The 252,488-nt window shown below is 37.1% G+C and overlaps 8 protein-coding genes across 19 annotated transcripts; 2 read left to right on the forward strand and 6 right to left on the reverse strand.

The window, feature by feature from the left end:
• Positions 1 to 2,309: 2,309 nt before the first annotated feature.
• On the reverse strand, positions 2,310 to 9,571 carry LOC114137413 (rho GTPase-activating protein 19-like). 2 transcript variants are annotated; one of them, XM_028005971.1, is made up of 11 exons: positions 9,479 to 9,571; positions 8,941 to 9,194; positions 8,509 to 8,589; positions 7,259 to 7,468; positions 6,954 to 7,180; positions 6,782 to 6,868; positions 5,447 to 5,512; positions 4,734 to 4,955; positions 4,526 to 4,621; positions 4,298 to 4,413; positions 2,310 to 3,792 (listed from the first exon to the last, which is right to left on the reverse strand). In XM_028005971.1, exons 1-10 carry the CDS (start codon positions 9,523 to 9,525, stop codon positions 4,336 to 4,338), a joined length of 1,368 nt encoding a protein of 455 aa, XP_027861772.1. In that variant the 5' UTR covers positions 9,526 to 9,571; the 3' UTR covers positions 2,310 to 3,792; positions 4,298 to 4,335. The 2 variants fall into 2 exon arrangements, with proteins under 2 accessions (XP_027861772.1, XP_027861771.1); XM_028005970.1 differs by having other exon boundaries at positions 2,310 to 3,903.
• Positions 9,572 to 13,442: 3,871 nt separating this feature from the next.
• LOC114137525 (pyrokinin-1 receptor-like) lies at positions 13,443 to 17,595 on the reverse strand. 2 transcript variants are annotated; one of them, XM_028006157.1, is made up of 7 exons: positions 17,404 to 17,595; positions 16,379 to 16,549; positions 16,193 to 16,289; positions 15,659 to 15,864; positions 14,619 to 14,840; positions 14,371 to 14,548; positions 13,443 to 14,200 (listed from the first exon to the last, which is right to left on the reverse strand). In XM_028006157.1, the coding sequence occupies exons 1-7, from the start codon at positions 17,593 to 17,595 to the stop codon at positions 13,833 to 13,835; spliced, it is 1,434 nt and encodes a 477-aa protein (XP_027861958.1). In that variant the 3' UTR covers positions 13,443 to 13,832. The 2 variants fall into 2 exon arrangements, with proteins under 2 accessions (XP_027861958.1, XP_027861959.1); XM_028006158.1 differs by having other exon boundaries at positions 16,379 to 17,595.
• A 2,447-nt stretch (positions 17,596 to 20,042) lies between these two features.
• On the reverse strand, positions 20,043 to 43,328 carry LOC114137621 (canalicular multispecific organic anion transporter 1-like). 2 transcript variants are annotated; one of them, XM_028006344.1, is made up of 32 exons: positions 42,590 to 43,328; positions 41,229 to 41,405; positions 40,996 to 41,133; positions 40,757 to 40,897; positions 40,547 to 40,663; positions 39,428 to 39,483; positions 39,003 to 39,249; positions 38,674 to 38,855; positions 38,060 to 38,237; positions 36,522 to 36,776; positions 35,530 to 35,595; positions 35,255 to 35,392; positions 35,020 to 35,166; positions 34,852 to 34,936; positions 34,686 to 34,752; positions 33,325 to 33,451; positions 31,983 to 32,159; positions 31,660 to 31,827; positions 31,052 to 31,235; positions 30,764 to 30,905; positions 30,323 to 30,425; positions 30,005 to 30,224; positions 28,334 to 28,488; positions 28,016 to 28,171; positions 25,939 to 26,138; positions 25,684 to 25,810; positions 25,455 to 25,556; positions 24,340 to 24,483; positions 21,995 to 22,153; positions 21,744 to 21,910; positions 21,243 to 21,437; positions 20,043 to 20,366 (listed from the first exon to the last, which is right to left on the reverse strand). In XM_028006344.1, exons 1-32 carry the CDS (start codon positions 42,632 to 42,634, stop codon positions 20,237 to 20,239), a joined length of 4,695 nt encoding a protein of 1,564 aa, XP_027862145.1. In that variant the 5' UTR covers positions 42,635 to 43,328; the 3' UTR covers positions 20,043 to 20,236. The 2 variants fall into 2 exon arrangements, with proteins under 2 accessions (XP_027862145.1, XP_027862144.1); XM_028006343.1 differs by having other exon boundaries at positions 40,547 to 40,669; positions 42,590 to 43,327.
• A 2,884-nt stretch (positions 43,329 to 46,212) lies between these two features.
• cutc (cutC copper transporter homolog (E. coli)) lies at positions 46,213 to 55,420 on the reverse strand. Of its 5 annotated transcripts, none has more exons than XM_028006348.1 (13): positions 55,331 to 55,420; positions 54,394 to 54,504; positions 53,925 to 54,044; positions 53,665 to 53,840; positions 53,519 to 53,590; positions 51,783 to 51,876; positions 51,475 to 51,534; positions 51,144 to 51,353; positions 48,959 to 48,994; positions 48,670 to 48,803; positions 47,550 to 47,577; positions 47,357 to 47,462; positions 46,213 to 47,229 (listed from the first exon to the last, which is right to left on the reverse strand). In XM_028006348.1, the coding sequence occupies exons 3-13, from the start codon at positions 54,040 to 54,042 to the stop codon at positions 47,118 to 47,120; spliced, it is 1,146 nt and encodes a 381-aa protein (XP_027862149.1). In that variant the 5' UTR covers positions 54,043 to 54,044; positions 54,394 to 54,504; positions 55,331 to 55,420; the 3' UTR covers positions 46,213 to 47,117. The 5 variants fall into 5 exon arrangements, with proteins under 5 accessions (XP_027862149.1, XP_027862148.1, XP_027862147.1 ...); XM_028006347.1 differs by having other exon boundaries at positions 54,902 to 55,393; XM_028006346.1 differs by lacking the exon at positions 54,394 to 54,504 and having other exon boundaries at positions 55,331 to 55,408.
• Positions 55,421 to 56,419: 999 nt separating this feature from the next.
• cox15 (cytochrome c oxidase assembly factor COX15) lies at positions 56,420 to 60,003 on the forward strand. The gene is made up of 9 exons (XM_028006345.1): positions 56,420 to 56,619; positions 57,231 to 57,421; positions 57,516 to 57,638; positions 57,818 to 58,004; positions 58,125 to 58,292; positions 58,390 to 58,471; positions 58,894 to 59,048; positions 59,153 to 59,266; positions 59,351 to 60,003. Exons 1-9 carry the CDS (start codon positions 56,545 to 56,547, stop codon positions 59,480 to 59,482), a joined length of 1,227 nt encoding a protein of 408 aa, XP_027862146.1. The 5' UTR covers positions 56,420 to 56,544; the 3' UTR covers positions 59,483 to 60,003.
• An 860-nt stretch (positions 60,004 to 60,863) lies between these two features.
• LOC114137624 (Kv channel-interacting protein 2) lies at positions 60,864 to 157,053 on the reverse strand. 5 transcript variants are annotated; one of them, XM_028006352.1, is made up of 10 exons: positions 156,925 to 157,053; positions 156,723 to 156,822; positions 69,128 to 69,226; positions 66,434 to 66,558; positions 66,284 to 66,353; positions 64,671 to 64,741; positions 64,372 to 64,479; positions 63,309 to 63,413; positions 63,155 to 63,217; positions 60,864 to 63,073 (listed from the first exon to the last, which is right to left on the reverse strand). In XM_028006352.1, the coding sequence occupies exons 2-10, from the start codon at positions 156,793 to 156,795 to the stop codon at positions 63,026 to 63,028; spliced, it is 762 nt and encodes a 253-aa protein (XP_027862153.1). In that variant the 5' UTR covers positions 156,796 to 156,822; positions 156,925 to 157,053; the 3' UTR covers positions 60,864 to 63,025. The 5 variants fall into 5 exon arrangements, with proteins under 5 accessions (XP_027862153.1, XP_027862157.1, XP_027862156.1 ...); XM_028006356.1 differs by lacking the exon at positions 69,128 to 69,226; XM_028006355.1 differs by lacking the exons at positions 69,128 to 69,226; positions 156,723 to 156,822; positions 156,925 to 157,053 and adding an exon at positions 111,059 to 111,358.
• A 71,265-nt stretch (positions 157,054 to 228,318) lies between these two features.
• hps6 (HPS6 biogenesis of lysosomal organelles complex 2 subunit 3) lies at positions 228,319 to 233,696 on the forward strand. Its single transcript, XM_028006743.1, has one exon. It carries the CDS (start codon positions 228,699 to 228,701, stop codon positions 231,378 to 231,380), a length of 2,682 nt encoding a protein of 893 aa, XP_027862544.1. The 5' UTR covers positions 228,319 to 228,698; the 3' UTR covers positions 231,381 to 233,696.
• Positions 233,697 to 236,281: 2,585 nt separating this feature from the next.
• prom2 (prominin 2) lies at positions 236,282 to 250,845 on the reverse strand. Its single transcript, XM_028006744.1, has 25 exons — positions 250,696 to 250,845; positions 250,552 to 250,586; positions 249,438 to 249,785; positions 248,296 to 248,360; positions 246,568 to 246,773; positions 246,286 to 246,406; positions 245,710 to 245,773; positions 245,537 to 245,626; positions 242,807 to 243,003; positions 242,080 to 242,154; positions 241,742 to 241,805; positions 241,504 to 241,660; positions 241,260 to 241,412; positions 241,047 to 241,170; positions 240,217 to 240,305; positions 239,682 to 239,766; positions 239,445 to 239,585; positions 239,297 to 239,365; positions 239,113 to 239,202; positions 238,954 to 239,007; positions 238,767 to 238,847; positions 237,590 to 237,658; positions 237,405 to 237,494; positions 237,206 to 237,318; positions 236,282 to 237,129 (listed from the first exon to the last, which is right to left on the reverse strand). Exons 3-25 carry the CDS (start codon positions 249,688 to 249,690, stop codon positions 237,078 to 237,080), a joined length of 2,502 nt encoding a protein of 833 aa, XP_027862545.1. The 5' UTR covers positions 249,691 to 249,785; positions 250,552 to 250,586; positions 250,696 to 250,845; the 3' UTR covers positions 236,282 to 237,077.
• Between the last annotated feature and the right edge of the window lie 1,643 nt (positions 250,846 to 252,488).

The following is a 252,488-nucleotide window of genomic DNA, read 5'->3' on the forward strand; positions in this document are numbered from 1 at the left end:
TTACATTAGTATCCTTCACTGGGATTTTCAGGTGGAGGCAAAATCATGTGTTTTTTTTATTATCTCTCCCTCTAAAAAGTCCTCTCTGCATTTACTCTTAGTTAAAATCTAGCACAAAGAACCATTTTTATGCTTGAGACATAAAGACGTTATACGGAGGACAGCTAGTTAGTTAATGAAATACCGTTCATTTAATAAGTAAATCCGACCTCAGAGGTTTGTTATAGAACATCAGTAAACAAAAAGCATCGTCTAGACCAAGAAACATAGCAGGACAAAGATAAAGATCCAGAGAAATTGAAAGCAGGTTATGTGGTAAAACAAGGCTGTGGCAGAATCATGCTGTGGGAATTATTTTCATCAGCAGGGACAGGGAAGCTAGCCAGAGAAGATGGATGGAGCAAAATCCAGATTTGAGGATTGTAATTTGCCTTACAGTGTTAGGCAAATTTATAAATGTATTTGTTCAGACCTCCAACTCCAGTCCTGAAGAGTTACTCTGCTGCAACTCTTAAAGGTATCCCTCCTCCAACACAACTAAAAAATGCCTTTGTGGAAGTTGATGACATGTTGAGAATGTAGTTCAGCTATTTCTTGGTTTGTTGGAGCAAGGAGGAGCAAGTTGTAGGATGTAGACTGGAGTCGGAGATCCAAAACCATATTTAAGTGATATTATTGTTATACCAATGTCCAGAACCAAATACAATTGAGAATTGTGGCAAAACTTATCAACTGATGTTCAGAAGTGCTCTTCATCTAACCTGACTGAGCTTAAACTATTTAAAATGGGTGTGAATACTTTTTCGTGTCTTTACTTGTGGATCAGGGGAAGCAGCAACACACACTACAAAGTGTTAGAAGGAAAAAAATAATAAAAAGTCAATGTTCAATTTAAAGCACTCCGTAATCAGACAGAATAGTTAAACCATTCAAATAAAAAAGCTCCAGTATACTCATACCTGCTATTTTAATTTATTAATGCAACTGGAACACAATCCCAGTCTCAGCGCCAGAACCAAGCATTTTTGAGTCCAAAAGGGGACTTAAAAACCAAGAGCTGGATAGAGCGAGCTCTGCTGAGATGGAAAACAGTGAACAATGAACAGCATTTGCAGGATTTTATTCCCCTAAAAGGACGTCTTCATATCATCACAGAGTGACATTTAGTGAAGGAAGCATATATATTAGAGCCTGTCTGCTGTTGAGAGTGTAACTATAGCTTCCAGAGAAACTGTTTACAAGGTCAAATTTGCACTTTGTGAAAGTGCAAATCTATACTTTTGGATGTGGGTTCAAAACAGGATCTCAATGACTCAGGGTATTTTGGTCATGGTTATCCACAGTGTGAAATAAATGGTAACATAAAAAACAGGGAACATATTGTGAGAAATTTGAGGGAAAAAAAACTCTAAACTGGGTTTGAAAAGCAGTTTGCATGCAAAGCTTCACCCCACAATGGAATGACAACCATGAGAACAATGAACGCTGTTTTGAATCATAAAGCATGAATTTTAGCTGAAATCAAAAATGACTGTTTATGAAGAACATCTTATGTGATGAAAACAAATGCATAAAGTGCAGAGTCCCCAAGACTCTCCAGCCATCTTCATTAAGGTCAAGCAGGAGGTCTAAATATGCTCTGTGGATGATCCTTACAAGTGGTACAAAAGTAATGTAGATGGAAAAAATTGGAATGCAATGCTATGTGACCAACGATATTCATATTATAAAACATACACATGCACAGGGGGAAAAAAAGCTCCATTTGTCCTTGTAAAAATGTCACTTCAGTGTAGATCTTCCCATTATGAATTGCTAATTAAAGAGGAGACAGTGGTATTTAGCGGTAATGGGGGGTAGAAACATCCCTCCGCTCTCACAGAGTTGATAGGAATGCACACAAGTACAGAAGAATGACTTCTCGGCTCTTAAAGCAAAGCAATGAGACAACATGGCAGCAATTACAACTGTCTGGCAGAGGAGATGTTTGCAAAACACAAGACCTCAAACAAAGGGGACGAGTTACAACTGATTTTTGTTCTGCCGATTCAAAATTTTATACAAGCAAGCCACTTTCTAACAAGTCATATTTACAAAATGAGAAACGTTGCTCAGGACAAAGAAAGATGCTTCTCCCCTGTGCTCAACTGTGACATGTGATAAACAGAAGGCATAGCTTATGTCTGCAAACCATGGATCAGATATATAACAGAGTGGCTTCCTGTCAACGTCCATTATGATATATTTGATCATTTTGACAGACTTAGCACATTTAGACAAAACAATAAATACACAGCAAAAATCAAGAACGCATTTTAAGTGGAGTTTATTAGAGCATGGAGAACTCAGGTCACAGACATCAATCTGTTTTCGATTTGACAAAAGAAATATGACGCTCCAGCTGTAAAAGCTTGCTTTGCTTTACTGAAGCTGGCTGCCGCTTATGTGAAGAACTTGAGAAAAGGACAAACTTTAACATTTGGTGAAAGTTGGTCTCACTGCCCACAAAATCTATTAATGCTTTCAATAAGGAATAAGTCAGTTTTTTTTGTGTTTTGTTATCCTTGGTAATTTTGCCACAATAGACATCAAATTAATAATTCATTTGTAAACAGTTAACATTAACAAACATCTTACTGCTTGCAACAACATACCGAGTCATGCATGGATAACAATAAGCAGGAAGGCTGAGCGATCATCTCCAAAAGCAACATATTGTGTAGAAAGGTTCCTACCTCATAACCATTTGTAACTAAACAGCACCCCCTTGTGGTTGCAAGAAAAAGTGCAGGACTTGACTTCACACAGCACACTCAAAAACATGTAAAAGTAAAAAACAAAATGCTTACAAAATGTATTTAAATAAAAAGGAGATTCAGAAAAACATCTGTATTACAGTAAGTTGCGTAGCTCTACAGAAGCACCGTGTGGCCAAGCAGCAGTAATCGCATTATAATTAAAGGGTAACAGCTTACTATAGCGAGTATTACTCAGTTCAAAAGTGATAACAGCTCAAACTCTTTCAGTAAACACCTGAATTTACAAAAGTATGACAGTGTTCAGAAGAAAAGAAAACAATTGATTTTGCTTCAAGTCCATTAAATTAATAAAGATAAAAGCATACATAAAAACCTCTTGCCAAAACAGTAAATACACCGCTTTAAGATCCCAAACTGTAGTTAATGCATAGAGATACAAAATAGCCTCAGGAAATTCTTAAAAGTAGGAACTAAAAAGAAATGCCAGTTTAAAATATCAGTAGCATCACAAAAACAAAAAAAGTGTTCACACGACTTTGTTAAAGGAATAAAAAATATTCTGTCACCTTTCCTTTAATCTTCCCTTCACAAGTATTCACTTTCTAAATATGGAAGTCTTTATCTTAAACAAATGTAAATCAATCCTCCTAAAATTTTTACATATTTACTGTAAAAAGAAACCCTGTTGCATAGGAGCTCATCTTTACAATAACTTAAGACAGACAGTTTAAGGCACATCTTTGAATTGGGAACTTTGGTCCAACAACATCTACATTACAAACAGAAAATCAGCACATCACAGTTTCTTAAGACATTTGAGGAAGAACAGTGAAGGTTTTGCCATGTAAACAACAGCAAAATATGATAATCTATGAACTGAAATTCAATAAAATATCACAAAATTCTTGGCAGCTTAAAAACACACAACATCAGCATCCTCACTGTTTTGTAACTGTTGTGTTAAATTAGCAAGCTGCAAAGATATTCTTTGGGGTTTTATAAAACCTCAAAGAGTGGGGGGGGGGTATCCACACTAAAGGAAAAAAACAAAAAACAAAAAGAGAGGATAGTAACTATAACAGCACATAAAACGTCTAACGTACCCAAGGTCTTGGGGAGCACAATCCTTTAATAGCAATTCTTCCTGGCAGAGAGGATGAAAAGGGGTTGATTAGTTGTCAAATCTTCAGCTGAAAGCAACTATAATTTACAGTTGTCAGCTACAGATGGATGAATACAGAATGACAAGTTGCTGATGAGCATTTAAAACAGGACAAATGCATTAATATAATGTCAGTAATTATGGAAAATTTCAGCCTAACTGAAAAAGAAATATTACTGAAGTATTTCACCACACGTCTCCATCTACGTGGGATTTTATCCACAATCTCCCTCTGAGTAACAGACTCATCAATGTGGTAAATGATTTTAAAGATTTTCTACAAAGAGTACCACTGTAATATTCAGCCTCTTCAACCTGATGCCTGTAAATTTCAATAGAAGACATTCACTTTGAGATTGAATGTTGCTATACTCACTTTCTCCCTGTGGGTGTTTTGTCATAATCTACCCATCATCAGGATCTGGGAGGAATGCTCTGCAGTGTGCCGTTTTCTCTCTCTGTAGAAGCCTGGCCTCCCAGTGCCTTCCTCTGTTACACAAGTGGAAAACGCAAATCATGTCTTTCACATAATAATGAGTTATTTATGAAAATATTGATTAAAGCATCAAAGAGAATGCAATATAATAAAAGCTCGTCCGCCAACCTTGATAATTCCACCTACAGAACGAGAACGCCAGTGTCTCCTGATGAACGGAGTTCGTGTCTCTGCAGAGGAATTCGAGTCAGGCTGCTTTTCAAACTACGAAGAAGATGGCACCACGTTAATGTATCAATTTAAAGAGGTTCAATGCATAGTTTTTTGGGGTTTTTTCTTAGTTTAATTTGTCCTCTGAAAAGTCCCATTAAGTTACCCGTCTGATGAGTTTTTTCTTCTTGGCAGACTCTGGCATGCTGTTGACTTGCTTGTAGAGTTCTCTGAGACATGACTCAGTATAGCTCTGATTCTCAGAAGGCTTGATGTTGCTGGTGCTGCTGGTCTCACCTGCGATTGACCTCATAGAGGGAGAAGGTGATGGAGCTGCAATCGCAGCAATAGAGCCAGTTTTGTTTCCTGAAGAAAGATTCAGGTCATCCTAGAAAAGTCAAGAGATGTCCTATAACATGCTGCGCACACAACTGACATTCAACTGGTCAACATCTTAAATCAATCAAGCAGTATTGCAAACATCTAAAAAAATATAATTATACTTTATTTCCCCACAATGGGGAAATTCCTGTGCAACAGCAGTAAAGTGAAAAGCAATATACACTAGTATATTTACATCAAGATGGGAATAAATCACATGTGAAAACAGAATAAAGAAAAAAAAAACACATTGTACAGTAAGACCAAAAATTCAACATAAATAGAACATTATGAATATTTCCCTGAATAATTCATAAACATACTTGTACAGCATTAGCCATTGTTTTAGCAATAGGACATGGATAAGGAGCAGTTTGTTTATGACTGTGAAATGGAGTAAGTCAAGATAAAATGACAATGAATGGGGAACTGAGTTCACAAACAGATCCAGAACAGAAACTTCTCTATTAAGACGAAAAAAAAAAAAAACATACTTACATTTGACTGAAGCGTTTTGGATCCAGTGTAGAATAATCGAGCATATTCTTTGATATAGACAGGTGCCTTAAACGACATAAAATATCTGCAATAAAGTCTGAGTCTGACGAATCTCATTTATTACGCACTGCGTTGTCACTATCAGCGAAAACATAAAAGGCACCAAAAGCAGTCAACAGAATACATTTGACATTTCAAAGCATGCACGCATATTGAATCATTCAGGTTATGACACAGAATTTAGAAACATATCAAGACTTCACTATTTGATTTGTAGAGGTATTTTAAAATGGAAAGAAAGCTAAAGCTTCCTGAGTCTCTGTTTGACAAAATAAAGTCAACTCAATGGATAGAAAAATAGAAAGGTTTTAGGTGATCAGAACACAGGTCAGCCATGACATCAGTAAGGTAAGGCTGCTCATTTTATTATAAAGCAATATTCAGCTAAGAATATCTGCATCTTGGCATTTACTTAAATGCTAGTCTTTCAATCGTTTCATTCTCAAATACTTGAAGAACAAACAAACCTCTGCATGGAGATGGCTCTGAAATAATGTAGCTGCCGCTGGGAATTTTAATGACTTCACGACTGACTTAATGTCAGCGCACATCCGTCACGTCCGGATGTTTCAGAATGTGCATTAAACAAATTGGTGGGAATGTTTCATTACACAGCAGGATGATAGGACATGATGGTTTCGAATGGATGACTAAAGAGCTTATCAAGGAGAGTAAATAATCTGACTTCAGTGCGTTTGTGTGTCTGCATGCAGGACACCTGGCCGAAGGCACAGAAGTTTCACAAACAAACAAGCTGAAAATGGCCACAGTAAAGGATTAGGATGCCAAATATACAGCAGTTTGAACAAAAGCTCTTACTCAAAAACATTTGAGACAATCATGACCTCTCAACGTCTGAAAATGAATCTTAGTGAGTCTAAACATAACTTACAAAACACTGTTGTCTGACTCATGAAGAGCATTCTCTGATTTCTCTATGTGCCAATTCTCAGTTCATATTCTTTAAGGTCTGTATTTCTTGTAACCCTGGCAACATCCCAACTTGATAACTAAAACAGTTGCTAATGAAAAAAGACAAAAGCTTTAAAAAGACATTTTGTGAACAAAGGCTATTTCACAAGGCCACCTTCCTTGTGTTTAAAACAAAGACACTGCTTTTGATCGGCAGTTAAACACAATCTGCACATTTTACTAAACATGCATTAGTTTATGGATGACTTTCGATTCTCACGTTGGGCAAAATTGGCCTAAATAAAAGACACATTTATAATGTACATAACTCTATTCAATTAAGCAGCAAACTAAGTGGATTACCTTGAACATTTTTTGTGAGTGTCGAATGAGAAACGCCACCCCATTATTCAGTTTCTCTATGTTTCCCTGGAGATCACTAGCTGTCACCTGCATCAGAATATATTAAAAAAATATAATAAGAAATTTCTAGAAAACTTTCTGAAATACTTTCAATATTTGAGAAGATCCTCACATTTTTGGGCCAGATGATATGTGGAGCAAACATTGTCGCTAAATTAATAGCAGACATCTTGTTCATGTTCTGGCTGCGGGCCGTGTGGTACAATAAGTCCAGCAGCAGCTTCAACAAGCTCCGGTTGGTCGGTGGGAGCAACATAAAAAGCAGCTGAAACGCCTCAATCTGGCGGGCCTTATCGGGGACATTAGTCTTATTTCCCTTTTCATCAAAGCAAGTCAACTCTGGACAAAGCAAAGGAAAAAGATGATTTAAAAAAAAATACCAAAACGGGCCAAAATTCTGTGTGATTCAACAAATACCTCCAATCTTCAGGTGAGCATGGTAATGTCTATGCATTAGCAGAGGCTCTGGCAGCTCTCCCAGGAACACCTTGAGCAAAGTGGCGGCATCATTGGGATGGAAGTCACCTGTCTCCAGATCTATCTCAGTGCCGTTGTTCAGCATTTCCCTTAGGGCCGCCTGCCTCAGGCTGTGGCCTGGCACCCGAAACAAACCCTCCACATGAAGGTCTGGGGAGCAGTGAAAGAGAGAGATAAGCAAAGGGGAGGAAGGAGTAAGGAGGGAGTGTGTGGGCGTTTTGGACACAGAGTGATGAAGACAAACACACAGGGGCAGAGAAAGAGGCAGACGAGATGTGGTGAATGAAGCTGAGGGAGAGAGTCAGCAAGAGCAAAGTGCTTTCAGATAAATTATTTACTCATGCATTTGCTTCTAGTGTCCGCTTTCAGCAAGTGACATCATTCTTTTCTAGAAATAAACCATGACCTCATGGTAACTTATTGTTCATAAAGAAAGTTATGGTGTCTTAATTTTTGATTAACGTAACTCTAATAGTCAAAGAACAAACAAATTAAACTCTGCCCACACATCAAGTCAAAGATTTAATCTTGAGTTTTAAAACAAAAAGTAATGATATATGGTATTTTTTTATGTTGGGAAGCATATGCATAGTGCTTTGAAAAAATATTCATACCTCCTTCTATTCCTTCACAATTGTTGCTTTGCACTATTTTTAATTCAATTCAATTTAGTTAATTTATAAAGCACCAACTCATAACAAATGTCATCTGAAGGGAAAAAAAATTAATAATAATCATTTCAATTCCAACTGGTCCTAGTTATTAAACGATAGCGTATTCTCAATTAATTATTCAAAGTAGTTTTTAAAAAATTATATCTAAGGAAACCCAGCAGATTGCATCTAGCCATTACAAACTTCTATGTATTTTTTAGGATTTTATGTCACAAGCAGTGTATACAATTGTAAAGCACAGGGCAGATGATAAATGGTCTTTGAAATTAAATTGAGAAATTGGTCCAACAAAGTTTAGATTTTTCCTGTTTAATTTATTTCACAAACATTATTAAATATTATTTGTTAAATATGTAATTTTTGAGAAAGGTTTAATACTTTTACAAGGCTGTACATATACAGTCTCATCACATCAAGGTGTTAATAAAAAGTTACTAAAACACAATCATGACTGCATAATATTTGTATGTAATTATGATGCAATAACCCTCCCTTCAGGACAGCATTTAAACTTACTTTTACTCAGGTATTCAATGAGCTGACAGATCTGAGCTATTCCTTCTTCAGTTAAGGGTGCTCCAAATATCACTCCTTTTTCTGTCAAGCAACACAGTAAAGAACATTATAACGTGTATGACAAATAAATCATCTTTTCATATGTTGAATTTGTGTGCGTAAGAGTGTGCAAAAAAGCCATCCAGAAGGCCATGCATAAAGAAAGAACCAAAGAACGAGCTTAATCATTATGAAGTTGAATTTGCAGTCGTGTAATAATGAACTAAATATCTTATGGTAGTTTAGGTACCACAATAGTTTAGGCAGCAGTAAGATGCAGCCAAAATGTAAACAAGTTGGAGTATGTTTACCTGTGTGTATTATTATAGAAAAACACAACTCATCTGTATGAAGTAGCTGATCCCAAAACCTGTGCACATTAACACCTCTAACCTTTCCGTTTGCGAAAGTTGAAGGAGCGCAGAAACCCGGTGGACGTCGGCACCTTCGGCACCAACTCTCCAGTCAGCTGGGCGAACTCGTCCCCTGGCAGATCTATGAGCCGAGTAATATTACTAAGCACCAAATCCGCGAAAATCTGCGGATGCTCATGCCTGAACCTCTCCACAAAGAAGTCCGGGTTAAAGATCACAGGCTGGTTCGCGTCTGGTTTTTCGTGACAGAGGAACACGCTGCAATTTGTCTCCCTGTAAAGAAACAGACATTAACACCATCAGCTTGTTATGATATTTAACAGAAAGCTTCCAAAAATGAACGGCTGCAGTAGGTACTGAGCATACCTACCAGTCTGCCAGCTGTTGCTAGGTTATTTGGTTAAGCTAGATAGGGCTAACATGCATTTTTTTATGTAACGATTTTAATAGTACAAGATAATACTATATACTTTCAATACCATTTAAGGAAGCATACTGTTTTCATATTACTACTGTAGTCTGTTAATTCACTTATATAATGACTGAAAATGTGTTACCTTCTATCAAGCTTCACAGTGTTTTGAGAATTATTTTTAGTCGCCATCTTCGTTTTGAATCTTCCGCGGCTTCATGATGGTCACGCCCACGACGTAACGTACGTAACGACCGTTAAGGCACTAGTGTTGGGAATTTCGGTTCTTTCCAGAGAGCCGGTTCTTGTAGCCCGGCTCTCAAAGAAGACGGTCATAAACGGCTCTTAGTTTATGACCATCTGCAGCTTCATACATTAATGTAACTTAATTGGCAAATAAGAATGTTTTATATGATATATACTTTTGCGTGTGAGTGCGAAGGGGGGAATTACTAGCATAAATCTACATCTCTGCGCTGGTGTTTTTGCAGCCCAGCTCTTTTTTAATGAAGAACGGCTCTCATTGAAGAGCACGCCCCCGTCGTTCACTTCAAAGAGCCGGCTCTAAGAGCCGAAACGTTCGACCCCGATCCATCTATAAGGCATACGAGCCAAATAAAAAGTTCGTTTCAGAGCTCGTTTACGTTTTTAGTTTGTACAATGCTTGTTAGGTTTTATTTGGCATTTTACAAGCTACAAATCCCACGATTTTGAATGTATGTATGTTTATAAAAATTGCAAAAGATTGATTTGCCAAGTTATTTCATCATCAAAGACCATGGCCGGTTTGAAATTCTGTGGCAATTCATCTTCCTCAATTTACACTAATAACAAAATGTGAGAAGCCAAAATCATACAGCTTAGTTTAATTTTATTTAGATATTTCCAAGTGTAATAACAAAGGATTCTTTAACTATCCCGTCTTTTCAGATATTAAAATAAATTGCCATTATTTGGCTTCTATTAAATCTTTAAATTCAATTCTAAAATGATTGTCATTCTCTGAGGTGCTAATCTACACCATCTGCTGTTTGTGTAAGCCTTGTTGGCTTAGACAAATATCATTTATAATGAGTTGCATAAATTGCTTATTTTACATATCTTTTTTTCACTTGTTAATGTACAATGCAATTGAACTACCTTCACTGCATAAACTGTATGAAATATGTTTAAACTGCATTACTTAAGTAACGTGGTTAAATGCACAAACTTTGTCAAAATAATATATTCACAATGCAATTCATAGATCAGTGTTGGATTACATTCAAATAAAATTTTCTAATTATGTGTTACATAAAATGTATACTCTGGAGTTTTGGCTGAGTTTAAAATTACACTAATGATTAGTGTTCAGTCTGAACTGTTGCAGCCAAAGTAATAAACCTGGTGCGAAAATGAATATGAATGAAGAGATTCATATACGTCATATTTTTCTCTACCACATTTTTCCACTGAAGGTATTTTTTGTGTTGTGTTTTTCTATAAATTTGAGCCAATTAAACACTGATTTCAAATACATTCAGCAGCCAATATTTACCTGCATTGGGTTTTTGTGATAAAAAACAAAAACAAAAAAACTTTGTAGTATTTAAAAAGCATCAGAAGCAACCTTTGACTCTGCTAGAAAATGATTAATTTCTGACTTTGAATAGAAAATATTTCCAATAAAAATATAATTTTTTACTGAGAAATGAGTTTTGATAGAAGGAGTCCTCAAGCATCACTGTCCACGTACCTGTGTCTTTTGATGTTTCATTTTCTCAGAAAATGGATTGGTCATGAGCTTGTGCTTCAACACGTGCAGGCCCCTCTATGAAAGTTGCCATGGTGACTTTCATAGTCACTAAGTAAGAAGTGAGCCAGTCGAAGGCAGTAAACCTGCCAAGTTACAACCTGAGCTTCAAAACAAAAAAATAATTTAACTTGTAACATATCTGTCTTAAATTAGTTACACAGAGATGATACCCATCAGTAAGAAAAGTTTAGTTTCTGATTAAATTGCATTAATCAATTACTTATTTCATGCGAAAAAGGCAAATTATTAAGAAAAAAAATATCAGTGTGATTTTTCTTCTATTCTGTCTCACAATTGATGATGAAAATTACAGACCCCTCCATTATTTGTAACGAGAAAAATCTAAAAAAAAAATGAGTGTATCGAATAATTATTTCCACCACTGTTTGCATTGTTATCAACCAAAGAAAATGATTCAGTCTTCTGACATTAAACAAATTGTAACTTGACAGAATACTGTTAAATCTTTTGCAGAGTGAAGATAAAACGCTATGTGAGCCTAATGTAATTTAATTTCCTTTTATAATAGAGCTGCCGAGAAGGGGAAAAATATTCCAATCTAAAATGGGAAAATGTAACCTGATGAATATCCATGCTGAAGTCTGTGATTACTTATCATTTATATATCTGACTAAATTAAAGAGCTATGGATTTATTTATTCAAGACACATGATAGAATTTCAAATTAACTCTGTCAAACCAAAAACATTTTTTTAAATACTCATTGCATTAAACGGCTATTTCAAATTGTCTTCAGAATTTCTTCTGTCAACCCAACTTACTCTTTAACATGTTTTACATGCAGTAAGATGTCATTATGTTCTATCAACATAATGAAAATGTTGATAGAACATTTTCATTATAGCAAATTTTGGAAAGAATTTGCAAACATCTGTTGTCTACAGTTAGGCACACAATAACCCGTGTAACCTAACACGATTAAATCTTTTTCATTTTATCCAGAAAATGAAAAAGATTTCTCTTTTTTCTCCCATAGCTTCAAATCTGGTTAATATAAATAAAAAATGTTCTACTCAATCTTTGTTGAGGTTACGTGAAGATTTATTTCCGCTGTATTTCTCTCAAGTGGATGGTTCCTCTTTTTATATATTAATATTGCTCTATTTAAACACTAGCATAAATGCATTAAATCTATATCTGTATGAACTTCCATACAAAGCTTGTATGTGATGCTTTGACCTCAATCTAAACTTCTGAACGAGAGTCAGTGAGAGGACAACAATGATTCATGAAAACCCTCGGCATCCTCTGCACACTAAGTTCTGGCTGACCTTCAATAAAGAGGTTTACTTACAGTATGCCAAAAGGGTAAAATCAAACCAGCACAGGATGTCTTTTATTTGCGCTAGCTGGGTTTTTAAATTATTCTAGATGAACTGTGCTGTCTGCAATCCGGGTATAACTTTGTAAATGTTTTTTTTTCTTCTTTTTTAAATTCTTGTGGGTGTTTTCTGATGTCTGTAGATTTCCTTAACTGCTGCAAATCGATTGGCCTTTAGGAACAATGAAGTATTTAAACTCAACTCAGTTCAGCCTGAACAACAAGAATAAATGAATTCCTGTATTTCTATAATTTCATTTTTTTTTATTAATATAAAAGGATGAAAGAGTGCTCAATGATGGAAGGACAAAATGAAAAGACGAAAGAGTGAAAAATGTATAAATTATGAATTGACAAGTAAGCTTTCTCTCTTATAAAATGTTCCCTCCGTTGCTCCTAGGTGGCAGCAAATTAGAGACATGGTTCATTATCACACAATGGTAGCAATCTAAAACAAAATCAAGCTGTTCAGGTGAACTTTGCCCCTAAAAGTACTTTACTGAAAGCCGTAGGGAATAAAGAGCTTGATATTTTATATTTCTTGCTGGGTTTTTTTCTGTTGCTATTTTGGCTTTTTATATACTACATGTGTTTTTACTGGCAAAAAAATCAGCATTATTGTCAAACGCAAACACAAAAAGGACATGAACAAAAATATTTTTAACTATTAGGTTTCAAGCTTGATTACTTGATTGATCATTCTGATGAATAGATATGCTCAAACTGCCAGGATGATAATTATTTCAGTTAAAGGGTAATTCAGGAAAAGAAAATCAACAAACATTCATTTTCAAAGAAACATTTCTTGCTTGTTTATCACTCAAATATTTTTATATCAGAAATATACTCTATTATTAATCCATAACAACATTTATATAATTATATAATTGTAAAATTATAATTATATAATTATTTATATAATAATATACAACATTTATATAACGACATCCATAACAACATGTACACATGAAATAGGTTAAGAAAAAAATATTGTTTTTAATGGTACATAACATTAAAAGTAGGATGGAGTTTTTCTCCATTGGCATGCAATATTACTAAACAGTGTAACCAACTATTAACGAAATAACTTTACAAAGTAGGATCTTACAATTACATAGTTGTAACCATTGAAAGCATTTTTTACAGCGTTTTCAAGTAACAACTGTGATCAGCTTTTTTTTTTTTACATTAGTGACACTCCGACATTATATTACATGAACAAAAGGAAGTGAGAGAAAGCAGAAAATTATACGTTTTGTCTCTAAGAGCATGGCAGAAAGCATTTTGTTCAGTGCTTTTTGTTGCAGCTAACATTGAAAAGAACTTTCCCAGCTCTTCACATCTGCCTGATCCGTTCTCTTTTCAGAGTTTTTCTTTTTTGTCGCTTTTTGCTTTGCAAAATTTTCTGTCAATCTTCTCCTTGGCCATTGTGCTTGCATCCTCACTAGAACTTTGTGTCCTCAACCAAGACAGACCCCGGTACCTCAAGAAGCAGCGTGGTCTGAGCCTTCTCAATGTTCTCCAGCACGCCCTGCGAAACGTGTGGGAGGAAATACAGAACAGAAGCGGGTCCAGAGCACCATTGATGTACCATAGCGGCAGGGACAAATATGATTTCAGGACAGTATAGATGGAAAGAACTCTGTCAGACCAAACAACCACATACACCTGCATGAGTGACGATGCAATATCTGGAAAGTTGAAGAGAAAAAAAGACACCACAACTGCACCTAAGAAGAGAAAAACATTAAGAAGCTTAAAAGTACTGATTGCAAACATATACATTTACTGTTATAGTTCATGTTGAAGCACCCTTGCTGTTTAAGCTTTACCACACTTTACTGCATCTGCAGTCCCACAACCAACATGCAATAAAACATATGTTTTTTTTTTTGCTCACCCATTAGTTTTAAAGCCCTCTTTTCATTTAAAAGTAGCTTTCCATTCCGATGGCACTGAATGTCTCGCCTTCCCTCTAAATCTGGCCTCATAAGACCCATGTTTCTCCTTTGACGACCATTCTTCCGTAGGTGGAGTAGTATGAACATGTAAAGTGTAAAGATGGAGACCAGGGGAACCTGTAGTCAGACAAGAATATTTAGTGCTCATGTCTGATGCTGAAGCAGAGACCCGAAAAACTGATCTTACCAGGAAGAAGAGTCCTGCTCTCAGGAGTAAGGCTCCTTTGTAGATATGAGCAGGATCAGGCTCTGTCATTTCACACATGGTGGAGACTTTAAAAGCATCTTCTTGTGTGGTTGCTGTGTAGTCGAGGATGCAGGCTCTGGCCTGGTCGTAAACCAGTGCAAATGGCACAGCGGACACCAGGGAAACGATCCACACAGTGACAAGACATGGCAGTCGAGACTTCTTTAGGACAGAGAAGAGAAAAGGTGGGGAAACACTGTTATTACTGCATCTTTAATTCATCAACCTTTTTTTCCGATTGCTAATTGCTAAGTGGGACGCAAGGTGGTAATCATGATCAGTCAAGACATGGAAAACAATTATTCACTGATGCACACAGAGGAATATACTGAGCGGATGAAAAGTCAATGAGCCCAGAAATGTGATAATTAAGGGTGAATCAAACTGTGGGTATTGAGGGTGGTGAATACCGCAAAAGGGACTGGCGCTTCAATTAAAAATCCGTCATTTAAACATATTTTTAAAATTGGATTAGACGGGGGTGGGTTCCCCATATTGTGCAAAGGTTTTTAAGACGCTATGGATTAATGTCCTTTGAATGAGAAGTAACACAGTACATACTGTTTTGTCACATTGATCTACAAAATTGCCACTTCACTCAAATGATAGAAAAAAGGCAACTAGTCTCTCTGGCTGACAGAAATATGGATTTGTCTGTAAATGTTTCTGATCATACTGTTAAAACTAAAGGAGCACAACCATTTACTCTTATTATAGTAAGGCTGGTTTAAAACTGTACTTGCATGTTAACCCCTTATTTTTAAAATGTCTTTCTTTAAAAATGTGTTATTTAATTTTTACAATCCAACTCATTAGAGAATTAGAGATCCAATCAGAGATCTCAGCTCGGGCAGAAGGACTGCGCATGCATAGATCTGACTGCTCTTTGTGCAAGAACTCCAAATTTCAAATCAAAAATGGCAACACAAAAGACAAATTGCAAGAACAAATGGTGCAACTTTGCTGTATCAGCTTCATACCTTCAGACTGGAGACGGACCACATGGTGTGGCATATTGCTGCGTAACGCTCTGTGGTGAAGGTCACGATAACCCAGCTTGTGGTGGCGCAGTATATCTGACGGACCATGAAGTACACTTTACACACTGCTTGGCCAAGGCGCCATGGATAGCTCTCCCAGTAATACCAATACAAAGTGACTGGGATGGTCAACAGCTGCAAAATGTCTGTAACAATAAGAATTGATAAAAAGTTTTTGATCAGCTTTGCATTACCATTGCCATCTAAGGAGCATTAACTTTAACATAAAGCAGCAAAATACCAGAAAAATATTAGAATAGGAATATTAGAGTAGAAATAGCCTTTATTAGAGGGGACATTCAGGTGCAACAGCAACATCACATATTCAGTCCAATTATAAGCATGAGCAGTTGAGATTTGGCAATAGTGATGAATTTGATTCTGTTTGGGGCCATCGACATGTCGTATGTCACTTTCACCGTGAAAGGTGTGAGTGATTGAACTTCACAGGAGGTAATAAATCATAGCAGGTACCTGAAATAACAAGGCTCAGAAGGTAGACACGAATGGCGCTGACTCTCATATGAGCATCCATGAGGAGGGTCAGTATGCTCACACTATTGAACGCGACCTGTGACACATTCAAAGGGGAGCACGTTGATACATTTTCAATTGACGGGTTGCAAAGTCACAATTTTGAGTCTAGAAAAGCGCACATACGCCAAGCAAGAAGATGAGGCTGTAAAACATCGTCATGGGGACAGCAACTGACAGCGGTTCACTTTTGGTGACGCTGATGTCGAGCTTTGGTGTTTCACTGGGGCTGGCGTTGCAGCTGAAGAGGAATGAAATCTGCTCTGTGAAGTTCATGTTGAGGCAGGCAGGTGATAGCTACAGGAAGATTTTATTAGGAAAAATTGTGTTCGATTATTTGCAATAAAAATACAGTTGTGATGTCACCAAATAATCATCAAATCAAATTGAATTTATTCAGATTAATATGTAGGTTCTTTTGATTTATTGTACAAAATCTATTGCTTTATTGGTTTTGTATAAATTAATTACAAAATCCAGTGTTCTAGACGTTGTGAAAGCAAAAAGAAGAGGGAGCACAAATGCCTCATATTTGTTCAGGCAAGCAATTGACAGGTTGCAACATACAAGGTAATAGGTTTGATGAAAATACAGAACTCTAACTATGTTCTTATGTGGAATTTGGAATCATTTGCATTTTTTACCTTTTTATAGCAGTTCATGCATTAATGACAAATATTATATACAAATATTGAGACCTACCTTTGACAAAAGAATAACATATGAGACAAACCTTACATTTTCAATAGAATACATACCCATATAAGAAGAACAAGAAAATCTGGGGAGGTTTTGGAAGAATTACTGATTAATCTTTTTTTAACCAACACATACAGATTATTCAAAAAACTTTGTTGAGAATTCAGACTGGTGTATCATAACCATCAAAATAACATACATTTAATTGAAATTAACGTAAAAATAATATAAGCAAAGTCCTGCTAAAAGTGGTTGAATCAGATAAATCTGTAAATAATTTAATCTCTAAATTGATTTCTTTTTTTTCAATGAACATAAAATGATTTTTTTAAAGATTCATTTAACTGGTGTAACCTGTTGAGTCAGATACACAGCAGGAACAGAGAATCAGTATCATAGAGAAACAGAAAAAAGCCTCTGGCCATGTTTTAGACTTGTAAAATTAGACTCACCTTTCTCAAAAGGGAAAACAGAGAAAATACCAGCAGCTCTCCTCTGTGGCAAAACGCAAAAAAGAAACAAAACAAAAAATCTCCTGCTTTGAATGCCTCCCTCAGTACCTCGGTGGCTCTGCTACTCCCTCTCTGATTCCAACCCTCTTTCTCTTGCTTTCTTTTTCTCTCTCTCTTTTTCTCTCTCATCATTCACAAAGACACTCTTAGTCATAGCTGGTAAAATCTTGAATACCAGGTTAATACCTGCAAGGCAGAACATCTTGTTCAAGTGAAATAGTATTTGCAACAATTTTGCCCAAGTTACAGAATTTTGGATTCCATGAATTACAGGTTATGATTTTTCTGGCATCATTCCTTAAAACAGAAAAATTATAATTCATTTTAGCTGAACACAATACTCACAAGTTAAATTATTTGTTTGGACTATTGCCATTTTGTATAATTAACATTTATAAGAGCAGACTGTCAGCTAACAGTAAAATATAGAAATGACCTGTGCCTGAGTAACGTCCTGTTCATTACTAGTCAGTAGAAACATTACAGTTGCAAAGGCTACAAAATTTTGACTACAAAATGGTCAAATTGGATTTTGGAGATGATATTAAACTCATCAGGAAGAATAGGGGAAAACATGTTGTTTTCCTTAAATTCATAAACTTTGGTATGATTAGGTTTTCATTTAATATGATTTCTAAAGAAAAATCTGATCATTATCTGATAATTTTAGAGAACTTTACATTAGAAGTTTGCCAGCACAAATGAGATTGCTTTCTTGATACATGATTAATTAATTGACTTATTTTGAATATTGGTGACAGATATGTGACTGAATAAATAATAATAAAAAAAAACATTTTTAACCAAAGTCAAGCCTTTGATTGAGCATAATCATGATAGTATAAAAAATAATTGTATATTGATGGAACATCTTGCCCTGCGACAGACTGGCGACCTGTCCAGGGTGTACCCCGCCTCTCGCCTGGAACGTAGCTGGAGATGGGCACCAGCAACCCTCCCGACCCCATTAGGGACAAGGGTGAACAGAAAATGGATGGATGGATGGATGGATGATGGAACATCTTGTCAACTTGTAAAATACATTTCTAAAACAAATACCTCCAAGTCTAGGGGGAAATTAGTATGTGGTCCAAAGCTTGCAGACAATAAGAAGCTGTCGCATCTGGCTTGTTGGCAGAAATGATGGAACTGTTAGCAGAAGTAATCAAATCACTTATAAAACATGAGCATGAAGTGTAGCAAAAGATGTTGCTCTTCTCCTTCTGTTGTGTCAAGAATGTGGAGCAAATGTAATTTATTTGGGAAGGTTCTAAAAGGGAAACATTAACCTAAAGACCATTTGCAGTAACAGTGGTGACTTCAAATATTGTTCAGAACAGCAGTTATGAAAAATATGAAGAGGGGGAATGATAGGCTCCTCAGCCAAAGACAATCTTAAATGCATTAAAATGGAAATTAAAATCAACAAGATGTGGAATAAAAATATGATTTGTATGAATCAAAACACGGCCGAAATAGCAAAGTCTCAGTCAATGTTCAGCTCTGAGGTGATTAAAAAAGGTCTTTGCCTGTTACAGTCTTTCACTGTTGTCACAGTCTGCTTCAAGATTTTACTTTTCAGTCAGAGATGCTATTCCACAAATAATGATCTCAAACTGGTCTGCTCAATCTGCTCTGACAACAACAAGAACAAAGCCTTTTGCCCAGACAAATGTTGCTCGCTTGATGCTCTCTCCTTGTCTGTAAACCTGAAAGATGCTGTATATGAAAATTTGGACCTGTACCAAACAACCATGCCATGTTCAAAGACTGAACACCCTTTGTTTCAGATTTTGATGTTTGGTTTTAACTCCAGCAAATGATCTTCGCCGTGGTGTGATGCCTAAAAGGATTGTAAAATTAAGAATAAAGGAGAAACGTATCTGTCCCACGTGGTTTCAAACAACTTGCAGAATGTTTCTCTTTTGGAAGTTTTTTAAACCTCGAAAATCCGTTTCATCTTCACTATCAATGGGGAGACGATAGTATTTTATGAGTAGCATAACAGGACGCAGATGGAGTAGTCAGGGACAATTTATGTTTATCTATTGGTGGAAGCAATCAGGAGAAATGATGGTCAAAAAATCCAGAATTTGTGTTTTGCACTGATCAGTCTGAACTGATTACACTGAGGCTCTGAAGCCTGAAGCTGTCTTTTTTAAGCTGCTACTTTTTTCTGTTATTTAATCCCATCATCTTGTTTGCCTTTTGTTTTAAATTTCTTTTATCTGAAAATGCATTTAACAAATTACTTAGTGGATGTAGCACTTGTTGCCTTCATAGCAGACAAGTTAAGGGTCTGTGTGAGTCTGCAGCACTGGTAAATAACGATATGTGATAACTTAGCCTAAAAAATGGCTTAGTTTGTATCAATTTTAAGACAAAAAGTATATTTTAAGAGTATTTTTGCTCCACTGATTGTATTTAAATATTGATTTTGACAACCCTACTCAAATTAATTACATTGTATTGTGACAAAAAAACAGTGACAAAAGAGCTTATATTCAAAAGGACATAACAATTCAGTTCCTTTAAAGATCTAATTTGGTCATAAAAAATAAAATAGTAAATAAATGAAGCATTTGTTCAGAAAGAATGTTTATTGTTCCCATATAAAAATTATATACATGTGCAATATAATTTCTTCATATTGTCTCCTATAAATACAACACAGCTTCCGATGTTTCTTAATGGTTTTTGGACAAAACCAGAAAAAAAAAAATTCTGAAAATTAAGTCATCTTAAAAAAACAACAACAATAAGGCACTTCTCATTAGAGAGCTGTTAGGCTTTCTGCTGTTATTCCAGCATCTTTTGCCATGGAGTAAAAATGGCCTCTCTTTTGCATCAGATTGATTGGAGAATCAAATTCTACAATTTGACCAGCATCAAGGACCATCACCCTGTGGAGCAGGAACATGTGTTAACGTCATAACATACTGAGCAGTGTTTATTCTGACAGTGATAAAAGAAAACATAGCAAAATGAAAGAGACATGCACTGGTTGTGTTTTATGCAGAACAATAAAGTCAGTGAAGAAACAAATATGAATAGTAGGCAATACTAGGATAACTGACTTTTTAAAAATATATTCTCAAGGCCATTCTCCGCTTTAAGTCTGTTTCAAGGTTTCATGTTTATTTTCACTGACATTACTTCACATTCAAGCTTTAAAAGTATTTTAGAAAAAACAATAGCAGTTCTGTAAAAATGTAATGCGTTTTGTCTTGAGGTGGTGTAGGTCACAACAGAAATAATTATTTTATTTCAACATATTCTGTATGACAATATGTCTCAAGGCATCACTTGTCAATATTAACTGTAAAAATGTGAGTTATGGGCTAGGAACTGGTCATGTATATGGTGCTGCTTTAACATGCTTTAAAAGTAAAGAGTTTTAAATCTGTCACTCGTTTCATATTTGAGTCATTCTTCTCTGACTAGAAAAAAACAAAGATGTTTCACAGCATACCAAGTGAGAAAGAATTGCACCATTTATGTGCGAAAAGCTGCACACTTAAAGCACTTTTAAGTAATGTTCAGTTTCAGTGAATGATTAGATAGTGCTGCAAACGGTATAATTAAGCAGTTATAAACCCTACTCTCTGTTACTCATCCAGTCTGAAGAGGAACTACCGGTAGTTAAATAATTTGCGTGTAAATTATTACATATTAATATAGTTTTTTTATTCTTATTCATGTTAGTTTGTACACAAACAAGCATTTAAAGTAGAATGAAGTGAGGATATTTCAGACTCTCGTGCTGAACTCGGACTCACCTGGAGCTGTCCATGATGCTGTGCAGACGGTGGGCGATGGTGAGCACCGTGCAGTGGGAGAACTCTTTGCGGATTGTATTCTGAATCAAGTCGTCTGTCTCCAGGTCAACGGCTGCAGTGGCCTCATCCAGGATCAGGATTCGAGACTTTCTCAGCAGAGCCCGAGCCAGGCACAGCAGCTGCCTCTGACCAACACTGGAAGAGAGAAGCAGATGTTCAGATCTTATCTGGAGCTCTCAGAAATTAAAATAAAATCCCATGTGGAAACTCACTGGGATTGAGATAGGGTTAGACTGAAGTGTTGTGTACATATGGCACAAACATTGTAGGAAAGAATTGTGTTGGGAACTATATTGTTTTTGAATAATCAATTGTTAATTATTTGCAGTTTACTGAAAACTCAAGTATTCCATCAGTTTACAAACAACTGTATGTTTTCACATTCTGCATTTATTTACTGTGATTTGAATTGTAATCACTGTTTAAGTTTATGCTGCCAACCTGAGGTTTTCTCCTCCCTCTGCAACCTCATGCTTTAATCCTTCCTTCAGCCCAGCTACATAATCCTTCAGATGAGACAGCTCAAGCACTCTCCAGAGCTCCTCATTGCTGAATTTGTCAAATGGATCCAAGTTCATCCTCAGTGTCCCAGAGAACAAGACTGGATCCTGCACTCCAGAAGCATATAGTTTACTGTACTTAGCAGAAAAGATTACCTTGCTTTTGCATTTGTTTTAGTTTTTGATGTTTACCTGTGGGATGATTGTGAGTCTGTTTCTTAGATCGTGAAGTCCAATTTTAGAGATATCTACATCATCAATGAGGATATGTCCATCAGCTGCTTCAATTATGCGAAACAGGCAGTTTGTCAGGCTTGATTTTCCAGCTCCAGTGCGGCCCACTATACCAATCTGAAGGTAATGAAGAAAACATAAATTTAGAATAAAATTGAGATCCTAAATATTATAATTGATTTTTTTGCATAACCCATCTTTCAGAAGACACAAACAGTTGGAATAGCATGAATGAATACAATTATTTGACATTTTTACTCTGACTGCAGCCAATAACTGCATTAATGCTACGTTTACTGTGTTATTTAAAGCCAAGGAATGTCTCAATCTAAAGTTGTGGGTCTCCTGGAGAGCTTTCTCAAACTCCAGATCTGAAGGGACAAACAATCCTGACACAATCGGGTGTGTTAATAAAGTGACGCCATCATGCAATTGGACATACAAGGGTGGAAAATTGTACAGTTTGTTCATTTGTGCATTTAATATGACAAATGTAGGATAAAAAAAAATGTCAGCGTCATTTGGAGCATCCCTATGTTTTTTGTAGAGCAGCAACATTAGTCATTAATAACTGCAATGTGCAAAGCAAAGAACCTAATTTAAGAAGTCTAAAACTAAATCTACTGGTAAATTCTGTTTACACACAAACTGTTTCAAAGACAATGTTTTGTAAAGCAAATTATCATCCAAAGATTGACATCAGAGAGGTAATAGAGTCTATTCCTTGTATGCCCTTAACTACAATGTTCAAGGTGTGAGGCAAATGCTGTATGTGATCTGTTTTGTCACCTCCAGCAACATGTGCACAGAAAACTCTCTGCATTGCAGAGAGAGCTTATGTACACCTTACACAAATCAAATACTTTTTACAATTTCATGTATTTTTAGACATTTCTAATATGTATACTAGAAATGAACATTGTGAGACATTGTGAGACAACAAAGGATATTTCTATGTTCAATATAATATAAGTTTGTTAAAGCTGAGAACACAAAAAACCCTTCTTCATTATGTTTCCTCTTTGTACAATAAACTCAAACCAGCCAAACCAATATTGACACTATTTATAAGTAAGGTTTAATACTGAAGAAATGCGAATTATTACCATCTACAGCTATCAGGTCTCTAAGCAATACACATTGGTTTTATTTTTGTTAATTTAGTGCATATCAAACAAATGACTTGGACTGGTATGAAGCACAAAAATCCCAAATGGAGCATCTCACAAGGGTGATTTATTGCATTAAAAAAGTAAACTTATGTTTCTGACATTTGCTATTTGCTCCTTTCTTTCTAGATGTGGTTTGTTCAGATGTAATGCCAATATAGCAGAATAATAATACCAGAATAATAAAAAATGTCAAGTCTCATCAACAAAATAATCCAGGAAACATAGGTGGCCTAAATTAAGACACAAACAAAATTAGCTAAAAGCAACAGAGTCAACAAGCGATGAGCACTGTTTTCTAAGGATGAAAGGCTAAAATAAAGAGAGAAGAATGTGGTTGATTTATGTCATAGCTCACAACAGACCTATCCTATCAGTGCTGTTAGCTCAAAGTGTTATTATTATGGTCTAGTTTAAGGTTTTTATATAATTATCCAGAATTATTTCACAATTTATTCAATATTCTAATTTACTGCAGATTGAGTTCCTTCAAGTTTGGCTGTTTTTATTGATTCGGAAGAAATGGGAACAATATTTGCCCATAAATATGATCCATTAAAGTACCTTCACCTTTTAGCTATTGCTGTTTCTCTGATATTTTCTCCACAATGATATGAAGTTCAATGCTTGACATTTAGGTTTAGGGTAAATCTACTGAGCTTTATTCCCTTATAGTTTTAAAATATGTTGCTTAAGTTAGTATCTGTATGCAGAATTTGTGACAGTCACTGAGCTTAGAAAATCTAAATAAAAAGGTGTGGAACTAAAAACCTGGCGGCTGTTTGCATTTCTTCAAAGAACGATTATGCTCAGTTAAAATTAAGTTAAACTACATAAAAACTATAGTTTGTATGATTTTACATTTTGATTTAGTTCAATTTGCATGTTTTTTCCTTTTAATAATAACCAGTTGTCCTTCTGGTGATCAAATTCAGATTGTTTGCCAATAAATGAGATGCAATGAGTCGACCTTAATATAACCCTGCTGGTACAAAATGAACACATGCACACATTTATTAATTCAAAACCCCTTTTTTTGTTTTGAATGATAGAAGGTTGTTTTATATGGTGTATAAACAGTGACACACACACACACACACACCTACATTAAAAGAAAATCTCCCACACACAAACCTTCTCACTGCTGCCAATATCACAGGAAATCCCTTTCAGGACCAGGTCCAGTTCAGGTCTGTATCGGACCTTGTAGTCTACGAACTGAAGCCTTCCTGCTTCAGGCCACTTCTCTGAAGGCCGAAGCTCAGTCACCCAGGGAGCCTGAAGAAGAACAAGCTCATCAGTGACGTTATTAAGTTAGGCTGATAATGTTCAGAATGTATCCATGAGGTATATCTGGTAGAACTATCCAAATGTATAATACACAGGTCTATGTGCCGTCATTGTAATATGGACATAACAGTATTGCATATCAGTGTATAATCCTAATGGCAGTGGAGGCCATGATGCTGTGAGAATATTGTAATTTCCAATTTGCCTTATTACGCAGATCAACCAGTTATATACACAATTTGATAACCACACAATATAGGTGAACACATATAGGTTTTACTCGTCAATAAACACTGCTAGTGCTGAGGGTTAAAGATCCAACACATGCTGACCACTCTAAAATGTCGACTCAGCTGTTACATCAAACAGCCTGGATGCTTTCAAGTGAAAGTGAAAGGCATTCCTTACAGTCTTGTTAAATTGGCTAGTATATATTTGAGCACTTGGAGGTGACCTGATGGTTTAAAAGGACAAAAAACTAAACTGAATAATTCAACACAGGTTCTTGTTTGATTATTGCATCTAGTGTGCCAGATGCAAATCTGAGTTAATAAAGTCAGTTGAGCAATTAGCATACAATCCTATATAATCCTTTTTGCAACACACTGGTTTCTCCAAATGTTATGCCAAAAATCCTGACAGGATATATGAAAGAAAAGAAAAGCTGATGTCATGGAAATTTATATATATATTCTACTCTAAAATCACTGTATATAGTATATACAGTGATTTTAGAGTATATAGTATATACAGTGATTTTAGAGTAGAATACTGTGAATGTGAAAACAGCTCACATACTTTAAAAAAGCACCACAGCGATTGATGCTTAAAGAATTTCTCTATTTCCTCACACTGATCCAAGTAACATACTGTATGTCTTCTATATGCCATACGAATGTCAACAAAGAAAACAGTGAGACAGCAGATTTGTAGTGGAGAAATAATGAAAATCAACATACCTCATTCTCAAGCAAAGAGTATTCACTGACTCTCTCCACAGCTACAATATTAGTCTCCAGCTCTGAGGTCATCCTTACCAGCCAGTTGAGAGTTTGAGTTACCTGGAAACCCAAACAAGATATAGAAATTAAAGTGTTTTTGCTGGTTTTGTTAATAACTCCACTCATTACTACTGTTATTTCTGTGCTATTTGTCCTAAAATACAGTGAAGGAGATTCAGTGACTCACATTAAGGGCGTATGATATGGACAGACCAACCAGGCCACTATCAAGGGAGTTCCTGGATATTACAGCAAAAAGAGCAGCAAAAAACACCACAAGGTTTCCCAGAAACTCCAGGCGGATGGCCAGCCATCTGTTGAGTAAACAAACATCATATACTGAAGCCGACAAATATATATTTTGAAAAGAGGCTCCATCAAAATCTGCCATCACTTAGTACTTTGAAAAATATTATTTTGAAGGTCTCCTTCCATTACTGACCTGTTTGACACGATCCACGGATAGACACTTTTCAGGTTTTCATCAATAGTTACTTCATTGTGTTTCAGGAAGCGCTCCTGATGTTTGTAAGCTCTTATTACAGACAGACCTGACACAGTCTCACCAAAGTGAGAGTATATAGGCGAGCGAGACACTGAGTCCAGGCGGCGCAGCTGTCGTGAAGTTGCTACGTAGAATCGCTGGTAGTGAAGAAAAAACAAAAAATTGATAACAGTTGGTTTTGGATTGATAATTATAGAAAAAGCTTTATAAAACCAAAACACTTTTCATCACACCTCTCCCAGGAGAGATTGTTTCTTTCACAAGATACACTTTTGCAATAAATATTATCTATGTAGTGTGGAAGGGGGGGGGAACTTTATTGCATATCTGTGGGTAATATGTATATATTTTCTGGCTACCAGTTTCCAGTAGCCCCTGCAGGTCTGTCTATATTTCCCTGGCTAAATGGGCCAAAATGGTGGCCCATTTTGGAGAGGTACGAAGGAAACCTAGAAAGCACTTTAGGGGGATAGTGGTGAGGATCAGCCACTATCCTCAGATGGAAAGTGGCTGAGGATGGAAATGTAATGGTGTCCACTTGAAATGGTGTACTCTGTTGAACTGAGCTCCAGAAAATAACCTGCTCCAGACCTTGCTCTGAAATGTTGGGCTTTTTACTGACGGCCATTTGCCTTTCTTTTTTTTTTACTGGACAGTTTTTAGGACAATATATTGGCATGTTTTATATCATTATTTTTAAAATGCTAATGTACCCAAATGTAGTAGCAGTGCACCTTACTAAAAAGTAGTTGTAGTTTGTCTGGAGACATTTTATAGAATAGCTTAATTGTTAATGAGCTTCCACAAGTTGATTTTCTTCAAATGTTTGACACAGCAAATATATTGGTGTGATTACAGCAATGCTAATCATACCAATCACAATCATCTCCAGCTGGTTTGGTCCAAGACTTGATCTCATCTTCCTCAGAGTTTGACGCCAGTTACATGCTTCAAAACAGTTGGCACCAGAGTCAGAACTCTTCATTAATTTGCTAAACTAAATTCATCGTGTACAGGCAAAGAGGTAATTGTTTTCATAATTTCAGAGCAGAATATTTTCACCAACCATTTTACGGTTTATAACACAACAGAACCCTGTGAAATACTGAGTGCTATTCCTAAATCTTTACTAACTTTAAACTTTTGGGGAGCCCTGGAGTTATGAATTGGCTGAAAACCTGGCATCAGTTTAGTTACTGTACACAACACTGTTAACTATTCAGTTTAAAAATTTAAATATATTAAATAATGCAGGAGAACGGTATTTACTTTTTGACAGAAGTGTTAAGGCTTAAATCACCAATTTAATGTTTTTAATCTATTTTAGAAAAGATGCTTGTAAAAAGATATTTTATACAAAAGCATAAAAGACTGTGGAGGTTTTCTGATAATTCTGTTTTTTATAATTTAGTTGATTTAAAAGCAAGGTAGAAGCACTTTAACATCTGTGCCTCAGCTTTGAATGTTCCATGACAAGCTGAATTAAAGTGGAAATCTGTCCTTGTAATCTGACAATTTAAACGTTTTAGAAGTGAAGAGACAAATTTCTCCCAGCTAAAGAGCGGAGAACCCATCTGCCTTATACAGATGAGAATAATGGAAGCACGTACAGGTGCTGAAGTCGAGAGCTTGACTGAGAAGTCAGCTCAGGCTGCATGCTGTTTCCCCATGCAGCTTTCTTTCTATAAATCTAACTACAGACAAATAGAGTGAATAGGGATGTGAGTCGGTAACAGCAAAGATAAGATGACCTCTTTTCACATCAAGGGGGCTTATTGTAAGCCATGCTTGATCCTGAACTCTGCTTTGTGCTCACAAAGGAAGTTAGATGAGGTAAGTAAAAGTGCTATTTAGCATTTTTTGTGTATTAGTACTAACAAAGGGTGAAACTAAGACAGGAGAGTCACTTAGTGTACCAGATTTTAAAAATTATTAGAATTTTATTGTTTTGTGGCACTCTATCATTTATTCTTTTCCATATTGTTTCACTCTGCCTGTGTTTGGGTTCACTCACCTGCACAAAAAAGTAAATCACAGCCAGAGGAATGATAATGATGGTGAAGAACGGAGTCGCCAGACAGATGACAAACAGTGTCCCCAGTACGCCTAGTAAACACAAGATCCAAGAGCGGAACGATTGAGGGATGGCTTCATCTACTGTGAATATGTCCTACAGGAACACAGGAAGAATGTAAGAAAACTTAGTATCTTTAATCTTTAATTAGTTACTTATAATGACTGAGTGCAGACTAAAACAGTAAAATTTCAAAGGAGATTTGCAAGGGTGAATAAATTCAGCAATGATAAAAAAAATACATAAATAGAGCCCCACCTTGGCAAATCGGTTGACGACTCTTCCAATTGGTGTTGTGTCAAAGAAAAGCATAGGGACTCTGAGAATGTTGTTTAGCAGTCTTGAATGCAGAATCCGAGAAGCGTTAACTGAGGCATTGGCTAGGAGAAGTGTGCCAATGAACACTAAAATACCTGTAACATAAGCAGTTATATATGGTGAATGTCCCATGTGAATGTGAATGGCTATCTCCAGCAGTCATGTGAGATGTGGGGTTACACCAAGGGCAAGTAGCCAGACTTTAACAGGACAACACACACAAACAGAACAAACAGCCATTCTGCCCAAAATCATACCTAAAATAAACTCAGACTGACCTATTAATCTAATATTTGTGTTTTTGGACTGTTAGGAATAGCTGCAGTAAGAGATGAAAAAACCATAATGAATGAAAAAGCAGTAAAGTTCTAAAATAAATCTATAAGCACACAATCCCATATCTATGTTGTTTATGTCACTTCATGCTTATTTACAAGATAATTCAACTTCTGATTCTTTAGCAAGAACTTCCCATTGGTCTATAGAACCTCAGAACATGGCCGCAACTTTAATGTTGGATGTTATTTACCACCTCTGCGTAGCTACGTTTTCAACCACAATACCAGTGCAGTGTTCTCCTCTGTCTTTTCCAACAGTTTGAAGATCAACAATGTTCCCATTAAAGAGAAGCTGTAAAGGTTTAAAATTGCATAGCAATTTTTTCCACTGCTTGAAACAACTTGGCGGTTGAACACATTTCAGACACTGCTGTTTCAGCAAAGAAAATTAAACAATAAGACACACAATATAACAATAAAAGGGAAAACCATTAACTCAAGGCACTTTAAGCAGAAAAGTGTTATTTATGTGCAAACTGCTGCACAGAATTAAGAAAAAATGTATTTCCCTTTTCAGATCCTGTCACTCTTGGACAGAAAATGTATACTCTTGAATGTACACCTCACAAAAGAATGTTGAGTCACTTTCAGTGCTAATCAAGTCATTAGAGATTAAACACTTGCAACACTTCAGAAAACCATGAATATTACATGATTTCTACAACCCCCACAAAATCTGAAATATTCAACTTAACTGCTATCTCAGAACCATAGCCCAAGTTACAACTTGTCAGCCCAGGTGACAAGGGGGAGCACAGTTGCACTTAATAATGACTCATAATCATTTTGTTGAAAAACATTTATATAAATGCAATAGGGATGATATAACAAGCTTTCTTGAATCAATAAAAACATTGTGACGGAGTTGAAGAAAAGACAAAGATTCACATTGATTCATAATATCCATTGTCAAGTTTACTCTTAAAAATTTCTAGTAGCTGTTCTATTGTTCTAAAAATCATATCATTGTGTTTGAGGACAAAGTTCTGTAATATACTAAAAAAGTCATATATCAGATTTAAAAAAGTACTCTACAAGTACTGTAATCTAAAATATATAATATTCTGCTAAGTGGCAACATTACAAAAAGTGAGAAGAGTTTATACTTTTCTCAGATTAGATTAGATTAGTCCAGATCAGAACAATACTTTGGTTGTGTTATTGTGACCCTGAACAAATTTCTTCAGTGTCCCAACTCTGAAAACTGAGATATTGTAGTGTAAGCAAACCAAATGACTTAAATCTGAAAATTATAAAATAAAAGGGCAGTTACCTTGAGCCAGTCCAAGAGCACCAAACACTCCTACTCTGGTGTCCCTCTTATGGGAAGGGTATGTGATATTATAGTAATCTGCTGCATCATTTGTCCAGTCACTCAGCCACAAGTTTTGACCAATGAATGCAACATTCTGGATGAAGTAAATGAAGAAGATCCAAAAAGTATATCCCCATCCCATGGCTCTCAGGTACTGGAGATACACTGAGAATTTTACCTGGGTATTAATGAGAAAGCACACTAAGAAGACAGGCTCTACAGTTTCATCTATTAGTTTACTTCAGTTGCTATATGAGGTAGACCCAAAATGTATACCTGCCCCGTTTCCATAGTCTCCTTCTCTATTAGCCTTTGACCTTTCTTTGTCTCACCAACATCTTCAGTTGGTTTTAAAGTGCTGTCTTTCCTTAATCTGAAACTGAATAAAAGTAAAAAAAAAAAAACAACAACATAAGTCTGCGACAGACTGGCGACCTGTCCAGGGTGTACCCCGCCTCTCGCCCGGAACGTAGCTGGAGATGGGCACCAGCAACCCTCCCGACCCCATTAGGGACAAGGGTGAACGGAAAATGGATGGATGGATGGATGGATGGATGGAACAACATAAGTACAAGAATAAATCTTGAATGAAAAGTACAGTATCAAGAAAAACAATGTAGATGTGCGACAGTAGTTGAAATATTGTGGCACACCCTAACTATGTTTTGTTTTGTTTTTTTGCGTCATTTGTTACATAAGACAACAATGTGATCAAACCTGGAGCCAGTTCCTCTTTGGCTGCGACGGATGCTGTTTTCTCTTTTCAGTGTGATAGAAACAGCGTCCTCTGGAGGAGAGTCTGCCTGAGTGTCGTCTCTCTCAGCGATGATTTCTAAGTCTGTTATAGTTTGGTAATTGTCTGCAAAGGCATTGATCAAAAACCATCCACATGATTACACAGTATGGGATGCTCAATGCAGCATCATTTTCTGTAATGATCCAATACACACATGCTGTAATAATGCAGCCTTTTATAGCCATGATGATTGTAAGGGAATGAATTACCTTCTTTTGAATGTGACTGATTACTTTGCTCTTTGGCATATGTGTCCAAAAACTCTGAAAAAGCCCCTTTACTAGCACGAAGGCTCTGGTAGGAACCAACCTCGGAAACCTGTCCATTTACTAAAACTACTACCTCATCTACGTAAGGCAGGAAGCTAATTCCGTGAGTCACCAGGACACGAGTCTGCAGAGAAAAGAGCACATTCAATAATAAATGCATATTTTCTATTTTAGTTTTTTTCCTTTATTGATACAAAAATTATGGTAAACATTAGGGATAATAGTATTACATTAAGCCTAATTCAAATCAATTTTTATCTAATGGGATTATTTAAATATAGTTCAGCTACTAAGAAACAGTGAATTACCTATGGTTCCTGTCATTATTTTCGGAAATTCTCATAATTGCAGCAAGCATAAGTTCAAATCAAATAAATTTGATTTTTATTTAACATGAAAAGGGAATGTCAACAATAGAGTCTGTATAAGATGTGATGATGCACCCATCATGTTTATTATCTGAACAAGTCTTTGGGTGTTTGTGTAGACTGGGTTTGTTTCACTTTCAGTTTTAGTGTTGTAGACACTAGAGCAGGACAAGTACAAACCTTGTTTTGTAGAAGTCCTTTGGGTCCAATAACTTTATCAAATAGATGCTTTCCAACATGTGAGTCCACAGCAGACAGGGGGTCATCTAGTAGAAAAATATCAGCCTGACTGTAAGCTGCTCTGGCCAAGCTGACACGCTGTTTCTGACCTCCTGAGAGATTGATACCCTAAGAACAAAAATGAGACCACACACAATAATAATATGAGGTCTCATAACCCCACAAGGTTTTTATTTTACCTCAGAGCCATATAACATTCGGTCAAATCTCACATTGTGAGCAAATCTACATGTTTGAACCAAAATCTAAATACATGAACCAACCTTTTCTCCAATCTCAGTGAGGTCTCCTGCAGACAGCAGCTTGAGGTCGGGGCCCAGAGCACATGCCTCCAGTACGTCTTCGAACCTTTGCTCTTCATAAGGAGAGCCGAACAAGATGTTATCCCGCAGAGTGGCATTTTGGATCCAAGCTTGCTGTGGTACAAATGCAAGAGAGCCCTGGGTGGAAATAGAAAAAGCACATAAGATGCAAGTTTCATGTAGCCACACTCTTACTTTCAGATTGAATGCCACTTATTTTGCATTAAGGTTGTATTGTTTCCAGTAATAAGCAACTCCGATGATTAAATGGGAGCGTTCATGCTTCCTTTAACAAGCATGTTTGATCTATGGCTCCATAGATGTATGGGCTATGCAATACATGTTCAATAAATGTTTTGCAAAACAAAAACCATTCCCAGATTATGAGATGAATGGTACATCAACAACAAAACACAGTAGCCATACAACAGCACAGACAGCTATAAATTCAGCTGACCTCAAGCTGGAAGTAATAGAGACGCAAATGGAAGTAGAAATATGTGCAAAAATTGAATCAGAGAAGCTTAAATAAAATATTAAAACACACATTCCAATTTTCTGAAAACGTTACAATGTCAATGATAGATGTTTCTAAGAAAATGAAATGGTTAAGGTGTTGTATTCATACACCGGTTATATGAAGATGCCTTTTAATGGCTGTTTTGTACGTCTTTCAAGGATGTTTTTTGTGATGTTGCCACTTAGCAGAATATTATATATTTTAGATTACAGTATTGTAGAGTACTTTTTTTAATCTGATATATGACTTTTTTATTATATTACAGAACTTTGTCCTCAAACACAATGATATGATTTTTAGAACAATAGAACAGCTACTAGAAATTTTTAAGAGTAAACTTGACAATGGATATTATGAATCAATGTGAATCTTTGTCTTTTCTTCAACTCCGTCACAATGTTTTTATTGATTCAAGAAAGATTGTTATATCATCCCTATTGCATTTATATAAATGTTTTTCAACAAAATGATTATGAGTCATTATTAAGTGCAACTGTGCTCCCCCTATGCAAATCCTTTGAATAAATATAAAATAGATAAAAGAAAAAAGGTAAAAACAAGATATCATTAATTACTAAAATCTTTAGAATTGCCTCTACAGGTTTCTCGAAAACAGTTTTTCTGAGCAGAAAAATAACAACCAATACTTCATTGGTCCACCCAATGATTCAAACTTGAATCTTTTCATAAGGGATTAAAAATACGCTTAAGAAAAAAGAAGATATCATTAAGCATACTAATGCAATTCAATAAACATTAATCAAGCCTTTAATCAAGCAGTACCCGAATGTTGATGAAGCCTTTGGTGCTGTGCATCTCCCCTAGGAGGGCTGACATGAGTGATGATTTCCCTGAGCCCACAGCTCCCACTACGGCTACCAGCCGACCAGGTTTGATATCCAGCGACACACTGGGAAACAGACAGAAATCATATTGTATATCCTCCTAATTATATAAAGATTAAAAGGGAATTTTGTGGTCATATATGCGATGCATATATGGATAAATCCAGATATGGACTGTACATAAATTTTGTAAAAAGATCACAACCCTTTTCTTGAAAAAATATTACAAGTCTGTCATGGTTTTGTCAGCTTCTGATATTTTAATTCACATTTGAGTAACATGAAGGTCTAATTCTGGATGTACCTAAGACATCCAGAAAAAACCTGTGCCATCATGGAAAAATCAAAGAGAATTGTAGAGCTCCACAGGTCTGGAAACTGTACTGTTTGGTACAGTTTCCAGATTGCATATTCAGCATAAATTGTATGAGAATTTCAAGCCAGCTGTCAGAAAACTGGTTCTATCAATACATCTTGTGAAGATTGACAGTGAACTAAGTCCAGCAATGAACTGAGTTGAAAAGACACTCAACAAGGAAGATGTCATTACTCTATCAGCAACATAAAAAAACTAATTGCTTTGTGATGACTTTAAGGGACAATCACCTTACTTTGGAGTTTTTGATCCTTGTAAGAATTTGACCATAATGAATATAGTTACATTTTGAGAAAAAATGCAGACCTTTGCAAGCCTGAGAACAGCATCCCAACTGTGAAGTTTATGAATACGATTCATACTGTCTCATGTTTATTTTGTTTGTTTTTATTCTGCAGTAGCAACTGGTGACTTTACAAAATAGATCAAATTATGAAGAAATAACTCAAGACAACGACTAGAAAGTTTAAAGCTTGGAGCAAATGGGTACAATGATTCTAAACATATAGAAAAATTATTAAGGAAAAAAAAACAATAATGTTTTGAAGTGGCCATCACAAAGATATGATCTCGATCCCACACACAGATAGTGGAATTAGCTTAAAGTGTCTGTGAGCAAGATGGCCCACAAAGGAATAAACTGCATTTGTATTTTCAGGAGAAATGGGCATAATAAACTATTTTGAGAAGGTTGAACCAAGTCCTACAGTTTAAAAAACAATCCTACTAAATTCTAAGGAGACATGTAAACTTTGGGTTTCAAGAAAGTAAAAGAAATAAAAAACTTCTTCAATGTTCTGTTGTTATTCTGGCATATAGTAAATAGGGAAACAACAGCAATCCTAACTTTAAGAAAACAGCAAAAGTTTAGTATGATTTAACTGTGCCCAGGAATTCTTGTATAATAAACAAAACAAACATACTTTTTCAGTAGAGGCTCAGAGTCTTTTTCCCATGCAAAGGACCCATCGGATATGTTGATAGCAGAATCTAAAAGAAAAACGATTAATGCAGATTTAAAAAAAACAGTAAATCTGACAAATTTGATCAACATGTCACTTCTCAGGATAGAAAAAAAGACAGACTTACTAAAACTAGGGTCATGACGCACGATGTCACTGTCAAGATCATCTCCTCCGAGAAACTTCTCCAGCCTCTTTTTAGACACCGCTGTCTGACGTGTGAAATCAACAGATAGTTAGAGTTTTATTACAGCTCTGACTTGTGTCCAAGTAGCAATTACAGCAGTCTATCTACCTGTACAATGGAAGCAATAAGCATCGGAAGCATGGCCAGCGGAAATCGTAGAATGTTGAACAGAGAGATTGAAGTGAAGGCTTTCTCAGCAGTTAATATGTTGTTTGAGCTCACGCCAACAAACACAGCAAATGTGGCCAGAGAAACCTGTCCATAAACAAAGCACAGGCTGGGTTAGCATCAAGGACCCTTGCAGGTTTTTAGTTTCATTTTGAAAACATCTAACATGACTCACCAAAGCAGGGGCACAGGTGAAGATGAAAGTGGAGACGGATGTGAGATAGGCAAACTTCTTCATCACCTTCAGTTCATCTCCTCTGATATCTTCAACTTGACTCTGGAAGGACGGCTCCCACGCAAACAGCTTCAGAATCTGGTGAGAGATGGTGGACGAGGACAAGGTGAAAAGTGTTGCAGGGAACTTGAGACATGAACAAAGTATGCCACAGGATATAAATATGAGAAAGAGAGTTCAACTGTCTCCAAACAGTAACAGACAAAATAAATTACCTTGATTCCATTGAGCATTTCGTTCATTATCTTCATTCTCTTGTCTTTGAACTTCATGTTTTCTATCTGTAAAGCAGATGTAAGATACTTCATTATTTATCCTTGTGTTAAACATAAAATAACAAAATAGATATTTAAATTAATAAGCAATCCAAAAGGGTTGGTAAACATTTATACTGCATTTATAAATGCAGAAGCATTTATAAGATGAATGCAAGGGTTGATGACCTGAGACTAAAGATCATGACTAATATAAGAAACCTTTAGCCTTTTGTCAAGACTAAGTCACAAAGTAGTATAAAAAGATAAGGTTTTATGATGCTATACTGATGTTGATAATCACAGAATGTCAACAACAAGCCACAAAAGGCAATGTTTACCCTGGAGCATGATGCTAAAAAATTTGTTCAAACACGTGACTTTATAGGTCCACACACAAGAAAGTGTATTGAAGAAAGCTAGTTGTAGGAAAAACTGCTCTTTTTTTTTTGCTTCATGACTGGCTTAACAATAAGAACATGAGTACATATATGGAGGGTCTTAAAGAAATGATTGACTAGGACTTGGAAATCTAACAAACACTCAACAATCCTTGGACTTTGCCTCACTCTTTACTCAAGGCTCCAATTATCTCTGTTGTTAGCTCATCTTTTCCCAACACACTTCCTCTCAGCTTTCCATCAACATGCGTGAGCACTGCATTCTGAACAGAGTGCTCTGCTATGTCGTGTGTAAATAAGTAGTATAAATATACATACAATGAAGCTACAAAACTAATTTTCTTTTACCAATTACCTTTTTGTAGCTTACTGGAAGACATAATAATCAAAAATATCTAAAGGCTTGAAAATTTTCACACTCTCAGTACTACGTCTTAAAACAAATTACATAAATAAATCTACATCTTAAAAATATTCTAATTTGAGATTAACTTCCTGTATGTTGAGTATGGTTGAGTGTAGAAACATTCTCTTTTTGTCCCATTTGCTCACCTGGAAATTTCTGGCTTTGGTTGCTAAAAATCCATTAATTGGCACCATTAGCACCATTACTAGCAGCCCAGCTAGTGTTGAAGGTCCCAACTCCAACCACAAGAAAACGATGGACACAATGATCTGCAGAGGGCAGGACCACAGCAGGTGGATGAAGTTGGTCACGTCGTTGAAGCGCTGGGCGTCTGCTGACATGAGATTCACAGTTTCTCCAACTGTTGACTCTTTGCGGTTGTCATTAGACATCACCAACGCCTTTGAAAGAAGAGAGCGAAAGGAAAGATGGAGAAAAAAACATAATGTTTCACTTCATGAGCACAAAAATTGAAGTATAGCATACGGAATATTTATTTGCGCAAAAAGAAAAGTAACTGCTTAAATAGTTGCTTTTCTTTTTGTAACACTTGATTGCTACAGTTTTGATAACTATATATGCCATATATTTACTGTTTATTATACACAGACTTCAACAAATTTTCAGAATTAAGACCTGCTGGGTAAGTAGCAATAGTTTTTAAAGGTACAATATTATGTTTTTTTACAGTCACATAGTGTCATTTTATAGCACAATCAAGTAACTATGTTACCTTCAGTTGTTATAAAAAATACTGTATATACCAAATATGAATTAAAAGAAATTTGACTTTGTAATTTAACACCTTGAAATTGAGTGTCTGTCTCTTTAAGAAACTCTTGTTCTTTCTGGTACTCCGCCTTCAGGCAGTCATCACAACTATTAACCCTTTCACAACATTTTTACAAGCATTGCACTGTGGTGTAGCGTGTATAATGAACTCAGCAGGTGTTCAGCTCCACCAGCTGTTTTTGCTCCGCCAGCTGCTGGCTAGTCTGAAGAAGCTGAGTGGGGGACAGATGTTCTGTGAGGCGGAAGCTCCCAAGATTCGAAACTGCAGCTCTGAGAAGGAGCTTCGTTCTCAAAGGCGATGCCAGGTCCACCCAAGCGTTTTGCACAGCCAAATGGTTGCCATGGGAAATTAAAGGATTTCTCAAACAGAAATGAAGCAACAATCCAAGTATGTTTTTGATGAGGCAATAAATTTTAAAAATAAATAAATAAATAATAAGTATATAATACTGTCCCTTTAAGTAAATGTTCTGCTGAAAATGATATCCTTTGCCCTTTCGGCTCTCTGTATCGTAGCTAAACATTTAACAAACTGACAGCCGGTCAATTAGTTGTGCTATCTGCTCTGGTGGCCACCCTGCAGTCAGCTGTTAAACAGACACACAGTCATATATTACAGTCAGCTATTCTTTAAAAACCAATAAATTTGTCTCTACCGGGAATAAGGCAAAATTAGTATTTCTTTGGCCAGCTGACTGACAGAGAACAGGATCATGGGAGAGGTGGGTTGGAGTATTACTCTATGGTCCCTCTACCTGGAAAAAACTCAGATCCTTCTGTATCTTTTTTGCAATCTTGTCAATAGAACTATAAACTTCATAATCGATTTTCTTTTTTTTTTTTTTGAACTTCTGCTATCTAGCCCCTATCAAGCTATCATTTTGACTGTTACCTTCTTGTACACGGCAGCCATGAGGGCAGTTCGAACCTTCATCCCCAGAACAAAGCATCGCTGGAAATACTGCTGCAAGAACAATGATTGTAGAAGAGCCACCACCAGCAGCAGCACAGCATACAAATACCCTTCCCAGGCATAGCTGTTTTTGTCTTGAGTGAAGGAGATCATCAACCTGAGTAAGAGAATAAAACATTAACCATCATATATGACGATCGTGTGACACTCATAATCTTCTTCCAGGTACTCCTATGCCTGGCAGGTATAGGAGTACCTATGCCTAGGAGTGTTTTCCTCGCTTACAAATTAGTTTCTGTTTACTTTCTTCTCAAGCTGTCCTGGTGTTATCAGTGGATGTCTCAACTAATCAATGAATAGTAAACAGTTAACTATGCAGGTTTAGACATTCACCAGGTCAGACTGGAGCACTAGAACAACTTCGAAGTCATTTTTTTCTGATTCAAAAAATTTTAAACCCGTTTGTATGAGACTTTTGATAGATTTAGTCTAAAGTAAAATAAAAAATCTGGTAAAGTCAAACTAGTGTTAATTGTGTTAGGACCTACATAGAAACCTGCATAGCAATCAACCTGTTGATTATTTCTACTTACTTCAGGAGTTGAGGACTGGCAAAAGCCAGAAGATCCTGCAGAAGTTTGAAGAAGGCAGATTCAATCAGCAGCCCTTTAAATGTCTTGTAGATGGTGGTAACCAGCCATGAATTTGGATAATTTATGTCCTCCTTCTTTTTCTTCTTCTTCTTATTTTCATCATCTTTCTTTCCTTTTTCCTCCTGATGTAAAATATGTAAGCACATTCTTTAGAAACACAACAGTATATGGGGACCACCTGGAACAGAATCGGTGTTGTCGTCAAAAATACAATTATTATTGAGGATTAAAAACCTGGACGGTTGTTTGGTGTATTTAAAGGTTCTCACCATCATCATTACATCCTGATTCACACCTTTCCCCAGACCGTTGCTTTGAGAAGGTCCTTCCATAGATTTGCCTCGATTTTTGAGCAGTTTATCCTTCAGCTCTTTTTGAAATCGGATCCGAGCTTTACCCAACTCAAACTGCATGTGATGATTGAAACGCTGACTGATGTAGGAGGTGCTGTCCGCCTCATTCAGCTCCCACATGTCCTCCTGAACCAGAGGCTTTTTGTAGCCTTTCACCACCATGCTGGAAAAGAAATAAGAAACCTTAGATTGCAGCACAAGAAGTAGCATTATTTAATTTTCCCTTTAAGGGGGATTAAATAATGCCCCTAAAAGGGATATTGTTTAATTTACGATTTGAATCATTCATTCGGCCATTCAAGCTCTTGTTCAAATTCTTTCTACAATGGGGTTGAATTCACCTGTTGATCCAGTTAAAAGTGATTCTGCTCAAAAATGCTGCACCAGCCTCTGGATTCTACAATACAAAGAACAGAAAACAAAGACATGGAGGTATGTTAAGGTTGTTAGGGGGAAACAAACAAACAAGTAAAAGAATAAGGATGGAGTTATTTAATATAGGAGTTATTTAATATACAGTACTACAGATATACATATAAAGAAGCTGTTAACATAAAATTTTCACCAAATATAAAAATAGGTTTATAGGTTATGTGTAATCCTGTGTATTCAAACTGGTTGAATATATTTCTTAAGTGGGATTTACACTTAAGAAATATATAAATATAATATAAAGAAATATTCTTCTACACAAATTGTCTTCTGAAGGTTCTTGGGGTATTGTCTATACAATCTGAACTTGCTCTTTTTCCTTTGATTTCAATTGCATTCATGTCAGGTGGTCAACTGGGTTGCTAAAAACCTTACATTTTTTCTATGAAACCAAAAGAGAGTTGTCTGCACTGTTTGGAATCACTTTCTTGCTTAAAAATCTAACCTTGTTTCATATTCGGATTCCAATTAAACATCACTCATTAAATTTCTTCATCTTTCCTGAAATTAAATCTGCAAATGCATATTTCAAAAGATGGTGCCACACTACGATAAGCAATAATATGTTAAGCAACAGTCTCCCAGTATTTCACTGGTTTGTCAAATGTTGTGCCGCAAACTTTAAATGAGCTTCAGCGTGCTTTTTCTTCAGCAGTGAAGTCTTATGTAGTTTTCACTGATAAGAGAATGATGTTTCTTTGTGTTAGATTTCTGGAATTTGTTGCATCTTCCTTGTTGATGTGATCAGAACTTATTCCTGGTTTCGTTGCATTTCAATCAATCAATCAATCAAATTTTATTTGTATAGCACATTTCAGCAGCAAGGCATTTCTCACACATAAGTCAGCCATTTGCTTTGTTTTAACTTCTTTATGTATAGAATATGACTGTAATTGCTGGTAACTGGTGTGAATTTCATGGCACTAGCTTCATTAGGTAGATGTTTACTAATAAACATCTTCGTAACATCTTACCCAATGTGCTGTAGTGTTTCCATTTCTAAGCAAAAAAAGAAAAACAAAATTCACCTTTTTCACAAGCTCCTTTGTCTCTGGAGACATATCAGCCAAAGCGGAGAGAATGAGTGCTATCACCTCCAGACCAAAGGAAATGTAGAAAAAAGAGAAACGAGGAACATCTCTGACCTGTTCCTGGGTGTAAAGATGTTAAAGGGTAAGACAGATGTATTTAATATTTAATTTAAATATAAACCAATAGCTGCGTGTGGTTGCTCATACCAGCCTAAGAGCTTCCCGTATTAGGGTCTGGAAAGGGAAAATGTCACAGAGGACGAGGAGAAGCCAGAAAAGAAAAAGAGAAGAAGAGTCTACTGCTTTTTCTTTTCGTCTCACTCCTTCTTGACACAACAGCAGGAGAATCTGAAAAACAAAATATATCAAATCACAAAGTAGACTGTAAAGATTGCTTCGATCTTAAATATTGGAGCAAATATCTGAACCTAAAACCTAAACTTTACCCATGTGACAGCGAAAAGGACTGGGTTTGTGTAGTATACAGCAGAATGTTTCTCTGCTGAGCTGTTTGGACCAAAATCTTCTACTAATGTGACAATCAGGCCTCCAATGGCCGTCAGAAACAACAGAAACACAACAAGCTGAGGAGGGAAGAGAAAGATCAGACTGATTATTAAAATGCTTCCATCTCAGCATCACATATTGAAAGAATGAGAGTGTTTTAATTGTACAATACCTGTTTGCAGAGGTAGAGCTTAGTCCGATGTTTTGTATTTATTTGTGATCTTTTACATAAAGACATGAGGTTCCATGGAGCGCTTAGCCAGAGGAAGCCCAGAGGGATCCAGACCAGAACTGTCTGTTCCAGACATACTGGGAGGTCAGGGTCCTCTCTCTCCAAATAGGACTCATTCTGATGTACAAACACAAATATGTACACACATGCATCATAACCATGTATCAGAATCATTTTAATAATCAGACAGCTTTATTGGCCAAGCATGTGCACACAAACAAAATTAGACTTTGGTCACTTGTTCTCAGTGTCAGATATTTTAAAATAGAAATATATATAATAGGTGGGTGGTGTAATTTCAAAATTAATTACATTTTGTTTGTTTATAGAGCACCAACACACAACAAATGTCACCTTGAAACACTTTACAAGCAAGTCATTTCAATGTAATCACAAATTAATTTTAATTGATAAGTTCAGCACATTTAAAAGAAAAATTGAAAAGTTAAAAAAAGATTCTCAGTTTCAGGATAATATATGCTAGAATGCTTTGTTTAAACACATTCTTTAAATTGTCACTTTCACTGTAATTTCTAAGGAGAATTTATGTTAAAGTGTGAAGACTGGCATAAACAACTTTAATTACAAATTAAATAACATTTTTGAGGTGAGGCGTCTTGGTAATGTGTTCAAAACTGCGTATCTTGAAGCTTTTCAAAAAAATTAAACAGTTGCAAAGCATTTTAATAATTTGAAAAGAACATGATTCATACACTTGAAAATACATTCATACATTCTGTCATGTGAACAGATCCGTAATAAGGACAAGCCTAATGAGAGGTCGGTGAGTTTATGAGTTTGTTCTGTGAACTGCAGCTTAAGGTAGTTTATCAGGTACATAATGTATGTTTGGAAGTTGATTGCTGCTGTAGTATTGGCGCTCTACTTTTCAGAAAAAGGAGCTGCAGTATTACCTCTCAGAAATACTTGTTACGGTTCTGGACTTGTTGAATCATGCCCAGGAAGATCCTCATTACAGTCACATGATATGTTCACAAAGGCAAAACACTTATTTTGGTTTCCATTTACAATTTGAAAGAAATGACACAAAAAGTTCAACTGAAAGATAGAATAAATTTAAACTTTACTGTGCCTGAACTGTTTTAAATGCTGTAATAAAACCAGAACTTTTTTTAAGACAAAACTGAAAACAATACAAAGAAATATAACAAGTTTTATAACAAACATTTTATTCAATAAAGGTTAGAGACCAGATGTCTGTACAAGAAGCAATGCTTGTATTCATCCTGAGATAAAAAACATGACTTCACTTTTGAACATCTGTAGTCTGTTAAACTCACCCAAAAGTCTGACCCGCAGTACTCCTTCAGAGACGCAGCACACATGATCCGTTGTGTTAGCTTCACTCGCCCGGCGATGATTTGACGACCAGACTCCTTGTGCCCTCTGCTCCACTGCAGCTGAGCTCCACTCAAACGCTGCTGCTCTCTCCTCTGTCCACCCACAGAGCAGAGACAATTTCAGGATGTAGCTACGAAGGACTTTGATCCAGGAACCTTTGAAGCAAAACCAACCCCCCTCCAAAAAAAAGAAAAAGACTGCAATCAATCTAAACCAACTCCCTGTGTGAAGATACTTGACAGCAACAACAAAAGTGTTGAGATGCTGCTGCAAAATTATAAAATAAATAAAAAATCTGGAGGTTTAATCTTCTAGTGACTTGTGTTGTCCTCAGAGTACTATAATCCAATCCTTTTTGAGATGGAAAACCATACAGACGACCAAGCCTAATTTTTCTCCAACCCACGTAAACTCTACACTCATTTTTGTCTGAAGTTTAACTTTACAAGCAGAGAACGGTCCATAAGTAATAAAAAGGAGGGAGAAAGTCAGAGCGAGAGAAAAACCTTGCGTAAGTCTGACAGTGCAGTTTTCCATGTGTTGGGAGAACCGTTCTCTAAAAAAGGAAGTGTGTTTAGGAAAAGGAGGGAGGGGATCATTATGTTCTCTTTCCTGTTATGTTTCCACTTCTCTGCATGAGAAAGAGTCTGGAATGAGACCAATTATTTTCAGCACTCACATCAAATTGAATTAAATTCTCAACTAACATGAGTTGAATGGTAATGAGCCTGATGAGAAACCTCTGTGTTTTAGTCAGACACTGATTAGTCACAGATTTGGGGGTGTGGTCATTACAGAACCCTTTTGCCTCATTTTGTTTTTGTCGAACAGGGAGAGGAGCGGACTTCAGACCCAGAAGGCATACTGAACATTCACGCTGTACTTAAACTGAGATATGTGAGATTAAGAATAGATTAGCATCCCTCCATTGTGTTTACAATATAGAGAAAAGGTAACTGAAGGGCCATCAAGGTTCTTCCACACTGTACATGAGGGAAATTAAAAGCTGCTCTGATTTATTAATAGACTATTATTATTTTGCCAAAATATTGGTTGTCTGTCTTCACTCACACATATAAGCTTAAGTAACATCCCAGAGCTCAGGTTTGATATAATGTCGGTTCACCCTTTGCGGCTAACAGAAAAGGGTTTCCACAAGGCTTAGGAGACCATTGAGAATTTTTCACCATTTTTTTAGAAGTGCGTTTGTAAAGTCAGACCCTAAAGATGGATGAGAAGGCCTGGCTCAAAGTTTCTAATTTGTCCCAAAGATGTTCTGTCAGGCTGCTGTCAGGACTCTGAACAGACCGGTGACTTTCTGCATGCCAAAAATCACTTATTGGTTTGAAAATCATGTTGATAGAGTAAAGAGGGCATCTCAACTGAAAGAAAAAACTTTTTAAAAAAGTTAATTTGTTACATGTAATCAAATTACATTTGTCAAACTTTATTTATTTATGTTTGTACTACAAGAAAACGTAGTGAACTTAATATTTTTACTTTTTTTAAATTAATTTGATTACTTGTAACAAATTAAAACATTTTCAAGTTGGATCACCTGTTGTCTTTTTTCCATGTCTAAACTGAAGGAAAAAGTCTTGGTATGCTAGAGCACTAAAACATTTCACTGAAACTAATGAGCCCAACTCTTGTATGAAGGCTCCCCACCATAATTATCTCTGCACTGAACTTTACATTTGACACAGTGGAATCAGGGAAGTACTGTTCCTCTGGAAAACACCAAAGTTTATTCCCTGGAATGCCAGAGAAATTATTTGTCTCCCCAGAAAACACATTTCCACTGCTCTAATGTGGAAACAGCATCCTTAACCTTGGCTGTTGTTTCCAAGGTAAAGGAAACACCATCCTTTACCTTGGACTTGGTGATTGCAAAATTTCAGCCATGAAGCCCATTTCATGAAGCTCTCTGAGATAAACTCAATGCTTCATAAAGCTGGAAGTTCTGTAAAAAGCTGTGACCTTTGCACACCATGTGTCTCGGCATTCGCTGACTCCGTTGTGACTTAATGTGGCCTTCCACTTTGTGGCTAAACTGCTCTCATTCCAATTCACTTCCACCTTGTAATACTACCTTCTAGGAATCACTGTAAAATACCACCAACATCTGTCTGTAGAAGCAGCCTAAATGACTAGGGGATAGATTTTATGATGAAAATCTACATAAGTTCAACCCAAGAGAAATGACACAGATGTGCAAATAAGAGTTTGTCTGCATATGTAAAGATAGGAAAATAATTCAAAAAAAGGTTTTCCTAAATTTAACTTTGATATGATTGGAATCAACTCATGTTTCTATTAGATTGCTTTAAAGCTTCATCAAATGTTTAAAAGTGGACAAATTAGTTGCACTTGATTCATTTTAAAACTAAGAAGATCCAGCTAGAGATTAAATCACAGCCTCATAATAATCAAGTGTAACTGAAAGATAAATGAAACTGTAAAATGGCCATTAGATTGAATAGCTCTTTCCTAAGTCATATTGACTACTTAAAGCACTTTACACTAGGGCTGCATTTACTCAGTCGCACTGACAACTGTGCATACAAAGTTTCTTAAAAAAAACATTATCCTACTTAAGAAAAACGTTTTTTAGAAATTTGCTAGATTTCAACTCTTTTTTGTTGTTGTTGTTTTTTGTACTGCAAAAGTTCACGAAGACAAGTACTCAAGATTTAGGTGATTTTTCTTTCCGGAAATATGGGCAATTAAAAAGTTCACAATCATGCAGGCTGCTACCATTAGCTTCTTATGTGTCTGACTGGCACTGGTGTTATCAGAGCTGATAAACAACTCTAAAACACTAAAACAACCCCAACAGATCTTATTCAAAATAGATTAATTATTTTTATTACCAATGAGCTATATCTGTGTGATTGAAAAGTTTTTAAAGTCCATCTCTATAAATATAGTCTCCAATGACTTTAGATCATGTGTGTGTATGTGTGTGTGTGTGGGTTCTGACTATCTTCAATGGCCATGAAAGAGATTTCTCCTACTGTGTTGTAGGCAATCATTAAACGTTTACTAATTTCACAAGCACATAGTCATGCTGACTCAATATTCTTGCAGCTCCCAGGACAGCAACGTGACGCCAATATGTACATGATAAAAAATACTATATTCACTGTTCAAAATACAACTACGCTGCTGCTGATAGGAATGTGTCTAGAGGTCATTTTAGTGTAATGTGTGTTGTTTTAATCAATCATGAAAAAGAAACTTAACTTAGAAACTGGACAGTAACTAAATGCCACACTTCAATATTAGCCTGCATAACCAACCAAAAGAGGCACATTATCATTAACAAGTTAAAGTATAGTTTTGTTTTGGGGTATTTTAGGTCACAAATGACTAATAGTTTTGCTAAACATGAGAGGGTTTTGTTTCCCCAAGAAAAAAAAAAATCTGAGTCTAACGTTTTAGTCAACTTTTCGCTACATATAGGTACTTTAAACTTTGTAATAACATGGGAATAAAGTATATTTTCTTATATTTAACAACAGCATCACTATCTTGACCTCTTTGTGTATCCCTAAAGTCACACAGTATAAACTGTTTATTGAATGTATGCAAAGGTGTGTAAATGTAAGTTGCAACTTTGTGAAAGTCAGTGCACACTTGAAACAAAAAAAGCAAACAATTTTCTTTTTACAAATCAGCATCTTAGTTCCAATAACATAAAGGCTTCATCTTCTCCCTCCACTTGTGAACAAAACCAAAAGCTTGATTGGTTTTTTTGAGAACTGCGATCAACTTGAATGTATGTACTTGACTTTAAATATGTCTGACAGGACTGAATTTGCTTATTTTGTAAAGTGCCTTAAATTGGCATGTTGTTAATTGTCGCTATATAAATAAACCAGATTAAAAGAATAACTTTTTTTTCTCAGATCCAGAGATCTAATCATATTTATTACTTTACAAATCAAACCCAAAATTTTAAAACTCTCCACACATCTTAGCTCAAAAATGGCTCAATTAAAATATGCAAAACACAATGGTAGCAGAAGAAAACAGCTAAATGAAAAATCCAAAACAGAAAAGAACACAGCTAAGGAAACAAAACAATTATAACATTGCACTGAATGTACTTTCATTGTGAATTTGTTTCTTTGTTTTATTCTTTGAATTGTTCAACTGTTTTATATCCTTTTGTAGTTTTATGACTCTGTTTTTTAAATGTTTTTTCAAGTTTTCCCACAATGTTGTGTGAAATGCTGTTCCTTTTGTGTTCTGCACCTCAGAAGTACACGGACAAACACACCTGTGAATGATCCACAGCTTTTTGTTCAGTAATAAACCTTCATTAACAGCATGTAAGACAGTAGTGTTCTCCCTGAGCTGCAAAAATAAACAGACTGTTTAAACGTTAATGCTCTGATTAAAGAAAACGAACACTGAGGCCTTTTGAAAATGAATGTATGAAAAAAACATCTTTTTGAGGTATCACAAGGTATTTTTGGCGATTGCGTTCAGACTCCGGACTTTGCTGGCATCTGCCACCTTCAGGCCGTACTCAGGCGCTGACATCGTAGCTCCCATTGTTACACAGGTGTTCCTGCACGTAAAAAGTTTAAAAGAATTTAACTAAGTGTTTGCGTTTTGAGGTTTTTAGCAATTATTTTGTTAAGTGTAGTAGAAACATGCCCAGGTAAGCATTATTTAGGGCTGGCTTTAAAACAGACCTGAATTTCATTGCCGAGTCTCTGCTGGAGCGAGCCGAGCAGTGAAACTCCTCAGCTCCAGAACCCTCCAGTATTCTCTGCAGGTTCCTCTCTGTAATACCACCACCTGTCATTTGAATACATAAAAAACGAAAATGATAAATTAATAAATGAAATAGGCAGAAAGCAAAGCGAGAAAAATGGGGGTACTAACCTGGCATTACAATTATCCTCCCTTTGGCCTGTTAAGAGCAGATAGCAAAGTCAGAATGACTCTAACAACACAGCCATTGTTGAACATTGACTAAAAAAAAAAAAAAAAAAGAAAAGTGTTCACATACAGTTAAGCCCAAAATGATTCATACCACAGGCAATTTTTAATCACAAAATATTTTTGTTCAACCAATGGGTTTAGGAATTTAGGATAGGAAATGTGGCAGATTTCTATAAAAGTATGGTTTAAAGACGTATCAGATTTCACTTGTTTATATTTTATTCAAACAAGACACAACAAGATCAAAAAATATTTATAGTCTTTTCCATAGCCAATGGAAACAGCTTTACTGTCATTACAGCAATCTCACCCATTGTATCATTGCTGTTCAGCTTTTTGCACGTTTCTTTGGCCTTTTATCTTTGGTGATAAGCTCCAAAACTTTGAGGTTGAAAGGCCTCCTATCCATCATCACCATAATATTTAACTATCAGATTCAAGGTGGGGTTATGGCTGGGTAACTCCAAGCCTACTAGGAGGCAGAAGAAACATGTTGGTAAAATCTAAATCTGACAATGTATGAATAATTATGGACTCAAGTGTATAAGGAAATAAAAAAAGTCCAATAATTACACACAGATGAAAGTTTTAAAGCCTTTATTTGTATAGATTATGATGCCCATTTCATTACCTTATAATTATTATAAAGGTATTGTAGTAATCAGGTTCTGTTGATCAGCATTGATTAACTGATCATCAGAAGTTGAAAGACTTCTAATAAAGCAGAACTGCCTGTGGATATTAAGGGAATATCAAGGAGGAAAGACACTTGCACTGATCTAAGGAACGCAATTCTTGTTGGGGAGAAATTTTAGGTCATTTTAAAACTATTTGAAGCCCATCATTCTGCAGTGGGCTCTTTTCACCTGAAATTAAATCAACAAAAGAAGTTACTAATCTGTATATGAATGCCAATTCTAACTATTTAACCGGGGCTCCACAGCTCTTACTCAAAAATAATAAAAAACTTTTCAAGTGAATATTAAGAAAAAATTTTTGAAGTACTGATCAACATCTGATCAACTGCCACCAAGGTTTCTAGAGCTTCTGTCACACATACTTGATCAATGAGCCGTTTAATAACGGGCAGCCCCTCCAAAGCCGAGCTGTCGCAGCCACTCGTCAGCACCCTCTCGAATCCTAACGATATCAGAGTCTCCAGAGCAACTGCTGGGTCATAGGCCATGTCAAAAGCTTCAGGAAGATCAACACAACATCCATGCGGAGAAGTCAGACTCACTCTGAAATCTGTATTCTTAAAGATTCTAATAAAGAGTTCTCTATTCTGCTGAGGATCTGTGATATTTCTTTAGGTGTGAATGCTGGGAGTAGTTTAGCAGTACGGTTACCTCGATGGAAGGTCACAGGCAGAGGACGAGCAGCAGCTGGGGAGCAGGAAGGCACAGAACATCTTATTAGCAGCAGGAAAATTGGCAAGTTTCCAAATTTAAAAGTCAAAAAGTTGTTGACTTTTTCATTTTAATAACCTGCATGCTGAGAAAATTGGTTTATCACATAGCTTGCAGATTAAAAACTGATGCACAAACAGCACAAAGCTGCAGAACGGACTAAGCCTGTAAAGCATCAACTCTGTGATAGAGAAAATGTCATCCCGAATTCTCACTGATAAAATTCAACATATGATTATCCATCCTAGAGTCATGTTGAAACATCAAATATAAAACATGCAGTAGAGCAGAGTAATCCTTTTTCTCCATAGTGATGGCCTAAAATAAACTAGAATCACGTCTCTCAGTTGGATCAAGAGCAGGTTATTGATCTGCTCCCTTCCTACTTTTATCATAGTGAGTCTTTGAGAGCTGGTCTCATCAATAATTGGCATTTTAATGGAAGTTCCAACACGGAAGTGAGAAAAGTACACCATTTGGACATATGATGTTAAAAATGAAAATAAAAAAAGCTATGTCTGATTTTGTTTTCATTATTTATCCTACAGCAAGCCTGTCTGTAAAGATTTATGAGGACATTTTATACCGCAATAAAGCAATTCAGACAAATATAAAGTCCTTCCTTGATTGTTGACAAAGTGAAAAGCACTTTCACCTACATCCTAAAAAAACTGCTGACTCGTCATTTAAGATAATGAAAATGGCCATTTCTGATGATTTCAACAAAGTTACAACCTTTAACATTTTGCCTTATAATTCTTATAGTTAAGAATTATATTTCTTAATTTCTACAATATTACTTGTGTTACATTAGCCATAGCTTCCACAAACAGACAACACCCTTTAGATCTAGAATAAAACTCTCAATCAGCTGACAGCAGGCTCTATGCTGTCCATGAATTGATGATGAAAAACCTAAAAGCTGCCCAAGAGGAACATCATGGTCCAAATCTATTTATATCAGTGAGAATGCAATTCTGACACCAGCTATGGACTGTTTGTGCTTATATTTTGTCTCCCCCTTCTGGCAGTCAGTTTTAACACACATTGTAAATGCCTGTTGCAAACATACACACTGTAAAATTTCAAAAAGTTTCTACATACTTCAATCTCCTTTGCTGAGAAAACTGAACCATATACAATATGTATGCCTTATACAATACTCCTATAGGACAATTAAATGGTTATATTCAAACTGTTAAAACATTTTTTCCTTACTTAGAATACATCCTGTAGTTGGGAGAAATTATAGCATTTGTTAAAAACTCTGGCAAAATCCAGGCCCTTAATGAAGGTCTGGTTCAAAAACATTTCACAATAAGTGCATAATTTTCACTGCATGATGCAAACTTAGGCATATGTTTTGTGCTAAATCATATGAGAGCAGTTTTACCTGCATAAACCGATGTATTCTCTGATCTAAACGCATAATGTTAAGGTTTAAAGGTCTAAAATGTCAGTCTTTTATGATGTAAAAGAAATGTCAATTCAGGTTTGGTTGGGTTACCTCAAAATGTAAGCTTGTTATAGTGAGACTATTTTTGTTGATTAGTTGTGTGCTATTTGTTGCTGTTGTGCTGAAAGACGCTTTCTAGCAGAAGCCAGAAGATTTTATGCCAACGCTCACCAGTATTTAGATACTCAATTTCAACTTCAATGAGGGCTCTGTTTCAGCTAAAAATAATTGGAACTTATTGGAAAATTCTCTAATAAGTTCCACCATGGTTCCAGCAGACCATAGCACATTTTGCCACATGTATTTGAGAGATTTAGCCAAGCATGGGCAAACTTCTTAGTAAAAACAGACATACGCCAGACATAAGACGAAGATGGATGATTATTCTCACATCTTCTACAAAGCCAAATAAAATTGCCAGAAATTTAAATCTTGCACTACTTTTTTGACCCACTTGATGCTGACTATATTCAATGTGTCCTATGGTAATTATGATTTCCTATTTATAGGCGGTGTGCACCAAAAAAGATTTTAGTTTCATACTGTTTTATTGTAGGTCACATTAAAGGTGGAAAAAGTTCTGAAATTATTTATCTTGGTCTTATTTTTCTACAGTCCACCAACTAGTTATTTTAGCTGCGGTGTGTAAACTATTTACATCAACTGTACCTATCAGCTCCATGCAGAGACCTGCATCCACCCCTCCAGTCTCTGTCAAGGCGCCTACCACAACGCCATCTGCTCCCTGCGTCTTCATCAGCTCGATGTCCTTCTTCATCACCTCCACTTCTTGGTCAGAATAAAGGAAGTCCCCACCTCGAGGCCGTATCATTACGTAGATCGGAATTTTGATATACTGCTTTACCACCTGTAGAAGACCTGCAGCAAAACAAATAAGAAGCAAATTAATTGTGATTATGCGGCTATGTACTCATGCACTCAGATAAAGCATAATGTAGGCTACAGAGTTTCTAGGACAAATCTACAATGTGCAGCTCACCGAGACTGGGAGTGAGACCTCCCTCTATAAGACTTGAACACAACTCCAGTCGACCAGCACCTAAAAGGACAAAAAAAAAAAAAAAGAAAAAACTGTCAGAGAAACTTCAAAACTTAACAATGACTTCTGACATGACTAAAGCACAATACCTGCCAGAAATAATGTAGATATGTTTGAAACAAAACTAAAATGCAGTCAGCCATTTGCAACCTTTGACCTTGCTTTTAAGGAGAGCTAGATTTTAAGACAGGAAGATAATATGGGTTTAAAAATATAAAGCAGAGCAGATTGAACTACTCTTCACTGACCTCCTCGCTCAGCATTGACAGCAGACTCCACGGAATCCACGCACACCTCCAATAAAATGCTCTGTGCCATTATGAATTTCAGGACAAGGGAACGCTGAAAAGGGATATAGACATATGCATTCTAATTTTTTATTTTAGTAAACAAGTTTAAAAGTATGTAAACTTTTACCACCACATGTACCTTTCCCTTTTCCTATGAACAGAAGGAACCCGTATGAATGTTTTGAGTGCGATTCAGAGTCAGGACATGTTTTTGTGGGAGCCAGGCACTGCAATGGATGACCAGTTTCCGGTTTGTTGAATTTAGCACTCGCTCTATTTGTGCGGGCGGGCCTATGTTAACAGTGTGCTACCAACATCGCTAGTCGGAGTGAGACCGCCCATGCGAGATACGCTTATACAATAACACTTACAACACTCGGAATCGCCATTACGGTTTTTTAAAATAATAGATAAAACGTGTTTATTAACTAGTTATAATTTCGGATGAGCGTAATAGTTTGGTCAGACATTAATTACATTTAGCCATGGACGTTAGCTTGATACAACTCTACAAATAAAGAGTGAAAACAACATCGCTTTTGTTGCCCTGTAGAAACACGTAAGCGCTTCCGCCATATTGGTAAAGGCAGGTTTGCCTGGAGCAAAATACTAACGAGTATGTTTATCTTAAACAATAACACACATACATTTTAGCACCAATTACTTCAATCACTTATATAAAATTAACAAATCTGCCAATCAAAGTAGGTCATACCAATGAATACAAAGGTAAATGTTTTTGAAATTTACCCAAAATTGCATACATTTTTTTTACTGAAAGGAAAAAGACAAATATAACATTGATTTAGTTCTTCAAACTAGAAAAATATTTAGTTTAACTATTTTGTGTGCCTAAGCCATTATTTGGAGGTAGATGTGGAACATGTTGAACTTATTGTCCAGGTGTAAGTTAACAAAAAAAGAAAATAGCAAAAAGAAAAACAGATTTATTATATGTTATAGCAAAATTGGAAATTTATGTTTTCATTTTTTTCTTAAATCAACCCTGTTTATTAAGAATAAGGAATTACCATGTTTTTTGTGGGGCTGTACAATTTCAGAAACATGTTTTATTACTATTAATGAAAATTGCAATGATGATATCAACAATAATCCTAATTTTCTATTTTTTTTTCTTTCCCAAAACACTATGTCCTCACTCTTCTTCATAATCTTTGTCAAATTTTCTGGTTCCATACATTAAGGAAAATAAAAGCTCATTCAATTGGCTAAATAGATTCTATGTATGAAGAGCATGAATGCCCACGACTTGCAGTGTTATGTCCTTCCACAGATTGCATTCTAGCAGTCTGTGGTGATTAAAACATTACACCTAAATATAATACAATTACAGCTGAGTTTCAATATTGTGCAACTGCATTTGTTCAAATTATTTATCAGGACATTGTAAACAGCTTAGTCTCTCTGTACCTTTCCATATGGCATTGTTTAAGTGAAGTGTTTTCTTGCTAAAGACAAATGCATTTGTCTTTTAAAGTGATTATTAATAGCTTCTTTCCTGAAAATTAAACAGGGAAAAAAGATACCTAGTTTATATTACACAATCTCCATTGTCAAATAATTGGCATACCTGTTGTCTGTCAGATATATTAGCAGAAGCCAAATAAAAAAAAGAAAAAGCATTTCCTTCAACTTTATCTTCGACATTAGCTTTTCTGGACGAGCACATTTACCTTAACATATTTGCGTTTCCGACCATAAGCCAAAGGTCTGCCAACCCTTTGGCAGTTATCACACTCTGCAACCTTTTGGATAAAGAAAGAATAGGTATAATAAAATGAACAAACAATAATTTATGTTGCTATAATAAAACGCATACCCATTTGTCCACATCCACAGACATGCCATGCCAGTAAAACTTGGTGCACATAGCCGACCTTGTTTTCACAATTCCCATGTGAGAACCAGTTGGAGAAATGTGAAACTCTTTAAAAAGTTCCTTTGCCTCCTCCTTGGTCTTAACAACCTTTCTGTTTCCAAAGTAAAGTTCTCCTTCTAAACAAAATAACAATGGCTTTACTGAAAGAAGAACATTAATAAGACATTAGATATATGCACACTAGTGTTTTAGATACTAACCCTTCAATGTGAATTTGGCGGCATATCTCCTGAGGTTTTGCTTCTGAGCTTTCCGAAACTCCTCTGGGAAGGATCGTTGGGAAAGATAGAAGAAAATGTCTTCCCACTTTCTTTCCATCTCTTGAAGAAATGAAACAATAATTAGTTATTTTCAATAGTCCCAGTAAAAAAGCAATAGGTGAAAAATGTTGATTCACTCAGCTACTCTACATAAACGGCACATTTCTGTTTTATACATGGGTGGGTTCAACTGTGAATGCAGACTGTGTTTTGTAATAAAATGCACTCAGATAAAGAATAATGGCATCATCAGTTAGATACGTAGAAATATAAAATCTGTTTGAGTGCATCTGCATATTTTACAGGTGTGAGTTGAGTTCAACCCGACTCACACCTGTAGTTCCCAGGTAGTTAAATCACTGCCCTAATACACAGGATTTTTTGGTGACCTCATGGGGCTCAAACTTACTTGTTCCAGCTGAATAGACAAAAACACCCAAGAGGTCAGGATCCCAGTGGATTGGAAAGACACTCCTGTGCTTGGATGATATGTTTGCTAAAGTTTACTTCACTGTACTCCCTATTTCAACAGATAAGAAAAAACATATTTACTAAAGACACTATGTTCACAATATAAGAATAAATCAGCCAATCACTTTACAGATTCTGTCTTATTTAGTTAGTAACAGAAAAAAATCTAGTGACAGAAAATACAACAGTAACCGTTTAAATATAAAATCTCTGATTTCTATGTTTGGCTTGAAGGAGGGGTGGATTAATACCAACTTGAAACAACAGGGGTGAAAATTAAACGAATACTGTACATACATAAATTCACACATTAAGTTATCTTAATGGTAAATCTGACGTCACTTATACTAGTTAGAATTATTTTTGAATGGGTATTTTTGTCTAGTGAATATACAATTAGATATCTTATTAACTGATACGACTAGTCATGAACCAATTTCACATACCTGCAACGTAGATCTGTGAAGTCAATATTATGTTAAAACAGCTTGCCATACACCAGGGTCCAGTTCACCTCATATTGACCGCAAGCTGCCGTTTGAATACCACTCGCACAAACAGATATTTGTGCCAATTCACTAATCAGCTAACTGTAGATATCTAGCGATGACTAATAAAGACTTTCACTGAATGGAAACTGTAGCTAAAAACGGCCAAAGAAGGGTTTCGAGTGATTCGCCAGCTTTAAAAAACACGGCGAAACCTATCTCGACGGGAGAACTCAGCTCGACATATCAGTTAAAATCATCACATTATACACTTTCAGGGACAAAAATTAAAACAATTCATCTTGATAAATGACAAACAGACATTTATAGGAATACGTTAGGTAAAGACATAAATATGAGATAAGTTGAGCAATAAATACTTTATACCTCTGGGCAGTAAGGACAGTTCGATAAATAGTCGTCGAGGTAGGATGTACTGTAATCTTGTTCTGCGCATGCTCAGGAAGTAACGTCCAGACAACATTTTTTTAAAGAAACTTTATTATACAAATGACAAGTACAACTAGAAAGTGTGTTTTTCCTGTGAAAATGCAAGTGTGAATGCTGAATGCTTTTGGTGAAAATGGCAAAAGTGTTTGAAGCCGAGATGCTAAAATACTAATGATAGCATCTCGGCTACCACTAGCATGTTGAATCACAGTTTCATACTCCAGGCAATGTGAAAAAAGCCATGTAAAAGCTCAAATTAAATTAAAAGCTAGCTAAAAGATTTATGCTAGCAGCATCTAGGCTACCTAGCATGTTGACCCACAGTGACTTATACCATGCTGAGTCAAAAAACCCATGTAAAAGCTAAAACTACCTGTAAAACCTAAATAACAGTTTATATTGTCATTCTCAACTCTGCCACAGGAGGGAGCTGGTCCTGTTGTGCTGGTATTGAAACAGCAGGAGAAGTAGCATAGGTAGATTAACTGGGTAAATTAAAGGGTAGATTAATTTGTGTGGCAAGATGAAGTTGTTTTTATACGACGGTCCACGTTAACATGAGCTGCTTAAGGAAGAATGACAGTTTTACAGAGAGTTTCTAAACTTTGTAATTACAATTTAAAAAGTGCATCCACAAAGCTTCATCACAACAATTCAAAAAGGTTTTTCCATATACAATTAAGAAACATACGGCCAATATATTTGTTAATTTTATTAACCAGACATAAAGCGAGAGAGAGCAATTTGTTAATCGGATATCACTGGGATCTGGTTGCAAACATAAATTGGAACAGCTGATCACTCACAGCTTAGTGTGACTAGTGTGACACCGCCCATGACAGATACGCCAGTATGAAACTAAACACTACTTAGTTTGGATCCGCCATCAGAATTTCTGAATATATATATTTTACTCAAGAAGTTGTTTTTTTGGGTTTTTTTTGCTTTGTTTTTTTTATTGTTGTTTTTTTTAAATAACCTGACTTCCTGATTACTTCAACGTGACGTGTGTCGACGTCAGTGGGTTAAAGTTGAGCCGGTATGCGCACCACCAGCATTACCAAACCAGTCCTTGTTGCAGCAACAGTTCGTCTTTAGGACAGCGCTGTAGTACCATAGGAGCTCAGGGGAACACAAAAAAAACCCCTAAAATGCTACTCTCAAAGTTACGGACTACGATATTTTGTGGTTGCAGATATGCTGGGAAGGGTTTTCAACAGAACAGCGTAAGTTGATCTACGTTCAGTTGCTATTTGTAGCTAACCTAACTAGTTAAAGGAAAAGGTCGCAATAACAACAGATCCGCGACAAGCATCTATGAAGTCGGGCTGTTTTTACTAAAATGCACACTTTACATTAACTTAATATTGACCAGTCACGCTGTGGAATCACGCATCATTATGATGTTGCATCACTGACCTTCAGCCACATTGTTGTTACTGTTAAGGTGGAAAGGAAGCATCATATACTGTATATCATTGGCGACGTTACACCTGCTTGGATGTATTTTCTGAATAACCCTGGGTATTCTGAAAGGAAGACATTTGAAAATGCATGTCAATATGAAACCTGCAATAAGCAACAAAAAAAAAGACAACAGATTTTTTTTTTTTTTTTACCAGTCCTTCCATGAAACCACTGTGAGCTTCATAGAACCTGGTAGTAAGACTAAAGGGTCTTTTTATATGAGGGAAATAAAGATTTCATTCATGAAATATTCTTTGAAACTAGTCTACTTTGTGTTGTAGCTTCTTTACAACTTGAACGACACCTCAAATTAAATTAAATCGTAATATAAGTGCCATGCCTATATTTGCTTTCTTTCCTTTATTTCCAGCATCAGCGTCCACAGCTGCGACAATGGCTTGTGAGGAGAAACCGGAGCTCCATCACTGTAGAAGCAGGGCCGCCCTCCACCCCAGTAGCAGTATCTGTACCCAACGCAGCAACAAACCGCATAGTGGGTCGCTGGTTGCTCGGCTGCAGTGGGCTCGTGGTTGGGGCGGTGGTCTTGGGTGGTGTCACAAGGTAAAAGTAACTTAACTATCGTCACTGGTTTTGTAATTCGTTGAAATGCAGTAAGTGCTGATGTGTGTCTGTGTTTTTTTTTTTTTTTGTTCAGGCTAACAGAGTCTGGACTCTCAATGGTTGACTGGCATCTGGTGAGAGAGATGAAACCACCTCAGTCTGAGGCCGAGTGGGAGGCTGAGTTTTCCAAGTACAAACAGTTTCCAGAGTTCAAAATGTACGGCTTATTTCTTTTTCTTGTTTTAACATTATAAGAACAGTTTAAAGACGCACTGAAATCTTTTTTTTTTTTAAAACAAAGCAGAAATGTATTTTGTTTTTTTTCCTCTTATGCTTGATTTAATATATAATCTTACTTTTTTATAACTATAACTAAATGAAGGTTTTATTTTTCAGTCTTAACCATGAGATGAATCTGCCCGAATTCAAGTTCATCTTCTACATGGAGTGGGGTCATCGCATGTGGGGCAGGCTTGTTGGACTAGCATACATCCTGCCTGCCGTGTACTTCTGGAAAAAAGGATACTTCACACGTTCCATGAAGGGAAAAGTGCTGGGGCTGTGTGGATTTGTGTTCTTTCAGGTCAGACATCACTTATTTATTTTAACATCAAGATAAAGATTGTCTTTTTTATTCAGTTAGTAAAGTTTTCCACAGAGGTTTGCAAATCGTCTCATAATTGAAGTGTGTTAATCTCGTCAGGGCCTTCTGGGCTGGTACATGGTAAAAAGTGGGCTGGAGGAAAAGCCTGAATCTCACGATGTCCCGCGGGTCAGCCAGTACCGTCTGTGTGCTCATCTGGGTTCTGCCCTGGTGCTCTACTGTGCTAGTCTCTGGACCGGGTTTACTCTGATGCTGCCTGCAAATAAGGTTGAGTTTTGATCTTAACTTTGTCTTGATCTATATACTGTAAATAATTTCAAGTTGGATAATATTTTTTTTTCCTCTTATTTCATCTACTTCCTAGATGGCAGACTCTAAACGTCTCATGCAGCTCAGAAGGTTTGCAAAGGGAACGGGTGGACTGGTCTTCCTAACTGCTCTCTCAGGTGATGCATTAAATAAAAATGTCAATTGAGGAAAACAAAGTACTTTCAAGCGATTGTGTTACTTAAAAACAGTGCTAAGGTTAAAAAAACAGAACCTGTTCAGTGAATACATTTTAAGAAGGTGTATTAAATACTCTTATGAAGGAGATAACTGTGGCAAGGAAAGTTTACTTTATTTGTTGTTGTTTTTTTCCCTTAATGCCAGACGCAGAATAAATCTGCTTCAAAACGTTATTGACTATTCACTAGGTTGCTTTATTCTGTGTACTGCTTGGTGTTTGGCAAAAGAGATTCCAGTAAATGCAATTTGAATATAAGCAAATTGGGAGCTAAATGTGTTTTTGTTGTAACTCTAGTTTGATTGAACATCAAACATGTCAGATACAGTATGTAATAGTTTTGCTGATATTTTTGTTTTGAAGGTGCCTTTGTTGCTGGTTTGGATGCTGGCCTGGTGTATAACTCATTCCCTAAGATGGCAGATAAATGGATTCCTGATGACATATTGACCTTCTCTCCAGCACTTAAGAACATTTTTGAAAATCCCACCACAGTGCAGTTTGACCACAGAATTTTGGTATGTTGTCTTTAGTGTATTTCACATTCAGTTCAAACTGAATGCCAGTGAATTAATGCAGTAATATGCTAATCTTCCTTTCATTCTTTTTCTTCATATTTTAGGGGATTGGCTCTCTGACAGCAATCACCGGCCTTTATCTGTTCTCTAGGAGGATGATGCTACCCAGAAGGGCTAAGATCGCTATCGGTCTGCTTGCAGCAATGGCTTATACACAGGTATGCTTTCAGGCAGAAATGTCTACAACACAATGGTGCAATAAATGTCACTATAACTAAGCATTTTATTTTTCTGCTCCTTAGGTAGCACTCGGTATCAGCACACTTCTACTTTATGTTCCTACTCCATTGGCAGCAACTCACCAGTCTGGATCCGTTGCTCTTCTGACTTTTGCCATTTGGGTTCTGGCTGAACTTCGTAAAATGCCAAAGTAAATCCTTCTCCTTTGTGGACAAGCCTGTTTAATCACATGACAAGTCTTAACTGGCAATAAAAGGAAGCAAAAGTGAAAAAGAAGAGATGGACCTCATTTGACAATGTTATTTATAGACTTTTCGAGGCTCTTGGTCATGAGCAGACTAAAACTAAATGGGGCCCACAGAGTTGGGGCCTCATACAGAGACCTCGACTCCTCCTCGGCCCATTTCCTGTCTAATCATACCCAGTAGCAAATTGAAACACAAAAAACTAATTCTTGAACTTTTTATTTATTTTATTTTTTACCATGTAAATACTCACTATTGTATGCAGCCTGATTTTCTTATCACCTTTACACTGGTTGCTAATTGAAATGTTATTACTTGAGATAACGTAATTAGATATAAAAAAAGTTATGTCCATATTTTGCTGAAAATGTAATTGAGTAAAATGTAATCATTGCTTGTAAAGAAGGCTTGTTGAATTTGTATAAAAGAGAAAAGGGAAAAAAAAAAACAAGGATCCTCTTGTTCTGTTATGTGTTTGTTTGTCCAACTTACCTCTGAAATGCTTGGCAAGGTTCTGCAACTTGATCAAATTCCTACTGTAACTAATTGGAAGATATGTAATTATGAAATCCATTTTCTTGACACTAAATTTCTCTCCAGTCATTTTTCCCTGAATACCATAATATAGAATTTCACCACATTTGATTTAAAAAAAAAAATCAGTACTAACTATAATTTACAGGTCTCCAAACTTTTAGACCCATAGCATTCTAATTCAGTGGATATATACAATAAAATGATTGCTATTTTTATGTGTTTTTTTCTGTAAGAATGTAATGCAATTTTATAAGATGGGACACATGACTGTGCTAATATACATTTATAATGAGAAAAAAAGTGACTTAAAATTCTATGCAAGTCTATAAAAGAAAGCTCTTTAGAACAACCACCAGATTTTTATCAATGGGTTAATATTCCCTGGTGGAAAAGACTGACGGGTCTATATGGGTACGTGAACTGAAAAAAAGACATTAACCACCAAAATAAGCTTTTGCTCTGAATTTCTTACAAATACAATGAAATTGCTGTTTTCATAAGTGGTTAAATCTCTAAAAAACCTCAAATAGCTGGGAAAACAATACATAGATTGATTCTCTAGGTAGTTACAGTGTTGGCAGCATTGTGTGGATAGCCTGATTCATTTCCTGTTGATTTTGTACAGAAAAAGAATTAGCCTAAGAACGATTTTCTAAAGTAATAAAATCTGTTATCGCTGAAAATGGGGCATTTTGAACATTTTAGTTTCCTTTATTTACTATATAGTTTAATGAATATAGGAATGAATCACATAATGAAATTCTAAAGAGACAAGAATGTGGAGTCTTTGAAATTCAAATTTCATCCCATGTTGCATAGTAACTGATTTTTATTATCTCTGTACAAAATATACACATTTTGAATATGTAATGCAACCAGCAGCTAGCTAACCAGACAGTCATTACGACATGTAACTTTTCATTGTTCTAGACACAGTACATGCGGGTATAGACAGGTTTTACTGTAGTCAGGAACTTAAGAACTGAGCTGAAACACTTTTCTAGTAAAATAAAAAATACTGCATGTGTAAACTATACCACAGACTTAGGAATGTTTGAAAGAAAATCATAAAAAAATGCAGTTGCTTTGAAAGAAGTGAGAGATTGGGTGGAAATGGAAACATTATTGCTATTCCATGTTAGGCTCTCTGAATTAATGTTTCAGTGCCTCTGGTAACAAGGTCTTAGAGCTCAGTGATGTTCTGGTATAAAAAGAGGCAAATTATATGGTAGCTGTAAACATTTTTAAAGAAATATTCATAACAGCTTATCGTGCAGGTTCACAACCTTGAATGACATTGACAGTGAGCAGGCAAACTGCATACCTTTATCTCCAAGTGCTTTTTGCCTCACCGATTACAGTGTCTCATATCCATTAGACTCAACATATGTCTAATATTTTCTCTTTGGTGGCAGAAATATGGATAATAAGAAAAGGGAAATGTGGCGGACATGGGGGGAAAAAAAACATCCATATTCATCATATTGTAACTCTGCAAAAGCTAAATAGCCTTATATTCAAAATAAACATGATTTTGAAGTGGTAGAACCTGCTACAACCACATGACATTTCAGGTAATAAGAATTTCACACATACTGTCTTGGATACACTGATTTTCCCTTTAATGAAATTTGAAAGCCCAGTATGACTGTGGTTTGCAGTCCTATACTGACATGGTTTGACTGGTCAAAAGCTGATCAACTATAGTGCTATTCCAACATTGCACTGGCTAATTGTCATTCCACTGGGAATGCTAAAAACATTACAACAGTCATCAGACAACTACTGCTAGGACTGGATAGTTTGGAAGGCCAGAAATTAGTCTAACCCAGGGGTAGGCAACTCCAGGCCTCGAGGGCCGGTCTCCTGCAACTTTTAGATGTATCTCTACTTCAACACACCTGAGTCAAATAATGAGGTCATGAGCAGGACTCTGGACAACGTGACTGCACTTAGGAGGTGATTCAGCTATTGGATTCAAGTGTGTTGGACCAGGAGATATCTAAGAGTTGCAGGACACCAGCCCAGGAGGACCAGGATTGCCCACCCCTGGTCTAACCCATGAATAAACATGGGTGCCGACCCACTGCGGGGACTCATCTGTAAGACATACAGCATGTCTTCCTGATACACATGCACACACACGCACACACACACAGAGGGTGAGGCACCTGTGAATGACTAGGAACAGCAGACAGACGAGCAGACTTTGGAGTATCTCTTTAAATATGCAATTAGATATTAGTGACATCATCATGCGATACTGAAGTCAGTTTCTCTTGGAAAACAACACTTTTGTTTAGCTTTCATCTCGGCTCTCTGGGATCTTCAATTTGTTGGTCGCTCCATTAGGAAGTGTCTTTCTCTGTCATGTCCACCAGGTGGCCACAGACTCATATCTATGTTTCCTCTCGGCTCCTGGGACGTGTTCCCGCACGGCGCGCAACAGAGGCAAGATCAGAATCACCAATCCAAATATCGAGCATATTAGGGCAAAGGGAGAAAGTTATTTCAGATCAAGGTTTTAAAGGAAACTTGATCCAGCTGAGTCCAGCCTTTGCAGGCTGTGATAACTGACCCGCTAGACAGTAATAAATAAAAGTTCAAATAAAACAGCTGGGGTTGTGCTAGTTGCTGTAAGCCCACTGCAAGCATTCTTTGTCTGTGCTCAAGGATAAAACTAATTAAGGTTCTTTATGATTAGCCTGGGAGTCATGGAAACTCCATCATTGCTGGAAGAAATGCCACTAGAAGTCCAGGAGGAGGGTGATGGTCTCTCTGCGCCCAAAGGATTCACAGTTCTCAGTGACGACACAAGCTCAGGCCTGTATCCCACTCAGCCACACACACAGACACACAAACATTCACAAACTCGTTCTATCTCTTCAGTCCTGATGCCTTTTCCGCCAACACCACTCCCCTCCCTGGTGCCAGTATCCTCACTGGTCCAGATCCTTAAATGACATTGTCAAACAGCTCCATGGACTGCATGATGTTCTCATCCTGAACACAGAGAGAGAAACACCACTTTATGCTCATGTGGTTAAAACTGAAGGCAACTAAAGACAAAGGTTTTGTCTGTACCTTTTTACATGAATCAATAAATTCATCTATGGTGACCACCCCATCTCTATTCTGGTCCATTTTCTGAAAGAAAACATATTAACTTTCAAACGAATGTCTATATGGAGTATGCAGTCTGGGAGATAGCAGCAAAGCAAACACTGATAAATTAAACCTGAAAGAAGCTCTCCACGTGTTCTCTTGGAGCATCGTCCATCATAGTGGGGTACGTGTATTTTCCCATCATGTCATAGATAGACTTCATGATGTCCAGCATTTCCTGCAAATGTCAAAAAACACATAGGTATTAGAGATGTAGGAGAAAACAATATTCTTTTATGACAGTTGTCTTCAATGCTGCTTGAAGGGCCAGAACAAAATCTACAACATTGAAGAGGTAAAATCAAGGTGTGTGTTCTGATTTTTAGACAAGAGGACCAAAGGGAATGTTCCAGCTACTGAGGGATTACACTTCTTAGCCTTCCAGGGAAAGTTCATTCTGGGGGAGGGCAGTTCACCTCAAAGTGATAGCTTTCAAACAGGAAAAGGTGGACTACTCCCTCCTGGTCAGCCTCAAGAAGAGAAGTTTGAGAGTCTTGTTCATGAGAGATGCTAGGATGAAGAGGGAAATCAATAGACAGACTGAGGCCTTGTCTGCAGTAACACAGATGCTGCTGCCCTGTGTCATGCTGCAGAACAGCAGAACCAAAAGCTCTCGATTTAACTCTCTTTACTCTGACCATCTATAAGTGATGAGATCTGGATTATGACTGAAACAACAAAATCTAAATTCAAATGGCTGAATTATCTTCATCTATAGAGTGGTTGCACTCACTAAGGGAAGCTCAAAGTAGATTCACTTCTCCTCCACACCAAGATGAGTCAGCTAAGGCAGTACAGACACCTGACACCCACTAAAGGGGAGATCCAAGGGAAACCCCAAATCACTGGATTCAACATTCATTGCTTCTGGCCTGGAAATAAATGCACTGAGATCCCCCAGGATATGCTGGAGATTCCCAGTTGGGTGAGAAATTCCTAGGTTTCTTTTTTTTTTTTTTTTTACCTGTTACCTCTGTGAACCGATTTTGGATAAGTGAAAGACGAAAGAAATCTCTAACGCTGGAAGGCAATAAATGCTTAACACAAGGGATAAGTTCAAAATTCTGAAAATATATTGAAATTCAAATCTATTAACATAAAACTTGTCAGTTTGCAAATTAATGTGAATGTGTTACCTCTTTGGTAATGCAGCCATCTTTGTTCAGGTCATATAGGTTAAAAGCCCAGTTTAGCCGGTCATTAATCGTCCCTCTCAAGATGATGGACAGACCAAAAACAAAGTCCTGATAAAGAAAATTAATCAATTAGGAACTGCTTAAGGTCTGACATATTGATGAGGTAAACTGTTTATGACTTTCTCTGCCCTGTGGGCTGGTGTTGAGGTGGATAATACATCTTTGTTTCACTGTCACTGCTGTGTCAAACTTCAGATGAGCCCACATTTGCTTTGATCCATTCAAAGAACAGAGCTCACCTCAAAACTAACGGAGCCATTCTTGTTGGTGTCGAAGGCTTCAAACAGGAAATGTGCATACATACTCGAATCTGCAAAGGGAGAGACTAAGAGTAACCCGAGAGCAGCGGAAACGTGAAGTCTTTGAACGGCTCTGATTAGCAGTGAGCCAAATATAGACTAGATATAAAAATAATTTCAGATACAACTGGAGGCAAGTGGTTAACATTTCATAAAACTAAATATCATGAAATGATAAATCACTTTGCTTCTCTGCAGAACATCTACTACGGTTAGGAAGAACTGATTATTATGAGTTAAATATAGAGTAGTTATTTTATTGTGATAAAAAGAAGTCGAAGTTCCCATTCAGTGCTTCTCTTACAGTTTTCTGTTTTTATTTTTAAAGCCTGAATATTAAGGACCACAAAATAAATGTCATTATGTACAAAGATGAGCTGAGTAAAAACATAATACAGTTTCCAGATAATAATTTCATTTTTTCAAGGAAAAACAGCAACACAAACCAATTTTGCCTATAAAATGATCTGCATTGAAAATCTTAGGAAGGCACACATCACTAATACATCTAGTATAAAACCAAGACAGCATTCCAGAAAAAGAAAATCAGTCAAACATAGTAGTGATAATGTGATATTCTGGGACTGATTTGCTGATGGAACCCTTTATTTAACTTTTAACCAAAACATCTAGAATCAGCATATTGGGCCATCAGTTCATGGGACAGAACCAAGATCAGAAGCACACCAGCAAGTCCATGTCTAACAAGTTCCAAATAAATTTTAAAAATGAAGATGTCGGAGTGTAATAATCTAAGATTGATAAACTGTGACATGACTTTAAATAGCCTGTTCAAGCTCAAAAAGCCATCCAGTGTTACAAATTTAAAAACATTTTGTAAAGAAAAATAGGCCAAAATTTCGATACAGAAAGTGATTATTGTTTTTCTCAAATTTATGATGACAGAAGTTGCCAATACTGGTGGCACAACAAATTCTAAAATTTAGGGGCCAGGTTGGTTTGGCTAGCTTTTCCCACTAATAAATTTTTTTAATGTTGTTGCAACTTTTGCAGGTATTGTTTTCTTTAGTTTGGGCTATTTACCTTTTGTCTCTAACATTGCAAATGTATTTGGAACATCTAGTGACCTAAAGAGTCTCAGTTATTTAAACCCTGATTACAAACTAACTTCTCAACATGGTACACTGCGACCTTTTGGTTCTTAGTTCAGTTTGCTTGCACAACACAACTTTTACAGACATGGTTTACAGTCATTAATGTCACACAACATATTTCACTGACTTTCATATGTTATATAAGAAACTTCTATTTTAACTACATTTGATTTAAATAAATTACTTAGAACCTTTAGTTTATACTGTACATTTGTACTTGTGCCCTGTGAGTTGAGCCATAACAGTATTTACTCAGGTTATCTTTGTCGGATCTTAATATTACTTTTGATCCCCTGAAACATTTAGGCATGACACAAAAAGCAAAAACAGAAAAATATAAATGTCAGATTATTTTGCAGCAGTGTACATTTATTTGTTGAACGTTTATTTTAGTAGAAATATAAAAATTTAAATTGCACTGTCAAAAATGGAACTCACCTCCCTGAGGAAAGAACTGGGAGTAAATGTTTTTAAAGTTCTCCTCATTCACCACTCCACTCGGACACTCCTAGAGGAAAACAAAAGGAAAATGAAAATACTAACATATTTAAATGTAGCTGAGAATATAAGTGAACAATGGAAACCTACATTTTTGAAGCCCCTGTAGAGGACCTGCAACTCCTTCTTGGTGAACTTTGTCTGCTCTTCCAGCTTGTCCATGCTCTCAGGGCGATGGCACACAGTAGACAACTCAAAGTCATCTTCAATACTGTCTGTAAGAGACATAAAAGGGTTAGTCACTGCAAAAATTGCCATCAGGCAACATCCAAACCTCAAGAAGTGAAAGTCATCTTACTAGTAATATCAAAGTCATGTAAATATATTCACATCCAGCTACACTTTTCGTTCTACGTAAATTAAACGTTAAACAAAACCAAAAAAATATATATTTTCACAACTAAAAAAGGAGAGAAAACTCAATGAAACAAAGAAAATTTGCAATATAAATTCATGTACTGGGAAAATAATCACATTCTGAGTTCAGATGAGCAACTTAATTGGGATTAGGTTCGCTTACACACCTTGTTGCATTTAAAACAGGAATCACAAAACATTTCTAAAATGTATTCTAAAGATGTCATAGTTACTCAGATTCACTGGGCAGAAGTAAATTTAAGTAAAGTACATTTTTCAATAATTTATATATAGAGATTGTTATAAAAGGGAAACCATACTTTTTAGTTACCATCCCGAACATTGCTAATACATATCCCATCCACAAGCACACCCCAACCACTTTTCAAGAAGTACACTAATGTTAATCTGTACATCCTGTGGACAATCTAGAAGACTAATACAAAAAGTTTTATTAATGAATGAGAATAAAACAGAAAGTTCAGTAAAACATACTGCTCCCAGGAACAACTGTTGTTCTCACTTGCCTGAAGGACACTGGAAGACTATTTCATGTGATTGAACCTACAGAACTGTGATAAACGCGCTTGTGAAGTAAAGGAGATGGATCATTAATATGGATAAAACAAACTTAATGATTATTTTACCTTCTTTTTAGCTTTTCAGCCTATAAAAGCCCAAATGTTTACAGTATGAATGTAGATAGGTTAAGAATAAAAACCACATATTTTGGTAAGACCACTCATAGCTGATACACTCGAGCAGTACTCTGTCTTGTGCTCTTGAACCTTCTCTGCTTGCAGCTTGTCTATTCATTCTCACTTCCTCTCTACTTGTCTTCTCTCCCCACCCATCATCCTGAAACTTTTTACAACTCAATTTTATTTCACTCATCCTCCTCATTCCTCCTTTATGATCCTCAATCCATTTTCTCCTAGTCTCTCTTTAAGACACCTTTTCATCCCCTTTTTTCTCCTCAACTCTCCTAAGATCCCTTTTCATTCTACTTTATCTTCTCATCTAGCTTAACAACCCCTTTTTATCCCATTTTCTTCTTCATCACTCTTTATGACCCCAGACACCGAGACTGACCACCATATGGAGGAGGCTAATGTTTAGCTGTGATCTCCTGCTTTTGGTCATCATCAATATCTCGTGACTATATGTAAGAGTTAGCACATAGACAGGCCTGTATTACAAAAGATGAGATCCAGATCCGTCTATTCATTTACCACTTCATCGTACCATCACTTCTGAAAAAGACATCAAGGTACCCCTTCAGACAGAAACTGAATTCCAGGTGTAATCTACTTTTTTACAGTCTAGAATGATGGCCCCAGATTTAGAAGAGCAGACTTTCATCCCAGCTGCATCAGTCTGAGCAGCAAACTGCTCCAGGACATGGTAAAAATCCTGGTTTGAAGATGCATAAGGGACCATATCAGCTGCAGAGATCCCATAAATAAATGACACAAACAGAAGGGAGAGTAAGAGAAGCACTGGTGGAGACCAATCCACACTGGGAAAAAATATGATTTGGAGAAAAACGTGAGGACACACCACTTACCTTAGTTATAAATACACTGCAAGACTCTCTGTGATCTTATAGTACCAACTCCCACAAAACACACATGAACTGACCAACCAAAATGTCCTAAGACCCCCATAGCATTTGTTCAACAGCCAGGACAAAACCACTCTTCTTTTGGAGTCCAAGACTCGAGAATCATTTACTGCCTTCTTTCAAACTCTGCACACTAAGCTTACTTAAGAGAGTTAAGTATTGTGATACAATTGCTGGAACATGCTCTCCAGCACAATTGTAAAAACCACCCTGGTCAATCACTCTGTCAGTGTTGTCCCACCCTCCACTGCAACACCAAAAATGCTTGTAAATCACAACATTTTTACAATGTCCAGAGCTTTCAGGGTACAGGGGCACTGGAGAGCTTTTTTAATCAGTGACCTCTGTCATATTACCTTACCTTCCCAGGTCTTATTTTCTGCCTCCTCTGTGGAGGACCAGGTGACTGGGTTAAGAAGGTCATCAAAGCATTCTTTCCAATACCTGGCAATGTCAACAGTCCTGGTTTTCATGAAGCGTCTTTCACACAAATTTGCTTAGAAAGCGCAAGAACTCAGGCTTAAGTGAAAGACTTAGAGGCAAAACAAATAAACATACTTTATATTAACTATGTTTATTAAGTACAAACACACATCTTCTACTTTTAGATGTCACACTGCACAAATTGTAACACCAAACCTGTTGGGTTTATGCTTAATTCAAACTGTGAGGTTCTCCATTTCTTTGTGTTACGTTAACTGAATGTGATAATGACAGCATCCACACAAATGTTAACGTGAACTTTCTAGAGAGGCTATTGGAAGAAAAGCAAAGAGATGTATGGAGAGTGAAGGAGCACTTGCTTTCACTGATTGAGGGAGTGGTCGAGGGCGTACAGCACGTCAGCAGCTTGAGGAATCGCTGCTTTATGGTTTTTTTGCTTTGACTGGTGGAGGGGTTACCTGCAATCACCAACCATAGCACAGAGGTTAGATACGTACACTGACATAAGTCTATTTACTTCTCTAGCAACATGCCTGTAGAACCAAAACACACACAACATATAACAAAAAAAATGCAACAAATTAGTTCATGCTGTTCAGGCAGGTAATTGCCTTCTGGGTTGGCTCAACAAAGGGAGACCATTTTCTATTTGCATCCCAATATTTACGGCTGTCAAAAAGTATCACCACCTGGATTTAACAAAGTCAATAGGTAAGGGGCTCCCATTGAGTAATTATGGATGATTATGTTTCAGCTAGCATTATTTAAACCCTAGTCGATGCAGGAGGTGGCTTCTCATTTCTTAAAAACCTTCTTCAAAGGCACATTCTATGGTTGGGGGAAATATATGAATCTCTTCTATTAAAATTGTGTGGAGAACTGTCCAACACTTTATTAAAAACTAGAAAGACGCTGGGGAACCATCATGTTTGTGGAAGAAATGTGGTTAAACCAAAACCTCAAATGACTGTGATAGGTGATCACATACATGTTTGGTAAAATTAAAAACACCAGCAGAAATCCCAGGTATGTTCACTATTGAACATAAGAGCATTAACACATCCTTATTGCAAACAAGCTCAAGAGATTGGGACAAAAAAATTAAGTAGCCTGAATAAAATCATTGATCAGTGAGACTAAATGAAAAAAGCTTCAAGTTTATCAAGGAGAATAAAGATTGCACTCAGGAGCAGCTGAAGATCATCATGTGGTCTGATGAGTCCAGAACTTCCCCTGATCCAGAGTGTAAGAAGAGAGGCGCAAGGAGGCATGCACCCATCATGCATAGTGCGAGACAATAATGTTTACAAATGGATTGGCCAACAGAGTCCAGACTTTAACCCTATCTACAATCTTTGACACATGTTGGAGAAAAACAGTTTGACTCTTCCATCATCTCTATAAGATCTTGGTGAAAAATTAAGGCAGTTCTGAGAAAACTATAAATATGAGAAACTTATTATAATAAAAATAGCGAAGGCATTCCGTAAACAGAGCTATAGGCAGACCAATGACATGTTGGAGTGTGAGAGCTTTGTTGGATGGCAAAACTCTTCCAAAAACACATCATTTCAGTTGCATTGAAATAACCATGGGTAGTATCATTGCAAATCTAGAAAAAAAATATTTCAAACTCCCTAACAATAATCTCAAACAAACGTCACAAAGTTAGCTGGAAAAAGCGGCAAAACATGGACTTAATTTTACACACAAAGCCCAGCTACTGACTACTGCATCTTAGTTTCCATACGCACAATGACTTTGGTGTTTTTCCAAGACTAGCCAATGGTTTGAACAGTACAGGACATCTGGTGTGAAAATAAACCAAACCACGGCCTCTATGATGTGTCATCCTATTGTCTTCCTGTCGCATGCAGCCCCAGGGACTGTCACTTTCTTCGCCTGTGGTTGTGGCATTATTTGCAAACAAAGTAGGCAGAACACATTGTCCAATGTCTGGCAGACTCATCTATCCAACTACCTAAACACAGGACCTACCCTGGTGCTTTAAGCTATTTATACAGGTAAGTAATTTATCTTTCTCTACATGGACCCAAAAACAGACCATGTCATAGAAATCAATAGCAGAGACTTTAAAAATTAATCAGCGTTCCTCAGAGGTAAGTTGAAGGAGTTTATGCATGCAAATGATTATAAATATAGAAAACTAATAACCTTATAATCAGCAGGCTGGAACAAGGAAAAGATGAAAGAATATCACAATGAAGATTTTTATGCATCGGTTAATGCAACAGTGATCGTTCTGAAGCTTTGAAATAGTCTAATAACAAAAAACACTTTTGTTTCATGGGTTTTGTGCCTCTGCTGACTCTGCATGGTGCATTGAGCCTAAAATACTTGCAAGAATCATCAAAGCTTCTGTCAGCGCATCATAGCTTACTCTCCACCTTCTCTGTCTGTCTTTCTTTCTGTCTGTCTGTCAGTCTGTTCTGTCTGATTTCTTTTGCTGCCAAAGTACCATGATGAATTTGTGCTGAGTTACCTTTGATGTCATTTTATTTTTTGACAATGACACCTGAAATAATTTTATTCTGCTCCAAGTCAAAGTAAAATGAAAGAAGTTTTCCTTCTTATGCTTTTTGGTTGTAGTGCTACTGGGTTCAATAGTGCGGGTAATCTTGACAGCTTTCATTCTTGGGGGGTGGCAATACTATATTTTATACAAATATTGTGTTTCTAGACCCATGATGTATCAGGATAATTAAACCAAACCACAAAAGATTCAAGTGTGAAGTCTATGAAGACTACTTATTTATGTTTTTAACTCAACAAAATTAGAAGAAAACCAGACAGAAAACAGAAAACAACACAGACAACCAGGAAAGCAAAGCAATTTTGAGTTGTAGATTTTTTTTTAAAGATATTTTTGGATAAATGCTCAAGTCTTCCAACCAGAAAGCCTTTAGTCTGCCATGCAAGCTGTGTCTTGTGTCCTGGTGGCACTCTGGCTAAGAGACATTGTCTGAATTCACGTTATCAGTTAAGCATGATCTTCCCAAATATTTATAACGTAGGGACTACTAATCAAGACCTCTTTGCATCTCTGTTATTTATTTATAGATAAATAAATATGTTAAATATTTATTTATTTTCTCCAAATATCATTATTATTACTAGATCCTATAAAAACCCCCATTGTAAACTAATTTGGCTACTGGAATTGTCTTTTACTTTATTAAAATATAGTAGTAATAATACCTGCAACCCTGGTAGGATAAGTATATTTAGATAATGAATAGATGTCATAATAATAAATAAATAAATAATGGGGTAAAGAAATTAGCCCTAGAACTCAAACAAAATTGAAATAACTAAAATAATTTGAAAATAATTTTTACTAATAACCTTTAATTATGAATAAAAGGTTATACTAAAATTCTTCTACTGCTGCTATGACTGCTACCACTACTAATAATAATAATAACTGCTATATTATTATAACTTTATAAATAAAAACACTCAGCCTTTCTTAATACTTTGATAAAAGTTCATTCAGAAATCCAGAGTAAATTGTAGTTTTCTATTGTGTAAACTTCAAATCTGAGATTTCTGAATGAATCTGAGAACTTCAAATGTACAATTTTATCATAGTGAACTAGAAAATAACTCCCTCATAGGTATAAATTCAGTTATATTAACGGTACAAAGTAAAGCCCAGATTTAGTTGTTTTCTAGAAAAATTATTCTTGTAGAAGATGCTCCAATACCATCCAGCCACACATTATCAGCACAGAATGAGTGTGGGAAATTGGTCTGACAAGACGTCATGTTTAACTCTAAAGAAATAGACACACACACAGCATTCTTGCCTCCTGCCAGCTGAGAGTGTTTCCCCACTGTCCCATCACCTCATTAAATATTTTGACTAACTCGAGGCTTTCTGCTCCTTCCTAAACACTTCCCTTACCTGCCACAGAGATGTCGATAAGCCCCAGAAAGTGCATCAGTTTGAGGGAGCTGCAGACCACCAGGAGGATGCCCACAGTCTGCAGCCCCTCCACCTCCCACTTGTCTCGGAAGAACAGATGCATCCTTTCCTCCTTTCCTGTTCACACAAATCTTACTCTTGCCTTGCGGGGGGTGAAGACCACCTTCGGACACCCCCCGCCCCACAAATAGGTTCCAAAAAGGAATGTGCTGTCCTTGTTTCTCAGTCCTCCTCTACGTGCCGTGTCCAGCCATCCTAACTCCGCACGGATCCCCACCCTCTTTATTTTTCACTGAAAATAGATTATTATTCTCCTCGTTTCTTCTTTTCCAGAGCAGGAAGAAAAAGCCAGTGGGGATGTGGACTCCCTCCTCCGCCTCCAGCAGCCTGTCAGAGGTTGTTTAGCTTCCAGGTGAAGTTTGGACCGTTCACTGTGTGGGTCCTGACAGGTTGGTGGCAATTGTTTTCAGACTCTCTGATTTTCCAGATTCTGACTCTGAAACTCTCTCTACTCCGTGCCTCGGCTCAGTCACTCCGCTACTCTCTGTGTCCCTCTCGAGCTTAATTGGGTCAGTGATGGGGATGAGTGAAAGAGGAAGGAGGAAAAGGATGATAAATTTAAGAAGAGAAAACAGGGGATGAGTACTACTTGCAGTTGAAGAGGTGAAACAAGGTAGTGTGAGGCTGGAAACATGGGAGAAAACAAAAGAATAACGAGGCAGCGAATTAAGGAAAGAGACAAGAAGAAACATTTGGACAGGAGAGACAAGATGCAACAGTCAGAGCTGAACATAACAGCAGTGATGAGAAAAGCAGAAAGAAAAAAACTATAATGGAGGTTTTTGAACAAGAAAAAGACAAAGATTAGGAAAAGGACGAGAGTAAAACAGTGACGACAGAAATCCAAGGCATCTGACGCAGTAGCTACTGTGGGCAAACTCGCAGATGTGACAATATCCCCTGAGTGTAAAATCGACACATGTGCACACGCAGACGCACAGCCTGGAGGTGAAAGCTGGGCAACATGTAGTGCATACGCAATACTGCACAGAGCTGAACCTTTCAGATGGGAAAGAAGATGCTGCTTTCACATCTGGGTCGTTGACATTATTAGTCTTAAAAAATTCAAAAGAAAAACTAAAAACTGGTTTTAAACAAGTAAAACTATAATGATATGTTTGATTTGTATAGAGAAACAATGCCCTGGATTTTATTTACTATAAAAGAAAAATTATGCAGTCGTGTGGGCGAAAATGCTTTGCTGATGTCAAACAAGAATGAGCTGGTTGGTTAGAGATGACAGATAGGTGATTGAGTGGTTCAAATTACCTCTAATTACAAGCAGGTTGTGTAGAATACAATCTCTGGCTACAGCAGATTGTAGCCAGAGATTACAATCTCTGAGTAGCTCCTGTCCTTAGTTGACGGGAGCTACTCTTGTCAACTAATCACAGAAAACTGAGTCACACAGATTCAACAAATTTGAACAATAACAGTTTGAAAGCAGTAAACTTTCCATTCACTACTAAATATTTGCTCAGACTTTATGGTACCAGGAATGCTGTAAGGTACTAACTAACCATTAAACTTCAACTAGCAAACCTTTGTTACAAAAAAATCTAAGAGAAGCTATACAAACAAATGTTTTCTTCAATTGAGATCCTTTGCTTTGTGACGGCCACAACAAAACACTGAGTTTGTCTTCTTTAAGATTCTTTGGAGGTAATTTAATACTATGTTTAAAATCATCCTCCATTTCAAAGATCAACTTGTGCCTGAGCTTTAACGTCCTGGCTGATGTCTTGAGATGTTTGTTCAATATTTCCACATGATGTTCTTTCATGATACCATCTATTTTGTGAAATACATGAACATGTTTGTGTCCAATTAACTCAAATGTTTGAGTTAAACAGAGGTTATGTGTAAATACTTTATTTCAACTGAATTTAAAACCAACCTCATTAGTTTGCTTTAAATAAAATGGAGACACACAGAACTAACAACATATCTGTGATTTGAAATACAGATGGTTGTGAAAGTTGGGTAAATAAGCAAATCTCCATCCAGCTCCCCATATGACAGCTGTCACTTTCACTGCTAATCCAGCATGAAGTCTGTGCAGTCTGTTGCCAGTTGACTGAAAGCACTGCTCCAATTTACTTGGAAACTCAGAGACTGTGTGTTATAATTAGCAGGCCAGCGGTGAGCTTACCAGAAAACCTTCTCAGATGTCCATTCTCACCAACCCCGACTCACCCATGACGCTCTCACCACCTCCAACGGGTCTGTTAGGGCAGCTCGATTCCAAATGCAAAAGTCACTGAGCTTATTTTAGCCCAAACTGTTTACGGCTCATCTGCTTGAGAAAATGATGGCTTAAAGAATCCCCAAGAGAAGCTCTGTACCAAAAATAATGTTGGACATTCACTTGCCTGAATTTTAATCGACAGTAGATGTTGACACATGAACACATACACACACACAAGCGCTCTCTGAGGCGGTAATAAAATGTTAGGTTAATCAGTCTTAGTTGATTAGTCTCCGCGAGGACTAGTTTGCCCGAAGCCAGACACATATCCTAATTGAAATGCCTCCATATTTAGTCGTCTACCTGGGCAATTATTTCTCTCAAAACTGATTAAAACGTCTAAGAGACGGGGGGAAAAAACGTACGTGTGGGAAAGCATCAAGCAAATGAGACACAGGAGGTCATTGACAAATGGTGCTCAAAATTGGCTAGTGTGTTTTCAATTAGACAAATGAAATAAGGGATCCATTTGCATGGACCATTAGCATTTGAAGATATTTTTAATATGGTGATGTGAGACAGAAAAAACAGACAGATCGTAACAAGGCCGAGTCTTTGCGGCATGAATTAGAAATGAATGCAAATGAATAGAGGGTAAAATAAAAAAAAAGTTTTCTCTTTGGAGGAATTCAGATTTATAAATGTCATTCTGCATGCACGAACATAATCTAAAGTGAAAATTATATTAACATTCTTTTTTGTGGGGCAACATCTTAAATTAGCTATGTTGTGACCTGATAAAAATCTGACTGTTGATAATAAATCAGAAATAATTGCCAGAGACTTAAAATTTTAAAAATGGTAAACCTTTCTCTTTTTTTGTATTAAAATGTTTAAATGCCCTTTGTTTATCTTAAACATCTCGTAGTTTTGGATTAACAATGCAAGTATTTGCTTTCTGACAGATTTCTTCTGTTTTTGCTTTTTTTGGTCACACTTAAATACTTCAGGTCATCAAACTAACCTTAGTATCTGACAAAGATAACCAGAGGAAATACTAAATGAATTTGTAAACTATGGTATTGTTCAATAAGGTGAGGGTGTCAAACTCCTTTTAATTTGGAGTCACATCAAGATCATGAATGTCCTCAAAGGTCCTGCTGTTGCAGAACGTATTGATAAATCTACCCATTGACAAACTGTTAAAATATGAATTATTAGAAGATGAGGAGTTAGTAAATATTAAACAACTTTTCATTTTGATCTAATATGGCAGTATACAGATAAAAACTGCTTCCATTTGATTTATAAAAGAATATTTAAGCACACAACTGTTATCTTGAAGGTCCCATTTATGTGTCCCACTGAAGTCTATGTCCATATAAAGAGTTATAGCAGTCCAGACTTGAGTTTGACAAGTGTTTTAAGGGAAACAAGCAACTGCAACCCATGTTGCAGTTTCAGAGTGTCCCTTTAAGCACAAGCTCATTAACCTAATTAATTAATTACCGTAATTCAGGTGTTCTAAACGATACTAAAGCTAAGTGGAAGCATGCAGATACAAACCAAGGTAAAACATTTCAAATAAAAAAAATATAGGAATAGGAGAATGTATATTCCTATATACATTCTATATACATTTGGTTTTCTTAATTTACAACATAAGAAAACCAAAACTGTATAGTTATACAAAATAGTATACTCAAATAAAAAGAAATGTAATTTAAATCCAACTTAAAGAAAGAAAAATAAACAAAATGCATTATTACTTAAGAATAAATACAACAGCCAACCTGAACTTAATCTGTAATAGACTTGTTGGCACACTGATAATCTGACGTTTCCTCAATTTATTCTTGGTAATTACCCTTTTGTACCTGTAGAGGTCAGTGTTAAGCCAACTATTTAATTTGCAGTTCTGTGTTCAAGAGGACTTTTGGCTCCACCCCACAACCTCTCCTCTTTGTCCTCTTAAGTTTCATTTAAATTCAGCACCAGTCAGAACCAGACTAGCCGTGCGATGACAATAAAAGAACCTGAGCCATTAACAATTTTCAACACCTTTGCACACACAGAGCTCTTCAGAAGGAATAGATACATGCTTACTTCTGTGTTGTATTTCTACAGCATGTGATGAAAAATAACAAATAAATCAGGCCAAATAATAAAAGTTGTGCATTTAGTCACTTTCGTACTTGATTTAACTGTTCCTGTCCTTTTACCATTTCGTCATGTGTTTCTGAGCAGTGTAAAGTACTCAGTCTAAATTGCATTTGCATTGCTCACAACAAGCCTCTAAGCCTATTTCCATCAAAGCATAAACATGACTCTCTCTGCTGTTTGCTGCCAGAAGCCAAATCAAGAAAACATCCTGAATGGATCGATACCACAAAAAGGGAAAAATAAAAACAAATATTTCTTGCAGCTAACAGCGAGGCTCAGCCCTCTTAAGGGATTTCTGCATCTGTTCAGAGATATTATTCCACTAGAGATCTGCATGTGAGGTTACTGCCACAGCAGCTAATTTACAGAGGAAATCAACAACATTTCTAGCCAAACAACAGTTTACTTTGTTGGAGAAACAGACGAGCCAATGAGAAAGTTATCCCAAATGTTGCTGTGATGCAGCCATGAACGAGGATCAAATTGGCAGCAGAATGGCAACAACTTGTAGCTTTTCCTTGGAAATGTAAAACAGGATAAATCCATCCCCTTGCTGTTTGACGTAAATGATTAATTTTGGTAAATCCTGCTCCTAGGCTTCTGTAACCTTGTCAATACTTTATGTAGGTGCAAGACTCGAGTCAAGAGCCAGATGAAAAAAGTCAATAAGAGACAGAGAGAAAAAAAGTGTATGAGCAGGAGGTTCAGAGTGAGAGCCAAATAAATTTCACTTTCATTCAGTGTCTTAAAAAGCAGCTGTTGTTGCAACACCACTACATCAGCGAAACAAGTTTTAGAAAGCGTATTTTAATTTGTCAAACACATTTTAAAATTTAGATTAGTAGGAATAAAACCTCCCATCACACATGCAAAACAGATGCCACATTAGTTCCACTTTGTAACACAGACTGATTTCTGCAGACACATTTCCTTGGGTTAAGACAATCATACAAACAAAATGACATGTTGTCCATTTTTCTTGCTTCTAATACATCAACTATGAAACAAAATGTTCACTCAGTGTATAACATGTCCCACCCATCACCAAACTCCATGATGAAGAGATAATCAACGTTCTTCACTGGTGGCTGTTGCTCAGCTGTAAGATAATTTACAATCAGAATCTACAATCACATGTTGATGGGCAGGGCACTAAGCTGTGTGAGTTTGGCAAAAAAGCAATATTGCTCAGGAAGCATAATGTGGGTGAAAAGGGTGCCAGAAAGGGCCAAAAAGATTAATCAACATTATAATTTTGGAGTAATGATTGGCAAGAATAAGAAAGTAATGCATATTTAGCTGTAGTGTTTCACCTAATAAAGGCAGTTTTCTTCCTATGTAGATTTAAAACAAAGTTTTACAATATTCTCTTTCACCTTTTATTGGGAATTAAACATTTTCTTAAAGCTCTGTTGGTGTGAATGGCAGCAAGAGAAAGACGGAGCGAATTACTTCATTCACAGTGTTATCTTTTCACTCACATGATCTGAACCACCAACTTTAGGTCTTTCTCTCTTTCATCCACATAGTAGCTGACATACAAACTATCTTCTTAACTTGAAGACATGCATACAGCTACTATCAAATTCAACAGTGCAGTGCCAGCTGGAACAAAAAAGAGGAACGCAAACGAAGGAGAGAATAAGGTAGAGAGGGGTGAGTTGGGTATTAGATATCCCCTGTGTGATCCTCCTTGTGTCCCAGGCTCTCATCTATAGCTGGCTAACCAACAGCGGTGCACGGATGGAAAGAGACCCAGACAAGGACAACAAGGACAGACTCCTTCACATTCGCTGCTGATTTAATAAAGTTTACTAAATTACTGATATACTTCAGCTCCAAACCACTAAAAGAGGGATAATACTGTTCACCCTTGTTTTAGCAACACAACAGAAATAAGACTTATTAAACAATTCATTACCGTGAAATAATAGCCTGTCTCTGACATTTCTTTTCCTGTTGAGACTCTAAAGTGAAGGCTATATGATTCTGAGTACCCATAGAGTGTGTGCAGCACCACAGCTCCATCTCAATTTACTGCGAGCACAAACACACTCCATTCTCCATTAGCTCCCCTATCAACTGAAGGGCAATTACAGAGAGGGCAGATGGACATAAAGGTGTGTGCATGAAATCAGACATAAATGGGTCCTCTGGTGACCAGCAAAACATTTTAACAGCACTTATTCTTCTGCATTATACCAATACCACTCTATCATTGCCTAACATCTTCAATAGCTGCTTTCACATTTGGACATAAACCATGAAGCTTCTGCACTTAACGATACCTACATCTTTCTATCCCTAACATTAAGCTTTGTCTTTGTCTTCCAGACATTGAGTAAAGATCCTTTCAGCCTGCTCCATTTTGTCATCTAATTTGTTGAGGCATTGCGCTGCAGCGCCTTGACTATATATTCCCATCCCTTTTAACTTATTCAAATTATTTACATTATAAAGTACTGTAATTCCTATGTATGTTATTGGAATTTATTGTAATCAACCCAACTGTAGTTTGGCATGTCAAAACTATTTAGGACCAACTTTTGCTGCAGTTGTGTGGAAAAAAGAAATAGCTGAGCAAAAAGTGAAGCTCTCAATTTGTTAGTCTGTTTAGATTCCAACCCCTATCTATGGTTATGAGATATGAATCATAACCAGGGTCAAATCTTTTCTCCATAGGGTGACTGAGCTTTACTTTAGATCACCCTGACATGCTCAGTCACCTGGTGGGAGCTGCTGCTGCTTTGCATCTAAACAAGGCAGTTAAGGCAGTATTTGATCAATATGTCTTCTTCTGAAAGTTTTTCTGGTCTTTTCCACTGGGAGGAGACCTAGGAAAAGACAGAACGATTTTGGAGAGGCTAAATATTCCTTTTAGCTTAGAAATGCATTGGAATCAAGAGCAGCAGCTGGTGGAGAAGAATGTGTGCGTTTCTAACCTAGGCCTCTTACCTCGACAACCTGTTTTCAAATAAGAAAAGACAATGGACCGATGACTGTTATTGTAGCTGTGGCTCTTGTCCAGCTGCTAAGTCATTAAAACGGATATGACACATCAGAGTATCAAAAGTGATGAAGGAGCCCTCATGCCTCAGTCTTGTCACAGGCATTAACTGCTTCACAAAGCCCATTGCCAAGTTTGTTTCCTTCAAGATGAAAGACAAGAAAAAATGCTGTGGTGGATATGGAAACATGGCAAATTCACACAAGATTTAACATGGAACGACTAAAAAAAATAATACACAAACAGTTGATTTCGGGTGCTTTGTGCTTAGTAACCACTGGGAGATAGATAAAGGTATCTCTACCTATCAGACGCAGAAAGAGCAGGATAACAGAGTTATACATAATCACAGTTTTTGTATTGTAAGGTACATTAAAGTTCTATAAAGTTATGGAAAAAGAAGAGAGGGAAAGAAGTAGTTTCAACAGACATGCTGCCACTCAGTACTGCACAGAACAACCCATTCAATATCCACCTCATAACCTAAACAGCACATCCCTGTCAATACCCATTACTCTAAAATCTGTCAGTAACTCATAAAACTTTGAAACTAAAGTGAATCATAAACACTCAAAGGAAATGTTCACTTCGCTTTCTTTTTTTCTGCAAAATTAGATGCTGTTTATTTATTGCAGGGTCAGCAACACAGTTCATTAAATTAATGAGCATGAAATGTATTTTTTTCCCCTCACTTTCCTTGCTCTGACTCACCAGAAAATGGCACAAAATGGGTCTTAAAAAAGAAAGAAATATGGCAAAAACATATCTTTTGTTTTGCTTCTTTCAACTTTTCATTTAGTTCACAAAAAAATTACATAAACATATTAAAACCAACATGCATTAAAAAACAAAGGAATATAAGAGGATTAGTAGTCTAAATAAAGAAGCAGCCACTATATAGACTAATGTAAACATGTGGAAGTAACAGATTGATTTACTAGTCAATAAATAAAAACATTACAGCAAAAACTCAACATAATAAGTTGCTTTCAATCTGAACAAACAATTGATTATGGGGCCATGCTTACAAGCGTCTCTGTAAGCATGGTTGTCTCTGAAAGGTTGTCTCCAAATCCTTTAGTGATTCTGAGGAGTCTGAATGCTACAGTCAGGATCTTTCCATTTTTTTAATGGAAAGATCCTCCATTAAAAAATGTCATTAGCCTAAGTACTCACTGAGGAGTTGGCACACGCAGATATACTCTCATTAAGGCAGCAATTTTCATAAAATATGATCAAAATATGTTAAACACTGAAATGCTCTCAAGAATTGAAGTATAATGTAAATTGAGCTCCATGTGTTTGTGTATATCTGTGTTTGATTGCCTCTGCATACAAGTACTTGTTGAGTGCAGAAGCATGGATATTAGGTTTCCAAGTTTTTTGGGGGGGCTTTTAGATGACAGAGCTGCTGGCACACCTTGACTGCTGGAGTCAGTCCAAAGGGTGAATCAGGGATGAAAAGTGGCTTCAGGAAGAGCTGCTAAAAAAACATCACAGTCTTTGCTCTTTTCATCTCAGTATAAGGCAAGCCTGTCTCTAGAATTATTATCTATAGTTGGAGTACAGCGCATTAGTGCTAATGGTCATTAAAAGAGGAATCTTAGGATCCGGACAGCATATTGCAGACAGGGTAGGAGAACAGATGATAGGATCAAGATTGTTACAGTGAAGACAGTGATAAGAAGATGTGAACAATGTTGAGCAGATTGAAGGCAAAGAGGGCAAAACTTAGGTCATTTTTGAGAATACAGGCGTAGCAGAGCCTGGTGATAACTCCTGAGGTAAAGAAAGGAAATGTCCTGTCAACTCTAACGTAACTACAATTTTAGCTGACATAAAATACTTTTTTTCAAGTGTGAATGCAATGTTTAATGCAATTAAACATTATATGGTTAAGTTCAGTGTTTTAAGCTAAAAAAAATAAAGTGCTGGTCCTCCACTTAATGTTATACAAATATTGGGCAGAAAAATGAGTGATATTTTCATGCAGAAAATCATGGATGTGTATATCAATCTTCAGCTGATTAGTTTTATTGTACAGAAATTACAACGAGCAAAAAAACTAAACCAGATTTAAATCAAATCCACATGAGCCAAATTAAAAGTTTTATGGAACAACTTTAATCAACCTGCCGTTAATGTGGACATGAAAAATAACACAGAAAAAAGAAATGAAGATATAAAAATCCCTCAACAGCATAAAGAAGTGACAAGTTCCTTCTAGACTCAAAATTTCAGTAAACTTGTTACTGTTACCGTAAAACATGCCAATTTATGATACCAAGAAAGTTTTTTATAGAAAAACCTAATGAATGAAATTAGGTCGCATAATATGCATTATGTCAACGTAGACCACAAAACATGTTGAGCTATAATCTGCAGCAGAGCCGTATTTCCTTTCTTTCTGCCCCATATAAACCTTGTGAGCTAATGTGAGCTCTAAAAGTAACGCTGGCACTCCCTCAGTGAAACTAGTGTGTCTTCAGAGCACTCAGACCCACTCCTTCCATTGTGTTATCGATTGAAAGGTAAAAGCACACACCCAAGGGGCAGAGAAAGTCCACACACACAGCTAAAGTTACACGGTTGTGTGTGTGTGTTTGGGAAGGAGAGGGAGGGATAGAGTGTTGCACGGCCCACCGGTAACAGGAACCCTTAGGCAGCACTGCTGCCAACTGAGGACCGGGGGAAGAGGGTAGCACACAAAAAAGTAATCTTTCATGCATTCAGTTGTGAGTTGATGTAACTTTAATAATATTTGACATAATTATGAAAAAATAAGATTTTTACCTTCCCCACCAACAGGCTCGAACATCCCAAATTGTTCCAGGACTTTGATGAAGAGCCCCATGACCACCAGCACAGCGATCATCTCCAAGCCATCCAAGCTCAACATCCTGGGGGACCGCCGTATGTCATCGCCCAGAACCGTACCACCAAGCCAAGTCAGGCTGCCCTGATCCTTGCCAGCAACGCAGCCACGCCCAATCTGAACACTTTGTCCAAGTTTAGGAAAGTTGTCCTCGACTCTCCTCCGTAGCTTTTCATCAACTTCAATCCAGTTGCAAGTTTTCAGAGGTAAAATGGGTGAATAAGTTGTGAAAACTTCAAATTAATACTGCAGACGGCTTGGCTTGAACCGGTTGATATTCCTCTGCTATCTCACAAAATCTGTCCTCAGTCAACCTCCTTTATTCGCCATTGGCTGCCATTAATGCTGAAGCTACAAGCAAGCGACACAGACATCCAAAGTGTCAAAACACCTGGGCTCCAGTTTTAACTTTTTTTCTCTTCTGCCTTGTCTGTGTTTTTTATTTTCTTCTAGGCCCTCCTCGAGGGATGGCATCTGGGGCTACGCTGCGCCTGTTAGTCCTTTTGGCAGTGGTTGTCAGGAAGTGAATGTTGTGAGGGGGAAAAGAGAGTGAGTGAGAGAGAGCCAGCAGATAAAAAGAAGGGAGAGAGGATGAGTTGGAGATGGCATAGAAAATGAGAGGGAGGGAGGAAAAACTATCTGCAGCAGAGAGTGGGCAAGAAGCATGCACACGCACAAACAGTGACACAGAGATTGTTGGTGGGGGGGATGCTAAGAAATGTCTTCTCTTTCCAGTAACATTTGATTGATTTGCACAGTGGGGTTACCTTGGAAACGGAAAGTGAGTGTGGAATATATTGGCAAGACAATATGCAATAATGTTCATCCAAATTCAAATATCACCTAGCAAGCATCTTTTGACTGAGTCGCGACTGTGGCATCCGTTCTGCAGCACGTAAATGCCTACAGGTTGATATCATGTTCCATTAACTTTTAAACATCTCTCTGTGAAAGTTTTGTATGCAACAATTTTTTTTACAGGCAATGTTCAATTTGAGAAACCAACACCAAAGATTAAAGCAAACAGAGCATAAACCTTTATGCGTCACTCCCAGACTGTGAAATCTGTTTGTAAATGTGTAATTAACTTACTTTGACCTAACATTGTGAAGACGCATTCAGCTGGTGGTGCTCAAGAGAACATTTAATGCAAAATGAGGAAGAAACACTAGAAAGAAACTTAATGTGCAACTAACTCCCATGTGAAAGCATAGCCCTTACACATTTTGAGAAATCCCAGCAAGGTGGGTGGAGCCTCGAGACACGGAGGGGTGGGGCCAAGTGTGGACTGGAGGGGAAAAGTGGGGTTGTGGTCAGGAGGAGGGAAGCACTGTTAAATACTTATAAACTATTTTGCTATATTAAGTAACATTCCAGACACAAAACAATTCCACAGAAACATAAAAAATAAAACCCAAAATAACCTATTTAGACAGTTTATTGACAAAAAATATATAATTTAGGGGTTCTATTTAAACTTTAGAGAGCTTTGGTTGATCCTACAGAAATCTAAGCTGCTTCAACTTATACTAACGTACTAAAAATGTAAGAGTTTATTAGCTTATATAGTAAATTATCTGTTCAAAGCAGCATGTTTACAAGTTTAGTGAACTCTGCTTGACAACTCTAAATGTAATGAAACTGTTTCTTTAACCAAGGGACTTAAAGTGAGCACTGCTCATTCTAAAGAGAAAAAGTCTTGTTTTTCCTTTGTAGAGAACAGCTGCTGCAAACAGTCTTTAGGAAAACTTTGACTCGTTTATGGGAGAAAGAATCCATTATTTCCACATGATGTTCTCTGTTACGATGCAATTTTCTCTGTGAATGTGAATACTGATCAATTACAGGCTCCTCTACACAAACTAAAGACTCATTCGTTGATCTGATACCAGAAAACCTATGTAGAATTAAGCCCAACTCCAGCTGGAATGCACCCCAGTGGGGATCATACTCCAGTTTCTTCAACATCTGTCTAAGATAATGTGAAACATGCAGAGAGCAGCAATGGGTTAAAGCAGCACTATAAGATGAAACTTTAAGACACTAAGCAGCAAGTTGTAATTTTGTTCTAATCATTACTGAAATGACAGCATAAGTGCATCTGAAAAGGCAAATTTTAGAGATAGACAACCTGAAAAAAAGCCTGAAACAAACTGTTTCTTGTTTCCATATTTTAAAATGTATATGGACAAATAGAGCCATTAAACCTTTCTCACTATAACAGAATTATCATTTGCATATATGGATGATGAAGTAGCGTACACAACTGTTCTAATAAAAAGAAATTAGTGTTTCCTTCACACTCTATAGGTTATGTATCAAATGGATGTGTACTTGCTCATTGGCCACACTAAAAGGTTTAGCGGAAAACACTCTTCTTTCCAGAGTGACTAGTAGATCCTGCCATGCAGAAAGGGTAGGTGAGATTTGTGAAAAAAATAAAACGAGCAGATTTCTTACTTGTTTTTCAAACAACAAATCCATTTGTTGCACTTTTTGCCAAAGATTATGATACACTTATTTCTGCAAAAAACCTTAGTCTTAATCAAAATCTTGTTTTCCAGGTTATAAACAACCCAGGTCAAAGGGACCAGACACAACACAGTTCATGCTAAGGTGAAGACAATTCCTGCTGGTGGCGACGGCAGTCAGACCGTTTAGGGGACAGTGTGGTTGAAGGGAAGCATACGTTTTCGAAAGGAAATTTGCGTTTTGTAATAGCTGTCACCTGTTAACTAAGGAATACCAACTTTAAATTAATATCATATTAATAAAAGAAACAAATATAAACTACTCGCTGCTGGAAGCTTGACTTTAGAATTTTTAATAGATCACCTTTTAGAGATCATTTGTATGATTTCTATGATTCTGCAGCTCCTCCGGAGTTAAACGAAAGTTAAATGTGTTTCTAGGTGAAACCATGATAACACAGCACATCTTCAGAACTGGTAGACTTCCAGGATTTTGTAAAACCTGACTCCATTAAGACCAGTGGTCCACTTTTATAATTAATGTGCACATGTCGGGCCGTTTTACCATACTTGTTCTCTTTTTCAATGATGGATTCACTGATCTTCATGAAGCTGTTTGTTCTTAATATTTCTGAAGCATTTACAAAACTTGTTCAGTTTTGAGATAAAATCACATACTGATGGACTATTTGCAATTAGGTAACTGCTGCATGGACGGAATTTTGTTTTAGGGGTATCAGATTAGTAGGAAGGGGGTGGAATGCAAATGTGAGACACAAAGGCATGCACACTCATTCCAGTTTAGAGAAACCGTAGAATAATAAGTTATGTGATTATTTTTTCCATAAAGCACCGTACCACTGTCAGTCAGTCAGCTTGTAATGTTGCATGGACAAATAAATATCAATAGGAATCCATGCAGGCTGTAGCCATCAACCACCATCTGATGTTTTCTGCTAGCATGGCTTCAAGTGAGGGTATCTTCTTGTGCAGCACAAATAACAGTATGAGACAAATATGTGTTCCCTCTGAGTCCCACTGTCTCAATGTGTTTCGCTTTCAATGTTTTATGAGAGAGGAATTGTGGTAGTAAGTAGTAACTTCGCTAACAGGCTGAGTATCAATTCAGATCCCTTGAGGATTTTCTTTCTTGACATTCCTATCGCTGATTTAAGATATGGTGATTCAAGACTGCACCTCATTATAGCATCACAATGTCTAATAAACAGAAGAATACCATGTGGGTCATCCTAATGTCTACCAAAAGTTGCACAAATATAAACATGAGTCATACAAGGTGACAGAAAAACTACTTCTGTGTGAAATCAATATTCTCATACACAGCGCAAAGGCAACCAGACACCAAGAAGTTTATCTCTTCGCTCTATGACAGTAATGTATACGGGCTGTGCTAACGCAGAGCTAAGATTGCAGAAACAATAAATGTACACGCAGTGATACCGAAGCACACACTCATAACAGAGACAGTGACAGCAGAATGTGAAATCTGAGCCTAACCTGTTGGTTAGAAATGATTTTCCTTCCTATTTACGTACTGAAGATTTTTCATTTGATTGGAGAGATGCAAAGGTGGAATGAAACAGAGGAAAAGGGCATGTTGTTGCCAAGGAAATGGAAAAAGTCAGAGAGAACATGAAAGAACAAAGGAAGGACATGTTTAAGAGTTGCTAAGATCACATTCCTCTGTTTTCAGGGGAAAAAGACATCTATTCTTTATTAACCACCAGCATCTGTCCCCTCCTGGAGGCTTTTTCACCTCATTCAGGCTGTCACCATGGAAAATTGGATCTGCAGATGTGTCCTCTACTGCTACACACATCACACTTTCTCCTTCACCTTTCAGCAAAACTGCAAGAAGGAGATATATGTTCAGAAGTCTGACAAGTGATTACAACGAGGAGGTGGGTTTGTGTTGCCTGATTAGAGGAGTGGAAACTGTTGCTGTGGGATCTATTTGTTTATATAAGTAGAACACTGACGCAGCTCTGCAACTACTTGCAGTTCTTGTTAAGAGGAGCATCAGCTTTGATTTACCAATCTACCTCCATGCTTTACAGAAAGATCAGTGGTGTGCAAAGAAACTAAAACAGCCCTTTGTCATACAGGCAGCATAAAAAGACTTGGGAGAAAATGTAACAAAAAGGAGTCTAAAAATATATACACTCAACTCTTTTCTAATTGGCTCTTTCAATTGACAAAATTGTCTAATTACAAGTTTATTCACTATAAAGACAAAAAGCTTGTACCAGAGCTAAATTGGCTGAAAGGTTTTGAGGACTTGCAATTTGAAAACAACCAAAATTTTCCATCGCATTCCTGCATTGCTTTAAAGTTTCCTTAAAGAGATGCAAGTGACAGTCCTGCAAGGATTCTAGTTTTTACTAGTTGAGTGAATAATTAAGTTATTCAAAGCTGTCCCTCACCCATCTGTTGCTGATCACAGAATGTCACCTGAAATTAAAACAGATCCAAAAATACACATTTGGGTATTGAAACTACAGAAGGATATTCCATCATTCAATCTAAGTAAACACTGTTATATAGAGTATGGAGGTATTTTCTTGAACTCCGTGTACAAACATGCATACATATATGTGTACACTGCCTGGCCAAAACAAAAATAAATTGCCACATGCATGCAGGTATGAGCTTCCTGTTGGATAGTTATTGCATGGACAATTGTCTTCTAACTGGCACAAGTTGTTTTTTTTTTTACCCCGGCTGATGCAATGAGCTTCTCATTTCCTAAACAACCATGAGGAAAAGACATTCCGCGGTTGTGGGAAAGATGGTGGTCTGTTTAACAAGGGTCAAATCACTGGAATCAAGCAGAAAGAAAAACATCTAAAGAGATTGCAGAAACTACTAAAAACTTGAGAACTGTGCAGTGTATCATTAAAAACTAGAAGGACAGTGGGGAGCCATCGTTTTGAGGAAGAAATTAAACTAATTAATTATCTTAAACTACTAATTCTAAAGAAAAACAACAATAAAACTCAGGGCTATATAGTAAAAGTCAGAGCCTTCCCATTCACAATGTGAAGGGAGCTTCAAGAATTGGGGCTGAACATCTGTGTAATAAACCTGTGATCTGGGGTGACTGCAGTTGGTCAGGTGCAAGTTGAGAAACATTATGAGGTCAGCATGCAACCTGAATATACTGAATGACCAGGTTATTCCGTCAACGTATTGTTTCTTCCTTAACAACAAGGGGATGTTCAAGATGAAAATGCCAACATTCATCAAACAGAAATTGTGAATGAGTGGTTCAGGGAGCACGAGACATCATTTTCACACATGTATCCGCTGTGTTGTTCAGAGGTCAGAACTGAACCCGTCGAGAATCTTTTGGATGTGATAGAGAAGGCTTTGCACAGTGGACAGACTCATCAATACAAGATCTTTGTGAAAAATTAGTGCCACACTGAATAGGAATACATTTTGTGACATTTCAGAAGTAAATGTGTGCTATTATCAATATAGCACACATTACTATATTGCGGTTCAATTAAATATTAGCATGTGTGAGGTTTTTTGTATAGAGCTACATGAGTTCATCTCAGGTTAAAAGAGCTTTTCTGTCATCAATTTTTATTATTAAAACCATATGTTTTAAAACCATATGCTTCTAAAACTCTTTAAAGCACCACATCTGTTACTTTTCCAAGACACCCTTTAAAATGTGGAGAGCTCAGTTTTAAGAATGCAATCTGTACACTTCCTTTCCTTTCCAGGCTCCTTATCGATTTTTCTAAATTTATTCTGCTGCTAAATATACTTCAAGATGCTCTGAGATGTGAGCTCTGAGGGTAAACAGATCAACGGATGAGAGCTGAACTGTAGAGGTTGTTGTTCACATTTGTGCTGGTGGGTTTAAGGGTTCCATGGAGCTACAGCAAATGGCTGTATTGATGTGTCAGTGCTTACATGTACTGTTAGTGTGTGTCAAGCTTAAGGCCTCGGGGAAATGTTTTGAATCAGTAGGTTGGCAAATAGGAAGATTATGTTAGGTGGGTGGATTTTAACTAGAAGCAGTAACTAAGAATTTACTACAGAAAAGTTAAAAACAGGCATGCCATGTAAAATAAATTGATATCTTCACCACTAAAGGTTAAAATTAAACAGATGTGTTAATGTTGACTCTTGCACTATTAGAGCAAGAGTTTACATTTATCTGAATGTAAACCCTTTTCCCCCCAGATTATTCTAACTTAATGTCATCAATGTTAATTTTTGCTTTAGTAATGCTTCACTGAAAACAAGAATGGAGTCTGAAAAACAAAGAACTGCTGTGATCAAAAAGGTACATTTTAATTATTCTGCTATCACACAGCTTAATAAAAAGTTTCCTATCAATCTACAGTAATAATATTCTCTTTAGCCAAAGGCGACATCTCACTGTGATCACTCTCACACAACATCAATAAAACATAGTACAATACGACTGAAGAGGTGATTCAAATGAAACAAAAGGTTACTGAGGTGGACAAGGACATCTAGTGGGCATGTAGAGCAAAGATCAGACACTGTGAAGCACATAAAGATACCACAGTGAGGAGCAGGGTTATAACTAAGAAGAAGTAATGCTTAAGATTTATCGATATATTTATATTTATTGATACCCTTCAGTCTTGGTATCAACCAATTAAACAAAAGCTTTTAATAGTTACAATTTTCTTTCCTCCCTGCTTAGTGTTTTGTGTAAAACACAGAGCGGTGCAAAAGTATTTACACCCTCTGACTTTCTTCCTATTTTGTCACATCACAACCACAAACATCAAAGTACTTTATCTGAATTATATGTGACATATAGGCCCACACAAAGCAGAGAAATATGGAAGAAAAAGGTTACACAACTTCAAAAATCATTCCCAAGTGAAAAACTGAAATGCTTTGCCCCTTCCTGTGTTATACCCCGAACCAAAATGCGGTACAACAATTTGCCTACATAATCCAGAGTATCTACATAAATGCTTGTTATGAGACAACATTAATAAATAAGCACTATAAAGACAGATCAGTGAGAGCATTGTGGAGAGATTTAAAACGGCTCGATTATTAACAATGTCTCAACTTTTGCACATCTGTTTTCTATCATCAGAAAACAGAAAGAGTGTGGCACAACTGCTAAACTACCGATACATCACTAGGCGTTCATCTCCTAGCAACAAGAGCATCAACTGGAGAAGTCCTTTGGAGGCCCAGGATGAATCTGGTGAAGGTGCAGAGATCACAGGTCAAAGAAATTGTGAACAGGACAATTTGTGCACTCCATTAATCTGTCCTTCATGAAAGAGTTGGAAGAGGAAAGCTATTGTTAACAGAAAGATTTTTAAAAAGTCTTGTTTGTCACAAGCTTAGCAGGAGGCACAGCAACCAAATGAAAGAAATGCCTCTGGTTTGCACAATAGCTAAACATTCTAGCTATTGTGCAAAACACTTTGTGTGGCAGAAAATTAACTCAGAAATCACACCAACCCGGCAACAAAGCATGGTGGCAGCAGCATTATACTATAGACGTTTTATTCCTTTAGCAAGGACAAGGAAACTTTTCAGTCCTGGAGAGACAATAAGGAGGGTCAACTACAGGACAAAAAAGGACAGAAGCCTGTTGTAGGCAGCAAAAGATGTAGGCTGAGGGCAAAAGTTCAACTTCCAGCAGCTGAAATAACCCTAAGGACAAACTTGAACATTAATGTTCACAAACACAGTCCATCCAATGTGACAACTATAATTGTTTCTACTTTTAAAGTATTGACTCAAGTAGGCCGATAAATAGATGCAGATGAAATTTATCCAACTTATTTTCAATTTACTTATTGTGGGTCTTTTACATAAGGTAACAATAAGACACATTGCAGCTTGTTATTATAGTGTATGATAATGTTAATAATAGAGGCATTTAAGTGCTTTTGAAAGGACTGTAAATAAGTTACTCCAGAGATCTGAAATAGAAGTTTTATAAAGATTTTTAAAAATTACTACAACATATTTCACAACGTGGGAAGTTTTAAAATCTGCATATTGCACCTCTGGGCATCTAATTTGCTCCATTAACCCTCTAATTTACAATAAAAGTGCTTCTCACCTTTCTTTGTGAACAGCCAGAAAGACAGTGGAAAAATTTGTATAAAGAGAGCTGAGCTGCCTAGAAGAAACAGCGACGGAAAAGCTCTCATCTGAAAAATGGTCGCTGGGCATCAACATGACTTTCAGTTGTTTGACATGTTGGTTCAGGTAATCAGCAGTGCTGTAATCTTTCGCCTCCTGTTGGCATCATGACATACTCTGCATATGGATTTTTGTCCATGTATTATGCACACCCAAACAAACACATGCAATCATGCATGGACTCCTTTGATGAGGCACACTTTGTTTTTCATTTACAACGTTATGGAAGAAGTAGGTGAAAAAGTAACCAATCAGCCAGCCAATATATAGCCTTTCATTCATGTCTTGTATATCCAACAGCAGCGTGTCTGGCTCATTGTTGTGTTAGTTATGGCTCATGGCAGCACACAAAGCATCAGGATACACCGTGGGCTGGTGCAAGCAGCACAGCATGTAAACACTGAGCTCTGCAACAGGAACTGGAAACACAGCTACTAAAAATGTTGGGAGGAAGCTAGAAAAACTCACCCGAGCATGTACTCAGGGTTGGAAATGAACAATGTTTTATTTATTTCATGAATCAAATGCAGAATGAGTGAACTTTGAATCTTACAGTGCCAGAGAGCAGGTGCTGGATGGATAGGAGCCCACTGGGTGAGAAGAAAGAGAATGGGAAAGAAGGTGGTAGGGGGGGAGTAAGACAGACTAGGAGGTGGTGGGAGAGAAAAGAGAATTACAAAATAATAAAGAAGTGACTTGGACAGGTAAGAAATTGTGAGACTGCCTTGGGTTGTGGGAAGAATGTCATAACAGAACTGTAAATAAAACATACACACAGTAGTCAAATGACCCTCATGCAGCTTTAATCAACCTCCAGTAGAGGTCAGTGTAGGTTAAAGCATGTATACACTCACACGTACTGCGTTATCGTACTCGCAAACACACAGACATACAGAGAGGCACATTAAAGGTTTATTTGAGAATTCCTTCAAATATGATTTACATATTAACTAAGGTGATAAAAGTATGCAGCAGTTTTGAAAAAGATCTGTAGCTCTCTCACTTCACCAGAAAATGTAGAAAAGCAGTGTGTTGGAGAGACGATAATTGAGAATCTATGAGTTTATTTATTTCAAAATAATTAGTGTTTAAGACTTAAAGCAGAAAGTTTATCTTAATTTATAATGAAGACAAAAAACAGGCTCAGAATTACTCCTGAAGAACCCCTTCAGTCTCCTCACACCAATCAATTTAAGGACACGGTGCCAGACTTCTAGTCCAAGCAATAGCATCTACTTGAATGGCCAAGTGAAGAACAGGGCAATGACAACATGGACGTCGGACATGACATGGTGCTGAATCAGCAGCAAATCAAAAAGCATAAAGTGATCCAACCTGTAGCAGAGGACAAATCAACCTTTGCTACACATGCTACAAAGACACAGAGGGAAGCACAGCTTTGATAAAGATGCATTAGAAGGAAAAAGAAGCATTCACAGAATTCATTTTTAAAGCTGAAGAAGTTGTGCACATCAGAAAGAAAGATTTAATCAATAACAGTGGAGGGAGTGGATGAGGAGAGCGAAGAAGAGGACAAGATTCGGTCAATTGGTGTATTGTGATTAAACCCGTCAGCTGTCACCAAAGAGAGCAAGAACAACTGAAATCAGCAGAGGCAGGCTGATTGCATCGCCATGGACACAACATACCGCATCAATCCTCTACCCATGGAGGCACACGACGACAAAATCCTAACATGTTCTCATGTTATAGAGACAACATGAACTTCTATTCATTCTCATGGTTAACATATTGATCCATGTATGAATATATATACAGTATATATCAAGTTTCAGCACTTCCATGCCCTGATATTACATGCACTGGGAACATGACAAACTCCATTATCATGGCTGTGCAGGCTTTGCTGCTCATTAGTATTCTGCAGAGACACAAACAAAACAAGCACACACTGTGGGGTTATCTTTTAAAGGAGTTCACACCCAAATAAATATTAAAATCCTCTTCAGAGCTAGTCCTCTGTTGTAAAAGAAAGATAAAGATGCTACAATTTTTTTTAGAATATTTTACTTTTTCAACCTTATCAGAACAAATATGAATTCTCAGCGTCAGTTTTCTAGTTTTCTTATTGTATGGGTAGCTTTATGTTACCTGCAGTCTGCAAGTTAAACATATATTTTCACCTAATTTGTAGCTGCAGTGGCTCTTTCTTCATACCCTTAAAGGAATCAGATAAAGAGAGTAAATGTGCAGTGTATTATTACTTAATGGAATTAGAAGCTGCTCAACTGATGCCAACTTAAAAAAAAGAAAAACTGTAGACAACCTATTCTGGGTGCAAATCACAGATGTATTTTGGCTGCACATTCAGGGTGCTACAACAGAGCATTAAGCCAGTGATAGATGGTTGTTTCCCTCTGTCACTATTTTGTACTTTTAAACCTTTGTTTTTTTTTTCATACCTCACCTTTGGTTTGTTTAATAAACCAGCGAAAGAAAAACTTGACCCCAAGATGACATCAACACCTAGCAATAAGGCTGAATATCAAACAACAAAGTTTCTTCCTTTTATCCTTTTGGGTTTTGAATCATTTTGGAGGTTTTTTTTTCTCATCTTTATTTCTGTAAAGGCAGTTGTGTTACCTTTGATTGTACAAAAAGTGCTCTCTGCTAAACTCTGGTTGATTGGTTCATCTTTAGTATTCAGTAGAAAAATCAATGTGAAAAGACAATATCAATACGCAAAATAAAGCCAAGTACTCTAAAAGCTCATCAGGGCGTGGATTCAATTTTCTGAAGCAGATCACACTTAATAGTAAAAAGTGAATGAGAAGAAAGGGAAGCAGCACATGACTCTGATTATGATTAATTTTACAGGTTAGTCACTTCTACCACTGTGGCATCCAGACTTTTGTGGATATTAATTTATTTATGTGAGTGGGGTTCTTATTAGATTGGAGAAAATAATTATGAAACATATCTAGACATAAAGTGCTACAGTATCAGATCCTCCAGGGAAACAAAGGCTTTTAAAAGGAGACCTCCACTAAAAATCCTCAAAAGAATGGCAGGAGAGCAAATGCTTCCTGTGATTCCTGAAAATCTACTGCTGACAGGACACAGACGGACGCTCACACCTGAAAAAACTGCTTTTAAGTGTCATGTCCTCTTTTTTTTTTGCCCCTCTCACAAAAGCCAGGCAGGAACACAGGTCATGATGCGTTAGACGGAACGTAGAGGGCCTTACAGCTATAAATAACCCTGAGAGGAATCAAATTTGGAGAACCGGAGGTGGGAACTGATGAGATCACGCATACCCATACGCGTGTGTGAGTGTGAGTGTGTGTGTGTGTGTACTGGCACATGAAGGCACACAAAAGGCTTGGATCTGTGGAAATAGAGATGGAATCAAACTGACATCATGCAGACTGGCAGACAGACAAGCAGACAAAACAGTGGGACAGCAGGAGAAAAGAGAGCAGGAACAGGCTGAGCGCAGCAGCACGACTGAGAGGAGGGTGTGAAGCAACACCGAGGTGCCTGCCTGGAAAAGGAAGCGGGGAGGAGCAGACGGTGAGGCAGGGAGAAGGAGGATGGTAACAAGCATGGTGTTTGAATAAATGAGAATGAAAGAAGAATAAAATAAAGCAAAGATGCAACAATTTACTTTTTTTGTTATAAATAAAAATGTAAAGTTTTGATGTACATTAAATATTTATTTGCCCAGGCAGGCTTTCCAGGGGATTGTGGCCTTTGGAACAAAAATGTGAGATTAACAGATTTTTCATGTGGATATAGTTTGCTTTCCATATGAATATGATTTAAATGTGTTTGTCTATCAGCAAGGACATTAAAATCAGAAAGGACAAATAAGCTGCGAGAAATGATTTATGTTAAACTTGTAAAAAAAAAAAGGTCACTACTGTTTTCTGTTGTCTTTGTGCCAAAACATTTACAGTCACATTTAATGAATATTAGTTCCAAAGAGGCTTATTTGTCAGATTAAAAATTGCTTTTAAAATCAATAACCTTTAAGTAGGTATTACACTTTTTTTTTTTTATTAGACCATCTGCGTTAGCAATATTTTGTATTGGTCTGATAGGATATTTTAATCTTAAATGCCATGTTTTCATTTACTGTAAGAAAGAAATCACCATTATCATCAGCTTTAAAACATCAGCCTGTGTGGAATTAATCTATATGTATTTTACTTATAAGCTGAGTTACTGAAATATATGAACTTTTCATTAATATTCTAAATTATTGAATGTACTCTGTACATATCTACTGTCTTTCAGTTTATTATTAGTTAGACATGCCACATAATTAGACAGCTATTCTATTATATATTCATGCCTAAAGAAATTCTCTTAAAGCAGAGGTTTTTCTTTCATTTCTTATCTACATCACAAGGAAACAGTTGAATAACTCATGGTAAGTCTTTACAGATGAATACTCTGATGCTGTTCTACAGACAAAACAGATTTGAACTTCTTGAAGGTTTAAATAGATAGGAAAGTAAAAAACCCTGCAACCTTCAAATCAATAAGAAAATAAATTTGTCAACTTCTTGGAGAAGTTTAATGTAGAGTTGGTGCTCTGTAAGACACTCAAAAGTTGGAATTTTGTTTTATAGCCCTATTAAATGTTAAATCCAACATCTGAAAATGGAACGGAGATGTCACAACTGCATCCTAAATTAACGGGCCAGGCAGAGGAAGCAGCGATCAGAAAAGCAGCAGAACATCACCACCACTCAGTGTGTTTCAAAGCAGACTGGGTTAAATCTGAGAGAGGGGGTCAAGTTTAATTGGCTGGTCTCAGACACTAAAAGCAATTAAGGATAACTGGATATTATTTGTAGAAAAGTATTTGAAAACAATACAAACTCAAACATGAACAAAAGTTAAACTTGCAGCATCATGGTCATGGACCTACACCTCAGGCTACACCATCATCTACCCCAAAGCAGCAGATATGAAGATTATTCTTTGCATCTTTACAAATTAAAGTTCCCAGTTCCTTTAATCTGTTATTTCATACATGCAGAAACAGTTGAATCAAATTTCTTAAAATTCAGTTTTATCTGATCAGGTATGTTTGCCTTTTTCTGTCCCGTTTCCCCAACTACAGGACTCATTCAAAGCGGTGACACACAGGCACGAGTTTTACAGAAAAAAAAAATCCAGCCCACAATCATAAGTATAAACGTGTTTCAGCTGAACATGGCTGACTGACATCAAACTGATGTAGAGTGCAATAAGTGACAGACAGCTGCTGCTCGGGAAAATGACAGGCAAGTGAGACATTTACAGGAAGTGAAAAGTGACATCAGTCTGTCACCAAATGGCTGCAAGAGTTGCGGTGGTAATGGAGTCTTTCTGTAAGACAGATATTTATCTATTTACTTAATTAATATTGTAAAAAATATTCAGTTTTTCTTGATAAGAATTATTGTTTTTCCTGTGTTGCGCAACCACAGCATGCTCTTGTTACTTAGTTCTGTTGCTTCGCTCAGCTTCTCCCTGGTTCCACTTCATTCTGCTCAACTTCACACATTACTCACACCCATATTGTCATGATCCATCCTATTCTGTCTTCCTTTATTTCCACATATCCTGACTCTCTCTTGCTGTCTCTCTGATGCTGACTAGAGGTCAGCAAACTGTTTCTCAAGGTTCTTCCTGCCCAGGGTCTGCCCTCCTCACACCAGGGTGGCCAACAGGATGTGACAGCTCAGTCCCAGCGGGAACCCGACAGACTTTTAATGCCTCTAATCACCAACATCCCAGGTGGATCGAACCGATGGGCCCCCTTTCTATTCGTCCACTGCGGTCCATTATTAACAGTCAAAGACACGGATTGACAGACCGGAAAAAGCATTTAAACAAGTTTTTGGTTTTCATGGTTTTTATTCTTCCTCTAGCGATGTCATAAAGATAAAAGGTTTTCAAGTTGAAAGTCCAGCTTTAAAGAGCTTTTCAGTTGATGTTTCTGACTTTAAAAATGTGCCATAAATCTAAGAGATATCACAATGTTTTTAATTTATAAGCACTCCTGTGCTGACAGTAGCACATAAACTAAGCCATAAATGGGGTGAAAGAAAGACAAATCAAAAGTGTTGAGGAAACAACTGAATAAATCAGGAAATGGATCAATTCACCCTGGTGTTGCAGCTTCTCCAGGTATTTAACATGCTGAGTTTAAGGAATCTTCATTAGTGTAGAGAGAACGTCTGCATAGTATTGCAAGAGATTAGGAAATTCTGTGGACATTGCTACAACATTTATGGTCATTGGAGAACTTTGTAACAATTGTTTTGTAGCATAATTGTGGTATAATGTTTAACAAGTTGTGATGTCCATTTTGCAGAGTTTTAAATATTCAAAAAGTCTAAGGCTGCTTCAAGTGTGACTAACCCCAAAATCATCGTATTATTTTGCCTAAAACTGTCTCAGTGCTGACCTCATTCGGTCAAACGTTGCCTATACAATTGAATTCTCCCATGAAATAGTGTAAATCAAGGTTTTTATCATCCTTGATGACAATTTATGAACTTGCCCTGAAGAATTGCATGCCAGTCAGGGGTGTTAAAGTTTAATTTGAATTTAGACCTAATTAATTCCAATTTCCACCATAACAAATCTTTACAGAAAGATCAAAACTTTTCCTGTTTGTGTCAAGGCCTTCAGCCAGTTTTGTTTGGAATGCAAACTGCCATGCCATGGTTTGCTAGGAAAGGAAAAACTCACAATCACACAATAATAATTCATTCAGCATCCCTCACATCCTCTCCAGGTCTCACTGAAAAAATAGGCAAAAGAATTTAATTGTACCGTCAGAAAGGACACCTCAGACACAAAATTAAAAGTCACTATTTGTGACTGATGACAAAAAATAATAATAATAATAATAATACTTTGCATTTTTTATGCAGCTGTATAATATTGTGCCTCCATTGGCATATTTATGTAGGCATTTATCAGTCTTCCTATCCATCCTTCTCTTTCAATAACCCACAGGGTAGATTCTGCACATAAAACAATGCCTCAAAGCTGTAATATTGTAAGTGTTAAAAATACATTTATATGATTTTTTAACCAAACAGACCATTAAAAGGCTTTGACAGTTCTACTTTCAGGTGCTCCTCCTGCCATCTGCAAATCAGCATGCAATCAGACCTTAAGCTGCAAGAAAGAGGTGCACACATATTGTTCAAACAATAGTGGGAGTGTAACTGAAAGATTCCTGTGGTGTTCAATAGCTTCAGTTAGCTTAGATTCATCCATTGCTCTGAAAAACTATAGTTAGCTGCAGATTTATCCACCTGCCAGGGAGGCTTGTCAATGAAAGGGTGGAAGATACACTTCCCTTGAGTAAGTTAGCCTTTAATGACGAAGGGGCTGGCTGGAGAAAGATGATTAGAAAATTAATTATTTATCAAAATGCTACTAAAAATTTCCCCCCTGAAAACTGAAAAATTGGAAAGGAGTCATTAAGGTTTAAACTGAATATTCTGAACTTTGAATCCAGAACCTTTTATGAAGACAGGCTTGTGTGGAAACGAGCATGTTCATTCTGATGCACACAATATGCTACAATGTTTGAACAGTTTCAGCTTCGGTCTCTTTTTCACACCAGGGTTGCTCATCACTCAAAATATACATATAGCAATGCTTCAGAAATCACAATAATCCACTGATGATTCATCACACTGTAATCTTTGCTGTCTTTGTTGTATTACACTGCTTTAAAAAAAGATGACCCGATATCTTCATGGTGTTTGTTGAGTTCTTCCTTCTTCACAACTCTCTTAGAAGTGTCTTAAAAGTTCCTGTTACAGCTAAACTGATATTTGACAATGCACGTTGTCAACGCTTGATTATACTGATCTCTTATCAAAAATCTTAAAATCAAAGTCACATTATAAACTGTTTCTAAAACCTTTGAAACCGTTTGTGATTATTGTGTTGTCACAAACAAAAGGAGAAGATGGCAGGAAGTGAGTAATGCAAGGAGATGCTACAAGATCTTGGAAAACAAGATTAACAGTGTGGATGCAGATCATACAGGATGGTTGAGGGGAGGTACATGGTGCCTTGCAAAAATAATAATACTCCTTTAACCTTTATACATTGTATTATGTTATACCATCAAAATGTAATGAATTTTATTAGTATTTTAAACTATCCTCTTAAAATGTCCTACAAAGGTTCTTGTAATATAAAAAGGAACAATAGAACAAATAAGTAAAAAAATTTTAAAAAAATCACCTTCATTGTGACATTAATAACCTGTACAAGCAAACTGAAACCAAATAAACCAGTGAGAAAATTAATTTAAAAACTTTTCAGTTTCAGTTTGATTTTTACTGGATAAAAGATATATTTTTATTTGTTTTGAATTAGACTTTGAACTTAATTATTTTTTCACTGCACAGTGGGAGAGTTTATGTTTATTATGTTTATTCCCAACAAAACAATAATAGTTTTCATACTGAAATTTATATCACTAACACAACTGATGTGAACAAAATTAATAAATACTTTTTGGCATAAATGATTTCTATGTGATGTTATATTTCAGCACCATGGACAGAGACACAAACACTGTATTTACAATCAATGTTTGAGACTATATCCCTTCAATGTACACAACAAAATCTCAATGCAAACCTCCCGAGCCTGAAAAGGCTCAATTACACATTTTTATGTTGTTGTTTCACAGAGAAAACCTTCACATGACCAACTAAACCGAAACTGAACTGTGATCACACTCTGCTGCTTCACAGCTCACAGCGAGATTCACAGCGAGACTCACAGCTAGTACATTAGGTCCTTGCTGCTTTCGGTGACAAAGACCCATTGTGAGTTTTTACAAATGCTCCTCATTCATCAGTCAGGTTGAGATATATTCTGCTCAACCACATGTTTTTAAAGTGGCAGTACTATGTATTTTCCAGGCACATGATGCCATTTTATAGCACAGTCAAGTAACTATGTTACCATCAGTTGTTATAATAATTCTGTATATCTCAAACATAACTCAAAAGAAATTTTACTTTACTATTTAATGCCTTGAAATTGTGCTTCTGTCTCTTTAATCGCTTTTGTTCTTTCCCACACTCTGCCTTCAGTATGTCATTACAACATTGCTCCTCCAGTAAATTGTACATTGAACTGAGAAGCACTTTGCATGACAAGGTCAGCAGGTGCAAAATTCCACAAGGTGTTAGCTAATTACTGCTGCCACTAGTCTGATGGAGCTGAATGGGCACCAGGGTGGAGGGGCTCTCTGCGAGGCAGAAGCTCGGCTAGAAACTGCATCTCTGTGGAGGAGCTGCATCGAAAAGGCAGCGCTCAGTTCCACCAAGAGATTAGGCACCCCTGAATGGTTGCTACAGGAGATTTAAAGATTTCCCAAACATGCATGAAAGAATCAAAGCAAAACTCCCAGGTGTGTTTTTGATGAGTGAAAAACATTATAAAATGATATAAAGCTGTAAAAAACCTCTAATGCCCTCCCTCTTTAAATATAGTTTAGCTTTGAATGCAAGTTAAAGTAATATCACTATGAGATACAGTGATTAGAACATGTCTGAAGGACATATCGGTTAATGCTGCGAAACCACCAATAATCATGCAACCGTCCCGAATGGTTTCAATCCTTTGCTTTTACTGCCGCCCTCTGAACGTTCAGATGGCCACTAAAAGTCAAGATGACTTTAAAACACCCTCCTTAAAGCTCTGATTTAGGTCTTCAGCATACCATCAAGCCAAATAATGTATAGCAAGACTCAAGGTCTCATTCAAATCATAACAGTTGACATAGAGCCATGTTTTATGTTGCAGATTTTTCTCTTCTTTTATGCAGATTGTATTGGATTATTTTTCTCTGTCCTCTCTACTTACACACGCACACACACTCCAACTGCTACTAATAGGGGTTTATTTTTAGCACTAGTGAGGGGTGTGTATACACATGATGGATGATGGTAATGTTTCACGCATTTCTCGTCGAGGGAACAGAGGTGGGAGGGAGATGAAGGGGGAGAAGGTTGAAAGCAGTTCAAGGAGTCGGCCTGTAAGAGATGACACACGCTGAGAGAGTTTTCACAGCGCTGTTACGGAGGAGCGGCACAAAAAGCTAGTAGGACAGAGGGGAAGGTCATGACTTCCACCTGGAATCTAGGCTGGTGCAGCAAAGATCTAGCAGCTGAAGATCAACAGATGACTATTATTGTTTCAAGAACTTAACAGTCAGATATAAAACATATTTCTGTTACAATGCAACCCGACCCGATAAAAAGCTTAATTTATTAGCATAAATTTTCTAGTTTCTTGTTTTTCCCTCGACTTTACTCGAAAGAGGATCGGGGGATGTTCTCAATGGAGAAAAGCCTGTAGCCACCTATAAATCATTTTGATTACGAGAAGGAGAAACTGCAGACAGCACAATGATGTAAGGGGGGTTAAAGACCTGACAAGCAGCGCAAGTGAAAGCAATGACTTAATCAGCCTGGGACAAAGTGAAATGTGAACAGCATGGAACAGATTAGGGTAAAACAGTGCAAATGGTGCCAGGGAAAACAAAGAATAAGAAAGCAAGCAACAGATACACGCAGGGATTATCCAGCATACACAGAGAGCACAAATATCTACTAACCAACTGTCGCTTTTCCTTTAATAACCTGATTTGAAATGCTGCTGCTTGTGTGTAAAATTGGCAGCACATTTCAAAACAGTGGTGTTATTTTTAAATGCAAAGCTTCAAAGAGAATTTTTTTTTTTTTACATGCTTTGACCTTCTGGAAGGCATTTATTTTTAGGCCACCTTTTTTTAATCCTTATTGTGAACATGTAACGCAGGAGGTGTCAGTAGCAGACAGAAACAGATCATTCAGGTGAGAATCTTCACGTGTCTGGCGACAAAAACGAGCGTGCGCTCAGCTGTGATAAAACCACATCCCTGTGCAAGCTCGGCTTGTCCCCTATCTAGCTGTTCCTTGTTTTGTCAATGCTTCTTTTTATCACAAAATTTCAAAGAAAAAGAACTGCCACAACTTTGTTTGCACATAGTCAAACAATAATATTTAATGAAGCAGAACGAAATCTGTTAAATGGATAAAAATATGTCTTCTACTTTGCTGAGAAAGTCACCAAAACACAGAGATTAAGAGCTGCTTCCTGCAGAGTTTTCATATTGCCCATTATGCACTGATATGAGAGAACACCCAGCTCAGCCGGGCACAGTGTCTCCTCCTCTCCCCCACTGTAAAGTATATAAGCTGGAATAAGTTATCCTTATGGTAATGAACAATTCCTTCATACTGTGAGTGCCATTACCACACACTGTGTTATGACTTACAACTGTGTTTGCATACAAATACATCAACAAATGTGGATCCAAACCAAACTCCCTGAAAGCTCTTCCAAAACAACCACTGGGAGTCTATGTTTTAGACATTTTGCTTAAAGCTTAATTTTATTTTTAAAAATTCTCTAAAGTAGCATCAAGGCAAAATCGAATAAAGACTAATAGAAATACATTCAGGGGATGTAAAGAGGTACAACTTACTAAATTATGAGGTCATTTAAAAGTTTATTTATTTCAGTAAATTAAATTAAAAAGGATTACACAGGGTGATAATTCAGGTAGTTATTTCTATTTAATGATTATAGCTGGGAGACAAAGTAGTTTTAAGAGTTCCTCAGAAAATAATAGCATTATATACAATCAATCAAAAAATACATTTTGAACTGCTAAATAATATATTCGTGTGCCGTACAATCTATGCACACAACTTGGTCAGAGCTCTATTTGCATGACTTACTGCAGAAATTCACCATGACATGGGATCAGCCTGTGGCTCAAATGAGGTGTTCAGGAAGCCCAGGTTGCCTTACAACTGCAGTATGTAACTTTCATAAAAATATGTTTTTTTATATATATATTTGTTAAAACTGTTGCCATATCATGACAGTATAACATGAGATGCAATCTGTGAAAAAAATGAAGTTCCCCACCCTTCTTTCTGTGATCCCAGAATCATCTGCAGAAATGCACCGCTTGGTCAAAAATAACCAATCAGAGCCAAGAAGGTCTTGGAGCTGTCAATCAAGCTCATGCAAGTGAATTTATATATATATAAAAAAAACTATTTTGCCTTTTGAGTTAAGTTACTGAATTGACATTTTAATGTTTTACAGATACTTTGTATCTGTAAAAATCATTTGATATGAAGACATAAAGGATCTGAAATATTGTACAGAACCACAGAAATTGCATAATTTTTCTCATCTTTTAGTATCGCCCTGCATGCAAAGTGCCCTAGTGACACCAACTAGACACAAATGCAAGCAAACGGATTCCTCTCTGACTAATGGTGACAGTCCTGGAGAGTTTTCCTGTCACAAATAGGCAAAAAAAGCAGCACGTCAGATACACACATACACATATTATCTCTTTCTATGCACACACATGCATGTGCATGCCCACATACACAAAGCACATGAAGCTCCACATCTCTATGGTAAGACTGTGGCTCAGACTATATTTTATTCATAAATGAAAGGCCTGATAACAAAATCTCTTTGGTATGAGTCACAAGTGAGCTGCAAAGAAAATCAACTTCAAAGTATGAAGCTGAAAAAAAAACAGGATTTGAAGAAATGTGTGTGTGTTTCTGTCTACCTGAGCCAATGTGTAAATTTACACTTACATTTACACACATTTAAGTTCAACCTACACCTTTGTAGTTCAAAGATGTTGAAGTACAACCGCAACAGAGGTGAAGCTACACAATAACACAGTAATCAGGTATTTGCTAATTAAAAGCTAAAAACAGATTTACATGTACACTGAAATCCAGTTTCATAACAGAAATCTGAGCTCTTCCAACAAATGATTCCTTCTCTAAAGAAGAATGTCATTAATTCTTCACCTTATACATCTTCTCTGAAGTCCTTGTGAAACACTATTGTAAGCAACACTGGATTAAATTTTTAAAAATTGCCATGTTCAATACAATGCAGTCCTATTGAGTTAGTTGGTTCTGATTAGCTGTGCACCACTCCTAAAACTGACAGTTTAGACGAATGGTTAAATTCATGTAGATCAATCCTGAAAATGATTATCATGTTAATTTTCACAACACGTTGTAGAGTCTGTTATACATTTAGATATTTTAGTAAAATAGATTTTAGTTTAACAAATGCATTTGTTTTTCAAGACTGTACAAACCATAATTCACAATAAGGGTGGAAAAAAATTTAATATCACATTTTATGTGGTGCAAAAACTTGGCTTTGTAATAAGGGTGTGTACACTTTTGACCGTGCATTTACTCACTTATTTTTTTGTTAACATACATTTTCAGATTTTATTCATCACATCTTTTAACCTTGGGCTGAAACTTCTTCCTAATGCTCACATTGCATGAGAAACTGTAATAATCAGTGGGGAGTTGTGACAAAGACCAAAGATCCTGCGGAAAAAAAGAGGCACCTGCTCTGGACGTTCAGACTGTTTATTTTAGATAAGAACTCAGCTAAAAGGCTAACACCATGATAATACCCTAAGAGGTGGCATGTGTGTACATATTTGTGTAAGATGTTGCACGTTCTATAGTTGTGTGTGGGGAAGGAGAAAGGAGTTAAGTAGCATTCAGAACATCCCTAATTACACTAAACAGAGCTTGTCCCACTAATATGCAACATAAATAGTGCTTTAGGGCAGATGAGGAGCAGAAAAACACACATGCACGGATTGGCTGGGCTGTATTACCCTGATGGAGACTAATAAATCAAACTAATTAGTAGGTAAAGTGGGATGAAACAAAGGCAGGTAATTATATTTGATTGTGATCAATAATGCAAACATACACAACATTAGCTACACAAGATTAAATTCCTGACCTTAGGTATTTTTGTGGGGAAGACAAATATTTGCAAGTACTAATTAAAGACAGGTGTAAATATCATGTGCTGCATCAATCAGAAGATAAATGGATAATTGGAAAACCAGGGAATTTTTCAGACACGTTGGACTAACTTTATGTAGTGAGGAAAGGTGACAAAACCTATTACTGACAGGGGAGTTTCATAATGTCATGGGGGGTTTTTTTGCACAGTTTAAACTTCTGTTACAATCATACACCTTTTGGCTACAATGTGTATTCTGTCTCTCCAGGCTCTACGTAAATGGCACGTCCCTCAGCACTTCTGTACAGCCAAAAATGCCACAATTCTCAAATACCAAAGTCTGAATGGCCTTGATGAAATCCCTATGTAGCAGAGCCATTATACAGTTCAGCCCTCCCTGGCTCCTGCTGCACTGAAGCAGACATCTCTCTCTTTCTCTTTTTCTCTCCATCTCCCATTGGAACAGACACGCAGGAGCCAGTAGTCATGGTAACTCCATTCTGGGTAAACTTAAGGATGCGTATGTGCATACACACTGTGTTTTTTAAATAAATACTTCATGGATGGGATTAAATGGGTTTGGTGACAGCGGTAGCTAGTTAGCTGTTTAAAGAGCGAGTAGTTTGTTTAGCAAGCATAATGACTAACTCCAGTTGCATTTGTGATAAAGTGTGTGTGTGTCACTGTGTGAGTCTATGTGTAAAACACCCACCAGATGTCAGATTTTATTATAGCATTTTTTCCACCATGCCATACATCTTAACAAGCAACAAATGGCAAATTACCCCAAGCTAAGAATCTTTCAGTTTATTTCTTCTCATTATAAGAAAACAAACATTTGTCCTTTTATATTGAACATATTTTTGAAAAACAGTTTCATTAGGAAATATCATAAGCTGCACGGCGGCTCTGGTGGTTAGACTTGGTGCATTACAGCAAGAAGGTCATGAGTTTGACTCTCAGCAGGGGCCCGTTCTATAAAGAATTTGTATTGGGTTTTCTCTTACGTCTCTTTTTCCGCCTTCAGTGCAAGGGCATAAATGCTTTTGAAGTCTGTGTGTAGAATAAATATTTTTGCACTGAACCAAATGTCAAGTTAACTGGTACTGGGAATTTGCCTTCGATATTAGTGCACACAAACTGGAGGATTTATCTCCTGAGTTTCTCTAATGGTTTTGTTCAGGGTGTATTTTGCCACTCATTCAGAAAATGGTTGGAAGGGCAGCATAGACAGCAACATTTAGGAATGCATCCTAATTTCTCTAAAGAAGTTTTTTTTTTTTCTAGCACCAGTTGTCAGCCAAATAGGAAGATGAAGACTTATGAAGTCTTAAGTTTGAAAGGTTTGTTTGTCTAAGTTACAAACATTCACAGTAAATTGGTGAATTGAAAATAAACACAATATATACAATATTTCAAATGAAGATCATTGCAAACTATATTATAAGAGGCAGTGATCTTTTTAGTCTTATCTCCCCACACTTTAACAAGTGAAGATCCATTAATGTACCACGACAACATCCAAACATGTGCAGGTTTCATGTGTTTTTATTTCAGAATAAAGAGAAACAGCAGAGAATGAGTAGACTGAGTTTGTTATCCAAAACTCCCCATGATAATAATACAGGAAAGGCTTGTAATCATTGCAGGCATTAAGCTCATTTTTAATCAGCAGACTGCAAAGATTTCCAGCTTCCTGTGGTAGAAGTGCCGAGTGAGTGACAGGTATGGCAATCCATTGCATCATATATTATTCAATTTCTGTCAGGATTATTGGATAACAAATGGAAGCTTAATAAGTGAGTTGGAAGGAGGTTGTATGTAAATATTTTCAATTTATGACATCAAAACCTTATCTGCATAATATGAATGTAAGTTGAATGTAAGTTCAACTTACACTTACAATACACTTTCCCAGTACATAGTGGGAAAGTGTACTGTCACTTTCCCAATAAGTGGGAAAGTGACAATACATAAAACTCATGACATGAAATAATCACAATAATGGGTTCACACAGATGAGACTAGGCAAGATTTTTAGGATTTTGAACTTTCTTTTTTCTCTTCATAAAAAAAAGATTTTACAAATCTTTTACAAAATGCCTTTGAAAATCTGAAGTTCATGTAAAATAATCCAGGACAATCTTTGAAATAAATTTAAGTCTTTTTGTTTGTCTAATCTAAGGAGGTATTAATGTCAAAAAAATAGGAAAGTCTTGAAAATGTTCTTGATTTTAAAAAAAAACAAAACAAAAAACTTTTATGCAACATGATCACAAAACAAGTACCAAAAAGCCGTCTGGCCATCATGGCGACACATGAAGTAACATCAGAAAAAGTTAACATTAAAAACAGTTATTATAGAGACCCTACCAAAGAAAAAACATAGCCCCACTGAGTTCTAACTCCAGGAAACATTTCACACATTGACATGGAGAATTATTTCTTTTTACTGAAGCAGATAACCAGTTTAAAAAAAGAGTAAATGACCTACTCAAAGTAATCCACAACTGTTATTACTGGCTCTATAACAATTGTCCTTTTTTTTAAAATTACCAATTATTTTCTTGCACTGACAAACCACAAACTTTTTTATTTAAAAACCTCCCCTGTAACCTACACTGGAGTATATTTAAGTCCAACACCCTGCCACTATGATAAAACTGAGTTACTGTCTAGGATTTAGCTAAAACATTCTCCTTCATAGTAATAGCTTTCACTTTCTTCATCTGATAAAGACTTGTGCATGGACTAAAATTATATTAAATTGTTTGAGTTTAGAAAATACATGTCCTTTATTAGTGTATTAGTAGTATCCTGAGCACCGTCAAATTGTTGGCATCAAGCAAAGAAGACATCTAAGGAGAATGTAGAAACTACTAAAATTGGTTTGAGAACTCTCCAATGAATTATTAAAAACTGGAAGGAGAGTGGGCAACCATCGCCTTTGAGAAGGAAATGTGGTTGGAAAAAACACTGAAGGAATATGATTGTGATCACTTCTACGTTTGTTGATATTAAGTTGAAGAAAAACTCAGGACTTTATTTAATAGTGAAAGTCAGAACATTTCCACACAAACAATGTAAAGGGAACTCAAGGGATTCTCGTGTAGCCACGAGAAATCCACTAATCAGTGAGACTAATTGGAGAGAAAAATTACAAATTGCAAGGGAGAATAAAGATTGGATTATAGAGCGATATAAGAAGGTCCTGTGATCTGATGAGTCCAGATTTACCCTCTTCTAGTGATGGGCACAGCAGGGTGGGAAGAAAGGCAGCTGTAGGATGTTCCCATCATGCCTAGTGTCCAAGACTGTGGGTGCAATGTTGTAATCTGGGGTTGCTGCAGTTGGTTAGGTCCAGCAACATTATGAGGTCAGCCACTACCTAAACACTGAGTGAGCAGGTTATCAGGTTATTTCATAGACAAAGTCTAGACCTTGCAAACTCAGAAAATTTTTACCACAACACCAGACCGGCGGAGATGCAATCACAAAGCTGCTCAGTGTGGAGAAGCTAACAATGAGCAGCACCAGGAACACATGTATTAACTTTTGGAGCAGAATGACGGTGATTTCACAGCCGTGCAAGCACCACGTGTCTCTAACGGACACACACACAATGAAGAAGCAAGAAACGGTGCAGCTCTGCTCAGTTCTGTCGGCGTTACTGTTTTGCGCAGGAAAATATATGTTCTGCATTACTACTAGGTTATATCCTTAAAACTTTTGCATCTTGGTGGTCGTCCTATTGTTTCTGTTCTCCTCTGAACACATAAAAGGCAATCACATAAACTTATTTCATACTTTATTAACCAGATGTTGTCAGATAGCCTGGGGACCAGTTCTAGTTGAGGGCAACTAAGAAACTATTCCATTTGTATTTCAAAAGGTATTTCAAGCCTGAAGCTAAAACATTTTCCTTCATAGTAATAGCTTTCACTTTCTTCATCTGATAAAGACTTGTGCTTTGTGACAGAAAAACTTTGACAAGAAAGATTATCTCATTTTAATGCAACAAAATCTTGTGACTTGAGAGCTTTTTACACCTCTAATATAAAACAATTGTAGACTACATACATGTCCGCTCTTTATATTTTTGGGTGTGTGGCTCTAGTAGCCATCTGTAAATAGGTAGACAGTAGGCAGCAAGAAGAGAAGAGGAAACACAAAAAGCAAAGGGTCCAGACAGAATCCCAAGCCCAGGACAGCTAAATCGAGGACCTTTGGTGCCCGAGCACACGGTGTGCCAAACCTAACCAGCTGATCCAAACACCTCCTCAACTGTGATTTTATTTCCATTTAGTTTTATATTATCACTGTTTTCATCAAGAATTCTTCACACTTATGCACATATGTCTAAGTGCTGCTTTCACAGCACAAACATGAGGTAATGCAAATGCCAAAGCTTGAGCAGAAAAGATGAAAAGCCGATGTCGAGGTGATCAGCATATTTGTTGAGTTCCCATTCGCACACTGATCTGTGGACAAGGTCATCAAAATACAGCTTCATCTCTATCCTCAAGATTAGCTTCTGAGATTCGGTAGAACAGCCTTTTGTTATTGTGATTTTCTAAAGACGATGTGGTGCAGCTGCAGCGCTTAATATTATTCTGAAAAGGTAAAAAAAAAAAAAAAAGGGCCTAAAATTGTGCAGTAAGATGTCAGCGTAAAATGTTACAGAAGTTGTTTACCAGTCAAGGACACTTTACTTGGCCTCAGGTGGACATACTGGGATTTAAAGAAATAATATGCTGAAAAAAATAAAGAAATTTCTAATCTACTTTCAACTTCTTAACTGTGGTAATCTCAGTTTGCAGATTTGCATTATAAAGTTTTCTTGTTAGAGCTCGAAAGCAGAGGAGGATGAGGATGTGAGAGTTGTAGTCACACTGAGAGCTGGATAAACGACAGGTTTTTTTTGGTTTTTTTTACCCCTCTGAGACTTCCTCAGTGGAGGTGGGATGCCACATACTTTCAAAAAGAAGGCAGGGGGAGAGAAGGACAGAACAGTGAAGGAGGAGGGGAGTCAAAAGAGAGATTGAAAGAAGGAAAGAGCGAGTCCATTGAAGCCCAGCAGCTTTCTGATCCTGTCTCTGCATACTGAGAGCTGATTCAATTAATATGCATAATAGGAAAGCAAGTGTGAAAATCTACTGTAAAATCACAAGAAGAGATCTAGTATACACATAGCGCAGCTATTAATGACTAGCATCTTTAAGCTGTTTGATGTCAAAGCTTTGTTAGTCTCACAGCCTGGAGATGAAACAAAGCACTCAAATGGACTGCATACAGACGGATGCACACACTCGCACTCTTTGAAATAAAAGTACACATGCTTAGAATGTTTGCCTCTATTAACAAGGCTGCAGACAATCTCAGCTACAGAAGCAAAGTGATCCAAACATCTCTGCTAACTTTAGTAGTCCACTTGAAATCAAGAAGCAGACAAACTGGCAAACCTCTCAGTGTTGAAAATCCAAGTTTTTTTGGGTGCCTACCTTGAGTGAGCGTTCCCATAAGAAAGCGGTAGAAATACCGAGCCACCTTGGTGAGCTGTCTCTTGCACCTTTTTCTGCACTGGCTCATCTTGGTGCAGCAGTGGATGTGTGTGATGATAGTGGTAATCACTGGTGGTGTTAGTCGGCTGATCTGTCCAGGGAAGCAAGCTCCCAGGGTAGGAGAGGAGGAACGAAGGACCGGTTAATGTGAGTGTATGGAAGTCTGATTGCTGCTGCTTTTCTCCCTTCTCCTCACTCACCCCTTCTCCTTCTTCTCAGTGTTGTCTTCTCCCACCCCCCCTTTCCTTCTCTCGGTTCTTCTCTCCACCTGTAGGGCGCTCACTGTCAATCAGCAGGCAACGCTCTGTCTCCTCCCCCTTACGGTCTGAAAAACCCTTTCCTGGCCTCTCATTGGATGGCAAATGAGTGTGGCGGAAAATTACGGACCGGCACACATAACAGAGACGGTGTGTGTGCCGGGGTGTGTGCGTGAGTGAGACAAATACTACGAAGAGGCCGGCTTGAGTGGCAGGTGGTGATTTTTCTCCTGCTGCAAGCTTCACACATCTTTTTCATGCTGTTCTTTTCCATTTTTCCTTCCACTCATGCCTCATAAAGACGACAGCATGTGAGACAGCGTGTGTATATTTGAGCCGGTGGGAGGCTGAGTAAAGTGAAAGACTATAAAGAGAAAAAAAAGCAAACCTATTAATTTGCATCACACTGCCTCCTTACTCGTTACCCATGTTCATAACACATGGAGGAAAATTCAGTTGTAAGGATGAGCAAAAGATGAAAGTGGAAAATATATGAAGAGGCAGGTATCTTGGTGGAGGTGAGGCAAAGAGAGAAACACAGTGGGGAAATAAGACTTGAATACATAATTGTTTTTCATTATGAATATCTATTTTTAATATTTATTTACATGAAGTTTACACAAGAGCTCAGTAATAACTCAAGCAATCCTGGTATACAGAGAGAGAAAAAACAACTGAACCCATAAATTATGTATAATAAAGTGGAATGACAAGAAAAAGTATAAACACAATGAAGAAAATCATGTACAAATAGACAGAGAAAGCTAACAGCCGAAACCTGTTAGTGTTTAGAAAGCAATCTTACATCCACTCAGTGTGGATTATCAGATGCTTTAGTCCTAATTGATAGCCATTCAAAAAACTTCCCATCAGAAACTTCTAAACCTTATTGTCACAATGGTGTCACTGGCTATATAGATGTCTGTCTAAATTTATGAATATTTCAAGAAGAACCACAGCAGTCATAATTTGGAAGTAGAAAGAACAACATTTTACCACATTATAGGTATATACTCAGGAAACCCTCTCAAGATTTCGGGAAAAGGAATCGACCACACTCAGAGTTTTAGGACTCCTTTGTTTGATTTTTTCCCCCCCAGATTACAGATATAGTTGGAATTTTAGTAATACAAAACTTTGACAAGCACTATAATTATTTTCCCTGCTGAATATAGTTAATATATTTACTTCACTATGAAGTGTGGTAGATTTGAAAATGAAAACGAACTGAAAAAAAGGAAATTGTTGTACAAATACCAGCTCTCAGTGGCAGATGACAGGTTATGAGGCAACTGAGAGAAAATAGGAGCTTTAAAATCTTATGGGAGTGAGAAAGAAAGGCATTTATGTAAAACCTCTCCACCTTATCATTCTGCTTTCAGTCTCTGAACACTGTCAGAGTCACTAAACACACAAACACGTTTACCTTGTTTTCCCTGCTGTCACATTTTTATTGTTTTTCGCTCAACAACTCCCCTCTCAACTGCTGCCACTCCACCTTTATCCTCTCTCCTTCTCCCTGATGCCGAATTAGAAGTGATTACTGTTACCACAGCAACCCCAGACCCAATGGATTTTTCTGGTACTCGGACCGGCAGATGTAAACACACAAAAACATACAAAAAAGCCTTACAAATAATGTACATGCACACCTGTTTCTTCTTCAAGTCTTAGAAACAAAATACCTGTCCTCTCCATAAGCAGTCATGTTGTCGTCTACGAGTCACAGAGGTCAAACTTCAGGCAATTACCGAACAGAGAGGGTATCACACATACCAAATAAAGAACTGACATGACCGAAGGTGACACAATAAGGTGGCAGTCGTGATTTGAGCAAAGAAACTTGGAGAGCGGATGGTAAGCGTTTTATTGCAAATTATTTAAGCTAAAACAATCTACAGTGCAAAATGTCCATCTTAAAATGTCACTGTTTTGTCTTCAGTGTCAGAATCCCTAAAGCCAACTGACACTGTTGTTCAGCTCTCGTTACGTTATTATTAGAAGCGCCAATAGGACGGTACAGAAAAGAGAGGGTGTAAAGGTTAAGTAATGTACCACAGCTCTGTCCATGAACTTGAAGTCAGCAACATAAGGTGAGTTAGATGGCAATAATCGAGATGAGACAACACCCTGGGTAAGATTGGCAGAGAGGTTGTTTAAAACTGTACATATTTTTAAAACAACTGGTGCTTTAAATCTCTCACAAAATGAAGGAAAAAACAAATTTCAGTAAACCTGACATGACTTTGAAAATGCCTGAAATTGGGAAATCGAATGCCTGAAGAATTTGAGATATATATATTTTTTACTTTTTTCTTAAAGAGACCCTTGCTCTATGTCTAGTGCAGAGGTCTGTAACCTGCCTCCTATTCAGGCCCCCTACAGTGACTCTTAAATCACAAACAATGAGAAATAATAATGTTCCTTTTCACTATTTTATCATTTTAGCTAACAAACTACATGTTTTTTTTTATTATTATTTCAAGATTATGCTAATAGGAGTGGTCAAAGATCCATCTGTCTGCATGCAATAAGTAAAATGCTAAAAAAAAAAAACAAGTGTTGACTGTACAAGTGCTAATACTAGTGGGACCTCTATAAACAAAATTAACATGGAATAATATAATCCTCAAATGTACCCTGAGTAAAGGTCAGATTATGCTCAGTTTTCCTTTGTAAGACTATGTCATAAAAAATCAATTTATTTTAAGGCTTGTTGCAAGTATTTCACTGAGATGTCACAAGTGTGGAGAGCACACCAAGTGCCATACACATATAAATTAATACATTTTTAAAGATTTTTTTGAAGACAATAAAAAAAAAAAGGTCTTAGGGGTTCCTAAACCGAATCTGCTTCAAGCTTATTTCTGGCTTTAGATAAAGAATAAAGAGATAAACCTACTCTTTGACGAGTGTTTAGATAAACTCTCATCTAAAAAGGTTTATTTAAAAACACTTTTAGACAGTTTCACATACAGATCTTTTCCTGATTTGTTTCAAAATCAGGCAAAGATCTTTAAATGTGAGACTGAAAGAAAACTGCTTGTAACCTATGTACTTGTAAAGTGTGAACTCAAAAGCTAAAGGGAGGACCAAGAACAAATCTGATAAGAGAAAATTATTAAATAGTTGAAAATCTTAAAAGTCCCATTTTAATCCAGTAGGAAGCAACAAGTGGCTGCAAGTAACATTTCAAATATATTGTTTTGATTAATTGGCTCATTAAAACAATCTGCAATTTTTTTCATGTACTCATCAGTGCCAGACTTTTGGGTCAATTAAGACATTTTCTACAGCAACAGCAAATAAATTATTGTTTTTACCAGTATGTTTTTCAAAGTACAAATGGGCAATGAGGTTTTGTTTGATTTGTGAGCTGCAGATGGACTGAGAGCAAGTATCTAATAGTTGGTCTGAAGATATGCTAGCCAAGCAACTTCATTTAAAAAACTGTTTAAATGAATGCATGGTGAGCCATTCTTTTACTGAAAGCACATTTATTTTGTTGTGAACAGCACAGTGTGAGACAGAGCAATTGAGAAAAGCTATAAGAAGTGCAGGGGAATAAATGGCACTCGGGGAGTTTTTGGTGTCATTTATGCTAATTGGTTATGTGGAGCTAAAAGCTTTTTAATCAGTCCAAAGTTTCACTGATCAGGCATAAATTTATGACCACTGAAAGGAGAAGTGAATACCACTGATTCTTTTTGCACCACATCTACTAGTAGGAAGGATACATAATTCAAACCAGACACAACTCATTTTCCCATTGCCTGAAATTAGACTTGGCTTTTCCTAAGTAATTACAACAAAAGTATTTGCTAAATTAAAAAATACATTGAGATAATTTATTAGAGAACATTTTGACCTAGAAAATAATGTTTTAGAGGCAAGAATAACAGGCAACCTGGACTAATTGGGTCAGAACAGCTTTAAAACTGTGTGCAGAGGTCAGCATTTGTCAGAAGTGGTTCAAAAAGGGAATAGTGAGGGCTAGGAACAGCATCATGGGGTCCCAAGGCTCACTAATGCTCATGTGGTTGTTTACAACCGATGAGATTATGTAGTTTAAATTGCAGATTACACAGCACATAGCTGCACCCAAGTGATGACAGTCCACTTGGTCATAATGTTATGCCTGATTAGTGTATAATGTTTCAAGGTGAAAAAAAAAAAGATCTGAAGTGAGTTTAAAAAAATAAAGCACTTTCTTTTTTACAAAATGTCTGCAGGTTTACCTTTGAAATCTGGCAAATTTCCCAAGTAAACCTCCCCTGTGCCTTTTTAAGACACAAGGGGGAAAAAAAGTTAATTTGAAAGTAGCACAATTCAAACATTCAAATAATAATGGTTTAGTTGACTGTGACAATATTTTATGCTTTTTGAGAAACCCTGCACCTTCCGTGAGTTTTTAAACGCTGATTGAATGTGAAAGTTTCAATCAAAAATATGTTGTGTGTTAATTTGGAATTTTGAGTTCTTGAAACTGGGAGCAGAAAATATTTATTTCTTGATTACCGTGGATGACTAGTCTTAAATCACTGAAAGTGAAACAGGACCTACTTTGAGATTTATTTGGCTGATAAATATCTGCTCACTTGGGGGAATTTGTAGACCACTAAAATGTATTCCTACATAGTACTTCACAAAAACATATAATCAGTGTATCAGTAATCAGTGTAATTCGTTTGTGTGAAATTATTTGGTCAAATTTGTGCATCAGATATTTTACTTTTACTTTAGTGATGCCTTTTTTAAATTAATCTTGATGTTTTCAGCCGACAGTATCAGAGTGACCACTAAAAACTTACTATAAACTTTTGTGAGACATGAAAGAACCAAATAAACTAGTTAATTAGGTTTTAATGAAATAAACATACAAAATTGTATTGCAAACCCTATTGCCACATAGTGGTGAATGAAGTAAAGAAGTCCTGGGTAAACCTGCAGCACAAAAACCTTCGATATATTTGTGTTGTGTGGGCAAGAGGAGTGGGCAGACATCAGCTGAACTTGTCTTCTTCTTGCAGACCCTGCCTCCATCATTTTGAGGGGTATGTCTGATTCTGACAACATGTTATGAAATATTAAGGGGTCCATACTGCAATGCTCAACTCCAACAGTAAAATTAGCAACCCTAGACAGACCCACAAAACATCAAATCTAGCAAATGCAAGGGAAAAGATATCTTTTATGTTTTTTTGTTTTTTTTAATTGAGCTATAAACAACTTAGAAGCCATTCACTTGAATGCATATAATCCTGGAGATTATAGTAAACCGGTCTATGAGCCTTTCTTTATAAGTCATGCCTTTCCTTTTGCAATTTGAATATAGGTTAGAGCCAATATACTGCACACATAAACTCACACATTCATGGTCTCTTATGTCTGTGAACCTATAAATAATTGAGTCAAGAAAGATTGTACATAGGCACTTTTTCAGATAATCTCATTTGCATTCGGAGTGGTAAAATCAGAAGATTTGAAAGGACAGATTGGATGAATAATATAGATTACATACATGAAACAGTAACTGAAATAACACCTCTGCTTGCTCACATCTCTAGGATCAAGGTGTACAATCTAGTGCAGAGAAGAGAAAGTTTATCCTCAAAGGATTGAACAACAATAAAAAATAGAGATCATGATTAAAGTGCTTGCAGAACAAAACAGCTCATTCTAAATGCCTTGCAGAAAGCATAAAGGCAGTAACAGCAGGTAAAATTACAAAATAATACAATAAACACATTTTACCAAGAGTAACAAAGATAAAAAAGAGCAATATATTTTGAAGTCACTCTTTGTGGCATACAAATGCTGTATTTATACCCACTGTTCCTCTTTTCTATTCTGTATAATTACAAAACTAAATCCGCATTAATGTTAGTAACCAAACAAATCTTTTTCTCTCCACCTTTGCCTATACATTTATCTTTTTCTTGGCAGATTCCACCACCTGTCGGCGCTGAAACATGATGAATTGTTTCATAATTGGGTCAAGAAAGCAAAAAATCCCACAAGAGGGAAACCATTCAGCCAGGCACATGTAATTTTTCCCAAACTTGATCCACCTCAAGGAGACAAGAGTTTTCTGCTTTCTTTGCATTTTTTATATTATTTGTGATATTTTTCATTTTTAAATTATCAAAACAACCAGTATATACAAATGAAGACAGCATTATAACTTCTATTAATATCTAGAAGTAATAATTCTTTTTATAGTCAGTGTATTTTGAATATGCTTCTAAAGTGACAAAAAAATTGTGGTTATTCTTCTTTCTCTAAATAGCAATCAACATAAAAACCTTTGGCATTTAGGAAACTCATACACAGTTTTGGAGCTGTGGATGAGCTATCACACGTCAGTCTGCTAATAGCTGACGGTTTTATGGAGGATGAAACTTTTCTTCAACTGTGAGGCTCTATGGGCATGAGGTTTTTTTCAAGTATTTTCATCCAGGAGTCTGAGTCACCACCACCAAGATATCAATGGTGTGAAAGAGGCAGAGCTGAACCCAGGTAGCAGCACATTAACAACTATTATGAGATACCAAGCCACAAACAAAGAGCAAGTGAGACTGTTGATGTCGATTATCAATTTAGGAAGTTGTTTAAACTGTTTGTGGATATTAACTGAGATTTGTAATTTCTGAGGTGTAACAACATAAAAAGGAAAAAAGAAATCGAGAGAATAATATGGTAGAGTGTTAGGGAGGTAATCTGATAGAAGCTGGGATTTTGACTGACTTTGTGGCTAATTGCACTAATGGTCAATATCCAGATCTGGAAGCTATCTGGAAAAAAACATTTTAATTATTAGGATGGCGACCCAGTGATTTGGTCAAACCATCTACTGTCTGTCAAATATGTCTTTCAGACAGGGGTCTCAAACTCAATTTACCCGGGGGCCACTGGAGGTAGAGTCTGGGTGAGGCTGGGCCGCATTCACACACACGGTCTCCTCAGCTGAACCTTTCTGATTGCCTATTACCATATTTGGCCGTAGTCAGGTGCTGTAACAGCCGTAATTGTGTAGTGTCTCTTTAAGATACTCTAGTATTGCTAATGATGTCAGAAGTATGCGCCACGGCTTCTCTGTAGAGAGCGTGGGAGAAACGTGCTAGACGGACATGTTAGCTCCCTAACTTTTTAGCAATGTTACGGGTTGTTTGGACGCTGCTCAATTTTCATGTCTGATAATATAGCAGCCGTTCAACCGGGCTTTGTAAGGTTGGTGAAGAGCGTATTTATTAAAGGACAACACTGTGGAATTCCCAGTACCAGTGTGGTTGTGAGTTTTTGACCATCCTGACGAATCTGCCGCCTCCTCTCCTCCCTTAAACACAACCCAAGCGTTACAGCGCCTAACCTGAATTACGTTACACTGATCAGCAACGTCCGGGTCTAGACTGGATGCTGAAGCACGTGAAGCGGGAACGGCCGCGGAAATTGCGCGTGTACCGCATGCAAATAATGACAAATAGAAAATGCAAATAGGCCCGGCCGATGTCCCGCCCCCGAGAGCAATATACTCCACCGTGATTGGTAAGTTCGTTCAGCTCCGCACACAACACTGAAAAGTGCCAATTATATCAAACTCGCGGGTCGCACTAACATTAAACTTTCATATTAAGGCGGGGGCCACAAACTATTGTCCCGAGGGCCGCAGTTGGCCCGCGGGCCGCGAGTTTGAGACCCCTGCTTTAAGATACCTGCAAAACTATTTTTCTGAGTCTTCAGTGAAATAAATTCTCCAAAATGACCTTATCTAACTTCCTACTGTTTTTCAACTTTTTTATTTTTATGTCAGAGTTTTATTCAAATTTCACAAAGTACATTAAAATTCATACTAAATTGCACACAAATAGAGTGGATAGGGTCATAAAAGGTTACATTTGTCTCCAGTGACATCTAGAATTTTCCAGAGATCTGTAACTGCTGCAGCAGTCTTTATGAATCTCCACACAAAAAGCACACAGGAACGCTGGAGATGTCACACTAACGCTCAAGTATCTGGCAAAGGCACACATGCCCATTTACATGCATTTGTTTTTAACACCATTTATGAACCAGGCAAAGGCACCAGCTGGTGAAACCCACTCAAGTCTCTATTCAATGAGAACACGTGACTGTGGAGAAAAAGGCGAGGAGAATACGGTAAGAGGGAGGAGCACAGGTGGAAACACTTGTCCACATGGATGTGCAACATACTGAAGATGTTTACATTGTGCAGAAAAAGAAATGATGAGTCTGACCTTTACAGCAGCTACTTTTGTTTATATTGTCACTAAACCCTGGGTCAATGTAGTTCAAGAAGGCTTTTCGATCAAATTAATTCAAATGTAATGTCTTTTGTAAAATGAAAACAAATAGTTATACATGATTGTTGGTGGCTGGACGGTAATAGCAAATTTTATGGATTTGCATCAACTACCAAACAAATTTGGGGAGGTTACACATATAATACAACTGGATCTAGAATCAAAGGGGGAAGCAGAAAAAGTAATGATAAATTTTCTGTATAGACGAAGTGAGATAAGGCACCACAAATAGAAAAAGCAAAACACAGGTAAATTCAGGTAGCAAAGCAGGAATCAGGAAAACCATGAGGAGTAAACAGAGTAAACAGGAGCCAAACTCCTGCACAGATAGACTCATACTAGTAAAGTATGAGTCTATAGGGAGTTAGTTTTAAATGTTTTATAGAACCTTATGTCCATGATCAACTGCGTGATCAATGAAGGTGTCATCTCTCTTTCCTCATTGATGTTTAATAGTAACTCCTGTAACCATCAGGAGTTACTAATTGTAATCTTAGAACCAACAGAAAGTGGGCTAGCCCTAATAATAACTTATTCAGACAAAAAAGTTGATTTGGAGGGTCAAGTTTCACTTTAAATGCTTAAATAGGAAAATAAATATTTACCTGTAGCTAAATATATAGTTAGCAAATAAATACTTAATTTTAGGCTAGACATTTAGTTGCCAAAATAAATATTTAATTTGTTACTTAATATTTAGTTTGAAAGGTAATTCAAACTAAGGCCTTTAGTTTGTAACTAAATATTCAGTTCTCAAACAAAATATTCAGCTTTCTAATTAAATATTTAGTTGGAAAGCTTGATATGCAATTTGTTAACTAAATACTTAGCTTGTGAATTAAATATTTAGTTTAGAACTCTTACATTTATAAATGTATGACTAACATGGTGAAAATTTCACTTTGAAAAACACCCACATTTTCTTCTCTATGATGGACTAAAAAAAACAAAAATATTTTTGGCAATTCTTTACTGTGTAACTTTACAAACAGCACCCTATAAAGAAGTCACCCCACCTTTCTTCTAATTTGCAGGGATAGTCAAGGTGTCTCTAATATTGCTCTACATTACTGAAACATTTTTTTTTTTAAAGTAAATGCTGCTATACTGTACTCTGTGTAAACTAATGTGATCAACTACAGAACTAACCAATGACTTTGCTGCCACCTGCAGGTAGAGACCAGCACACACACAACCTGAGAAGTAGTCATCTGCCCCAGAGCCTAACAGATGGACTCGGAGAAACTACAAATGTGCAAACTTCACAAACACACACACAAGCATGTATTAGAATCTAACTTTAATGAAAACCAAAGAGGAAGAAGGGCTATTAATGAAGATGAAGCACTGTGAGTAACTAATGATCCATAGCTGTTCCAGCTGGAAGAGAAACACCATGACAGAAAACTTCAGACTGAATACTAATGAATATTCATTAAAAGCTGTTTACAAGTTAAGAGAATATGGATTAATCATAATTAATGTGAGTGTTTTAGTAAATATCTGCATCTATGTGTAAGAGCACCTGATGACCACTTTGCTGATAACAATTTTTTTGTTGTATTTTAGATTTATTAATGTTTTTCTCTCTGTTTTTTTATTCTATTAATTGTTGGTGTAAAAAAACCCTGCCAAAATAATTAGAATCCATCTATCCATGCATGCATGAGAAGACCATGCAAACTCCATGCAGAGAGACTACAAGCTGAGATTTGAACCCACGACCTTCTTGTTGCAAGACAACAGTGCTACCAACTGCTTCACTATCCAGCCCAACAATAAGACTATTATGCTAAATTACTTTACTTTTTTGGTTTTACTGGCTAAATTAAAATTATTGATGAAATAATCAAAAAGGTACTTCAATAAAGTATTAGTTCACAGTTAAGTATCTATGTACCTTTTTTTCTAATTCTAACAGATTTGTTTTTCTTTCAGCTTAATTGTACACGATAAATGACAAAATATGTATTTGGAAAAACTTAAAATGTTGCACCATGCTAATTTTAATAGAGGCATGAAACACTTTTAAGAACCACTGTAGTCATGTGTTCTGCATCCTAAGATTAGACATAAGTTGTTCAATTTCTCATAAAGAAAGACCCCTGGTTTCCCTGAATATGAGTTAAAACAAAGAAAAAGACAAGATACTGAAATTTGATGCTAGCCTGTAATAAGCAGGATAGGCCAGTAGATGGCAGATTCAGCTGCTGTAATGGAACAGAAATATACCAATTTATGGTCAATTATTGTAGTTTTTGAACATATTTTACTCCACACTTCTACAAAAAAAAAGTGTTGAGTACAATCAAACAGTGTAAATAAACATGCATTATTTCTTTATTGCACACTTAAATTCTTAATATCTTCTATCATTTTAGAACTGTCTGCAACCATTAGTTTTTCTTTTCTTCGAGAAAATATCAAAACAGATTTGCTGAACCATTAGAGAAAAGTGGGAGAATAAACAAGACTAATTACTTGTGTAATGTTTCTGCTTCACATTTACAAATCTGAATTTAGATTTGCCTTTTCCTTTGAGCATCAGGACTGACCAGAGCAATTTAGTACCGTGACAGTGAGAGAAGATGAGAGGTTCTGTTATTACACTCTGTGGTCAGACACTCATTAAACTTCTGTATGAAAATATACAGGTGGAGGTGATTCAGAAGACAACTTTGTATGGATGAGACAAATAAATAAATGATGAGTGTACTTCAATCTACACAGAAACTACACGGTGTTGCTCAAACATCTAACCTTTAAATCTACTGGGAGCTGCTCAGGTATTCTTATGCTTAAAGCATGAGATGAATATTTAACTGGATGGGAAGAGGGCAGACTCTCGGGGATAAGAATAATAAACAAAGGAAAGAACTAAAGCAACAGAGTGTATTGCAGGGCCATGGGGCCAACAAGAATTTTTCACACTGGTTTTAAGCAAAGCAACAACAGGTTACACCCAACACTGGGAAAATGGGACCCAAAGTCCCACACTGCTACTCCCACCTGCTTAAAGGCATCCCTGCAGTCTAAACATCTGTTCCTACTATCCTTCTGCCTTTGCCACCTCTTGTTCGCCTCTTGTTTTACATGTCGTCTTCTAACGCAGGCTGTGTGTATTTCCTCTGAAGCCTGCATCTGTCTCGCTCTCGCTGTCACGCCCAGCCTCTTGGCTGCTTGACTGCTGTTCTACCCCCTCTTTCTCCATGCTCGTCTAAAGGCAGGCAGCAGGTGTTTTGCGACTTGAAGATCACAGAGCCTCAGAGAGATGGAGCCCCTCTGAGCAGAGCTGTGTAGGAGGAGGAGAGAAAGTCTCCACTCTCTTTTTGCAGACTCCATCTCCTCTGTGCAACAGGAGAGGCAGAGAGAGCTTATCGCACCCCCAGAACACAATCACAGAAGCTTAATTTCAGCTTGTGGGTCTTTACCCATGCAAAACGTTCATGCATGTTTTGGTTTTTTTTGTTGTTTTTTCAGATTGCAGGGGGGGGGGGCTTTTTATTAGAAAATATATGAACCACTTGCTGCTGAGTTGATGTGTCACTTGGGAGAAATGCAGTGTGGGCGCAAACATGCGCAGACTAATATGGCAAATGAGGAGAGGAGAGAGGGAGGTGACAAAAAGAAAGAGAATCTGTTATCCATCAGGTCTATCCTGTGTAGATGAAACAGTATGGGCTGATTTTATTTAATATTTCTAATGTAACCCAGTTACACATCTCCACACTCTGTGACCTAAAACTAGTTTTAGTGGTGCTGACTCAGGCACACCACTGCTACTCTCTTGTCTCTGGAAGTAAGACAGCGAGCATACGCTTTGCACATTTGATTTATACTAATATTGCTACAAGCAACACAAGGCAGAGTTTTGTCAATGGAATGTAATCAGACTCCCATTTGGTCTTTAGATACAAAAACAAAAACAGTGACGCAGAAAACAGTAGAATATGCCTGTTAGTTTATTATGAGCAATTGTTTACTCCAGATGAGTTAAATTAGCATAGTGTTCTCCATTTTCATTTTGTTGTAAAGTATACCAAAACAAATTTACGTTTTTTTTTTTAAACTGTAATTTATCTTCTTTGTCTAACTGTTTTGGTTTAGTCTGCCTTGAATATAAATGATGCTGTTGATACCAAGTATCGGACAAGAAAATATTTCCTTCACCATTACACCACGCTTTCACATGTTTTCTACAAAATTCTGACCTAACCATCTGAATGTCAAAACTGAAACCAAAACTAAATATACCAGCCAATTATTTTTTTGATAGCATCAACTTTTGGTGAGCCTGTGTTAAATCTGGCCTCCGTTTCAGTCACCCAGTGTGGCCTTCTGTTACAGTAACATCGTCTTCAACTTGCAAAGTGTTTTACTTTGAAATATGGTATTCTGCATCCCTTGGTTAAAACTAGTGATTACTTCAGCAATTGTTGGCAATCTTCTCAAACCAGTCTGCCCATCCACCTCTCATTTTTGACACCACAAGGCATTTTTGTCTGCACCTTTGCTGATGAATAGCCATTATCCCTTTGTCAAACCATTTGCTAAAAACCTGACAGATGTTTGTGCATGAAAACCCCCAGCAGATCAGTAGTTTCTGAAATGAGCGCCAACAATCATCTATCCATCATTTTTACCCAATCATCCTTGCAGGGTTGGGGGCGAGTGCTTACGTCCAGCAGTCACTGGACAGGTTACCAGTCTGTCACAGGGACTCACAACTATGCACATGCAAACTTAAACCAAAGGGAAACTATTCAGTATTAAGTGCAGATAACAATCCTGCTTCTGGACTGTGGGAGGAAGCTGGAGAACAAGGAGAAAACCAGGACCTCTTGGTGAAAGACAGCAGTGCTACCAACTGTTTCACCACCCAGCCACCAACAATCATACCACATTTAAAGCCACTTAAATCCCATCTTGTTCCCATTCTAATGCTCGGTTTTTATTTCAGGAAGTCATCACCACAGGTGGATGACTAAATGCATTGAGTTGCAGCCATGTGATTGACTGACTCATATTAAACAGACTTGCACAGTAAGGTGGTAAGAGGTTATAAAGCCATATAGAAGTCCGAATATTCCAGACTTGTAAGATTAAAAGTACTTTTTGAAAACAGCATCCATAAGAAGAATCACAAATACTTTTCATTATATTCCAAAGGTGTTTGCTATGTGGACATAGAGAAAAATTACCAGTCCAAAGACTTTGTATTTTGCAAAATCCTGTAATTGTATTTCATTTCCCCTTTGTGTATTATTGTCAGCATACTATTGTTGGTGGAAAAATATAACACTAGATGGTGTTTTTAATGAGCTGCATATTGTGATTCCTTCAAAAGAAACAGAAAAAATACATAGATATGACTTGACTTTAAAAGATAGAGAAGTTTCCAAAATAAGGATGGCCTCATTTTTCAAACCAAGGAAAAAGATAAAAACTACCTTATTTGCTCTCCATCAAATTTATCAGACAATGAAGTTCAACATCATCTCCATCTATATCTAAAGCTTCACAAAAAGGAAGTATCTTGCTGCTATTTTATTAATTCAGGATTTCAAGACATTTAATTTTTGTTGAAAAAATATCTTAAGTTACAGGCTGTCCCACTGTGGGAGTAACTTCCTTGAAAAACTTGATCTGTACATTTCCCTATTGATTTTATCTTTAAATGATCTTGCAAGAATCATTTTTAAAAAGTCTTAAGATAAGCTTGTTTACCTACAAACTTTTTTGCTGAGAACGAGGGTCCGCTCAAGTTAGCGGCCCCATTCAGCGTGCTATCGCATTTATTTTTAATCTGCGTGTTTCCCCTTCATTGCCAGCCACCGGCCCCCTCTTGGCTTCTCAAGAGCCATTAACAGGGGTTCAGTCTGGTGTGTCTGATGAGGACAGCTGCTGGATTAAACGGCCCATCTGTATCTAAATGATATAATCAGTCGTAATAGAACAGGGACAGATAAGTCTCACTGCTGTCAACCATCACAGGAGAAGAGGTCACCTTCAGCAGGACTTAGATAATCCACCTGGCCGGGAATCCACACAGACTTTCTGGGATGAGCCCAACATTTCAGGACAACGTGAGTGTGTGGACGGCTCTGTCATATATGCATGAGTTATGGATGCTATTTATCTTCTACTTTACTTGTACTGAACTGGATCAGAATCATGGTGGGGTTAGGTCATTCATCAGAGAAAATTGGTGCTAACAAGCATAGAATCATGCTAAACAGGAAGGCTGCCCAAAGACATTTTGATCTTAAAACTGTTATTTACAATCCCTTGCAAAAGTTTTCACATGCCTTAAAATGTTCCTACGTTTTTTCCGGTTTTTTTAGAGTTTTCTGTGCTACAACAACACAGAGTCATTGTGAGGTGGAAGTGCGGCATGGATTCAGAGTAATTGAAACTAATAAATGAATGAGAGATCAACAGACTTCTGTAGATCTTGATGGGATGCTGGAGAGGTAATTCAATCATTTGAATCAGATATGATAGAGCTCAAACACATCTAAAACATGAGAACAACCTGAAACATCTACACAGAAGTGCTACACAAAAAGACCCCAGGCAGGGATTCAAATGCAGGATGTTGTTGTTGTACGGTAACAGTGCAACCAAGCAGCCACGTTCAGTGGGTGAATGCTTTTGTAAGGTACTGGATCTTCTAAAAATGTTCTTGTATAACACCTACGTATTCCAAACCACATATAAAAAAAATCAATCAAGTAAAAATGAGCAAAAATGTTTGATCTATACTTCATCCTACTTCTGTTTTTCTTTTTTTTCTTCTACGGTTTGACAGCTTCTCCATATGTGCTCTTGTTACAAGTGTTATGAGCCTAATTTGATCCTCACAATAAGAGCACTAATAGCAGCTTTGATCAGGACAAGTGCAGCTCTCCCACTGCTGTAATCGCTGACTCTCTTCATGTAAGATCTCTCTTGCCTTCTACACTTTCTCAAAGAGCTCTCTGTGTCTGTCTGTTCGGCAGACTAAGGTGAACTTTCCACCTCACTCTACTCGATTTTCAGAGCTCACTGTCATGCTTTTTCAGTGTTTCTTAAGTGGTTCCAGTCTCCACTTTTTTTCAGCTGAGTGCAGGGTAAAAGTCACTACTTTATATCATTGATATGATGATGTAGGGGGTAGTGTGTATCGCAGGAGCTTAACAGAGGTCCTAGACCTCGAGGTTAAAGACATTATGTATAAGTCTCCACTCATCTGGTTTTCTTTTGTCTTATAACAACCTACAAGAACAAAAAAATAAGGAACATCAATTTAAAGACCTACATACAAAACTTCAAGCTTTTGTGTGCTTGCAACATTCGTGTACAGTAGGTTTTCCTAGAGTGTTCCTGCAAGTGGTTTTGTGTTAATGAATAGTAACTCAGTAGAAAGCAGCTCAAATTGGCTGATTTTACACAAACACCCAGAGGCTGATGGGAAACGAGTGGGTGGACAGGTATAGATCGGTGACAGAAGGAGAAGGAGAAAAAAGCAGGCTGGATAAATTGGATCAAGTTCATTCGTTATCACACTCTAATGCTCTCGTTCATCCTGTCTTTCTGTCAGGTGTTCTGTCTCTTTTTTTCTTTAAGACAGGGTTATTTTTAGGAAATTTCTCGTCAACGGTGGCAACTAGATTCTCTGCATGTACTAGTACACAAAACATTCCATAAACTGTAACATGAGGTGTACAATCTCCTCTTTCTGACCAAGTTAATTTTAACATTAACTGTCATTGTAACAAATAGTTTAAACGCTTCTACTAATTAACCTGTTGTTGATCAGGTTGAATAGTTTGCATCACCCTCTCTGTGCTGGTCTTGGAAAGTTTATTTGTAAACTACAACCCCTGTGCTTCTCTCCCACTGTTCACTTTCTTCTTTTATTCTGCATGGGTGACAAAGGATGAGAGGCAGCATGAGGTGAGACATGCAAGGCGGTGGTGGAGAAAAAGAAACTCTTCAGGATCTTTCTTCACAAGATTTCCTTTATCCATTATATATACTCAAGCTGATTTTACATGCAGCAGCACTGGCCATTGTTCCAAATTCACTAAGTCCTCTGCCCAAGTGTGGAGCACTCCTGTGCAAATAAAACCCTCTTTTCTCTGTTGAGAAGGCAGAGCTTCAGCCCTGCAGGCCTGAAAGGATGCTCTGGGGGAGGGGTTGTCTCTTATCTTCATCAATTCATACCCACTTATCAGCCCATTCCAGCCAACCAATTTCGTCTCATTCACCCACTATCTCTGACTCAGTCTTTTGTCTCCTACCATTTTTGTTTTTAACTTTTAATTGTTGACACAAAGTTTGGAAGGATGGACAAGGACAAAAAAACTAGGAGAAAGACACAGAGGTAGAATAATAATTAACTATGAAGAAGAATGTGTCGATTTAGAAGCACAATTTGAACATTTTATTCTTCTGCTTTAACTTATTCTTAGATTTTTAGGTTTTCCTGAATATTAACAATTTTCTTAGAAGAAACAGTAGATTACCTGTATCAGGAAAATTTGTCATATTAGTTTAAGAGTCAAGGTCAAAAGCTGATGAGAGAAACGATTGCCCACTCATGCAAACTGCTGCTAACGCAAAACATCCTCAGAGGAATTTTACATCCTGATTGATTCAAGCAACCTTCAAATCTGCTTACAGGGGACAGTTTTTCTTTTTCTATTTCGGTGCTGGAAAACTGTCAAGGGACCAAAAAAATATTCTGACAGTTACATAAACAAGGATAGATAAGGAGAGCTGTCACCACAGGAGATGCATCTATTCCTAACTTGCTAAGGTGACATGTTTACTGTAAAAGGTAGCCAAGGGCAGATCACAACAAAACCAAGACACTTACTGTTGCTGGACTACATGTGGACTAATCTTTTATTCATGAGGTGAAGAACAGAGCTGAATGATGAAGAAAACCTGTCAACAATCCACAGTGAAACGTGTGTTTAAAGGGTACATGACTGGATGTGACTGTGGTTCAGTGGGTGGTAGTTGTCTTGCAATCCAAAGATTATAGGTTTGATTCTGGCTTCCTGTCACATGATTTATTTTATTTCGAGCAGTTCTTAAAGATAGGCAACACGATTCTATGAAACAGTGTCATTGTTTTTAAATTGTTTTTATTGTTTTATACTTGTGCATATGTATTAATTGTTTTTATCTTGTAACCAGGTTGCTATGTATCGCAAATTTTTTGCTCAGGTCTCTCTTGAAAATGAGATCTAGATCTCAACGGGGTTTACCTGATTAAATAAAGGAATATAATAAAAAATAAAATAAAATGATAATTTATCCCTGTGTAAGGCAAGGGCTACCAATCAGTGTATAAATGTGAATGGGTGAATGTGGTTCTAGTGTAAAGAGATTTGAGTTGTCAATAAGACTGGAAAAGGGCTCTAATAGTGCAGTCCATTTAAACGTGGCTTTAAGATTATTGAAAAAAATAAGCAGAATATCACATGGAGTGCTATTAAAACCATAACAGACTTTTTAAAATCAGGGGAAAGAATCCTAAATGGATGACGACTCCTGACTTCATGCACAAGGCATACTGCAGTGGTATATGAGAAGTTCTGATACAAGTAACTTTAACAAGCATGTTAAAGTTACTTGTGTTTAATTTTTTTGTTTCTGTGAACTTTTAGATTAAGTAGAATACTCTGCACTTATTCTTCCTCCCGTTATTTACATTTCTTTTGCAATTGTTGCCCTTTAAATTAATAGCTTAACTCTGGCTTCAAATTTTGATGCTGATTATGTTACAGTCTCTTGGCCCCAACTAGGCAGAGTTGCAATCCATAACTAAAGGTCTTAGAGTAAGTGGCCAAGCATTTAATGATTCTGAAAGTATGCTGAAAAGTTTTGAGGTTGCAGGAAGGAAAGGACAATGTATCCATTAATTGGTCATTTTAAAGCTGGAGTTTTTCAGTCATGCTAAGAAGTATACTGAGAAATTAATCTACAATTGGCTTTGGTTGCATGTTTGCCATGATGTTCATCAAAAGACAATACACAGCTACGAGCAATGGGCTAATGATCAGTTCTATAACATTTTAAACCATATTTTCTGTACAATAATGGCTAGTCTAATGAGAAAATGCAAAGAATATCTATTGTTTGCTACTGGGATAAACTGTGCCAGATGCCCAGACATGTTGGCTAGTGCTCCCGGGACGATGGTAATTAGTCTAAAGCTGATGGGTTTACAGATTGCTTCCGAATGAACATAACAACTGTGCACTGCAGAGCTGTGAAAAGATCAGAGGAGAAATTAAGAGTGATCCTCAAATCCATAGTATGTTTGCTTACAGTCTTTCTGTATAATAATTGCTTTGAAACAGGCTATGTGTGCCATAAAAAAAGTAATTTCTAAAGTAATTCACAATCACAGTAGAAACATTGTTACAAAAAACAATCTCTCTAATCAATCTATAGGTGTGTTTCTCCCCGCATGTCAAGTAAGTGACAATTTAAATATAACTGGAAAGTTTTCACCATTTTCAACATTAAAAAATGTCTCAATTGTCAATACAACTCTCCCTAACTACACAATTTGTCTCTAAATGGAACTTAAATGTGACATTAGATAACTGAATAAGAATAAAGTCTTCTATTAAACGGCAAGACTTTCATTAAACATAGGAAATTAAAATTACAACCAGCCCATAGCAGAAACGAGAGCTGAGAAACACAAAAGCAAAACCAAAATCAAGAATATAATGCAGGCGAGGCAAACACTATGAGTGGATTGACAAGCATGGCAAACAGGCAAATAAAGAAAATTGTAATTTTATACAATAAGCCAAACAGAGTTAAAGTTAAGATGTTCAAACTCTTTGAAATGCTAAGAATTATCTTTAGATGTTCTCCTCACTGGACAACCCTCCATTAAAACAAATTAGATAAGTCTCGCAGTTCGTAAATTTCAAATTGATCTTTAGAGTCTTGCTAACCTGGATTTGAATTAGTAAATTTAATGGCTATTTGCATCACTGCATCTGAACATACACACCAACAGCTTCCTTGAGTTGGCAAATGCAGAACACATGAAGCATAGATGAAGAAAAAATAGAAAACTGTGTCCTTCTGAAGAAACTGACTCCTTTTCTGAACCAGTTATACATCTGTTCTAGAAGTGTAAGTTTCAATAAAGTTCAACTAGAGTGTGGGTGACAAATGTTACAGTCTAATAAAAGTGCCAGTGGTGTTGAGCAGAGATGATATAAAAGCTCTTTATAAGTAGGGTGTAGGTGTACGGTTTTCTATACAGGCGTGACAAAGACAATACTTAAAAAGCAGAAAGGAAGGAGTGCTTGTGTGACATTTGAGTGCAAAGGCCATCCTACCACTTACTGTAGCTTTGTGTGGGACACAGTTGGGGTGCTCCAGAGCAGTTTTCACCATACGACATATAAAGCAAAAATGTAATACATAAAAAGGTTAAGGTAAAAGGAGGGAAGGTTCTTACAGAGGAGGTGGATAAAGGATGTAAAGCTACAGGTCAGTTAAACCTTAGGCAATACTAAGGATACCCACCTGAGCTTACCCATATTGTTTACATACACAATACCATCAATGTTTGCATCCAGGAAATGACAACTTTCAGAGCTCTCTAAGCAAGTCATGAGTTTTGTCAGTAAAACTAGACTTACTTTTTAAAACATGAACGGCTAAAAATATAAAATTCCATGCTTTAGTATTGCTAAAATATTTTCTTCTGCTTTTGATTTATTCTATCCGACAGAGAACTTGATAGACCAGTAGCACATTTTTTCTACTGACGAAATGTTTGAAAGTTTTCAAGACATTTTTTTGATTACCTCTTACAATTCTTGATTTCCTACAACAGAGTACGAGCCTTCAGACACCTTAAGATGTCAGAGCTAGATCTCTGTAACAACTTAGCGGGTGTTTAATACCAAAACGAACTTGCAGCTGAATTGTTTGTTCCTTGCTTGACGCTTACACAGCTATTCGGTTCTGTTCTACTGATTTTCTTTTAATTGAATTTACTGTTAGAACACATATTAGGGATATGATGAACTGGATCAAACACCTCAAGCCTAAAAGCAATTGCCCTGACAAAATTAAAACCCAGAGGACTTCATGATAAGTTTATATGCTTCGTTTAGGAACAAAATGTGTCCTCACTGTAAACAAGCAGGCATTGTGCTGTTTATGTTGCTTCCTCGTTCATCACACAAGGTTAATTGATAAGATGACCTTTATTTTAGCAAGTAATTCAAAGACATTGCAAGACTGCTAACACCCTCAGCTTGGGGAGGAGATAAATACACAGTATGTGTATATTTATTCAGGAAGTAGACAACAACCTAATCTCAAAGTTTGTTATCAAGTCAGGAAATAGTCGAAGAGATTAAAGCAGCTTGTTGTGAGATGTCAGTCTGTCAAAGCATTAAAATCAAATCAATTTCTGCTTGCTGCTGCGCTTCTACAGTTTGTAAATACATAAGAGTATTGAATAAACCACAATGACAAAGGTGCATTTCCTCAGAAATGCTGACAGATAGCAGATAACAAAACATAGCAAAGCAAATGCACCTGCAAGTACAGTTGATTTTCTTTTTGAATTCCAAACAAAGTAAGAGATAAAGAGTTTGGTCATGCATATTCCAATGCTGCTCAACACAACACAAGCAATTGAGAATACTGTAAAAAATGGAATGGATACATTTTTAAAGCAAAGTCCCCACAGCATTTATCCAGTCTCTCTGCTCTGTAAGCAGAGAGTGACATAAACAGATGAATTACTGTCAGCGACACTTCCTCCACTACCTTTTGAGACCGAGTTTATTAAAAAAAAGTCAAAAGCACAACGAACGTGATGAGAAACTGTCGCCACTTTATGTGCATGTAATTAGATGAGCTTGGGCGAGCATATCAGACAAGGATCCTGAAAGACAGCCCAGATATTAATTTAAGTTAGTAAAAAGTTGCTCCTTTTAAGGCAATGAGTCCCATCTGAATAACCCTGAGCCTGACAATCAGAGGTGCGTTAAACCATGTATGGTCAGAGGGGGGCAGCATGGCTATAAAAAAAGAGTTTGAAGGCCATATGAATTCAAACAGAGAACATTTTATCTAGTGTGTTTAACCTAGATTTAAATATTTAAGTTACCGTATTGGAAGATGTTTGGCTTCCTTATCCCTAAGGAATAGTAATCTCTAATATGTCATTAATGTCAATTTGCGGTTGGAAGAGGTGAGGTAGAAGCAGCGGACCCAGGTTTAAGGAATGAAATGATGATTTTAATGTTGATTCCAGAAGTACAAAGTCCAATAATCCAGGCAGCACAGAGAGAGTGGAAGGCTAGGGCTCATAAAACTGGTAGCAACTGGAACTAAATGTACGGCAGCAACAGACGTAAACTAACAGAACGATGAGACAGATACGACAAGAACCCGACAAAGAACATGGAACACAGGTGGCATTAAATACACAGAGGTTGGGGCGTGCCGTGGTGGCGTAGCGGTTAGCGCGACCCGTATTTGGAGGCCTTCAGTCCTCGACGCGGACATCGCGGGTTCGACTCCCGGACCCGACAACATTTGCCGCATGTCTTCCCCGTTTCCTGTCAGCCCAATATTTCATATAAGGGACACTAGAGCCCACAAAAGACCCCTTGGAGGGGTAAAAAAAAAAAAATACACAGAGGTTAATCAGGGAACAAGACACAGCTGGGAACAATCGCGGGGTAGACAGGACAACATGGAGACTAAATTAACTGACACACAAAAACCTAACTTTAACACAGAGAAAAAAACCAAATCCTTACAATTAATGTCTGGACCAGTAATGCATGATGGATTTATAGAACTGTACTGAGAGCTTTAAAGAAATTTCAATACAAAACTGAAACTCTATACTTGTATTCAAGATTTACAAACTAATGTTGACTGATTTAACAGTTAATGATATCCAGCAACACTTTCAAAATATCCCTTGATATACTTTAACTACAGTATAAATATTTCACAATGTCTCCCATCAAATTCAAATTAAAGGATTTGCTCTAATCCAACAACTCTTTCATAACTCGTATATAAAACCACTCAGCCACAATAGAGCGGTTTATCCAGTCAGTGATTATGTACTTGAATAAAAGACAAATGGTTGTCCTTTTCTGATTTTGAAGAGATTTCATCTTCTCTTTGATAATGCAGCTTTATCTCCAAAGTTGCCTTTCAGATGACGGGTCAAACATTGTCTTGATTTCAGAGAGGAAATCCACTTCCTGTGAAGTCTTTAGGATTTAAATGTGCAAGTGAGATAGGCTAGGTAATGATTTTGAGATTCAAAGAAGAATGAGTGAGTATATTGCTTTCCTTCTAGCTAAAATAATGCAGTCTGCAATCGTAAAAAACTGCCTGACACATTATTTAAATTTAAACAGATTATGGTGTAAAAAAAAAAAAAGAAAGAAACAACTGAGGTTCATCAGTCCTGTGTTTTCCATGAAGTCATGAGTAAATGTGGACATGCAAAGAAAATTAGCAATCATGTTTGAAATAACAGAACCAAATTGGTTTCTCTACAGCAGCAGCTGCAATCCAAATAATTAAACTACCAGGGTTCCAGCTTCATTTCTTTGCAGCATTATCTCGATGATTGGCTTGACGGTCTGTCCTCCTGTACAAACACACCTGTAAATGTGTTTCTTGTGATTGCCAGACTCATTCATCAACTTTTCACAATTTGAAGACAAGTTAATTTTAGAAATATAAAAAATAAGGACAATAGCATATAAATTCATGAATAGATGAATGACTATAGAGTGAAGCACTTTGGGGTCCTCTTGACTTGATAAGGCGCTATACAAGTACCGGCCATTTGCCAATAATATCAATCAAACATCTGTTTGCTTCCACCATATTCTCTGTGCTAAAATATTTTGCACTAAAATATATATTGCACCCTAATTAGGTCAAATTCCCTAATTTAATGCTGTTCTCATTCGTGCATATTTTTTCTGCTGCTCTTGTCAGAAAGCAATACAGGTCTGAATTTGTGAATGGAGAATTAAATGCATTTAATCATGGTCAACTATAAATTTATAATTTATGACATTAAGCAAAAAAATATGGCTCTTGTCAAAATGTCAAAACTGCTCAAATAATATAAGAAACAATCAGTTTCCAAAAAATCTTAAAGTATTTTTAAAAGAAAGGGGAGTTACCAGAGAAACAAATTCAGTGCTTTAAAAAAAACTAAAACACATCCTACAATGAGCAAAACCTTCCAAACTTCCACCTTTTTTCTCTACATCTATCCTAGACGTCAGACAACAGAACATTTCTCAAAAAATTACAATCTATGTCAACGTAGTCAAATGGTGTGTGCAAAGCAGATAATATCATTCCATTAACCATTCTCCATAATGATTAAATTATGTCCTAAAAGTCTCTCTTGAGGTTTTCAGTGCAAGTTCCTTTGTTAAAAAAAATAAATAACCTATTCATGTTCTAAGTTCAGAGAAAATACTAAGTGTACTCATGAATATGCTCATTTTAACAATATTGTGTAACACTAAGTCCACATCCTCAATTACAGTTCAAGATGAAAAACGTGAATTAGTTTACAATATGGAGGTAATTGTCCAGTAGTGATGTAAGAAACATCTATAATCAATGCACATAGGCAAAGATTTGCAGACACCAAACAGGGGATTCATTACTGCACTTCAGTGAGCAAAGCAGAGAGACTAGCCATACTCATTAACAGCCAGAGGCCAGTGGGATAGGAGTATAAGGCAGGTTAAGGACAAGAAAAACTGAACTGGTAAGAGTATTTTGCTACAGACGCCAACCTTAAAGTTGTAAAACTATACAGTATGAGCTCCATTAATTTTCGCATGTGAGCCTTTATGATGTAAATGTTCATGAGAGTGTGTGAAGCGTGCCAAATCGTCGCCCCCCTGTGTTTTAGTGCTGGGGGAGCAAAGAGAAGAGGAGACCCCAAGCCAAGCTGAAGCTGGAACAGGATGATAAGACAGACAGGGTCCTCCGTAAGGACGCAGCTGAATAGGAGCAGAAGAGGAAAAGATGAGCATAGTCGAGCGAATTGGAAGAGAGGGGTGTATGCCACAGAAATATGACAGTTTCATAATACAGAAGCAGGGTTGTCTATGTGGGAATATCTGTATATATCTGAGCGTGTGGGAGTGTGTTTTAAATCAGCACATTAGACACTGGCGTTACCTAGACGCGAGTCCCATCTGTCTCAAACATATTCAAAGAACAGTGTTCAAAATGTAAAACTTCTCTGGGGTCAGAAAGAAAAAGGCTCACTGGTGAACATAAAAACAAAGTTAGGCAGGAAAGAGTCTGCTTTAATTTAAAACCCAAGTAACACTCCCTCTCCCCACCATTATAGGAAAATATAATGAGAGACAGACACGCAGAATAGTGAATGCTAAGAAAAACGTACAAAAAGTAAAGAACGTAAAATGTATTTTAACTCACATATTTTCATTTGAGACAACCAGAGTGTGAATTGTACCACGACCATTCGGGAGTGTCAACTATTTTTTCCTGAAATGTGAAAGCGGACACATACAATACGAGCACACCATTGAGCACCATTCACACAATAATCTTTGTTGTCTGAAGTAAAAAATATAAATAAAATAATGCATTGCTTTTCTTTCACCTCTCAGTTTTGCTCTACTTTTAATGGTTTATTACATTTGGAGAGGTATGAATACTTTTGGAAGAACTTGCAGCTCCTCAATACAACATGATGCTTTATCAAAGACTGACAATTTATAGAGGTTCCAAGTTAGGAAACCATAACTTTGGATGGGAAAATACTGGGGTTATTCTACTCACTGATTTGTTGTTGACTAGATATATTGCTGTGCTTGTGTCTGTTGATCCAAGCCCTGGAAAAGCTGCTTATGTACAGGAATATGATAAATTACAGCACTGCAAATCATAGCTTTGGAGCTTTAATACAAAGCATTGTCCTGATTGTGCCTTGCCTCTCATGAGTCAGACAGATGAAGAATAAGAGCAGGTGAAGGGAAAGCTTAGCTATCTATGCAGTTAGTTAAACGAATGAATGGTGTTTATCTAGTGATGAATCATAGAAACTGAAATAATTGTGACCTGGAGTGGTTGAACCTGTACCTGCTAATCAGAGTTTTAAAATCCCACACCACTGAACAAAACAGAAGGTGCAGAATAATATGGCACTGATTAGGTTACCACATTGAATAAAAAGAATAGAAATTGACTGTAATATATTTAGACATTAGCCATCTGGGTACACTTTTGTTATGCGCCTGCATTTGTTAAAACAGCCCTTTTTTATTTGATAAGAATGTGGCTCCTCCTGGCTATAAGAGTTTTCTTTAAGTTTCTTTGGTGTTTATAAGAAATAATCTGAAGAGAAAGTGCAGCTAAAACCTCTGTGAAAAGATTCATGTGCACATTCAAGAAATGTGTGCACCCCAACACATTCATTCATAATAGAGAGTGAAAAACAATTCAACTTGAGTGAGTTGAAAGGAAACCCATACTTGTACACAGCAGCTGTCTTTTTGTGACAGAAAACTGTTTTTTTGTTGTGCTGGCTTAGGATGAGGGGGCAGATAATGGAGGTGAGGACAAGAAGTGAGGCAGGGGGATTATTGTCAGAGCATTCCTGTCATGACTGCCACAATGCAGGTTGCAAACACACAGAGAGAAGAGGGACGTTATAGGAGAAGGAGAGGCAAGAATAATTTCCTACTGAGCCATGATGGATTGTATTTTTACAAACAACTTCAATGATAGAGCAGCTTATCTACAGTATTTCCATGCTGTTTCCCACACAGTCAAGATTGTTGTTTCCTTCATGCAAACTATTAAGATGGTAAGATGAAAACAAACATATAGCAATGAATTTAGATTTTCCCAAAACACTTACATGACTTAATAGTTGGCCAATGAGGTGAATACAATATGCCACTTTTTTACACCCCAACAGTTTTAGTACTCATTTTAAAAGTTTAAAACCACTTAAATAAAAAAGTCACTCATACTGGGATAAAGTGGTGACACCATTACCTCAGTTGAACAGCATTAAAGTTAAGATTGTGAAATGCTCATCACAGTTCATTCCAGCAGGTAGCAGTCAGAAAGTATGAATCAGAATGCAGCATAAAGATCATGCAAGTAAATAAACTGATGGATGTGACACATAGACCTACTGTATTTGAAAGTAAATAGGACTTCAGTGGCATTTCTTGGCTTCTAAAGATTTCATTTAAAGAAAGTGCTCAGTATGAGTGAGGATTATAATTTGAAATAATGTGAAAATGTCACACGCACTTACACCACCAGGGCATTTAGGACGCAAAACTGCCTGGTATGAGCAGCAGCCACGGCAGCGAGTTATTGCTCTGTATGCATGAGGGGAAAAGACAAGGACTTGCTGCTGTGGTTTCACAAACACTCAGGAAGTGTGGATGTTTTCAGCTCACATCTACATCTGTAAATCATATGTCACTTCCTTCCTTTAGTTCACTTTCTTTGTTTATACAACAAAAAAAATGCACTTTTCCAGGAGGACCAAAGTTTGTTTCTCTGGTCCACACCAAGAGTCACAGCTTTGCTTTCACATTTTCACAACAAAGTAGACTGCCTGAGAAAAAAAACCTCTAGTGTCTTTAAAACATACAGAAGTGTTTAACTGCCAGAGGTAGGAAATAAATTCAGGAGCAGTACGTCATTATAACAAGAAACTTTCCCTATTTAACAAGATATAAATCTCATAAAAACAAAAAGTTTCTCGTTAGTTTGTCATTTTAACGAGACAAGTTTTACATCTTTTTATAATGAGAAGCTTTCTTGTTATAACAAGATATAAATATATTTTCCTTTGACAGATTACGAATTTTAAAAAAAGGCATAAAAGCATCTCCATCAGACTCTCCTCCTTTTCACTGTGTTCCTTCAAGACGACACTTGAATCTCCCAAAAGATGTTGTTTTACTGTTATGACTTTTCTTATTTAAGCTAGAAGATGTGTTGCATGTTATGATGAGTTTTACATCAAGTTAAAATTAGAAAGTGTTCTAATGTTCTAAACAGAAACAGAAAGTGTTCTAATGTTCTTGTGTTCTAAACAGCAAGAAGTTTTTTGTATTGCTTTAAAAAAAAGAAAGTTTCTTGTTATAAGGAGACATTGGTCCTGAATTTATTTCCTAGCTCTGGCATTTGAATACTTCTATAAAATCAGACCAATCTGCTCTGTTGAAATCGGCCTTTAGTTGTGCACTCCACTGAAAATGTGTCACAAGGCATGCAGGGCACTAAACAACCATGTAGCAGATCGCCTGATCGTATGGATGGTTGTAGCTGGTTCTACTTAGCATTGACTCTGAGGGGCTGAAAACAAAGAAAAGTAAAAATTTTAGATTTGGAAAAAGTTTTGAAAACTATAGGTATATTTTTTCCCTTCAGTTTCACAATCATTTAATAATATGTGTTAAACTTTCACAAATAAAAATCCAATTAAGATAAATTAAAGGTTCTGTCCACAATTTAAAACATTTCAAGGAAATTGAATAGTTTTAATTTTAATAGTAATAATTTGTATGTAACACTTTGAAGGGACCTGTGAAGGCTGATCATTCAAAACAGCCTCTGGGACTGAACTTTAAAAATAGGCTTCACCATGCATAACGGCATAAAAACACGTACACTCTTCACCTCACTTTGTCCACCTTGGTTGTAGCACACTACATTCAAGCCCAGAATGTGAAACTAACTAAAAATATTCCCTATAAGCATTATACCAACAGAGGTGCATGATGACAGCCGTCCTTTTCTGGCTGCTTGGAAGAGATGACAGTGAGCAGCTGTGGCAATATAGTCCTGGATCAACAAATCAGCAGGCATCAGTCTCACCTCTTCTTGGTGTGTGTGTGTGTGTGTGTACACATGAATTGCCTGGTCTTAGTGGACTCAGTTTTAGCCAAGTTGTACACCTCACTAAATGGAGGCTGCATTAATTTATAAAATTTTTATTTGATTCTTTGTCTTTTATTAGAGACACGGCAGAAGAGCAGATGCTTTCAGAGCTCTTCTAATTTGACGTTATTTGACTGTCTGACTTTCATGCTGACATCTGGTTTTATTGAATGTGTGTTGCTTTACAGCCTGTGGCATTGTATGTCTGTGGTTTTGTCTGGGCCATTGTCTTCATCACTTTTAATTTCATCCGAGATCTTTCCTCCTCTTTTTGTGCAGAAGAATTTAATTGAAACAGAAAGAGAAAGGCTGATTTGAAGCCAAACAATTCTTATCAGTTTCATTCGGATCATGAGCACAATCAGCAGTGATTGAGAGGGTCACCGGAGATCACTTCAACCATCCTCTTTTGTTCTCTGTTTCAGTCACTCACACACACAAATACAGCGGATAAAGGGTATGTGTGTACTCCTAAATCATAAATGAAATACTTACAGATCAACAAAATTACTCTGAATCACACTTTTAGTTCTGAATGATAGAAAATTTGTATTTGTTGGTACTTTTAAACAACAAACTCAATCAAGTATAAGAAATACGACAGGATTAATAGGAATAACCAGCATTTGTCCTTACAGCTTTGGAGTTTGATTCAAGTACGGCGGCCGAGAGGCACAAACATGCAGCAAACGGCGACAAGCAATGCAAACAGGTGTAAATAAAGAACTGTTCTTCTACACTCACTAGTTGAAGCCACAAGTTGCACTTAGTTCATTAAAAGTGTGTGATTGTCATAGCAGTTGTAATAGTAACAGTAAAAAATGAGAAACTAGTAAATGCAACTTATTTAAAGAAATACTTCTTACACATAACAAAATAAACCACTTTGCTGCAACTGTTGTACTTTTCAGTTTTACTCTTGATCAACACCAAACAGAAGCAGAATAGAAAATGAGTAAAGTCCGAAAATATGCTAATGATGCAGCTCAGGCTTGTGATCTGCTGTTTCCATGTCATAATAAAATTAGAACAAGTTACTGTCTGACAGCTACAAGGACACAATAATACAGTGGTCCAGATTTTCTGTTTACAGAGCCCAAACATTGGTGTTTGTCTTAATATTACAGACAGGGCTTACAAACAATTTAATAAGGCAAGTACTTAAAGCAGTGCTTTAAAGCATTAAAAGCAGTGCTTGACACAAACAGCAAGGTGAAAAGTAAACAAACCCCCATTCAAATTCTGGTCAAAAAGCACCATGAGACACCTGCAAATGTCTTATTTTTTGCTTTTTTGTCCCACTGAAATGATCAAATCAAACAACTTTCAGTAGCAGATAAGAATAACCCAAGTTATTCAAACCTACATCACAACATGAAGTAAGTTGAAATGTCTAAAAACAACACATCATGGAGAATACAAGAGAACAAAGTGACACTTGTTAGTCTGATGAGGGTTACTCAGACATTTCTAAGGCTCTGGGACTCCAGTGAACCACAATCAGACTAGTCCAGCTAAGCAATAATACCATCTATGCTAAAGATCCAAAGTGAAAAACACAACTGACCAAAAGGAAAACAAATGACCAACTTAAAATTACAAATACACCTCTTTGTAGCACTAAAGACTTGTGGAAAAACATTTTAAACTGATGAAAGTGAGGTGCCTGTTCTATTACCACCTGTGTTGAACACAACACTGAATTTCAGAAAAACAACATCATAAGAACTGTAAAAAATGCTGGTGGTAGTATGATGATCAGAGATTGCTTTGCTACATCAGGAACTGGATGAATGGTTATAATTAATGAAATCAAGACAACTGCTTTGTGGTAGAAAATTCTCGGATGGGCATCTGCCCAGCATGAACAATGGAAACTAATACCAGAGGTCACACATTCAACCAGATTTTTAATAATTTATTTATAAGATTCTTATAGTACAGAGTTGGTGTAAACATTCTCATTGACTATAATGGATGAATAATTATTGCGGAGTTCGTTCTGAGACGCAAGCAGTGTAAGTTGGGGGGAACTTCTGCTGCATGTAAAACTGTAGAAAAAGATGAATTGGGATTTAGACTGTAGCCATTGTGTATTTATTTAGTATTGTAAACAAAATATGCCTGGCAGAAACATCCTCTGATTTCCCTTATAAATAACCTAAAACTTGCTTTTGTGAAAATCAACACCAGAGGAATGATTTAAAAACAAATATGGTTATTGGATTCTGCTTTTACTTGTGATACATGATACAATATTGGATGTTTTATTTAGTGTTTCTAAAAGTCTAACAGCCACAGATGGTTAGAGGTGTGAATATTCGGGTAGGAAACCAGAAATGTTCAAAACCAGGCCAAAAATATTAAAAAAAAGATAAATAGGCCAGGTGAGCAGTAATTAGACAAAGAGAGAAAAATGGGACGCTTCCCTCATGTCAAGTACAAACACACTGCTACACACTGCATTTAACACATTTATTGGCAGGTTGAACCATTGTAAGAATCAGCCACTCATATTAACTTACATAATAAAGATTTATGCCCAAAACTCATCTCGCTTTTCTTCCAAGATGATGAGCCAACTCAAAAATGCTGCCACACTTGTACTTTGATGCCAGAAATCCTGGGAAGCCTCTGTCTCTGTTGTCAACAAGCAGGAACGAAACAACAGGCCCATATTTCACTACGTGAAATTTGTGTGGCCCTCATTAATAATCGTTACCCCTCTTAATGACTTTTTGCGAACGCAGTAGAACGTGCTCGTCTGCCTAATTTACACTCATTAAATGCAAACATCTTGAGCTTATGAAAGCAACCGGTGTTAGTTCGGGACTCTCCAAGTTTTAATTATGACATTCACTAAAACTTTTTAATATTGTTTTCAGTTGCATTTGGTTCCTAGATGGTAAGGTGAAAGATTTTTAATTTGAAACAGCTTTTCTTTTTATATACTGCAAATACACCCATTTATTAAAGTATAAAATTAATGTCACTTTTTTGTATAAAGATTAGTCAAAGCACTGAAACATGTAGAGAAAGCTATCTTAAAAAGATAGTATATTAAAAAATTATGATGTTTAACAGAGAATATTAAACTCAAACTTAGCCAGTGAAGAGGAGAAAGGTGTCAAGAGAAATGGTGTCTCAGAGCAGTAACTTGGGCACTCTATCAAAGAAGTAAAACTGCATTGTGGCAAGCACAGTCTGCCTACATTTCAACATAGAAATGAACAGTCACTTGAAATGAAAAATGTCATTAACAAATATACCATTGAGCAAGATACTGCTTGATAATATTTAATGGGATATTACCTACGTTGCTATGCATAATCAGTCTGTGTTTTACTTACGAGAATAATGTTAAATCATTCAACACTCACAGCAGCTTTTTCACGTGAACGTTTGGCTCTAAAACGTCCCCTAAACCTAATGTTACCCACAGTGTAGTAAGAATATTGAGAAGCTGTCATTTATTTGAGAAGCTGTCATTTATTTGGCTCAGACACCATAAAAAGCTGCTTGAGCTCGTCTTCACAGGTAAAGGGAGAGTGTGTATTCAATTCATGAAAGCATTACACAGACATCAGCAGAGGTATTGTATTGACAGATAACACAAGAAGTAAAACATAGTACAACAATACACTTTTTTACTCAAGAAACCTTTTGCTAATAGTTTAAAGAATACCTAGCTGACGTAACTTGCTGTGGGAATGCAGCCAGAGTGCTTTTCTGTTTTTCTTTCTGAAAAGTTTGTTTCAAAATCATCTGTTTTAAAAATGGTGTTGAGTGTAATTTATGTTTTAGACTTAAAAAATATTTATTTTTTTTGCCTCAAAAATTTGATTTAGAGGTTTAACAACCCCTATGATTTTCCACCCATCTGTTATTCATCAAGTAATTTTTATAAATATAGCATATACGATTATTAACATCCAACATTCTTTGTCAATGTTACTACTGCAAAAAAATAAAATAAAGCAGGAAAACATGAATGTCACTTTCTGTTCTTTTTTAAAACTTAAATGTCTCTCTATTTCTTTTTTGTACACAGCCTCAGGTTCAGGACCAGATTTACTGTCCGAAACTGTGTTACTGCTCCGGGCCGGTAATGATCCCATCGCTGTCAAGGCTGTCACTCCACCAATCAATCAAAGTTGCCTTTGTTGGAGTTTGTGAGCCTCTGTCAATGTGTGTGCTGATTAGCAGACTCCATTCACTCTTCTGAAATCTCCGTGCCAGACCGTGGTGCCCAGGGAGAGGCACTTCTGGAACGTCAAGTTGCTTTGTGAGTAATCGGTTTACCGGCGCCGGAGGGAGAAAGCAAGCGGGGAAATAGGATTTTCAAGTCCCAAAGCCAACAAGCAAACAACCAGAACAAGCAAGTGCAAAGGAGATTATTAAAGCCAACTAATTTAAAGGTATGCATCATTAGATAATGCCAGAAACTAGTTTGGTGTGTCAGCCTGAAAATACAGCACGGTTTAAGTCTGCACACACACTCAAAAAATTCAGTGAAGCCGAGCACATTATTCCTACATCAGCACTTTACAATTTCTCAAAATCCTCCTTGCACACAGTTGTAATAATACCTTGAACCAGATAGCCTCCAAAATGAAATTGGTTTCATTTTCTTCTACCTTGTCAGGGTGTGCATACTTAGCTGGTGGAGAGTTTGGCTGACTTCAGCATCTCCAGGGAAAGATAAAGACTGGGCTGTCAGGAATTGTCTCCTCTGACAACCTGGCCTCAGGCTGACAATACAGCGATGATGAAGGAAGTCGTTTTAAGGCCAGGGCGAGGGCAGCAAAGCCCTGCCAGGGAACTAATGATGCTGGCTTAACAATTTCTGCTCACCATGCAACGCACGACATGGAGAGCAAATTCAAATTGGATTTTTATTATCGATTTTATCTCACTATTACAATTTATTTCCAACTCATCTGACTTGTCAACATATAGTCGAGCAGAAATGACCAAGACCAAGTGCTAGAGGAACGCATATAAGCCCTTACATGCCAGTGCATAATACAATAATTGAAAAATTTCCAGGTCTGTCCTCTGGGAAATAAATCTGTTTCTTATTTTTCAATACCCAAAGAATATTGCATGCAAAGTTTTTGTGAATACATTGTGGAAAAACAAATCAACCTCATTTGTATTTAATTCTGAGGATTATTTGGACTGGAAACAGTCCCATAAAGATTCTTTTATAATTAACATATAGAACTGGTTGATTATTCCTGAAAAGTTATAGACAAGACATTTATTTAAAAGTTAAATGTATAAATTTTATATAAAAGACACTCAGTGAACTGAAACTTAAAGTAAATAGTTAAAGTAGATTAACTATTTAATGAGCATGTATGACTGGAAGTACAGTTAATAATTGTCCTACTATTGTTTTGTTAATCATTTTCCATGTCTTTTTATAATTTTCTCCAATAAATTAACTTTTCAAAAACAAAAGATTCAGGTCATGAAGTATCTTGACAGAAAATCTGTAAAATTGAAGACATGGTTATTGTGGTTTCTAGCTTGTTCTCCACACATCATTTTATTGTAAAGTAATCTTTTTCCCCATAACTACCAATATATTAAAACTGGAGTTTTCTAAACGTGTGTGAAAATATTTGTTTTTCTGATAAAAACTGTTTACATAAAGTAGATATGTAAATGCACATGCAATTTACATGCAAGTAAATTATTAATTTTGACAAGCCACCAATTCTCAAAAGGTAAGCGATTTCAGTGCCATATGACATGGAATAAAATAAAACAACATTTTAATGCATTTAGTACAAACAATAAATATTGATTCATGAAAAGTTATTTATATACGCACTGCATATTTAACAGTGGACAAAATTAGCAGAAGCATAACTATGACCCATGTTTGGGATTTTCAGTCCAAGTAAAAAATTTTCACACAGTTTAAATAACATCACCTCTTACCACTACAGTCCAGCAGAAGACAATCTCAATTAAAGTTCTCTTAATTGGTCTATCAGTTATACACTGTTTACATAGGCAGACAATTTATCTTGACCAATGGATTATTGATCCAACTATTCCCACTGTGCTTTCTTTCTTGACTGTGCACACATACAGTATGTGAACCTGCGCTTCGGTGTTGGCAGCCTTGCATTGTCAGAAAAAAAAATATGCTTAGCATCAGAGTAACAGTTTTAGCAGCACTGCTCTTATTTGATTTTTTTCCCATTATTCCATATAGATGATTTTCTATTCTGCTTTTTAACACTTTAGGGTTTTTTTTTTTTATATCAGCAGGGTTTTTTTTTTTAAATAAACATTGCTCTAAAGGTTTCCAATGCTGCTGTTGGGGATCAGAAATCAGATGCTAAGGATTGTGATGCATTCACAAGCATTACCTGTAGATTAAAAAAAGAGTTCATAAATAAAAGTGGTGATAATAGGGCCTGTGTCAGCATGGTTACTAATTTGTGCAGTTAAACTGTGTCCATACAATACAAAGCGCAAAATAAAACAAGAACGATCAACCACGGCCATAAACAAGACGTTTATAATGATGCAATAATGGGGGTCCGGCTTGGCTCTCATGCTGTGGAAAAGCAAACCTTTTTTTCTTTCTTTTTTTTTTACAGAGCCAGTTAAGAAGTGAAACTGATTTGGTGGAAAACCCAGGAAGAGAATCTATGCAGTATTGAAAAGAGGAAGATGGGAGAAACCAGACGTACCAACAAAGATAAACTCAAGGATGTGATTAAAGCTACTTGGTCTTTCTCAACATCTCAGCAGAACCACAAGATGATCACCTGCATGATGTTGTAATTAATGCAAAAGGAGCCCTGACATATTAATCAGTGCACAGTTGATATTTTAATGTAGTTGACATTTTTACATCATTATTATTGTTCACTGTATAAACATAAATGTTGTAAGTAAGACCTGATCATCTGCTGATTAGTGCATTCAGATGGCTTTTTATTAGGTGAGGTAATCATTAATTTGTCTTTTTTTGCATTTTGTGTTCATCACACAAAATCAAAAGATGATTTTTTGTAAAACCAGACTTTTTTGGTTACAGCTCCATCCTGTACACATTCAACCAGACACACACATACACACTCTCCAGGCATCATTTTGGAGAAACATTACACTTGTTATACATACCCTTCAGACATCCTCCACACTAATGTAGATTGCTCCTTGCATGGACTACACACACACACACACACACAGCAATCACTTTTCTTGTAAAAAATAGAGAGTTTTAGGGGATTTTCTGTTCTTTAGACATTTATATAAAAGGAATGAAAGGGTATATTGAAGGACAGTCATGTAACTTGTAAATGCAGCATTGTACTGTTTGAACATCTACTGTTCCTCATACTGATGAGTTACTCTCCATCTAATGGAAAGTGGCTGAGCTAATGGACAGAAAATCATCCTCTAATGCAGATCAGATGTTGTGACTGACAGAGCAGCGAAGCAAGAGAAGGGCCCACAGTGAAAGACACGGGGCTCTGTCACAGTTTGACACGCTTCCTGTCAATCATTCAAGTTGATAAATGTTTCTGAGACGGCCCCAGCATCGAACAAACAAAAACTCAAAACAAATGTTTTCTTTTATCCGTGTTATCCTGAAAGCTTTCTTAGCAAATTCAGTTTGCCAACCCCATCTTAAAACTCCTGTTGCTTTAATCTTCATCCTCCCCTACATTCCTGTCCTTGTTGCCTGCACACATTTCTGAATGGATGTGTGTGCAGAGAAGGAGCCCAGAATAACAAGAGGTTGTGCCACTACCAGAGAGGGAAGCAGGTCTGATTTTAATTAACGATCGTCTGGCTTTCCGTAGATTCTATCAAAGATTAAATCTCGTTAGAATTGATTCTGGCTTCCCACCCTATTAAGCTACGGTTGCACTGTGGTTTCACACAGCTGGAGAGGGAAGGCAGGATGAGGGTCAGGATGCAAGTTAGAGAACTGACAATGAGACAGCAAGGAACTGACACAGATACGTAGGGCAAAGTAAACTGCAAGAGAGTTTATTATATATATTAAATAATATCAAACATGAAGTAAAAGGGTATATTTGAGACTGAAACAATAAGGATCATAGGGAGACAGAATTATCCAAATAAGCCAAATTTTTCAAGAGTCAGAGGAATCTTAGCTCTGAGGAATCTGAATGCTACTGAACAATAAATATAGTAGAAATAGTTGCTCATTACCAGACTTTGATGGGTAAGAAGAGCTCTTAAAGCAAGACATAAAAGACAGGGTCAGGGAGTGTAATTAAGACTTAGACAAATGCAAATGTACCAGTGTCTGCATCTCAACTCGTCCATGTTGCCCTTTGGCTCTGCTAAATAATGAGTTGAACAGACTTTAAACAAGTGAAAAAAAATAATACTTTTCTACGTAATTAAATAGCTTTCCTTCATGATGAAGCAATTAAATTGATGAAACTTAATCTACGAGAGGTCATCATAACTTTCTGGAGTTGGAGTCTGAGTTATTTTAATTTGGTTTGTGAAATGATGTTGGTCTCCATTGTTTCAGTTTTTTTTAATTAATTCTGAGTCAAAGTCAGTTTTGCTAAATTAACTTAGCAAAACAAAAACAAAAGAAATGAAGACGATCGCTGAGGCTGACGAAGTAGTGCCGCCATTCACAGCGGAGCAAGGCCTGTACTAACATGGACTATTAGGTAACTCAGGAAGAATAAACAGAAATGCAAACACAAAATTGATAAGCCAATTTACAGTCAGCAAATGTGTCAGAGACAGTGATCTTAATTTGTTGAATGTTTAAGAACACAATATTGGGTTTGAAGCATGTGGAAGGCAGCATCATGCTGTGAGAATGTTTTGCTGCAGGAGGGGTGGCTGACTTCACAAAATAGATAAGAAAAGAATATATGGAAATATTGAAGATAATTTTAAGACCTCAGCCAGGAAGTTAAAGTTTGGACCTGAATGACTGCAAGCAATAAGGTAAATTAGTTTCAATTGGTCAAGCAGAACAAAGTAAAGCACTACACTAAGTCCTGTTGAATACTCGTGTCCAGAAAATATGCTTGTGCACGAGGGGGCCTGCAAACTTTGAGGACATTTTTTTAAAAAAGCTCTAAAAATGACTTCAGTCATAATTTTGACTTTTATATAAGATAAATGATTTTTGGATTTCCTTTAGGTCAGTTGGGTTTATCAGAGATGTAAAATTATGGTAGGCCCAACTAATAAAACTAGATCAGCTTATTTATTCTTAATGTTAGAGACAGCGTATGCAAATACCTAGCTTTTACTGTAAGATGAAATTCAAACGCATAGAATTTAAGTGCATTTTGTGAAACATCAAGTCCTGATTTATGTGTTTCCATAATTACTGCCTCTTTAGTTTGTATTATGGGTGTATTAAGATCACATATGTCAAATGCAGTGAGCAATAGCACCAGGTTTGAGTTCCTTTTGCCGTGATGTCACTGTCTCATTTTCCAAAAGTAACAATCACAAGGGTTACACATTTAATAGATTTGTATACAGTCAATAAAAAATAAATTATTTAGCAAAACAAAGAAAAATGTATGTATTTTATTATGCAAGGATGTTTCTGTGCAAGTCCATAAGACATGTTTCTTGGTTGTGGTTTTGAGAGAGTGCCATGTTCACTTCTTCACATTCTTTATCATACCAAATTCTCTTTAATGTAACCACTGCGACAGGGAAACCCAAGTGACCTATTCTAAGTACCACTCCATGTAGAGATTGTTTCATGTCATTTTAGTGATTCCAACCTCAACAGAGAGAAGATCCTCAATGAGACAAATGCACCATGGATGTCTTGGCACATGCAATGCCACATTATTTCAAGCATTTTAAGGAGCACCAGTGGTCATTAAGAATCTTGTTGCAGCAAAAAGTGTTGAACCAAGATCTCTTAAAGCCATCTGTGTTCTTAATTCAGCTCACTCAACCAAATTAAATGTAATGTAGGAGCAGTTCTTCCTCTGTCAGAGCAGAGGTTGTCATGCAGATTCCAGGCCAGTGAAAACATTCACCTGGACTATTTCAGTTTTGCTCATAATTATCTTTCTTCATCTAAATTAAGAGTGCCTTGACAGATATGTGATAGTGCCCTAGAGATCATTGTCTAGCCCAGGGGTGGGCAATCCTGGTCCTCGAGGGCCGGTGTCCTGCAACTCTTGCAAGTCTCCCTGGTCCAACACACTTGAATCCAGCAGCTGAATCACCTCCCAAGTGCAGTCAGGTTCTCCAGAGTCCTGCTAATGACCTCATTATTTGACTCAGGTGTGTTGAAGTGGAGATGCATCTAAAAGTTGCAGGAGTCCGGCCCTCGAGGCCTGGAGTTGCCCACCCCTGGTCTAGCCTGTCTACACCCTGACCATGCCATCTTGTAGTCATAGATATAAACAATTAAATGTGCAATTATCCTTCAAATATTAAGATTCAAACATTCAGGCATTTACAAATGAACTACAAGTTTTACCTTTGGGGACACGTTTATCTAAATTAGGTTACATTTCTAAAATTTCCACCCCCATTTAGTTATTATGAAGACAGAACAAACATTTCAAGTGGAGTAAAAAAAATGGCGAAAACCAATGCAGTCAGCAGGGTAAAACTATTGCCACTTCATGTTCTTGCAAACCTTGGATATGTTAAATTTCTGAATGACGAGACCCTGCACATACTCAGTTGTCAAATGTTGAAACTCTGTCTTACGTTTCAGGTTGTCAAGACTTGTATCTATGCCAGACAGTGGGAAAGGGAATACTCAGCAGTCCAAAAAGGAGTTGTCCAAACTGAAACTAAGAAGAAAAGAAACGGTGACAATGAAGGGCCAGTCCTCAGGCATACCTATTGGATGTGCTTATAGTTCACAATCACTTGCTGCCCTCAACATAAAGACTGTTTGTCGATGAGACTTCTGTCACTTGCTCCAAATATTTCAATAAGGAATACACTGATGAATGAACTCAAAAACTCAATGTTTGCAACTCATTTAACTATCTATAGTTTATAGAAAAGTTCATTTTACAGTTTGGTCTGTGGATTAGAGATGCTCCAATCAGACGTTCAAAGGTAGGTACCGATTAATAGATTCCTTTTGGGTTAGAGATGCCAATTTCAATTTTGACCAATTCCAGTTTTTCTTTTTTAAAAAGACCATTACACACAAAAGATTCAATGAGCATGTATCACAGGTTCATTGATAGAGTTAGAAGGTCTGAAGTAGAACCTTATTTTTATCTAATTGCAGATAAGCTCCAAAGGGTACTTTAAAGTACATGTTATGTATTTATACATTCAAAACAGTACGTGATAGTTTTGATACATTTAATGCATTGAAAACAAAAATGTAAGATTTCAATATTTCATCTAAAAGTCATTGGTCAGAGCCAATAAAATGTAACCAGTTCCATTCTCAGGATGATTTTTTTGTTGCATTTATTCTATATATGACAGTAAAATGTATAAAACATCTATCATATTCCTACAACTTACTTATATTTGCACTAAAGATAAGGCTATTATTGTATTTGTTTCATTTAATTGGATTTGTCTGTATAAAGAAATGTGCTAATATACCACAAAATATTGCATCAAGGAATGCTTGGATGCAATATTTAGTCATAGCATGAAACATATTTTCAGTGAAATCCATTCACATTCCAAATGGCTTAATACACACCATATTTTTAGATGAGATGATGAAGCTCAGAGAAGACAGTCAGGAAGTGACATTCAGCAATAGCAATCTGGCTACATGTTTTCTTGATATTGTGCAGGACTTTATCTGAGTAAATTTGTCTACACAAAAGATGTACTACTATAATTCAGCTATGGGCTGCTCACCTACTCAAAAAAGTACTTTAAGTGCACTAGTCATCGTGCATTCATGACTGGAATAAAACTATATTTGAGTGATCAAATTTCAGTTTTCTGCTAATTCTCAGTTTAGCAGAAAACTTCTCGAGCTACTAATGCATCTTTGTTGAAAACCTACGTATATACATATTCTGCAATCATGCTGCTCAGACACTTGTACAAGATGTTATAACAGAAAATATGAAGTCCTAAACATGCATGAACAGTTTCTGTCATGATAAGCACATGATTGCAATATTTAAATGTTTAACTTGATATTCAATGTATAGTTTTAGAACAAAACAAAAAATTATGACCGAACGGCTATCAACCAATTCTGATAGATTTTAGGTTATATTCTGGACTCAGAATAAGGGTTGAAACAAAAGCTGCAGACGGCATAAGATATTATGTGTGTGTGCAGATGATATTGGCCCTAATTGTGGCTTGTGAGGTGAAGGAGGAGGTTACTGCTCCGCACGTCTATAATTATTTCTCATCTCTCAACCAGCGCTCTTACAGACAACGGGGAATGCCATGCTAACACACATCCTGACACATGCGAAGGCACTGCGGAACTCATTTCATTACGGCTCGGCAACCTGTGAGGGAGTCATTTCATTATGAAGAGCGGGTTTGTATGCTCATAATAACCGAATCATCCATAATGTCGGTTATTATGAGCATACAAACCCGCTCTTCATAATATCTAGAATTCTCAAATTTGAGGAGCTTGTAGAATTTAAAATGGCTCAATTTATGTTCAAAGTATCTAAAAAGTTGTTACCTGAGTACATACAGAGCACGTTTTCTGAAAGAGAAGGGGGGTATAACTTAAGGGGTCACTCAAACTTCAAGATCCGCAATTTTAGAACAACAAGAAAGAGCTTCTGTATTTCAATTAAAGGTGTAAAGTTATGGAACAAGTTACATGAAGATTTAAAACAAAGCAATAGCTTAATACAATTCAAAAGAAAGTACAAGGAGGTAATTTTCAATAGATACACATATGGGTGACAGAAAGCAATAAGGTGTGTATTGCAGATAACAACTTGGTGTAAGGGTTTAGAAAGACAAACCAGCAAAAAATAGGAAAATGTATAGGTAAATATTAGTAACTGCTACTTCTGACTGCCATTTTGATTTTGATTTTTTTAATGACAGTAGGACTCTAAAGTTTCAAGTGTTTAGGGGGTAGGAGTTTATAAGTTCTCACTTCTTCCTACCCCATTTTGAGCATGATATGTTAACTGAAACAAAAAATCTGTATTTCCTCTTCTTTTTTATGCACTTCTTGTTACTGTGCACTATTTTATTTTTATATTTGTATCATGTTCGAATAAATTTCATTTCATTTCATTTCTAGAGGGGCTACATTTTCACTCAAATTGGAATTGGAGACCACCCACACTGGCTTTAGGCAACACAGGTCAGCTTTACTTTGAGCACACATACACACACTCTCACTACACTCACAAGTCGTTGGTAAGTAAGAGGGATGACTCACCTGTAGCGGTTCTTCCCACACACGCACACACACAAATGCACACACACACACGCAGAGACAAAGCCACCTCCATGTTCACAAACAATGCGCTAACATCATGCTGCAACACTTTTTCTCTTACTTGGGACTTGCATGAAATCAACTGTCATATGCAAATGCACCAATTTGAGATCTTCTTATAAAATGCTGTTTAGTCGTCTTTTTCTTTTGTTTTTATTCACTCATATCAGATTTACTTTAATGATGTCAGAAGGTTTTGTGTGTCGCTGATTTCCAGCAGTGCACAAACAATAGACTTGAGATTTCAGCGAGTCACAGAACTAAGCAGCAAAACACAAATTATTTATAAAACGTTCCCTCTGCATAAATCCACATGTAGGTGCTGTGTTATACAATTTCATTAGAAAGTCTGAGTTTCCTTTTCAGGGTATGAATACGTTTTTCTTTATAAGCCATGTATATTTTTTAGAGAAGCAATGATCTGGCTTTTCATGGCTGATACCGATTTTGCTCTCAATTAATGTCTGAACAATTCTTGGATTTTTTTTTTTTCCAGTAAACCATTAAAAAACTCTGTTGCCTCTTCTTGGATAGTAGTAATGGTTTAGAATACGGCTGAGTATTTTTAGGAACCTCACACTTCAGTTTCGATACTTTGAGTCACAATTTAATTCAATATTGATTCAATTCAATATAGCTTTAAGATACTTTTAATATTTGTTTTGTAAGTAATATATGAATAATTCATTTAATTACCGATGAATAATTTTATGTATTACTTGTTTTCCACTATGGTTGTGCATATGAGCAAGAAAAAAAATACATACTGTTTTTATATATATATATATATATATATATATATATATATATATATATATATATATATATGTGTGTGTGTGTGTGTGTGTGTGTACACATTAACATTTTTGAGAAGTAAAGTATCTGAAAATAAATCAGTTGCAAAACAACACGTTTTTGTTTTATTGAGAACAAACGTTATAACATGACAGTAATGTATTTGAATTGAAGTGTATCTAAATGTAACAAAATCTCCTTGTGGAAACTGATAATGTATATAATTTTTTGAATTATTTTTAAGCATTATTTGAAAAACACTGGCATTATGAAACTAAACAGCTGTTTGCCACCTGCCAATAAAAACAAAAAGAGGCAGCAGTATCCACCCCTATATGTAACTACACAGTAAAACCCCAGAAATTTTCCTATACCTATTGCTTTTTCTATGCCTCCCCAATATTATCACCATCTAGCCTTTTAATTATCTGAAGACAACCCTGCAGAAATCATTATGTTTTTAATCTTATACTGAGCTTAGGTGATAATTTATGTGATTTGTGTTGACAAGATCAAGTGCAGTATGCATCGAGAGAGCAAATGAATCTTAAATCTGTTGTACCACTCAAAGAGGTTAATTTACAGTTGATGCAATTAAGCAATGTGTAAAACAATAAAGTGTAAAAAAGAACATGTGTAGCACTCAAATATTTCCCCCTTTTTAGGCATTTATTAAATTAATGATATCAGTATTACCTAAGATATAACCCAAGTATAACCCAAGAATGGCATACAAACAAAAAAAACGAGACATGTTTTTCCACATCTTAATCTACAACTCATCTTCTCTATATCCACTTTCGTTGAGAGCAAGCCTTAATAACCACACAAACCACCAGGGATAAGCATGCTGGAGAGTTGACAGTGTCTTACAAAGATGAATTGACCATGCTATTCACATCTTTGAAAAAGTCATTAACTCTGCAAGTAGTAAATTGCTCCAGCACCATGAACGACTTAGTGCTGCTCTTTCGCACTCATTATTCAACTTTTAAAAAAGCATTATGACTTCATGTGGACACTCGCACATGGGAGACCGACTGTTAAAGCAAAGTGGAATAATCTAGTGTGTATGAAACAGGATCTGCATCTTATTACAAGGACAACGTGAATTTGTATGACATCTAAAATTTCTGTTTCTCTGTCTTCATGTCAGTCAGTCTGTCTTGGGCTGCGTTCACACAGCAGGTCAATTAAGAAATTTGGTGAAATCTGATTTCTTTGCGCGATCGTCCATACTGCTAATTAAATGTGATCGCAATCAGAGTTCTGTGTGAGCGATTATGACTCCAAAGTGACCCCTATGCACAGAAGAAGAATGTTGACGTCACAACAGCACAATGTTTATGGAAGTGACGATGGATGCCACCATCCATGGATTAATTTTAAAGCGGACTTGGGGTGTGTGTGTGTGTATATATATATATATATATGGAAAAAGAGAGAGAGAGAGAGAGAGAGAGATTGTTCTCTTGGACAATATTTGATTCCTAGTAAACATAAACACCAAAAAGGAGTCCTGTTTTGGAGATGGTCTGATCCAGCTTCCCAGTTCGTCTCTTGTCAATCTCTTGAATCTACACTTTGCCGTCTTTCTTGTTTCTGACATATCACTTTTGAGGAAATACTTGCTTAAGTTTATGCTTCTTTTATCCCAGCCTCCAAAAGGAGAACCTAATGAAGATTTAATCAATGTTATTAATTCCACCTGCAATTTTGATCATCTGCCGATTAAAGTGAAAAGACGCTTTAAATTCAAACCTGTACACCTTCTCCTAAAATCTTTTATATTGTATGCTATAACCATTTCACTGTGGCAAAATACTTTAGAAATAATAGAAATCTTTTGCCTTTGTAGACCTCTGATCAGAAAATCCTTTTTAGCAGAAATTGCACACAATCGTTAATGCACTGACAAAACTGCTTGCCTCCACAACTCCTGAATGGAGAGCTCAGCTCACACAGTCAACAGGCTTCCTTGCTGGCAAAATATGAAGTTGCTCATTACCTGGTCATGACTTTTAAATTATTATAAGTCATATTTACTATGCCACAGGTGTAGACACACCACAAACATAGTTTCACATCAGGAATCTGACATGTTGGGAAGAGGTTTTCAACCCATAGAAAGACAGCACACACGCACAAAGTTAACCACTGAAATTAACTAAATCGACCAGATGTTTGAAGCTACATCGTTCATTCACGAATCACCTTTGTCTTTAATCGTTGCAGTGAGAAAGGGGGCCGGGGGGAATTCACTGGGATTTGAGATTTCTCTTTGAAGTGAACTCCCTCAAAACGTAGAGGAATGTGGTCGGAATTCCGTAATTTTTCAGGGTTGGACGAGTGTTTTCAATACAGAGCGCTTTACACGCCGACAAAAATAAAAGGTGGTCTCCCATAACTGAGCCAAGCCAAGATTCGCACTTTTACCACAAAATAGTCAAAAGACAGGAAATGCATCACTTAACAATACGCACATCTCATGCAACACTGAGAGAAAAGATTAAATATAGTAACTTATAAATAGATGTAGTTTTTTATTGTTCTTTAGGAAAATATCCAAAAGGTAAAAGAATAACATTTTTGGGGACTAAGACTTGGAAGCCGCACATACTCTAACAAAAAGTGACAATTAGCTGAACATTAAAAATCATCATTTTAATTGTCCATGACATATTTTTCCTTTTTTCATTTAATTGACATATGACTAAAGTTCTTGTTAAAACAACCAAGACTATCGGGTTATATTGAATCTTTTCCCAGACGGTAAAATTTCAAAGTTAACTCACCCGTCAGCTGGTCATAGGATCCATCCAGCTCTCTGGACTCCGACAAGCTTTGGTCACGGTTTTTCTGCTTCATATTCCCAGTCTGCGCCGGTATGTGGAACTGTGGTAAGCAATTGAAAGATTAGTGTTTCTTACTGAAAGAAAAAAAAAATTACTTTTTAAATTTCTCGTTTTCGTCAGAAGATGGCTGCAAGTACACTACCGTTAATAAGTCATATTTGAAGTGCCATACGCGGAAAGCAGGAAGCTGTGTTTTATTATTCCTTGTGGATCTGTGCGCTCTCCGCTTCCACGAGCTGAGTGAAGCAAGCGCGCGCTTTTTGGTCTGCACTCTCACATGGATCGGCACGCGCGCACGCTTATGGGCAGAAAGAGAGAGAGGCAAAGAGAGAGAGAGTAGGCGAGCTGTGAACGCAGATAGAGCTGATCCGACTTTAGATCTCGGAACATCTCAATGGCCTAATTATGAATGGCGTTGTTTTGAATCTCATTTTCTCTTTGATATACAGATATACATTTGATTTTGGCCATGCAGATCTGTCTTGATCATTATATTGGTTTTCCCTACGTCTTTACTTCAATATCTAAATCCTCTCTACTCCGTATGTTTCTCATTGAGTCAGAGATATGCTGTATGTTTACAGAGACATCAGCAATAGCAACAAGCAGCACACTGCTGCTGCCAGGCAGAGGTTCTGTCTATTTATGATCTATAAATACTCACATACTCTGAGAAGCCTTGTCTCTATCCTTCTTCCTCTCATCTCTTCTTTTCTGTCTTTACCTCTCTTACTTTGGTAGGTCTATCACAAATAACCTGACTTTTAAAACATAGTTGTTTTTTTACATCATAATCAAGCATCATCAACATTCACAGTTAGTTTTCCAAACCGTCAAGACCTGGTGGCAGTGGCCATTGAAGTTTCAATTTCCCCAAGGTTTAGTTGATGCATCATTGAAAGGCTGCATGCCTGAAGTTGTAGACATACACTGACCAAAACTCACAAGAAAAGTTAACTCCAATTTGTTCACAATTGTATAAATAAGTCAAAGAGTTTGGGGGATTCCAGTTAGTTGAGCAATGAATCGAGACCTAAATAGAATTACCTATAAATGAGTGAAAGGAAAAAATTTATATTTGTTTAAATAATTCTGCAAAACACCTACAATAAAGGCTGCTTTACAAACTTTGGCACTGAAAATCTGTAGCTTGTGGAGAGCAAAATCAATTCAGTTTAGTGTCAAGAAATCCTGGGAACATATCATACTGTTAGTGAATGTGAGGAAGCCAAAGCTTTGGTGTCTATGAAGCTACAAACAGGACACTAATCCCAACCATATATCAAACTTCACCAAAGTTACTTTCAGAACCCCACCAAGAAAACCATCAGAGTCGCCTGACTTGAACTCTGTTGATAAGTCTCTAGTGAGATTTTGAAAAGGCAGTTGTAGCACACAAACCCAAGAATATTTATGAACTAGATGTCTTTGCCCAACAGGAGGTGGCTCAGATTGCTCAGAAATTCTGCCAGCATCTGGTGCCTGACTGTGAATCACATTTGCAGCAGGTCATAACAGCAAAAGGTGCACTACTAGGTACTGAAATAGTTGTCATGTGGGGGTTAAAAAATCTTGAGACTGCAGTAGTAATTAAAAATGGCATTTGTGCTTAAGATGGAGAAACCACTTGTGATGTTAATAACATTAGGGTATTTAAGTTGTTTGTATTTAATGTGCTCAGTCCAAACAGCTGCTAGCTTGTATATTTTGCCAGTAAACCTAATTTGCAATGATCATTCAAATTTGAATTGGTCTCATGTAAGTTTCCAGCTAATTATGCAATAAAAGGCTCCTTGAATGTAGCAGATGGTGCGAGAAGCAGAATAAGTTACAAATAATATTTGTGCGAGACAAATTAAATGTGAACGCCGAAAGAATAGCAAGTCTGCTGGAGGGAGAAGCAGACAACTAGCTTATAGGAAAGCAGGATTTTTGCAAGAGAATGCCAAAAGACCTTGTCTAAATTTTTGCAGTTTATGTTTGCTACTCACATTTTCTGAGTTTCATGCTTCAGTTCATTATAACCATGGGGCTCTCTTCTCAGCCTGAAGGAGACAAAGAGCTTCTCATGACTTCACGCTTAAATTGGTCCACTGTATTAATTCACAGCTAAACTAAGGCAGCTATTTTTCTTCAAAGTAAGCTAGAAAAAAAGAGAGCAAGTAAAGGTGGAATAACAAATGTGACTCGTCTATAATTAATTGAACTAAATTCTTTCAGGGCTGTAGTTTGTAACAATGGACTAAACAGGATATTAATACATGAGATCACTATTGAATGATTATATTAGCAAGATGTTAATTTGTGTTTAGGCATTTGATGCTGGCATAGGAAAGAACATCCTAATACTAAAAAATTGGTAATTTGTTGAATGCAAAAACCCAGCTCAAACATCAGAAATTCAATTTTTCCTTTCTCCTTCCTGGTGAAATGCAGAACTTCCAGGTTACCATTTTAACTTTAAATCATTTAAATCATAATTCAAATGTTTTGTTTGTTTGCATTCAGTCAAATCTCTTTGTTCATGTCAGGGGAAACATAGGGAGTGATTTACGGTACAATTCAAAGTCACAAAAATAACACAAATCATAGAGCCCAGTGAGCAAGACACTGAATATTTTACATGCTGAGATGTTTGGTTACACATTATTCATGATTCAGAAGTGTTGAGGTGGCAGTACTCCTGGAACCACACAAAACCTATATAAAGATATCTAATGTATGTAAATAAAAATACAAATTGGTTGTTTTTGAGTAGAGGAAAACAAATCACTTTGTTTCTTTGGTCTTATTTGATTAGATTTTAGAGAGAGCATAAATAGTGCTTTCGGTCTTTATTCTCACGCAGGCACTGTGTATTCTCTCATCATTGGCTTGGAGATAATTATTTTGAATTTGAAAACATTGTTTGATTAAAATGCACAGAACATCTTGTGAAACAGTTGACAAAAATGAATAATTAGTTGTTTTTTTAAAACTGCTGTTCTATGATGTGGCTGCAAACCATGAGTATTTAACCTGCAGCAGACATCAGTCAGAGCAATATTGATTTGGAGAATGACACATATTTCTAAGAGGAAGTCAAATAGCCACACTTAAAAGAACCCACTTAGGAAAAATGTCTGATGGCTAAAACACCTTAAGCCAGTAGATCCCAAAGTGTTTCACCGTAAAGATGGTTTGTGGTGTATTTTGTTGCAAATAAATTTCAGTGGAGTTTAAAAACAAAATATGTGTATAGGTTTCTTTCTGGTTGAACGATGTGGGTGCCCAGTTGATTTTTTTTCTTGAACTGGGCACAGTTTGTCTGCCTTGTGGTGCAGGCAGTACAATGAAACCCTATGGATTTTATTGTAATTCATAGGGGGGCCCAGAAAATCTTTGGGAACGACTGGGGGAGCCCAGAAGACAATCTTTGGGAACCACTGCCTTAAGCATCAAAAAATTACAGCTTTTCTAGCACACAACCCATCAATTTAGATCACATACTTTCTCAGACGGGCTAAACGTATCTTGACCAGAACCAAGTGTTGCACAGCACTTGGTTTTGGTGGAAAACAATTTAAAAAAAAAGAAAATCAACCGATATGATATGTACTGTTAAGAATTACAATAAATCTACATTTGCATCACTTGTATTTTCCATAATGGGATTTCACTGCTAAATGGGTACACAGCAGGTGAGTTCACTATAAAGTGAAGTGGAATTCATACTTGTTTTTTTTTTTTGTAGTGTATTTAAAACAAAAGCATTTGATTTAAGCGATGCAAAGCATAAAAACACTAAACTGATTTATAAACTTATAAGAACAATGAGCAGATAAAATAATTATTCAAACAAAATAAAATAGACATCAACAGTTTGTATTAAAAAACTAAAAAATACTCAATGATTTTCTAAGCTGGGATTATTTTAACAGCTACAGGCTGAAAATAAACTTGTTGCTACAAAAATTTCTATGCACAACCCCATTTTAATAAAGGAAGCCTTTGACTTTATTTTCACAAGGAGTTGGACATCCCTCTATCAAGATCTCTGTCAAAGGCCTTATATGAACACATAGCGGCAAACAATAACCATGAAATCAGCTTTTGCCCTCATCTAATGCCAGCAAAATATTTCACAAATACAGACAATTGGATGGGGATTGGATTGCTGTGCGTGTTAAATGAAAGGAGACAAGGACAGGTCGCTTCTTAATGAAGGAGAGGAGGAGCGTGCCAGACTGAAAGATAGAAGAAGCGAGGGAGATCGATTTATGGCGAGTTGAATAGGATTTAGTGATTCAGAAGCAAAATAAAAAGAATTAGATAGTCCCTGACGAGGAGACTGCGACTGGGCAGTTTGAGGTGGACAAATCTAGATGCATAATACCTGTGAGGTCTGCTGCTTTTCTGTTAATGAGATTTTTGTTTCATAATTTAACATTGCAGAACTAAAGGGACACCACAAGGTTGTCCAAACTCTGAAGTCTGAAAACTGCTAAAAGTCTTTGCAGTCATTCTACTGTGTTGCTCGAATTTCAGCTGTGAACAGCTGAAATGTTCTGTGAACAAGACTAAACAAACTGGATTGTTTCTTTAAGTATTGACTAGTCATCACCCTACCGCCTGTAGACTGCACAGTCTCAACTGGAAATTCAGGGAGGATTTTTGACATGTGTGCTTAGTAGGCAACCAGACAATCTGGACTTTATTTACTTTGCAGCAAAATAATGTTAAGTTTTAATCTTAACATTATTGGATTAATAATCTTAATATTAAGACAGTTGTTTTATGGTGAATGTACAGCACAAAACAACCTGTTCTACAACCACATGTTTTGCTTTCTTTAGCCTTGTCCACATGGACACAATTCTAGGTGCATCAGAAAAAAATTTGTCTTTTACGTTGTGCATCCACACGAATTCACCATCTCGGGAGAACAGAAACAATCATTTTTGAAACCTTGTTCCAGAATGGATGAAATTCAAAATGCTGTCTTCATATTGGTCATGCAAGTGGTGCCATTTTTTAAATGATAATGTTGAAGCTCCATCTCTCTCTATCTCACATGAGCCTCACTCTCACAAATGACAAACATGGCACATTTGGTGTTTTTTGTGTCATTCTCTGACAGTGTACCATACCACCAATTGGACCAGGACACACGGTGCTTCATCCTACCTTGTGAATGCACTTTTTATTTTAATTATTTATGAAACTATACTGGGCTCATCTCAGTTTGTACAGGGCTTTAGTTTTTCACTCTTCAGAAACTTCAGTATTCATCGACAGTACTGGATCATTTGAAACCATTTCAAATGGCTTTTTTTAAGATAGCAATGCGGATTTAAATTGTTCAATGCCCTGAAAAACGGGTCTTGGTGTCAGAAAACTAAGGGAGCCAACAGCTCCTCAAACATCATTCATATTCTTTGTTAGAATAGTCCTTTCATCTTTCACTACTTCAAAATCCTATCTGCATAGATATTCTGTGCTTAAGATGTAGAGGCAATTGCCAAAAAATTCATTATCCATTAAAATCTAAATAATTAAATTGTTTAATTTCTCCTTTCCAGATTAACTTGCTGATGTCTTTCTTTGAATGTTAAAAGATCAAACAGGGTTAAGGATGGGAGCAAACACTGTCACATCTTCTCATACCCCAGCAAAGTTATTTAAGTAGTAAGTAGAATATGTATACATCAGTCCCTTTCAGTCTCCATGGTAACCAGTTGTTTCATTGGCCCATGAGCACATCCATGACTGCTTCAGGTATGGACCACAGTTTTAAGATATCCTGCAGCAGATTCATTGCTTTGACATCTTGATGTAAGAATGTTAGCCGTCATTCCTCCAGTATGATTCAGCCAAGTTTCGGTGGAAGCAGTTTTCCCTTCAAGTGTGCTGGATGTATACTTGAGCTGTCAACAGTCCATCTTGCTGACTGAGGTGCATATTTAGTGGGAAATGGTAGTGGTGAACATAGCCCAATAGCAACAGATCAGAATACTCTTGTAGCTATAATAGATTTTTAATGAGCTGCACCGCTCCTGATTCCTGACGGCAGGAGAAAGGAAGAAGATCTCTGATCGGGATTACAATTAATCCCAAAGACATATGCCTCATTTATGATAATCCATAGCAGATAAACTCTGAGATAAAATAAATTCTATCTCAAACAAAGTTAGTAAATATCCACTTCATTAATGATAAAGCCTGTGAAATGGCTCTCTTGGGAAGAATATTTACATACCCACAGTAGCTCCTGCAACAGGATGTCTGCTGCATGCAAACTTAAGTCATTGAGTTGTTGACTCCGACTACACTATCCTTAATACATTTACAGAGTTTTGTTCTCATGCTGTAAATGTACCCTTACCATACAGTGTCTTTTTCTTATTTACCTTTGCGTTAATCTACATGCCTCCATTTGCTTGTTACTTTCTTGCTGGTACACCTGAATATCCATACTAAGGCAAAATAAATTATACCTGTTCTATTCTGCAAGGGTCCAACCAGAAGGCCTTACCTCCTACTGAGGCCATTTTTAAGGTAGGTTTCTACCTGCTTTTGTCTGATTTGATTTTGGTTCCTGCTGTGGCAACACATGGGGGGAGAAAAATGCCCCAGAAAACTTTATGATTCCTGGAAAGGTTCCCTCAGAGAAAACACACATTTTCATATCATCCTTTTAATTTTTGATCCTCAAATTCTCTTTATGCTTTTACAATGAAGAGAAATATCACAGAGGCATTTCTAAAATTACAATCCTGCAACATCAATGAGCTGTAAGGGTAAGGCTGGGCCGAGGAATTAATGTGTTGTATTTATTAGATAAGAAGATTGTAAGGCAGTAGCAGCACAAATTCATCTGTACAGAGAGCAGAGTCACATGGTGATCTTCCAGTGTCTGTTAAAACTAAGAAATACAATATTCAGAATCTGATGCATTCAGCGCAAAGCTAAGAATGGCCCACAACAACATCTCTCATATTACAAGTACTGAATGCATCTCACATCCTGCATGACTGTCTAAACTACAACCTCTTTTTGGAATGATGACCTAATAGAAAATATAGAGACAGAAGGGATAAACAACCATTCACATATATACCCAAGGTCAATTTAAGCTCTCCAATTAGCCAAATACTTATACTTGTGGATAGTGAGAGGAAGCTGGTTTTGCTGAAAATAACCCATGGACAAAGACAACTTGCAACTCCATGTAGAAAGCTTGAAACAATTAAACAGTTATTTGACCTGCTTGTGTCCTGAACTGTGAGGAGGGTGCACAACCCAGCAAAGTTTGCAGTTTTCATGTATAAAGATTAAATAATGTTATTTTAATAAAGTCCAAAAACAACTTACAGAAACTGTAAACAGCCAGGGACCAAATGGAGACCAGGTACTTTTGCAAAAGAGTTAAACCGGAGGAACCATCAAGGAGTGAGAAAGAGAGATGGTTAAATACTGGGAGATTGTTTGGTGGAACAATGGACGAAGACTAATTACTAATTGAGAGCAGCTGTGAGGAGAGAGCAGAAAGCAGGTTGAGGAAAAGTGAGAGATAAAAGGCACAGGGGAGCAAGGAGAACGTAAACACACAGGGGAGATCAGACACATAAGTGAGACAAAGAATAACTAAACACAAGAAATTAGTAACATGATCTAACTAGAATAAGTAAGAACAGACTTAACTAAAGTAGAACATAAATCAATCTGATCAAAGTAAAGAATAACTAAGGCAAACAACAATGATCAAAACGTTTAACAAAAAAACTCAAAAACAACCCAAGATCCTGACAGCCTGCTTTGTCCTGAGCCATGTTTTACTTATCTTCATTTTACAAGTACTGAGTGTTTCATCAGACTAACAAGACCATGACAGTTGTTCATTGCAGATTAGATTAGATTTCCTGGAGTTCCCAATATTGTGGGGAAAGTTTGGGGGTAGCTCTTTCCTGTTCCAGCTTGAATTAGCATCATTGCACAAAGGTCATCAAGGAATGAAATGTCAATTAAGATCACATGTATGTGAAGGCAGATGAGCAAACACTTTTGGCAATATTGTGCACTTTTAAGATTTAATTTGGTATTTCTAAGGTTGCTTGTATTTAGAGACAGTTGCATATTTCTCAAGAGAAACTTTAAACTCTGTCAGAGTCATTTAATCTAAGCCTACCATAAATCTCAGGTACCTTGTGACCACATTATTCACACACTCTTAAAAGCTTGAACAGGTCATGTATTTGGTGTCTGCGAGTAACAGATAAAACCTCTGAGAAAGCACCAGAGGAATGGGAAAACTACAGAAATGCATCCTGGCACTCAATACAATCCCAAGGTCAGTCTCCTGACCTTGAGCCATGAGCCAAACTGTTTCATGAATATTAATTGAACAAATGTCTGGGAACTCTGGACAAAGGTGTGTGTCCGCATATATTACAGAGATAGCATCTAAAATCTATCAAAACTGCAATATAACTGCAAATCGGTGCTGACTTGAGCTTTTTATGCAGCACTTAGTTTTCTCTTAAATGGAAAGTTCAAAACATGTAATTGTCGCTCGTGGAAGAGAGCAGAAAATAAGCAGAATAATATTCCACATCAGCAGAAATGATGAAATAAAAAGTAGTAATTGAAATGACTGTCGCAGAGTAGCTTTTGAGCGTCCCAATGGATGTAGAAAGCGTCCCTTCCTGTTAAATAGTGTTTAACAACATTTCAAAACACATAAATGACACTTTGTCTTATTATTCACAGCAGCTAGTGACCTCCAACACTGAGCTGACAGCTTTTCCTTGGTCACACAGTCGGCACAAGCCGAGGAAATGATTGATGACATCCAACGAGATTCAGCAATATACAGACATGCACACCAAAAACACTCACCCGCACAAACACTCTACATATACATTTTGTCAGTTCTGGACAAATGGGCAGTCATTTGAAATCAATGAAAACAATCCATAATTTTAATTATAGTTAGATTATTCATTATGTTTAATTTAGAGATCTTTGAAGTGAGCATTCTCAGCCTGCAGTGTAAAAAGTCCTAATGCTTGAAAACCTTGGAATGAAGCCGTCACACATTTAATAGGTCGATACGTCAAAGGTTTAAATTAAACAGATTTAACCTTTCACTCTCTTTCGGGATTTTAATATCTGCCAAAGTGGAACCCTCTTATTCTAAATGTTAGGGCTTCAAAAGATTTATGAATTAAATCTTTTCATGACCGACCTGTCTTATTTTTCTTAGTTTAATAAAACTGTCCAAAAAATATTAACATTATGTCACATTGCAATAGATTGAAGATGGTACCATTTTTCAAACACAGATCTTTTTCCCTGCATAACACTGAACGGATGTTTTGCCTCAATGTTTTTTCACAGAAGTCATAATGATCATGACAGTCACAAATTTGAGTATAAATCTGACTTTAAACATTTCAGCTTAAAGTTTCTTTTAGATTTCAGTATACATGTTCATCTTATTGTAATTATTTCACTGCATTACGCAACTTCTAGAAACTTGAGTGGTGGGGGTGTTATCTGTTTACATAGTTGATGTTTTCTTTTTTAACTTTTATTATTGAAGGCCTGTTTTGTGCTGTTTAGGTTTCAGCTTTTGTTCCAAGACTGAAATTTGAAAATTAATGTAATATGCATTTAATTTATAGGGGATAAGGTCATTTTGAGGGCTTTAGCATGTTCTTTAGCAATCCATAACTTTTGTCATAATCTCCTGGAATTTTATTTTCAATTTAGATTCAGGAGTAACTTAATTTAGATTTGATAAATTTCCACTGTGAGGACGATGACTTAAAAGCACTTATTGTAAGTTTCATATAACTAAATGATGTTTTCGCATTTTATTTAAGAAAATTTGCAACTTTCTTGACCCTCAAATCATCTGCATGTAAACATACGATGCCTCTTAACAAAAAAAGAGGCATCTGCGTGGCTGCAAATGGTAAAACAAGCACAACAGATGCATTTTCAAAACATTTCTTGTAACTTTTGTTTCAGTATTCTGTGTTTGTCTTGTTAAACCACACAGAATCAATTATGTGATTCTGTGTGGAAGGGACCAACAGACTGGTGGTCCCTTCCACACAAGTCTGTTTACTGGTGGAGAAGGAAAACGTAATGGGGTAGACAAGAAGATGGAGACGAAAAGATATGAGAGAAGCAGGCATTGAAGCAGAGTTTATTTTGACCAGTAGAGAGACAGTAGTAAGTAACAGATTGCTCTTCCAACCTAAAATGTAGGTTGTTTTAGGTTTTGTCCTCCGTCAAACTCTGATCATTTTCTCCGTTTTAAATTTCAGCACATCCCTGAATTAAACCTGCTGCAATTACAACCCAAACTAGCTGGTCTTGGTCTACGTGTTTCCTTTAATATCTCACAATTTTTTTTTCAGTGACAACTCCATCTCTTCATGTTAGCCGAGCGTACATTTTGGCACCAACCTTTAAACTGAGAATTGTTTGACCTTTGCATAACGTGAACAGATTCCCCTTTTACGAGGTTAATGTTTCTCCTCAGGGAAATTCACTAGCGTGTGACGGTTCTTGTGTGATTGCTTGTCCCATCTCAAGCAAAGAAAAACTGCACAATTTCAAACATGTAGTCTATGTGTGTTTGCGGACTCTAATTATCAAAATTATACAAAATTTGATTAATACTCCTAAAATAAAGGCTGAGAAATTTGCCATTTTCATGTTTTCATAATTTTGCGCAGATGCACAGGAAATCCACAGCCCCATATGCTCATTTGCAGCTGGCTGACAATAAAAACAGTGAGCTGGTGCCAGAACTTTAAAACTGCCTTACCATGGCAATTACTGTATGCTCAGAGATCTTTTGTTGAAAAGAAGCATTTTTGAAGGTATTTTGTTCATGAGGCTGACTAACAGGAAATGCCAAAAGACATTAAAAAGTCCCAATGCAGCTTGTGCTGTAGAGTAGATGGTAGTTGAGTAGCACAGGCACTTGTTGACGTATGAAGCGAATCATCTGGAGCATTAATGACTTTGTCACAGAGCAGCTGCTCGGTATGAGAACACTAACAAGAGAGTGTCCTGCTTTATTTTACTGTTATTTAGCTCATCAGTATCATAGCAGATGTTTATGTTAATACAAAAAGGAAGAAAGGCTATAGTTGGTCATTTTCTTGCTTCTTTGTAATAGTGCTTCTTGGCAACAAAGCCCATTCTTCCCAAATTGATGCCAAATTTGTGCCAAAAATGCCTTTATGGGTTAAGCAGCAAAGTTGGGTGTTTTCGCTATCCCTGTGAAAAATATGCCAAATCCTCCACTACCAGTACCAAGAAGGGGTTTTATTTGTGGGGGAAGTATGATGATGTGGGGCAGCATCTACATCTCTGAAACAGACTTGTTATCAATGGAAGGAATCTCAGTGCAGAGACATGTTATACAAGACACCCTAACTAGTCATAATCCCTTATAAACGCTCTTACTGACTGTCTTCCTAGATGGGTTGCTGGCAACAAACTGTTGGTGGAGGAATGTGAAACTATCCCACAACAGTGACCAACATGAGGTCGTGGTGCCATACTCTTGTGGCTGTACAAGGTTCTCTGAAGCACTGCTAAAATCCCTAAGTGCTGAAATTAATAAATAGTAACATTTTGGTGCATTTTCTTTATTCAAAATCCACCCACTCAATCCAACAAAAGACATCAAACAAACAGACAATAGCAGAAATAGTTGTTTGATTTAAGTAGAGTGGACTCTAAGTTTTTCAGGCACACAACATACTCTATTCCAAAATGCTTTTTCCTAAAGATGTGACCCTTTTTAGATACTTTCCAACTAAGAAAGTACTGATAAGACGTAATGCTAACAATCCCCCCAAAAATTCCTGAATTTTGTGCTAGGTAAATTTACATATCAGTCATTAAGAACCACTCTGGATGTGCTAAAAAGGAAATCATCTGATTTCAACTGTGTGCTTCTTGAAGTAGATCTTCAAGAGCTTTTATCTTTCTTTTACATATTTTCTCACAAAGAATCTTCCTGTGTAAACGTGTGAACAGCATCTGTTGGGAAAATGTCCAGACCACACTCTCTAGACATTTTTCTAATTATGAGTATGAAAACTGACTTGGATAGGATGTAATTTGGGTTTCACCAAACAGCAACTTAACAAACTGAAAGTCTCCATTATTAAGTTGTGGCCCTATTAATAAAAGGTGAGGCTTATGAAAAAGAAAAAAAGTCCCGCTGCGTGCTATTTAGGTTCTTAGGATGACACATGGGGTCATTTGCTGTCTCACTGAGCATTTAAAACCAGTGATAGCCTTTGACAGATGTCAGTTGGGTTACTGCTACCAACGTCACCTTTTGCCCGAGGGGCAACACCCTCAGAGGGAGCGTGGCACATATGTGCAGAGTCCTGTCATAACTTGCCCATCATCTGGGAGATGAATTTGAGACAGTGTGGGTGTCCAAGAACTTCTTGTTTATATAATTTTGCTTTCTTTTTGTGTTTATTTGACTATATTGAGGAAAACCAGACAGCAAAGGAGCTTGTATCAATTATTTATGAATCCAGAGTGGATGTTTTCTCTAACTCATTCACTCACTTGACCGTTTTTGAGTTTGTCCTTGTGTTCCTGGCTTTTTTTGCCATCTTCTTAGTTCCTGACAAGTGTTTGTAGGTAAATATTTCTGTCAACATCTATATTTGTTTGGCTTATCAGAAATCTGATTTGAATGACCATGCCAATTTACATAACGGAGAAAGATAACCTGAGTTAATACAAAAAGTGTTTGGTTTATTTTCAAATGCTAAGGTAAAAAGAAAGTATCTAAATCAGTCTAACCTATGAAAGAGTCATTGTCACATAAAAAAAAATAACCATTTGTCATGACTGGCAGCAAAGGCAGTCCACCAAACCTTTGGGATAACTTTGCGGATATTTACGTTGCTGGGGGAGAAGTTTTACCAGCAGCAACTGAGATTTTCTGCCTGGGAATGTTGTCGTGAAATAGCTCCACAGCCTGTTTTATATGTTGGGCTTTGTTAGGGGCAACTGCTGTGTAGGACTATGGCAGAAACTATACAAAACTTTAAAGGAGACAGACTAATGTGCACAGAAACCATCCATGCGTAAAATAAACAACTCATTTTGAGTTCTTAAGATTTGCTCAGTAACCAGGCCTGAAATGCAAAACTGTGAATTTCAGAAAGACAACAACTAACATACATCCTGCTAGAAGTTGATGCATGAAGTCAATAAATTTACTTTTAAAGGTGTTGCTTACCCACAAAATACTAAACAATTTCCTGTTTTGCTACATTTATTTTGACCATGGACCAAATTTCAAAACCAAAACTGCTGTGTTCATAATTATAATTATATAATTATATAAATTATGAAGATAATTATGAAAATATTTTCCTTTCTTAGTGAGAGGTGAGGTTAAAAATGATCATTGTAGTTTGCATTACTAAAATAACTCCACAACATTGTGAATAATACATTCATTGTCATAAGATTAGCTGGGTTTTAATTGTGAATATAAAATGCGTTTTTTCCTCTTTGTTTTATTTTAGAGGAAAATGGTTGCTCTTTCTTACAAGATGTGTAATGAACTGGTGAATAACCCATTTGATAATCAGTTTTGTGTTGAGGCATTAAAGTTTAATTTTTAAAGCAGTATGCGCTTATAAGGTTCTGAATTTACTTTACTTTAAAATCTGGAGATGTATTTTTTTTTAATGCTTTTTGTTAATTTTTCCTTTGGCAAATCAAACTATTGAGTTTTAATTGTTAAAAACTTTACTTAAAAACTTTACAGTAAGCCAATCTAATTTTGCTGTGGCTCAAAATGTATCACAGGAAGAGTTTACAAAAGAAGGATGCCAAAACTATGGCTGGACGTGGAATTGAAACCCAGCGGCAAGAAAAAGTTTATTACAAAATTAAATGAAGGTGGAAATGGTGATAATGTCTCAGATGTATCAGCACACTTATAATTTCTCTACAAGAGAGGCAGGGAGTTAAGACCGTTTTGAAAAGAGATCTGAATTACCCCCGGATTTGTTTTTTGTTTTTATCAGCCTCCTTTAAGGCTGAAAAGAGAAGGTAGTTCCAAAGAGGATATAGTTGCTAAAGTTTGAGTTTTCCTGAATGAAATAATTCAAAGAGATGCTTGAGGGGAGCAAGATGGAGGAATTATTCCACAGACAGCAGACATTTAAATCTAAAATCTGGGTGTTTTTTTTCTTTTTTTTCTTGACTTCAAGACAAATTGGTCCAGTGGTCAAAATAACCAATAAGATCCATGATAAAAAACAACATTGTGATCTAAAATCCAAAACAACAGTAGGGTTCAGATCAGAGGCACATAAAATCAGACAGAAATTCAGAAAACTTACTAATCCAACAGAGCAGGGAAATCATGAAAACAGACAATCAGTTTGATACTCATGGAAAAGGGGTTTCGATGCCTGAGCTCTGTGATGCAGTGAATGAGGTGATGTGATCCAGCAGGGAGAGGGCAGAGCAGCACGACAGACAAGTTCTGAATGCATAGGGAAATCCATTTATAAATAAATTCAAAGATCTCTTTATAATCATGCTTTTTGACCACATAGAACCAGTTTATCAAAACGCTTCACTCTAGCAAGTCCAGATATGCAGAGTTCTCACATTTATCTGTCTCTAAATAATAAAAAGCTGGATGACATCATCTTTCCAAGGACCATATTGAGTCAAGATATGTATAAACAGCAACACAATATCATGTTTGGCTAATCACATGTTTGTGTATTCTTTACACAGCACAGTATTCTTTAAATAGTGCAGGTAAACATGTTTAGATCACACACTGACACCATTTCACATAGCTGAAGCGTGTGAGCTACTTACGATAACATTTAATATGTTTTACGTCAGTGTCTCTCAGCCCTGGTCCTCGGGATCCACAATCCTTCATGTTTTAGATGTCTGCTCTAGTATACCTGGTTCAAATGATTGCATCAACTCCTCAGAATGCCACCAAGAGCTGCAGAAGCCTGTTGATCACTCGTTCATCTAAGTCAGGTGTGTGGCAGCAGGGAAACACACAGAATGTGCAGGGCAGTGGGTCCTGAGCATCAGAGCTGAGGAACCTTATTTTACAAAAATAAAACAATAATTTTGCTGAATGAAAACCAAGTAAACAGTGTTACTCATTCTACAGAATTAAAAGAATCAATGAGAAGTGCTGAGTGGGTGTTGGTTATACTTTCTAGGAATTTGTTTCAGACGTCCCCAAAGAATTTAAGCCTGCTGCATTTTTACAGAGGAAAAAAGCAAATCAGGACCTTTGACATTTTCCACCACGAATCCTATCTCTGAGCTAATCTTATGCCCGTGCAACTAGTACATATTCCTAGATGTCTATATCTTTTACATCTGGTCATGGCTCTGTTCCAGTAAGCAATGTTTGAGATTGACCTTTAGCATCCCTTCAAGCAGGGAAGATTTGCAGCTCTCTGGGACACAGAGGAAGGATTAATCTAAATACAATCGCAAGTAATTTCATGCTAGATTATAGAATGCCATTGTATGCGTCTTTACCTAATCCAAATTTTCTCTATGGCGGTGAAGAGTGAGGAGTGTCGGATGCCCCGTGGAGGGTTAGGAGGGTAGATCATTATGTAATGCCGGCACCTTCGAGTACAAATCCGTGTGGATGAGCATTCACTTACATGTGCTTAAACATGTGTCGCTGTTCTGCGATGCTCTTTGGACGTTAGTTGTTGTGTTAGTGAAATACTGTATCATATGTACTGTAAATTATGTGCCTGTTTGTGCAAGTACGCAGGTGTGCCCCAGCAATCTAATCCCCTAGAGAGACCTCTATGAGGGTCTGATTTATTTGTGGAGTAGATTCATCTCGTGGATGGAACATCTGCCTCTCCGCCTGGGGTTGCCATGCACCCTCCGAATCTGTTGGCTACACAAGAGCAATGAGTATGCACGTTTGCTCCCCTATGCACACAAAGTGAAAGCCCTGCCTAATAATACACAGACGTACAATCTGTCTCATCTCAAGCCGTTTAATTGAAGGAAGGGGCGGGTTTAAACATTACTCATTAATATGCACTAAATATAGAAGCAACTGCCTGTAATCCAACAAATAGTGTGTACAATGACATGGCTTAATCCTGCAGGATCTTCAGAGCATTAACAGGTCATCTTAGAGGGGGAATTTATTTCCTCTTGCCTGATATTCCCTGATTCTAATTTACAGTGAATTGTTGTGTTATTGTGTTGGAATGCATGTGGGTGTGTGTGTGTGTGTGTGTGTGTGTGTGTGTGTTGCTCTGAGTGCTGTTACTTGTTGCTTGGGGGATGTTTTCTGACATGTTTCTTGTGCTGTCAAAGCATATTGTGTGTGAGTGATTACCTGTCATCTCATGCCTTGAGCTCTGCTTACTCTCCAATCTCTCTACTGTTGTTGCTTTTCCATTCTCTGTTCCCAGTCTTTCACTTTGTCTTTTTGCCTCTCACACCTCCCTCCACCCCCTTCTCTTCATTCTTTTCTTTGCACCTTAGTGTCTTACTCAAAAGGTGGTATCAGGGTTTTGAGGTTGTTTACTTTCTTTGAGTTGTTTATTTACTTTTTCATTTCATTTTTCGGGAAGGCATTCGACCGTAAAACAACTATGTCTGTCTTTGTGAGATTTTTGTCAGGCCTGGCTGCAGTTTCCATTTGTAAGACATGTAACAGTCAGAGGTTCTGAGATGATGATATGCCTGCTGGCAGTGTCTTACTGTACGTACTATCACTTTGGAAAAGAGCCAGTTCTGTGTAAAGTTGCAGCATTTTATTCTCAATATCTTTTTTATTCCCTTCACGGTCTGCACGCAGGATGGTGATATCTACAGTGTTGTGAGAAAGTATTTGAAAACATGAAAGAGTTCCCAGGAGTGGCCAACCTACCAAAATTACTCCAGGACTGCCTCATCTTGCAGTCCTCCCTTGCCTCATTTAGGATCAGTGTTCACGATTCAACAATAAGAATGAGACGAGGCAAACTCTCTTAGAACAATCCAAAGAACAGTTCTAAGGTAAAAACCGATCCTGACAAAAATTTCAAAAAGAAAACATCATAAACATATAAGGGTTATAATGGATTCTGCCTGCTTTGCTGATTGAGGACCAAGATGAGCTGCCATAACTGATGGAGCCATGAATTGTCCTGCTTCCTACTTAAAAGTCTTGAAAGAGAATCTTTGATTATATATATATTTTATCTTGAGAGAGTGGTGTCCAAAGTCAGTCTTCAAAAGCTTCCCTTCAACAAATCTGAGTCAAATGATGGTTCATTATCAGGCCTCTGCAAAATGTTAACACGCTGAGGACTGAGGAGGTAGTTGGACCATTTGAATCACCTTGCTAGAGCAGAGTCACATAGCCAGACACTAAAACAGGACACTGACCTTTGATGACTGACTCTGGACACCGACATCTTAAGTTCAAGTGCACTGGCTGCACACCAGCAAGTTCACCTTAGTATTGCTGAAGAAATAAAAACAGAAGGACCATTTTCAAGTGGCCTGATTAAAGTTTAGGTTTAGAGCCTGTAGAGATACTGTGTGATGCCTTTGAATGGGTTCTTCAAGATCAGACACCGGACTATGAGGCTAAATTAAAAGTATTAGAAAAGACAATTGTGCACAATTACCCAAGAACCCTGCCAATGTTATCATTGACAGTAATCAGAAACATTGTTGGCAGATGTTGCTGCCTCAGGCTAGCACATCCAATTGTTGATTTCAAGGAGAATACCTTTTAAACTTAGAGTCAGGTTGGTTTGGATAGCTTTTTCTTATTGAAAAAATCATTATGTGAAATCAGTATTTTCTATTTTCTCAAGTTATCTGTATCTAATATTAAAACTTGCTTAGTGATCTGAAAAGTTTAAGTGTTGCATAAGAGCAAAACAAACAAAATCTATATATATATTTTTTTTTCTTGGCACCATAGGAAATGTGAGCATGAATTAAGATTCATTTGATTATTTTTGCTCATACTCTTTACTGGTCCCTCTTCTACCTCTCATGGCACATCTTTGGCTTTGACTGAGCTGCCCAAGCTTCCCATTGAATCTGCATTATGAGAACAAATGACTTCAGCTTTGCATCCCTAATCAGACATAAATATCTCCACCTAATTGGTGGCAATGCAGTGCTTTTGTGTATTGATTGCGATGACATTCCCTGACTACAACAGTGTTCCCACAAATCTCTGCCTAATGGTTGCTTTGACTAAGTCTGAATCTCATTACTGTGAGCTTAAGAGTTTCTGCATGTAGTCTCTGTGGTATTATGAGTGTGGAATGGGCAATATAGGAAATGGGAATGTGCAATAGGCACCTTTAAAATAAATGTGATGTATGTAATGTGCATCTCTATTTGTGCTTTTAAAGTTTATTAGTGCTTTGAGGTTCATCGCTTTATCAAGGTCAGCACCAGTTGTCTTTACCATAAACTTCATTGTTTAAACTTTTTAACTTTTACTGCCTTTAAAGTTTGTTGATTGCAGCTTAAAAATCCAAAGAAAACCTAAAATTGTTCTGAACAAAACTGGATTGAAAGCATCAACAATGCCAATTAGTTTGCAACTGGCAAAGTTCCTTAATGTTGTAGAGAAGTAAAAATTTTCTGTGGAATCAGTGCTGCTGAATAAAACAAGAGCAAATAAAAGTAGGTTAAAAGGTGAAGAAAAACATTTTTTGGTCCTCTGTTTGCTTTGGGTCAGTGCTGCTCCCGCCTGCCTCCTGCCAGCGTTTGGGTCCGGTTACTTTTAAAACATCATGGAGAAATTAATTAGCACAGAGTTTTTATATCTGGAGGATCTTAATCAAAAACACCTACTGAAACTTCCTCTATCTAAGAAACAACAGAAGCTTTTGCATAAACGTTTTGGGAATATTTCAGACTGTGTGCTTCCTCTTTTTGCAATGTGTGCACCTGAGGAAGTGCAGCTTTTTGATGTAAGGATTTGACGCCACAATATAATTATTATTTGTTGGGTTTGAAGATCCAAGTTATGACACTGACCACCATGCCTACAGATGCATGTTTTGCATGAAGTAGCTACTCACATTGATTAAAGAAATTCATTTAAACTGTGAGCTGTTTTATACACCAAAGAATGACTTAAAATATTAAAAAACAGCGTATCTGCTGTTTACTTTTGCTACTGCATGACTAATATTTTAGGGAGTCTGAGTTTCCATTCAGAACTAATATGTGTTAGTATCAGTTTTATTAAACAATTAATTTATAATTTAATTGTTTAATAAAAACGTAAACAAAATTAAACGGTCTTTTCCATATCTGTGTCAGATTACTGTGGATAAATCCTTCATTCAAAGCTGTGCATATATGTTACTGTAACATTTTTTCTTGACTGTAGTCAAGAAAAACAATGACAGTGACCATAAACACCTAAACCAAGTCTAACTGTGTTTCTCTTTAGACTACAGAGAGATGAAACACCAAGCTGGTTGTTAGGTGACAGCAGTGGGGTGAGCTCCAGGGAAGTGTCCCTGTTTGATGATACCGCTGCCCAGTGGGAGGACACAGCAGGACAGCTGAGACAGCTTGACTCTGGCACCACTCTTCCTCAGCAGATGCAGAGATGAATACCAATTATCTGATTTCTATGGGCAGCTAGCAAATACCAAATAGAGGGAACAAATGAAATTACTGTTGATCCTTCACAGTCAAACAAAGCATTGCAAAAATATTGACTGCAGGTATTTGTAATTGGTTTGAATAATCATTTGGTACTAGACAGACACACACATATACATGCAAAATACTTTGTTGGATTTTTTTTTAAAAATGGGAGATTAAAGGCTATGCTTTTTCTCCATTCAGACAATAGGAGTGGAATCTGTTTTAAGTCTGAGCAAACATTGGTCACAAGAATTTAAATGGTGGGATAGTATATTAAGGAAACCTGTCTCAACAAATAATATTTAATGATTTAACAATCAAACATTTTATCCTAATAAGTAAGGTGCAGAGAGTTAACTGGACTGTAGAGGATTTAATGAAAACGTGTGTAAAGTTATCACTGAATGTGTGCTATTGAGTGTTTTGCATGACTCTCTTAAGACACCTAATATAACAAAAAACTGATTGGAAATATGTGATTGGTTTTATTCTTCCGTCTACTTCTGAACAATATATTTAAGTACAAACACACTGTCCATGTAGGAGTTCACACAATTGCTCACATTTATGTGTTATTTCATAAATAGCAGATATTTAAGAAAGCTAAACAAAAACAATGATACAGTGGAAAGTCAAAGTCAATGTTGAAAATTTTAAACAACTGAAAATTGCTAAAACTAAAAAAATCATACTATTTGGTGTCTTTTATCCTCTTAATCTAAAAGTGTGACTTTTACTAAAGTTTTGGACATTTACCTAACATGTTTACGTTTCTTGCAGTGTTTATGATGAATTATAGGAAGGTTAGAGAACTCAAAGTTTAAATCTCTATAAATATTCTGTTTTCTTTAAGTTGATCTCAAATGAAATGAGGACAAACAGCTTCCCCAAAAGCAGAAGATAGCAAATACTTCATCCAGTCTTTTAAGGGTCCTCCTTTACAGATGACGGTTTGGATCTTGTGTTGTTTTGGGGGGTTTTCTGGGCTTATAGTTCTGATTCTTTGTTGTCTATGTTTATTTCTTTATTTATTTCTTCTTTGATTTGTTTTGATTAGATCATCAACATTTTTTGTTAAATGTTTCTATTCAAAATACAATCATTTTGAATAGGCTATATAATTAAGGGTCAAGAGAAATCATCATGAGTAACAGAAATTAAGGATTTTAAACAATCTTTTTATAATTAACAAATATGTTGTTTCTTTTAGTGAACCGAGTCACTGAAATAAATGAACATTTCAAAAATGTTAGTATTTATTGAATACAACTGTATATAATGCTATTCCTCCTTTACTAAATGCCATTGTAACCCGTGTGTGACCTCTTTATCTGCTCTTCTGTTTCCTGCTCAAAACAAAGTGGTTGGAGTGTGTTTGAGAGTGTGTGTTTGGCTTTGGGTTTATACTGTTTTTTGTGTGTCTTCTTTAAACAAATCTGTTAATCCAGACCTCAGTGATTTCTGTTGCCTAATTGTGTGTTGTTTAACTTTTAACCTCCGGGGAACAAATCACAGAAAAACACTTCTGATATTCATAAATACTGTATATTCTTCAGAAGTGCGGCCCCCGTGAGAAGTGTCTGCCAAGATGAGCAGACAGAGCTCTTCTAGCAACAATGTGTGGTGAATAAAGCAAAGGCTAATCCTCTCTTCAAAGCTGTTGACTGGATGGCCATGTATGGATGATTTGGCTGCTGGATTCTTTTTCCTTCTGCTCTGTTAATCTGCAGTTAGCAGAAAAGACTGATGAGATCCTTCACTGCGTCCCTGCAAGTACACAAACCAGCACATTCACTGGAAAAGTTAGAGAATAGTGCACTTACATGTGTTGGGTCTTCTTTAATTTTTGTGACATATACCATACATACACATAAACATAAATACACTTGTGCTTGTACTGAGAAGTAATATCCTCCAGTACGAGACACTGGGTAGACATTAAGCTCTATCTTGATCTTCTCCTTAATAAACAAACACTTCATTTTGACAGATCATTAACTAGACGTTATCTTTCATTAGGCCCCTGAGCACTACTTATGCAACACCCTTAAGAATAACATGCACTTTCACAAAAGTCTGCATACACATGAACACTCCCTTCTCTGCATGGAAAAGCATAACAATAGATTAATTTGGTGCAGAGTGTTGGAAACAGAAATATATTCTGTCTTTTGTTTGACGTCTGCAGAAAAAAATGGTTAAAATCATTGTGGAAAGTTTCTCCTGCAAATGCATGAAGGTTTGCAAAATGTTTGCAGAATTAAGTTTGAATGTTCATTTTAAAACTAGATGCACTGTGCATGAGGTAATCACTTTTATTTACAACTACATTACTGCCATAATTCATCCTTTTAAACAAACTTACAAAAAACTGTAAAGTTTTAAGGACTATCCACTCATGAACTTTACTGTTAATTCTAATAATACTACATAAGTAATAGAAAAAGTGCTTTTTTTTTTTGTTTGTTTGTTTTAAGCTCCGCATCTGCAACACTAAAAAACAAGCAAACAAAAAATGTCCCACTCTTCTGGTCTTAATGGATATATTTGCATTTGCAATGATTTTGTGCAATCTGCTTTGTGAATACAGTGGAAAATTAAACCAAGTGTCAAGTTTGAAATAAACAAATGGAGAAGTTTGAACTGCTTAGTGAATTCCATCCTCTTTATGTTTTGCAAAATGCCATATCTGATTCCGATAACTTCCATTCAGCTCACACATTCCCCACTTGTATCATAACATGCTGATAATTCAGGCACTTTACAGATGGACGGGGTAATTAAATTTACGATGCGTGAATGAGCCGCCGGTGTTTTAAAGGGTCTTTTGATAAAAGGATGGGTGTGCTTCTAAGCGTCACGAGAGGGAAATCATGCCATAGTGGTAGTAATTCAGATGCTTGGTCCCCCCGTTTCTCTCAGTGGTGACAAGAAGAGTGGAGCTGACCTTTAACACCCAGAATGCCTCCCCTTCCACATTTGGCAACACAGCATTTGTTGCAGCATCAATACTGGTGACTTTAATGGGACAACACATCGTGACTAAAGGCCGGGGCAATTTCCAACCTGCCAGGCTCAGTCTGTTTGTTTACCAGGTATTTTTCCTGTTTGCTCTCTCCATCACATCTACACACCAGTTGCTGCTGTCCATTAGTCTCCCTTAGCAGGGAGCAGTTTTTTTTTCTCCCCCTGCTATAAAACTCATGCGCCTTCCTTAGCCAAGCACACCCTAGCGATCTATCAGAAGGTGATTTTATGGGCCTTTCCCCTCACTGATAGCTATTTAGCAGTCCTCGCTCAACCCAGGACAATTTGTTATTGTAAGCCTTTGTCCAAAACATTTAGACTGTTTGCACTGATGGCTCACTGGTGTAAAAAGCGAATGTGTTATGGAATGTTATGGCATTTAATTTTGCCAACACATCTTCCAATATGAGACACATGAGGGAAATATTAGATGACAATGAGATTATTGAGACATGGTACTGAGTGACAGTGGAAGCTTGGATGTGAGGCGAGACGTATCTAGATTTGTACTTCTATCTATAAGAAGCCAAATAAGCTTCCTTAAAATGTGGATTGCTGGCTTTTTTAACTTGATGATGATGATGGCAGTGTAATAACAGAAAAAAATCTGCATCACTTTGAATTTGTCAGTGGCACAAATTGTGTCTTCAGTGTATTTCAGTGTATTTGTTTGAGCTGACATTGATGCAAGATAGGCCCTAAATGCAAATACATTTACTGAGGATAAAAGTCTTTAAAGTCTTGCAGCAGAGTAAAATTTTATGCAAGACTTAAAGTATAAAATACAAATCAGTGTTTCCCAATTCTTGTCTTTGGCCATATTTAAAGTCTTGAAGTAATTAAAGGCTTCTGCAGAATTTGATGTTAAGTCACTGATGCAGTTTATTCCTTTGAATGAAATATTAGGACTATTTGGTGCTGAAAACCACAGTTTGAAATAAACTACCAAAAAACTTCTGTTTTCAGTTTGTTACACAAAGTTAAAATCTTTCATCTACACTTGCCTGCAGCTTACATTTGGCTCCTTCATTCATTTAAGTTTGACAGCAAATACTCAATGGACAAATAAACAATGTTTGAAAAACTTAGAGGACGCCAATTGAGTAAAAACTAAAAACAGAAAAGACATTGACATAAAAGAAACACAAATTACATTTGAAAATGACAAAAACCAGAAAAAGAGATGAACAATATGTTTTGTTAAAAATTACTCCGCATTTTTCAGCAATAACTTGTTATATAGAAGAAAAGAATAGATAATAGATAGAAGAATAGATGTATATACCCTGCATAAACATATAAAATCATAAAAAAATAAACAATTTAGGTCTAAAATTGAGATTAATATCTACATCTTTAGTGTAACTTTATGTTCTTCCTTCAGCTGCAACAGAAAGAGGTCTCTCATCATCATTAGAGTAAAACTTGTGAGACTTGCTAGGAAAAGCAAAGCATATGAGCAAAGCGATAGATGGACAAGGCAAGGCCTCCTGATTGAATTGGTTTTATCTAAATTTGGACAGAATTCTCTTCAGCATTGACCTTGAGTCTGACTCTGATGGACTGAGGAATAGGAAAGGGAGAACAGCAGTATAGCAATAAACTTATTGTAGAAAATAAAAAATACAATACAGTGAGTAGGAGGATTGAAAAAGAAATTGGAAAGCAAGAAATGAAGGGAGAAAGAGTGCAAAAGGAGGGAGAACTTGAAGTTATGGATGACTGACAGAGCAAAAAGAACACTGGAAAGGCAGGTTGGACTTCTTGATCAATTTTACACGAGATTGGTTTGAATGGCAGCGAGCAAGAGATGAAACCCTGATGTTGTATCTATTTGGTTTCAATTTGTATGTAAAATAGTTTTCGTTACTCTCTGTGATGTCCCCCTAAGCAAAAAAAAAAGAAAGAAAACTGAAGAAATATATTTAAGGTGTCACTGAACAAAGAGGACCAGACAGTAAAAACAAAACAAAAATGTACAAATGCAAAAACCACAAACTTAGATCTATTTTATTTCACCGGTTCTACATCAGTGTCAAGTTTGTGAAACCGGCAGATACTCTCAATCTGTATGTTCTATTTTCATAAAATGGATTAAAAAGTGCTCTGTGAGATGTTAAGAGCTTGGATTATTGTTTTATATTTTGGATCTAGTCTAATGTAGATTTCCTCACAATGTTCTCCCTGACATGTCTGCTACGTTCTTTCATTTTCATCTGATGCCATCAAGAGATATTAGTATGAATGTTTTTTTATGTTTGTTGACATCAAATCAAAGCTTTTTCTACAACAAACATGCTCTCAATGACTTTACAAGATTCAAATTCACCTTGTAAAATCTTCAGCCGTCTCTGAAAGTGACAGCAGCATTAAGGACAAAGTTGACCACTCTGCCACACTGTCCCTGCTTTTCTTCCCCAGGGAAACGCTGCAAAGCTGAGTTATCTCCCTCCTTATGACAGACGGGCTGTAAAAGAGAAGAGCTACATTCGGCAGAAAAGAGGAAACTATTAAACGTGAACAGAATGAGATTGTGGCTTCAGTTGGAGCAAGGGAACTGAGATAACAGCTGCTTCAAAGACCAGAGTTATGACTGGTCGCCAGCCTGCAAAATAAATTGAGGAATGGCTGTGATTTGTTGTGCCAGGCCAGATTTCTCTGGACAAACATTGTTTCGGTCTGGCTTTGATTTCAGTGGTTGTTTGCTACTCCAGTAAACTGATGCATTACTGGCAAAAGTGACCCAGAGACAAATGGTCGAACAAAGAATAGCAGGTGGTATCTTGTCGATGTTGAGCTAACTGTACAGAATATTAATGAGGAAAAACAGATTAAAAGATTGAAAGAAAAATTTAGCAAACAGATTCATAACATCTGTTAATTTAGTGGGGTTCAGATTCAAAATCTATTAGTCTGGATGAAGCTAATTCTAGCTCCCACCTCCAAGACTTGCAACAGTTACAAACATTTTAAATAAAGAACATTATTTATGTTTTAAACAGACATTTTTAGAAAGTTACTACCTCCTCCATACTTCCTTACAAGTGTCCAACTATAACCAACTTTATCTAACTCCGTTTCACCTAATCTCTCTGCTTTCTTTAGGTGAGCTTTAAGCCTTGCCTACCACGCCGTCAGTCACACACAGACATAAGCAATCTACCAACTCACAATGGGCTGGGGGAAAATAAGGGTTCATTTCCTCGCTGCCATCATCCAGCTAAAATAGCTTGAGAGGTACATGACCGCATGAGAAACCCATTTGCACATGGCATTTACTCACTGTGAACGCCTCTGAATAATGCACAGTCTCTATGTCTGCCCTTTCTTACCTGCTGAGAAGGAGCAGATTTATCAGATTTAACAGCACTGGAATATTCAGGTGTTTATCAGGACACACTTTATCTGAGAAGAAGTCATGGACATTATCACACTGATCCAAATGTTGGATGGTCCTCATTAAAAGGTATGACCCCCCACCCCCAAAAATATCTATTTTTAAGTCAAAGTTGTTTTTTCCAGGTTTTGTTTGGTAACTTTACCAGAAATTGTCCTTACTAATAAAAACTCCGTTCATCCATCCATGGATTACGTTTTTCCCTTGAAGTTGTCACAGATACAATATTTGGAACAAAATTATATTTTAAAATTAACGTGTATGCCATTTGTTTTTTCACATCAACATCAACAACATCTCTGTTTTTAACATTAATTGTTGATAGCTTAACAAGATTTTTCAGTTGTTGCTTATTTGCAGAATGGTCTTGTTTATTGGGGTTGTCTCCATAAAACCAAATTTCTTACATTACAAATTACTTATATAAGGCAAGACAAGGCAGCTTTATTTATATATAGCACCTTTCAGCCAAAGGCAATTCAAAGTGGAAGCACATAAAGATAAAATCAACACACAATGGAATAAAACACCTCAAACCATAAAATACAAAGATCTCTCCTAAGATCAAACACTGAGGAGACTGTTGTATTAACACGGAAAAAGATGTTTTATAGAATAATATGGAGAAATGCACTGGAAAATAAAATAAAGAAAAATGTATAAATAAAACATACACTCATAAAGTGGTCATTTCTTCTGTCTCCCAATAAAGTGTCAGGCCATAAATGGATAGAGTAAAAAGACACTATACTATTGCTAGATTGTTTTTAATGTCTGTCTTACTGCTTTATTAAAAATTGAGAACTAAACTGCATAGGGGCTGCACAGTTGTACCGCTGTTAGCACTACTGATTTTCAGCAAGATCCCAGATTCCAATCACAATTTTCTTTCTAGTGCATGCATGAATTTTCACTGGGTACTCTGGGTTCCTCCCACAATCCCCCCTGTGGGAATAGATGTACAGCTGTTTTCTTTTCTCTGCTTGCCTCAATTAAATTAAATTACACAAAAACAAGAGTATCAACATTTTCACAATTTAGGAAAGATTTGACAATTACAATACTCTCAGTAATGAGCATTTATGTTCAAAAGGTTTCAACAGCCAGAACAGATCTCATGACTCTGCATTAATGATTAGAGGTTGTTGTCTGTAGCTGCACAGAAAGAATCTGTAATTATTGTTTCCAAAGCTAAGATCCCTGTAATGAAACTAAGGCTCAGTAGTACTTATCACATCCTGCACTAATGAGATCAGTTTCATTGTAATTGAAGAGTTTTTACTGGGGTTCATCACGGGATGAACGTCTAAAATTAGGTCTGCAAACATTTGTCCAGTTGAATCGTAAAAAAAGCTGATGGAACTGTAGTCTGTGTTATTCAATTTGAAAAGATTTTCAAACTGTTTGAAGAAAGATAAATAAACTTAGGTCCTTTAAATACAACATTTCATGCAGCCTTAATTGTGAAATTATTTTCTAATCATGCTTACGCACTTTATAAGCATATGAAAAAAATCCAGAGCAAAAACATTAGAAGACATGACCCTGTTTTCTAATCTTGATGTTTAAAAAAAGTCTCAATGAAGCAATGATTGTCCAATTGCAACTATGTTTTTGGGGGGTTTTTTCCACATGCCTCAGAAATGTGAATGTATGTGCCTGCAATGTGGAGCAAGTGGAGGAACCTTTGAATGAAGGGTTAGATTGGGAGTTTTTAATCAAACAAAACATTTTTAAATGTTTGTCCTGATTTGGATCAGGATTGTAGACAAAACATTAAGATGGGTACAACCATGAAAAAGCAGCTTCTGAACTAACACTGAATAATTCACATCCTGGTGTAGCAACATGTCCAATAGCATTTATTATGTCTATATCAATGTCACCTCATAGATGTAAAGCATGGGAACTGTTACAGCCCAGCCCACATCCAGGTGTAGCCTTGTTCAGTGCTTACGCAGGATTCTTCTAAAAGTGCACAAACTAATGAGCTGAAGCTATCAAGAAGAGCCTGTCTGAGATCTTACAAAAGAAAGTCACTGGAAATTATTCATGAAAAGGGCCTTTTATAAGAGACCGAATTGCTTGCTTCAATGTTGTTTAAAGTAGTTTCTTCAGGGTTGGCAAAGCTTTTTTTTTTTTTTTTTTTGCTAAATAAGTAATGACAGAGATATGTCATGTATTGTAGTTCACTTCAGGTTATGGTGACCTACTTTAGGTCTGGGTTGTTTAAGTTGTGCACTGTAATAATTATATATATATAAGAATATATACTGTATATACCCTATATTTAAATATATACACCCTATATTTAAAAGGGTGTACTTACTTTTATACTTGTAAATCTACATTAATTACGCACAAGGTCATAGCAAAATAGTTAGTGTGTGGTGAAGAACCCAGACATGAAAACAAACAGGCAGTGGCGGTTCTTGGCTGAATGGAGCCCCGGGCGAGCCCCTCTCCTTCGAATGCCAAGCTGGGCAACTGACTTAGGTGAAACAATCTAAATTGCAACAAGCTGTAGAGATCTACATCCATCAGAAATGTCATCCAATTAGTGTTTTGATGTTTGCACAGCCTGTGCAGTAGTTTTTTTCTTACCTAACTTTTAATTGTGGGTAAATATTCAAATCTGTGACCCTGCATCACATCCTATGAGCATGTTAACCAAATCCAGAATACAACATATCAGCTGGACTGACAACCTCTGTTGCCCTGTTTATTTCCTCAGCTCTTATTTAACATAACGTGAAGACACAAAAAAAGTAACCTCCCACAGTGTCTGCTCTGGACCCTCTGTGGAAGCACATGAAACTTTAAAACATAGTGCTGTTAGTTAAAGCGGAAGAGTACGGGGGCTTCTCCAGCTTAGTTTCTCCAAGAGCATAAAATTATGAAGAGCTGTACTTTCTGTGTTAAGAGCTTTCTGCCTCGGGGTCTGATCCCATTTAACAAGAAAGATAGGAGGGGTGGAGGGAATCATTTTGAAGATGTGTCCTTTTGCTATGCTAATATGGCACAAATGTGATCTCACATATTTTTAGTGCATCTAATAATGCTGCAAAGCGTTCTGATCTTTCTTCATGATGTCCCCTTGCAGAAATTTATCATTTAATCATGAAGGGCTCAAGCTTTTGTGACCTGTCTTATGTATAAACAGAAAGTATGAGTTTCTCAAATCTGGGACATCAAGACGACATTAATCAATTTTAGTTTTCCTCCTAAGTACAAAAACAGAAGGGATTAGATTTAAGGTTGACAGTTAAACTTTATTTTGCTCATGCTGCTTCAGTTTCTCATTAAAAACTGAAGCTGCAAGAAGGAACTACTTTAAGATATGAAGGGCCTTAATGAGAAAAAAAATATAGGAATAAAATAATTAGAGTGTAAGAGAGAGCAGGATGATAGGACAAACCAAAGGACAGAAGCACCTAGAACACTCTCAAAGGTAAGCTGCTAATTAATACACCAGCAGTACTGAAATGCCAACTATCAGACACACCAGAGCAGCATTGCAGCTGGAATAGGAGAACATAGATAAAACTCCTATAACAAAAGAATTACAGAATATTATAGGTGGAGGAACACTTTCAGATAAAAGTGCAAACCAGATAATGACTGGGAGAGTTTATTGGATGGTTGTAACATCTAGCAGGTTTGGTCGAGTTGAAAGGATATTCTACATGTTTTTTTCCCCCTTTGTATTAAAAGCATCATAATGAGCAAGAAGTCCTGTGATAGTCACAAAAATAATCATCTCAATGCCACCATTAAGATCAGCATACCTGCAAATGAATACAGTCTGTTCCTCAGCAGTCTTACATTTTAAATGGCCTTGTTTTTTTTGAATCTACATTTGAAAGCCATTTAGACCAGTCTTTCTGTTCCTGTTTCTGCTACACATCCCAACTGTTATGCTTTTACTTCACACTGGTAACTTACACACACCAAAAATGATTTAATAGCATGTATCCCTATGTAGATTTACAGTTTTCTAGATGACTTAACATCTTTGTTTTAATGTATTTATGATACAGGAAATGTTTCCTACATCATGCAGCCAGAGAACTGTCGCTATGTGATTAAAGAGAGAGCTGTATGTAGTAAATTTTGTTTGAAGAAGCAATAAATGCATCAAATAATCCATGAATAAAGGGCTGCAACTCTTTTCTTATTTTTTTGGACTATTTAAGTCACTTTTTTAAGCAGCAGCGTCATGGTTCAGATACAATTGAAGCAAAAGATGCTAAAAGGAAATTTATATTTGTTATGGATTGCTCATCCATCTATTTTCTGTACACTCTTCTCCCTAATGGGGCTGGGAGGGGTCCTGGTGCCTATCTCCAGTGAACGTTTCGGGCGAGAGGCGGGGTGCACCCCGGACAGGTCGGCAGTCTGTCGCAGGGCAACATAGAGACAGACAGGACAAACAACCATGCACACTCACTCACACCTAGGGAGAATTTAGAGAGACCAATTTACCTGACAGTCATGTTTTTGGACTGTGGGAGGAAGCCACCATGGACAGGGAGAACATGCAAACTCCATGCAGAAAGACCCAGGACCTTCTTGCTGCAAGGCAACAGTGTTACCAAGTGTGCAACCCTGGACTTCTCATATCTAAAAAAAAAAAAGTTGTGTAGTAGGCCAAAAAAATTATTGGTTCCAAGTTAAACGATGCCCATTTAGAGAGATGATCAAACATGAAACATGGGCAAGTTAAAGAAAGTTTTACTCTAAGATCAGAAATAAATTATCTGATCACTTGCAGGGCAAAAAACCACACTAAAGATGCCTTTTTGATAATTCACTGTATGTCTGTATTAACCGCAGGTATAAAACTTGTCCAAACAGAACTAGACATGAGTAAATAGAAAGCAAGAAGTATCAATGTATAAATGAAGGATAATATATGCTTTTCTGTCCAGTTTAGCTCTCTGAATCAAACCCACAGTTGGATGCTTTACATGTCCCACTATGACATCGGAACACACTCATGGTTAAAGGACATGCAAGGAGCTAAAATGAGGAAAGCACGCAACAAAGAACAAAGAATAGAAAAATTAGTCTCTCTTTGTAAATCTATTTGTCTTTCCATTTATGTTTCTGAATTATTTGCACCTGGATTTTTCTTTCATCTTTGGTTGCTTACTGGTTTCCATATAATCTTTGTTGAGTTGTCACTGTGAGAAAGACGGCAATGCACAACATGCATCCCTTCAAAGATTTGATAAAATAATATAAAACATTCAAATGGGGGAACAATCAAATCATGATGGAACAGATTATCTGGAGTACTATCAAAAACTAGACATAATTATTCAGACCTACTCATGTTAATGCGGCACATTTATATGCAAAGGTTTTTGTGCTTTGATCACCGGGGAAGCACTGACAAATTGCACCTAGTGGAGTAAACGGTGAGATAGCATTTTTCTAATTACCCGAGGCTAACATTGTAAATTGTGATCCATGCATAATTCACGCACTCATCAGCCCCGAGAGCCATGAACAAGCCATCACTCCAGCCCATCACCTATAATAGGTTTTTCACAAACATTGTCACCATCCAAGCACACTCTGATTCGCACGTGCAGCTACACCTGAGGGCTTTTGCTATTTTTAGAGGTGAATGAATTCTTTCTTTTGTTATGGGAATTTTTATACAAATCCCCCCAAACCTTGGAATAGAGAGAGCAGGGATTTGAAAATAAATTCCAGTCCAAGTCAAGCTCTTTCATACAAAGTATCAGAGCTACAGGGCGGGCTGTCCATATGACGGAGCTTTGAACTCGAGGGGATTCAAAAAGGTTGCAGCTACACTACAGGAAGGGAAACCCCTTTATATGCCCTCTAACAGCAGTATTACTATGACAACTCAGATTATTATGTTTGTAAATGAACTGGATAATGCATGGCTAGCCTAAAATTACATTCAAACAAGTCTTAGTCATCAGAATGTAGTACTTTGAAAAGTTTGTTTCTCTCTTGGTCTCTTCACTTTCTTCTCTCCTGTTGGTCATCTCATGAGTGGACCAGATGTCCATCCTACCTTCACACCTGTTGTGCCGTTCTTCATTAGTGGCTGTGTACAAAAGGACCAGTTGGACTCTTTCTCACAACCAGATCTTGTGAGAAAGATCTTGAGAATGACTTTTTATTTTGTTGACACAGACGTTTTTAATTACATGAATACTTGCCTTTTGAGGACTGGACTATCTGTGTGGAGGAAGTGACTCTCTTTGGAGGGCTTTGATGTAGGTTTTGTAATTTGTACTAATTGCTTTGAGAAATATACTGTTGTGCAAATGTTAATAGTCATGTAAAAATGCACCAAAGCATCTAAGAAAAACTATAATACATAAATATTTAATAACTGCATAAAGGTTGTTATCTTCAAATGGTACTATTATATAGTGAGGTTTCTGTGCTGAAAATTAAGACTACTCCACACCCCAGTGGTGGCTACTTCCTTTTTACAGGAGACTATACATGAGTCTGAACATTGAAGTTTCCTAACCACAGTTATAATAAGGAAAGTGAAAAATTATTTGGAATCTCCCTTTAGCCATCTGCCGAATCGGAAGCCATCTTTAGCTCCGTATTAAACAGTATGGTTATGCTTAATGTCACATTGATTTACAGTAAGCTGTCAAATGAACCCATGTCAATGCATTGTATGCCATATCCTGTTGCTCCATAAAAAGATCCACTTATTTGCTGTAGGCGTGTGCAGTAGTGTGTTACCATGCACATAGAATCACCTCACCTCAAATCAACAAAGCATTTTAGTCTGCTCCACTGCTGGACACAAGATATTAAAATTCTTTTAATGTACATCCAATGCAAGTGGCAATTGCTTATAATATTTGGATTTGTTTTGTTTTTACGTGTTTGTTGTAATGTGAAAAACACTCGATTTTTAAAAATAATTAAGTAAAAAATAAATCTCAGCAATAATAAATCTGATTCTTATTCTAAAAAATAAATAAATAAATAATTTACACCTCTCAGAAACTTTATTAGTTTTAACAGGCAAAGATGTTATAAACCTTTTTCAAACCTCTACATGATGAAACTCTGCCTCGTGTTCCATTGTTTTTTACATGAGCTCTTTCTGCAAGGACAGGGCTGCAGGCGCCTCCATTAACCGGATGGCTTAAATGTCACATTGTTAGATTGACTTGTATAAAATTCATCTTTGGCACAGGGTGTTAATGGCCTAGAAATGTCACTCAGACAAAGTCTATCCAAGTGTGGTCCCTTTTCAGAGGGCCAATAAAATCTGGTGGAGTAGAGATATCGACTCTAAATCTGAATAAGAATCCATAACACCATGCATCTGCTCTTATCTGTCTGAAGTGTTTTAGGGAGTAGGTATGGAGAGTTTTCTGTGTTATTTTTAAATGCATGATAGTTTGCTTTGTAAGCCAGCTGCCTCTGCGCAATTAACAGTAATTGCTCTCAGCTGTCACTATGAGGTTTTTGCTATTTATTAGCTTTGCAGTGTAGGGTATAAACGGGATTTTCTTAGTTTTCTTTTTAATGTAAAGGTGGCACACTAAATGATAGAAAACTGTGACAAATACTTATAAAATACTATGAGCCTTCATATATTCCTTGTTGTTCTTCATCAATATTCAGATTTGCATCATTATAAGGTTTGCAGACCTTATCATTATATCATTATAATGATATAATGATTAGTCAAACTGCGGGTGGTCGGCAACCTTTATAATCCAAAAAGCCGTTTCACCCTCAGACTAGCTAAATAAAACTTGTTCAGAGCTGGAAATGTTACAAAAAGGACAACTTATATTTTTCTATAATTACAAAAATGATAAATATTAACGATGTAACAATGACACTTGGCAATCGTTGACTATCTATTCCATAACCTTGTACTTTAGTGTGTGTGATTTTTTTATAATATAAACGATTCGAAGTGCCTTCTTGCTGAAATGTGCTATACAAATAAACTTGATTATATATATTTAATAATCCAGTTAATAAAGATAGAGTAAAACTCCTTTCAGACAAAAGTAACCATCTACTTTTGTTTCCTCCAAACATTAAATATCCAAAAAGAACTTTCAAACTAAGACTGAAAATAGGTAAATGTAATAATTTTTTCCAGCTTATTCTAACACATATAGCATCCCTTTAAGTAAAATATCTACTAATGGCCAATAATTCATATTTCAAACTTAATATTTTAACTCCACACTTTTATTTATTGAACAGGAGATTAGGATTTCATATTAAGGTAAACACTATTATTTTATAGTTGAAATGTAAAATAATTACGTAAACTTTATTTATTACAACTTTCATTTAATTTCACTTCAATTTGTTTTACTATTTAATAAATGATTCTCTAATCTTATTTTTAATGAGTGTTGTTTGCTATTATTTGCCTTTTCCTCATTTATAGTTAATAGACAAGATAACATTTATATTATATTTTCCTCTAATTAGGTCCTCTGACTAATTGAATTCATGTCCTGTCCCTCTTTATAATTTTAAATCAGAAAGATTTCACTGTGCAAATGTCACATCAGCATAATGGATTGTACATAAATAAAACAACCAGCAATCACATCCTCACATAGGCATGCACAATTCCACAATATTGCAGATCTGAGTGGTGGAGAGTAATTATTTTTCTTGAAAAAAGACTGTAAAATTGCAGTGGTGTGCAGTGGAAATAAAGATATATATATAAATAAACATATTTCTCACCTTTTTGTGTCAGTGATACCAACCTGCCATCTTTGATCACACATATTCCATAAAGAGTCATTAATCTATCTGTAAAACGTACTGTGTACTGGCTGCAGTAAAACACTCCTTCCATTGATTACCCTTTAGGTGCGTACAGTGAGCACTGATTTGTTCGTCTGCCTTTAGTGTAAATAGGTGTGTGGGTGTATGTGTGAGTGTGCCACTGTCACATAAAGACTTTTTTCCTGCCCATTAAGGTAGATTTACACCCTTTACCTCTCCAACCTCAGGGCATCCTGCTGTCCATCCTCATTCCATACTCTGCTCCCCTCACCCCCATCATGACCTCTATTTTTCCTCTATGGTGAAATTCTTCGTAGCTCTCTTATTGCAAAAAATCCTGTTATTTTCCTGCCCGACGTAACAGAAACGAAGGGTGTGAGACACAAATCCGCATTGCAAGCTTATGCAGAGAAAATATGCTTATCACCTGGGTCCAGTTTGAGTCATGCTGGATTAAGTATGCAAATGATCCGAGTGCTGGATTTGTGGTAACACTAAACAGCTTTTACCTTCGGGTTTTTTTTTTTCTCCCGCTCTTATCTCAGAATTTAACCTCCACCTACAGACTTCAGTCTCTTTTTCTACCTGGCAAGCTCTCACCCACATGCAGGCCCACCCATGTGCTCTCTGCCGTGATTCCAGCAACAACAACCACTTGAAAGCGTCCACAAGATAGAAGCTGGAGAGATTATTCACTTTTTTGTACTTTAGAAATATACATGACATAAAGCAACTAGCGTAGCAGAAGCTGTTTTGGGTCCTCTCTTAAGATTAGCTCAGGCAGTGCTGGTTTCATTTCCAGCAATAAATAAATAAGAAGTAGGTGTGTAGTCATAGCAACATGACACTTTGCTGAGAGAAGATACTTTTCTTTTATCTGGCACCGACATTTCTCTACTGATTGTTTTTTCCTCTTCAGAGTGTTATTGCATTTTTGTTGGTATATTTAGATCAATTCTGTGTCCTTTGTTTTGGATAAGAACTGTAAGCCTGCAGGTGCTGCTTTTACGAAGAGCAAATTGGATGTGCAACAAATAACTTCTCTCAAACTTGGAGAAAAGATCTTCTGCAGTTCAACTACATGTGTAGGTGTGCTTGTTATGAAATGTCACATTCCAGAAATAGAAAGAAGCTGTTATTGATCAGGCCGTTTTGTTGAACACCTGTTCAACGAAAACAAATCAGCCAATCAAATGGCAGCTACTGGCACCTGGATCTGAAGAGAACTTGTTGAACATCCATCCATCCATTGAGGATGATGTGGAGGGTGCACTCTTGGTGGAACAGGAGATTTTCATCATGGGTCTGCAGCAACTTCTTGATGCTATCAATATGGAGCAAAATCTCTTGGGAAGGTTCTGATTCCTCTTTTTTTTTTTAAATCTATCCCATGAAGTATTAGGACAGTTCTGAGAGCAAAATTGTTTGGCTGCTGGCTTGCAATGTTATTATTGAAGATTGTGGGTTCAATCCAAATAATCTCTGTCACATGTTGATGTACCCCAGGGCAAGGCACTAAACCCCAAAATACCTACTGATCTGGGTGTTAGTGGGGTTGTGGGAATGTGACTCTAGTATAAAGTGCTTTGAGTGGTCAGTAAAACTAGAAAAGCACTATGTAAATTCAGTCCATTTACCATAAATTTCACACCACTGGAAGTACTTTATGGTTTTTTTAAAAGCTATTTGTGTCATTTTATTGTATCAAACAGATTGGATTTAAGCTGAAGTAAAAAGCAGGATGTTGTCTTTTAAAAGGCAGTCGTTTTGCAAATAACTACATCACCATTATCTTGCTTTTAAGATTCATAACTTCCATTATCCCGATTTAATCCGGAAATGTGAAGAATGACCTAAAAGGTGGCTATGAATAAAATCCCATATAAAGAAGAGGTTATGTAATACAAAGTAACACACAACATGTATTATGATAACATAATGGTTTGAAATTGTTATGGAGGACATGAAGTTTTTGATGTTGGGATTGCTACCGTGTTCACGTCTGCAGAGAGATTTTCATTCCTGAAACTGGAAATATATGAATAAAATACATTAAAGTCAAGCCAGTAAAATGAAATGTGGTTAAAAATTCTTTGTGTGAAACTATGATCAGTAAAATAGCTTTAAATTAGAAAGAACATTTTACCCTAGTTAAAGCTGCAGTGTGTAACTTTTATAAAGAATTTTTTTTTACATATTTGTTGAAACTGCCACTGTGTCATGACAGTAAGGTAGGAGACAGATAACCTGTGAAAACATTGAGCTCCTCTGTCTTCTCCCAGTGATAACTAGAAACAACCAATCAGAACCAGGCAGTGAGTCTTAACACTTGTCAATCACAATTTATGTGGCGCTACAAAATCAAAATAAATTCAGGTGGTGTTTGAATAATCTTGATCAGAATCTTGTGCTAAAACATTATCCTGATTCATAAAGAAATAAACATTAAAAAAATCTTCCACCAGATAATTTTAAAGTTTGGAGCTTGAGCCTTGAGTCTGAATAAACCTTACAAAACAAAATCATGCTTAAAGCAAGGAAGAGACACAAATGCCTAAAATACCAATATACTTACTGAACAGCAGAGACAGTTCAAAAGCTGAACAGTTTCTGCTGCCTGTATGAATGAATGCATCACATGCCTAGAGTTAAAATGTTGCATCAGGAAATCTTAAAATTTTGCTCCAACAAAACAGTGTAGATATTTTTATCATCTGCATTAAATAAACTAAGATGACTTTACCCACTTAAACAACATCTTTCTGTTCAAAGTTCTCAAAAATACGAGGTCCACTCATAAACGTGTTTCTTTGAAGGTACAACATTATCTGTGAATGTTTGTAAATGTTAAATATTTTAAATAGCTCCAAATTAAATGTATATTTTTTTTAGATGTCTCAGATGGTTTTCATTGGTTATATGGAGAGACGTTGAATGTTTTCATGTGAAACATCTCCAGAACTTCAGCCGTTAGACAATTAAATGAACAGATGTTTCCCTTTCTGAAACCAAAGGCTTTCCGTGGCTCAGCAGAAGTGAATCACATTGTGTGAGTCATTGATTTTTTTTTTCAAAACAAGGACACATGAGGCATTTGTTCTATTGGCCATCTGCACCTCCATAAAGCTTGATAAGCCCCGACTGATACCCTTTGGCAGGACAGAGACCGGCAGCAGGTGCTGCCTGACGTCCAGCTCTGGTGATCAGTCCATGAAGGTTGGCCTGCAGGGATGTGAGAAATCATGATCAAGCCCCCCATGTCAGGACACTTTGTCTCCTCTGAAGGACCCTCGGGCAGAACAATGACTCGCCAACAGCTCCACATTTGCTGGAAGAAATGCTGATTTCCCTATAGATAACATACAATCACCTCAAATCCCATTTTACCTCCAAGATAATAATGAGATTCGAGCTTCAGATCATGTTACAATTCTTTAGTGTCTCAGGCTTTTATGTATTTTTTGCTGACAGTGTGAAGAGTTTTTTTTTATCTGCTCAGTATAGTGAAGAGTTGTAACAAACTGTTTTGAAATTACAAGTGTGAGTTCTGTGTAAAGCAATAGAAACAGCGAAGCAGATCACAGTTTGGGTGAAAAACAAATGGAAGTGTTGTGTAACTTCAAACAGAGAAAAACATTGGAGTCGAACACATATGCTTCACTAGAGATGGAGCTCAGTGAGGCTGAGCACCATATGGGACAAATGCCACTGTATTAGATCAAAGCAAGAGTTATTATGCATGCGTGTGTAAAGGGTGCATATGTGACTTCTGAAACTATCTTTATGAAGGCCAGTTGGAAATTTAAACCATCACAGAGATGTTCACTGCTCTTGTTTGCATAATGATCTTATTTTTTTTGTATTGGTAATTTTGGCTGAATTTGCTTGTGTTTAAGGTCATGGTTGTGCACATAATATGGATATAGTAGGTTTCTTCAAACAATATCAGTGTAATATTCCCTAAAAACCAACATTGTGGATATATGTTTTTGTTGGGCTGGGGCATGCTAATTAAATTAGTTTATCTTCTTTTTTCCCCTCTTTTTACTAAAATCCAAACAGGATGTTCCTGGACGTTGTAGGTCAGTAATTGGCCAAAACACCTTCTGGTGACCCAAGCCATAGTAGTCAGTGCTAGATGGAGTCAAACACCTTTAGCCAATCAAATTGTGCTCCTTTGATCACAGGACATGTTGGGCAGAACCAGAGGTGCATCTCTTAAATGAGCCTCAGGAGACAAGGGTGGCACACTAGTTGATGACAACTAGATGTTTGATACTAGTTCATGACAGCAAGTGTCACCAGGTTTGCCTGACCTGTTGACACTAGTCAAACAAGTCAAACATTTCACTTAGTGAGTAGATGGAAGAAAAAAAATAAGTTGTCAAATACCTGGCAATAGAAACAGCCTCTCGCTCAGCTTCATTAAGCCGTGCTAACCAGCTCCACCTCTTTGGCTTGAGTCACCAGAAGGTCACCAAATTTGCAGGCAAATCTTTGCAGGTCAGATTTTTGTGGAAAATGTAACATAAATGTATGTAAATATCAATGTGTGGAAAAGTCTGATTCTAATTTGACTATATTTTTTTCATAATAGAGTCACTCTACACCACCTCAGTCCTCAGCATGATGCTATAAATTATTTCCATCCTTCTCATTCATCATTGCAAAAACCATCAATGGCATAGCTGTCACATTCTTTTCATTATTGCTGCCCACCTTTGCATTTTTATGCTGTTATTTTGGTGATTTATCTTCAAAGATGAGCACCACGTCTTTGACATTGAAAAAGCCTCCTTGCCATCATCCTGATCTTAAGCTTCAAATTCAAGTCGGGACTCAAATTGGGCCGCTCCAAAACATTATTGCATACAGCCAGAAGGAGTAATTGCGTACGAGAGCAGCACTTGCTAATCCGGACTTTTCTGAAGATTTTAGCTGACTCAGAAAATCAGAAACTCAGTAACAGTCAGGCATAATCTGCTACTTTGAACATTTTTTTTTTCTTCACATGAGGAACCTTGTTAGGTTGAGCACATGCACAAGATTCTCAAACCTTTAGCCACTCAGCTTTCACAAGGAATGAAGTAGAATAAATGTTGAAAGAGCAATCGCCAAATTGAGCCTCTTCTCTCGATCCGCACATTTCCATGCCTTGGTCACAGGTTCCTCAACCAGCTTCCACACACACACGCACACACACACACCTCCTGCTAACTGTGGAAGCCTGACCACTGATTGTTTCCTGTTTTTTCATCATAATTCAACATCAAACTGTTTTTGTGGTTTTCCAAGAGGTAAAGAAAAACTGTTCCTAAACATCTGAATTTTAACAGGCAGAGGGAACAAATTATTCTACTTCTGACAAAAAAAAGTTTTATTTCCAGCCTAGTTTGTTAATTTTAAGTTTAATCCAGGCAATAAACTACCAGATAAACATAAACTAAAGAATATCAGTTACAAAACATCGGTGGCCTGATATAACCACACCTTTCAGTCTCTTCCAGTTTCACCTTGTGCATAATTTGACCAATTTAAAAAGCCAACATACAAAGAAAGAAAAACCTCTGCTCTCAAGGATAAATTGACCATGTTCCAGTCTCAGCTATCATTAATCAAGCTGATCATGTATAATTGTGCAAGCAGGCGCACCGAGTCTGAGAGCACTGGATTGTAAACACACCCAATAATATAAACTCTAAATCCCCGCATCTATCCAGCCACAGTAGTCCTGTTCTCTTGTGAATAAGAAGATTGATCACTAGAGGAGACCCAGGTTGGATTCTAATTTCAAGAGAGATGTGAACAATCGATAAAGATTCGACTGAAGAGAAGAAGGGAGATTAGCAGGATCTCTTAGTGCCATGAAACCACCAGCGCCTATTACAGACTCTACTGAGACAAAGCAACACGTTTCTATTTAAGTGGATAAATTGTGTTTGTAAATTCAAGAATGCTTTTCAAAGGTAGCTGCTGTGAAAGACGCAGAGGCTTCCATCAGGGGAAAACTCATGTCCGGTTTTATTTCTAAGAGATCATGAGTGACACTTTTGAGATTACCAGTAGATCTCCCCTAACTAAGCTGCAGCCGCAAGATACATCCAACTGTGAACTCTAACCTTAACTTTGCTGTATTTTACTGTAATCAACACAAATTTGACTATAAAGCTGAAATGCTATGAGTAATTATATCACAATTGACAAATATGAAATGGAAAAAAAAAACCTTTGAGGTTTGTGTGAGTAAATTAACAAGGCAGTTTGAACCCCTGAAGGCTATTTGGGTGTTTTGCCTCAATTTGGGAAATGTGTGGAAGATGTGCTGATAAATTTCTTCAACAGCAACATTAAATCCCTGTCCAAAAACACCAAAAAAAAAAAAGCAGCCTATTAATTAGATTTTTCTTGCTTGTTTTTTCTTTTGTAGTTCTGGTGTTGTTTAGGGATTCCACAGGAAGAAAAAGAAAGAAGGATTTTTTTTCCCTTCATTCAGGGAAAACAATTCAGCACAGTCATTTTCAGGAAATGTTCAAAGATCTATTGACAAATTCACATCAATTGTTTGTGGCAATTCAAATAAATAAGTCGTCCTTTCATTTATAATTTTAAGGGTCTCGATGAAAAAAGGTTCCAACTCTTGATAGATTGGTACTGCTGTAATATTGTGGATGTTAAAGAGTTTATGAGGCTCTTGTCAGATTCGAAGCAAACATGTGGGCGTTTAAAACTACCAGAGGGGGAAATTATCACCCAAAACATTAGTTTCTGCAGACCAGATGAGCCCCTGGCTCCTGTTGCTTGATGCAACCTAAACAAACAAAATATCACTGTCATGAAGTGCGGTGTGAAGTGGTGAGGCAGAACGCGGTGGAACCAGGATGAGATGAAAAAATGTGGTTTTAATGATGAGAACGAAGTGCAAACAAATCCAAAACAGTCCAAAATCCTGGCAGCACAGCAGAGCGGAAGGCAGAGGCTCAGCACTGGTAGCAACAGGACATACGAAGGACAAACGACAACACACGACTGCTCAGACACGGACCCGACAAAGACGGAGATACACAGGTGACACGAAATACACAGGAGGTAATCAGGGAATGAGACACACCTGGGAACTAATCAAGGGGAGACAGGACAACACGGAGACTCGGACACAGAGAATTCCAAATAAATGCACAGAAAAACACAGATCACGACAATTACAGTAACCTAGGGTCTCGTAAGAAGATTGATTACTTTACCTTACTTGTAAATATACTGCTAAGGAAGGATGCATAATGCATGTGCATGCTATCATGCGCTTTGCTGCCCTAAAGAAAAGAGAAGTGACAGAAGTCATGTTTTACCTGGTAAATATGCATGTATATATACAGTCATATTTTATGAATGAGAACATTATTGAAATGTTTTTTTCTATAATTCAATTCATTAATTGAAACACAATTAAAGCTTTTATTCACGTTAATTATGATGATTTTCCACTTGTGGTTAATGAAAACATTAAATGTTGTTTTCATTAACCATAAGTGATAGAAAATCTAAGCTAAAAAGGTTGTACGTGCAATTCAGTCTTAAATTTTAAGACTGAAATACAGTCTGAAATTGCAGCCTGATAAAAAAAAAATTAATATAGAGATGTGGGCTTAATGAGAAGAACACACTTGCTTACAAGTTATTTTCAAAAGGTTCATTTTCCTTCCTTCATTCTGACAAAAAAAAAACCTGATTGCATGTTCTAATGTATTGAATATGCAAACGATCAATTGGAAATCACATTAAATTAAGATTTTTAATTAAAATTTTTAAAAAGTCCAAAAGCCATGTCTGTAGACAAAGATATCAGTCCCTTGCAGACTATAGAGAACTGTTGATTTCTTCTACTGGTGAAAAAAAAAAAAAAAACATAAATCATCAACTTATCTCATCCTTTCTGTTCAGCATGAGATGATTTTAGGAGAGATAGCTTGGTTATAATAATAATTGTTCTTGCAGTTCATATTTTAAATGCAGTAATAAAAATAATATTTTCAGAGCATTTTTGTACTCATGAATATGTATCAAATTTTTGGTATGCATATAAAAGCTTGTTTTGTTTTGTGTTTTTTTTTTCAGAAATATAAACAGATTTTGTTGACTTACAAATGGTTGTTGGACAGATCCTGAAACTAATATTTGCTTGCTGCTTTCCAACACCGAGTTAGTGAATGTTCTGCTAGTAACATAGGAAAGGCATGTGACAGTTTCACATATATGCATGGAAATTATTGCTTTCCAAAATATATTAGTTTAATGAGAATAATTTCACAGTATAAGATGCTTTAAAACACATTTTCCAGTCATACCCTTAGTGGGAAAGTTGTATTAAAAGAACACAACAAAGCTGCAGATAATACGCATGCAATCTGCGAGGGAAAACATAAAAAAGGTGTACCTATTTTAGAAAGTGAGAGCGAATCAGCTCTAGCTTCAAGACAGTGCTGCGTAATCCCTGGAACACAAAAGAAGAGAGAGGGGAAGCTCTTCCATAATTAAACACACACACACGCCTACACACACACACGTCTGTTGCTTCTGCTGACACGTGCATGGCCCTTTGTGAGCTTGTTTGTGTCTGCAACTTACAAACCCACTCCGAAGTCTTGGAAACTCATGGTTTAAGTAGTGGCTTCCTTCCTGCACACATTTTCAATCCCCACACTCGTCTCCTCCACTCATCTCAGCAGGTGGGGAGACACACTGCGTGAACTAACACACACTCTCCACACTTACAAAGGCTTCACAGCACCACCTCTTGGACTTATGACATTTCTTGCATAATTCATGCATCCAAATAAGAGAGCATGAAATAATCATGAACACCAGCCATCTTCACGGAGCTATCTGAAGCCAAAAGATGGGCCTAATTGACCAATTTAGAAGCTAATTTTAAAAGCAATGCACTTTTCCCTCCTGATTTTTGAAGCCAATCTCAAAGTCGTTCTTCAAATACTGAAACTAACGGATGAATTTCACAGCAGGGTTGCTTTGGTGAAAGTAAAAGCCATTGTGGAATTTAAAAAAAGAAAAACATTGCCCACTCTTGGGGAGAAATAAACGTCTCCATCCTTCCCGGCGCTCATAAATCAGAAGTAAAAAGGCGACTCACTTCAACAATCAATACATCCAGTGAGCAAATGTTAATGATGAAATTTATTCCTGTTTGATTGTCTGTTTATATTATTAGATGAAAACATTTAACGCTTATTGCTTCTCAACTGGCCAGGGAAACCCTCAGCTAATTAGATACATTTTTGCTATCACATTTTCAGACAGTGGCTTTGGATGAAATAAAGGGATACTGCCGATTGAAATATTTTTGAAGTGTTATAAAACATTACACTACATTGCTGGCGGGGGGGGGTTGACAACAAAATTGACAGTCTTTCCATGTATAAGCATAACAAAAATAAGGTTTACCATGTTTCCCAGCCCTACTGAGTTTGCATTGAAACAATGTAACCCAGATGTGACTAAGAGCAGATGAATAAGTTTAAGAGATAACCCAACCTCCACTATTAATTTACTGCTTTTTCCTTCTGAGGCATTTTATCCCTAGTGCCATTTGTTTATTAAAGCTGTTGGGCATGTTTCTCACATTTTCAATTCATGTAATTTATTAGGGCTCAGTAGTTAACTCTGCAACATGTTCCATTAAATGCATCATTTGCGAACAATCAAGCAGAGCTGTGCTGTTTGGCTGCCGGGCACTCAAATCAAATTCTGCTTAGGGTTTCCTTTCAACACACTCCCAGTAGATGACACACCTGTGTTTTTGTTAAAAATAATTTCTTCAGACTGGATTTTTAGTCACTGAAAACAAAACCTTTTTTTTTTTCTTATCTTACAGTGTCAGAATATTTTTCTGCAATAAAAGAACAATTAGAACTATTTTAAACAACTTTACCAGCAGTGGCAGTACTTGTAGACAGCACTGTTTATTCACATTTATTTTGTGATGAAGAACTGCATGTATGGATATATTTGTACTCAAATATATGCAGTCATATGTAGTTGCATTCAATCCATTAGAATATTGTTGAAAAGTTTATTTGTTTGGTAACTTGAGTAAATAAAACATTACATGGGTAAATTAAACAAGCTTTTATCCCTGTTAATTCTAATTATTTTCTACCTAGAGCTGATAAAAACTTTCAAAGTTATATCAAACTAAAAAAAACAACAAATTTTTATACAGAAAGATACTTTTGATTTGACAAGTGAGTCTCATAGGAACACATTTTCTAATTTATTGATTACAACTATTGTAAAGTATTATTTAGACAGATTTAACTAATATAACTTATTTAAACATTGAGCTTAGCCATCCTCCAATACTTTCTACTCAAACAATGCAAAATTGTCACTATGCAATCTAAATTCCAATACTGCTCATTTCCACATAATATTCCAGCTATTGATTTTTATTGCCTCAAGCTCCTCATCAACAAAAGTTGTTTTACTCTTCTTTATGAATCCGGCTGCGTGTGCATTCTATTAAACTGAATCTCTGGCTTTATTTCCCCCTGTGAATAAACCACAATATTGCATTTTTCTGCTCAGCAGTGTTAATCATGGTACATGAAACATCCACAGGGACTTGATTATAGTGAATTATATTCTTAATTACCCCAGACATTTTAATAATGGAACAAATCCACAAATCTTTGAAAGCACATTCAGAAGATTACATATGCACTGAGAGGGAGACGCAGAGGATGAATACATGACATGCCCACCATGTGATCGAAGAAATATTTCTTAGTATTCAAAGTAGTATTCAAAACTTCCACATAACTTTCATATGTTTATAAAACCAAGTCAAAAATAAAGAAAAGACAAACACAAAGTTAGGTTCAAAATAAAGGAAGGTACAGAAATGCAGGACCATCCAAGTAAACTGGAACTTTTATCCCCTCATTATTACAAAGCAAAACATGTATAGATTTGCTACCCAGATGGCAGGGTCCATTAAGCTGTGTTTCTGTTAAGTTTAAAAATTATGCCTTACAGCCAATGAAACCCCAACTTCAGCTTTTCTGAAAATTACAGCATCACTGAAAACCACCTCATGGAGATGCTGATTTGAGTTTCCCTGAGGACCAGCCTCCTCTTCACCCAGGGACAGTGAGGCCATTAAAACTTCTTTTAGTACCAAAAAAAGTTTTTATGACCTTTACTGTGGCTGCTTGGTTGACAAAACTGGATCCTTTCAGAAAACATGAGGTGTTACATGGAGGAAAGGAAGTGACATGTTCAGAAATGCATAAACTGAAGTAACCACATTAAAAGCATCCTGTGATTCTTTAACACTTCAGCAATGCCACATACTGATCGCCTTCATGCCACAGCACACGGATGCAGTAATTCATACAAAGGGAGTTCTTATTAGTGAATGCATGCACTGTTTAGCACATGGACATACTTCTCAGTCAATACATTTGGAAAAAATACAAATTTGAAATGCACATCAAAGAGTGATTTCATTACTGATCCGTTATTGTTAATCCTACAAATCTTGTATTGTGCTTTTATTACACAAACTATCACCTACCCACTTTCCCACATGAGCTTCCTCTGCAGGACTTTTACATGGGACTAAGTAGCTCTTCATACATTATTCTGTGTCCATTCTCACTGGAACACTGAACTCTAATAGCAGCCAGACGTTGAGTCAGCGTTCCACGGTGGCAGCCTCCCCTCACAGCCAGCCTGTAGCAGCATGCTAAGTAACCTGCAGGACATGCCAGAAGCAGCGTGACAATACAGACTCAATGAGTTTGTTTGGAAATGATTGCGACATGTGATCAAATTGTTGAAAATTTTCTCGACTTTGTAAATTGTGTTTTAAATTACAATATTCCCAAAAGCGTTCTTCTTCTTTACCCTGAGCACTTCAGAGCTTTAATGAGTTGGAAAGGTTCTCTATAAGTATGTGTGGGAATGTGTTATATTTTATTAATCCGTGAAGGGACTAAAATAAGAGATGCAGTGAGCTGAAGTAGTTTATTACAATTCTCTTTTTGCACACACTGAAAAATGACTCAATTATCTTTTAAAGTTACCACTTGTTTTTCCTCCTTTTTTCATTAGAAACCAAGACAGAAGACAGCTCTGCTCAGAGTAGCAATCTAAACCTAAAGCTGAGATAAGCAATCCCAAGAAAAGACATCAGTTAAATAATTTAAAGTCCCAGGAAACAGGGCCAATCTCAATTTACGGACACCATCTGGAATTTTAGCACTTTTCCTAAACTTTCCTGACATTTTGTTTTATTTAAAAGACTTACATTGCCTTTCTCTTGGTAAAGGTTGCATGCTGATGCTTAAAAGTTGCAAATCACGGTAAAATAAGAATTTCCCTGTGAATCACTTTGGAATAAAAGATGAGATGTCACAAATGAAAAGAAACAAAACTAAGAAATTTGATGATTTACACCAAATCCACCAACAGCCTTACGTAAATAATAATAAAAAATAGGGATTTTCTGATCAAAATTTTTGTCCTCAACACTGGTCAGCAGTCCTAGATGTTTGCAGATACAGGTTCCCAGTCTGATGCTTCAATATTAAATTAGAAAAGTTAATTCCTTACATGCTTGGAAACTTCAAAACATTAAGGCCCAGTAAATTAAGATGGTATTACACTTGCCTACATGTGATGCTCAGGATTCTCCTACTGCCATATTTTTTTTCAGCGCCTGATTTAAAAAATATATATAATTTATCCCATATCCCAGATGGAGTTTTACCAGGATAGCTAGGAGTGAACTTTTATGTGCACTATATATGTAGTTTCCCAGGGCAGCATGAGAAATGAGGGAGACATGAGAACCAGGTAATTAAACATAGCTGAATGCACCAGAGAGGTGGGCAAACCCTGGACCGGTCATCAGCATGACCTTCAGATATTTCAATTATGTGGACAGCCCAGGGCGCTTTGTGAACCCTGTGGTCAACTCGGCATCCTTGAAAACCAGGCGTTTCCTACCAGGAAACGACCATACAATGCAATGTGGGCAAAAGCCAGTGTGTCTGCAGTGCATTAAATTTGAGGTGCAGGATGGCACCAAGCAAAGCAGAGGAGAAGCAATGCATGGTACCTCCCGATGTTCACAAAGCCAATCAGTCCATAATGAAGCCTAAATACCTTAATTTAGCTAACCCTGACAGAATTAAATGACTGGAATAATCCAAAAAGCCTGAATAAGCAGCTGCACAAGACAAAAGTTTGAGTTCAGCTCTATGTGCGTGCACAGCACAGTTATTTGCCTCTATTTATTTGGAGACAGGCCAAGCTGTGCTGAAAGCTTCCTTCATTAACTGGGAGCGACATTAATTAACGACTGCACTAATAGCTTCTTCTGCAAAAGCCACTTTGACAGTGTACAAGTTTTCAAGGTGAAACATTGACGCTAATGTAGTTGTAGCAGGCAGGGTGCACAAAGAGAGCCCCATGATGTCCCAACATTAAGAAAACCTTGTACCTGTCATTTATAATACCACCCTCATCTGCTTAAATAAGCTCTCTACTTGCTTTAACGATCCTTAGCCCCTGCTAAGTGTGACAGGATGAACCTGAACCACAACACAGCCACAGTAATGTCAGGTGGAACCATAGGAGAGCCTCAGGATCCTCATTATACTAAGAGAAGTTTCCAGCTGTCATGAGTTTGGCCCAGTTTATTGGTGTCAAGCAAAAGAAAAAGTAAATCTTGAACTACCTTGACAGAACTTTGGAGGATACTTTCTTTTTAATATGAGAAAGAAAATGAAACATGAGCAAAGCAATATAAAGTAGTGACTTTCACCCCTATCCATATAGAAACACAATAGACAAGTGTTGTACATTTAGTTATAATTTCTGCAACTCTGTTGTACATCAACGTAAAACTGCCCCTCTGGTGCTTCATTGACTATAAAAGCAAAGCAAACCATTTATAACTAAACAGATTTTACAATTTCGTAAGAAATTGAGATAAGAAAGGAGTTTCTAATCATTGGACATCAATCAAAAGATTCTAGAGGATGCTGAATCACCTCAGTGGATATTATGAACAGTTCACAAGACTTTCATTTTTGTTTCACTTTGAGATGATTAATAAACTTTATTTCTATGCTTCTCTGTGGCACTACTGTAACCACTACTTAATTTAATTAGCAATAAATTCAGTAGGAAAGTTACTTTTGTTCTAGGGTCACACAGGAGAATGATAAGCATACAAGTTTTAACAACTCAAGTTTATTTTTCTTTCCCCACAAAAAAAAAAAAAAAAAATCCAGGTAACACTAATTACCTTAATAAAATTAAGGTATAAAACTTAAATTGTCCACCCTTATATAAAAATATCAAATTAATATATAGAAAATTGAGGGTATTTTTTAAAACAGTAGCTTTAAAGCTTATTTCAACAAAAGAAATTACATATTCCAGTTAGTCCTTCAATATAACAGTTCAGTCAGTCAGTTCAGTCAATGTGCACATAAGTTGTCCGTTATGAAAATGTTCATGAACAAATAGTTTGTGGAATAAAAAAAAAAGATTTGGGGCCCCCCTTTTTGTTCAATAAGCTTATCTGTTGTCCACGCAAAACATCCAGCAGCACCAGGCCCTCCGTCTTTCCAGGCTTCAGTTCGAGTCACAAAGATGGCGGCGGAGCCCTCCTGGTTCTGGACTCCACTGGCTCGTTCAGGTATCGGTCGTCCAAAAAAAAAAAACAACAACAACAGAGAGACACTTTATACTCCGGTTGGTTTTTTTTTCCAGTTCAAAAAAAAACTGAGCAACTTTAGCTCCAGCTAGGTAGCCATTCTGCGTAAGTAAGCAGCTGAAAATAAAACAGACTCACCGGAGAAATCTCAGAACAGAATGTACATTATCTAGTTCAAAATAAACAGATTTCTATCATATCACAGCAGCACTTATGCGTAGTAACTACTCTACTTCTGCTTAAATGTGCTTAGTCTGCATAGTCTACCATTTGTTTTTTCTTCTTCCCTCTTCTTCCCTCTTCTTCTCGTACCGACACAGGAGAAATATGGGTCTAGTGCCCTCTACAGGACATTCTAAGAACTAACAAACAAACACATTAAACATACAGACAGATCAGCATAGTTTATGGGGGTTACACTACCATGATCCACACCTTAAGTTGATCTACTGCTACATCTGTTATATATTCGACTCAGTCAGGTCTAATCTTTTAGCTACTTATGGAACACATTTGCAGTTAAGTGGGAATTATGCATGCCTATGTTTTACAGCTAGTGTCAAAAATACTTAAAAAGAAATAAATGTTCATGCAGTTACAAATTATTCTTTAGAGATGAGACTGACTGTGCTAAATGTAGAATTGAAAATATGCCAGTAAATTACAATAACCTGAAGCCAAGAATGATATTCTCTCATTCTTAAGGAAACAGAATTTTCAGAAATGTTAAGATAACATTTACATCAAGATACTGCTGGTAATGATGAATTAAAGGAAATAATACAACTTGGGACATTTAGGCTTGAGGGACTAACACCAAGTCACTACGTTATGCTAAGAAAGAAAAACTATTACTAACCAATATCACTTAAGTTGTTTCACCTTGAACAAAAATGAAAAATATATATACATTGGTGTATTTGTCACTGATGGCCAATGGGAGAACAGCATTCAGAAAACAATCTGATGTGTGTGGTTCAGAGTGTCATGAAAAGATCAGATACAGATTGCATTAAGAAAGAAAAAAAATCAGATTTGGATCACTTCAGGCTGCAGTGTGAAAGTAGCCATACTGTCTGCAAACTACTAACATCTTTGTCTGCAGACTTGGGTTTTAGACTTTTTAACTTGAATTCCAAACCTTTATTTAAGGTGTTCCTCAATTTTTTTCTTTTGGCATTTAATAAATTTGAATATCCATTCCAATGAGTCTCATTTGAAAGAGCAGTAATAACTGACAATTTTTACTCTTAACTTGTAATCATTGATAATTAATCTGTCTGTCACTTATCCCTGCTGAAAGCTTGCTTAATAAAGATGTATTAAAATTCTAATAAGATTGTGGACAGTCAAATTAATTTAGTCATCCATTATTTTATGGTTCTCCTAATTAGTGTAAAACCTATGAACATGATTCTAGAAATGTGGCAGCTTTAGTGTTGGTAAAATAATGACCGTGGGGCTCATGTTGAGCCACTAAAAACTCTCTAGTCGGTAACAAGTGCACGTTGTTGATAGAGAGAGAGCTACCGTTAACAAGAGTGGTTATTGAAGTTATGCAGTTGCGAGGGCTACTCAGCTGATTGATTTTAACTGAAAAGGGTCATAGCTCTTGGATTGTAGATAGTTAAAGCTAGATGAATCTCTCTCAACACCAGTTTAGACAGATTATCTCTCCTAGACCGGCTTCAGGGTAAGAATCAGTGGGTTAGAGATTTTCCGGACCCAGTAGTCGGAGAGCTGGTCAGTAGTCAGTCCCTGGGAGTTGTGAGGCTTGTGGCAGGGCTGGCTACTGCGCAATAACAGTTTGCAAGAACCCAAGTGTTGAGACAAACAAAAATTATTTTAATGACAATGAGAAGTTACAGAAAGAATGCAACAGGTAGGCAGACATTGTAATAGAAAGATCCAGCAATAAAAACCCAGGACCTTAAATACAGAGGAAGGGATGGAAAATGACTGAGGAATCAGACAAGCTAATCAGAAGAAAATGAAGAACAGCTGAGGCAGAATGCAGCTGAGGCAGAATGCAGTTTTCTTCCTTCCCCTGGAAGGAGGAAAACTGTAAGAAAACTGTCAGACTGAAAAAAAGGTAAATATCAAACACTGGAGAAGAACTAACTTAGGAAAACTACAACTCAAGGAGGAATTGAATAACAATAATCTAAGAGAAAAAAAAATGTACCAAACACAAAAACAAAATCCTTTTTTAGAAATAACTTTTAAGCATGTATTAAACATGTTTCATTGAGTTCACATTTCTGCATTGAAATGGTTTTTTAGTGATCTGATTTATTCTAATCTTAAATGTGTGTAATATGTTTTTTAATATATCTATGGCTTTCCTTTTCCGTTAATAAATCAGCATGTTTGTGTCGGCCGCATATGATTTTCTGTTATTATTATAATAAATTTGCTGAATTTCTAATAGACTAAAGATCACTGAGGTAATTGAAATTCTCACCTCACAGCAGATCTCTTGCTCCAGTCACAACAGTGAGTGGGATTTATTTGACCTTTTCCGTACGGAGAGATGGTGACTAATTTGACATACAAAGTGAAGTGTTCTTTTGTTATGAACCTTATTTTCACAGTTAGGCCACTGTCAAACTAAGTAGACCAGGTTTTGGACCAGGGTTTCTAATGCAAGATTTGCATGTTTAACTTTTTTTTAACGAGGCATAAAATAAATTTAACTGATCAAGAGGAGCCAGAATCTGTAAATTGCATCAACGTATTGCTTATTTACACACAGCAAGCAAACTTGCATTATTCTCGAAGTAAAAATGTGAATCTCTTTGTTTCTGGGAAGTAGTAACAAACAGGAAGAATTTAGTTTTTGTGTTTGGTAGATGTAATCTTCCTTTTCCTTTTGACACCTGTGCCTACTTTGCAAACAAACACAGTAGAGCAGATCAGAAGCATGGCTTCCATACAACACTCTTCAGACATTTCCATGTATCAGTTTTTATCACATCAGATTAGCAGGATACACCTGTATACGATCCAGTCATAGACCAGATTGTAGAACAATTTCCTTCTTTTGTAATCAGTTTGTCAACAATATTCCAGTAAAACATAAAAAAACACATTTCACTGTTATTGAGAGGATTTATTGTTTAGCTAACATAATATCTGATCTGATTTTTTATTTTTTTTTGACAAACATTTGTCTCAACAATGCATTCATATGTAACAAAGCAGATCAGAGGCAGAGTAAATACAGCAACCACCTGGGCTTTTCCAGTTGTCAGACTTATCAGAGGCTGCACAAAGCTCTGATCTGATTATTTTGAAGCTGAACGAGTGAACTATACTTTCAAATATTAAGGCACGATATGTTGATACAGATTACAAATATGAATTTCATTGTTTCTGATCCACAATCAGCTTTCTTGGGAAAGGTACTTGCAGAAAAACAGTCAAAGGCTAATTGGGTGATGCAATTCCTTTTACATCTAGTACAATAAAAGTTAAACCAAATATACAGTTGATAGCAACAGGTCAGTCACTGACCTATTGCTGGTCACTGACCTACAACTGGTCACTGACCAGAGTTTTTCTGCCAGTGGGATGAGCTCACAGTTTCCTGGTATTCTCTTTTATTCAAGATCTGGTGAATTACACAAGACTGTGGCTTCCTCCTTAAATAAGTCTTCAATTATTTTAAGCAGGAGTAGCTGGGACCAAATCAACCAGAAACAGACCAAAATGCTCATATCCATGGCAACCACTTGCTCAGATATCAGTCCATTGTATCACCATGAAGCATCTCACTGGAACATGCTGCAGAAAGAGGAAGTTTAGTGTAATTTTTTATAAAAATAAGGTTTTTACAAGTTTGTTCAAACTGTCACCATGTCATGACAGCATAATATGGGACAGATAATCTGTGGAAAGAACAATCTCTTTCACCTCTAGCCTGAGCTACTATTGTAGTGTGAAGAAATGCACTGGCCAAAAATGACCAATCAGAACCAGGAGGAAGGGATTGCTGCTGTCAATTAAGCATGTGTGTAATGTACATAAGCACATGCTTTAATGGTAGAGAAACAACTTACAGTTTCAGGAAAACTGTTTATCCACCGTCACCATGCTAAATAACCTGAGCATTCATGGCAAGCTCCCTTGTGTTAAACCAGCTGTAGCGTAGCAGAGAGAAAGGGGAAGCATGTGAGCAGTGTATACAAGAGGGTGATTGACAACACTAAGACCCTTCGCCTGGCTTTTATTATTTGTTTATAACAGCGGCAGGAGGACTATAGGAGAAGAGAAAGGGGCTTTATTTTTTCATCTGTCTCATTTTGCACTGCAATTTTGAAGATCTAGTCAGCATTTGACTGCAGTAAAACAAGGTAAAAAGACTAAATAAAGTTGGAAATCAGGCAACCAGGCATATGCGGTCTTATCAAAGAAAAGACAACCAGTTTTAAACAATGAGTTTGCAGCAACGGACTCTGTTTCAACAACAAAGTTGCTCTCTCACTGTGAGCTCATCCTCATCCAGAGGAAGAGGATGAGCTCCTCTTCCGGATTAAATGATTGTAGGTCAAAAATAGCGATCTTCTTCAGTCCAGCAAACTGAGTCAACATTTTTGAACAAACAATTATTACTACCCAACCCAGCAGGATTTTTTTTTAAATTTAGGTTTGTTGTCTTCAGACAAAATCAACTAAAACAAACTGATTTATTTATCTTTCTTTACAGAAGAGAATCTTGTTCCAGGTTTTTACCTGTGGCTTTTCTCTCCTCTCTGCTTCAGTCCTTCTCTGCGGGGATCTGTTACAGCTGAGTGGCTCTCTAACGATCTCTGGGTGAGAGGCAGAAAGTCATCCATGAGCATTCACACAGTTACACATGTGTACAGTCACGCACACATGCAGGCACACACTACTCTCCGCATCCTCTGGGATAATTGGAGAAAGGTCTCTTAGCTCACTGAATCCCAGCCTCCTACCACCATTGAAGCCTGGAGCCCAGTGTGTCCAGCTGCATTTAAGGAACTCTGTTTCTTTGGCTGCGTGTAGGGGTGTGTGTGTGTGAGACGGTGAGCTGAGATGGACTTGACAGGTGTTTTCAGGGATGAAGTGCTGCAGACAGATTGTCAGAGAGATGACAGGTCAGAACGCAGTGTGTGTGGGCATGCACGCCAGTGTGTGTTGCATGCGTTGCATGTAAAGTGAAGTGTAAATGCTTGGCAGAGCATGTCGAGGGTCTGTGTATGTGAAATGCTTACAGAGAAAAGAGAGGAGAAAGGATATAGAAGTGGATTTGATCTGGATATTGTTGCTAAGGTGCTTGTTACAGGCCTGTGTGTGTTACCTTCTTAACTAGCTTCACAAAATCTAAAAGATAACTACTAATCAAATTTTATTCCCCTGCATTTCCTATTTTGCCTTTTTGGCTTGGAGAAAATAAAAATGGTTTCAAATGCTCAAAAAGATTGCAAATGCTGACAATTGCTCCCAAAGCAGAAGGTTACACTGGATAGTAACTCCATTATCTCTTTAAGGTCTGAGGACATCTGGGAGACATCAAAGGTTGATCCAGATTTCTGTTCCAGATAATAAAATTGTTGTTGTTGTTTTAATAAATAGTATTCTGGTGGAGGAGATACTTAAGTTCCAACATTGTATAGGTTCAGAATTTATGTCAAAGTAACATCAACATAAATATGGAAATCCTCCCCACAGAACACTGCATTGTAAAAACACAGTGTAATGTTTTTGTGATTTTCATGTTGCAGCAAATGTATTTCCTGTTAGGTTGACCACTCTTCCAATTCAACTTTCAAAAAGATTAGAAATACTTTTAAAGAGTAAATATTTCAGTAATGCTTCTTGCACCTTTACATAATTTAGATTGTATTGTGTGATTTACATTTACTTTAGCACACCTCTTTTATTCTCAATCCTAGACATGTGTAAAAAGCCTAAACACAAATTAATCCTTTAATCTCTTTTCTTTATTTGTGCTCTTTGCAAACTTTCTAAAGACTGTCCACAGCCTGTTTTCAGTTTAATGAGTCTGCCAATTTCCAACACATTTCCTGAGACTTTTGAAGAGAAGCAGGCCTACAGCATCACAGATCCTCCTCCGTACCTAAGAGTGAGCATGTGGAAATGTCCAGGCTCAAATCCATCCGACCAAACAACACAGTTCTTGGTTAAACTCTCAGAGATTAGCAAAACTCTACGAGTTTCATTTACAATTCTAGGGCAGAAACGGCTAAATAACCAGTTGCAAATCATTTCTGATGGTTGTTATGGAGACACCATGACCACCAGTATGTCAGTCTTTGCTGTTGTTCTCCCACAGTGAGCTTTAGATATTGCTTTTTCTGTCCTGATCACTGCATGTGGTGGCAAGGAAATATGGGTTCTTATCCAGCATGGCAGCCTGTGGCTAAAGGTAATGGGTCTGTCTTTGTGTCATGTTATATTATCCCCCTGCAGAAAGTCAAGGATTAATGACTTTGCACTCATTGAACAACTTTAAAGAGCATATATTAAAAGTCATGCTCCTTTCTTCTCTTTTTCAAAAGACTTTGACAGGAGTACCGTTAATTTGGCTGCCACTGATTTTGGTGAAAGCTTTGTTAGATGTTTTAACACGGAAAACATTTTTTTATTGCAGCCAAATAAAAGATTGGTTTCTCAAAATATGAAGCACAAAATTATGCAACTGCAATAAAATACTTTTTTGTGTGTAAATTTTATATAAAAATGCTCCGATCACATCCATATATCTAGTCATTGTCTCTTCAGGCTTGGAGGGTTGCAGGTACTCATAACATGAAAGCTAAAGTTTAATATGATCTAAAGTCGACTGAGGTGAAAATTTGAAACAAGAGATACAAAGGAGATAAGATGTTTTATTTTTACAAGATGAAAGAAATTCGGTCTTGTCTTTCAGGAGTGCACAGTTCGACCCAGCTGAACAACCAGGTGGGAAGAATTGTTGGAAAGAATACAATTTCTCTCCTTCACTAAGGTAAAGCCTGGCAAGCATATAGTGTAAAAAAGAAAATTAACATGTCTTTCTCAGATACAGGAGGAACTGGGATGTGGTGCTGAGCAGAAGGATGAGTGTGAATCCTTAGCCAGTGAGCCCAATTAAAACAGATCAGGTCAGAGAGGTGATTACTGAGAATCCTGAAGCAGAGAACAAAGTTACACCAATTTTCTGAAATAACCTCTGACTCAAACTTATTTGTCAATCTGGAGAAAAAAAAATCATTCATTTGCAAGTTGATGTGAATGTCTGAAAATTCTGAAATCTACAGAGAATTTCAAGTATTTAGTATAATTCAGAAGTTTAAATGACTCCTAATTTTTTTGTGCTTTGCTCCCAAGGAAACCAACCTTTCTTGTGACATTTTAAAGTGGCTTAGATAAGTACTTCTGCAGGCCTTTCAGAGATTTTTGTGGAGGATTTGCTGCTTTTTCTTTCAATTTCACTCTACAGTGTGCAGCATGTGGTTGAAAACAGGGTGAAACTAGTGAACAAAAGAAGATGAGTCATGCCTAAAAATGTATCTGCAGCAGATAAGTATCATTTGAAAGTCATGTTTTTAACACTGTCTTTGTGAAAAGGTGGCAAAAACAATGTGTCCAAGGACCTCTGTTCAACTTGTCTGTTTAGTGTCGAGCCAACATTGGATAGTTATTTAAAATAAGATGAAATATTTTATGCTTGCATGACTCTTAGATCTAAGGTGGCCTCATAAATAAATACATAAAAATGTTTCTTATTAAAATAGGCTAATTTATATCTGAAAATGTCAAAACTTTCCAAAGAAAAGCATGTTTTGTAAACTCCTTAAGGGGTTAAAATATAAAAAAAAACGTTGGCTTCTTGGAGGCAAAATTTAAAGAAGTATGTTGTGCATAAATAATAAAAAAAATAGTACACCCAGCATTCAAATCAGATTTTAATTAAAGTTTCCAGCCTGCTGCCTACATAACTATTTAGACACAAACACATTCAGCATGCTAAACCACCACACTCTTTGATCCCCATACATAATAATTAGACTGATCTGTGCAAAGCTTTTTGGTGAACCTGCAAAAATACATTTGCTTTCAGAGCTTACAAAAATTAATATGACCTCTTTTATCGTAGTTCCACCTTTTATCTCCACTCTCTCTTAATTTATTTGCTCCTTTTGCCAGCAGTAAGATCAGACATTCAGCCAGTTTCTACCAAACATGTTCCCTGAGAACAGCTTCCATGCATGACATGCGGGAGATTTAGCTGTAATGAGGAGCGTCATGCATTGAAGATTCTTCGGACTTAGTGGCAAACAGTGACTACTTCATGCGCTGAACATAATTAACTCAATCTGGGGCCTTTTGAAGGCCATTATTGTGTAAATGTGTCACCGGCTTGAAGCAGATCAACAGTACTTTAATTTGCAACTGCCTCATTCGCTAGTATTAACAGCTCTTTTCATAAAGCATTGAAAATGATCATATTAGTCAGTAAATTAACTGCCAGACCAGACACTGACCCCTGAAGCTGATGGAGGCTAATAGCTCCCATTGATCTAAAGGGATTATGAATGTGTTCAGCTATATGGAGAGCATTTGGGATGGAAATGAAAAAGCTCTTATTTGTCCCTCAATGGGGAAATAAGAGTATCAGCAGCAAAGTGTCAAGGAAAATGAAAGCAGACAGGTACACATAAAATCAGCAATAATAATAAAGATAGCATGCAGTTATGAAGAACGAGCAAATGGAGATTCTACTAAATGCACATGTGTAAAGTAAAGTTTGACACTAAGCATAACATTGCGAGCCTATTTTTGTTGTTGTTGTTTAAAAATCATTAAATTAGTGCACTGAATAATCTTGGGTTAAAACACCCAGATTAATATATTGATGCTGATGATGAGTGTATGTAAACTTTTGACTCAAATACTATAGTTGCCATCAAACTTCAATAAGATGCACTGAAAAAAAGATTAATAGCCACACCAAAAGCTGAATTTATTAGTTTACACAAAAAAAAGAAAACAGGAAACCGTCAGCTCACATGGTTCTGAAATAATAATATTCTGTCTGTTGGCAGAAGAAGATGAAAGGACAAACATGGACTGTGTGTGTTTGGAAAAACCCCCTCTTCAATTAGTCACGCAGCATTTGAAATCAATCTGGCTGATAACTTGTCATGTCCCCTGAAATTACTGAGTGAGCCATCAAATCCTTCAGTCCCACTTTCAACAGCTGAAGCCGTGATATTAGCCTGCAGACGATGTGTACTGCACTGTGCCAATGGCTGCACTGGCAACGCAGTCAGACACTTTCTGTGAAAATCCCTGCCCCTGTGCCAGGGGGAAACAACAACACCTACTTGTGAAAATCCCCTCAAAGCACCACATTATCTCCATAGAACAGCTCTTGACTGCTTAATCACAAAATGCTCTTTTTTAAAAAAGATTTACAGCCAGGACAACATGATAGGTCGTTTCTCATACGCTTTAATACACTTACACTGCACAGGATGGATTCGGATAGCTTCTGCAGACAGTTCAATAAGCCGGCGCATTTGAATAGTTAGTCACCATGAACATGCTCACTGTAATCATTATACTAGCGTGAGTGCTGTAATGATTTAATATGTAAAAAGAGTGAAAAGAGAACGCAAGTAGACAAAAGCAGAAAGCTTCGTGGAGTAAATAGTTTACTACATTGTTTTCATCATTTATGCAAGCCATTACACTGACTCAAATTATTCATTTCTATCTGAAGTCCTGCTCACTTGCTTTTCGATTGTCAATTTCATTCTAACAAAAAAAATGTTAGAATAAATTCATTTTTGGGTGCAAGCATGTTTGAGCAATATTATTATTATATTGTGCTCCTGTGCGTGTTTGCATTATACATTGGCTGCATCTGTTCCCGACACTGCTCTTTGATAAATATCATCAATCATCAAAAGAAGTGAGGTTACAGATTAGAGGCGTTTGCTGTGGGTCATTGAAAAGCCTTTATTATTGTAGTGCAAAATCAGGACTGCATGACGGGAAATGTTTCTCTCTTGTTGGTAAAAAAAAAAAAAAAATCCAATTTATTTCAGATTTTTCTTATTCGAGGAGGTGTATATGACTTAGGCCAATATAATGAGAGTGTCTGTTAGATTGATGTGTCTGCTTAATGTTAGAACATGGCTGATGCTTCGTTTGTCTTTCCAAGCTTTCCTTTTAAGTTTCCTAAGAGACTGGGTGAGTCATGGTTGTAGCTTAGTGGAGATTTAGAGAGGGATGGATCAAATGAGGAGGAGGTAAAAACAGTAATCTCAAATCTGTCTAACACCCACTCTGATCCACTCTCCCACGCCCCCTTCCCTGTTGTCATTCTGGCTTCCTGGTGATTTAAGGAGGGAAACTCTGCCTGGATTTTCTTTGCACTTTGTCTTCAGAGAGTGTGGAGCAACATACTGCTGGAAACTTTAAATTAGAGACAACATTTGGGCAAGAACATTGCTATAAATAACAACAGCCTCACCGAAATGGCAAAATGAATCACACAACCGGAGGATGGACAGAAAAAGATGTCCTTAAAGGTTTTCTTAAATGTTCTCAGGGGATTGAAACCCATGGGAACATTAGCCTTTCTGCAATTTCTTCAACTGTTCTGCACAGAAAACAAGAGGCAAGCCTGTGGTTTACCTGTTCTATGCCATTTTAGGTATTTGTGATGCAATACAGACATGAATGACCAATTTTTACTTGCTGCTAATGCTGCATAAATATATTAGATCTCTCTCTCTCACTCTAAATGTACTGATACTATTAAACACCATGGTACTGAAGAACAAATTTTTCTATTTAGCATTTGCTTTTAGAAAAAAAGCAACCTTTTTTTTTCAATGTTAAGAAATGTTACTTCCTTAATAAAGCATTTCTCTCTCAGTAAAAAGTGGATTCAAGTCAGAAATATTTGTGCAAACGAGGGTTTAAACTCTGCAGTAGTTTTGCTTTGCCTTTGAGTGTCTCCTGCACTTTCTTGGCATGGAAATTAAATTTTGCACATGGTTGGAGTCCAAATGTGTGCACACCTGTCTGTCTGCTGCTGGCCCTCCACATGGGCACCCCAGTTTATCTGCCGTATGCTGGCGGCTCTTTGGAACAGAGGTGCTGTTGTCCATTCATCAGTGGAGCAGCATCAGTGACTGCCAGTTTCCCTGATCTATAGTCTAATTTACACCTCCAGCACCAGCCCTCCTTCCCCTTAGACTCCTGTTGACACAAAGCAGGGTTCACAACTATAAATCTACGAGTGCTGCACCTTTGCTGAATCCCATTTCTCAGTATGCTTTGGCTTTGAAAGGCAACAGTTTTGAATCAATGTACTAAGCCATTGAAATCCAGACAGATAAAAGGGGTTTGTTCAATAACCTATCTGACAACCTAGAAGTTTTAGCTTTTAGCAGTAACTTTTATCCAAAAGTTTAAATCAATGAGCAGAAGTGGCAGAGGGAGAGAAAACAAAGATGAGGGACTTCCACAAACAGCAACTACAATAAGGAGCACCACTACAAGTCTTCTCTTTCTTCTCCTTACACTTTCATTATCTCCCTTTCTCATTTCCTACATTGCTTTTCTAGTGGCAGCTGTGGGCCTCAGGGTATCGATTGTATGCTGAGGACTAATGGGCATGACAAAGGCAGTGTGGGGAGGCGTGCAAGAAGAGGAGGAGAAATTATCAGGGAAAGTGACTGAAGGAACGGGGTGGACAATGAAGAACCCAAGAGACGACATCGCAGAATTCACAGGGGATTCTTTGTACCATATTTCATGTTACCGACATGCGTATTACATCAGTATTGTTGTTTTTATATAACGTTTAAACTTTTTCTGCCTGTCAGATTTTCAAATGTAAAAATAAATAAATAAACACAATCATATCGGCAACGCTGAAAGAATTTGTTATGTTAGAAGGTCTTGCTCTGGAAAGTAAACCTTGTCTGCTTGTGCTGCTCAATAAAGCAAAAAAAAAAAAATTAAGAAACTAATTTGAGCTTTAGAATAACTCCAGGATTCACAAAAAAGTAGAACAGCGTGAGAACAAGGTGCTTTGCTGAAATAATGTGGAACAATAAAGTGTTTTATCCTTCTCTGAGCTTCATCCTTTTATTGCTTTTATTGTAAGAAGAACAATGTTAAATTTGATGCTGGATCCAACAGAAAGAAACACAAATTTTGTAGAACTGTGATCTAATCTGGTGAGTATCATTATGTTATCCAGATGCTCCTGTTCAATTTGTTTGTAAACAGCTTCGTTATAAAGCAGTGAAAATGAACTTGCCACAGAAATAAAGTTACCTTCATGTGCAACCTCAGTATTCTGAAACTGTAATAAAAAATAGACAGCTAGAATGTCCCTGTTTATTTATTTCATTTTTGTTTTGTTTTGTTTTTGCACTGTCTTTATGTCTTAAGTTCACATCAAAAAGAGGACAAATTTGTATTGTTGATGTTTCAATTTTCATGTCTGATTCCTCAATAAAACTGTTTGACAACAAAAAATAGACAGCTTCTTTGGTCATCATCAGGTGCAGTTGAACTTTTCTTCAGTAGTTCATTAGTGAGAATTGTAACTTCAACAGAAAGAGGAAGCACAGGAAAGGAATTGGACATTGATTAACTGAGCTCTGCTATTCTGCGATCTGAGCAGGCAGTCTACACGAATGGGTTTGAACGTAGTTGTTGTCCTCTGTTCCTTCTGACCTCCTCCTTTCCTCTTTTTCTGACCACTACCCAACGAAGCCCTCCCTCTTTATCTCTGCAGCCCACAGGAAATCATTACTCAATGCAACTTCTCCACTAACCTCCTCTGTCCCTTGAGCTCCAAGTTGTTGTTTCCCCCCCCCAATTAAAAGATGTCTCTCATCTCTAGCAAAACCCCTGGACCAAAAGGCAATTAAAGCTACACTATCTGTATACATCAACCCAATCATATGACAGGAATATGATTTTTGGTAGGTAGCAATGTTACAGTGTTCAATTTTAATAGGTATAGAGGTGCTTGTGCCTCCTAATGCTTCTGATAATGACCTGGTAATATGTGGTTGTATAGCTCTTCTCTTCCCAAATGGATCATGGTTAACTCATAATGAATTTGGGGTGTAAAGCTGGATGTCCACCCAGGGACCTAATTTATAAAGCAAAGGGCTAACAGTGTCAAAGTCATTTTCCTTTGAGATGCAGCCGCACAGCAAATGACTCGGTGTGCTCCACGTACCGACACATTCACATTCCCTCTGTGGGAGCAGCATGCCCAGGTACACTCACAATGATTCAAGACACTCATATCACTGGAAAATAAAAGTGATTCTCAATTTATAGCGAGTATCTTTTATGATTCCCTGCAGTAATGGTTCTGGTGCTCTGCTGAGTCCAAATGAGTCTATAAATGTGTGTTTTTTGAGGCCACATAAAAAATTAACTTCTATAGTCACCTTTGTTTTATATGAGCAAACTTTTGGTTAATTATGATACTTACAAACCTTTTCTTATTGCAGTTGTGCTTTAAGCTTTAGTGCCTACAAATCTTAGGCGCCTACCAAAGCCAGTACTGTTAAAGAGGATAAACTTTGGGAAAAAAAGAGCTCTCTGTTCCACTTTAGGTGGGAAACTCATGGTTGAAAATAAAGTTGGCTGTTTTTACTTTGCATTATCACCGAAGGATCTAAGAGATATATGATTATTGCAATAATACGGCATTATTTATGGATCGCTGTTTGCAAAGTTACATATTCAAAAATTAAAAGCTCATAATAATGTAAAAAAAAATTATGTTGCACTTTTACCACAATAACTGAATCAAATTACATTTTTACCTTTAAAAACTTTCATTATAAATCTTAATAATAACGTAATAAATTAAGTTTCAAAATCAAGTATAATAGTACAGGTGTCATATGCAGATGACTTTTGGTTCTTTGGTAATCTTTGATGCCTGGTATATTCCTCTGTATTTATAAACAGAGCTGGTACTCACAACTCTGTAAAGTATGCAAAAAACAAAAAAGAAAAGAAAAAATAACTGAACCACGCTGCAGTTCAGGTATCACTGAATTATCAATGCACAGCCAGTAATGGGACAATCTATCTTGTATTCAGCGTATCAAGGAACACCTTAATTTAAAGGCTTTTTAAAGAATCTTAGAAAACAAGGCAAAGCACATCTTTTATATCAAAGACATTGAGACACATGAGATCTATTTTGCAACCAAAACTATGTAACCTGTTTAAATGTTACATTAGCGTCTGAAACGTAATTTAATTTACAATACATAAAACAATAAAAACTATGGAGAAATATTTTTTCCTCCATGTGTCTTTTCTTTAAAAGCTGAGAATGATAAATATGAGTGAGGAAAAACTCTAGCCCAGCTGCGGTTTAATACAGCGATTCCCTGAGTCCACATCAACCCAACAGTCTTTCCTCCCGGAGCCAAATTCAAAAACGGACTAGACACCAGATGTTGGAGAAGTCAGATGAAGTGACCAGAATGACAAAAACATCCCCTCCAGTGAGATGATATGAAATAATGCCAGAAGGACCACGTCCTGCCTCCTGCTGGTCAAATAGAAAACTGGGGGCCAATTGCTTGGAGAATCCCAGCTGTGTTTTGACAAAGGCATGGCAACCTTTTAGAAGGCGGTATGGTAAGAAGGGAGTTTAGGGGTAAACACTTAGTAATAGTGTGACTTTAACCCCAGGACTGCTGCATTGAAACTGGTAATGTTCAAGAGGACTTTGTCAGAAGAGCTTAAAGCGTGTTTACACTCCTTAATAAAATTACATAAGATAGGTTAATTGTAGCTCCCATGTGCTGGTACATAAAATATATATAACAATGACTGAAAGGACTGACTGACTAAGGATGTGTAAAACATACAGCTCAGTTATGCAGAGCAGCAGCAGAAGACAGAGGTGAAGAGGAGTAATTTCCATGTGTGCAAATAGGGAAAAGAAAACAGATGTTGTTGCTAATACCTCTTTAGTAGAGCCATTATAACCACCTATAAAAGGCACAAAGAGGCAATTGATGAGAGCAGGCACTGACAATTTAAAAAGCCAAGACATTATAATGTCACAGCTCATCAACCAAGGCCCGTCGTGGACAGCTTTATCGCAGCACAGTTTAGTAGAAACCGTCCTCCTCAGTAAATACACACATTTCACATACAAACACGTGAGTAGTACAAATCCTCATTCGGCTCTTGTGTTTTAGACGGGTTTGATCACATTGACACCCTGCCAGATTCGTGTCAGGATGCAGCCCAGGTGAAGGTGTTTCAAGTTAGATCATGAAGGTTTTATGGCTGCTAAATTAGGCCTGTGCTAGTGAAGGGAGCCTCGGTGTGATCAAAGGCTGGGATGATTCTGATTTGAGTCTTTGCATGTAGCAGAAGGAATGAAAATGTTTTCTGAGACAAAAAAGAACAAGAGTCAGCAGGAGAGGATTTACAGAACCTTCCAAAAGTATTTAAAGCCCCTGCAGTTTTTTACATTTTTCTATGTAACAACTAGAAACTTACATGTATTTTATTTGAATTTAATTTGATAGAAAAATACAAAGTGGGGCATAATTGAAGGGAAGAGAAAGTAACATGGCTTTAGAAAACATTTTATAACTAAAACTTTGAATGCTCTGCACATGCGTTTTTATTAAATGCCTTGAGTCAAAACTTTGCAAAACTTTTCACTATATCTCAGTTACAAGTAATTCAGAGTATGTCTCTCCCAGGTTTACAAGAAGTGTAGGAAGATATGAGTTGGCATACAGAGATGAGATTTGTGCACTCTACAAACGGTGCAACAATCTGGCCTTTAAGGGGCGATGTTTTGTATTTTCCAGACATGCCGTGTCATTTTATAGCACAGTCAAGTAACACAGTTACTTGATTGTAACAACCGTGTTACTTGTTACAATCAAGTAACTTGATTGTAACAAGTAACACGGTTGTTGCACGGCAACACTTTTTTTGTTGTTACAAAAATAAACAGACTTTGCAATTTGACAAATTGAAATGAGACCTGTCTCCTGAAGAAGCTCCTGCTCTTTCCAACACTCATCACAACAATGTTTCTCATTATGCCACTTCCCACTGTTCTTGGAAGTGTTGGCCTGAGATGTAGTTCATATGATAAGCTCACCAGACTCCACAAAGTGTTTGATAGTTGCTGCTGCCACTAGTCTCGAGGAGCTGAGTGGGGAAGGTGCGGGGGAGGATGAGACAGCAACTCTCAAGAGGAGCATTTGTGGAAATAGGAGGTTCTTTGAGCAAAGGTTTGGGCACCACCGCTGGGCAAAAGACTGAAAAATGCTTTTTATTTATATGTGTCTATAAATAGCACATATTTATTACCAATGCATTTATGGTTTTTACTGGTCACAGTGTAAGGGGAACTTGTTTTGTTTTTTATAATTTTGTGACTACAAGATGTCTGCTCTCAGATGTTCTTTAGACATGAAGGAGGAAGTAGAAAGAGAGACATGATGAAGGGGAGATCTAAAGCAATAGAGAGGGCAGAGATGGAGGAAGACAGCATCCTCATTTCTGGATCATTAACAAAGAGGCAGAAGGGTAAACTGAACAAGGAAACTAAGAAGGAGGCTATAGATGAAAAGATGTTCTTTAGACTTAGTGCACAATCAATTGACAGTGAAAGAGAATATTTGTTGCAGGAGTGGATTCACTCTACTTACAAAGTGAAACACTTCAGTTTCCAAATATGAGTAAAATCAGCAAGAACACGACCTTTTCTCATCCTCCTCTGATCAACCAAACCCAATACACGCTGCCCATATGTGGTCACAGAGAGTACTACATTCAGCAGTTCAAAACTGAGTATCACATCGTGCATCCTGTGGGAACAGGACAGATTAAGAAGAGAAAGAAGAAAAGCAAGATGGGAGAGAGGGTGTTGAAAACATGAAACAAGTCCCACAAAAAGCCAAGGGCCATAAATCGGATTAATAGTGTGATGGAGGAGATCACACTATTATTGCTGCTCAGAGTTGGGGTATGGATCATTGAGATTAGAGCTGGGGCTAAATGTGGAGGGACAGCCAGCTGTAAATGCTATCTTCCCTACCAATGAGGCAGACATATCCATTATAAGTGATAACATTGAGAATACGGGGCCTCTATTTGCTTATCATGAAGCTCATTTGGAAGAATATTGAAAGTTTCACCCCACTGCCTTTACACGAAACAATTTTCCTTATTATGCTGAGATCATTGCTAATGACATCTCCAGAGTGGCTCTTATTTTCACATCCAGCTTGTTATTTTGGGGGTCATGTGAGTTAAAGATATTGCCCATGATATCTCATTTATGTACAGCTCTGCTGACTTTTTTTTTTCTCAAGTCTGATCCTTTCCTTGAGTAAATGACTGCCTCTGTGGATGTAACAGAGGCAGTCTGTTAGTCTTCAGAGGCAGTCTGAAGACTATTGCACAATAGTCTGCAGTAGGGACTATTGCAATCCCTACTGAAGACTTGAACCTCAAGATCAAATGTAATGAACATCTGTGCGAGGCTTTAACTTTATGCCTTCAGAATCCAAATATTTATTTAATATTTGTGTAATTCTTTTATTTTTTTGTCACAGACACTTATACCTCTGGGAAAAGAGCTGGAAACCGCCATCCAACATCAGTAGGCTGTCTCTCAGGTGAAAACGCCAAAGCAAGTGAGAGAGAGTATACTGTAGTTTCAATATGACAAAAAGCTCCAGATGTGGAACATAACTCAATGGTAGACATAGAGAAAGGGAAGCTGCCATCTTTTATCACAAAGAGAAAACTAGTAATACCTGTCCGTACAGGATATATAAGGCTGATCAGCAGTTGTAATGTTTTTTGGGACACAGATATCATAAAAATGACGTATCCTCTTAGTAAAGCCCAAACACTCAGAGAATTACCAATTCTTATGATTTTAAATCATGCTCAAATAAGAAAGGCGTCTATCCTAAGGGGATGCAAAGCCGACAGCCAACCCATCTTCTCCACTCTAAGAAGCAGCATTTCTTTCAGCCATTAGTTTCCTTTTCTGTGCCTTATAACTCAAGAAGAAAATCTCCCCCACATTCAATCCCCTCCAGTCTCCAGACAAGCACTTTATCTTCCTGTCTACAGGCACAGCAGCCTAAACACATTCTCTAATAGACGCTGTTTTCTATCCAAGGCAAACCTGTCCATGAGCAAAGAAGCCTGAATCTACTGCAACTATATACTTTTATCTGCATGCACACTATTCTGAATAACCAAAAAACGTCCTCTAAAAGCGGCTTGGGGTGATATAATAGAAACTGCCTGTTTGTGTGTCGGAGCTGAAAGAAAGAGAACCTTCTCTTCCAAGTTAAACTTTACCCAGTTTTGTAGAGAAAACTTTCAGAAAAATACGGTTTTACCCATTTTTCTCCTACTTTGAGATTTCTGTCTTTAAGTAAGAAACAAAAAAAGAAAAGCAATTTGAAGCTGTGAAAATAAGTAGGCGGTGAAAGCAAGTAGTTTTCATCAAAAGATCCTTTGACTTTTAAAGGGTCCTTGTTGTCTCCAACACAGGAGGAGAACAGCTGCTACACTGGTGCATTGAATTAAAACAGAAACAATGACAGTCATAAAATCCACAGCACGGATCTACTTAACAGAAACTGAAAGAACATGTCAGCTTTTTAATCCAAGATTTAAGTGAATAAAATTACTTCCTTGTATTAAAATAAAAATAAATAATGTCAAGTTAAAATGATACAAAGGCGCTTGCTATTAAAATAAAAACAAATAAAACAAATTTAAATTAGAGTAGTAATAGTATAAACAACTTAAATTAAAATTAAACTGATAAAAAAGTATATGCTTTAGGGCATAGTTTTGTCAAACTCAGTATTATTTTTTGGCAATATTAATATCATGAATGTTCTCAAAGGGCCAGTTGTGCCAATATGTATTGATAAGCAAACTGTTGAAGTATTAATAAATGCTTCCCCTGCATTCATTAAGTACTATTTAAGTACTATTTAAAATTAAATAATATTGAGCATTTTTAACATTGACGTTTTATTATTTTGTTATTGTTATCATATGTACAAATAAGGAATACTTTTAGTCTTCTCTGTAATCATATGTGTTGTACATTTATTATTTTGAGCACAAGGGCTTGAATCCCTGCCACACAGTGAGGCTCAATCCTGCCTCCTTCTGGATGTTGCTTGACATTAAAGATATTATATACGTAATTGAGCCTGAAATCCTCAGTATTTTAAAAACATTTCTTGTCATTAATAAAAACAAAAGAATCCCATGGATAATTTGAAGAGACATGGAGCTAAACTTTCTCCATGATTTGATTATGTTGATGGGATCACAAGCTTTGAATTAATCCCTTTCTCCTGTCTCAGATTCTGAGCAGATCTGCAGCTTCATGTGACCTGATTTGATCACAAGTAGTAGAATCGAGAGCTGAAGACAAATCAAGAGAAACAGCGCAAAATCTATTTGAATTAAAGAAAATGTGATCCGTGTTCTCTCAGATTAGTTTCAGTTTTAAGTGTTGCAAACTACCTTCATAAATTAAATAAAAATATTCCTACTACTGCCAACTACTTGTTTGTGGTCTCTCTATAGAGGTTTCTAAATATCTATTTATAAATCAGCAACACTGTCTTTAAGCAGTTAATGCTACTGTGTGGGCTGTGGTGAAAGTTGCCAGAAAAGTTTGGTAAAGCAATACATGCAGCAGGGATCCGCTTGCTTAGACTGTGAGTCACCAATGAGCCTTCAACTCGCACTGTAATAAATGTTAGATATTATCAAAACAATGCATTTTTCATCCAGGTATGCCTTATTTTTTTGTTCCAACTATGCCCGTATCCTCAAAAAGGCCTCTCAATTCATAATAAATCTAGGACTGCTGAGTTAATAAATCTCGCTTCTGTAAGAAATTTGAGTAAACAAGGACGACAGAGCAGAAAAAACAAACCTACACAAGCCAGTGGCTAAATTTTAAACCGTCTCACCAAAAACCAGAAAGAATTAGGATGGTTTTTCAGTTAAGATAAAATGTAAACACCTGATCAGTAAAACAACTGCAACAAAAAAATAGCTTTCAAAAGTAGAAACAGAAAATCACATAGTTCCTCTTTTTATTCTTTACTGAATGTTCCTCTTAAATTGTTTCCAGCCTAATAACACCTGCATCATCTGAAATATTTTCAGCACTACTTCACATAAACACATGCAGCAGGAAGAAGAATAGCCAATTCTCAAAATGCTAATGTGTTATCTTGTCAGAATACACTAACATTTCCTTTACTGCTAGGAGATCTGATGCCAGATTCAGCAAAGGTTTAGAGGTATTAAAATATATAAAGTTCTGTATTCATTAACTTGTGTATGCCTGGGCAGAATAACATTGAGGGACATAAACACAACAAAACTGCAATGTGAAAATATGACTGAAAAGGGAAATGTGACATGGTGGCTACAAATGCTTCTCTAAAAGTTGTTAGCTCTGATCAAATTGACTAAACTACCATGCGTTTAAAAACCTGCAATTAAGCTGGATTTAATCATGCCTTATGGATAGGAATCTGCCATAAGCCAGTAATAAAATGTTCATGTATACCTCCCGCGTTTGGGTGGCAAGAACTATAACCAGATATTTAATTTTTGTCTTATTAGAAATTATCTTTAATCATGTGTGCCATGAATGCATGAAAGCAAAGTCAAGTTCCTTGTCTGTGTAAACAATCTTGACAAATAAAGCTGATTGTTCTGAATGTCTGTCTTTGGAAGATCTCTGGTCACGCTCAAAGTGGATGGAAGATTGACTGATTACATAAAACATGTACTAGTCTGAATAAAGTCAAAGAAATTAACAATATTCACACTTTTACATAGAAATCCTTCACATTTGAAAAGGGCTTGGTCTACATCCTGCTTCACCAATATTCTGATGAAAAATAACCTAATAAAAATCTCATACCAAGTTACTACAGCTCCATCTTGCTGTGAAAATCGCCACTAAGCTAATAATTTTTCTCATCTCGTCACATTACAGCCACAATCTTTATGGTACTTCATTGTGACTTTATACAATAGACCAAGACAAAAAAAAATCATAATTGTATAAAAAAATACGTTAAACTAAACTTTTACATTTCAGCCCTTTTCACTGTGATACACCTAAATGAAATTCAGCACTGACAACTGTCTTAGTCACCTAATTAGTAAATAGAGTCCAATTCTGTAATTCTGTTTTCTACCTAGTCCTCAAGAGCTACTCCTGCGGCTTTTAGATTTAATTAGTTTTATCAATATATCCTGGCGCAACCGGCCCTTTAAAAACATTCAGATTTTTTATATGGCCCAAAATGAAAATGAGTTTGACACCCTTGATCTAATTAGATTGAGTTTTTGCTATTTTGTAAAAGAGAATACTGTAGATCACAATTGCAGCTAGTTGTAAGAAAAGATAAATGGTTCTATATATGAATTGTACTCCACACCTTTCAAAATGTATTTGAAAATGAAAATAAAAGATGATACGGCATCATTTTCCTTCCACTTTACAATTATGTGCTATTTCGTATTAATCTCTCAGATTAATAAAATACTTACTTTTTTGGTTACATAGAGACAAAATGTGCAAAAAGGTCAGGGGATATGAACACACTTGCAAGTCACTATCGTCACACAATTAAAAACACTTAATTATTATAATCTAATGAACGGTGTTGAGATATCAAATTCTTATTTAATATGAAAAACCTCGAGAGAAAAAATATATCAGCAGAGTGATTCCTCCTTTTCCTTTGCAAAATCTTTGTAGTCCAACGGTCGGCGTTCTGCTCCTCCTCTTTATGCAGAGCAGTCTCGGTATCCGGAAATTAATAGTCCCGTGATATTAGAGGAGGGCTAGCATAGCACCGGAATGACTGCAGTGCCTTTTCTCAGACTGCTTTTCCAAACTTTTACACTGTCAGATAACAGTTTAGCTCCGCTCTGGTCTATAAAACATGAAATTACAGCAGCGTAATGCTGTCGGATTTGTGTATCCCTCCGCCTCGGCCGTTAAAGAGATGACTCCCTCCACCGGACTTAAAGCATCCGCTCTGCTAGCTTCGCTGGAGCCAGGGGTCGGATTTATGAGCCGTCAAAGCTAACGGGTTATTGATAAGGGCTGCGGTAAAGGAAGTTACTCTGAACTCCTCGAAACAGAACCGTGAATATGTCGCGGTTTGTCTTGGAAGAGCTGTCGGATTTCAGGGACTACGCTGGAAGCCAGAAGCTGAGTGACTTACTAACTTTTTCTAAAGACGAGCCCAGCAGGATCAAACTGTCAGACGTTCGTGTGAGTCCAGATGGACGTCACGTCCATGTCCTCCTCCGCCAGCCTAAGGTCGGTCTCATGACTTTTGACAAGCATGAAAGACCCCAGCTGGCTCTCAACCCGAAGAAGCTGGACGTGTGGTTCAAAGGGGGCGTCTCCATAGTGGATGTATTCTACTTGGATCTCCTTCATAACAAAGGCAAGGGGACAGGAGTTGTTGCGGTGGTTGTTTATGAGAATGGGAAAGCCGAGTTTTGGAAATTCCTGGACTACAAAACCGGCTGGTATCTCCTGCAGACCTCTGATCTGTGCAACAGCCCCCGGGCCAGAGTGTTGTCAGTGTGTGTGTGCTCCAGCCTCCTGGTGTGGTGTGAGGAGCGTCCAGCCTCAGAGAACTCCTCTGCCCTCAGCTCCACCAGGAACAAACTGAGATACTGCATCTGCAGGAGGGACTGTGAGGTGGAGGATGGAGCTGTGAACCTGGGAGGACTGAAAATCATTCTTCACAATAATCCTAAATTCACCGTCATCAGCTCAGGCGACTACGTGCATCTGCTGCCTGACCTGAAAGCCAAGTTGCAACTGTGCATCTCCAAATTCTTCCTGACGTGGTCCCCTCACCACGACTCCTTCACCATCAGCACCACGTGCAAAAATACCCCCATAAAGAAGCTTTCAGCCAAGGAGTCCGACTTCAGGCGGCTGATTGCAGACTGTTTGGGATATCTGTCAGCTCTCGAGCCGCCTGAAATCTGCAGCTTTTCTCCCACAGGCTGCGGAGGCCTGCTGCTGCTCCTCAACACGGGCTGGCTGTACATCCTGCAGGAGGACGGGATGCTGCGGCGGGTGTACAAGCTGGCGGACAACTTCACGCCTCAAGCAGACACTCACACCAGCCTGTGCTTTTACGTGAACATCGTGGCACTAATGGTCGGGAAAACCCTGCATCTGATAGAGGTGAACTGTGGCAGAGAGCTGCAAAAGATTGCGTTGAAAAGAGAGGGGTTGTTATACGCAAACCAGGCTGACAGACGAACTCCCTTTCTGTTCTCGGAAACTGGACTTTTCATGCTTACGGAGAAGGACTCTACGGGGAAAGCTCTGGGCCTCAGTCCAGCTGAGAGTAATCAGTCCGGAGCCGTCCTGGTTGAAGCCGTCTTCGAGGAGGCGTGCAAGTACTACCAGCAAAGGAGCCTCAGCAGCACGCAGCTCACCGTGGAGTCCCTGAAGAAGGGAGGACGGTTCCAGGCTCCCATCTCTCTGGCCTCCATTCTCAGGAACTACCTCAACTCAGGCTTGAGGAGAACGGAGACAGAGTCACTGCAAAATGGAGGAGGTGACTATATTGCAGGGCAGGATAAGTTAATGTGCTCTCTGGAGGGGGAGCTGAGAGCTCTGGTGGCTCTGGAGGAGCTGAAGGGGAGTTTAGTGAGGGGGGGTGTGAAAGAGGTAGAGGCAGTGGGTGGGACGTTGGTGGAGAAAGAAGTGGTGAGGTTGCTGTCATCCTCTGAACTGGATGGCGAAACGTTGCTCTACCTGAATTCCATCTTCAGCATGTTCCCTGGCCAGGCGTGGAGCGCTGCTCAGGCTGCGCTGCAACTGCACTACAACGTGGAGGGCTCCCTGTCCAGCAGGGCCGCCCCAGATGTGTGGAAAATGGTCCTCACTCCTTGCCCGAACTCCCTTCCCGCCATGAACGGGCAGTCGAAGCACAGCCCCAGTCTGAAAGGGGATAATAACTGTAAGGTCACGACCTCCCCAGCTGCCCTGCCTGTGTTTGAGCTTCTCTGCCAGTCAGTTGTTCGTTTTCAGCCCGGCTGGCTGCCAAGGTTCCTGCAGCTCTCCCAGCAGCAGCAGGGCTCCGCGGCGCTGGGACTCAGCCTGGCTTCGTCCTCTTGGGGTTTCCCCAGTGGGAGAGGCGGGGAAAGCGGGGAGAACAATGTTCCCCTCTACAGGCGGGCACTGTGGGTCCTGTCCAGCCTGGACACAGACACAGAGCAGCGGCAGGACCTGGAGGTGGAGCTGCTGCTCGTCAGCGGGCGGCCCAACGCTATCCTGCAGGCGCTGCGTATCCTGATGGTGAAGCGCCAGTGGGAGCGGGTCACCCAGGTGGCCCAGCAGTTCTGCAAACAGAGCCCCCTGCTCAACAAGGAGATCTTCAACTCCCTGCTGTGCGAGGTGTCTCAGCACCGGGAGCTGGACCCCTACCTGGACCTGCTGTGGGCACTGTGCCCCGAGGACTACACAGTCACCACCATCCTCAACCTGGTGCTCAAAAACATTTCCTGCAGCCCTCCGTCCCCCGCTCCATTTGCAGCCCCCCCCAGCAGCCAGCTGGCCATGGGGCAGCTGAAGCCGCTGCTGAGAAAAGTTCTGCAGAGGGAGACAAAGCCCAGCCAGCGGTACGCCGACATCCTCCAGTCGCCATTGTATCCGCCGCCGGCTCTTCCCCGCCAGCCCACCGTTCGGCTGAGCTCCGTGTCTGACGCAGACACTCCGTCTCCTCACACAGAGACACAGGAACTGAAATCATCTCCGAACACAAACGCTCTACCTGCAGACCCAGGTGGATTTTCATAAACCCAAACGAACTTAACAGAGAACAAAACATGTCCAAACTGAATGTCAGCATTCTTACTTTAGCACAAAGATACAAATAAGTTAAATGCTCGTCTGTAGAGTAATTTACTGACACTAGTGAGGTGACTTTTAGCAGGGTGTCAGAACAAATCTGACAACTGGAAACTCTGAACTGACTACTGAAGACTCAACAAGTGTACGTAATGCAGTGAAAGTTGACGTTTTAGTGTAAATACAGAATCTACAGGGTTATTTATCGCTTAAACTTTAACTGCATGAGAATGAAACTGTACTCGCACCAGCGTATTTAATATCAGCCTTATTAAAAGACAATGGTGACATATAGGTTACTGTAATAAGACAGTACAACTAATTGCTTGATAAGTAACAAAGCCACTAATTCAGACTTGAGGGGATAGTCTGGATTATTTTTAAAGCTACTTTCCTTTCCTGCTGTGTTATCTCCAAAGCCTTTACAGGATCTACTTGAGTAACTTTAACCTATGTCAGAAGCTATGCAGTATTTAAAGAGCGGTCCAAAAAATATCTTGACTACATCTGGGGTTTATTGTATTGTCTTTAGTCCTTTTAACTTGAGTTGCATACTTCCATGCAGCTGGTAATCAACAGAGAGAGCCGCCTTTCTGTTCTTGTTTGCTCACAGTGAGGTAAGACAGGCGGGGTCAAGGTTCTACTGCTGACTTTTAGTTTCACATTTGACAAATTAAAAAGGCTTAAACATTAACTCCACTTTGATTGGTTTGCCTTGACATAATAACCAAAACATTCAGCAGTCTGTTTCTCCCTTCGGTGTCGTCCATTTTCCCTTCCAGGCTCCATCTTGTTCCCTCTAAACCCAACTCACGGGACATTCCAGACTACATTCCCAGTAAAAGTGACTCACATTTTGGACTTTAAATTAAATTTTCAGCACTAATCTTATTGAGATTCAAGTGTTTGTGTGTGTGTGTGAGTGTGTGTGAGGGACATGTTTGGACCAAACCAGTCTCCGTGTTGCTTGCGTAAGATCTCATATGTTGTCCTTCTTGGAACCACTGTGGAAAATGTTATTTGATTGATAGGCCTTCTGTATTCTTGGCTCTGCACTTTTATATCACACCCGTCATGTTGACTGTTCTGAGCTCTGAATGTTTCTGTTGAGATTGAGCTTTTCTGATTTAGGATGGGTGAAGAGAGTGTTTTAGTGTTTTGTTTTGTTTTTTTAAAAAAAGGATTGTATTTTGTACTAAAATATGGAAACATCCATAATATTCTTATTTATTTTGAACCAAACTTTTGAAGACTACTAAGCTCTGTGTGGGTGTGGCTGAGTGAAACTCAGACGTCTCTTATATGTGACAATCAGACTTCAAAAAGTCGGTGCCTTTCAGCTGACAGAGCGGTGTCACATTTCTGCCGCATCTCTGCAGCTCCCTCGTATTCCTGAGGGGGAACTCCCAGCATCCGACCTCTGTGTGCTTTCCTTTCCTCCTCGGTTTTTAAATTCACTCAGAAAGTCTTGGGATTCGTCACTCCAATCCGTCACTCTGGTGTCTTAATTTATGACAGAACCGACGGGCTGATTTCAGATCAGTGTGCTGAACATGAACTGAGACTCTCTGGGAACTCCCTGACTTCCCCCACACAGGCCGCTCATGCTGCCTGCTTGGATGTTCAATGTTCATTTGCCTTCAACTCTGCCTGTTTATTGCTGCAGTTTATGTTCATTTCTTCTTCATATCCACATTGTAACTTTGATTTTTTTTGTTTTGTTTTGTTTTGTTTTTTGCCAGTGTTTTCTGGAGGAGTTAAAAAAGTTAAACAAGTTAAAAGTATTTATCAGCATATGTTTCTATGCTATTAAAAGTAAAAATGAGATTTAAGTGATTTGTTTGTCCAGTCTGTCTAAAGTGGAACGCAAGGTGTTCTTGTTGGCAATGAAAACCATTTTAGCATCTTGAAAAGATTAATTTTCTGCTGTCGGTTGTATTGTTTTCTGCAGGATTTTCTCTGAACATGAAACTTTACAGTATTTTTGCAGGATGTAAAAATTATTTTTGTTTTTCCTTCTGGCAATTAAAAATAGTAAAGATTTGAATGAGAGCATTTTTATTAAGTCATTTAAAATGCTATTCTTATCAAAACAGAAAAAAAAAGTTAAACAGGGCAGCATTCAGACGAGGTGTAATGATGACTAAGCAGATTACTACAATATGTGAAATACAGATACTTTAACAAATTCAAAATATCAAGTAGTTTATTAGTTTCTAAATTAAAAATTGGATGTTGTATTTGATAATAAATTATACACAGTCATATATGTGCAGTGTTATTTTTTAATAAATGTGGAGGTTTTGCTTAAAGCTACTGCAAGTCAAAAAATAACATTTTTGCATACTGCCAAAATGAAAAATATACATTCAATTAAACTTTATGTTATGGCCTATTATAATCATGATGACTCAGATCAAGCCTGATAACGATACACATTTGAAGTATTTCTGGTTTGTTCACTTTTGTTTACATTCTGTCTCACAGTCCAAAGCAGAATTTGTTCACTAAAAACAATAAAGACATTAAGCTCCAGACTATTGAATTACTAACTTGAAGCCTGACCATACACTTAAAACGGTGACAGAGGTTCTGCCAAATCCACTCACAGCTGCAGTGTTTCCATGTTCAGGGTTTATTTTAGTTACACTTTCAGACTCATGATTGTAAGTGGAGCAAATGTGGGACACTAGATGCTTCTGCGTGGCTCTCACAGCTAAATGTCAGCTTCCACATGAAGGAGTGAAGATGTAATCACAGCAGCAGAGGTAGAAAGTATGTGACTAGTTCCTCTTCTCCATTCTCAGAACACAAGAAAGGAGGTTCAGTTATAATAGGCAAGAAAAGAAAAGGTTGGGTGCAAAAAGCTGCAGAATTGATATTGCCTCATTGTTTCTTTCTCTTCCACTTGATCTAACATTTGTTCCCCCTCATTGATTTTTCCCAGCATCCTGCGTCTCTTATTACACGGTTTCGGGTCACGCTTGTGCTGTAATGTCATTGATTCACTTGTTCTAATTATAGCTTGCTTTAAACAGTAGTGCATCTCAACAAGGCTCTGGTTCTCTGCTCCCTGGTGCTGCGTCCTCTATCTGTCTTCGAGCTTCTGGATCACCCTACAGAGCAGCACAAATTGATGCACCGTGAGAGGGATGACTGCGTTACAACACATTTTCATCACATGTCGAGTCAATGTGCAACAAAGATCCATCAACCTTGAAACTAAAATATTTCGGGGGAGGGGAGTGATGATGAATTTTAAGCAACTTAGCTGATTCAGACCACAGATTTGATAGACACGATTCCGCTCCTGCTTTGTTTTTTACCATCATGGATCATTGGCTCCAAATTGAGTTTGAGCTCTTCCTCCGAAGGTCGTTATTGCATTTCCACGTTGATCGGCAGAGCATTACTTATGCAAACAAGTTTTGGACAGCAATGACAAATGTGTTGTTGAAAACAGATTGCTTTAGAGGGCGACAGCTCTATTAAAGGGCAACGTTATGTGCATACTGCTGCAACTTTGGAAACTGTTTTGGTTTGACAACAATTAGTACAGACAATGCTGAGAGTTCAAACTGGCATGGTTAAAATTGATTTTTTTTACTGACTTTGGTGTTAATTTCTCTAAATTTAAGGACTAAAACATTTATTTACATAAATATCAAATCCTTTTTGTTATGAGTCAAGCAAATAACTTCAGGTTTATCCTTTTTTTAATCACAGAGATTGTGAATGTGGATTAAACATGGCAGAGGTTCACCCATTTTCAAGAAATAAACTTGTCTAGTTAAAATCTAGACAAGAAAATCTACATAGAACTGCAAATATTTGTTCTTTTTTTTTTACATCTTGTCACTTTACATCTACAGACTTCAATGAAATCCTAGGAAAGTAATCTATTAACAATAGAAAAAGCAAATATAAATGTGCATCTATTATTCTGTTTCCAATAACTTTGCACATCTTTAAACTGATTGTCAATTTTTCTTTGTAATTTGGATCAGGCTCAGTAAGACTCATTAGAGGGCGTCTGTAACTATCAATTTTTAGGTCTTATCAATTTACATCTGGACTTTGGCTAGGCCATTCTGGTATGTAAATATGCTTTGACCTAAACCCTTCTGTTACGGTTCTGGTTGTATGTTCAGGGTCATTTTGCAAACAGTGTTTGGAAAGTTTCATTTTAGCCTCAGTTCTCCAGAACACCTTCTTCTATGTTTGTAGGAGTAACTTAGGGTAAAGGCATTTTTTTTCTTTCTCAGCTTTTATCACAAAAACAAAATCCCCAGCAACACTAAAGAAAACAGAGTGCTATCAGAATGCAAAAGGTGACCTGAAGCTGTGAGTCTATAGCCCTGATTTTGAAGTCATGGCTTCTGATTTTATGAGTGTCACTTTTCTAAATTACAGCAGCAACCAGCAGCTTTATTATGGGCCATTTCCTTGTCATATTGGTGCATGATGTGTAGATACGGTTGATTGTGAAACATAAAAAAACCAAAAGTTTAGAACAGAAAGGAAACAACATATTTACCTTCTTGCATGGCTGTTCTAGTAAGAGAGCTGTGCATGGTAGATGTCACAGTGGAAAGGCAGAACATCTGTTTTCTGTAACAAGTCATGTTTAGTCAAAATGAAAGAATATTTGTCAGATTTTTGTTGTTGTAGCACACTAATGCAAAGATTATTCACTCTTCTCAATATAGAAGGGGGATAAAAGTTTATGTGCCTTGCAGAAATGACCTCTAGCCATTTGCGCCATGAAAAAACTTTTCTGTTTTTTGATCAAGATAGAAACCACCATAATAGAATTGCACAGAATATGATGCACAAAAGACTCACTAAACTCTTGATTAGTGTTTTTTATTTGTTCACTGTATGGAAAATAGCTGACAGAAATGTTTCAACCCTTTGTAAAAATCACAAACAATCAAATGGTGTAAAGTGCTGCATAACAAAAGAACAGAATCAACTCTGCAGAAAAAAGTAGAACAAAAATCAACACCAATCAAACATAACATTATTCAAAAGAAATGACTACTCAAGATTAAAAAAAGGTAATGGCATTGTAAAGTAAGCAAATAGCAGCAATGATATGGTTAAAACTATTTGCAAGTCAATTAAGTACATCGAACCCAGAAAACATTTGTTCCCAACATTAGTGCAAATGAAAATAGAAATGCAGTCAAAAATAAAATGTGTTTCCCATTGTCAACAAGCTGCTAAACCACAAATAATGTCAAAACATTGAACTTTGCGTCAACATATATACATATGCAATCAACTAGAAACAAGAAATATGCCTGATGAGGCTAATTTCAGCCAAGAAATGTTAAAAATCCTTTGAGATTCTCGTATATCATCAGAATCCCTCTAGATGGATTTAAAAGGGGAACATGGGCTGTATGAAATGTACCATACACACTGTGGTCAAGTTTCCCTCTACACTCTATAGTAAAAACCAAAATTTACAAAATATTCAAGTAGGTATGTTAGTTTTAACTGTATTTTTTTTTCAGTTGTTTTACCCAAGTGACAATGTGCCACATCTGTGCTGTGGTGTCCCATGTGCTTTGATTTTCTCAAACACAACATTTGTGCCTGCAGACCTTTAAATCTGCCCCATGCACACGCCGTCCCATGTCAGGTGACTTTCATCTGAGCCCGAGGGATGTGGTTCATAACGATGTGATTTCTGAAGACAGAGAAATGAACAGCAAAGTCAGCCGTATTCAGTCACATGAATCACCTACACATTTTTCGCTACTTACTCAAAAACATCAGAGTAGCTCATCCTCCTGTAGTACTTTGCTAGCTTCATGGAAAATATAATGCTGGGAATGAAGAACATCAGGCACCAGCCCAGACTGAACCAGAACGCATTCTAAAAAAAAAACATTTAAGAAACTAGAAAATAACAAGTAGTCTCAAGAATAAAAAATAAATTAGGAAGAAGTTTGTTCTCCTCACCAAAGACTCCACTATGTTAACACAAAGGACAGTCTCAAAGGAGTCTACGACCCTGGCAACAGGCCTGCAGCGGCCGACCTGCTGGGTGATCTGCGGGAAATTGAACGCGGCTCAAAAAACACTTGACAAACACAATGCATTCATTTCTAAGATTGCAGATAAAAGATTTGAAGTGTTTCTTTTACCGTAGTCTTGGCCCAGTCAGCATAAGCAGTGAAGTAATCCAGCTGGCAGTTTAAAAACCTCCTACTTTCCTAGGATTCGGGGGGGAAAAAATTGGTTAGACTCCATAAAATTTAGCTGTCCAAAATACGGAAATAACATAAATTCTAATAAAAATCTGTGAGATGGCCCATTTTTTTCAGCGACAGCACTGATTTGACTTTTGTTAAGAAATGAAAAGTATCTTTGGCATTAAATATGACAAATTCAACATGAAGCTCTTCATTTAAAAGTAGAAAAAAATATATTTTAGTAGTAATTTGAAGCGCTACACAAAAGCTGTTTAAAGGGTGGATCATTAACAATAAACAAAAGGCAAAGGTTTCAATAAATGTTAATCTGTTCTTAGATTGATCCAGATTTAGTTCCACTTTAGGTCTGAGATTGATTTGAACTATATTACACTTCTGGACATTTATATCACCATCATATATGATGGCATATTAATTACACAGCATTTAGTAAATAACTGTGTTTCTGTGCATAACATATGCAATTTGATCTCCAGCTTAGCCAGTCAAATGCAGTTTTAGACACGTTGAAAGATCCTGAGGCATGATCATGTCCAAAAATGTAAACATGTATAAATAATTGTTGCAGTGATGACTCCATAATGATGTCACTCACCACAGAATGCTAGTAGAGTCTATGCCAGACCAGGTGGACCAATTTTCTCATTAATTTATCAAAAAGGTATTTGACCACTTGAGGTCACTAACAGACTGTATTTTGAGCATTTAACTTTCAGCCCGAGATGGTCAGTCAATCATTAGGTGTGGTAAAAGAAAAAAGAAGATGGTCACTTGAAAGCAAAAAGTATCTCATCCATCCTGATTTTACTGTAACTATGCAAAAGACGCTTCTAAATTTTGAAGTGCTCAAATTTATACTGATAGGAATAAAATCTACATAAATAGTTCTTTGCTACAACATAAGTGGATAACTCAAGATGAATTCAGCAGCACACCAAATGGTCTGTGGATATGGAACCAACAAACACTGTTTCCACTACACACACCCATAATAAGTAATCCATGGCCCTCCCACCCTCCTCTTCCCCACTCACTAAATGACCTCAGGCATTAACAGACCACATGGAGCACATTTCTTCAAACTCATGCGTCTCGTGGCTCTACTCACGGTCTTTACAATCTGTGTCGTATTTGTGTTGAGAAAGTCTTGTGCTGCTTGAGTTTTCCTCAGCACCTCCCCCACTGTTCCCTGAAAGGGCCGGAGAGAACCGAATGAAACCAAGAATGAAGCGCACAGGAGAATTAATGAATGATTTCTGCTTTCTGCAGCTCAAGGTGTTGGTCAATGCACTCACGTTGATTTTTCCTGAAGTGGACTGAAGATTCCTGATGGATGATTTCAGGTTTATCTGTGGCGCAGAAAGCAGTGGTCGTCTCGTTAATGCAAACAAAATGCCCATGAGTGGGTGCCGGAATGCACACAGGTATCATCAGAGACGAACCCCAGCACTCACCACTTGAGGAAAGATGGTCGTCTCTATGTTGGCTTGAATTAGCCTCAGTTTCAAAGCTTCACTTTGAAGTTCAGTTTTAATGGCGGGCGGCTAGAAATGGACAGAAAGTTAGAATAAACATTAAAAACGCAAGAAACAAAATTGTTCTTTCAATATAAATTAGTCTTAATGTGACGAGACTCACTTGTAGATCACTCAAGTTAAAAACCTTTTCTGCTGTTTCATTCAAATTGATGTTTAAAATGTTATCCATCTGTAAGAGAAAGTAAAGGATCACCGGTTAAACAGAAATAAATATAATAGCAATAACTCTACATGGGAATAAGCTGTACCTGCTGTGTGATAGCTGTACTGTTGAAATTAGCTTTGGAAGAGGTGTTTACAAGTCTCTTTATCAATTCAGGGCTCAGGATATTGACTGAAGACAGAGTGATATTTGTATTCTCAAACTCCTTGTTGATCTGGGCTGTGTACTGTGAGCATGAGATCATTAGAGAAGATATTTAATACACGCAATTAAAAGGGCAAAAAATATATGCTTAAAACGAGATAGCGTCAACAAAACTCACTTTAGACACATTGAGTACGTTTCCAAGATTTATAAGTTCATACAAGTGAAGCGTCGTCCACAAAGGATCGTTTTTCTTACAGTCTCTGGAAAGGCAGACATCAAGTATAAGTTTCTCACATACATATTGTCTTGACAAATTAAAGGCCAATCCCTGATACAACAGGTTTAGTCACTCAAGCCAAACAAGTAGATACAAATTTATTCCTGTGATCAGTAGTGGTTAATCTGATCTTACTCTAATACCAAAATGCAAATAAAGCTATAAATTGTTTTATAAATCACAAATTTTACTTTGAAGTTATTTTACATTTTGAGACGGTCAAATGGTGTTTAGGTTATTTAAAGAACAGTGAAATAGCCCTTTAATTCAGCACCAAATAGCAATCTATGAATCAGACACCTGCCTTCTGCATCATCGGCCAGCTGTATCACATTGACTATTCACGCTATTATTATTAAACACTGATACATAAACCGTGCATGAATGGTTTATGTAACAGTGTTTGCATTAGAGTTGAAGTGGTGATGCATACCTGTAGACATGGGAGAGGTTGATTTTGCTCTTGAGTCCCAAAGCCGAGCCTAATTCGAAGTTCGGGATTAAACCTGGAGTATCAATGAACTGTAAGCAGGAAAGACAGTGACTCAGGAATCTTTTAATTTCGGTGGACCACGTTTAAACAATATTCCTAAAAAGAATTGATGTACTTTACAATTATAGACAAAAAATTATTTACCCCAACAGATAAAATATTGCGAGAATTTATTATATACTGCCTAGCTGATCTCAGTCTGGCCATCAGGAATTAATTTAATGCATCTCTGATATTCCTTAAAAGCCTGCATAAATGATTTCAAACATAAATTTGAAATTATTTGGTTGTATTTTTTTGGAATAGTGTTATGTAAAGAAACTGTATTCCTACAAATCATTTCAAATGTATAGTATAATAGGATATAGCAATAGAAATGTAGTTTGGACCACTTTGCTATCACAGTGTTTTGTGGGCATATGAAAAAAAGAAAAAAAAAATCTAGAATCATAAAAATGATCCAATAAGAGATGCAGCTATTCAAGGAGATTCACAACTGGGACCCAACCTTTTAATGTAGACTACTTTGAGTTGGTTTTTCACAAGAAATTCCAGGAAAATACACTGGCAATGGTTCTAACATGAAAAAAACGTGAAAAAGCCTAAGGGGCATGGATACTTTGCAAAGCACAAGATAAAACATTTATATCTAGAGCTACTGTACATAAAAGATTTTGTGTCATCAATAGTTATGTTTTTGTTTTGCATTCAGATTTGATCTTTAGGGATTGTAAAGCATTTCAAATGTATATATTTGTGTATATTTCTACCTGCAGCAGCTGGCCATCGTTCCATGGTCGACAAATCAGTGTGTACATGTTTCCACCCACTAAGAAGAGCACCAGCACCAATATCATGAGCAGCCAGGAAAACAGAAAGCTGAACCCTGCGCTCCTGTAATTAAATCCAAGTTTAATTCTTTAAAAACACTCCCAGGGGGGTAGACAGTGGGGTGGTTTTCAGCTAGCGCAAGCGTCACTCACATCATGAGAAAGATGCCTCCACAGTTTGAGGCGCTAGAGCGGTTGGTGGGGTCTACTTTAGGAGAGAGACCCAGAGGGCCTACAATCAGACCCAGGATGTTACAGGCCACTACCAGGAAGATCACACAGCACAGAGCCAGACCCACACTCCATCTAACCAAAGAAATGTTACAGTAATTAGGAAAGTTTTGCTTTGTTTTGTTTTTTAATTTATTGCATACATTTGCACTTCCATAGTTTATACCTTATATCCTCTGCTTGTCTCACTCCAGTTGAGTACATGTCAATGTCACTCTGGAGCTGGTTTAAAGTCTTGGACGCATTATCCAAAGCTGAAAGGTGGAGATCCTGGGAAATCTGCAAAACCTGTTTTTTTATGCTGCTCAGCTGCTCTTTGCTGCCTAAAAATACAAAGGCAAAAAAAAAAATCAGTAGTAATTACGCAGCTTATATTTGTGGAGACAATTGTAGTATTCACTCACTTTTAACTAAATCCTTAGTTTCACTGGTCACCTTCTCAGGAATGGTGTCGAAAAACTTCTCCGCCTGTAAAATTATAAAAGGTTTTCTACAAATAGCTCTGATGCGTCTACGACAGAAGACAGTATCTGTGTCATTTTCTTTTACTGGAAAAGGAAATGATGCTGACTGTTGTATAATAATAATACTGTTTACACTGACAAACATATTTACACAAAAAAAAGAAAACAAAACAAACCAGCTCTTTGTGGCACAGAAAGCATGCATAAAAACATCATAATTTTTTTCAGCATTGTTTTCAGACCATTAATGCTTTTATTTGATTACAGTTCCCACTGACCTCACTTATTTCAGACTGGATATCAGCTTTAATGACTTCATCCACTGCAGATCGAAACTCATGCAGGCTGGGAGCCTTTGAAAAACACAAAACACACACACACAAGCAAGTTCTGCTGAAGAGTTTCCAACATGTTGTAACTTAAAGCAACAGAGGAGGGCAGTAGAGTGCAAAAAAACCCCATCTAATTGAAGTTACCAAGAAACGGCCAGGTCAATCAACTAATGATTTTCAAAGTGTACTATCAATTTTGTCCATGTTCATTTTCTTCTCAAAATAAAATATATCTTAAACTTAAATAAATCAACCTAACACTTATGATCAAAGATGACATAAATTGAGCATTTTAGGAGGTGGGAAAAGAGTGGAGGAGGAGAAATTCATCATTCAGACAAATCCAAAGAAAGATTTGTCATTCTGGTCAGAGTCTCAGCCTGCGTCAAACATAGTGACTGCAGAAATCATTTCTCCTGTTTATTCATGACAATATGCTTAGGGACAGAATCGGAGTATTATGTAAACTGATTGCTCAGTTTACATAATACTCCGACTCATCTCTTCCATAAAACACTTCAGCTAACAGAACTGGATGTTCAGCACCTTATGTGTCCTTGTCATGCAGGCAGGCATTCTGGGAACCCAGAACTCATCCATTCAACAGGAAAATAAATAAATCAAATAAGAATGATTCATGTTATATTTTAGACTACAGAAAACCAGCACTTACAGAAATGGTGATGTTTAGCGTTAGTTTGTCCATGTCTGCTGTTAGGATGTGACATTCTTTGCATTCTGGCTTGGACAGCGTCTGTTTAATCTGATCTCTGACAACGCTGATGTTGGCCTGAGTACGGTCTATGCTGGACTGCAGTTGGGCTAATGATGAGTTCAACTGGTCAAGTTGGTTGCTGGTGTTCAAACTTTCTGCTCATTCAAACAAACAAACAAAAAAACACACAAAAATAAGCCACTAATCAGTGATCATTTGAAACACTCATTACAGACATTTGTGTTTTTAACAGGTTTTGATCTAGAAACTAATTTTCACTAATAGTAGTAACTTCTATTAAGGGTTTTCTACATAAGGTGTCATAGTGGAAAACAAATAACTACAAAACACTTCGCAGTTAGGTGGCACTCTTGGTAAAGACTTGTAAAAGCAATAAAATACATGAGCTCTGGAGATTGTTTTTAACTCCCTCGGCTTTTGTTGTATATACTTCTTCAGCAGCAATTCCCATTCCCATATTGTAGCCATACATTACTATTTAGTCCCTTCCTACATCTACTTTTTACCCATTTACTTACACCATTGGGTGTCCCTTTTTTCTTGTTTGTGGGCATTTTTATGAATTATGAGGATAAATAGCCGCAAAATGTTCAAGTTTCATGTATAATTTACTGTAATACTGCATTATTTTCTGAAGACTTGGTGTTTGAATATTTTGTTCATTTTGGTTTTGATCCATGTTTGGGTCAGCTGACCGACCGCTGATCAAACTGTACTCTTAGCAGGTATGAAGTGATGTACGGTAGGCAAGGGACATCCTGTTGTCATCCTGAAAAAAGCTGCATAGAAAAAAACTGAAACTGCAAAAGTACAAAACGGTGAAGAGGAAAAATGACCAGCACCACTTCCAACACATCTTCCTTAATGTGTGTGGAAACTTTCTCTATTTTTGTTCCCAATGTAGATATGGGCAGGTTTAGGCACTTGAAGTCACTTCAAAACTTGTTATGATCAGCTTGCATCTGCCCTTGGTAATGGTATGTTCTCTTGTTTTTCCTACGTTGAAAAGTCGCTTTTTCTTTTTTGGTTTCATGGGCATTTAATGTCATATTTATGCTTAAGGGAACCACGGAGTCAAGAAATACTAAAGTAATTCTCCTAGGTATTCAGATTAACTTAAAACATTAAATCTAAGTTGGAAAAAAAAAGACATTTTCTTTCCCACGGTCAATAAATGTACTCAAACTATAAGTTGGATTTTTTGGGTGTGTGAGATTAAGCTTCTGCAACAAAAATGAATTTACCCTCAGCCTTCATGCACATTTACCAGAGCTGTCAATAAAGAGCATCAAGTACATTTTGTTTGGAAAGGCATTTTTAAGCTTATTGTAGAAAAGTGACAAACTTTCCAATTAGTTGTGTAAATGGCTTAAACTTGTAAATAAACTGTACTTGCAGAGTGTGAAGGAAAAATTTAGTAACAATGTTTAAATAAATTCGAATGTACACTTTATGATGTTTTTATTAAAGGTTTGCACTCAGTTGCAGGTCAACAGGACATATGCTCTTCTGACCCTCCTCAAATAAGTGAAGACCAGGGTGTTCAGCAGTTAGAAATGTGAGACATGCCTAAGGTGATAAGCCAAGTTTGTAGAAGTTCAGTTACTAGTATCTGTTTAGCCATCAGCAGAGAGGCCTTTTTGGAGAAAAGCCTAAAGTTGAGCTGTGAATGTGTATGCAACCCTGCTCGACTGAAACTTACAGATAAGTAACGTATAGATTTTTACCTGACACTTGAGCCAGGGGGTGTGGCTACGTAATGTGTGATGTATCCTATGTAAATGAGGGGACGTTCAGCCCCAAGTCAGAACTCATCCGATTCTCACTGAGATGTGAGCTTTGTATGTTTTCTCCATTTGCAAATGTTAATTAAAGCTGTGTTTGTTCTCTTTTATAGCTGAAGTTTGGTCTCGAATTTTGTGCAACTTAACAAGAGTGCTTTATCAAGGGTAATAATAACTACAATAACAATTTCTGTGAGAACTTCTACAATTACATTTTACAGTTTTACACCTGAGGATAAAACCTGATAAAAAAAAATGCCTACACAAAGGAATGCTTGCATATCAGGTTTCTATTTCTTATAAACTGTAAAGCAGACTAAGTCACTAAGGAGGCAGAAGAGTGGACGCCTTAGCTTCCAGCCATAGAAGATGCAAATATGTAATATTACTTCCACTTTAATGTGTAAAGACACATTAATGTGTAACCATTTTACACATTAAAGTGGTAAAGTGGTTACACTCAAAGTCCTTCCCAAAGTCCTCGTTGGGAAGCTCTTCTTCCCAAGGAGCCCAAACATTCAATGTTTTAGGAATCAGAAGCAGCACAATGAGATCGAGTATACTCTGCACTGAAATCGGCCCTTTGTCAAACTAAAACAAAACAACTACTCTAAGCAAAGGCTCAGTCAGGAGCCTTCTTAACTACTCGGTTTATAGGTCAGTGGGAGCAGCTGACTTGTCTGTACTTGGCTCTGTATTATGTAATTTTTTATTCCTAAAACTAGTGATTAAAACATCTAATCAAAAAAGTAAAATGCACAGCATGTACAAAGAACATGTTAACTCCATTCAGAGCAGGAAGCAGAGATGTTCATTTGCAAATATGAGCGAACGCATTTCCATGCTCTCATGGCCCAGACCTGGTCAGGCGTGGAAATCATACCATTGTGTAGACGTTTAACCGACTGCAGAGCTGGGTCAAGAGTTCCTCTAAAGCGCTGCTGGATTTTCTCCCCCAACTGACGTCCAATGTCTGCAACACCCAAACAACTCAGTTTGTGACAGGTGAGGCACAGTGGTTCCTCTGTTTTAGCAGTTTTACTTCCCTGTTCTTACCATCTAAGTTCCTGGTAACCTCCTGCACAGTTCTGTAGCTTTCATTCACCACATTTTCCACTTGCTGAAGTCAAACAATGGAAAATTAAACAGATGAAGTGGGTACATATGGGTTAAACAATAATATTATATTAATATAATTTAAATCACATGAAGTTATAGTATCTCTAAGCCAGGTACCACCCCATTCTCTTTACATGACCATACTGACACTGCAAAATAAAGAACTGGATCTAAGTCAGTTGACAGATGTAAGAATTTTTTTAATTTAATCTACATTGCCTTGCAGTTGATCAATCGTGCTATTCAATCTATTTCAGTGGGATTTCATGTGGTAGAGGCATAATTTTGATGTGAAAGAAATACAATACATAAAATTTTAGAATTTCTTTCGATTAAAAATCTGAAAAGTGTGGTGTGCATATTAATGGTAGCACTTCCATTTGGGAATTTTTTTGACTAAGCAAAAGCTATATTTCTCATGGTTTAAAAGCAGTTTGAATAAAAAAGATAAAATGATAACGACTGCCAAACTGCCAGTTATCAACACTTTGACCTGTGTATATTTTCACTTACTTGTGGCACAGACACCAGGAAGGTGTGCATGTCACCTATTGCATTGTTGAGCTCCGACGGACTCTGGTTCACACTCTTTTTAAGATCGTCGTTGCTTCTGAACAGGCAAATGTTACCAGCACTGCAATAAGAAACAGAGAAAGAACAAAAGCAGATAAATTTGCTTAATGAATAGACAGTTTACCCAAGAGATGCAGACATGCAGTGAGCTGCAAACATTTGAATGAACTTCTCATTATATCTCTTGAAAACACACACGCACACACACACGTGCATACTCACAAGATAATGATTGTAATTGCAAATAGGCTGAAGTAGAGAGTTCTTCTGAGACTGTTGATGGAGGATGTCTGCTTCTGGTACATCTTCCCCCCACAGTTGCCACAGCAGCGACAGCAAGCCACGGAGAAACCAATTATGGGCATCAGGACGATGTACAAGATGCCAATGGCGATACACACTAGGAAACCCACTTCATACGTGAGGATCTGAATGCAAAAGCACACGTGATAATTAGATCCTTGTGGCCTCATATGATGTCAGATCCCAGTGAGACATCAACAAACAAGTTCTCTCTTTAATGTTTTGACATATTACAACCATGAGGATGGCAGTCTTAGCAGTTTTCAGAACATTCAGGCTTTTTTCCAATGTTCAACAGTCAGATTCTTAGATCAACAATCCAATAAACATTGAACACATGAAGAAAGAAACTGGAAAAGACATAAAATCTAAGGAACTAGCTGAAATCTGTCAGTAATTAGAAAATAATCCTTACCCCATTCAGAACAAATTAAAGTTAGATGGCTTGGTTCTAACTGATGGCCTAGAAACAGTGATATTTCATGTCCAATGCATTTTGCTAGAAGTGTGTGGTGGTGAATAAAAGCAGTTAACTTTTGCAACATTTCATGACTGTATTGCTTATGAAAGTCGTTTGAAATGTCCAAGTGCTTTAGTAAGCAATGTTGAGGCCATAATCTGGAAGTGGAAATAATTTAATGCAACTCTTGCAACCAGTCATGGCCGGGTTCTCCTCACTAGTTTTAAACTACAAAGCCAACGACTCCTAACAGAGAGCTCAGAAAGATCTGGAATTAGCAGGTAAAATTTTTTCACGTCAACAGCAACTTAGGCACTCAATTACTATCTGCCATCGACTGTGTAAAAACCCACTGCTTTAGACTCAACTGCTGAAGAAAAAGCAGAATTGAAGTCTGCTTTATTGAAAAGCTCTGCAGGAATTACATGCTTTGTTAGAGAACATAATCTGATAAAATTAGACCAAAATTGAACTCTCTGTATCAATGCAGACTCCATGTTCGGACCAGGAATGTTTTTGCACATCACTCTAAAAACACCATGCCGAAAACAGTGAAGTCTGGAGCCCAGAACACTGTGGTGTGAAAATTTCATTTCTATAGTGGATTTTTCACCAAGACAATCCTAGATACACAGAAAATGAAACCCTGGAGAAGACGTTCTGGAATGCCCTAGTCAATCACCTCACTTGAATACAATTGAAAATCTATGAAAAGAGCTAAAGTTCAGAGGGCAGAGCCAAAACTCCTGGAACCTTCAAGATTTCAAGACATTTGGAGCAAAAGCGGGGGTCTAAGTTCCACTTAAACAGCTTAGCTCACGAGTTCACAAAAAAGGCTTTTTTACTTACTACTTATTACTACTAGAGTTTTCAATACATATTCCCTGTGCCAGTCTACTTCATAACTTAGTTATGAAGTAGACATAACTAATTATGAAGTCTACTTCATAACTTAGTTATGAAGTATAACTTAGTTATGAAGTAGACTTGTTTTGATTTCAACACACGTGGGCATTATTTGGGTCTTTACCAGCAACTGCTGTGAATTTCATGCCAATAGCCTCATTGGCATGAAATGAGGTTATGAAAATCTATTTCTCATTTGAAATATATTTCATTAGAAAAAGGTTGACATGTTAGATACTTATTTTCCCAATTGTGTATATTTCAGATTCAAGCACACTTACTTCAGTCATCAGCCCTTTGTTTGACTGCACCTGCTGAGGATCCTTGATTATTTCCAGAAATAAGCCTGGGAAGAAATGTGAGACAAAGTTGCTATGTGTTTCTGAAATTTAAGAATAAATGTGAGGCCTTTTCAAAGAAAGCTGATTTGATGTGTCATGCTTCCTGCCTCTCTACTCTGGTCAGCCCTGTATAAAAATCCTGGCCACAGGGACAGTATGTCCTGTCCTTTACAAAACATCTTAAAATTTTCACATTGTACGGTGGAAATCTGACACCGACATCTTGTGGTTACTAGGAGACGGGTCGGCCTTCAGTGGGAGATAACACAATACAAAGCCAGTCATTAATGTTACCGCTAAACCCTGGTATTGTGGATTTAGTTCACAACAAAAGCCGGTGCTGGTAACTGAGAAGAAACGCTCAGGTACTGATCAAACGAGCTTTTATGTTTCATTTACCATCTGTGTGACATCAGAAAGCAGCATGCTATAAATATAATCCCCTATTCTTCTACTTACACGCATTTATACATTTCTAGCCTGCGGTGCAGGGGATTGTGATCAAAGTGAGGCATATACGAACTTGAAAAAGTCAGGAAATAATTAGCTTTTTGTCACAGACAGATGAAAGGCGGTGTTCTGTTACGCATTTGTTTAACTGGTATGGTTTTGGGTTTTCTAAACATCAAGTGGCTTTTTCTTAAATAGTACTCGATACATCAATAGCAATTGGGTCAACTATGAGCTTGTATTGTCAGACTGGTTTTTGACTCTTATCTGAAATCAATATAAAGTTGGAAGGATGAGTGGAACAGAGACTGCTTTATAGGGCAACTTCAATAAATGTTAAGGGCCTTAAAGAATCAAGGAAACAAAAGATCTAAAGTTAAGACTGCACACAAAAGTTAATGATTGACTGGCCAAATTTCGAGAAGTCCCATTTACTCACTGGTTAACTACCTCTGTGATGTTTATTTGTGGAGATTGATGCGTTGCCCCAGCTCCTCACCCCATAGGTAAAGTTTGCCCAAGCAAGTGGAAACCACATTATTTTATTGTGGCTAGTCCATAAGCTAGCAACAGGACATCAATATGTCTCCTAAGTAAACTGTTAGATGGAGGAACAAGAAGACAACACTTACGTTCAGGAAAAGGGTGAGGCTGAACTGTGTAAAGAAAGGACTGGACAAATGGCACCAAAGACACCGCATCCACTTTGGTGTTTAATATGCTGTTGTACTTAGGTTGGGTGATGTTCTGAGTGACTTCGGCCTCTTGACAGCTGAGCTGTGCAGAAACGTCCTGGGCCGAGCTGCTCCGCAGCAGCAGCAGCAGCAACATCGTTCCTACTGCCCCGCTGCATGGCCATCTCCACATATTCTCACATAAGTGCATTTTCACAGGTTAAACCAGACTGAAAATGTTTATCGGAAGAAAAAGCCACAGTTTCAGAGTGATTAACTCATGGTGCGAGCACTACCTGAATGCACCTGGAAAAAAGAAGTACAGACTGAATACAACACTGAACTCAGAGAAGAAAATAACTCCATTTATTAGAGATTTAAAGAAATCACTGAAACCCACAGAGTGAGTCTCACAAACACAAAGAGATGATAAAACAATTTTCCTATAGTGACTGGGAAAATAAACAATGTTGTCTTTTACAACAAGAACCACAACAATGACATTTTGGAAACAGGAAGTAAATGTCTATTTAACTTCTAAAACAATGAAGTGTGGAAGATGTTGGCTTTTAAATGTTCCAAGAAATGTCAAGAAAATGACTGTAACCTAACAGACTTGTGTTCTAAGGGTAAACAGGGAGATAAGCTGCAGTTACCTGCATTAGCTTTGTTTATCCCAAACCATGCTTGTTCTACAAAGTTCTGAAGATTGTCAGAGCTTTTTAATAGAGCACACAATTGCTCTATTAACTCTTCAAACCCTGACACAGGGAATAATACGCAGAGATTTACATTTTTTTCTACATCTGAACAAAACAAAACCTATTTTTGTCTAACATTTGACACATAAGGTCCTATGGCTTCTCAAAAGATATATTCAAAACAACAAAATGACTTTCAGTACAGCCCAATCTTTAAGACAGTGATAACTTTGTTAATGATGTAGTGGTGGCTGAAAAACATGAATCAGAAAGGAAACTTTTATCATTTAGCAGTTAACTAAATACGCCAACAGTGAACAAAAAAAAAAATTAAGAGCTGTGATGAAAACAGAAAAATTAAATGTTCTTACCTGCTCACTGAGTACAAGTCATTAAGGCATGGCCACTACAGAAAAAAAGTAAGATCAAAGTGGTAAATTGGATAGATTTAAAGACAAGATACTGTGAGGAGTACAAAATAGTTACATTTTGTCATTTCCTTTCACCCAACTCACCTTCCTTAGTCAAACAGCAAAATTGTACTTATGTTCACCTGATCCAGAGCTATTCAGAGGGAGGAGTGGGAGAATTTCAGTGCATTAGAGGAAATCTGATACGGTCTGCTCTTGTTGGGAAGTTGTCTCTGTGCTGGAGTGCACAGCTCTGACACAGAGGGAGGGGACAGAACAGGGATTGGAGCAGAGAGAGAAAGGGAGGGTCCTAAAAACCAACACACAGAGAAAGAGAGGCAGGAATGGAAGAAGGAACATGTGGGGGACAGAGATGAAGAACATAATAGGCAAACTTTCCGAAATGGTTACCTGGATCCTGGATTAAGCGTGTGTGAAACGTTCTTTTAGATGACAAATATGTAAACACTGACCACACCTGATTCCAAACAAGGCCACTTATTTGTGTCCAGAGTTAATAAAATCCCATATTGTCACGTGATCATGCAAAGTAAGTCAACTGTGCAAGGGAAAAGCGGCCAAATAACACGGCACACAACTTGATATGTGTGGAGAAAGATATCTGAGGAAGATACACTGGGGATTGGGAGTTTTCTGAGATACACAATATCCAAAGCATGTCAAGGAATCCTGCAAGAACATTTCAGGGAATATTTGGGGGTTATTGGAAACAGCTGAGAAATGTTATCAGAAGTATCCAAATGGAAGCTTTTCAGCGCCACTTTTCAGTGAAGCATGTCAAAACAAGAACAAAGATGCCGGTCTGTCTGAACAACACCCCAGATTAAATAGTTTCAGGAAAGGAACTGATGGGACAGAACCTGCAGAGGCATTCCTTTATACTGATTATGCCTAATGTTAACAACTGTTGGCGTGGAGGTAGAGTTGGGCCTAGTAAACATTAAAAGGGGCAGAAAAAGTTTGCATAACTTTAAAGCAGTGGATGAATTGTCTGTCTGTTTCTGTTTTCTTTGATCAGGTGCACACCGGCTAATCACCTATAACTGGTTAACCTCAACCCAGTGTCGTCAATTACAAGCTGATCCTTTAATCTGTTCATCTAGAAGCTTTAGCACGTGAACACCACCACAACCAAAGTGTGCATTAAACAATCCAGTGTCTTCTGAAATAGCATCTCAGAGTCGGGCACATTTCACTGTTACAGTCGCAGTGAAATTTGTTGGCACATTGTGTAAAAAGAAAATAAAAATATGAGTACATTTATTCAGTGGAGGAAAAACATATGCAAGTCCTCCCTTTAAACATTAATCCTAATTTTCTCCTAAAGCTACATCCATTGCTGTAATGCTCTGTAGCTATGTTGCTCACAATGCAGAGATGACAGAATTAGGCTGGTTAGAAAAGGTGTTTGATTCACATTATTTTTAGAGGTGGGTAGAGTACCCCAAAATTTTACTTGGGTAAGAGTAATACTACTTCAACATATTTTTACTCAAGTAAAAGTAAAAAAAAAAAAAACGTAGCCATCCAAGGAATTAATCAGGTTAGAGTAAAAAGTATTTTTTTAAAAGGCTACTCAAGTAGCGTTTCATATCATAGCATCTTATTATTTACAAATTATCTAATCAGACAGTCAAAGATAAAGTTTAATGCCAATTGTGGTATTTTAGACTTAAATGAAAAAAGGAATAACATTATGGCCTGCTTTAGACAAGGTCCGACAGGGGCTAGAAGCCCTGTAGAAATGGCCCTGACCCACTTACTGTAGAGACAATACTAATATTTTTTTATGAAAGAAACCATAACTAATTGATTCCATCCATCCATCCATCCATCCATCTTCTTCCGCTTATCCGAGGTCGGGTCGCGGGGGTAGC

This window comes from Xiphophorus couchianus, chromosome 22 (genome assembly GCF_001444195.1).
Source record: "Xiphophorus couchianus chromosome 22, X_couchianus-1.0, whole genome shotgun sequence".
NCBI lineage: Eukaryota > Metazoa > Chordata > Actinopteri > Cyprinodontiformes > Poeciliidae > Xiphophorus > Xiphophorus couchianus.

Bases quoted from the DNA above. Each gene is read 5' to 3' on its own strand.
- LOC114137413 (XM_028005971.1), bottom strand. From the start codon at position 9,525: ATGGCGACTAAAAATAATTCTCAAAACACTGTGAAGCTTGATAGAAG. The intron at 9,195-9,478 runs GTAACACATTTT...GTTTCTTTACAG, and splicing joins ACTGTGAAGCTTGATAGAAG to GGAGACAAATTGCAGCGTGT. The intron at 6,869-6,953 runs GTGAGGATCTTC...ATTCTGATGCAG, and splicing joins ATATCATCTGGCCCAAAAAT to GTGACAGCTAGTGATCTCCA.
- LOC114137525 (XM_028006157.1), bottom strand. From the start codon at position 17,595: ATGATGAGAGAGAAAAAGAGAGAGAGAAAAAGAAAGCAAGAGAAAGAG. The intron at 16,290-16,378 runs GTATGTGCGCTT...AATGTGTCACAG, and splicing joins GCCTCATCTTCTTGCTTGGC to GTCGCGTTCAATAGTGTGAG. The intron at 14,549-14,618 runs GTAAGATCAGTT...GTCTGACTACAG, and splicing joins GAGCAGGACTCTTCTTCCTG to GTTCCCCTGGTCTCCATCTT.
- LOC114137621 (XM_028006343.1), bottom strand. From the start codon at position 42,634: ATGTGTGCTGCGTCTCTGAAGGAGTACTGCGGGTCAGACTTTTGG. The intron at 22,154-24,339 runs GTTTGTGTGTGG...CATTACCTTCAG, and splicing joins ATATTGGCAGCAGTGAGAAG to ATTGGTATAGTGGGCCGCAC. The intron at 20,367-21,242 runs GTGAGTCCGAGT...CCTGCTCCACAG, and splicing joins AGCATCATGGACAGCTCCAG to GGTGATGGTCCTTGATGCTG.
- cutc (XM_028006346.1), bottom strand. From the start codon at position 55,400: ATGCGCAGAACAAGATTACAGTACATCCTACCTCGACGACTATTTATC. The intron at 53,591-53,664 runs GTATGCGTTTTA...TTTATCCAAAAG, and splicing joins CTGTGGATGTGGACAAATGG to GTTGCAGAGTGTGATAACTG. The intron at 47,463-47,549 runs GTTAGTACCCCC...TTCAAATGACAG, and splicing joins GAGGATAATTGTAATGCCAG to GTGGTGGTATTACAGAGAGG.
- cox15 (XM_028006345.1), top strand. From the start codon at position 56,545: ATGCTACTCTCAAAGTTACGGACTACGATATTTTGTGGTTGCAGATAT. The intron at 57,422-57,515 runs GTAAAAGTAACT...TTTTTTGTTCAG, and splicing joins GTCTTGGGTGGTGTCACAAG to GCTAACAGAGTCTGGACTCT. The intron at 58,005-58,124 runs GTCAGACATCAC...TAATCTCGTCAG, and splicing joins GTGGATTTGTGTTCTTTCAG to GGCCTTCTGGGCTGGTACAT.
- LOC114137624 (XM_028006352.1), bottom strand. From the start codon at position 156,795: ATGAAGCAGAAAAACCGTGACCAAAGCTTGTCGGAGTCCAGAGAGCTG. The intron at 64,742-66,283 runs GTGAGTTCCATT...CTCCCTTTGCAG, and splicing joins CCAGTTCTTTCCTCAGGGAG to ATTCGAGTATGTATGCACAT. The intron at 63,414-64,371 runs GTAACACATTCA...TGACATTTGCAG, and splicing joins ATGGCTGCATTACCAAAGAG to GAAATGCTGGACATCATGAA.
- hps6 (XM_028006743.1), top strand. From the start codon at position 228,699: ATGTCGCGGTTTGTCTTGGAAGAGCTGTCGGATTTCAGGGACTACGCT.
- prom2 (XM_028006744.1), bottom strand. From the start codon at position 249,690: ATGCACTTATGTGAGAATATGTGGAGATGGCCATGCAGCGGGGCAGTA. The intron at 246,774-248,295 runs GTAAGTGTGCTT...TTTTGCATTCAG, and splicing joins ACAAAGGGCTGATGACTGAA to ATCCTCACGTATGAAGTGGG. The intron at 241,661-241,741 runs GTGAGTGAATAC...TTGTATTTTTAG, and splicing joins AACTAAGGATTTAGTTAAAA to GCAGCAAAGAGCAGCTGAGC.